The sequence below is a fragment of the Nelumbo lutea genome, chromosome 1 (genome assembly GCF_056320005.1).
Source record: "Nelumbo lutea isolate HS-2025 chromosome 1, American lotus-T2T, whole genome shotgun sequence".
NCBI lineage: Eukaryota > Viridiplantae > Streptophyta > Magnoliopsida > Proteales > Nelumbonaceae > Nelumbo > Nelumbo lutea.
Genome location: NC_142684.1, coordinates 146,060,484 through 146,348,841, shown reverse-complemented (window position 1 = coordinate 146,348,841; position 288,358 = coordinate 146,060,484). Strand labels below are relative to the sequence as shown.

Sequence of the window (288,358 nt, the reverse complement as noted above, 5' to 3'; positions counted from 1 at the left end):
GGAGATATTATTTCTCTGTATCAGGTATAATCATCTCCTACTCCTTTTGGTTCAAATCTAGTTCAGTTTATGGTTCAAGATTGATCATTGAAAATATGGTTTTCTAAATAGGGAATGCGATTCCTAGTTGAAGGAAAAGAAATTTTTGAAATTCGCCCCCTTATTCCGCAAGATATGGGCATCCATACGATGGATCTCTCATTCCTTTAGTGGTATCGGAGCCATGGTTCAAATCTTGAACCAATTTGTTTTAAATCTGAACCTGTGTAAATGGGCAGAAGGCGTTCTACCCAATTTGCGCAGATATGGTTTTTGGGAAATTTGTTCCCAAAATTAACGGGCGAATAATCTAAAATTAATTTTATATAAATATGATTATTATTTAGAACTGTTCTTCATGATTTTATTGATTTATGGGCTGTTCGTACAAGAGGAGATCGAAATCTTGATTTGCGCAGGGAACCTGCGATTTTGCAGTTTTTGGATTATTTTGTTACATTTGATCTGTAAAATAATTTATTTTATTTTATTTTTAGACTGAATGTATATGTATTCGATCTGATGTAGTCATTAATAGAAATAGGATTTCTATTTATTTTTTATTTTTGGATCGAAGATGGCGGCGCAGAAAAGGAGTTTTCATAGATGGGAGAACTACAATCTGCGATTTGCCGTTTATGAAACTGCAAACTGTGATCTAACCTTTGTTTTGTAGGATGGATTGTGCGAACAGCCCTGATTAACTGATTCTTGATTTTCATTTATCAGTATTTAATTTCAGATTATTTTCTTGAATTAAAGATTTAATTCAAGATCAAACCCTAGATCCATTCGAACCAAGATTGGTTCAAACTGTTTTGACCAAATCTAGGGTTTAATAAAGGTTGAAAGTCAGCCCTAATTTTCCCACTAATGGGCCTGAGGATTGATATTTAATTAAATGGTTAATTCGGCCTAACCTGTAAAGGCCCAATTTTAAATAGTTAAAACTACTAAAAGCCCACTTAACACATAAAGCTATATGGGCTGAACCATTCGGCCCATATACCTAGATAATATTAATGGCTAATATTATGGATTTAAAATGGGCTTCAAATGACCCTTATAGATGATTAATTGATTGGATCAATTTTTCCCTGCATGAGATGTATGGATGTGCGATGTGCTATGTACATGGGCCACTTGGCCCAATGCTCAATCGACAGTGGCTCTTGTGCACATCATGGCTGAATGCACATCATTTCCATGGTGTCCCTTTTGGTCATTGGATGACCTCCCTCAGAGGTGGGCTCTACAACTCATCAAGAGGTTATGTGCAAAACCCTAGCCGATTTAGGCCCACCGAAATCAGGCTTTATGAAAGTCAGTGGGATCCACTTTGGTTTGAGCTAAAATTAGAACTAGGGCGTAATTAACTATTCTCTCCAGCTAATATGAGTGCATGTGATAGGGAGATTCATATGATAAACTCTCTAAAGGCCTTCCATCATTAGCATGAGGATGGGTCATTCAGTAATGAGGAAACACACCAAAAAATGGGCTATCCATTTGCTGTTGGGGTTGTCTAAGTGTTTCATAAGATGATAGGGGCGTCATAGACCGATGTGGGAGGGGCTTCACCAGAAAATGGGAACTCTCTCATGGTACCTTGGCGTTCACGAATATGATGGGTAAGCACTCATTGGACAGAAAGGTTTACCTGAAAACGGCTCTGAACCTTGTCTGACAGAGGCCAAAGGGAAAACTCATATGATGAGTGGATATGATCATTCACAGAAAGGTGGTGTGGTATGCAGCTGAAACAGTTGGATCCATGCACTCTATGTGATTTCCCACATTTCCAGAGACAACCCGTAGTCTCCGTCACTGAGAAAGGAGGGAAATCTTAGAGATGAATAAATGAAAATGGAACATAGATTAAAATCCATATCTATGAAATAAACATGAATCAAATATGGTTGTGGACTGATGTTTGCTCTTTTATTAGAAAATGACAAACAAATCATTTGCAAAATTACTTGATGACAACAAGTTGAAGAGCCCAAACTATGCCGACTGGTACAAGAACCTTATGCTGGTCCTAGCTTTTGAAAAGCTAGACAAAGTGGCAAAGAATCCTGCCCCGGAGCGTTTGGGAGATTGGGCTTCTGAGGCCCGAAGGAGAGACTATCAGGAATGGGAGGAGAAAAACTCCCTTGCCCTGTGTTACATCATCGCCTCATTGGTCAACTCAATACAGAGGTAGTTTGATCAGATCGAGCTTGCCAAGGACATATTGGAAAGTCTCAAGACGATGTATGAAGAGTAGAATCGTTCTACTCAACAAAAGGTCTTGAAACAGTTCATTACCGCATAAATGACCAAGGGCCAACAAGTTCACGACCATTGTCTTCCGATGATGGGATATATCAATGAACTGGAGGCTCTTGGATCCAGGTTGGACCTTGCGACTCAGATAGATGCTATCCTTAATTATTTGCCTCCTTCCTTTAATCCGTTCATCATGAACTATAACATGAACTAGCTGAATGTCAGTTTGCAAGAGCTCAACAATATGTTGCAAAGAACTAAAGAACAGATTAGAAAGGATGAGCCTGTAGCTATGCTTGTTGAAGTTAGCAAGACAGGCAAGAGAAAGAGGAAGGCAAAGAAGCCTTAGAAGAAAGTCACTAAGGGCAAGAAGCAGAAGAAAGACAAAGCATCAGATGCCTATCACTTTTGCAAGAAGACCGGTCATTGGAAAAGGAACCGTCCTGCCTACCTGGAATCCAAGAAAGGTAATTTCGAAACTTGTTTTATAGAAACCAATTTATTGGTACTTCTGCATCCTGGTGTAGTGACTCCGGGGTTTCAACTCATGCATGTAACTCACTGTAGGGGTTCAAGGTAAGCAGAAGGCTGAGTGAAGGAGAAGTCACACTCTACTTGGGGACTACTGCAACTGTTGCAGCCACGGCCATAGGAACCGTGGAGTTACTTTTTGGAGAAGGAACTATTATACTAAGAGATTGCCTTTATGTACAAAATTTAAGGAGAAATTTGATTTCTGTCTCAAAGCTATGTGCATATGGTTATTCTGTCTTCTTTAGTAATATGATTATTATTAAAAGAAATAACAGATTCATTGCATACGGGGAACTGGAGAACGATCTCTATGATCTACATCATTCTCTAAAAGCTAACCAAAACTACGTTGTCTGAAATCTCCAAGAAGAGAGCCCGTGATACAGTTAATCCCACTTGTCCGTGGCATTACCGACTTGGCCACATCGGTGTTGACCGAATCACAAGGTTGGTAAAGGATGGTCCTTTGGATTTTCTAACTATAGAAGATCTTCCCACCTGTGAGTCTTGCTTACAAGGCAAGATGATGAAATGGCCATTTAAGGGTAAGTTTGAAAGATGTACAGGCACACTTGACCTAATACATACTGATGTATGTGGTCCCCTAAGTGTTAGGACACGGAATCAACACGTGTATTTCATCACCTTCACAGATGTTTTTTAACGATATGGTTACGTGTACCTGATGAGACACAAGTCTGAATCCTTTGAAAAGTTCAAAGAGTTTAGACAAGAGGTCAAGAAACAGTTAGGGAGAGAAGTTAAAGCCCTTCGATCAGATCGAGGTGGTGAATATCTCTTTGACGAATTCAGGGACTATTTAAAAGAAAATGGGATAGTATCACAATTAGCTCCTCCTGCTACATCACAACTTAACGGTGTTTCAAAGAGGAGGAATATGACCTTATTGGATATGGTTTGGTCGCTTCTCATACACACAAAGTAACCCACATTCATTTGGGGTTACACATTAGAGACTGCGATTTACTTGTTGAATCGGGTTCCAACCAAATTGGTTTCGAATACTCCATATGAACTTTGGACCGGAAAGAAACCAAGTGTTAGACAATTGAAGATTTGGGATTGTTCAACACACGTTAAAAGAACGAGTGCAGACAAGTTGGAATCCAAGACCAGCCGTTGCCTATTTGTAGGCTACCCAAAAGGCTTTGTATGTTACCTATTCTATGACCCAAGTGAGCAGAAAGTGTTCTGCAGCTGAAATGCGCAATTCTTGGAAACCGATTACATCCTGGACACCCATCGTCAGGAAGTTGTTCTTGATGACGAGATCTCAGGAGCAGTGGGAGATGTCCCACAAGTTCCAGGTAGTGACCAACCTAGAAGATCCACTCGGGTATCCAGGCCACCAGTCCATTATGGTTATGACCAGGATAGTTATCTGGTGGAAACCTTGACTAGTGAGGAGGATCCCGTGACTTATGCAGAAGCTATGTTGGACATGAATTCCCAGAAGTGGGTGGAGGCCATAAGAGCAAAGATGGACTCAATGGAGACCAATGGAGTCTGGACTCTGGTATATCCGCCCTCCGGGGTAAAAGCAATCGGTTGCAAATGGATTTACAAGAGGAAGAAGGGCCCCGATGGTAGGGTTGAGACCTTCAAAGCTCGTCTGATGGCGAAAAGGTACACTCAGAAAGAGGGCATCGATTATGAGGAAACTTTTTTGCCTGTGGCCATGCTTAAATCCATTAGGATCTTGTTAGCTGTAGCAGCATACCGTGATTATGAGATTTGGCAGATGGATGTCAAAATTGCATTCCTGAATGGAGATCTTACTAAAGATATCTATATGCAGCGGCCACAAGGCTTCATTGCTGTAGGTCGAGAAAACATGGTATGTAAATTTAATAGATCCATTTATGAACTTAAGCAAGCTTCTAGAAGTTGGAACATCCATTTTGACTCTACTGTCAAATTGTTTGACTTTGAGCAGAATCCGGATGAACCCTATGTCTACAGGAAGTACAGTGGAGATAAGTTTACCTTCTTGGTTTTGTATGTAGATGGCATTCTACTCATTGGCAATGATGTAGGAATGTTAACTACGGTGAAAGTATGGATTTCGCAGCAATTCTCCATGGAAGATCTTGGAGAAGCCTCCTATATACTGGGTTTTCGACTCTATAGAGATAGATCGAAGCGGATAATATGATTATCCCAATTTGTTTATATTGACAAAATAGTCAAAAGATATAGCATGGAAAATTACAAGAAAGGAAATGTTCTTTTCAGGCACGGAGTCACTCTCTCCAAGAAGGTGTCTCCCAAGATTTCTGAGGAGATTGATGGCATGAAAGACATTCCCTATGCCTCTGTTGTAGGGAGCATCATGTATGCCATGCTGTGCACTTGTCTTGACATTGCTCAAGCAGTGAGTGTAGTAAACTAATTTCAAGCCAACCCAGGGCAAGAGCATTGGACTGCTGTGAAAGACATACTTAAGTACCTTTGAAGAACCAAAGAGTTTTGTCTATTATTCGACGGTAGCTCACTACAGAACCAAGGGTATACAGACGCCGATTTCTAGTCGGATCCAGATGATAGAAAGTCCACATCTGGATATATTTTCATGATAGGATCGTGTGTTGTTTCCTGAATGTTAGAAAATAGGGGTCCTAAGTAGATAAATTAATAGTCCCCAACCCAAGCCAACCACATTGCCGTAAGTGAGGCTGCCTTGTGAATGAAGGTGTTCATTCCTGAATTTGGAATTCAGCACATCACTCGTTCCACTGCTGTATGACAACACTGGACCTACGGGAGGATGATGTTAAGAGGTAGCATCAGCGGAGAATGTGGTAGACCCATTGACTAAGCCACAAACACAAAAAGTGTTTATGAAACACATGGAAGGTCTAGGACTCCGGCTTGTACCTGATTGGACTTAAGTGCAAGTGGGAGCTGTTAGACAATTTTGTATGCCCATAGCTTCAATCAGAATGATGTATTTTATGAGTTTATTGTAAATGAATAAAAGTGCATATTTGATTCATGTTCCCTTGGTATGTTTCTGTGTGATACCCTTAAACTGGACACTTAATGAGACTCGTGTTAGTTTAGAATGTTCACAGCCAGTGGGTCGGTTTGGGGAGACCTATCCTAATAAGGCTGACACTGTGGTGCCACTAAGTCGGTTGGGGTGGCCTGTCTCAGCTGCCAGGGTGTGACCCTAGGCACATATAGTGTAGGATTAATTGAATCTTTGAACTGGACCAGATTTCCAGTATTGCCCTAGACCTTGGAGATTGATGGGCAAAACTGGAAAGTTACACCCGACCCCTAGACTCGATTATGATACTCCACTAAGTGTCGGATTGGGCTGTCTTTGATGTATCAATTAGTGAGATCCTTAGCGGGGGTCAAAACTTGGGTATATTGGGACAGTCTGAGAATTCATCTGAGTGGATGATCATAGTGATAGGATCAGCCCCTTTGTCGGACAAAGGTAATGATCGGGGATGCACTCTCATTGATGGAAACCATGACTACTGGTAGCCGATTTCAATCGTTGAGATTTTTTTTGCAAAATATATTTTATATGAGATATAAAAGTATATATATTATGGTTTCTAAAAGATTTGCAAAAAGGTTTTAATTCCCGGGATCCATATGAGCAGAGAGTGCAACATTGTTCCTTGCAGCCGAGGGAGAGGTCCTCTTTTGTCAGGCAGTGTATGATCATTATGGGCTGAGAGGTTATGTGTAAGACCATTGAGGATAATACCTGATGGGCTAATCTTGCATCTGCCCACAGTCCCTGGGTTTACAAGGTGGCTTGGCCCAGGGACCACTTAGGGTAAGTGTTGGACCCATAGAGCCCATTTGATGGGTTTCAAGGAGTGCACTGTCCATAACAGTGTATTCGGCCAGGCCTTGTAACAAAGGCTGGGCCGAACCCATGTGGCTGATGTGTAGATCAATGCTTGGGTCCCACGCCATACAAGGAAGCCCAATTGGGCAGCAATTAGGAAGGTTAAGTGAGCACATAAGCTTAATGGGCCTAAAGCCCATTTCGAATTGGGCTATTTAATTAGTTAATAATGGGGTGAATTCTGAGATGGATTAGCAGATAGGATAGGGTTTTGACCCTATCCACTAAAAGAGTCTAGATCTGAATGTGATTCAGATTTAGAAACCTCTTAATGGGATTAGGAGAAAGCTAATCCAATCTGCAATTAAGATAAGGGTTTATTTTTATCACTTAAGGAGAGGGCTGATCCAAATATGATTTGGATAAGCAGCTCCTAATTGGATTAGGAGCTAATCTTTGAGGTTTACAAAAGAAAGAGGGGGCGGCAGCCTTTAGAAGACACACAATCAGATCCTCTTCAGTGTTGAAATCATAGAAGGAAGCTGTGCTCATGTGCCATCCTACTTATTCTAGCGAAGGACAGAGTTCTTGGAGTAGAACATTGCTGATTCTGCTCCATCCTACACTGCGCCATTTTTAGTGGGAGCAGTTTTTGGATCCTCCTTGGGCGTAGACACCTCCATTGGTAGATATTATTTTCTCTGTATCAGGTATAATCCTCTGCTACTCCTTTTGGTTCAGATCTGGTTCAGTTTATGGTTCAAGATTGATCATTAAAAATATGATTTTCTAAATAGGGAATGCGATTCCCAGTTGAAGGGAGAGAAAAATTTTTGAAATTCGCCCCCTTGATCTCTCATCCCTTCAATTTTTAGTGGTGGTTGGTTTTAGGATTATTTTAAGCGTGACCTTCCACCTTGGGATATGTGTTTGTGGTATCCATATCAGGTATACATCTCCCTCTTTGGTTGGTTCAAATCTAGTTTGGTTTAGTGCAAGACCGATCTTGAAAAATGCAGTTTTTCAAAACATAGGGAAATTGATTCCCGAAAGGATTAGGAGTTTCCTTTGTAATTTTGCCCAGCCATGTAGCATAGTTTGACCATCCATATGATGGATCCTAACCTTTTTTCTTCAAAATGCACTTACCTGGGTAAGTGTTTCTTAGGAAAGACTTAACCAGTTAAGTGTATTTACCCATGCTCTTTTATTTCCCATGTAAATAAGGCAATGATCATCTTAGCGATAAAAATTCAATTGAACACCCTATGTTTACTAATACCTACCCTATATAGTTTATTAGTTTGTGTGTTTCCCAAGAAAGACACCCTATGTTTACTAATACATACCCTCTATTTGACCAAAATAATTAAAAGAATAGAGTGGAAATATTGATTTGAAAAATAAAAAATAGACAAATAGACAAATAATAGAAAATAATAAGTTAAATTGGAAAATAAATGAATATGGTATAAAATAAAAATAAAAGTAAGTAGACATTAAACATATTGTCTTCCTTTATTACTGCCTATTTAATTTTAATTTTAATTTCTGTTACTATTTTTTTCTGAAATATAATATTGTGGGGGAAGGATTTATTTCTAAAATGGTTATACGAGAATGAGACCTTTTATGGGTATTTTTCAAATAACAAAACTTTTCTAAAGGATATGCAAATGGTCCCTAACGCGCGGTACGTTAGATAAAATGCTTGCAAAGTGGAGTGGGTGTTTTGGTAATATTGAAGCTATAAGGTAGCCAAAAGCCATGCTAGGTCTTAATATTTAGACAAAAGGGGAAATCTCTTAATCTATCCCTAAGTTCTAGGAGGTCAGGCCAAATCACCCTCCATCAATTGTCACCCACTCCTCGAGCTAAGGGTTCTACCTTAGCGTGAGGAGTTCATGGAGTGTGAGGGGTGGATTTGACCCGAAATTCAAACTAGATTGACTAATCGCATTAAATACACACAGATGTCAAGCCATTTCTGGACTTTCCAAATGTTAGACAGTTTTGTATGCCCTTAGCTACAGTCTGATTTGATGTACTTTTGATATTTAGTGTAAATAAATAAAGTGTATGCTTGATTCATGTTGTTTGGTATAATTTTGTGTAAGACCCTAAAACTGGACACTTATAGAGAGTCGTGTTAGTTTTAAATGTTCACAGCCATTGGATAAGTCTGGGGAGATTTATCCCGCCAAGGCTGATACTGGTGTGCCACCAAGTGTTGGGATGGCCTATCTCGGCCACCAGGGTAAGACCCAAGGCACATGCAATATGGGATTATTTGAATCCTTGAACCGGATGAGATTTCCAGTATTTCCCTGGACCTTGGAGACAGATGGGCAAAATTGGAAAGTTACACTTGACCCCTAGACTCGATTATGACACTTCACTAGGTGTCGGATCGGGCTGTCTTTGATATGCCAATCGGTAAGATCCTTAACGGGGGTCAAAACTTGGGCATGTTGGGGCAGTCTGAGAATTCATCTGAGTGGGTGATCATAGTGATAGGATCAGCCCCTTTGTCGGACAAAGGTAATGATCGGGAATGCACTCTCTCTGATGGAAACCAAACTGTCGGTAGTTGATTTCAATCGTTGGAATTTTGTTTTGCAAAATTTATATATGATATATATATATATATATATATATATATATATTATATATATATATATATGTACGGTTTCAAAGTGTTTGCAAATGGTTTTAATTCTCGGGATCCATGTGAATGGAGAGTGTAGCACTGTTCCTTGTAGCTGAGGGAGAGGTCCTCTCTTGTCGGGCAGTGCTTGATCATTAAGGGCTGAGAGGTTAAGTGTAAGACCATTTAGGATAGTACTTGATGGGCTAATCTTGCACCTGCCCACAGTCCCTGGGTTTTTATAAGATGGCTTGGTCCAGGGACCACTTAATGTAAGTGTTGGGCCCATAGGGTCCATGTGATGGGCTCAGGGGTTCACTGAGTTTTTTAGTGAATTCGGATGGGCTTTGTAATAAAGGCTGGGCCGAACCCATGTGGCTGGTGTGTAGATCAATGCTTGGGTTCCACGCCATACAAAGAAGCCCAACTGGGCAGCATATTGGAAACTAGTTAAGCACTGAACACTTAATGGGCTAAAAGCCCATTTCGAGCTGGGCTGATATGATCACCCATCTATGGGGCGGATCTGAGATTAATGTTAGCAAAAGGATTGGGCCTTTAACCTTATCCACTCCGGGAGACCAAATTCAAGTCCGATTTGAATATGGTAAACTCATGATAAGATTAGGAGTAAGCTAACTTTTCTGTAGATAGGATTAAGAACATCCCCTATCCAAATATTGATTTGGATTGGGATAACTCCTAATTAGGAGGTTTCTTAATCAAGAAGAAAAAGAGGAGAAACCCTAAGAGAAAGACATCAGATTTTGAACCAAGGGTTCGAGCAAGACAACATCCTACTAATTGAGATTTGATCTCATTTACACTATAGAGAGAAGAGAAGCAGTTCAGCCATCTTCGTCCCAGGAGTTCTTCTCCAGTTGCCGCCATTCCTTCTTGCAAGATTTGATCTTTGCAGAAAAAAGAAATCAAGAAGTCGATTCTTGACATCAGTCTTGCAGAAAAGACTGTAAAAGATTTGGTGCTCAAAGTTTCCAAAGGGTTCTTGAGAAGGATCCAGTGTGTAGGACACACTCTATTGGTTCCGTTCCACCTACAGCTGTGTCATCTTCAGCAGGAATGGATCTTGGTGTCCTCTTTGGGCATGAACACCAACTTTGGGAGATACTGCTTGTTTGGATTAGGTATAATCCTCCCTTTTCCTTTTTTGTTTAGATCTGGTTCGATTATGGTTCAAGTAGGATACTTGAATATTGTATTCTAAATTTAGGGAATACGATTCCCAGTTGGAAGAAGGTAGGAAAATTTTTGAAATTCTCCCACCCATTCCACAACCTTTATGGCGTCCATTAGATGGATCCTACCATTCTTTCACCAAATGCCAAAAAGCGCACCAAAACGACTCTTAGTTTCGGAAGACGTGCAGCTGGCATTACCTTAATCATGGAAGACATGCAACCAGTCATACTTCAGTTTCAAAAGACGTGCAGTTAGTTTGATTACGAACCATTGGATTTGCCTTAATCAGAGCCATCGGTTTGTGGGTGCAGTGGCTATAAATAGGAGGGCCCCAGGCCTCATTTATTTTACGCTAACTTGCCTTGCTTTCGGATTTGAGGTCGTGCCTTTACCCAGTTGCTTGAGCTCTTCTCCTGTTCACACCGCCCTTCCTGTTCAGCTTTTTCCTGCTGAGTCCTCTTGCTTTGTCAGCAATGTCTGGGTACCAATACAATATCTTTCCCCGAGGAGGTAACCAAGATGATGCCCCATCGAGCTCAGGGGGAGCATGGGGGCAGGCTCCAGAGGCCTCTGGTGAAATGGCTTCCACTTCCCGGGGTAGGGAGCCGAACACCTTTGGTCCTTCCTCCATGTCAATGAAGAGACTCAGGACCTTGGTTCTTCAATTTGACCTTCCCAGAAATCTCATCTACAGTCTCCCATTCGACGACTATCCTTGGGAACACGGTCATGGTGAAATCGTGATCTTCCAGGAACAGCTCATTGATGGCCTTCGTTTTTCTCTGCATCCTTTAATAGTGGAGGTTTTAAACCATTTTAATGTTACTATAGACCAACTTCACCCCAACTCGAACCGGAATGTAGTTGGGACAATTTCTTTGTTTTATGAGTATTTTCTTCCTCTTGACCTTGACATCTCCTCCTCTATTCTTTTCATCAAGAATTCCTCCCCCCGGAGTGCCTCTAGAAAGGCATTCTTATTACTTTTCTCCCCGTCCTGGCTCCAAGCTCCTTCATGAGCTGCCGAATAGGATCTCGACTTGGAAGCAGATTATTTTGTAGTTCGCAACCCGAAGGGTGGCCCTTCCCAACCCACTGGAGGGCTGCCATCCAGGATTCGGGTGTTGAATTGGATCCAAAAGTTTGGGCGACTGCAGTCCTGGGCAGCGATTGGCTTCCATTGCTCGGACTATTTGGCTGAGGACAAGCTCACGCAGGCCAGCCTGAGCCCTGGTAGGTCACCTTCTATCGAGCAATTAGAAGCGTAGGGCCAAGAGGTCGCACCCTGATCGAGCGTCCACTTTTGTGGTGACGAGTTTGAGGCTCCTGTGGATCCAGCCTTTGTTTCGCCACCGCCAGAGGTTCCGCCGGTTCCGTTTAAGGGAGTAGCCACGGAAGGTGGCACACAAGAAGGGGAGGTCCCTCTCCAAGGGCAATACCCTCCATCTGTGCAGTCCCGCCCCATCGCCTTCCCGCGGTTCCCTACTGAGGGGAAGGAGGAAAGCATCACCGACTTCATCGTGGCCTCGCGAAGGAGCCAACAGGCGGTCTCCCACGAGGAGGTCACTAACTGGGGAGGGATGGACCCTAGGCAGCTCGCCAGGTTGGCCTCAGCTCACTACATGGTGGTAAGTGGTTGCTTTTTTCCTTCCCTTCCCTTCTTCTTCTTTTTTTTTTGACCTCGGCCTTTTGTTGTCAGGTGAACTCTGCCATCCACGTCATGGCTCTCCAGACTAATATTCACTCCAAGGATGCCCTCACTCAGAGGTCGAACGTGCAGAAGCTCTGGGGTGAGCTCGACCAGGCCTGAGGTGAAATCCTCTAGGCTCGGAAGGGGAGCGAGGCTCAGGAGCTGATTGTCCGGGACCAGGAAGCACAAATCGCCTGGTTGTGTGAGGAGAGTGCTTGCTACCGGGAGGAGTCATCGAGGGTGATAGCGAAGAGGGAGCTCCTTCGCCAGTAGGTCCAGAATTTGGAGTCCACACTCCAGGATCGGACTTGGAACTTTGACGCCATGGTGGAGGCAGAGCGAGCTAAGGTGGTGTGGGACTTCAAAGATTCCCAGGAGTACCACTACCTCCATGTGGAGTATGACCGACCCACTGGCTGTGAATATTCTACACTAACACGAGTCTCATTAAGTGTCCAGTTTAAGGGTATTACACAGAAATATACCAAGGGAACATGAATCAAATATGCACTTTTATTCATTTACAATAAACTCATAAAGTACATCAATTTTGATTGAAGCTAAGGGCATACAAAACTGTCTAACAGCTCCCACTTGCACTTAGGTCCGATCAGGTACTAGCCGGAGTCCCATGATTTCCACGTGTTTCTCAAACACTTTCTGTGATAGTGGCTTTGTCCATGGGTCTGCTACATTTTCCGCTGACGCTACCTTCTGAATCAGGATGTCCCCTCTACCAACAATCTCCCGCAGTACGTGGTACTTCCTCTCGATGTGCTTCGACTTCGAGTGGGCTCGTGGCTCCTTAGCCTGAGAAATGGCTCCATTGTTGTCACACAACAATGGGATGGGTGATGTGTCAGATGAAACTACTCCCAACTCATGAATGAACTTCTTCATCCATACGGCTTCTTTGGCAGCCTCACTTGCGGCAATGTACTCGGCCTCGGTCGTGGAGTCTACAGTGGATCCTTGTTTGCTGCTTTTCCAGCAAACAACACACGATCTTATCATGAAAACATATCCAGATGTAGACTTTCTATCATTTGGGTCTGATTGGAAATCGACATCCGTATACCCTTGGATCTGTAGTGAGCTACCGTCGAATACTAGACAAAACTCTTTTGTCCTTCGAAGGTATTTAAGTATGTTTTTCACAGCAGTCCAATGCTCCTGCCCTGGGTTGGCCTGAAATTTGCTTACTACACTCACTGCCTGAGCTATGTCAGGACGAGTGCACAGCATGGCATACATGATACTCCCCACGGCAGAGGCATAGGGAACGTCTTTCATGCCATCAATCTCCTCAGAAGTTTTGGGAGACATCTTCTTGGTGAGAGTGGCTCCGTGCCTGAAAACAACATTTCCTTTCTTGGAGTTTTCCATGCTGTATCTCTTGACTATTTTGTCAATATAAGCAGATTGGGATAATCCTATTATCCGCTTCGATCTATCTCTATAGAGTCGAAGACCCAGTATATAGGAGGCTTCTCCAAGATCTTTCATGGAGAATTGCTGTGATAACCATACTTTCACCGTAGTTAACATACCTATTTCATTCTCAATGAGTAGAATGTCATCTACATACAGAACCAAGAAGGTAACCTTATCTCCACTGTACTTCCTGTAGACATAGGGTTCATCCGGATTCTGCTCGAAGTCAAACGATTTGACAGCAGAGTCAAAACGAATGTTCCAACTTGTAGAAGTTTGCTTATGTCCATAAATGGATCTATTAAGTTTACATACCATGTTTTCCTGACCTGCAGCAATGAAGACTTGCGGTTGCTGCATATAGATATCTTCAGAAAGATCTCCATTTAGGAATGCAATTTTGACATCCATTTGCCAAATCTCATAATCATGGTATGCTGCTACAGCTAACAAGATCGTAATGGATTTAAGCATGGCCACAGGCGAAAAGGTTTCTTCATAATCTATGCCCTCTTTCTGAGTGTACCCTTTCTCCACCAGACGAGCCTTGAAGGTCTCAACCTTACCATCGGGGCCCTTCTTCCTCTTGTAAATCCATTTGCAACCGATTGCTTTTACCCCGGAGGGCGGATCTACTAGAGTCCAGACTCCATTGGTCTCCATTGAGTCCATCTCTGCTCTCATGGCCTCCACCCAGTTCTGGGAATCTATGTCCAACATAGCTTCCGTGTAAATCACGGGATCCTCCTCACTAGTCAATGTTTCCACCAAGTAATTATCCTGGTCATAACCATAACGGACTGGTGGCCTAGATACCCGAGTGGATCTTCTAGGTTGGTCACTACTTGGAACTTGTGGGACATCTCCCACTGCTCCTGAGCTCTCCTCATCAAGAACAACTTCTTGACGATGGGTGTCCAGGATATAGTCAGTTTCCAAGAATTGTGCATTACGACTGCAGAACACTTTCTACTCACTTGGGTCATAGAATAGGTAACCTATAGAGCCTTTTGGGTAGCCTACAAATAGGCAACGACTGATCTTAGATTCCAACTTGTCTGCACTCGTTCTTTTAACGTGTGCTGGACAACCCCAAATTTTCAAGTGTCTGACACTTGGTTTCTTTCCGGTCCAAAGTTCATATGGAGTATTCGGAACCGATTTGGTTGGAACCCGATTCAGCACATAAATCGCATTCTCTAATGTGTAACCCCAAAAGGATGTGGGTAACTCTGAGTGTATGAGAAGCGACAGGACCATATCCAATAAGGTCCTATTCCTCCTCTCTGAAACACCGTTAAGTTGTGGTGTAGCAGGATGAGCTAATTGTGATACTATCCCATTGTCCTTTAAGTAGTCCTTGAATTCATCAGAGAGATACTCGCCACCTCGATCTGATCGAAGGGCCTTAATTTCTCTCCCTAACTGTTTCTCGACCTCTTGTCTGAACTCTTTGAACCTTTCAAAGGATTCAGACTTGTGTCTCATTTGGTACACGTAACCGTATCGTGAAAAGTCATCTGTGAAGGTGATGAAATACACGTGTTGATTTCGTGTCCTAACACTCAGGGGACCACATACATCAATATGTATTAGGTCAAGTGTGCTCGTACATCTTTCAGGCTTACCGTTAAATGGCCGTTTTGTCATCTTGCCTTGTAGGCAATGCTCACAAGTGGGATGATCTTCTACAGTTAGAAAATCGAAAGGACCGTCCTTTACCAACCTTGTGATTCGGTCAACACCGATGTGGCCAAGTCGATAATGCCACAGACACGTGGGATTAACTGTATCACGAGCTCTCTTCTTAGGGATTTCAGCCGACGTAGTTTTGGTTATGTTAGTTTTTAGAGAAGGATGTAGAACATAGAGATCGTTCTCCACTTCCCCGTATGCGATGAATCTGTTGTTTCTTTTAATAGTAATCGTATTACTAAAGAAGACAGAATAACCATCTGCACAGTTTTGAGACAAAAATCAAATTTCTCCTTAAAATTTGCACATAAAGACAGTCTTTCAGTACAAAAGTTCCTTCTCTAAAAATTAATTCCATGGTTCCTATGGCCGCAGCTGCAACAGTTGCATTAGTCCCCAAGAAGAGTGTGACTTCTCCTTCACTCAGCCTTCTACTTACCTTGAACCCCTGCAGTGAGTTACAAGCATGAGTTGAAGCCCCGGAGTCAATACACCAAGATGCAGAAGCTACCAACAAATTGGTTTCTATAACACAAGTTTCGAAGTTACCTTTCTTGGATTCCAGGTAGGCAGGACAGTTCCTTTTCCAGTGGCCAGTCTTCTTGCAGAAGTGACAGGCATCCGATGCTTTGTCTTTCTTCTGCTTCTTGCTCTTAGCGGCTTTCTTCTGAGGCTTCTTTCCCTTCCTCTTTCTCTTGCCTGTCTTACTAGCTTCAACAAAAATGGCTACAGACTCACCCTTTCTAATCAGTTCTTCAGCTCTTTGCAAAATATTGCTGAGCTCTTGTAAGCTGACATTTAGCTTGTTCATGTTATAGTTCATGATGAACGGATTAAAGGAAGGAGGCAAAGAGTTAAGGATAGCATCTATCTGGGTTGCAAGGTCCAGCCCGGATCTAAGAGCCTCCAGTTCGTTGATGTATCCCATCATCCGAAGACAATGGTCATGAACTTGTTGACCCTTGGACATTTGTGCGGTCATGAACTGTTTCAAGACCTTTTGTCGAGTAGAATGATTATGCTCTTCATACATTGTCCTGAGACTATCCAATATGCCTTTGGCAAGTTCGATCTGATCGAACTGCCTCTGTATCGGGTTGTCTAAGGAGGCAATGATGTAACACCGGGCAAGGGAGTTTTTCTCCTCCCATTCTTGATAGTCTCTCCTTCGGGCCTCAGAAGCCCTATCACCCGGACGCTCTGGGGCAGGATTCTTTGCCACTTTGTCCAGCTTTTCAGAAGCTAGGACCTGCATAAGGTTCCTGTACCAGTCAGCATAGTTTGGGCCCTTCAACTTGTTGTCATCAAGCAGTTTTGCAAAAGATCCGTTTGCCATTTTCTGATAAAAGGGCAAACATTCGTCCACAACCTAATTTGATTCACGTTCATTTCATAGATATGGATTTTAATCTACGATCGATTTCCATTTATTCATCTCTAGAAATGTGGGAAATCACATAGGGTGCATGGAGCCAACTGTTTCAGCTGCATAACCCCACCACCTTTCTATGAAGGATCACATCCACTCATCATATGAGTTTTTCCTTTGGCCTCTGTTAGACAAGGTTCAGAGCCGTTTCAGGTAAACCTTTCTGTCCAGTGAGGGATTACCCATCATATTCGTGAACGCCAAGATACCGTGAGAGAGTTCCCATTTTCTGGTGAAGCCCCTCCCACATCGGTCTATGACGCCCCTATCATCTTATGAAACACTTAGACAAGCCCAACAGCAAATGGATAGCCCATTTTCTGGTGCGTTCCTCATTACTGAAGGACCCATCCTCATGCTAATGATGGAAGGCCTTTAGAGAGTTCATCATATGAATCTCCATATCACATGCACTCATATTAGCTGGAGGGAACAAAATTACGCCCTAGTTTGATTTAGGTCAAACCAAAGTGGCTCCCACTGACTTTCATAAAGCCAGATTTCGGTGGGCCTTGAATCGGCTAGGGTTCTGCACGTAACCTCTTGATGAGGTGTGGGGCCCACCATTGAGGGAAGTCATCCAATGACCAAAAGGGATGCCATGGCAATGATGTGCATTCAGCCATGGTGTGCGCAAGAGTCACTGTCGAATGAGCATGGGCCAAGTACTTATGGCCCATGTACGCAGCACATCACACATCCATACATCACATGCAGGGATAAATTGATCCAATCAATTAATTATCTGTAAGGCCCGTTGGAAGCCCGTTAAAATTCCATAATATTAACCATTAATATTATCTAGGTATATGGGCTGAATTAGGGTTACCCAGTTCGGCCTATATAGCTTTATTCTTTAAAATGGGCTTTTGCAGTTTTAACTATTTAAAATTGGGCCTTTACAGGCTGGGCCGAATTAACCATTTAATTAAATATCAATCCTTAGGCCCATTAGTGGGAAATTAGGGCTGACATTCAGCCTTGATTAAACCCTAGAATTAGTCCAAACAGTTTTGAACCAATCTTGGTTCGAATGGGTCTAGTGTTTGATTTTTAATTAAATCCTTAATTCAAGAAAATAATCTGAAATTAAATACTGATAAAAGGAAAAATAAGAATCAGTCAAACAGGGCTGTTCGCACAATCCTTCCTGCAAAACAGAGGTTAGATCATAGAATGCAGTTTTACAAACTGCAAATCGCAGATAGCATTTCTCTCATCTGTGAAATCTCCTTCTCTGAGAAATCTCCTTTTCTGCGCCGCCAACTTCGATCCAAAATAAAAATAAATAGAAATCCTATTTCTATTAATAATTACATCAGATCGAATACCTATACATTGAGTCTAGAAAATAAAAAAAATATTTACAGACCCAAAATAAATCAAGAACTGCAAAATCGCAGGTTCCCTGCGCAAACCAAGAATTCGATATCCTCTTGTACGAACAACCCATAAATCAAGAAAATTATAAAGAACAATTCTAAATAATAATCAGATTTATTTAAAATTAATTTCAGATTATTTGCCCATTTGTTTTGGGAACAAATTTCCCAAAAACCAATTTTGCACAAATTGGGTAGAACGCCTTCTCCCTAATTGCGCAGGTTCAGATCTGAAACAGAATGGTTCAAGACTTGAACCTGTGCTCTGATACCACTGAAAGGGATGAGAGATCCATCACATGGATGCCCAAAGATTGCGGAATAAGCGGCGAATTTCAAAAATATTTCTCTCCCTTCAACTGGGAATCACATTCCCTATTTAGAAAATCATATTTTCAAGGATAAATCTTGAACCTTAAACTGAACCAGATCTGAACCAAAAGAAATGGGAGAGAATAATACCTGATACGGAGAAGTAATATCTCCCAACGAAGGTGTTCACACCCAAGGAAGGATCCAAAGACTGCTCCCATTGAAGATGGCGCAGTGCAGGATGGAGCAGAATCAACAGTGTTCTTCCCTAAGAACTCAATCCTTCGCAAGAAACAGTAGAATGGAACGTGAGCACAACTTCCTTTTCAATCCTTTCTCAAAGAACTGATGTCAAGATCCAATCTTGACTTTTCCCACAGCTGGAGATCGAACTGGCAAACAGGGCGACAAGAGCAGGGAGGTGGCAAGAGAGTATTCACAGGCTGCAGAATTCTCTCTCCTTGATTTCAGCATTAAAGAGGATCTGATGTGTTTCTTGTTGGTCTCTCTCAAGGCTGCCGCCCCCTCCTTCTTTTTGTTAACTTAAAAGATCAGCTCCTAATCCCATTAGGAGGTGTTTATCCAAATCATATTTGGATCAGCCTTCTCTTCTAGTGATAAGGATAAACCCTTATCTTATCTGCAGATTAGATTAGCTTTATCCTAATCCCATTAGGAGGTTTCTTGATCTGAATCACATTCAGATCTGGACTCTCTGAGTGGATAGGATTAAGACCCTATCCTATCTATTAATCCATCTCAGAATTCGCCCCTTTAATTAACTAAATAAATAGCCTAGTTCGAAATGGGCTTTAGGCCCATTAAGCTTATGTGCTCACTCAACCTTCCTAACTGCTGCCCAGTTGGGCTTCCTTGTATGGTGTGGGACCCAAGCATTGATCTACACATCAGCCACATGGGTTCGGCCCAGCCTTTGTTACAAGGCCTGGTCGAATACACTGTTAAAGACAGTGCACCCCCTGAAACTCATCAAATGGGCTCTATGGGCCCAACACTTACCCTAAGTGGTCCCTGGGCCAAGCCACCTTGTAACACCCAAGGACTGTGGGCAGATGCAAGATTAGCCCATCAGGCATTATCCTCAATGGTCTTACACTTAACCTCTCAACCCTTAATGATCATACATTGCCTTACAAGAGAGGACCTCTCCCTCGGCTGCAAGGAACAGTGTTGCACTCTCCACTTATATGGATCCCGGGAATTAAAACCTTTTTGCAAACATTTTAGAAACCATAATATATATACTTTTATATCTCATATAAAATATACTTTGCAAAACAAATCTCAACGGTTGAAATCGGCTGCCGGCAGTCTTGGTTTCCAACAGTGAGAGCGCATCCCCGATCATTACCTTTGTACGACAAAGGGGCTGATCCTGTCACTATGATCACCCACTCAGATGAATTCTCGGATTGTCCCTACATACCCAGGTTTTGACCCCCGCTAAGGATCTCACTGATTGGTACATCAAAGACAGACCGATCCGACACCTAGTGTAGTATCATAATCGAGTCTAGGGGTCGGGTGTAACTTTCTAGTTTTGCCCATCAATCTCCAAGGTCCAGGGCAGTACTGGATATCTGGTCCAGTTCAAAGATTCAATTAATCCCACACTGTATGTGCCTGGGGTCTCACCCCGGTAGCTGAGACAAGCCACCTAAACCGACTTGATGGCACTACAGTGTCAGCCTTGTCAGGATAGGTCTCCCCAGACCGGCTCACTGGCTATGAACTTTCTAAACTAACATGAGTTTCAATAAGTGTCCAGTTTAAGGGTATTACACAGAAACATACGAAGGGAACATGAATCAAATATGCATTTTTATTCATTTACAATAAACTCATAAAGTACATCAATTTTGATTGAAGCTAAGGGCATACAAAACTGTCTAACATTCTGAAGTGGTTGTTCCCGGGTGTCTGAACCCGGTTTTAAATATTTCTTCTTTGATGAACTCTCTCGGGCTGTTGGGCCCGATTTTTTCTTTGCTTTTGATGAACTTCTATCGGGCTGTTAGGCCCAGTTTTTTGTTTGTTTTTGTTTATAAGATCTAGTAATGAGATGTTTTTTTTTTTCTTCTACTAAGTGTTGTGTGCTGTTTACTTTCTGCCAAAGCAACTTTATCACTCGAGCTATTAGAGCTGCATACCCGAAGTGAGGTATTTCGATAAATGTTACCCCAAACTATTTCCGGCACTCGGGGTGAGTTTATGGTATACCACAAGGTGGTTATCATAGCAAGCATATGCCCAACCTGTATGCACCTGGGTTAAGTTGACATAGATTGTCCCTTATCAGGATTAACTTGTATACTGAAGTGAGCTATGCATCATAGGATTGACACCCAAGCTGCCTATGCCTTCGGTATTAATACTTAGCCTATACCAATGAATTGGTTATGTCTTATACGGTGCCGAGGTCTTCGTTAGCTCGGCGTTTTAGCCCATAGGCTGGGGGAGTGACTTATAGTCCACTCTTAGAGTTCATCCATGCCATAGAGGCAACTGGGTCTTCTGGTGCCGAGGTTTTCATTAGATTGGCATTTTGGCCCTTAGGCTTTGGGGGGCGATTACGGTCTGGTCCCTTCTGGAGTTCACCCATGCCATGGAGGTGACTGAATCTTATTGTACCGAGGTCTTCGTTAGCTCGGCATTTTGGCCCTTAGGCTCTGGGAGTGGCTCGTGGTCTACTGAGTAATTTATAGGTAATATTGCCTTAAGTTGACAATATTCCATGCTTGAGGTACTTGTTTCCCTTCTAGTGTTTTGAGCTTGTATGTTCCTTCCCCGAGCACCCTCTTTACTCGGTAGGGTCCTTCCCAATTTGGCCCGAGCTTTACCAACACCGATTGGCTAAGTTGGTGATCATGGTTGGTTCACGAGCTTCGTATTCACCTGTGACTTGATTGACCAAGAGTTGGGAATCACTGCAGATGACTATATGCTTGGCTTTCACTTCCTTGGCTAGAGCCAGCCCGGCTATTAACGCCTCATACTTTACTTCATTGTTGGATGCTGCAAACTCGAAGCGTAGTGCATACTCCAGTTTTGTGCCACTTGGCCATGGAGAACGATTCCGGCTCCGCTGCCATGCTGGTTTGACGAGCCATCTATGTGAAGGATCCAAGGCTCCTCATCTCAGTTCGCGCTCGACCTAACTAGGAGAGATGCTGCACTAGTTGCTACTTCACGGTGCTCGAGCTCAACCGGCCTAGGAACTTTGGGCTCGCCCGAGCTGGGGGCCTCGTGCTCGACCAGCCTGAGGACTTCAGAGCTGAAAGTGCATTCCACGATGAAGTCTACTAAGGCTTGGGCCTTGATAGCAGTTCATAACTTGAATTGGAGGTTGTACTCGCTTAGCTCAATGACCCACTTCGTTAGTCTACAAGAGACCTCAAGCTTGAATAGAACTTGCCTCGGAGGTTTGTTGGTAAAAGCGATGACAGTGTGATCTTGGAACTATGGACAAAGCTTCCGGGCCGCAATAACTAGTGCATAGGCCAACTTTTCTATCTCTGGATATCTTGTCTCTGCTCCTTGCAATACTTTACTAACATAGTAGATAGGTTGTTCGACCCGATCTACCTCTTTTATCAATACCGAGCTGACCACCTCGTCACTTTCCGAGAGGTACATCTCTAAAATGTCATCCTCCTCGGGCCAAGTTAAGACTAGTATACTAGCGAGGTACCTTTTGAGCTCATCGAAGGCGAGCTGGCACTCTTCGGTCGTTCAAAACCTTTGCTTTTAATTGCCTTGAATAAAGGCAGGCGGTCTGCCGACTTGGACATGAAGCAGTCATAGCAGCTATTTGGTCATTCAGCCTCTAAACCTCCTTTAGTTTTCAGGGTGGTCTCATGTTTAGGATGGCCTTAATTTTATTTGAGTTGGCCTCAATGCCATGTCGATTAACGATGTACCCTAGGAATTTACCCGAGGTGACACAGAAGACACACTTTTGGGTTCAATTTCATGTTAAATTTACACAGAATTTCAAAAATTGAATGCAAGTCTTGTATTAAATCATTCGAAAATTGGGTTTTGACGACCATGTCGTCTACATAACATTCTACTTTTCTGCCAATCAATGGCTCAAACAATTTATTTACAAGTCTCTGAAAGGTTGCCCCAACATATTTTAATCCAAAGGGCATGACCTTGTAACAGTACAGGCCGAGCTCGGTTATGAAGGTGGTCTTTTCTTCGTCAGTTGGGTCCATCCTGATATGGTTGTAGCCCGAATAGGCATCTAGGAAACTCAGCAACCCATTCCCTGAGGTCGCGTCCACCAGACGGTCGATCCTAGGGAGTGGGAAGCAGTCCTTTGGGCAAGCTTGGTTCAGGTCAGTATAATCGATGCACATGTGCCATTTATCATTATCCTTCTTTACCAGAATGGGGTTGGCCACCTAGCTTGGGTAATGGACTTCTCTTATAAAGTCGGCTGTGAGGAGATTCCCAACCTCCTCGTCGACTTCCCTTCATCTCTCTAGGGCTAAGTTGTGTTTCTTCAGTCTAACGGGCCTAACTACGGGATTAGTATTAAGTTTGTGAGTTATAAGGCTAAGGTTTATGCCGAGCATCTCTGCCGTGGACCTTGCAAAAACATCTAAATTTTCAAGTAAGAAGTTTACTGAGTTGAAGTTTCCGAGCTGGGTCCTCTGTCGATGCCAGGATGGAGACAATCTCTTCAGTGGGTGCAGCTCGCTCTTGGCAATGCTTCGTAGGTCACTCCAGCTCGACGTCGTTGGCCACCTTGGCTTTCCCTTTGAGGGCGGCAGCGTAGCATTTGCGAGACTCAAGCTGGTCACCTCGCGCTATCCCAATTCCGAAGTTTGTGGGGAACTTCATTGCCAAATAGTAAGTGGAGACCACAACACGTAGGGCATGAGTGATCGGCCGTCCTACTATGGCATTGTACGGGGAGGGGGTTGTGACCACTAAGAAGTCGTGGTTGAGCCTCACTATGCTAGGCTAGGTGCCGACTTCCACAGGTACTGTAGTCCTACCCAGGGGTCTGACTTCCTCTCTGTTGAAGCCTACCAGGGGAATATTTGCGAGCTTTAGGTCGCTCTCTTGGAGCTGGAGTTTGTCAATTGCTACTTTAAAAAGGATATCTGCCGAGCTGCCAGAGTCGACGAGGACACGCCTGACTTCAAAGTCATTACTCTTTACCTTTATAATGAGCGCATCATCATGGGGGTAATGGACCCTGTGCGAATCGTCCTCTGTGAAGAAGATCGGGTCTTCCATCCTTGGCCGCTTCGGGGGATTCTGCTATTCACTGGTGGCCTCGCGAGCTGATGTCCAAACTATAGCTGAGGTACAGCCCGTAACGACCGAACCTCCGACAATCATGTGGATAGTCCCCCGAACTGGTATCTCTTCAGGGGGCTGCCTCTGTGGTTGTTCTGCCTGCCTGCTGGATTCAGGAGCATCTCTACTTTGCTCCCCCTACCAACCTGATTTATTATTATTATAACCGTGGTCTTTATGGAAATTATAATACAAATTCTTATTTCTTACACTAGGATTTGACTTCAGCCGAGGTGGCCACTTCACATACGGGGCATCCTTGATCGCCATAAGGATCTCGACTGCTTCGCTTTCAAAGGGGTGTAGTCCATTCTTTCGGCTGGCGGAGGTCGGAAAGGCTGACTCAACCTTGCCCCCCGAGTTGGGTCTTTCTTCTTCTTACTATCCCCTTCAATCAAGGACTCGCCTTCCCTTTTTCTTTTCTCAGGCGCACTTACGTTTTTCTGATTGATCTCCTCCTCCGTCCCTATAAACTGATCCGTGAGCTTGAGGAACTCGGTCACAATTTTGAGCTGATTAACAACCATGTGCCACTTGAATTCTTTGTGGTAATGCCTCGCTTGGCTGTGGTGAGCCAAACTTCGTGGTCCAAGTCGGGTATTTGTAAACAAGTGTCATTGAACCACTTGATATAGCTTCAAATGGACTCCCCTTCCTTTTGGACTATGCCAAGGAGGCTCTCCCGAGTTCTCGAGCACTTCTTACTGGTGACAAAATGAGAAGTGAAGATTTGCACAAACTACGCCCAACTTTTTATTGATCTAGGCGCAAGATTCTGGTACCATGTGTGTGCCACTCCTTTGAAGGTGGGGGAGAAAGCCACGCACATGCAGGATTCACTGGCCCTTGCCAGGTGCATCTAGGACTGGAAGGCATCAACATGGTCATTCGGATCAAAGGATCCGTCATACTTATCTAGGAGAGGAAGCTTGAAGTCCTTTGGCATAGGAACAACAAGAAGTTCTGGAGACAGGGGTGAGAGAACTGAAAGGAGAGGAGTAGCTTACCTCCTCCTTACCCTTGAGCTCGGGCAGGTTGCGAGTGGTAGTTCGACGAGCTTGTCGGCACCTTCGCTACTGCTTCGCCAACTCGGTGCTGGTGCTGCTTGCTTCAATATTACTGAGCTCAATGGGCTCAGACTGCTGATGATAGCTGTGAATTGAAGGGCCTTGCCTGTAATCTACTAATAGGACCTCAAACTGGTTTTCGGTGAGCGGGAGCTCAAATTGAGAGTAATGAGCCAATGTGGGCCTGGCCGGCTAGGAGGCCCCCAACCTACCTGCAGGCTATGAGGCAGGGGTGATTGGTCTCTCCTTCCTGTCGTGGGACGAGGCTTGACTCTTGGAAGGATTCTGGGTTTGAGAGGCCTCTCCCTGGTGAGGATGTTTGCTCCGACGGGAGGGCTTGGCTTGCTTTGTGGCCGGATGCTGAGGGGGAAGCGACTGTTGGGCCTGAGGTAGTGAAGGGAACTACTGTTGATATTGGTACTGAGAAACTTGATGCAACACTTGCTGCTGATAGTGTTGAAACTGCTGGAACTGTTGCATTTGAGCTTGCATAGCTCGCATAAACTGCACCAGGTCTTCAAACTAGTTTTGGTTGACCATTGGGGGAGCAACAGAAGGTTCAGTGAAGGTTGTTGCAATCGTGGAAGGGAGTGGAGCATTCACTAGTGCCACTATCTGAGGTACATTCAGGTTGGGAACTTCATCCACAGAGAGGGGGACGGTGAACTGTCAAATGCAAACAATGGGGAGCTGAAGTCGCTCCCCAGAAGCGTTCTGGTCGGCACCTCATCATTGCTAGAGGAAGCCATGAATGCTGAGTTCTTCGAGAAAGTTGTAGAGATTAGAGGAAGGCCTTTTGAAGCGTTCCCACAATCGGTACTTGAGAAGAGGAAGGTGAAGGATTCCCGAGGAGCTCACCCGGTGGGGCAGTCCAATGCTTAAGTTAGAACTCTGAGAGAGCTGTAAGAAATGCAAAGAGAGCTAAGAGTGCAGATAGCGCTAGATCAGTTCAATTACCCTCGCCCCTTGGAAACCGAGGCATTTAAATACAGATGTTCTTGTCAAATCGGGCGTAACCGCCATTGGCCCTCTGTACTACACAGGTAACCGCTGCAGAGTACTGCCCAATCAGATGAGAGACACGACCCGAAAAGGACAGACACGCCACCACCTGTCGAGAGATGTGGGTGCATTCCGCTGGGCTAGCAGGGACTGCACTGTCAGTCGGGGGACGTGGTGCAGTCTAACGGGTATGGTCTTGTTAGATAAGAAGCTTCTTGAAAATGCCGCATCGCTCAATAGCGAGCTGTCTTGTAGTGAGCTATCCCATAGCGAGCTGCTTTGTAGCGAGCTCCTGGAGGTATCCCAAGGTGATTCTGCCTAAGGTTTCCTTTGAGGCAGTCCCCTTGCCTAAGTATTGGAGTGAGCTAATCGTTCAAGCTCGCGAGTTGGGATAAACTTAGCTTGGAGTGTTCCCTTTCAGCATACTGGGGTCTTTGAGCTCACACTATAGCAAGCTCGTTCCGTGGCGAGCTGTAATATAGCGAGCTGACCTGCGAGGACTTTAACGAGCTCGTTACTCAGTTGTAGCCATAAGGTCACGCTGACTTGTTACTTATGCTGAGTCACGCCCACGTGTCGCCTTTTTATGAAGTCAGGCCAAATCACCCTCCATCAGATTCCATTAAACACAATTCCTTTTTTTGAAAAGTTGAATAGAATTTACATCCTTCCAACAGAATTCCTTCTCCATTCTCCCCTGTTTTTGATATTAAAAATAATTAATAAAAATATTTAACCATTTTAAGGAGAAAACAGGAGAAGAGGTTAACAAATTCCGGATTACAAAGCACTCCTTCCATCTTCCACCTTCGCCTCCTTTGCCCGTTGCCACCCAAAAGACAAAAAGGTTCTCTTAGGATTCACGGAATCCATTTACATCCATTCAATGGGATCCCAACACCGGTTGCTGTGACTGGGCCTTTGTCAGGGACCTCCAGTACCATGGCGTCATTCACCATAGCTTTCGCTCCTCCGACGTGGAGAGTATTTGTTGCAACTGCGACGAAGAGATCCGGGGGAAGCGGAGAGGAGAAAGGGCTTCTAGATTGGATCCTTGGTGGAGGGGATATGTCGCAATTCCACACAAGAAGTCTGGTGGGTTTGGAGGAAAAAGAAGGGGAGAAAGAGAAAAGGGGTGGAAGGTGGAGGGTAAAATTGAGTTAAAAAAAGATCCCGTGCAAATGAGTTTTGATAGAATATTAATGGACCTTAAGGTAAGGGTAAAATTAGCCAATTGTCAAAACATTAGGGGTAGCGTTAAGTCAATATTCAAATAGTAAGGGGCATTTAATCAATTGGCTAAACCAGGTAGTTTAAGAAATTTACACATAATATAATGACCATTTTAGCCATAAAAATTCTACAATCAAAATCAGCATTTTTGTCCTATCAAAATATCGACAACTTTCTCCTAGATGGAAAATTAATTTATCCACCAAGAGATGAATAACTTTCCTTGATTCCTACATAAATCTGAAAAAAGAAATGGATTTCTTGGTCACCAACTTTCCCCCTCTCAAAAGTTGTCCATACATATTGATGAAAAGATTGAAATGTTGAATTTAATAGCCCATTTATAATATTGAGATTTTATTGCTTTAAATTTAATAGCCCATTTATCAAATTTCTCTGATTGGGTGACTTTGAGCAGCTTTGACCATCTCAAAAGCGCCCTAAGAACCCAGACAGCTCTAACGGTGATAACCTGGACCATAATGGTGGAAAATTCCAAGTCTCCCAGAAAATGGAGAATTCCAAACTAAAGACAAACTCATCCATCACGTATGTTTATAGCTCCGTCCCTCTCAAAGGCTCTTGGGATTGCTCTAAAGCTGTAATCTGTTCTCATTACCTAAATCAATTTGGTTCAATTGAACTCAAGCATATATATATTTTTTTCTCAATATACAAGTTTTCATGTTTATTTCAAATTTCATTAAGCCCAAGACAATTCCAGTCTTCAAGCGAATTTCATTATATAAATAGCCGTTGGCTGAATACGAAGGTAAACCTTTTTATTTGTAGATTGATTAACCTAAGGCTAGTCCAGCCTTATTTGCATAAGAAGCACAACTTGAGCCATCAGTGTTAGACGAGATTTCACCATGAGTTATTTGCCTATCGAGCTCCGAACATGCTTCAGAGTCGTTCTGCAAGAAAAGAACAATGGAAATTAACATTGTACGTTAATTGAGTAATTAAAAATAATGAAGACATGGATTTGGCTCGAGTATGATTTATGAGGTAACAAATTGGTTCAAATCGGTCCTAAAAGAACCCTGAAAAAGTGGTATAGAGAATTAAACCAAACCTAAAAGTATTGTTATAAAAGGCTGAGGTGCACAGATTTTGTCTCAAGGTTTAAACTTTTTTTTTTTTTTTTTTATGTGAAAGAAAATGTGCTACACAAGATGGGTTGTGAGTGAGCCAATCTGCTGTCTGGTTTGCCTCTCTAAACACATGCCTATATCGTACACCTCTCTCCAGCCGCTCCTTCATCTTCAAGCAACCAAAGATGATGTTCCTAAGATTCCACGGGGAGAAACCTGCCCTTTTAAACAATCAATCACAATCTTCGAGTCCCCCTCAAATATAATTGGACGGTCATTAAAGTTGAGGGCCAAATTGTGAGCTTCCCATGCAGCCCAAGCCCCAGCCGCATTAATGAAAGTAGTGCCAAGAGTTGAGCATTTGACCAAGATCCTCCCCAAATGGTCCCTAACATTAATGAAAGTAGTGCCAAGAGTTGAGCATTTGACCAAGATCCTCCTCAAATGGTCCCTAACAATTGCCGCAACGGAACAAAATCTATCCCTCAATCGAGAGGCATCAAAATTGATCTTAATTTCACCATACTTGGGGGGGGGGGGATCCACGCAATAAGATTACATTTTTTTTCCTTTCAATGGTGGGACCTGTCTTATCAATAAGTTCTTGATATTCTGAGAACACCCTACGGCTTAAACTTCACAACTTTGATGTGAGGTTTAAGCCTTTGTCAGAATGAGGCATAAGCCTCAAGATATGAAGCGTAGCTTGAGGCGTAAAAAGGCATAAGCCTCAAGTATCAATGATTACTTAGTGATTTAATGCATAAAAGTATATTTTTATAATTTAAAACATATAGAATTAACAATTATATGTCAAATAAAGAAAGTAAAAAAGAAAAACCGAAAAGACAAATCAAATTCTATTTGTTTTTCTTATAGTTTTAAGAGAGTTCAATGCAAAAAAGGACTAATTAAGTTTTTAGTTTCATTTGGACAAATCAAATGAGATTTTTGTTATTATTCTAAATGTAACGTCCCAACTCCCATGTTTGTTATTTTTCTCATTTCTTCTATCAATGGTAATGTGGCTGAATTGCAAGAGAGAAGTCCTCAAAAGTGTTTAGATTAAGTCAGCGATGAGCTTTGAGAATTGGAAAGCTTGAGAGCTAGAGAGCTATTAGTGCAGAATCGTGCGTACCTTTTCTGAGGAAGGGGATACCTTTATATAGGCTAACTGTTGTGAGCTCTATGAAGCGCATTCAAGATTTCTTGCCTGTCTAACTCAACGATGGTTTCATGCTCGTAGTTGGACTCCACGTAGGTGGGAAGTGCTTATTTGGTCATGCCCGAAGCGGGCGGGGCAGAAACTAGCTCCGCTGACATGTCATCTTGATCCTGGAAAGGTTGGAAGCGACAGCTCGCTCGAGGAAGAGGTTACTCATTGCGTTACCTAGACCGGTAGCCAAATGTTTACTAGGTCGATGGAGTCAAGTCGCCTCCTACTATGCCGACCTAATGTTGGCCAACCTATTCTTAGTCCATCCTATTGAGGTAGGGCCGAGTATCGACCAGGTTGGTGGAGGTAGGTTGCCTCATACGCTGACTTGCCACTGGCCGATCCATCTATAGTCTGACCTGCTGAGGTGGGACTAAGGAGTCCATGATGGATGCGAGGTTTTTGTCATATTCCTGAAGCCAACTTACGTGGAGTTGAGTTGTTGTTTGACAGTTTTGTGGAGCCACATGTAGTAATGTCACTTGAGTGCCAAACCACCCTTCATCAATTGCCTCCCCACTCTCGAGTCAATGTTGGTTTAGTGAAGTTAGTAGATTGTTGTCAATCCCTAGCACGGGGTGACTCGTCCGATTAGTTCTTAGTTCGCTCAATCTATTTTCCTAACTCGGCCTAAGGGGGGACTAGTGTGCATGGAAAGTTCAAATTTTAAATCGAGCACACAAATTTTGAAAATCATATTCGCCTGTGAACTATTGGTGGGTTGTGATCCTTTCTTCCATTGATTTTCCTCACCCATGGATATAAATAGGGCATCCCCAGGAGGGATCCCATTTGTATTGTTTTGAGTTTCCTTGTAGAAGAGTGAGGTGAGAGATGGGACACAGGACTAGTTGAGAGGTTGCTGGTGTCTCCAAAAGCGTGTTGTTAACCACTTCGGAACACCAGTTTTAATATTTATAATTTTTTTCGATTCTCAAAACAACTGTGAAACATAGTTAGTGGTGAGAAAGGGGTCATGTCCACATGGAAGCGAGGGAAAAATCACAACATGCTTTAATCTGGACAAAATAACACGATGGGAAGTTGTAGAAACACAAAACTTTCATTAATTAATCTGGAACCCATTAAAATAAGATTCTAGCAATGCTGAAAGTGAAAAGTGCAAAATAATAAATAAACAAATAAATAAAAGAAACTAAATGAAAAGTCTGTAACTCGGTCAAAGGTAGTAGTCTTCAGATCTCTCCTTTGACCCTCGAACTCCTCGAGCTAGGCCTTTCGTCTTACCTGGCCGAATCCTAGATTTGCAGAAAAGAAAACAAAAATTAAACTAGATAAAAGTAAATTGCAGAAAGGAAAATTAAGAATTGGAAATTAAAGAACGGAATTTAAATCTAAAACTAAAGTAAACTGGTTGGGATCCAAATCCAGAGGTGGTAGTAGTGGCTAGGCGAATTGCATGCAGGAACCCATCCTCTTGCCTGGGCGTTCTCCTCTTCCTCTACCCTTGAATTTCTCAAGATCAGTTTTCCATCTTACTTGGGGGCTGAGCCCAACCTTTCTCAGGGCCCCTTGGGTCATTTTCATAGAGAAGGGTGGATAAAACTGGGATTAGAGAGAAAGAGGGGGGCGACATCTGGGTTTTAGCAAAAATATGGGTACCCTAGGTTTTAGAATGAAGGGTTAGGATGGTTCTAAGGTGATCCTATGGCTGAGAAGAGATGGAGAGGGCGCTCAATATTATGTAGGGCTAAGATTTGGGGTGCCCAGAATTGGATGGTTGAGATTTAGGTGCCTAGGGTTGAAAGGTGGAGATTAAAAGGAGTGGGTGGTGCCCTAGAGTGGATGGCTGAGATAGAGAATGGAATAGAGGGCTGAGATCTAGTGGCTAAAGGCAGAATGGTGAGGATTAGAAGTTAGGTGGCATCCTAGGGTTTGAATGGTGGAGATTAGAAGGGATCAAAGGTGAGGATTTAGCAGTTAGGGGCGGCTAGGGTTTGTTAGAGATGAAAAGAATGAGTGGAGAGGCGCCCTAGCATTTGCTAGGGAGAGGGGATTATGCTAATATAGTAGGAGGGGCGCCATTCTGGGTTTAGCAAATAGGAGGCACCCTCCTGTGCTTAATTGATCACAAAAACACCCATTCTCTCTGTTGGACTTCACACCAACTTCCCAAAAACTGCATTTCAGCTTTGAAACTTTCCCAGTTTTCCCCAAGACTTGCACAGAGACCCTCTGAGGTCACAATATTGAATCTAACTGGGAAAAAGGGGACAATTTTACTATTCTAAGGCCTAAAATACCCATGAAATGATGCCCTTAAGGCATTAAACTACAAAGTTATTAGTCACTGCCAGTTCATCAATCTTAATTCAGTTAGGTGAAGTCAGTGGTTCTTTCTCTGAAACACTGGTGATTCTTTCTCCCTCCTCTTCATTCATGTCTTTAAGTGAGTCTGAAGGGATATCTTCCTACTTTGCTCAGGCCAAGGAAGGGACTTCAGTATGAGAGCAATGAGGTTCCAATACAGGGACCTCGATTTCTCAGCAAGAGCTGTAATTGAGCTCCCATTTTGGTACCACCGAGCTAAGTGGGGAAGAATTTGTTAGTGTGGTGTCTTCTTTCCATATTCCAAATGACTACAACTATGTTCCACTTGGCTCGGACCAACTTCCATGGAGCCATATTCGGACCAAGGTATGTGTCTTCAAGGGGGCATTGATCGTTGGCCTCCGATTTCCTTTGCACCCTTTCATTGTTGAGGTGCTCTCTCATTATGGCATCTCTTTGGGACAACTCTACCCGAACTCCATTCGGACCATTTTGGGGATAATCTCTCTTAGTTGCCACTTTGATTTCCCTTTGGACATGGACATCTTCTCAGGGTTGTGTCATATAAAAAGGGTTCCTAATGAGCCCTATTGTTTTCACTTGAGTTCAACAATGAGTTGTGTCTCGAGGTCCAGCACCTCATACGTTGGAGGTTAATGATATATTAGTTGATGGATGGCTCATCAGCTGAGGCTGAGGTGAGGCTTGTCATGTGTATGCCTAAGGTGGTTGACCTTGAGGGGGGCAGCAAACCTATGTTTGTAAACCCGCTCAGGTCTTCATAGGTCCAACAACCTCATCACCCTAGGTCGCCCCAGTTGAGTGTGTCGCTAGCACCTCTCACTCTAAAGCACCTCGATTCATCCCCAACATTAACGTCTTGATCAGTGATTGACTAACCAATCATTTGGTCACTGTATGGGTAGGGAGGGGGATCCTCCTTCCTAAGGACCTCCAATACTATAGTGGGTTCGATCCCGTCGACTAATGATCCTCATTTCTATTGTTCATTCTTATTTTCTTTTGAGTCTTACTACTATTATTGTTTTTTTTACAAGTGAACTCAAAGGGCTAGGTCTTGTTGGATCAGGTTGTCGTGCCAAAGCATGAGAGACAGGAGATGTAGGTGAATATAGAGGCACTGTAGGCCCAACTAGAGGGAGCTCACCTAAGCATCGAAGTGGCTCACCGTAGCGCGGAAGAGGACCATAAGTGCTTTTGTGACCTTATTGCTGGCATGCAGTGCAAGATGGATGAGGGCAAAGAGGCCATCACCACCCTGACTGATGAGGTGCAAACTTGGGAGCATCAGTTGGAAGAGTGGTGAACCAAGTATACTGAAGACATCCGTTGTAATGAGGTCACAACGGTAGAGCGGTTCCGCTTGTCATCGAAGTTTGAGCAGGAGAATTTCAACTTTGGCACCCTAATTAGTTAGATTGGTACCTGATGATCTGGCTATGCAGGTTGACGAAGAGCTTCTAACTTCGGAGGAGGAGGCTGATGAGAACGGTGATTAGGCAAAAGACAAGGAAACAGAAGAGGTCAATGACGGTTAGGAGGGCGATGAGGAAGAGTACCTGTTGGGGGATCCTTATTCATGTCTTTTAGAAGTCTTTAGGCTTTGAGCCTACACACTCTGAATACATCTTTTCTTTCTTTACCTTCTCTTCTCTTCTCTTCTCTCTTCTTTTTTTTTTCGAGTAGTGATGTACTCTTTCCTTTTTTGTATTAATGAAATCAACCTTTTACATATTCTATGTTATCCTTTGCATCATTTATTTCCCATTTTACGAAATAGGTTAAGTATAAAACATAGGTCAAGCTATCGAGCAACATAATTTTTTGGCTTAGTTGAAACGCTGTTGAGCTATAAAATTCTTCAGCTAAGTCAAAACGCTGCTGAGTTGTCGACAAATTCCTAGGTCAGCCTAGAGAGCCTTAGAGCTACTTCCCCTCATTCATTCATTTAGCCGAAGTGCCTACAACATAAATCAACTTGACTAGGTTGCCATAGAGAATGGTCTAGACTTTTGTACCAGGTTGTCCTAGAATAATTTCTCTCGAACATAGCTCAAAACTCCAAACTCCTCATAAATAATACCTCTTTAAGTTGTTGGCGTTCCACGCATGGGGTACCTGCCTCCCTTCTAGGGTTTTGAGCTCATACATTCTTTCGCCCATCACCCTTAAGACTCTATAGGGGCCTTCCTTGTTCAAACCCAACTTTCTTGTATCGGTCTCAGGTACCATAACTTTTCTGAGTACTAGGTCGCCAACTCAATATTGGTATTTCTTAACTCAGGCATTATAGTATTGAGCTACTCACTGCTGGTACGTCACAGTCCAGATGTAGGCCAAGTGCCAAACTTCTTCCACTAAATCGATGTTAGTTTGTTGCTCATCATTGTTAACTTCTTCGTCATATGCCTCAGACCACAGGGTTAGCACTTTGATCTTGGTTGGGATGGCAACCTCCGCCTCCTACGTCAAGTTGAAGGGAGTCTCATCAGTCGGCAATTTAATGGTAGTTTAGTAGGTCAAAAGAACAACGGGAAGCTCGTTCACCCACAAACCCTCAGGTCAGGAGAGACGAGCTTTTAGTTCGCCAAAGATTGCCATGTTTGTCACTTCGGCTTGACCATTCGCTTAGGGGTGGGCCACCGAGGTGAAGTTCTTCTGGATTCCCATCTCGGCACACCGATTCTAGAACTTGATGTTTTTGAACTACTTCCCGTTGTCTGATATCAACACGTTGGGGAGTTCAAATTTACAGATGATGTTCCACTAGAAAAAGTTCTACATGTTCTGAGCTGTGATTGATACCAGCGTCTCGGGTTCCACACACTTCGTAAAGTAGTCAACCGTGACCACCTAGAACCTCCTCTGCTTGATTGCAAGTGGGAAGGAACTGAGGATATCTATCCCCCACTTTGCGAAAGGCCACGGGCTGGTAAGGTACCTTAGGTCGGTGATGGGCTGGTGCGATATATTAGCATGTCGCTGATATTTGTTACACTTTCGAACTAACTCCACTGTGTCCTTCATTGTGGGCTAATATTAGCCTTGTCGTAGGGTTTATTGGGCCAATTCCCTTCCCCCCAAATGTCCTCTGCATAGACATTCATGGATCTCATGTAACACTTGACTTGCTTCTATTGGATGCAATTAACGTAGGTAAGGGAGTGTGAAGGACCTGAACTATAGCTGCTCGCTAATGATAACAAAATAAGTTGACTATTGTTCTGCCCTCCGAGTTGTGTTGTGTTTTGTTGGTAGGGTCCTTTGGCGTAAATAGTCAATGAGTGGGTCTGTCTAGCTCGGTTCCGTGGCCAAGACAGGAGCGACCTCTTCTGCTACCCTTTCTATGCTAGGTTGTGGTAGGTCTTCTATGTAGATTGTCCTCTTCATAATGTCTGTCGCACTAACCTACTTTCAGAGTGCATTGGTCTTGGTGTTTTCTAAACCTTGGAACCTGCTAGATGTACCAAGAGTAGAAGTTGGGTAGGAGCTCTATAACCTTGGCCAGAAAGGCCAACATGGTGGGCTATCGGGCATCATGTTGCCCATTCGATTGGTTCACCACTAGTTGTGACTTGATGCATACAACCAGATGCTTCACATCAACCTCCTTTGCCAATGATAGCCTGGTTATCAGTGCCTCGTACCCAACTTCATTGTTCGTAAAGGATGTCCAACCCCACCTATGTGCTGATTGGAAGAGTTGTCCACATGGAGGATCCAAGGCTCCTTAGTTACAAATACTATTTTTTTCTTGTTTGGTCGGATCCATTTGTATTTGGTTGTAGCTGGAGTAAGCATCCATGAAGCTCAATAGCTCGAACCTCAGTCGCATTTTCCAAGTGATTTATTATAGGGAGTGGGAAGATGTCCTTTGGGCAAGCTTTGTTGAGGTTGGTGTAGTCGGCTCACATGTGCCACTTGCCATTGGCGTTTTAACGAGTACTAGGCTTGCAATCCAGCTCGGGTATTGGACCTCTCTAACGAAGTATGTTGCGAGGAGCTTCCCTACCTCTTCGTATACTATCCTCCATCGCTCCTGAGTGAGGGACCTTTTCCTCTACTGGACTAGTTTGACCAAAGGCTCAACATTCAACCTATGAGTTATGAAAAAGGGGTCTATGTTGGTCAATTTTGTTGTCGACCAAGAGGAAACATCTAAACTTACCAATTCAGATCGCAGTGGCCCCTTTAGGTGGGCTACAATCTGCATCATTTTCGTGGGGTCGTATCTGAGACTAGAATCAAGACAGTATCTTCCATGGGGTGAGTTCCATCCTTTCCATTCTTCAGGGACAATTTCAAGTCGATGTTAGTAGTTTTCTTGCCTTTCGCTTTCAACATTGCCACGTACCACTTGTGAGACTCCAGCTGGTCACTTCGCATCACTCCAACTCCTTAATCTGTCAAAAATTTCATTGACAAATGGTAGGTCAACACCACTGCTTTGAGTGCACGTAGGATCGGTCGGCCCAACATGGCATTGTAAGGTGAGGGGGTGGTGATCAATAAGAACCTTAATTCGGCCTAGAGGCCACACTTCCTCTCCGTTGAAGGAAACCAAGGGGACGTCGACCGAGAGCAGGTCCTTCTTTTCCAGCTTCTTCCACTTGAACGCTTTAAGGAAGATGATGTTTGTCGAGTTTTTGGAGTCCACCAGAATCTGCTTTAGCTCAAAATCATTTATCACATTTGACCACGACGGTGTCATCATGCGGATACCGGATCCCATGAATGTCATCCTTGGTGAAGTAGATTACTTCCTCCACACGAAGGTGCTTTAGCGGGTTCTCGTCCTCATGCTTGAACTCCTGAACTAAGTTCTTCCTGATTAACGTGCTTCAGCCTGCTATAATGGACCTGCCCATGATCATGGTTATGCCACGGATGGGCCGCTCTGCTTGTGGTGGTTCTCGTGGATGCTAGTCCCTACTTGAGTGTGGCACTTCTCTTGGCTGGTTGGTATATTTGCTTCGGTCTTCCTGCTTGATGAATTTCTTGAAGTAACCCCAATGGATCAGCTCCTCAATCTCGTCCTTAATGTTACAATAGTTCTCTATATCGTGGCCAATGTCCCAGTGGAAGTGGCAATACTTGTTTGGGTTCTTGTTGGCAGGATCGCCTCTCATCTAAGGTGGCCATCTAATGTACCTAGTTGTCTTGATCTACATAAGGATTTCCCCTCTCTTCGTGTTCAAAGCGGTGTAGTTTCGACTTTGAATGGGAGGGGTGTGAGAGCGCTAGCTTCTTTGGAATGGGGACCTGCTTCTTTTGCGAGGCAACCTACTTCGTTGGATGTATGGGGACCTGTTGTGCCTCGATGGCTTGCTTTTCTTCCTCTGTTTGCTGTTCCTTGGCTTGTCCTCTGATCTTTTCTGCTTTCCACTTAGCTCCAACTGAGACTCAAGTGCTTCTTCGGCCCTCATGAACTTGGCGGCTTAGTTGAGGAACTCCTCCATAGAGGCTGGAGGATTCAACTCAACCTCTCAAAGCAAGTTAGGGTGTCAGATGTTGTTAACTGCCATAGTTAGTTGGATGACTGGATAGAGGTTCAGAATTTGTACCTGCTCTAGGTTGAACCGCTTGACGTAATCCTAGAGCTTCTCATCGGGTTGTTGGACCACGTTCAGGAAGCAGGTCGCTGACTTCGGACATTGCTTGCTCGTCCGAAGTTGGTGGTGAAGAGATTGGCGAATTAGCTTCAACTCTTAATTGAGCCCGCGACTAATCCCGAGTATTACATCCGGTCTGTGCCCCAAAAGGTGGTCAGAAAGGCCATGCAAAGGCTCGCGTTATTGGCCCCGTGTAGCTATATCAAGGCTTGGAAACTGTCGAGGTGGTCAACCAGATCGGTTATTCCATTGTAGGACTCTAGGCTGGGGGCCTTGAAATCCTTAGGCAATGGGGTTGCAAGGATCTCAATAGCCAGTGGTGAAGTGCGGGTCACTAGTTCTATTGATGATGTGGCGATCTGGCTCGCCTTCACCTTTTCTTCTTCCTTCATTGCCTCCTCATTCCCATTCAGGGCAAGGCGGCTCCTTCCTTCATTGCGGTGTGCACGTCTGTGACACCTTCTCCCAAACCCCTTAGTGGAGCTGGTGGCCTCACATGTCACAGTTCGAGTTGATTCCATGGCAGGAACCTGGCTCTGATCATCATAACGGCGAGGTAGGTCCGGTACCTAGTTTTGGTCATCGGGCTGCTGATTTTGGTTCACGTTTTGCTCAACAGCCTGATGTTGTTGGTGTTGTTGTATCTTGGCCATTGCTACAAAACGACCCTCCCATGTTCTCATTTTCTTGTCTATCCCGCGGATGAATTACACTAGCTTGTGAAATTGGGGGCCTTCAATCCAAGCAGAAACCACGGAGGGCTCAACCACTGGAAGAGACACACTCACTGTGGGAAGAGTGAGGCTGGGATTCTAAGCGATGGGGACGCCTAGTAGGGTTAGGGGCATAGTGAATTGCTTGATAGTGACAAAGGAGACCTCACTGTGCATGACGGGCTGGTCCTACACTCTTGTGATTGCTTTATCAACACATACATTGTTGTTGGCATTATTGACAAGGTTGTTGCTTGCAGATGCCACTATGTTGAAATCTTAGTAAGTAGGCTTTGTGTAACATGTTCCCACAAATGGCACCAATCGATGTTACGTGATCTGACACTCCTTGCTGGTGGACAGTTCGGACGTTAGACTAAGTAGGTCGTGTGGCTGAAGTACAAGATAGAAGTGATCAGAGTGTCTAGGTTGCTTTACCCAGGTTGGGCACTCTGATGCTTAATTTAGCAATGAGCTATGAGAATTGGAAAGCTTGAGAGCAAGAGAGCTATTAGTGTTTAATCTCGTGTACCTTTTCTAAGGAAGGGAAGTGCTTATCCGGTTGTGCCCAAAGTGGGCAAGGCAGGAATTAGCTCTGTCGACGTGGCGTTGTGATCTCAAGAAGGCCGAAAGTGGCAACTCACTTGAGAAGGTCGCTCATTGCGTCACCTAGGACGCTGGCCAAATCTTTATTAGGACGGTGAAGGTAGGTCACCTCATACACTGACCTACCATTGGTCGATCTATTTGCAGTTTGACCTGCCGAGGTGGGGCCGAGGAGTCCATGATGGATGCGAGGTGTTTGTCATATTCCTGAAACCTACATACATGGAGTTGAGTTATCGTCTGATAGTTTTGTGGAGCCACGTGTCATAATGTCACTTGAGGGCCAAATCACCCCTCATTAGTGATGATGATGATGATGATGATGATCATCATCATAATAATAATAATAATAATAATAATAATAATAATAATAATAATAATAATATATTTTATGTGTAAAATAATACATATATAACATTTTATATTATATGTCGTATAATATATGAATATATATGGGCCTCGACCAGGCCTGAGCACAAAACTTTTGCCTAAGCCTAGAATTTCAGGACTGAGCCAGGTTGAAAATGAGATGGTATCATAGTTATTTGATCCTTAGGCTTTGTTTGGTTGCAATGCAAATGCAAATATGTAGAGTACACAAATGCACTCTTTCCGGTTCATGAATGCAATCTGGGTTCACCGATTTAGGCTCTTGTTTGTTGCAATTGATGCAAATACATATACAAATTTGTTGGTGTTTGGTAGAAAGCAGTGTGAGCAAATGAATAGGTAGGAACCTTGACTGTACCTACAAATAATCACCCAAATCACTGAAACCCCAAATATATGAAAGAGGTTTAGACAGGAACCATCCAAATGGAAAATAGATCTACATCCTACACAAGAAAAACACCCTTCATCTAGATCTCAAATACATGAATGATTGCAGATGGTTTGGGAAGACATCGGATGCCTGAGTTCTAGATGTATGGAAGTAGAATCTAGGAGTAGTGAATGGTTCATCTGTAGAAGATGGATTGTGCCTCTACCGGAGAGCATAGTGAAACAGACGAGAGATCTGCAAAAGCAAAAGAGTATCACCACATCAGATGAGTAGAGGAGATCTACAAAAGCAAACGATTTGAAAGAATCGATTGTCAGTCATGGATGGCAATGACCACGCAGTGGTCGGAGATGAAGACAATGAATAAGCCTGCTTACTTCGGCACAAAGTTGTTAGAGAATTCATTTTTGTTTTGTGAATTGACGCATTTGTGTATGGCAAAGAAACACCCATAAATCTGAACCGAGGTACATAAATGCCCCGGTTTAGTGTTTGTATTGCAAACAAACAAAGCCTTGGGAAGATTGCAAATACAAATATATAATAAATGTAAATACGATGTTCAAAAATACAAAGGTTTATCCAATTGTACTCTTCTAAATGGAGCCTTAAGCCCTTAATTACTTGGATGAAGACATTGAGATCCTGAATATGGAAGGTCCCAAACAAAAGACCATGAAGAACAACCTCACGTTCTAAAGAAAGTTTCCAGGTCAGTTTGCTGTGCAAATTTGATCTATTATGTTATCCTCTTCCACTTGGGGATGAAAAGAAAACTTTAGTATGTTTTGGAAGAGATCAAAACAAAAATCAACTAATGAATGTATTACTTCCTATTGGACGAAGATAAGGTTCCTGAGAGTCCTAGGAGATCCCGGATCTGTATTCTGTATATTTTGTTAGACAGTTTTGTATGCCCTTAGCTTCAATCAAAATTGATGTACTTTCTGTTTAATACCCTTAAACTGGACACCTATTAAGACTCGTGTTAGTTTAGAATGTTCACAGACAGTGGGTCGGTCTGGGAAGACCTATCCTGACAAGGCTGACACTGTGGTGCCACCAAGTCGGTTGGGGTGGCTTGTCTCAGCTACCGGGGAGAGACCCTAGGCACATACAGTATGGGATTAATTGAATCTTTGAACTGGACCAGATTTCCAGTATTGCCCTGAACCATGGAGATTGATGGGCAAAACTGGAAAGTTACACCCGACCCCTATACTCGATTATGATACTGCAATAGGTGTCGGATCAGGCACTCTTTGATGTACCAATTAGTGAGATCCTTAGCGGGGGTCAAAAGCTGGGTATGTTGGGACAATCCGAGAATTCATCTGAGTGGGTGATCATAGTGACAGGATCAGCCCCTTTGTCGGACAAAGGTAATGATTGGGGATGCACTCTAACTGTTGGAAACCAAGACTGCCGGCAACCGATTTCAACCGTTGAGATTTATTTTGCAAAGTATATTTTATATGAGATATAAAAATATATATATTATGGTTTCTAAAATGTTTGCAAAAAGGTTTTAATTCCCGGAATCCATATAAGTGGAGAGTGCAACACTGTTCCTTGCAGCTGAGGGAGAGGTCCTCTCTTGTCGGGCAGTGTATGATCATTAAGGGCTGAGAGGTTAAGTGTAAGACCATTAAGGATAATACTTGATGGGCTAATCTTGCATCTGCCCACAGTCCCTGGGTGTTACAAGGTGGCTTGGCCCAGGAACCACTTAGGGTAAGTGTTGGTCCCATAGAGCCCATTTGATGGGTTTCAGGGGGTGCACTGTCTTTAATAGTGTATTCGACCAGGCCTTGTAACAAAGGCTGGGCCGAACCCATGTGGCTGATGTGTAGATCAATGCTTGGGTCCCACGCCATACAAGAAAGCCCAACTGGGCAGCAGTTAGGAAGGTTAAGTGAGCACATAAGCTTAATGGGCCTAAAGCCCATTTCGAACTGGGCTATTTATTTAGTTAATTAAAGGGGTGAATTCTGAGATGGATTAGCAGATAGGATAGGGTCTTAATCCTATCCACTCAGAGAGTCCAGATCTGAATGTGATTCAGATATAGAAACCTCCTAATGGGATTAGGAGAAAGCTAATCTAATCTGCAGATAAGATAAGGGTTTATCCTTATCATTAGAAGAGAAGGCTGATCCAAATATGATTTGGATAAGCAGCTCCTAATGGGATTAGGAGCTGATCTTTTAAGTTAATAAAAAGAAGGAGGGGGCGACAGCCTTTAGGAGATATACATAAAATCCTTTTTAGTGCTGAAAATCAAGAAGAGAGAATTTTGCACCCTGCGGATACTCTCTTGCCGCCTCCCTGTTCTTGCCGCCCTGTTTGCCAGTTCGATCTCCAGTTGTGGGAGAAGTCAAGATTGGATCTTGACATCAGTTCTTTGAGAAAGGATTGAAAGGAAGCTGTGCTCACGTACCATTCTACTGATTCTTGTGAAGGATAGAGTTCTTGGGGAAGAACACTGCTGATTCTGCTCCATCCTGCACTGTGCCATCTTCAGTGGGAGCAGTCTTTGGATCCTTCCTTGGGCATGAACACCTTCGTTGGGAGATATTATTTCTCCGTATCAGGTATAATTCTCTCCTATTCCTTTTGGTTCAGATCTGGTTCAGTTTAAGGTTCAGGAATGATCATTGAAAATATGATTTTCTAAATAGGGAATGTGATTCCCAGTTGAAGGGAGAGAAATTTTTGAAATTTGCCTCTTATTCCGTAATCTTTGGCGTCCACGGGATGGATCTCTCATCCCTTCAGTGGTATCAGAGCCATGGTTCAAATCTTGAACCATTTTGTTTCAGATCTGAACCTGCGCAATTAGGGAGAAGACGTTCTACCCAATTTGCGTAGATATGGTTTTTTTTTTTTTTGGGAAATTTGTTCCCAAAACAGATGGACAAATAATTTGAAATTAATTTTAAATAAATCTGATTATTATTTAGAATTGTTCTTTATAATTTTCTTGATTTATGGGTTGTTCGTACAAGAGGAGATCGAATTCTTGGTTTGCACAGGGAACCTGCGATTTTGCAGTTCTTGAATTATTTGGGTCTGTAAATAATTTTTTTTTTTATTTTCTAGACTCAACGTATAGGTATTCGATCTGATGTAATTATTAATAGAAATAGGATTTCTATTTATTTTATTTGGATCGAAGATGGTGGCGCAGAAAATAGATTTCATAGAGAAGGAGATTTCACAGATGAGAGAAATGCTATCTGTGATTTGCAGTTTGTGAAACTGCATTCTGTGATCTAGCCTCTGTTTTGCAGGAAGGATTGTGCGAACAGACCTGATTGACTGATTCTTGTTTTTCCTTTTATCAGTATTTAATTTTAGATTATTTTTTGAATTAAGGATTTAATTAAAAATCAAACCCTAGACGCATTCGAACCGAGATTGGTTCAAACTGTTTGGATCAATTCTAGGGTTTAATCAAGGCTGAAAGTCAGCCCTAATTTCCCTCTAATGGGCATAAGGATTGATATTTAATTAAATGGTTAATTCAGCCCAGCCTGTAAAGGCCCAGTTTTAAATAGTTAAAACTGCAAAAGCCCATTTTAAAGGATAAAGCTATATGGGCCGAACTGGGTAACCCTAATTCAGCCCATATACCTAGATAATATTAATGGTTAATATTATGGAATTTTAACGGGCTTCCAACGGGCCTTACAGATAATTAATTGATTGGATCAATTTATCCCTACATGTGATGTATGGATGTGTGATGTGCTGCGTACATGGGCCATAAGTACTTGGCCCATGCTCATTCGATAGTGGCTCTTGTGCACACCATGGCTGAATGCACATCATTGCCATGGTGTCCCTTTTGATCATTGGATGACTTCCCTCAGTGGTGGGCCCCACACCTCATCAAGAGGTTATGTGCGGAACCCTAGCTGATTCAAGGCCCACCGAAATCTGGCTTTATGAAAGTCAGTGGGAGCCACTTTGGTTTGACCTAAATCAAACTAGGACGTAATTTTGTTCCCTCCAGCTAATATGAGTGCATGTGATAGGGAGATTCATATGATGAACTCTCTAAAAGCCTTCCATCATTAGCATGAGGATGGGTCCTTCAGTAATGAGGAAACGCACCAGAAAATGGGTTATCCATTTGCTGTTGGGTTTGTCTAAGTGTTTCATAAGATGATAGGGGTGTCATAGACCGATGTGGGAGCGGCTTCACCAAAAAATGGGAACTCTCTCACGGTATCTTGGCGTTCATGAATATGATGGGTAAGCACTCACTGGACAGAAAGGTTTACCTGAAAATGGCTCTGAACCTTGTCTGACAGAGGCCAAAGGGAAAACTCATATGATGAGTGGATATGATCCTTCACAGAAAGGTGGTGGGGTTATGCAGCTGAAACAGTTGGCTCCATGCACCCTATGTGATTTTCCACATTTCCAGAGACAACCCGTAGTCTCCGTCACTGAGAAAGGAGGAAAATCTCAGAGACGAATAAATGGAAATGGATCGTAGATTAAAATCCATATCTATGAAATGAACATGAATCAAATTAGGTTGTGGACTGATGTTTGCTCTTTTATCAGAAAATGGCAAACGGATCTTTTGCAAAACTGCTTGATGACAACAAGTTGAAGGGCCCAAACTATGCTGACTGGTATAGGAACCTTATGCTGGTCCTAGCTTCTGAAAAGCTGGACAAAGTGGCAAAAAATCCTGCCCCGGAGCGTCCGGGTGATAGGGCTTCTAAGGCCCGAAGGAGAGACTATCAAGAATGGGAGGAGAAAAACTCCCTTGCCCGGTGTTACATCATTGCCTCCTTGGACAACCCGATACAGAGGCAGTTGGATCAGATTGAACTTGCCAAAGACATATTGGACAGTCTTAGGACAATGTATGAAGAGCAGAATCGTTTACTCGACAAAAGGTCTTGAAACAGTTCATGACCGCACAAATGTCCAAGGGTCAACAAGTTCACGACCATTGTCTTCGGATGATGGGATACATCAACGAACTGGAGGCTCTTGGATCTGGGCTGGACCTTGCAACCCAGATAGATGCTATCCTTAACTCTTTGCCTCCTTCCTTTAATCTGTTCATCATGAACTATAACATGAACAAGCTGAATGTCAATTTACAAGAGCTTAGCAATATGTTGCAAAGAGCTGAAGAACTGATTAGAAAGGATGAGCCTGTAGCCATGTTTGTTGAAGCTGGCAAGACAGGCAAGAGAAAGAGGAAGGCAAAGAAGCCTAAGAAGAAAGCCACTAAGAGCAAGAAGTAGAAGAAAGACAAAGCATCGGATGCCTATCACTTCTACAAGAAGACCGGGCACTGGAAAAGGAACTGTCCTGCCTACCTGGAATCCAAGAAAGGTAACTTCGAAACTTGTGTTATAGAAACCAATTTGTTGGTAGCTCACTGCAGGGGTTCAACTCATGCTTGTAACTCACTGTAGGGGTTCAAGGTAAGCAGAAGGCTGAGTGAAGGAGAAGTCACACTCTACTTGGGGACTACTGCAACTGTTGCAGCCGTGGCCATAGGAACCGTGGAGTTAATTTTTAGAGAAGGAAAAATTGTACTGAAAGACTGTCTTTATGTGCAAAATTTAAGGAGAAATTTGATTTCTGTCTGAAAACTGTGTGCAGATGGTTATTCTGTCTTCTTTAGTAATACGATTACTATTAAAAGAAACAACAGATTCGTCGCATACGGGGAACTAGAGAACGGTCTCTATGTTCTACATCCATCTCTAGAAACTTACATAACCGAAACTACGTTGGCTGAAATCCCCAAGAAGAGAGCCCGTGATACAGTTAATCCCATGTGTCTGTGGAATTATCGACTTGGCCACATCGGTGTTAACTGAATCACAAGGTTGGTAAAGGATGGTCCTTTCGATTTTCTAACTGTAGAAGATCTTCCCACTTGTGAGCCTTGCTTACAAGGCAAGATGACGAAACGGCTATTTAACGGTAAGCCTGAAAGATGTACAAGCACACTTGACCTAATACATACTGATGTATGTGGTCCCCTGAGTGTTAGGACACGAAATCAACACGTGTATTTCATCACCCTCACAGATGATTTTTCACGATACGGTTACGTGTACCTAATGAGACACAAGTCTGAATCCTTTGAAAAGTTCAAAGAGTTTAGACAAGAGGTCGAGAAACAGTTAGGGAGAGAATTTAAGGCCCTTCGATCAGATCGAGGTGGCGAGTATCTCTCTGACGAATTCAGGGACTACTTAAAGGACAATGGGATAGTATCACAATTAGCTCCTCCTGCTACGCCACAACTTAACGGTGTTTCAGAGAGGAGGAATATGACCTTATTGGATATGGTCCGGTCACTTCTCATACACTCAGAGTTACCCACATCCTTTTGGGGCTACGCATTAGAGACTGCGATCTACGTGCTGAATCGGGTTCCAACCAAATCGGTTCCGAATACTCCATATGAACTTTGGACCGGAAAGAAACCAAGTGTCAGACACTTGAAGATTTGGAGTTGTCCAGCACACGTTAAAAAAACGAGTGCAGACAAGTTGGAATCCAAGACCAGCTGTTGCCTATTTGTAGGCTACCCAAAAGCCTCTCTAGGTTACTTATTCTATGACCCAAGTGAGCAGAAAGTGTTCTGCAGTCGTAATGCGCAATTCTTTGAAACCAACTATATCCTGGACACCCATCGTCAGGAAGTTGTTCTTGATGAGGAGAGCTCAGGAGCAGTGAGAGATGTCCCACAAGTTCCAGGAAGTGATCAACCTAGAAGATCCACTTGGGTATCCAGGCCACCAGTCCGTTATGGTTATGACCATGATAGTTACCTGGTGGAAACCTTGACTAGTGAGGAGGATCCTGTGATTTACACGGAAGCTATATTGGACATAGATTCCCAGAAGTTGGTGGAGGCCATGAGAGCAGAGATGGACTCAATGGAGACAAATGGAGTTTGGACTCTAGTAGATCCGCCCTCCGGGGTAAAAGCAATCGGTTGCAAATGGATTTACAAGAGGAAGAAGGGCCCCGATGGTAAGGTTGAGACCTTCAAGGGTCGTTTGGTGGCGAAAGGGTACACTCAGAAAGAGGGCATCGATTATGAGGAAACCTTTTCGCCTGGGGCCATGCTTAAATCCATTAGGATCCTGTTAGCTGTAGCAGCAAACCATGATTATGAGATTTGGCAAATGGATGTCAAAACTGCATTCCTGAATGGAGATCTTACTAAAGATATCTATATGCAGCAGCCGCAAGGCTTCATTGCTGCAGGTCAGGAAAACATGGTATGTAAACTTAATAGATCCATTTATGGACTTAAGCAAGTTTCTAGAAGTTGGAACATCCATTTTGACTCTGCCGTGAAATCGTTTGACTTCGAGCAGAATCTGGATGAACCCTGTGTCTACAGGAAGTATAGTGGAGATAAGGTTACCTTCTTGGTTCTATATGTAGATGACATTCTACTCATTGGGAATGATGTAGGTATGTTAACTATGGTGAAAGTATGGCTATCACAGCAATTCTCCATGAAAGATCTTGGAGAAGCCTTCTATATACTGGGTCTTCGACTCTATAGAGATAGATCAAAGCGGATAATAGGATTATCCCAATCTGCCTACATTGACAAAATAGTCAAAAGATACAACATAGAAAACTCCAAGAAAGGAAATGTTCCTTTCAGGCACGGAGTCACTCTCTCCAAGATGTCTCCCAAGACTTCTGAGGAGATTGATGGCATGAAAGACGTTCCCTATGCCTCTACCGTAGGGAGCATCATGTATGCCATGCTATGCACTCGTCCTGACATAACTTAGGTAGTGCGTGTAGTAAGCAGATTTCAGACCAACCCAGGGCTGGAGCATTGGACTGCTGTGAAAAACATACTTAAGTACATTCGAAGGACAAAAGAGTTTTGTCTAGTATTCGACGGTAGCTCACTACAGATCCAAGGGTATACAGATGCCGATTTCCAGTCAGACCCAGATGATAGAAAGTCTACTTCTGGATATGTTTTCACGATAGGATCGTGTGCTGTTTGCTGGAAAAGTAGCAAACAGGGGTCCACTACAGACTCCACGACTGAGGCCGAGTACATTGCCGCAAGTGAGGTTGCCAAAGAAGTCGTGTGGATGAAGAAGTTCATTCATGAGTTGGGAGTAGTTCCGTCTGACACATCACCCATCCCATTGTTGTGTGACAACAATGGAGCCATTGCTTAGGCTAAGGAGCCACGAGCCCACTCGAAATCGAAGCACATCGAGAGGAAGTACCACGTACTGCGGGAGATTGTTGGTAGAGGGGACGTCCTGATTCAGAAGGTAGCTTCAGCGGAAAATGTAGCAGACCCATTGACAAAGCCACTATCACAGAAAGTGTTTGAGAAACACGTGGAAAGCATGGGACTCCGGCTAGTACCTGATTGGACCTAAGTGCAAGTGGGAGCTGTTAGACAGTTTTGTATGCCCTTAGCTTCAATCAAAATTGATGTACTTTATGAGTTTATTGTAAATGAATAAAAGTGCATATTTGATTCATGTTCCCTTGGTATGTTTCTGTGTAATACCCTTAAACTGGACACTTATTGAGACTCGTGTTAGTTAAGAAGGGAGACCTATCCTGACAAGGCTGACACTGTGGTGCCACCAAGTCGATTGGGGTGGCTTGTCTCAGCTACCGGGGTGAGACCCTAGGTACATACAGTGTGGGATTAATTGAATCTTTGAACTGGACCAGATTTCTAGTATTGCCCTGGACCTTGGAGATTGATGGGCAAAACTGGAAAGTTACACCCGACCCCTAGACTCGATTATGATACTGCACTAGGTGTCTGATCGGGCTGTCTTTGATGTACCAATCAGTGAGATCCTTAGCGGGGTTCAAAACCTGGGTATGTTGTGACAATACGAGAATTCATCTGAGTGGGTGATCATAGTGACAGGATCAGCCCCTTTGTCGGACAAAGGTAATGATCGGGGATGCACTCTCACTGTTGGAAACCAAGACTGCCGGCAGCCGATTTCAACCGTTGAGATTTGTTTTGCAAAGTATATTTTATATGAGATATAAAAGTTCATATATTATGGTTTCTAAAATATTTGCAAAAAGGTTTTAATTCCCGGGATCCATATAAGTAGAGAGTGCAACTCTGTTCCTTGCAGCCGAGGGAGAGGTCCTCTCTTGTTGGGTAGTGTATGATCATTAAGGGCTGAAAGGTTAAGTGTAAGACCATTGAGGATAATACCTGATGGGCTAATCTTGCATCTGCCCACAGTCCTTGGGTGTTACAAGGTGGCTTGGCCCAGGGACCACTTAGGGTAAGTGTTGGACCCATAGAGCCCATTCAATGGGTTTCAGGGGGTGCACTGTCTTTAACAGTGTATTCGACCAGGCCTTGTAACAAAGGCTGGGCCAAACCCATGTGGCTGATGTGTAGATCAATGCTTGGGTCCCACGCCATACAAGGAAGCCCAACTGGGCAGCAGTTAGGAAGGTTAAGTGAGCACATAAGCTTAATGGGCCTAAAGCCTATTTCGAACTGGGCTATTTATTTAGTTGATTAAAAGGGGCGAATTTTGAGATGGATTAGCAGATAGGATAGGGTCTTAATCCTATCCACTCATAGAGTCTAGATCTGAATGTGATTCAGATCTAGAAACCTCCTAATGGGATTAGGAGAAAGCTAATCTAATCTGCAGATAAGATAAGGGTTTATCCTTATCATTAGAAGAGAAGGCCGATCCAAATATGATTTGGATAAGCTGCTCCTAATGATTTTAGAAGCTGATCTTTTATATTAACAAAAGAAGGAGTGGGCAGCAGCTTTCAGGAAAACAAATAAGATCCTCTTTAGTGCTGAAAGCAAGAAGAGAGAATTCTGCACCCTGTTAATACTCTCTTGCTGCCCCCTTGTTCTTGTCACCCTGTTTGCCAGTTCGATCTCCAGTTGTGGGAGAAGTCAAGATTGGATCTTGACATCAGTTTTTTGAGAAAGGATTGAAAGGAAGCTGTGCTCACGTACCATTCTACTGATTCTTGCGAAGGGCAGAGTTCTTGGGGAAGAACACTGCTGATTCTGCTTCATCCTGCACTGCGCCATCTTCAGTGGGAGCAGTCTTTGGATCCTTCCTTGGGCGTGAACACCTTCGTTGGGAGATATTATTTCTCCGTATCAGGTATAATTCTCTCCTATTCCTTTTGGTTCAGATCTGGTTTAGTTTAAGGTTCAGGAATGATCTTTGAAAATATGATTTTCTAAATAGGGAATGTGATTCCCAGTTGAAGGGAGAGAAAAATTTTTGAAATTCGCCCCTTATTCCACAATCTTTCGGCATCCATGGGATGGATCTCTCATCCCTTCAAATGGAACCAGCGGCGGTACTGTTCATCATTTCTGACCTCGCGACACCAGAACAACAATGAAATCCGGCTCAATTGTCATTAGATCTTCAGCGATTCCTCCCAAAGATCAAAATCAAGAGTTATCCAAATGGAGTTAATCTCTTCTCAACTCTGAAAGCTAAAAGTGGTCTGGAACTTCTGCTGCCCACTGAATCTAAATCCTAACCAAAGGAGATAACTGCCACCTGCCGGTGAATGGTTACAACTGAAGAACAAATGGCAATCCCCTCATCTATGTCTTCTCTAAAAGAAATATTGACCCGCCGTCCAGTGGCAGCGACTATCCAGCTCACTGTTCCAGCTGGTGTAGCCCAACCAGCACCTCCTGTTGGCCCAGCTTGAAAACTGGGCGGCGGTTATTTTTGGAATCCACTACTTATCATCTTTATTGCGTTCGTTGGATGAACAGATACAACCGTAGCAGACGTCATTAGAAGTCTTGCTCAGCCGACGAATCTATGTAGCACCTCCCAGTCTAACAGATTTGATTCGCAGAGATAGCAACAACACCAACACCTTGATCATAATCTCTTGAGTTACAGTGGGTATTGTTGATCGGTCACCATGGCAGCCAACAATGACAGGAACGGTGAGAGCTCGACAAAGAATTGCTTCCAGCGGGCGTGGACTAGGACGAGGAAAAGGGGGTGGACCCTCTAGCGGAAATGGACGAGGTACGAAAAATGCTCATGTTGCTCAGTCATCAGTGGGGCGTGAGGTGGCTGCTAATGCAACTGTGACAGGCGGAGACCAGACCGGACTGAGCAGGCTTAATGACGAGCAATGTCAGACTCTTGTAAGCATGCTTAATGTTTACAAAATTGGGACTAATGAAAAACGCTCGGGGAAGAATTACTCCACTGATGAACATACAATTTATCTTTATTTTATGAGGTTTTTGCATGAAATTTTATGCTGGTTTAATTAGATTTTGCCCTATTTTAGCTTGATTGCAAGAAAGATTTCAGGGGGAGCCAAATCAACAAAAAGAAGGCAAAAGCAAGAAAAGAAAGCCCAAAATTTATCAAGTTCAGCCCGGCCCAGCCATGAGAGCAAGGGAGTTTCATTCGGCCCAAGTAGTGCAAGCTAACTCTTTGAAAAACCCAAGGGAAGAAGCCTAGCAAAAAGGAAATTTCGGCCCAGCCCATTTTTAGCCCAAATAACAGCCTAGAGTGTAGCCCACATGAGCTCAAAAGCAAGCTAAGTTGTAGCCCAAATAGCAACCCAAAGGGAGCTAGGGGCGGCAACTCCTAGAAGTTTCTTGAAGAGAAGGAGGGAGCACTCTAGAAGGTTCATGAGGGGTTTAATACACCCAATTCTAGAGACTTCAAGAAGGGGCAAGAGCCCCCTTGAAAAACTATATAAGGAGGCCTCTAGGAGGGGGGAGAGGTGTTCAATTGCTTGAGAGGAAGGCTCTCCCACTCTTAGAGGTTCGGCCACCTTGAGAGAAGAGAAGAGAAGAAGGCTAGGCACAAGGAAGAAGAAGAAGAAGGGCTGAAGGAAGTTCAAGACAAGCAAGATAGAAGAAGAAGGTGAGTTCGAATTGAGGGTTCGTGATTCAAAGATCTTTTGTAATAAATCATTTGTAGTTTCATTCTCTTTTGATTTGAATTCAGTTTCTTTGTTATATTTTCTTTATTCTTTCTCCTTGTTTCCATTCTTCCTTGATGTATTTCAGCTTGTAAAATTTCAGTTCAGCAATCTAATTCTTTTTGATTCATTCAAATGGTCATGAATTGTACTTGAAGTTTCTTGAATAAGGGTGTTATTGTAGAGTAATTCGGCCAACTAACCTTCAAAACTCAGATATGAATTCTCAGATCTGAGATTGCAAGATCTGAATTGCTTGAAAGAGAATTCAGATCTGCAATTTTCAGATTTGCCGAATTAATCTACAGCTTGGAATTCCTAGAGTGCTTGAGAGAGACTCTAGGAATTCAGATCTACTATTCAAGAACTGAATTGAGTGCAAGGTTAGAGATAAATTGCATAATTCAGTTGGTGATCAATTCAGATTTGAATTGATGCCTTAGAAGTGTTTGAAGAAATGCATGCATGGGGATTAGATTCTTGCTAGAGATAGAAGAACCGTCACTCATGCATAGGATGAACATGCGCTTGAGAGAGGCTGTTCATGACCTTGGGGTTTCACCAAACCAAGGCTCAATCATGATTTATTCGACTGATCCAATTTGATAGATTGCTGAATTCTGAGATTGACATTTACTGCTTACTCTTCTAACCTGATTTGAAGGCAATTGGGCCAATGATTTAGATAGATTTTAATTTAGGATTTTTTAGCTTTCATTAAAGTTTTGATTTATTTGTTGATCAGATAAGAAGTGCTCAATTTAGTATTGGTAATTGTTTCCTAAATCCTCATGGGAACGATACTTCACTCACTACTTTATTACTTGAACGGCTAGTGCACTTGCTAGTGTCACAATGAGCCACACATCATCCACTGAATGGATTATTGACTCTGGGGCGTCACATCACATGATAGGGAATTTAAATGTGCTTGTCGACACCTATGATGTTGCACCTTGTCCTGTTAGGTTACCCAATGGTGTGCATACCGAGGCCGTGAAAGAAGGCACTGTTGAACTTGGAAATAATTTTAAATTGTTGCACGTATTATATGTCCCAAAACTCAATTGTAATTTATTGTGAGTAGGTTGGTTACTTCGTGACACAGATTGTATTGTGACGTTTACTAATAGGTTGTGTGTGATACATGACCTCATTTCAAGGACTCTGATTGGTGCAGGTGAACAGCTTGATGGGGTCTATGTCTTCAAGGGTGTGGCACTGGTTCGTGCTTACAAGACAGAAGAAATTGGATCATGCAATTTGTGGCATCAGAGATTGGAACACCCTTCTTATCAAATGGTTAGTTTGCTTCTTAATATCAGTAATAGTAAGAACAAAACCTGTGATGTTTGTTTGAAGGCAAAGCAAACCAAAGATGTTTTTATTCAATGCGGCAATAAAGTGACTGATTGTTTTGCATTGATACATTGTGCCTTATGGGGTGCTTATAGAGTACCTACATCTTGTGGTGTTGTATATTTTTTGAAAATTGTTGATGATTATTCTCGAGCGGTTTGGATTTATTTGCTGGCTAAAAAAAGTGAAGTTGGTCGAACACTCAAAAATTTTTGTGCAATGATTGAACAACAATTTAATAAGAAGGTTAAGGTGGTGAGAAGTGATAATGGAACAGAGTTTAAATCCTTGAAATCATATTTTGATGAGGAAGGAATTTTATTTGAAACTTCCCGTGTTGGAACACCACAACAAAATGGTCGTGTGGAGAGAAAGCATTGTCATATTTTGAATGTGGCCAGAGCACTTTGGTTTCAAGCACATCTTCCAATCAATTTCTGGGGTGAGTGTGTTTTGACCGCATGGTACTTGATTAACCAGACACCTTCGACCATTCTTGGTGGTAAAACACCTTACGAGATGCTATTTGGACAAAGTTTTTCTTATAAACATCTCAGAGTTTTTGGTTGCTTGTGTTTTTCTTATACTCGGTACCGTGACAAATTTTCCCCTAGGAGTAGGAAATGTGTCTTTGTTGGGTACCCTTTTGGGAAAAAAGGATGGAAAATATACGATCTTGAGTCTGGTGATTACTTCGTCTCATGAGACATGGTGTTTAGTGAGACCGAGTTTCCCTTTGCCACTCCGGAACATCAACCCTTAGTAACCAGTCCTCCCGTAGCCAAAGAAAATGTTGGGTTGCCTTGGGCCACTCCTCCTGACTTGGTATTTGATGGAGGAAGATTTGGCCCAACCTCTTGGCCACCCAACACGTTGAAGCAACTGAGGGTGACCTGGCAGGAGCGATAGCTCGGCACAGCCGTGCTCAAGGCGCGAGCTCCGAGAAGAGGAGCCCCGAGCTCCCCCAAGAGGAACCCTTGACCCAGGCTCCTCAAAAGGAGCCCAAACTCTCCCTTTGACCCCGAGTCTTGCGAGGAGCGCAAAGGGCAACAACCCGAACTGACCCACCCCAGGGCAGTTCGGGCCACACTTCTATCCGAACTCAAGACCACCTCGCACACCACTCCAGTACTTCGTCTCCAGGCCGCCGAACTAAACAACCGTATCTGACACCAAAGGAGTCCGTATCCTGAGGTGGCGCACCTGACTGACTTAGGATCTGATGTTTGACAGCCGCACTTCAACGGCCACCTGCCACTACCATTTCCAGTTATAGAGACAGCTCCGACAAAGAGAGCAGCGGCGGTTGTCTGCCCTAGTAGAGGTGATGACACTTGAGCTGGCAGAATTGCAGAGGTAATGATATCTGACCTGGCAGGAGCTTGGGAGTGAGTGCGTGAAGTGGCTATAAAAGTTCCTCTTCCCCCCAAGAATGGAGGTACGTGATAACTTTGCACCATCTGGTTTTTTATCTTGCCTTTGAATTAATACTAACTTGAGCTTCGGAGCACTCTCACCGGGTTCCTCCCTGGAGACTACTCGCTTTCTTCCCCATTTTAGGCACCTTTTGCTCCAGTCAAAGGTGAGATTGTTGACAGTTAGGGCCAACCAGATTGCGCTCCATCAATTGGCGTCGTCTGTGGGAAACGCTTCTAAAAGGCTCCCTCTAAAACTTTCATAGCACCTTTTTTACAAGAAACCCTAACACCCATGGCTTCTTCCAGCAATGCTAGATGAAGCACGAAGATGAATGCCACTGGGGAACAACTCCAAGCCCCCATGGTGTGCATCGGACAGTTCACCATCCCCCTTCTGGTGGATGGGATCCCTAGCCTGAATGCGCCATGAACAGTGGCGCCCGTGAATCTTCCCGCCATGAACATCCCCCTTCCTCCCTCTACTGGAACCACCTTTGTAGAACCAACCATTGTTCTCCCAGCAACTAGCCAGAACCTGTTTGATGACCTGGTGCATGGCATGCGGGCCATCCAAGCCCAAATGCAGTAGCTTCAACAACATCAAATCTACCAACAGCAAATGCTGCACCATGTATCCCAATACCACTACCAGTAGCTGTTCCCCCAACTGCCTCAAAGTCAGTTCCCACCTCGGCACCCCGCCGTTAGGCGAGCCAAGCCCTCCCCTCAAGGCGGGCACCCCCACCAGGAGGCTTCCCAAGCTCGGGCCTCCCAGGCTCAGAGCCCCTCTAGAAGCCAGGCTTCATCCCCCGACAGGAGAGAGAGAGAGCAGCTGCCCCTGCTTGCCCTGCGCCGATAGACCGGGAACTCGATCCATCAAGTCATCATCACCTTGACGCTCTCAGGACGGGCCCCTGCACACGAAAACCAGTTCAGCGCCTTAGATGTAGACTACCTCCAGCAGTCAAGGCCCATCGATCTCAGGAACACCGAGGCAAGCAGTGCCAACGCCGGGCCTTCCAAGCAGCATAGGCGTCGTCGGCAAAGCCGCCAAACCGCAATCTGCGTCCTGCCATAGCCCCGAGGTGAAGAAGCAAGCTCGGACGAGGTAAATGCTACCCCTATCCTCTTAGTCCCTTCCCCCTGTCATCAGAACTCCTTGCAGTTCCTATGCCCAGAGACTTCAAACTCCCTCCACTCGACAAGAATGATGGGTCCTTTAACCCCAACGACCATGGCGATGCCTTCCAGTCCCAGATGCACCTGGCTAGGGCCAGCGAGTCCTGTATGTGCGTAGCCTTCACTACCACTTTCAGTGGAGTGGCTCGCACCTGGTACAAGAACCTGACCCCCGGGTCAATAAGGAGCTAGGCCCAGTTCGTGCAGTTCTTCACCGTGCACTTCATCACCGGCAAGCGGTGCCCCCGAACCGAGGAGAGCCTCCTCGGCATGGTCCAGAAGGAAAGGAGCCCATCCACAGCTACATCAAGCAGTTTAACGATGCATGCCTACAGATCCCACGCCTGGACCCCGTAGTTCAGCTCGCGGTGGCCAAGATGGGGGTGACACATAAGGAGTTCAAGTGGCACATAGTGGCCAACCAGCCCGCAACCATTGCTGAGTTCCTTAAGCTCGCGGACAAGTTCATGTGAACGGAGGAGGAGATCAACCAAAGGGCTAGGGGTGGGTTTGAAAAAAGGAAGAGAGAAGAACTCCCCAATCAAGGAGACAGTCGGAAGGATCCAACTCGGGTGCCAAAACCAAGCTAGCCGTTCCGAGCTCCCAAGGCAGTCGACAGACTACACGCCCTTGAACACGAAGTGGGCTGAGATCTTGATGACGATCATAGATGCCCCGTACATAAAGTGGCCACCTCACCTTAAAGGGAACCCAAACAAGAGCAACAAAAACTTGTGCTGCAGTTTCCATAGGGACCACAGTCATAGTACCGAACATTGTAATATTCTCCGCGACGAGATAGAGGGACTCATCCATCGCAGGTACTTAAGAAATTTTGTACAACATAATAATAATAATAGTAATAATAAGACAGGTCGACAAGGGGAGCATGGTATGGATGCTCCCGAGTCGACGTTTGACCAGCTGTAGTTGTGGAGAAGCGAGTTGAAGCCCGCAAACACTCCTCTGGTGGGTTTCAGGGGAGAGGAAGTCAGGCCCCTCGAAAAAATAATAGTACCTATGGAAGTCGGCACATGGGCCTATGCAGTCAGACTCAACCACGATTTCCTAGTGGTCGTGACCCCCTCCCCATACAATGCCATAATAGGGTGGCCAATCACTCATGTCCTACGGGCAGTGGTCTCCACCTACTACTTTGCAATGAAGTTTCCTATAGACTTCGGTGTGGGAGTAGCGCGGGGCGACCAGCTTGAGTCCCGCAAGTGCTATGTTGTCACTCTGAAGGGAAAAACCAAGGTAGCCAACGACCTCGAACTAGAGCGGCCTACGGAGCAAGGCGAAGAACGAGTTGCACCCACAGAAGAAACAATCACGATCCCAACTTCAGCTCTGGACCCAGCTCGAATGCTATAGATCGGTGCTTCCGTCCAGGTACCTCTACGATCTGAACTGGTAAGTTTCTTAGTTATAAATTTAGATATTTTTGCATGGTCCGCGGCTGATATGCCCGATATTGACCCCAGCCTTATAACTCACAAACTTAATACTGACCCTGTAGTCAGACTCGTTAGACAGAAGAAATGAAACTTAGCCCCAAAAAACTGGAGGGTGGTTGATGAGGAGGTCGAGAAGCTCCTCGCAGCAGACTTCGTAAGGGAAGTTCATTACCCGAGCTGGGTAGCCAACCCAGTTCTAGTAAAAAAGACAACCGGCAAGTGGCGCATGTGCGTCGACTACATCGACCTGAACTGATCTTGCTCGAAAGATTACTTCCCCCTCACCGGGATTGACCGCCTAGTGGACACGACCTCGGGACATGAGTTGCTAAGCTTCTTGGATACCTACTCGGGCTACAACCAAATCAAGATGGACCCGTCCGACGAGGAAAAAACCACCTTCATAACCGAGTTCGGCCTATACTACTACAAGGTCATGTTCAGATTGAAAAATGTTGGGGCGACCTTCCAAAGACTCGTGAATAAGCTATTTCAGCCCTTAATTGGCACGAAGATAGAATGTTATGTAGATGACATGGTCGTCAAGGCACAGTTTTCGCATGAATTAATACAAGACTTGCACTCTGTCTTCCAAATTCTGCGTCAATTTAGCATGAAACTAAACCCAAGCAAGTGTGTCTTCGATGTCACCTCGGGTAAGTTCCTAGGGTACATTGTCAACCGGCGCGGTATTGACGCCAACCCGAACATGATAAAGGCCATCCTAGATATAAGACCACCCCGAAAGGTAAAAGAGGTTCAGAGGCTAAATGGCCGCATAGCCGCCCTAAGTCGCTTTATGTCCAAGTCGGCAGATCGGTGCCTGCCTTTCTTTAAAGCAATTAAAGGAAAAGGGTTCGAATGGACCCGAGACTGCCAGCTCACGTTCGACGAGCTAAAGAATTACCTCGTTAGTGTGTCGATCTTAACCAGGCTTGAGGAGGGTGATGTCTTAGAACTGTACCTCTCGACAAGTGACGAGGTGGTCAGTTCGGTACTAATAAAAGAAGTAGATCGGGTCCAACAACCCATCTATTATGTTAGTAAAATTTTGTAGGGAGTAGAGACGAGATACCCACAGATAGAAAAGTTGGCATACGCACTGATAATTACAGCTTGGAAACTCCAACCATATTTCCAGGCTGACACTGTCATCGTCTTGACTGACAAACCTCTAAGGCAAGTCTTACTCAAGCCCGAGGTTTCCGGTCGGCTAACGAAGTGGGTCATCGAGCTCAGTGAGTATGACCTCCAGTATAAGCCACGAACTGCTATTAAGGCCCAAGCCTTAGCAAATTTCATTGCCGAGTGCACGTTCAGCCTGAAGTCCCTAGGCCGGTTGAGCCCGAGATCCCAAGTTTGGGTGAGCCCGGAGCTCCCCGGCCAAACGCGAACTAGGATGTGGATCCCTGGATCCTTCACGTAGATGGCTCCTCGAAGCAACAGAGTGGTATCTCTCCGACAATGGCAAGCAGTTCGAGGACATCAAATTTCAGGAATGGTGCCAAGATATGGGGATTCAGCAGAACTTTACATCGGTCGCGCACCCACAGGCAAACGATCAAACAAAAGTTATGAACAAAACTATCCTCCATGAGCTGAAAGTGCGACTAGACCGAGCTAAAGGGTTGTGGGCGGATGAGCTACCAAGTGTTCTATGGGCTCACCGAACTACGAAAAAAACCACCACGGGAGAGACCTCCTTTAACCTCACCTACGACATTGAAGCGGTAATCTTGGCGGAGATCAAAGTACTTACACTACTAATAGAAGCATACGATGATCAGACGAACAGAGACGAGCTACGTACCAACCTCAATCTACTCAACGAGGTAAGAGACCTCGCGTACATCCGGACCGCAGCCTACGAGCAAAGAGTAGCTCGGTACTACAATACCAGAGTAAAAAAGTGGAACTTCCGCGTCGATGACCTGGTTCTCCGTAAGATCATGGCACCCAAGCCCGGCGTGGGCAAACTTGGACCGAATTGGGGAGGGCCCTACCGAGTAAAGAGATTGCTCAGGGGAGCATACGAGCTCAAAAAATTAGAGGGCAAACAAGTACCCCAAGCATGGAACGTCGTTAACTTAAGGCGATACTACCTATAAATCACCAAGCGAAGTGGACTAGGAGTCGCTACCAGAGCCTAAGGGCTAGAATGCCGAGCTAACAGAGACCTTGGCACCATAAGACTTCATCACCTCTTCGGCATGGGCACGCAAAGGCAAAATGCTAACACAAAGCCTAAGTGCTAACAGCGAGCTGATATGGACCTCGACACCTCATCATCAGAGGCATATAGCCAGTTCGGAAAAAAGAGGTTGATAGAACAACACTTAACCAAAAGGAGGACATTTCATTACAGCATACTCTGTTTACATTCCAAAAAAAAAAAAAACATTCCAACAGTCTGACAATCTCGGCCTTCACCCTCAGAAGGCACTTCAATGATACCCAAGGGTCCTGCCTCATCCCCAGAATCTGTTTCACCATTAGCCGCGTTGGCCATCTCCTAAGTAATGCACGAGGTGGTTATGGCATTGATGTCGAGCTTGGGGTATGTGTTCCTGATCATCCACCGGCACAGTTTAAAACCCCTTTTGTACAAGCCCACCATCAGGTCGTCAAAGTGCGGTGAGGGGATATAGTCTTCAATGGCCTTCTTCTTGGCATCCTCGATGCCCTGAGAAAAGATCTCTGTCCTCTCCCTAATATCCTCCTTAAGGTATTCGACCTGATGTTGCAAGTCCAGCCTCATGTCCGCCATGTGCTTCACCACCACTCCCATGGCCTCGGTGTCTCTCTGAGACCTCGTCAGCCTAGCCTGTGTAGCACGAGAAGCCGCTTCAGCAATGTGGGAAGCCTCTTCAGCAGTTCGTGCCCACCTCGAGCTCCTTTTCGCTTGGGCCGCTAAGGCATGAATTGAGGAGTTCACCTACCAAAAGGAAAAAATAACGAGATTGTTAAAAGAGCAATAGCGAGAAAGGTAATGACAAGGAGCCCGACAAGAACTCGCTGACTTACCACCATGGCATAAGAGGCAACACGCCCGGCTACGTGGTTCAAAGGAAGCTCGATGCACGCCGCGACCTCCTCACGGTAAATGTTCTCCCTACTTGTTTGAAGAGCGTGGTTTGGCCACAGCACACTCCTGAACTCGCCTTGGTCTCCCGAACCTGAAGGCCCAGCCCGGGTATAAGCAGCCTCAGCGTAAGGGCCCCCTGTCGCTTCTTGTATTGGAGGGGCTATCTCAGTCTCCCTAGGTGGATCCATTAGCGGAGAGCTCGGTACCTCGCACTCCGCATCTTGAGGCAGTTCGGCACAAGTCTGTTTGGCAACTCGCTTCCTCCTCTTCATGGCATGAAATAGGTTCCCATCGTGGGTATTTTTTGCGTCCATCACACCTGCAAAAAGAGCTCGACATCAGAAAGACGAAAGAGTGGAAAGCAAAACAAAGGCAAGCCTCTGAGCAAGGAACCTGCCCGAACTCAAGCCAGCCTGGATGAGCTTGGCCTCCGTCAGATAATGGTGGCATTTTAGCCCAAGCCGGGCCCAGTCCCGGAGGCCCTTCACCATCTCCCTATCTAGCGTAACACCGGGGTCAGGGGCAACCAACCCCCACCCGGTTTGGAATAGCCACCCCATTGCACTTCGTACCCCAAAGTAGTCTCATTTCCACGCCGGGACCTTGTTGGGAAGATCGTGTAAAAGCTTGAACCCCGGACAAGGAGACAGGTAGTATGCCCGCCTACGCCCAGGAAGGGGACCCGCTTGCTTCTTAAGCATGAGAATGGAAGAGAAGATCTCCAGGTCTAAAAGCAGAATGTGTTCGCAAAAGAGGGAGATAGTCCCAACCAAATTGTGGATAGAATTCAGGTGGAGCTGACCAATGGTGACGCTGAAGTGGTTCGTAACCTCGACGATGGAAGGGTGGAAAGGTAGGCATAGCCCGGCAACGAGCTGCTCCCGAAATATCACGATCTCGTCAGGACCGTGTTCCCAAGGGAAGTCGCTCGAGGGTATAAAGTAAGTATACTCCCCAGGCAGGTTGAACTGGGTGATAAGGGAGTAAAGCCCCTTAGGCGTCATGGTTGAGGGATCAAACTTGTCTAACGTCCGACCTCGACGGGAGGAGGATGCCAAACTACCCGAGGCGACTTGGCCTACGGGTTCGAACTCTTCCTCGAGCTCTACCTTGGGCTCACTAAGGCTGATGGGGGATGCAGCTCGATTCGTGGAACCTGCATCTGACCCCCTCGAGAAGCTATCTGAGCTGTCCGAGCTAGACATAGGGAGGAAAGGAAGACCAGGAAGAAAGTACTAACTCACCCGGAAAAAGCTAACGAACTACGGAAGGTTGACGTGAGCTCAAGAAGCGAACGCAGGAGAATGGCAATAGAAAGCGATGGGGGTCCCCCACTATGTATTCCCACAGGGACCAAAAATCAACGGCTCTGATCGAGGCAAATCCAATGGTCCATGATCAAGCTGACCGCACGCCTCCTAAGACCAAGACGTGACTGGCCGCACGTCTTTGGAAACTGAAGCAACACTGGCGCACGTCTCCCAACATTGAAGGCAGCAGTGGAACATTTTTCAAATGTGAAATAATGCCCATCGTCACATCTCCCAACATTTAAAGACAGATTGGCACATTTTCCAAATTTTTGGTGCTCAAGGAATCCAGAAATCTCCTGACGTATGCACACTTCGCGCCATCAGTCAACCGGTTTGAAGTACGGGTCAAATCCACTCGTCACCTCGCGAACTCCCCATGCCAGGGCAAGACCCTTAGCGCGAGGAGTGGGGGGCAATTGATGGAGGAAGATTTGGCCTGACCTCTTGGCCACCCAACACGTGGAAGCAACCGAGGGTGACCTGGCAGGAGCGACAGCTTGGCATGGCAGTGCTCAAGGCGCGAGTTCCGAGAAGAGGAGCCCCGAGCTCCCCCAAGAGGAACCCGTGACCCAAGCTCCCCAAAAGGATCCCGAACTCTTCCTTTGACCCCGAGCCTTGCGAGGAGCGCAAAGGGCAACAACCCGAACTGATCCACCCCAGGGCAGTTTGGGCCACACTTCTATTCGAACTCAAGACTTCACCTCACACACCACTCCAGCACTTCGTCTCCAGGCTGCCAAACTGAACAACCATACCTGACACCAAAGGAGTTCGTATCCTGAGGTGGCGCACCTGACTGACTTAGGATCTGACGCTTGACAGTCGCACTTCAACGGCCACCTGCCACCACCATCTCCAATTACAGAGACGGCTCCGACAAAGAGAGCAGCAGCGGCTGTCTGCCCCAGCAGAGGTGATGACACCCGAGCTGGCAGAAGTGCAGAGGTAACTATGCCCGACCTGATAGGAGCTTGGGAGTGAGTGCGCGAAGTGGTTATAAAAGGCCCTCTTCCCCCAAGAATGAAGGTACGTGATAACTTTGCGTCATTTGGTTTTTTATCTTGCCTTTGAGAAAATACTAACTTGAGCTTCGGAGCACTCTCACCGGGTTCCTCCACAGAGACTACTCGCTTTTTTCCCTGTTTCAGGAACCTTTTGCTCCAGTTAGAGGCAAGATCGTTGACAGCTAGGACCGACCAGATTGCACTCCATCAGTATCTGAGTCACCTCATATAGAAGTCAGGGGGAGCGACACGATTGATGAAGAAGGACATTAGAACACGGGTAATGATGAGGAGGCAGGTCCTCTTGATGAGACAAGGAGCCATACAAATTGCAGAAATAATGAAACTTCCAGTTGCTCTTCAGCCCACCATGGAGTTATTAGGCCACGAGCATCGAGAAAAGAGGCCCCCCAGCTATTTACAGGACTTTGTCACATACTCTGCTCGTCGTTTAGGACCCTTCTCTATTTCTCCCGCATCATCTCAGTCCTCAGGTACTCCTTATCCCATAACTCATTATGTGGCGTATGATAATTTTTCTGTGATACACACACATTTCTTGGCAGCTGTTACCGCAGACCGAGAACCTACTCGTTTCTCTAAGGCAATGACTGATGCTCGGTGAAGTGCGCCAAGAGATACAAGATTTGGAAGACAATGGGACATGGACCTTGGAAGACCTCCCACCTGAAAAAAAGGCAATCGGGTGTAAATGGGTCTACAAAATCAAGTACAAATCTAATGGATCCATTGAAAGATTTAAAGCATGGTTGGTAGTTCTAGGCAACACTCAATTTGAAGGTCTTGATTACAATGAGATCTTTGCCCCTGTGGCTAAAATGGTCATAGTTCGAACCTTCTTAGCAGTTGCTACTACCCAACATTGGGAATTACATCAGATGGATGTCCACAATTCTTTTCTGCACGGTGATCTCCATGAGGAGGTCTATATGAAACCTCATCCAGGTATTTCGGCCTCCGGGACTAGAAAGGTATGCAAACTCCAGAAATCTTTGTATGGTCTGCGGCAAGCCCCCCGGAACTAGTTCTCTAAGTTAGGTGCTGCCTTGAAAACTTTTGGGTTTGAACAGTCCTATTCCGATTATTCCTTATTTACATATTGCAAGAATGGGCTTGTCTTGCACATCTTGGTTATATTGATGACTTAATCGTTGGTGGGAATAACCCTGAGTTCATACATAGATTTAAATGGTATATGAACTTGTGCTTTCATATGAAGAACTTGGGTGTTCTTAAATATTTTTTGGTCATCAAAGTGACTCGCGGATCATCGGGGATATTTCTTTGCCAAAGAAAATATGCACTTGATATTATTATAGAAACTGGCTTATTGGGGTCCAAACCTGCTCCCTTTCCTATTACTCAGAATCATAAACTTGCCCTTGCTAACAAAGCACTCCTGTATAACCCTGAACACTATCGACGTCTTGTGGGTTGTTTGATTTATTTAACCATTACACGATCAGAGCTCAGTTATTGCATCCATGTCCTGGCTCAATGTATGTAGTGCCCTCGTGTTGATCATTGGGTTACGACATTACATGTGGTTCGTTATCTGAAAGGACGTCCTAGTCAAGAAATATTTTTGCGCTCTGATAGTGATCTGCAATTATATGCCTATTGTGATTCGACTAGGCAAGTTGTCCTCCAACTCGTCGCTCTCTTATTGGGTACTTTTCATGTTATGACATTCCCCCATCTCCTGGAAGACTAAGAAACAACATACTGTCTCCCGGTGCCGAGGCTGAATACTGGTCAATGGCTACTACCAGCTGTGAGTTGAAGTGGCTGAAAGATCTGGTGTCGTCTTTGGGTATATCTCATCCTCAACCTATATGCTTGTTTTGTGACAATCAAGATGCTTTGCACATTGTTGCGAACCTAGTCTTCCATGAGTGAACCAAACATATTGAGGTTGATTGTTATTTCATTCGCAATGAGCTCCAAGCCGACACCATTGCGCCTTCCTATGTACGTATCGGTGAACTAGTTGCCGACATTTTCTCAAAGGCTCTCGGATAAAAACAATTTGATTTTTTCCTTCCCAAGCTGGGCATTCGCAATTCTCATGCACCACCTTGAGGGGGAGTATTGGACGAAGATAAGGTTTGCGAGAGTCCTAGGAGATCTCGGATCTATATTTTGTATATTTCATGTACAGTTAGGATTTAGAAGTTTAGAAGTTTTGTTTTTCTTTTTGGATTAGGAAGTCTTTTGGTTTTTATAAAGTTTTGGGGAGCAAGAACTCCATCGAATTTGTATATATTTATCATAAGATCATAATGGAAGGGGACGACCTTTGGCTTCTGAAATTCTTCATGGTATCAAAGCGTGCGTTACTATTCACTATGCTATCGACGGTTATCGCTACTAATCACTTTTGGGCAAGATGGTTCTCGTCGTCATCAGGATTTCTTGATCTCAGATTCCTATTCTGGCTACAGTAGAATATTTCTTCACAGAACTTACAAAGTTCTTGATGGAGCTCATCATTGAAGATTGTTGTGTTTACAGAGTTTCTTGATGGTGGCGGAATTTGACGTTCCTCTGTTTCTTTAAGGACTGCAGCTCATCCCCTTCCTTCGAACCCAACCCAGAAGACTAGCAGCGGTACTGTTCTCATCCTCTTCTCTCCCTATTCAAACGGAACCAATGACGGTACTGTTCATCTTCTCTGACCTCGCGACACCAGAACAGCGGCGAAATCCGTTTGATTTGTCATTAGATCTTTAGCGATTCCTCACCATCTTCTACAACCATCGGCCGAACTTTCTCCTTTGCCAATTAATCTACGACGGAAATCTATTGCTCTCTAGTCAACCAGGTTGGGGTTTCTCGACTTTGATTCGAAACTGCATCCAGCCCAAAGCTCAAAAGCAAGAGTTATCCAAATGGAGTTAATCTCTTCTCAACTCTAAAAGCTAGCAGTGGACTGGAACTTCTGCTGCCTGCGGAATCTAAATCCTAACCAAAGGAGATAACTGCCACCTGCCAGTGATTGGTTACAACCGAAGAACAAATGGCAATCCCCTCATCTATGTCTTCTCTAAAAGAAATATTGACCCGCCGTCCAGTGGCAGCGACTATCCGGCTCATTGTTCCAGATGGTGCAGCCCGACCAGCACCTCCTGTTGGCCTAGCTTGAAAACTAGGTGGTGGCTGTTTTCGGAATCCACTGCTTATCATCTTTATTGTGTTTGCTAGACGAATAGATACAACCGTAGCAGACATCATTAGAAGTCTTGCTCAGCCGAGGAATCTCTATTGCACCTCCCAGTCTAACAGATTTGATGCGCAGAGATAGCAGCAGTACCAACACCTTTATCACAATCTCTTAAGTCATAGTGGGTATTGCTGATCAGTCACCATGGCTGCCAACAACGATAGGAACAGTGAGAGCTCAACAAAGAATTGCTTCCAAATAATTGGATATCCTGAATGGTGGGGAGACAGACCCCGCAGTACATTGACCGGGTGTGGAGCAGGACGAGGAAAAGGGGGTGGACCCTTTGGCGGACATGCCCGTGGTACAGAAAAAGCTCATGCTGCTCAATCATCAGCGGGGCGTGAGGTGGCTGCTAATGCAGCTGTGACAGACGGAGACCAGACCGGATTGAGCGGGCTTAATGATGAGCAATGGCAGACTCTTGTAAGCATGCTTAATGTTTACAAAACCGGGGCATCACATCACATGACAGGGTATTTAAATGTGCTCGTCGATACCTATGATGTTGCACCTTGTCCTGTTAGGTTACCCAATGGTGCACACACCGAGGCCGTGAAAGAAGGCATTATTGAACTTGAAAATAATTTTAAATTGTTGCATGTATTATATGTCCCAAAACTCAATTGTAATTTATTGTGAGTTGGTTGGTTACTTCGTGACACAAATTGTATTATGACGTTTACTAATAAGTTGTATGTGATACAGGACCGCATCTCGAGGACTCTGATTGGTGCGGGTTAACCGCTTGATGGGGTCTATGTCTTCAAGGGTGTGGCACTGGTTCGTGCTTACAAGACAGATGGAATTGGATCATGCATTTTGTGGCATTAAAGATTGGGACACCCTTCTTATCAAACGGTTAGTTTGCTTTTTAATATCAGTAATAGTAAGAACAAAACCTGTGATGTTTGTTTGAAGGCAAAGCAAACCAGAGATGTTTTTATTCAAAGCGGCAATAAAGTGGTTGATTGTTTTGCATCGATTCATTGTGCCTTATGGTGCTTACAGAGTATTTGCATCTTGTGGTGTTGTATATTTTTTTATAATTGTTGATGATTATTCTCGAGCTGTTTGGATTTATTTGTTGGTTGAAAAAAGTGAAGCTGGTTGAAAACTCCAAAATTTTTGTGCAATGATTGAACGACAATTTAATGAGAAGGTTAAGGTGGTGAGAAGTGATAATGGAACAGAGTTTAAATCCTTGAAATCATATTTTGACGAGCAAGGAATTTTATTTGAAACTTCCTGTGTTGGAACACATTTTGAATGTGGCTAGAGCACTCCGGTTTCATGCACAGTTTCTAATCAATTTCTGGGGTGAGTGTGTTTTGACCGAAGGGTACTTGATTAGCCAGACACCTTTGACCCTTCTTGGTGGTAAAACACCTTACGAGATGCTATTTGGACAAAGTTCTTCTGATAAACATCTCAGAGTTTTTGGTTGCTTGTGTTTTTCGCATACTCGGGATCGTGACAAATTTACCGCTAGGAGTAGGAAATGTGTCTTTGTTGGGTACCCTTTTGGGAAAAAGGGATGGAAATTATACAATCTTGAGTCTGGTGATTACTTCGTCTCATGAGACATAGTGTTTAGTGAGACCGAGTTTCCCTTTGTCACTCTAGAACATCAACCCTCAGTAACCAGTCCTCCTATAGCCAAAGAAAATGTTGGGTTGCCTTGGGCCACTCCTCCTGACATGGTATCTGAGTCACCTCATATAGAATTCAGGGGGAGCGACACGATCGATGAAAGACATCAAAAAACGGGTTATGATGAGGAGGCAGGTCCTCTTGATGAGATAAGGAGCCATACAAATTGCAGAAATAATGAAACTCTAGCTACTCCTCAACCCACCACGGAGTTATTAGGCCACGAACATCGAGAAAAGGGGCCTCCCTGCTACTTATAGGACTTTGTCACACATCAGTGGCGCGAGGCTATGCGCCAAGAGATACAGGCTTTGGAAGACAATGGGACATGGACCTTGGAAGACCTCCCACCTGGAAAAAAGGCAATCGGGTGTAAATGGGTCTACAAAATCAAGTACAACTCTGATGGATCCATTGAAAGATTTAAAGCACGGTTGGTAGTCCTTGGCAACACTCAAGTTGAAGGTCTTGATTACAATGAGAACTTTGCCCTTGTGGCTAAAATGGTCACAGTTCGAACCTTCTTAGCAGTTGCTACTGCCCAACACTGGGAATTGCATCAAATGGATGTCCACAATGCTTTTTTGCACGGTGATCTCCATGAGGAGGTCTATATGAAACATCCTCTTGGTTTTTTGGCCTCCGGGACTAGAAAGGTATGCAAACTCCAGAAATCTTTGTGTGGTCTGCGGCAAGCCCCCCGGAACTGGTTCTCTAAGTTAGGTGCTGCCTTGAAAACTTTTGGGTTTGAACAGTCCTATTCCGGTTATTCCTTATTTACATATTGCAAGAATGGGCTTGTCTTGCATGTCTTGGTTATATTGATGACTTAATCGTTGGTGGGAATAACCCTGAGTTCATACACAGATTTAAACGGTATATGAACTGGTGCTTTCACATGAAGAACTTGGGTGTTCTAAAATATTTTTTGGGCATCAAAGTGACTCGCGGATCATCGGGGATATTTCTTTGCCAAAGAAAATATGCACTTGATATTATTATAGAAACTGGCTTATTGGGGTCCAAACCTGCTCCCTTTCCTATTACTCAGAATCATAAACTTGCCCTTGCTGACGGAGCACTCCTGTATGACCCTGAACGATATCGACATCTTGTGGGTCATTTGATTTATTTAACCATTACATGGCCGGAACTCAGTTATTGCATCTATGTCTTGGCTCAATTTATGCAGTGTCCTCGTGTTGATCATTGGGATGCGACATTACATGTGGTTCGTTATTTGAAAGGATGTCCTGGTCAAGGAATATTTTTGCGCTCTGATAGTGATATGCAATTATATGTCTATTGTGATTCCGACTGGGCGAATTGTCCTCTTACTCATCTCTCTCTTACTGGGTACTTTGTCATGTTATGACATTCCCCCATCTCCTGTAAGACTAAGAAACAACATACTGTCTCCTAGTCCTCTGTTGAGGCTGAATACCAGTCAATGGCTACTGCTAGTTGTGAGCTGAAGTGGCTGAAAGGTCTGTTGTCGTCTTTGGGTATATCTCATCCTCGACCTATACGCTTGTTTTGTGACAATCAAGCTTCTCTGCACATTGCTGCGAACTCTGTCTTCCATGAGCGAAGCAAACATATTGTGGTTGATTGTCATTTCATTCGCAATGTGCTCCTAGCCGGCACCATTGCGCCTTCCTATGTACGTACCAGCGAACAAGTTGCTGACATTTTCACAAAGGCTCTCGGACAAAAACAATTTGATTTTTTCCTTCGGAAGCTGGGCATTCGCAATCCTCATGTACCACCTTGAGGGGGAGTATTGGACGAAGATATGGTTCGCGAGTCTTAGGAGATCCCGGATGTATATTCTGTATATTTCCTATACAGTTTGGATTTAGAAGTTTAGAAATTTTGTTTTTAGAAAGTTTTGGGGAGCAAGAACTTCATGAATTTGTATATATATCATAAGATCACAATGGAAGGGAACGACCTTTGACTTCCGAAATTCTTCACTTCCACACTATTTTGATGTTGCACCCATCATCGAGGAACGTTTTGATTTCGTCGTTATTAGAAGGTTGAAATGAGAACAATATGTTAGGTGTACTTTTGAAATAAAAATTCCGATACTAGTTCTCATATCACGTCACTCATTTTAAGAGGCCATGTGACCATTCCAAACGAAAATACAAACAAGGTTAATCAAGTAAAGTGGTTGAAAATTATAAGGGACATTTTAATAATACACAAATTACAAGGAATGTCTAGCAAACCACACATAATAATAACAATAATAACAATAATAATAATAATAATAATAATAATAACTGGTAAAAGGCTTAAACATATACTGAGCTTATAGAGTTTGGATGGACTCCCTACAGGGCTCACCTTACAGTACATCCTCTCTGTGCAACGGGAACATCTTGCTATGACAAGTTCGGAAGATGATCCCAATGCATAGAGGGGATGTGTTGTGGGTTGCTAGTGGGGTGCATCTCTGGGGAGACCCTCTGAATTCAATGGACTTAAATATATTTTGCGACTCTTTTATCTTTATTTTCTTTCAAATTTTCAAAAAAAAAAACAACAAATAGGAGTTAAATTCATGTTTATCAACCTCCATTCTTTATCAATTCCTCAAGCTCTTCAAATTTAGGTTCCTCCAAAATATATTTATTCCATATTCTCTTCTCCAACGAAGCATTTCTTCCCACATTTATATATCGTTTTCTCAATGTTAGACTCCCTTTCTTTCAAGAATCTCAACAAAGTATGATAATCATCATGCCTAGGTGGCAACAAGTTCTTGGATAGGAGTTTTTGACACAATTCATGGACTACGAGTTTACTCTTTTGCATCCGGATATCCTATTGAAACAGAAGAAATCATGTAACCAAATTTCCTTTTTCCTCGTTCTTTTAAGAGAATGGGTGAAGAAGCATTTATGGCTTTCTTCTTGGAGTTCTCCACAAAGCATCTTGGGCAGGGATAATGGGAGAAGGAGATAAAATCCCTTCTCTCCATGCCGAGTAGATGACCAAAGCTCTCTTATCTTTAAAAGGACATAAAGGACAAAATAATAGGATTTTAAATAATTTATTTAAATGAGTTCACATGTGATGGGAGGGTATGTTTAAGTCCAATGGCATTAGCTCACAAGGTATGCATACTTCAGTCTAATTGAAAAACTCAGGGTGTCTTTTAGCCTAAGAATCATAATCCTGGCCCTGAGTTTCTGAAATCATTATGTTAATCTCAAACCTAAACATGGCTTTGTTCATCAAGGGAAGCATGTTTCATGCATTTGTCCAATGGCACATGTATCGCAACTAATCAATCATTCTATGATTCTTCTATCTTGCCATAAGAGACCAGTGAGAGCAGCGCGCGCAACATGGTCCTGGCAACCCACTTGCTCACATTCACAGGTACACTTTTTCTTCATTATGACAAAAATTTTATTGTATCTTCCTATATTAAAGGGACAATTTAATGGCGCTGTGATACTACACTCTGAAACTTGAACAAGATACTATCATAGTTCTAGTACTATACATATATATATATATATATATATACAACAGCTGTTCTTCGAAGATGGTGGATCGTCACATCACTGTCAGCCAAGACAAAAGACTTGAATTACAGTACCATGTCATCAGCTTCTTCATTTACAGTTATCTTGTATATCGGCCATCAGACCAAAGTGAAGTATTAATAATGGTCGCAGTTTCTTTGCTGTCTTTTTCCTTACTGTTGAGATGAGCACCTTATAGTTAAGACTTTTAGTTTCAGATCAGTCGGACAAACTGGAAAAATATTTGGCAATGGAATCCATCCAACTGAGGAATCAGTGGGCCGGAACAACAAACCAAACTGAACTGTGTCGTTACATTGTTATCTTGGGACGACAAGAGAATTCGACGTTTTGAGTTTCATTCCAAAGTCATGTGTAATTAATGAGAACTATATTAAGTAAGACAGAAACCAATGTCTGTTAGTGGTGTAAATCCTACCACCAACAATTCAAAACCACACTCAGACAGGGGAAGAAGACAAAAGAAACAAAGGATAAAAGAGGACACAGATGAATTAAGTAACAGATCAGATTCAAAACCTTAACTCTACAATAGAAGATGAAACTATATTTATATATCCCCGTATATCGTCAATCGATCCTTGTATCTCCTTGCCGTTTGAAGAAGTCAATACCCGAACCATTTCCCTTGCGAGGTGGTTGGTGGTGTATCTCCTTGCCGTTTGGCGAAGTCAATAACGCCACCACGGGTCAGGTAAGGTTCGCTCTTGACTCCAACCCGTCACCCAAAATACATTCCCCCTCCCCCTTTTTCCTTCTGTTTTGTTCTTCCTTCTTTAATTTCTCTGCAACAACATACATAAACATGGAAAAATGAAAATGACTTAGCAGACATATTCACACAATTTAATTGATAGTAAAAATGCATTTAATGCATTAATAGAAAATATTCTCACTGCTTGCTTTTTTTGGTAAATCTGTTATGTGTTAAAAGTATGAGACCGGAAGAGATTTGACCAATAAAAAAATCCCCCCCCCCTTTTTTTAATGTATACCACTTATAAATTATCACTTGTATGATACCAGTTAATTATTTATAAGTTTTTCCTATATCATTTACTTGAACACTATAAATAAACTAAACTATAAACTAGAAATGATACTAAAAATATTTGCGATTTTTAATAAATGAACAAAAAATGACATTGTTATTGTATTTCATGAATAGTATGGATTGAAAATTACTAGTATGAAACTTGAACCTACGACAATTTGATAAAAACACAACATTCATCCAACTTTATTGATAGTCACAATATAATTTAATATATATATATGTATGAGCATTTTCTACTTGAATCAAATAAAATCAGATTATATTGGATTGGATAGGGCTGGATCCGTATTTCATTCAATTATGTATAAGTGAGAGTAAATTTAAATCACCCAAATGAGGTCTAAGTCAAATTCAAATTTGGACAATTCGATACCATTTGTAGCTATTTGGGTCATGGTTGAGATGGCTCTGGGCATCACATGACCACCCAGTCATCGCGGCCACGTCGGTGTCGCTCTAACATCTCCGCAGTTTACACCGACTCCGTGGTCACGACCGCATTGTTCTATTGTAGTGATCCCCACCTTATCCTCCCAGCCACGTTGATTCCATGTAATGTGGATAAGCATGACCAAGAACAGGAGTGGATGGGGACAACTCCGCTAGGGATTAGGGCTCATACCGAAGACCTTGGTGGTTAACCTCAATCTAGAAACCCCAGAAGCCTAATCCGATCAGGACACTGACTTTCGGCTATAAAAAGGTATCTCCCGCTCAAGATAAAGGATTCCAACTTCTAGCACCCATACTATTCGGCCCAACCGCCTACTATATTCCACTGACTTGAGTGTCGGAATGCCTACCCAGGAATAACTCCTCGAACCTCTAACATCTTTCTTGATTACAGATCTTGGAGCGTGGTTTCATCCTTCCACCTTGGCTCCGCTTATTGGCAAAGATTATCTGACTATGACCTCGATTCTTACACCACCTCGAATCGAACAACATAACAGCCTAATGGGCATTCACACATTTGTGTTTTCAAGGGTTCCCCTTGCTTCCAATTAAACACATATCTATCTCTTTAATTTTTCAAATAAAGGAAGTATTTTGAAAAACAAGACAAAAAAAATAAAGGCTCGATTATGATTATTAGGGAAAGATATGATACCGGAAAACTTATATCCAATTAACAGGTATCATAAAAATGGTAACCATGCAATTAATGAGGAGGTATATATTCATCAAAATTCACCATGGGGAGGGAGGGTTTGAGTGATCAAAGCTCTTACCATACCTTATCGGCATCTTGGATTTACCCTCAAATATTAATTACAATTCCAAATTGATTTGAAGCTGATATAAATTGGACGGATATAATAACTTCTGATTTGAACCGAATCAAATTTAGATATACCTATATCTGATTTGATCCAGTTGGTTTGCAGCCCTAACTCCCATGTCCCATAAAGGCTGAAAAGCCCTCAAGTCTTAGCAATAAGAATATCAAATAGAGGAGTTAAAAAAGCATTAATTAATGAAGAGAGTAAAAAAAAAGTAGAGGGACAAAATTAATGAATATCAAATAGAGCTGTATGACACTCACCCGTGGCCTCTGTTTTTTGGATTCATGTACTTTCACATGAAACCGCAGCCTTGATTCTTTCAACAGTGCAAGCAATGAGGCTGTTGACAGTAGCCACAGATCCGAGAGAAAGTTTTGCGGTAGGAACTGAATCGACCAATATCTGAAATGCAACAGTCAGTAGAGATCCACAATTTACTCCACTCTGAACTGGTGCCCCATCAGGTAATATAGCAAACCCCGAGGGCAGGAGGGCAACATAGTCTGGGTCTCCGCCATTGAGAACCACATTCATTGCGACAACATCCACAGGAGCATAAATTACCAAGGAGCCTGTTGAGTCGGTGCAACTCTCTTGTAATATCAGCATGTTGCTCTGGCTTGAATTTGCACTCTACAATGATAGTTCAATTCATTGTGATCATCAGTTTGATGTTTGAGATTGATCATATATAGATGCATGATATACAGGCCGACAATATAAAAACACCCATCTCTGCAACTGTGTGACTTACATTAACTCGCAGTAGGGAGACACAGTTGCCTGGATCACGGCCATTAGCAATGTGTGCCATTTCTTGAACAACACCGCCATTTGAAAGGATATCCCACTGTAATTGCATGATATGATAGCCATTACAAATTAAAAAAGTTTAGAGATAAGATTCTACCCTTCAACTTAATAGGAACATTTTGATTAGGGTGATGGAAAGGAGAGAAGCAATTGTTATAACTTGAATACGAGGATTACATTACATGCCTAATTTAATTAGTATGACTATTATTCCTATGAATCTAATGAAAGATGATTAAGCCTCTGTTTTTTAATTTATTCTTCATGATTTTCTTCGTTAACATGGATTCTAGCATTATAATTAACCACTAAAAAGAAAAAAGAAGAAATTTCAAATCTAATTTATTTGTGTCTGATGATGATAAAAGTGTAAGAGGATATATGATTCCAAATATTAATATATATATATAGGTACCTCACTCCGGGAGTTCTCATCGCGTAGGAAGTCAAAAACTTTCTTTGGTGGGACTGGTAGCCAGAAGGAAGTGGCAGCACTTAGCACAATACCAGGAGGTCTGCCTGGATCGTCGATGCTCTTTCTAGTCATGACTCTTACATCGTCGGCACCACTTCCGGATAATGTAGTCCATGTGTGAGCGGTAGAAGCACTCACACCAGCACAGAAGCTTACTACCATCCTCTCAGCCAGCTTTAACATGCTCTTTCTCCCATCTGGACTTGTTATGACTGTGCATAGTAGTGCCAAGTTCAATACATGTATAGTGAGGATTTCTCAGAAATGAATATGGTTGGTTAATTACGGAAGAGAGAATGAATATACAGTCGTTATTCTCTTAATTTTCATATAATTAATTTGAGCGGATACAGTATTATTAATATTACCACCAATATCTCCAGCAGGTATGTTACTAGCCATTACACTTGCAAGGCGTTCGCACTGTCGATCCAAGGTGGCGACCCAACGCTTCGCACCAAATGCAAGACAACAGCTAACGAGCCCTCTGTATATGCTATGAACAGCTCTATCATCCACCTCTACATGTTCCACCCATGTTACCTTTCGAATATACAACCACCAAATTAACTAGTTATTATAGCTACAAGAGAGAGAGAGAGAGAGAGAGAGAGAGAGATTGCGATGTTAATTAAATGGAAATTAATTTAACTCTCGTTTGTGAATATTTATTTGCTCACTTTCGAGTATCCATTTGGCGTCTCTTGGATTAAGCAGCCTGACGGTCTTCTTCGACATCTCAACACAGGACCAGGGCGTAAATGATCCAACGAAACATCAACCACCGCCCATGTCCCTTCGGCATGCTGTTTACAATACCTGACGAAGTAACTCTCTCGAGTTGGCACCAGTGGTGAAGGGACTTGGAATTCTGCTGTCATCTGCGAAATCGTTAAAAAGTTCTAGTTAATACGTTTCATTTCACCAGCATGAAATCAGAAACCTCTCCTCATGAGTAGTTGAAAGAAAACGAGATCAAGAGCACTGTATAAGTTAACTACCACTTGCAAGGCTCCATTGTAGTTTCCTGCAACTCCAGTTGATAGGACTTCTAGCGTCATGGCTCTTGAAACGATGCTAGAGAAGACACTCGACCACTGATTCTGATAGCCAAAAGGGAAAATTAACTTGGGTTCTCGGGATATTCAGTTCTGTAAACATATAAAGGTATGACCTTGTCTACTCTTTTCGGTGAAAGAAAATGCACGTACCACATCCATAAGGATTTCAACAAGGTTAATATGGTTCATGATAACAACAGCAGTTTCTCGGGAAGCTTCAGTATTGAACGCCGCAGGTTTTGGCCCAATTCCCCTAGGAAATACCCGGATGTATTCATCCTCGGATAGAATCTCGGTTGCATTGTCGAGGGAAGGCACCCACAATGGTTCGCCTAGTTGAGCCATCCGGATGAGCTCTTCCATTGCTGCAACAGCAAGCTCGATAATCATTGGCTTATCAGCCTCGCTAGGCCCGGAGACTGACCTAAGGAGATCGCCAGCTGCCCCGTACATTTCCCCTCCACCTCCAATACCGAGGCCGGGCTGAGCCTCAAAATTCCCAACACCCAAGTCAAGGGAACGAGGAGGAATGGAAGGAGACATAAGAGGGTAAGAGACCAAAGGTTTGCCTACATACTTTGCAGCAATTCCCGATATCCTATCGATCTGTAAACCAAAGAGAAAAGTTGATAACTTATTAGTTCAGTGTGACAACTTCCCAGCCCAGCTTCTTATAATAAAGCAGCAAACAGGTAAGCTCGATCCATCGCTGGTACCTCCTCTCTTAGCCGAGCATTTTCGAGCCTCAACTGATGCTCGTCAAATGACATCTCGCCGATGGCAGTGGGACCTCCACAGTTAGGGCATGATGCATTACTGAGGGCTTCTTTGTACCTTAAGTTCTCTGTCCGTAGTTTCTCGTTATCGGCTCTCAGCTGTGCGTTCTCTTGGCGCTCATGCTGGGTCTGTACGAGGAGAGAGATTGGTAGCAGAAAGTGATCAGAAAACTGAATCTAAGCAGTATTAACAAAATCATGCCAATCTTCAATTCCCACAAATATAGTTAGTCTAGGTATAGTAAACGTGAGAACAAGAAGGCAGAAAAGGCCATAGTATAGAAAATGCAGATACTATTTTTATATAGAAAACTTAGACGGAGCCTGTAATGTAGTCCATGCAAAATGAAGGGTTTTACCTTCATTTGGGTGCGCTTGTTTTGGAACCAAAATTTGACTTGTAAAGGCTCTAATCCTAATTCACGGCTAAGCTCCTTCCTTTGTTTGTCATCCGGATGAGGGCACTCCTTGAAGAAACTGATAAGAGCAGGGAAAAAGGCTTAGAGATCGAAAACCTAAATGACATTTTTCTTTTTCTTTTCCTTTTTCTTTAGAGATTTTCAAGAGCTTACGCTTCCATTTCCTGGATTTGGTGCTGAGTGTGGCGATGATAACGCTTCTTTCTGGGGCGCTGGTTGGGATCTTGATCATCACCGGAGGCACCTTCAATGTTTTCGCTGCCGGATTTGCTCTCGAACTCATCATCTCTTATCTTAGCCATCTCGCTTTCAGGGGTGTTCTGAGACATCTCGAGCTGGTGTTGCTGTCCATCCAACATGTTTGGCTGTAACATATCTCCAGATCCTTAAGATTCCGAAGCTATTTTTCTTTCAAACTATTGAAGTGAAGCAAGCTAACCACTCAACAGTCAAAAGAAAGAAGCCGATGTTTTAAATGATTTAAAAAATAATTTTTGAGAAAATATTAGGATAAATGAAAAAAAAAAAAAAAAGAAGAAAAACTCATTTTGTAGTAGAAAGTATAATTGTAGTAGCAAAACTTTGTAGCACAAAAGATCTATCGATCTCTCTCCCCCATCTCAAGGAAAACTCATGTTGAGATGCATGAAGATGGAATCTGCAGACAAAATTTATAGGGCAAAACTCTCACACTCTCTCCCCCTCTGAAAAAGAAGACCTTACGCGTTTCTCGGAAATCGAGAACGATTTGGATTGAAACCAGTTAACACCTTTGTTGTTTACCGTCATACTAATAAGTCTATTAACAATGTTTAAGCAGTAGAAGAAAAACAAGAAGAAATATATACAAAGGAGAAGAAAAAGAAGAAGAAATATATACAAAGGAGAAGAAAAAGGAACTAAAGAAGTCAGAAGACGAAATAAGCTCAGCAGTCGCTAAATCAATCTAACAGCCCATGAAAATGAAAAAAAGGAAAAAAAGAAAAGAAAATGAAAACAGAAAGAGGGAAGAGACCAACGAAGCCTAATAAACACAGGTAAAAATGGAAAGAAGGCAAGAATTTAAGGGTGAGATAGAAAGAGGAGATAGAGCTGACCTGACCGAGCGTAAGACCCGAAGATGACCCAAAGCCAGTGATTTTTCCATTCCTTCCCATCATCGGCGGTACATGTCCTGGTGGAATCATGATTCCGGCAGGCATACTTCACCCCCAAGAAAAACCCTTCGATATGGAACCCCCCCCCCCGCTCTACAACAATAACAACAATTCACAGTCTCACACACTTTCCATGTTCATCTCCGACACCCTTATCTATCTTTCACACTTAATCTCCTTCACTTCTCTAACTCCCCGTTTGGTGTCTTATACAGATTTTGTGAGGTAGTGTTTTTGTGATTCATTGCTGTAGTCTGAGCAGGCTAATCAGATCATTACAGATACTAAACGTGCAGAAATGGCTACGGTTTTGGTTTTCAGAAAAAAGGGTTGCTCCAGCCTATCTGTGATTACGTGCCAAATGACAAGAAGAGAAAAAACAGTGAGAAGTCGGTTTTACGAAACATGGACCTTGAGAATCAATATTACCAGACTATAAAACAAAACAAAAAGAAGATCTCGGAGTAACCGACTTCACTCTTTCTCCATCTCGTTCGATGATCTGCGAAGAGAGGGGACAAATGTAATAAAACGGAATAAAAAATAACTGAGAAATGAAATCAAAAGTCATATTGACGCATACAGAAGGATAATGGTGAATTAAAGAAATAAAAAACACTCCTCCGAACAACTGCTAAAAGTGGAGCAATTTTCCCTGGATTATACTTACTCGTGAAGGGATCTTCGACTGAACAAAATAACCCTTTTGAAGCTCTTACTCAGCTCATATGATATGTGGATTAGATCTGTTTAACAGACTGTTGGATAGCCGGAAAACCACTATTTGGGTATCGGCGAGTGGTTTTCAGGATGTTTTTGACTGAGACTTGAGGCATAAAGGACGGAGAGAAAGGAGATGAGAAAGAGAAAGTGATTTGGGGAGGGAAGAGAAGGAGAAAGGGGAACAGATGGAGATGTGGCAGTGAGGAGTAATTGCAGAGAGTATTGAGAGGGTGCAATAGCATTTATGGAGGAAGAGGTGTAATTGCGAGAGAGAGAGAGAGAGAGCATCTGATAAATATTTTTCTAGGGGCATGGTAAAACAAATGACGGCTACCAAACACCATTGTTTTCGACCAGTCTTCACTGCTTCAAATTTTAATCTTTATAATTATTCTCTTTCATCTTTTTAAGCTCTGAGCTTTTTGAACCTCTCACAGTTTTATATTTACTTCAGTGATCTCCATTTTTTTATGGGGGAAATTGAGATCATATAGCTATTGAAAGAACAAATACAAAGAGATAAGAAGATAAAACATACTATTTAATTTCTTTACAACATGGAAAAATATAATTTTTTATGCATAATATGATACCAAGCATCATTGATGATTTTTGTTGCATAATTATTTATTTTATTTATTTATTTGCATATTCTAGTCTCTAATTCTAGTTATGAATTTGTTTTGGATAATTGAAAGTTTTGCATGGTAAAACAAGGTTCATGTAACCAACCCTATATAGTTGGAACAAGGAGTAGAGATGGTGATGACAACGATGAAAAGCACATAATAATTATTAATCAAAATGCAATAAACTTGTTTTTTTAAAATGGGTGGTTACATGTATGATGATTATCAGTTGACTCAAAAACGTATGATAATGTTGTCCACATGAATAATCACCATTACCTGTATGATTATTATTTAGTTTATTAGTTAACCTGTGGAAAAAAAATGTATGATCTGCCTGTTGAGTTATTGCCTAAATTTAACAAAACAATCATCAGTTAACATGAAGAAGGAAGAAATTTATTTACCTTAATATAATTTAATTGATTGGCTCATTTGATTAGCTTTTAATTTACCATAATACTACTGAACAAGTAATGAAAATGTGTACTATGATTGCTAATTAATTAATCCATTAAAAGAATAAACTTAATCCAATTTATCTAGCATGCATGATCTAGTTATTTGGTTATTGTCTAGAGATAACAAAATTATACAAATCTCCATGTTAGACATGATGATACAGATAAGAAAATACACTCCGCATTTAATGTGGATTTTGGAAGGAAAAAAGGACTTACTATTAATAAGTCTTAAATCTTAATTAGGGAACTTGATGAATGAAAAAGCAAAATCCCAATTTAAGAACTTATCAGGAAAGCAGAATAACCCACACCACATATTAGCATTGTGACAGTGTGTATGTGTTAGAGAGAGAGAGAACTATGTGATTGCCTAGTATTATTAGGGTTAGAAATTTTGTTAATTTCCTGGGCGTACTAGGGTTTGTAATCTTGTATGAGTATGTACTTTGTATAAGAGAGAAGGATTTGCTTAGATAGTTGTTAGTTGTTACAGCTCACAATAGTTAATTAGAGGAATGGGACTGTTGAGATTCCTATTGAGTATGTATGGAGCCCAACCACGCATTCCCATCCTTTACTACTGCGATCTCTCATTAAATGAGTCTGAGCCACGCAGCGCTGCATGGAGAGGGCCATTTACTACGTTCATGCCTCGCTCGCACGACGCACGCCCCTCTGAAAGAGCTATTTTTATTCCCTTTTTAACTCTTTTTGTCTTGATTTCCGCGACGAAATCGGCCGTTACGCCCAAGTCAAACGCCCTCGTATCGCCCGATACTCTGTCCAAACGCAACCCCCTTTTTCGGAGTTTCTCCGGCCGTCCCGTCCCGTCCCGTGGCCTCCGCTCGGCGGTATTGGTGGGTCCCATGACGACACCCCATCCCAATTCTTTAGACGTTGAAAATCACGTGATTATCCCATTCTTGCGTTGCTCGGCTAGTCAAATGGTCTTTCTAGTTCTAGCTAGTAAGGCCATTTTCGTCATTTTATTTTTTTTTTAAACGGTGACCTGGGTCTTCCAGTTCGAAATACTTGTTATCAATTTATGTATAAAAAAAATACCACTACTTTCTATTTCAAGAAAAAGTAATGAGAGGTAAGAATAAAAGAAATAAAAATACATAGAAATGGATCGATTGGTGGCCCATCATTCCCACCGGGGCCTATGAGCCCATCCATCATATCTAATTGGGTAAATGTAAACGCAAATGTTGCCCAGTAACTAAAATCAAGTGAGAGCCCGTCAGTAACAGTAGCCACATCCACATGTAGTGTTTTTGTGGATGTGAAGCAAAACTGCCCTTCCTGCTTCTACATTCTTTGTATAGTGAAAATTGAAGACTATGGTGGACCCACCTACCATTAATTAGTTGGAAAGGCCTAAACCAACCAAATTGAAATTCTAAATTTCTAATAGTGAAATCTGATGGATCACCGATTTGCACATCTAACGACCGATAAGATCTCCCAAACCAATTCATCAACAAGAATAACCGAATAAAACAAAATGAAAACCACCATAATAATGAGGGTGACGTGTTTATTAGTCGGTAATCGGTAGTCAACTGAACGAGCCTCTTCCTAATTCTCACAACGACCTCAAATACATATCCCACCGTGAATTAGGAATATTTTTCATAAATAATAATATATAAGTATAAGAAATGTTTCTAATGCATTGTGAAATGTGCCTGTAAGATCGGTGTGAAGTGCTGTGTGTTCAGCAAATTTTGTCTTTTTTATCTTTAACAAAAAGAAAAACAGAAAAAAACAATCTTGATAAGTGATAACCCCTCTTGCCTGCTTACGTGGCAATGTATGCAATATTATTTTTAGGCACGTCATCATCTCCAAAAGGGCCACCTATTTGAAGCAACACTTCTCTAGAGAAAATCTCTCTCTCTTATAGGAATTCATCGGGTAGGGTACCTGTATTGGACCACAGCCCTAGTTGAAGCAATAAGTTTCGGATTACTCACTTGAATTTTTGGGCCGATATGTTTGGGCAAATGCTGTTCACTGGCTCATATCTAAAAAGAAATAAAAGGTGATGTAGCAATTAACTCCTACAATATATCTCTATGCTAGTTCGGCCTCTTGGGATAATAGGAAAGATATGATATCCGAAAATTTTGTGACAATTAACTGGTACCGTGTTAATCAATCAGGTGATATTTATTCAAATTCACAGCTGGGCTTTGATTGGTCAATGCTCTTTCTGTTATTATGTCTTTCTTGCATCATAAATTTTCCCAACATAATAAGAGCAGTTCAGATTTATTTCTACTGATTTAGATATTTTACCCACTGGACACTACAGCCACTCACAATAAATATTTTCAATACTTGTATATTGTCATTCACATGGAGATATTAGCAATGGACAGCTGTGATGTCTTGTGGATGGGAGATCTGGACTGTATTCCTACATGCGATCCAAATTTCTGATCCTTGACCAAGTGCCAAATACCATTTTAACTTATTCACCATTATTCTTTGGTAAAAAAAGAAACTGGCTGTCCACAAGAGTAAGATACACGGGGTCAACCTTTTGCCATGTGGCAAATTTTATCAGTCATTTTTACTGCTATTTAGTTAACTTGGAAATGTAATCAGAGCGCGCACTTCAAATTAAGGGCAACTACACGTGACTAATCCAGAGGTTCCCCTTTGAGGCGGACAGTTCATATACATTTGCCATATCAGCATCCAAACATGCACAATTCAATCTTCAAATAAAATCCCTGCACTGATAATTAATTAGTGCCCGTTTGGGAGGGCTTCGTAAAGCTGTGATAACGTGTTAGATGAAAAATCTGGAAAGCCAAAACTAGGGTTTATATGAGCTGAGAAATCAAATTTCTGCGAACCTACTTTTAAATTTCATGAGAGCAGCTCAGTCAACTCAACTCAACACTGAAACCCTCCCAAATGGGTCAGGACTTTCACACAGCGGCTTCTGACTTTGCAAGGTCGGCTTCACACAGAAAACATAGAAGCTATGTTTACTGAAAGCCTACATACCCTTTCATTTGAACTGAGAAATCAACTTTATGATAAAGCTAATTTTAGCAATTTCTTCAAAGCGAATTGAAGCTATCGCAAATGGGATTTAAAGATAAAATAATGGCTTCAAAGTAAGAGTAGTGTTTTTAAACCATGTTGATCCGAGGCCAAGAAATTGATACGAGGTCGGTTTTTAAAACATTAAGACAACATCACTATCTCTCTTACAAATAAAAGATAACAGTGATTGATACGAGGCCAAGATGAACGAATAGAAAAGGGAATAATTTCTCTTGATGATACAATTCAATAGGCTACGGCTCTATATTTATAGTAGAGCTAAATATAATTAGGATACAATAGGGAGACAAGGTCGGTGACCTAAAGAGAATACAAGAAGGAAAGAAAAAGAGATAAAAAACTAAGATATGTATAACCAATTATCTCCTAGAAGTAACGAGATATAGGATACGCTAACATCCCCCCTCAAACTCAAGATGGTAATGTATCAGTCATCTGGAGTTTGCCAACGAGAGCACGAAAGCGAAGAGGAGAATGAGCTTTGGTAAATATATCTGTAGACTGATCCTGAGAAGGGATAGGAATAAGGCGAACAGTATCCTCGAGCACATGATGACGAATAAAGTGACAATCAGTCTCAATATGCTTAGTGTGCTCATGAAATACATCGTTGTGGGCAATCTGTATGGCGCTACGATTGTCACAGTGAAGAGGGGTTGCAGATGAATGAGTAATTCCCATGTCATTGAGTAATCAACATAACCATAACAGCTCGGAGGTAGTGTCGGCAAGAGCTTGATATTCAGCTTTAGTACTAGAATGAGAGACAACTATTTGCTTCTTACTATGCCAAGAGATAAGAGAATCTCCAAGAAAGAAGCAATAACCAGTAGTAGAGTGTTTATCAGTAGGATCACCGGCCCAATCAGCATCAAAATATGCGATCAAATGAAGAGAGGAAGAACTAGAGTAGCGAAGTCCATGAAACAAAGTGCCCTTGACATAGCAGATGATCCGAAGTACAGTAGCATAATGAGTAGTGCGAGGGGCAAACATGAACTGACTCACAATATGGACAGCATACGCAATGTTAGGACGAGTAACAGTAAGATATACAAGACTACCAACGAGTTGCCGATATAAGGTGCAGTCACTAAGAGGAGTACCATCAGTGACTGAAAAATGGACATTAGGCTCAATCGGTGTGTTAACAGTCTTAGTATCAGTGAGTCCTGCACGAGAAACAAGATCAGTGGGATACTTGGCCTGAGATAGATAATATCCCAATTGGTCGGAGGAGACCTCAATGCCTAAAAAATAATTGAGTCGACCAAGATCTTTCATGTCAAACTGTTTGCTAAGAAAAGTTTTGAGAGCAGAAATGCCTTGCAAATCATTGCCAGTAATGATCATGTCATCCACATAAAGGAGGAAAAGTACACAACCCTGAGAGGTCTTTCGGATGAACAAGGCATGACCGTAAGTGCTAGATTGAAAACCAATCTAACAAACAATAGAGCTCAATTTGGAGAACCATGCTCGAGGTGCCTGCTTAAGTCCATATAAATCCTTACGGAGACGACAAACCTGATTAGGGAGATGATCATAACCAGGAGGGGGCTGCATATAAATCTCTTCAAAAAGTTCACCATTGAGAAAAGCATTATTAACATCCATCTGAAATAACTGCCAGTGCTTAGCTGCAGCAATCGCAATAAGACTGCGAACAGAGGTGAGACGGGCTACGGGGGCAAAAGTCTCATCATAATCAATGCCATACTCCTGTGTGAACCCTTTACCTACCAATCTAGCTTTATACCTTTCAACCGAACCATCTGCCCGAGTCTTGATTTTGTAGACCCATTTGCAACCAATCACGGATTTATCTGGAGGCCGATCAACTAAGTCCCAAGTATGAGTGCTTGTAAGAGCTTAAATTTCTTCTGCCATTACTTTCTGCCATAGAGGGTCAGTACTGGCCTCGCGATAGGTGCAAGGCTCGTATAAAGAGACAATGGTAGAATAACAATGAAAATCACAAAGAAGAACAGAAGGTTTAGTAACCCTACTAGAGCGACAGAATGAAGCATCAGAATGAGCAGGGTCTAATTCATCAGGAGGAATCAAGGGCTCAGAAGATGGTAGAGATGGAGGATCCATAGCCAAGGTAGATGCATCAAAAGAGGTTGCAGGTTGTGCAGTACTGTTAAATCTATCAGATGAAGAAGTAGTCGGACCTGTAGGTAAATCATCAAGAAAAAGCGAGATGGTAGGATCAGAAAAAAAATGTGAAGATGTCGTGGTAACTCGAAATGGGGAGAGACTGGAGAACATTTTGTGTTCCCAAAAGGTAACATGACGAGATATGCAAAGTCGTTGGGAAAGAGGATCCCAACACCGATATCCTTTATGTTCAATTCCTTACCCGAGAAAACTACATAGACGTGCTTTTGGTTCCAATTTAGTATGTTCATGAGGTTGTAATAGAACAAAACAAACACAACCAAATACACAAAGAGACTGGTAATCAGGGCAATGGCCATACAATCGTTCATAAGGAGAAATGTTACCAAGAACAGGAGAAGGAATGCGATTGATGGTATAAACAACAGTGAGGGTTGCTTCCCCGCAAAAACGTTCAGGACAGGAGGAAGATATTAAAAGAGCTCAAACAATATAAAGAATATGCCTATGTTTTCGTTCTGCACACCCATTTTGTTGAGAGGTACCGGGACAAGATCTATGAATGATAGTTCCATTTTGTGAAAGAAATTTGGTAAGGATAGAATCTCTATATTCCATGGCATTATCAGTGCGAAAAGTTTTGATGATAGAGGAAAACTGAGTTTTAATCATGGTGGAAAATTGAATATAGATTGTAGGTAATTCATATTTATTATGCATGAAATAAATCCATGTATATCGAGAGAAATCATCAATGAATATCACAAAATAACGCGAACCACCCATGGTATTATGAGGCGAAGGGCCCCAAATATCAGAATGAATGAGATCAAAGCATGATGTTTTGAAAGAGGACATGAAATACAATCAAAGTGTGTTGTTTTAACAGGACCCAAACATCAATTAGAAATTAAGGATCATAATCTAGAGATAGAAATGTAACCAAGGCGAGAATGCCAGACAGTAGAGGTGACAACAGCAGCAAGAGATGGTAATTGAAGAGATGATAGCTCAAACAGTCTCCCAACCTTACGGTCTGTCCCAATGATCTTCCCTGTCCGTGGATCCTGCACAGTACAACCATGACTTGAGAAATGTATTTCAAAACCAATTTCACATAATTGTTCAACAGATATAAGATTTAGAGATAATTGAGGTACCAAAAAGGTGTTAGGAAGTGATAAATGAGATGTTGAAACAGTGCCTATACTTTTGATAGTTAAAGTGGAACTATCGGCAGTATGAACAATTGGTGCAATAGAAAGATGTGACTTAGAAGTAAATAGTGGTGAATTTGATGTCGTATGATTGCAGCAGGCAGAGTCAAAATATCATGATGAGGTAGTACCTAGAGTGACAGATAATGCTGAATTAGAAGGCATACCAGAATCAGGTTGGAGTTGGTGAAGAAGAGCTTGGAGTTCTCTAAGGGAAAATTTTGGAGAGATGTAATCAGAAGAATTTTCTGTGGCAGCAGCTGCAGTAGAACTAGAAGCCTAAGAACCCATGGATGAGGACTTTTGCCCAGATGCCTTTTTGGCTTGCAAGTGGCGGCACTCTGAAATAGTATGACCAGTCTTCTTGCAATAATTGCAGAAGGTCTGTTTTGAAGGTTTAGTTGAAGAAGTAGCAGACGTACTCGAAGTAGCAAGAACAGCATTAGTAGATAATAAGGATCGCTCATCTCGAAGCATTTTTAAATGAGTTTCTTCAGAAAGCAAATCTTTGATCACAACTTCAAGAGAAGGCAATGAGCTACAATGAGGTAGAGTACCACTAATAGGTTCATACTCATCCCTGAGAGTCATCAGAAGATGCCAAACACATTGGCGATCGCGAAGCTTGGAGTAAGCAGTAGCTGCAGAAGTACTATCCCATTCAGGATCACACTATGCTAACTGATCCCAAAGAACTTGTAATTCAGAGACATAACTGTGGATGGTCTGTTCAGGTTGCTGCTTCATACGGTGAAGATGCCTATAGAGCTGAAATCGATGCACATCATCAGAAATAGAATAACGGGCTTGTAAGAAATCTCATACCTCTTTAGGAGAGTCATATCTGCGAAATTCCAACTTGATGCTTGCAATACAAGTATTGCGAAACCAAGTTAATATTTGATAATTTTCCCGTCCCATTTTTCTATTAGTTCAACAAATTTATCTTCTGTTTCATCAACAATTTTAGTAGGTTTGGGAATCTCACCAGTCACATATCACCATAGAAGTCGTCCCTTAAGAAAACTGCACATCTTTTGGGACCATAAATCAAATTTTGAGCCACCGAAGGTAACAATGATGGGATGAGAGGTATGTTGAGCTACTTCAGATAAATCCATGCGGAGAAATATTGAACTTTGCAGCAACACGAACTAGGGAAAAGAAACTTAATACTGGCTTTGGAAAGCAGGTATTGAACTCAAGAGACCCGTGTGTTTTACGGTTTCCAAATCGCTATTGAGAACATCTACTCTAAGATGTACAGCTTCTTAGTTGGAATCATATATCAAGGATTCGGCCGAGTGGGCCCTTCAATGGATCGACGGATTGGAATCATATGCGGAGCGCCTGATTGCGTTTGCCTGCACCGTGGGGACGACAGCTTCTGTGTGATATTCTGGTTGAAGAAGCGTGGCCTGATGCCGGGCTTTTCTCAAACAAGTTGATCTCGAGAGTAGCTACACTGTAATTTCACGTGTATGCTCTACGGGTCTAAGATCTTCATATCCTCAAAAGAAGCACGATCCAAAGAAGAATGCAACAAGGGAAACATTCGCAAGATCGCTCATACACAGCAGATACAGAGGGTTTACTCAACAGAACGCATCCATCACAACCCTCCAACCAGCAGGATAGAAGCAAGCAATCCGAACAATGCAGTGAGAAAAGATGCATCCATCAACACCACAAACCACGGAAAACACAGACATCTAAAAGACGAACAAAGGTTTTGAGAGGAACGAGCACACGAAAGAAATGCAGAACCGCCATTAAACCTCACCATCTCTACTAATTCCAACAATCACAGAAGAAACCCAGATTTCTCAAGACCACAAACCACGGAAAACGAAGCGTGTTAAGGAGCAGGAATAGACAAAACCCAGAGAGAGAGCTCTGATATTTACTAGGAGGTCCTCAAGGCCGCCGGGGAGAAATTTACCCAGGAAATTGCTACTTGTTTAATTGTATCCTCCGACACTTCTCGCCTTGACGGTTGTAAATCTCTCAGGTATGACCGTCGATGGAATGGGAAGAAGACGCACAGGAGCCTTTCCCCGCTGGCTACTGCCGCTACATTTTTTAGCAGTCAGAGAAGGGCTTATTCACCTGGCTCTGATACCATGATACGAGGCCAAGATGAACAAATAGAGAAGGGAATAATTTCTCTTAATGATACAATTCAATAGGCTACGACTCTATTTATAGTAGAGCTAAATATAATTGGGATACAATAGGGAGACAAGGTCGGTGACCTAAAGAGAATACAAGAAAAAAAAGAAAAAGAGATAAAAAGCTAAGATATGTACAACCAATTATCTCCTAGAAATAACGAGATATAGGATAAGCTAACAGTGATAATAAAATCTTAATAGTGCGAAGCAAGTTAAATTATCGCAAAACGACCTGATTAAGACTATTCTACTTCCAGCTCCTGTTTTATTCATACAACTATAAGCTAATCATATAATTCGTCGCATTAAAGAGTGTGGCTTTGTGGCTACACATTTCAAGGGTTTTCAACTTCTGACCAATGTTTAATGTATGTGGGATACTTGAGACATGTAATAAACATGCAAAGTTAATTTATACTTTTATTCTGAAAATAGCTTCTCAAAACATGGACCACGGCCAGGTCATCTGCCAAACCTGTAAAGGGGGAATTAATATTGAGTTATTGACCCAACTGGTTTAATTAATTCTAGTTAGTTTCGGAGATTAATTAAGTATGGTCCGGCTGGTTTAATTAGCTCTAGTCAGTTTTGGAGATGTAGCATGGTCCAGCACTCCATCTGGTTTAATTGGGTATTTGATGTAACGGGAAGCTATGGACGAAAAAGCATTAACATGTAGGGGTTTCGTTAGCCTCATGTGTAGATGTTGTAATTTGTAATTATGATTGATTCTTCTGATGATCTTTTAATTTCGGTGGAGTTTTTGACATTAAATGCTGGTTGTTATTTGTTAATATTTTCAAAATCTCTATTTTTAGGTCCCAACACGTTCGAGACAATTTTGGATTGGTGGAAGCTATGCACCAAAGACAGTCATTGGAATCAAATTAAATTACTGCTACTATGACAATATGAGTGGAAAGGTGCAAAAAAACTTTTGAAGGAAAAGCCGACTCTGTTAATCTTTTTTTTTTTTTTTAAGATAAAGTAAATTAAATTAAAAAGCAACAAAGTATACAAGAAGAATAGAAAAACGAGAAAAAAAGGCAACATCTCCATGAATTACAAGGCTCATTTAGGAAGGAGTACAAATACAAATATAAAATATATAGATTGCAAAACCTTGTATTTTATATTATTTTATATGTGTTTGCATTTCTATTCCTTCCAAAATCCAAACTAAGCACAAGTCACTAAGCAACAATGCAAAAACTCGCAAAGCCTAAGCGGTTCCCCTACAGCACCTTCGTCATCCCAAAATAGCTTAATAGACTCATCTCAAAGGATGTCGACTCTAATTAGACCTATTCATGGGTCGGGTAGTTCGACGGGCCAGCCCAGCCTAGCCTGACCCCCAGACGGGCTGGCATACAAATATTAGCCTGCGGGCTTGACCTCGGGCCTAAAAGGTCGAGACTGACTGTTTTATGGGCCGGGCTCGGGATTTGCCACAAAATCCCGACCCGAGTGCAGCCCGGCCCGGCCCAGCCAAGTGTAACATATTCTAAACCCTAGCCAATAACCCTTTCTTATTCCCTCTCTTCAGTCTTCATCTTCTATCTTCTCTCCTTACTCTCACTCTCAAGAACCGGTACAAACCCAAACAGGCAGTCACCGTTCTCAATCTCAGAAGCGACACGTGAGCTCAAGCACTGACAATCTCAAGCACCAATCGTCTCTCTCCAGCGGTGAGTCTTCTCTCTCTCTCTCTCTCTCTCTCACCACGTATCCTCTCTCTCTCATCTCTCTCGCAGTTCTCATTCTTAGTTTCACACTCATTGTCGCATATTCTAACTTTCTCAGGAACGAGTGAACTCAAAGCACTGGCGAACTGAAGCACCAGCGCCAGCCACGCCACCAATGAACCCAGTCACCCCTCTCTCTGGCGGTGAGTTCAATATTTCTCAATTTTGTACAAATCATGCATTTTGTAGTTTGTAATCTGTATAAATCATGCATTTCTCAACTTTGTTAGCTCGAGTACATAAGTTTTGGGCTTATCACTTATGAGTGAAATCACAACTGCATTGAAGTCAAACCCATTTGCTATATGTTGAAGACTTGAAGTAAGAATAGAGTTAGAGAATTTTTTAGAACAAAAGTTGTGGGAATTGGGCTTTGGGCAGAGGCCTGAGCTTTGGGCTTTCTATGAGGGTCGGGCTCAGGCCCAACTCGTAGGCCCGTTAATCGGGATCGGGCTTGAAAAAATCCTATTAATGAAAAGCAAAAGCCCGGCCCGGCCCATGAACAGGTCTAACCCTAACTAGAGGTTGGAATGCTACATCTAGTGACTTGCCAAACCCCTACCTCTACCTCTCCTTCCTCTTCCCCTAGAACTGCGTAATCCCCCGGAAGGTAGATAAGCAACTACCAAATCGTAGGAATCAGCCAGCAGTTTGAACTTCTTGCTCCCAATAGGAAAGATTGTTGGCTCATAGGAGTAGCCCAACCAAGAGCTCTCTAAATCAGAATCTACTATCAAGTCAATGCCTTGATTACCCCATGCAGGGTGGACCTTCACCCCATTAGAAAGCTTAGAGAAAAGCCAACCCCGAACTTGAGGGTCCTACTCAACCAAGTAAGACACCTCGAGTAGCTTCCCCAAAAAAATCATTTTATCCACTTGATCATAGCAACCTCCCCGCACTTGCAGATTGGGAGGAGTCTCACACAACCGATTAACTGGGGAGGGTGGCTCAACTTGGGCCAAACAATCTATCGGGCCTGATAGCTTCTCGGTAAACTTTCTTCCCCCACAGACAGGCATATTTATGATTGATTCCAAACACTGCCAAATAGTCCTTAAAGGGACTAAGCCTTAGGAGCTTCCAACAAGCAAGCACAAGCTTCAACTCGCACTGTGGCATCACCAAACCAAGCTTGTTAATCATGTAATCTCTCAAACTATTTCTTAGATTCATAATCTTAACAAGTTGGCGTACCTTCCTCACTTCAAAGATAATCACAGCTGTCAGGATTCCTCTTCAAATTAGTCCTAAACCTATTATTCAAAAAAGAGTGAGATGGGGTGAAATGCCCCCCCCCCCCCACCAATTATTTTGTTAAATTGAACATAGATGGTGCAAAAAGGAGAAATCCAGGCTGACTGGTGGTGCCATCATTAGAGATTTTGATGGCCTTTTCCTAGCTATCTTGTCTAATTTTTATGAAATGAAAACATCTCTAGAAGTTGAGTTTTCTTGCCCTCCATGATGGTATCCGTTAGCCCCTTAGGTGTCTAGCCAAGACTGTGTAGGCACATGATGCTGACAAGTTTTCCGCTATGGCCGTGGATAAGTAGGCATCAGGTGATGGTGGATTGATGCTAAGACTAATGCACAGGCGGCTTGGCTTTATGCCCAACATGAAGGACTCAAGCATGTTGTAGTGCACATTGTGCACGGCATGCAGGTGGATAGGCATGTTGCGCCACACATTAGTCGTGAGCATGCAAGCGGATAGACGTGGCACTAACTTGATGTTGATGAGTGCACCATAGACATGAACTTATGCTTTAGGTGTGGCATATGTGTGGGTGAAGTACTGATGATGGGAAATTGCATTGATAGTATGATTTTTCTACCACCCCGATGTTTCCTTCTTAAAGATTGCTAAAAGATTAATGTACTCTTTAGGAGGGGTTTGTGGACTCTCTCATGAGTAGCACCAATGATAGGCTAGGTGGGGTGAGTAGTGGTGATGATGTGGGTGTGCAGGCGGCCAAGGCATTGGATGCACGCACCTAAGTGATGAAACAGACTCGAATTCTTACACAGTTGAGCGAGCATGCATGCAAATAGGCTTGGCCAAGGACATTAGCGAGCGAGAAACAAATGCACCTTTGGTATGGCTGCGGGCAAGCTGAGAGTTAGATGAGTATGTGGCAGGCTGTGAGCTATCAAGACATGAATCGGGTAGTTGTAGGTTGTTGTTGTTTGAATAGAGGCATTGAGAGGCTATGGACCGTTGGCTGAGGGGTTGCTATGGAGCGTAATGCATGTTGACTCGGAGATAGGCTAAGTGGCCATCTTGAATGACTATTTATTATGCACTGCTTTGGCCTTAGGTTCAAGCCAGATGATTTTTTGGGGATTTGTTGTATTGTTGCTTTGTATAGGCCCATTGATGAGCATTTGTTTAGGTGTCGTATGAGGCGCCTCATTAGTGTATGTTTGGCCTATTTATAAGACCCAGTCAGGATGTTAGGGGCACCCTTGGGCATTAGCACTTCTCCTAATTGTGTAGTAATAAAGTATTGGGGTGGCAACCCTTTGATAACCTCTTGTGTGCATTGTGTTCTCTTGTATTCATTCTCTACTACTTAGCTAACTAAGGCAAGCACTTGGTGCCACACGAGGCCTTAATAGAAGGAAAAAATACCTCTATGACATTTGGTGTTAGAGCTTGGTTTCGGCTTTACTTTCACCAATGGCAGAGAATGTTGGGAAAGATTGGTTAGAGATTCTAAAGGGTTGTGTGCCTCGGTTGGAAAACATGGTGGTGAACATGGTGGCGAACATGGTCTCTAAAGAGGACCATGAGGTGGTGACGGGTCAATTGTAGTCCATGGATGATATGTACGACTGTACGAGACGCTAATAAACCAAGTGGAAGATATGACAGAAGAATTGGTCCTTCGCCAACTAGTGCATCTTACCACCTCACCTTTAGAGAACACCACTAAGGTATGGGTTCTTGATCCAAAACCCTTCAATGGTGCAAGAAATGCTAAAGACCTTGAGAATTTCCTCCCGAACATGGAGCAATACTTTAAGTTTGCTTGTGTCACCAATTCATCCCTGACAATGTCTCTTGGAAGGCTATAGATTTGCTTAGGAAATTGAAACACTCTGCCAGCCTAGCACTATGAGAGATTACGTGAAACAGTTCTCCTCACTACTTTTGGATATCAAGTGGATGTCTGAGGAGGACAAATTATTTAATTTCATGTCAATATTGCAATCATGGGCTCAGCCTAAGCTACAGAGACGACTGTGAAGGATTTTTCATTAGTCATATTTGATGCTAGAGAGCTAGTTGATTACAAGCTCTACAAGAGGGGGTTGCTTTATGTGTGGAGGACTACATCTTGTCAAGAGTTACCCCAAGAAGGAGAAAGTGAGTGTGTTGGTTGTAAAGGCTGATAGCAGTTCAGACACTATACTTTTTAACCGACTGAACCACTTGCAACTGGTAGTTGTAATTCAATAGGACATACCAATGCACAATGGATTACTATATGTAAGTGCTTATGTGAACGGTCACCCTATATTGGCTATGGTGGACATAGGGGTGGCCCATAATTTCATTGTTGAAACTCATGTGGGTAAATTGGGACTGACTTTGGTGAGGAATGTTAGTCATATTAAGGATTTGAAATCAGAGGTCATGCCTATCATGGACACGACCGTGAATGTGGACTTACAAATTAGACCCTAGAGGAGTAAGTATTGCTTCTTGGCAGTGCCTTTGGATGACTTTGATATTATTCTTGGAAATGACTTCTTGATGCCATATATGGGTGGGCTATTGATTGATGATGAGACTCAACCCCGTTTTGTTGCTTGTACTATGCTTAAGGTTAGCATAGGCAAAAGAAGAGGCCTGGAATTTATATCTTCCATGCACGTAAATGATGAGTTGCAAAAGGTAAAGGAAACTTACCTGGCAGCCCTGGTGCAAGTAAAATTGGATGTGACTATGGAGATTCATGACTCGGTAGCCAAGTTGCTGAAAGAATTTGTTGATGTGATGCCAACAAAACTTTCGAATGAACTGCCACCTCGATGGAAGATTGACCATGCTATCGATTTGTTGCTAGGACTGAAGCCCCTTGTTCATGCTCCATACCATGTGGGCCCTTTAGAGTTAGAGGAACTTCAGGAGCAATTGGATGAGTTGTTGACAATCGGCTACATCCATCCCTCCCAAGCCCCTTATGGTGCACTAGTGGTCTTCCATAAGAAGAATGATGAGTCAATGAGTATGTGCATGGACTACCACGTGCTAAACAATGTTACTATGAAGAACAAGTATCATGTTCAGTTGGTGCAAGGACTCTTTGACCGGCTAAGCCAAGTTATCTACTTCACCAAACTTGACATACGTCCTAGGTATTGGTAGATTTGCATCATGGCAGGAGACAAGTCAAAAACAACTACGGTCACCTACTATAGGTCATATGAGTTCCTTGTAATGTCATTTGGGCTTACTAATGTCCCAGATACTTTTTGTAACTTAATGAATGATGTGTTTTGGTGATGTATCTTGTTGACATTGTTAGGTATAGCCCGACTCTAGAGGACCATTTAGTCCATCTGAGGAAGGTGTTAAGTAAATTGAGGGATCACCAATAGTGTAAAAATGAAAAAATGTGAGTTTGCTCGGAAGGAAGTTATGTTCCTCGGGCATTGAGTTAATAAGGGTCAAGTGCACAAGGATGAGCACAAAATACAGGCCATTGTGAAATGGCTAGGCCCTACTAAGATGACTAAGTTGTGGTCCTTTCTAGAACCTGCCAAATATTACCAAAGGCTGCGTTTAGAAGCAGTGTAATTACTAAATCAGTGTAATATTACACTCCAATCCAACTTTACAACTGTTTGGATGGAATTTAAAACACCAACGAAGATCGGTGTAAAACGTCCCTTTTGAAAGACTTTTACATCAATAATAGATGTGGAAAATAGACTCAAAAAATTGAAGTAAAATATATTCATTTCTCCATCGAAGTAAAAGTATTCCCGCTTGTAACATCTCTCTCTTCTCCACCTTCTTCTTGATCCGTCTCAACCCCGTGGTGGTATCTCTTCGTTGGTGCTACTTCTTCTCTGTCCGGCCATCCGAAGCCATATCTATAAGGTGCTAGTCAAATGAAATAATGCTCACATACTAATGGGCTCAAGGTTCTATAGAAAGGCTTCAGTTCAAGAGGAGATTTGGAAGCCTTTTTAGAAGAGGGAACAAGGTCATCTTCAAGTTCTTTTGTAGATTTTGAGTTGGGTGGCATTCCTCAAGCACTCAAAGACTACTAGATTATGATTGGGGGTTTTGGTTTTGGGTTATTTTTAGGGAGATCTTATAAACCTTTTTTTTCAACTCTGCTACGAGAAAGCAAGCCGACCAAAATACATAAAAAATAAAAAAAAAAGACGATTAGATATAGAAATCAAAATGTTGTTGAGCAGCGACACCGACAAAGGTGGTCGATATTTGTCTTGTGCATTGACAGCGGTGATCAAATTCATGGTTCGATCAGCGTTTGGGTTGGGTGCTATTGTGCGAAATCGCCATAAACAAGCTGTTAGAACCTCAAATGTGGAGTTGGCGTTAATGAGATGTAGTGGTAGTGCTTGCGTAGGACTGATATTTCTCTTGGGCTGAAAAGGAATGATCGTCAAACCATTTCTTCATTGTCAAATAGAAGGGAGATGAACACCTAGCTTGCATCATTTCCTTCCATATACCCAAAATGCTAGCACGACACTCCCGGTAGAACACGAACAAATAGTGGTTCCCTTTATCACAGAGGTTGCACAGACAGGGCCGTTGAATCTCGTGCCATCTCACCAACAGCTTTCAAGCTTTGTACTAAGTGGTTTGTGAAAAGAGGGATGGAGATTTACATCGATGGGTATCCTCCAAACATGAGCAAAAGAGCAATGTTAATTTTAAATCGATTGTCCAAACGCATATGAGTGTAAATGGGTGTAAAATCCGGTTTTCTTTTTACACTAACAGACCTGACCATTCTTAAACTTTATTGGTGTAGTTTTGTATTTACACCTCAAGCAAACACAACTAAAAGTTCATTAAAGGTTACTCAAAGAAAGTAGTCATGCTCATGGATTTTCTCAAAAAGAATAAGCCACGACATTGGTATATAGAATGCGAACATGCCTTTGATCGAATAGAGGAGGCAATCACATTAGAACCTATTTTGAAGTTACCAGATTTCACTATAGCTTTTGAGGTACATACCGATGCATTTGACCAAGCTATTGGTGGTGTTTTAGTGTAAGAAAGACACCCTATGGATTATGAGAGTAGGAACTTGAATACGACAAAACAAAAGTATTCAGCCCATAAGAAAGAGATGACTATGATCATCCTTTGCTTACATGTATGGAGAGACATTTTTAATTAGGGACTAAGTTTGTGGTTCAAACAGATAATGTGGTAGTGACATATTTTACTACATAGAAGAAGCTTAACCCAAAGCAAGCTCGGTGGCAAGAATTCCTAGTTGAGTTTGATGTGACCTTTGAACATAAGACAGGGCAGCACAATCAAGTCATAGATGACCTTTGCAAGAAGATTGTAGGTGAGATAGTAGTGGCAACCAGTGTAGTGGAGACTAATTTCTATCACACAAAAGTTGTTGCAGTAGGTCCAAGAAGGTAGAGTGCAAAGATTCCAAGTGGAAAATGGAATATTGTATGCTAAAGGAGGCCTTGTATATGTACCAAGTACTGGTGGGTTGTGGCATGAGTTAATGAAAGAAACTCATGACACTCTGTGGGTTGGACATCCAGGTTAGGAAAGAATGTTTGCCTTGTTGACCAAGTTCTATTATTGGTTGAAGATAGAGGCAGACATGGAACTATATGTGAAGACTTGCTTGTTATGTCAACAAGATAAGATGGAGAGAAAGAATACTCCAAGCCTACTGGAGCCATTATCCACCCCTGACCGACCCTAGAAAAGTTTGTCTATGGATTTCATCACAAGCTTTCCTAGAATCTAGGGCTTTTCATCAGTGATGATGGTGGTAGACCACCTTTCTAAATATGCCACGTCAGCTTTTCTTTAGACATGTGAAATATTGAGGAGTGCCTAAAAGCATAGTTAATGATCGAGATGCTCAATTTACTAGGCAGTTCTAGACAACACTATTCAAATTGCTGGGATCTGAACTAAAGTTCTCTATAAGCAATCATTCGTAAACAGATGGTCAGAATAAATGGGTGAATGTCTTGCTGGAGCAGTATCTATGCCATTTTGTGACAGCCAATCAAGGGAATTAGGTGAACTTGTTGAACCTAGCACAACTTTGCATCAACTTGTAGAAGAGTTCATTTACAGGTATGAGTCCTTTTGAGTTGGCTACAAGCTATTAGCCCTAAACCCCTCATGTGGTGGTGAAGCAACACTCTAAGGGGAGGTGTATTGCAAACCATCAATTTGCTAGGAACAAACAAGAGTTGTTGGACAAGGCCAAAGATAGTTTGGCAAAAGCGGTGAAATGGATAAAGAAGGGGTGGACCACTTTTCTAAATATGCCACATTCATTCCAGCTCCACATTCCTTCACAACAAACACGATGACTTAGCTTTTCTTTAGACACTGTGAAACATTGGGGAGTGCCTAAAGACATAGCTAGTGATAGGGATGCTTAATTCACTGGGCAGTTTTAGACAACACTATTCAGATTGCTAGGATATGAACTAGAGTTCTCCACAAGCAATCATTCGCAAACATATGGTTAGACTAAATGGGTGAATGCATTGCTAGAGGAGTATTTATGCCATTTTGTAACAACCAATCAAGGGAATTGGGTGGACTTGTTGGACCCAACGCAACTTTGCTTCAACTTGCAACAGAATTCATCTACAAGTATGAATCCTTTTGAGTTGGCTACAGGACATTTGCCCCGAACCCCTCATGAAGTGGCAAAGCTACACGCTAAGGGGAAGTGTCTTGCAACCCATCAGTTTTCTAGGAACAAACAAGAGTTGCTAGACGAGGCCAGAGATAGTTTGGCAGAAGCAGTGAAATAGATAAAGAAGTGGGTGGAGCAGGATAGGTGGCCTATGGAATTCCAAGCTGGGGACCGAGTCTTTCTAAAGTTGACACCCTAGATATGGAAGAAGATTAGTAGCAAGATAGTACATAGAGACCTTGATACCTAGGTATGATGGACCATTTGAGGTTATCAAGCGTGTAGGTGTGGTGGCTTATAGCCTGAAGCTTCCAGATAGGCTAAAGATCCACCCCACATTCCATATTAGTCTCTTAAAGAAGTTCTACCATAACTTGCTGGATCAGTCAAGGAAGGCACAAAGAGGGGCTCCCTGGTGATCAAGAAGCAGTTCAAAAATGAAGTGGAAAAGATACTTGACCACAAAACTCTTGGGCATAGCAAGAACCAGAGGACACAATACTTAGTTAAGTGGAATGGACTTCTAGTGGAGTGGCTACCTGGTAGGGGTGGATTCGAGACAAGCTAAGCCGAATACTTAGCTATTTGAGCTCAAATCACTGAAATAGTCTTAGGCTCGAGCTCGATTCGAGCTAGAGACTAGAGCCCGAGCTCGACTCGGTTCAAAGCTTGCAAGTTTGAGCTCGACTACAAGCCAAGTTTTTTTCTAAAAAATAAAAATTATACATATAATAATATATTTTTATTTTATATACAAAAAAATAAGAATTATAAATATTATTTACTATTATAAATAAAAGATATAAATATTATTATATATAATAAAAATTATTTATTTTATATATATTTATATATTTATATGTATATGTATATGTATATGTATGTATGTATGTATATAATAAAAAATTATTTATTTATTATACTAGGCTCGCAAGCTTCATGAGTCAAGCTTCACTGAGCTCGAGCTCAGCTCGAAGCTTGGTTTAAATTGAGCCAATCCGAACTCGAATAGCTCGTGAGAAGCTCGAGCCAATCAATTACAACGAGGATGCCGAGTTCATTTGGTTGGGGTGATTTGTCAGTCCCTTAAGCGTCTAGCCAAGATTGTGTAGGCGCATGACATTGACAAATTTGACGCTAAGGCCATGGACAAGTAGGCACTAGGCGATGGTGGACTAATGTTGAGATTAATGCACAGATGGTCGGGCTTTACACCCTTCACGAAGGACTCAGGTGTACTGTATAAAGCACAGATTGGTCGCAGCCATGCATGCTGACAGGCGTGTCGGGGTATACATTGGTCACAGGCACATAGGTGGACAGGCGTGACACTAACTTGATGCTAATGAGCATGTCGAAGGTAGGGACTTATGCCTTAGGCTTGGCCTATGTGCGGATGATGGGCGATGACATCGATAGTATGATTTTTCAGCCCCCTTGATGTTTCCTTCTACAAGGTTCCCAAAAGTTTAACGTACTCTTTAGGGGTGGTATGGACTCTCCTATGGGTAGCACTAGCGGCAAGCTGGGTGGGTTAGTAGCAACGGTGGTGTGGGTGTCCGAGCGACCAAGGCATTGGACGCACACACCTAAGTGACGAAGTGGACTCGGATGCTTACACAGTCGGACGAGTGCGCATGTGGATAGGCCACAGGCATTCGTTCAAGGGCATTGGCGAGTAGGAGCTGGACACGCCTTCGGTATGGTCGCAGGCAAGTTGAGAGTGAGACAAGTAAGCGGTCTAGCCATGGGCATCTGGGACAAGCAGACATCACACATGCGGGCTATCGGAACACGAACTGAGCAGCTGCTGTTAGTTGTTGTCCAGATAGAGGCATTGAGCAGTTATGGACGATTGGATGAGGTGTTGCTACGGAGTGCAACACATGGTAGGTCGAAGACAGGCTAGGCGGTCAACCTAGACAACTTCATGGCATGCACAGCTCTGGTCTTTGGTTCAGGCCAGATGGCTTTTGGGGATTTGTTGTATTGTTGTATTGTATGAGCCCATTGGTGGGCATTTGTATAGGTGTCCTACGAGGCACCTCGACGATGCATTTTGGCCTATTTATAGGGCCTGTCCTGGATGTTGGGGGCATCCTTGGGCATGAGCATTTCCCATAATTATGCAGTAATAATGTATTAGAGCGGCAACCCTTTGATAACTCTTGTGTGCATTATGTTCATTTGTATTCATTCTTTGTTATGTGGCTGACCAAAGCAGGCACTTGATGCCACACGAGGGCTTAACAAAAGAAAAAAAAACCTGTGACGATATCTACCTTTGCATTCAATTTGCTTTCACAAGCATCATTATAGAAAGTGATAGTTGAATTTTAGTGGCTAGATGTTCAATTATATTCCTTGACCTATTCTTTATATTTTTATAAAAATTAAAAATCTTTGAACATTAATTTTTCTCAATCCTTTTGAGAAGCTAACATGCCCGCCGGTGATGCTTTCGCTAACATTGGGACCTAAGGTGGCTCCATGATCATCTAGAACAATATATAGTTATAAGCTAAGAGTTATTGTCAACCATCCTGTGCATAGGTTCAGGAAGAGTCTTGTAATATTTGAGTTTGGGGCCAGGCAGGCTATATCCTCCCCTGTTTTTTCTTCATTTTCATAATAGCTAATAATATTTCAAGAGACAAACTCTCCATTTGGAGTAAAGTTTGGGATTAAAAAATAAAATATCTTTATAATGGTGTATTTGTAGGCAAAGTTTAATTTTGTCGAAATAATAAAATTATTAAAAATAGGACTTCTAATCTAACTCAAACTTTAATAAAATAAGATTTTCTAATCAAATTGAGATTCAAAAACAAGATAAAATGAGAAAGATATCAAATTTATAATAAAAGCAAAATCTTAAAAAAAATTGTTGGGAGGCCAAAACAACAACGGAATTTGGGCATAGAAAATATAAATGGACTCAAAAGATTATTTAATAATGCACAGTGCTCATCAAGACAATCATTTTGACATATTATATGTCAAAAGTGAATGCTCAAATCAAAAGTTATAGCCATTGATGTTTCAACGCTTATTTTGGCCTCCTTTTTTTGTGATCTTATTTCTCCAAAAACCTCTCATCAACTTGTTATATGCTAATATTGATCTGACTACATTAAGGCGTTCACCTTGCTTACCTGGGCTGAGTGGAGTGAATTAGATAAATCCAATTAGGATTGTAAATCGGACCGGGTTAGGTCAGGTTGGGGCTAACCCTAGCCCAACTTTACATTCTAAACCCCCAACCTTAACCCTAACCCAACCCTAACCCTAACCCTAACTAAATTTCCTCAACCCTAATCCAATCCAACCCAACCTGAAGTTGACTTCGTGTTGGGCCCAACCCAACCTTCTCCCCGTCCCTTAAAATCTCATAGAACTTCTTAACTCAACTTTCACTATATATATTAATCCTATGTTTTATTAGCATTTGTTTGTTAATGTTTTTATTGGTTCTTCAAGTACAAAATTCAAAAAAAAAAGTGTTTGAAATGACTATATTTTATTATGAGTTATGACTTATAGTAGACATTTTATGGGAAGCAAGCTATGGGTGGCAAACAACAAAAAGAAGAAAAAGAATAAAATATTCAAAAAGCATAAAATATGTTGTTAAGGTTTTAGTCTTTCCAATTAGGATTGAGTGAAGTGATTATCTTAAAAAAGATAAATATATGATGTTATTAGTATGTAGTGGAGGCTATACAACTATCGTGCATCTAAACAAAGCAATGCATGATATATCATACATAATAGAGTCGGGTTCGAGTTGGATCAGATTGCCCACGGGGTCAACCATAGCCCAACCCAAAATAAAGTCAGGTTCATAAATTTCAACCCTAACCCTAACCTGAGTATCAACCTGACCTATCCCAATCCAACTTTTTCGGGTTGGATTTGGGCCAACCCAGCCCAAATTGCAGCCGTAGATCCAATACATACCCATTTAACTCTCAAGGTTAATCAAATTGAGTTTGATGCTCGTCTTCTTGTTATGCACTTTGGCCGCTTACAACAACTATAGGCACTATATATTCTTTTTACTGTGTGAAGTAGAATGTTTCTTTTCTAAATAGAAAAGGTGAAATATATAATTAGAATTAAAAACTGTTTTTTTTTTAATTAGTAAATGTGCAGATGGAGAACAAGTCAAACCAAAGTCTTATATATCACAAGGGAAGGGCAATGTGTCAGGCACTTTTGTCGGACCACCTCTTGATTTTTAAATCTAAATCTTAAAACCTAAATCCAAATCCTAAACATTAAATCTAGCTAAAACCTTAAAATATACTTTAAACCCCAATTCTCTAAACCTTAATCCTATACCCTAAAATTTAAATTCTAAACCCTTAAAGTTAAAATGCTAAAGTTAGTATGTAAGATGGCTTCAGTGAAACGTCTATGAACCAGGTATTTGGGGGAAACACCAAAACAAACGTGATGCATAAAATTATGTATTTTTATCCTTTTTAATGATCACTTTGATTGGAGCAAAGCTAAGGATGCATTCGGCATTCCTTAATTTAAGTACTTATCTCTTTTTTTTTTTTTAATTAAAATGGCTAACTTGCACTTGGTTAAAAATACGATAAATACCATCCAAAATGACATTTATTTTCACTATGTTATATCATAAAATAAAAACGATTTTCTCTCCGAACTTATTATTTTTTATTTGGAATTGGCGTTTTGTGACCGTGAGCAGTAATCACTAGTCAAAATAGGACTGAAATAATGGTCTGACTTAAACCAACCAATACTCAATTTGATTGGGGCTAGAAGGGAATTTTGAGAGTCTTATACAATAAAAATCTGCTATTAATAGAGATGATTTGGGTGACCAAACACAGATGTGTTCTCAAAGGATCATGCCATTCAATATCGAACTGTTCTTCAACTGGTTTGAACCACTAGAGAGAGGAGATCAATTTCTTGGCCGTAAAATATCACAACTGTTCTTGTACTTGTGAAGACCTTTCTATCAAGTAAATTTTCAAACCTTTCTTGTTGTTTTGGATCAATTTGATCTAATTCAAATCCCCAAAATCAATCTTAAGGAGAAGAGCAAGTTTTCTCCCATATGATTTTGCTATTCTCCTATTTTGATCTATTTGATTCTTGGGTTCATGAACCTTAGTTTTGGAAAATTTTTTGTCAGCAATTTCACCCCATGTGAATGTTATCGCTTTCATTTTGTACTATTAAAATTAATAGATATAAATTTAATTATTAGAATCGGTAAGAAACAAAAATACCTCAAATAAAAGATAAAACAAGATTAAACACATTAAATATATGAATTAATTAATGGAGAGAATTGAATGAAGTGGAAAATAATCGTTTAAATTACATTTTTATGCTCATAATTAAAGAATATCGTATTCAAAAGTAGGGGTGTTTAATCAATAAAAAGTCTAGAAAGCCCATTCATTTAATTTACCTTAAATAGATTATTTAATAAGAGATCATGAGTGTTCATATCTTAATTAAATATAAGACTCAATTAGAGCAAAGGTAATGAACTTAAAAGTAATAATTCAAATTCAAAGATAGAGGTATTTTAGTTAAGAAAAATTTTAGAATTCAGGTCTCATTCCCAATTTAAATAATAGTATAGATATGGATAAAACTTACAAATTGCCGTTTCTAATATGGTTTTGGGACTTTGGACCCTTCTATGTTCTTTTGGGCTTAATCCAATTAGAAAGCCTAAATAGTTCCCCTAAAAATTAAAACTTAAAAACTTGTATTTACTATTTTATTATAAAATAAAGTGTTCATTATATATTTATAATTTTACGTATTCCATTTAGATATATTATATAATATATATATATATATATATATATATATATATATATATATATATATATATATATATATATATATATTTTGGTTTACGGTTTACAGCTTGGTTCAGTTTATAAAATTCAATAAACCAAACCTAAACTGTAAATCATAATTTAGAAAATTATCAAGCCAAACCAAACCGTTTATGAGTATAAACCAAACAAAACTACAAACTTGGTTTGGTTCGACTCAATTTTGTGATTTGAACCATATAATGAACACCCCTAGCTAGTAAAATAACATATTTGAATTGAAGTGATATAAAAAATAATAATTGATTTTAAAGTACCAAATTATTAATACACAAAAACAACTCAACAACGATAATAATGACTAAATTCAATACGAATTTATAATCCAACTTTAGCGTTATAACCATTATTTGAACACTAATCAATCAAAGCTACTAAGCTAGAAAGTGAACATAACGAAAATGACTCAGCAGTACCACTTAACAATTGAGCATGAAAAAATAACACAAATGGAAAATGTAAGTTCAAATATCTTCAATCATTCTCTAATTTAAATTGCTCTTCATTACCAAAAATAAATAAATAAATTAGCTCATCTTCTTATTTTCTTGTTTGATCTATGAATTTAATAGTTGTGTACCTTCCATTCGAAAGCATTCCTTATAGACTGGCCCAAAACAACCATGTCAAAACAGAAATAGTAGTCGTCCCAAAGTTGTTTAAAAGTGAAGAGTTGAACCACTATCTCAGTTGCAAGTTATAGGGTTGTATAATCACCTTTCTCTTCATATAAACTGCTAAACACCCAAAACAAATTAGCAAAAAAAGAAGCATAAAAGAGAAGCCAAAATAGAGTGCAAGTTAAATCAATTTAAAATCTTAGACAAAATTAAAGAAAAAATAGTAAACTAACTACTTTGTTGAGTGAACTCTTATTTTGGATTCAAAATTGATTGTGTCCAAAGAAAATGAAATGATATTCAAATGCTATAACATACTACACCTTATTTGGGTTCAAATTTGGAGGATTTTTATAAATATGATCACATTTTTATTAAAAATGGGGAGATACATCCATTCAGCTTATCAATTAAGTTTATCCTTGAAGGAGAAATTTTGAACTTATCATGATGATTTGATTCCATTTAATATCATGAAAACAATCTAGATTAATGTGAGTGTTGTTCAGCCCAAGGTTTTTAAAATCGATTCGAACAATGAATCGGCTAGGGGTCTGATTCCTGGGTCGAACAGTCTGACCGTTCGAATCGAATGGACGACCTGTTCTGACAAAAAATAAATAAAAAAAACTAATAACCAGCCAAAACCATTGCATAGTTCGACCACCTAGGTCAGCGGTTTACTGACCAACTCAACGGTTTTGGGGAAAATAACGGTTCTAAGGTAAAACGGAACCGATCACCTAACCGGTTCCCAGTTTTCCAGTCCAACCATCTGGTCCAGTCCTTTCTAGTTTTGAAAACCATGGTTCAGCCATATTAATATTTGATAAAAATTTAACCAACATCATGACTACCTTAATAGGGTAACCATTACGTGGAGAATTTGAAAACCATGGTTCATCTTTTTAGGGGACTTGTCTCTTTTGTATATAAGGGTAAAATAAAAACTTATGGATTCGTTAGAGTGGCTGTCAATCCATTCAAAATTGTATTATTAATAAGGGTAGATTTGTAAATAAAAATCAGGATGTTCTATCAAGAGAATTGATCATTTTCTTATTTTAAAATTTTTATTTTTAAATAATAGGGAATATATTCATTTTACTGTTTTCGTATTATTAATAAGGGTAAATTTAAAAATAAAAATCAGAGTATTCAACGAAGAGCATTTATGATTCTCATTTTTAATAATGAGAGATAATGAGATGAGATGAAATGAAATGATAATGAGGTGATAATAATTTTATATTATTAATAGGGATAAATTTAGAAATAAAAATCAGGTGTTCAACGAAGAGCCATTGATCATTCTAATTTTTAATAATGGGTTATTATTATTAATAGAAATCCACTGGAAGTCGAAGCTAAAGTCAGTAATAAATAATCTCGTTTCCAGTCAATAAATGAAAGATTTGTTCTGTATTTACATGGGTTGGCATTTGGCAAATTGGCAATTACTATCTTAGTTGCACCAGACAAATAGGAAAAGACAATCGAAAATCGGAATTGTTGGCTAAAGTGGCTGCAGCAGATTGAATCATCGACGTCATAATTGATTCACACACGTCTGAAACTCTACACCGTCGCTCCCACATAACGTTGGCACTTCTCCGACGTTAGATTAGAATCTGCATAACCCTGAGCAATCCGCTGGTTAAAACTAAAAGAGACCTCTTTTTTTTTTTTTTTTTTTTTTTAATTCTTATGCATGGATGGTCATTAAGATATATGAGACACCAGATTTGCTTATGGCCACGAATATCCTTTTCATTGGGAGATAAGGGCATTTATAACTTCTTGAAAAGCTCTATCTAGATATTTAAACATTAATATATATATATATATATGCGTTGAATTTAATTTCTCTATATATGACGTGAGACCTCATTGAATTCTTGTTATAATTGCTTTTTCTCGTTTTTTTTATGATGGTTGGAAGTATCTCTTTTTGAGAGTAAGAATTCTTTTCTTCCCAGCCAAGAGAAAAAGACAATTTATTGTGACTGGTTTTTATGAACAAAGGTCTGGTAGCTAGTATGCATATTTTTCACTCCTTCCATTCAGCAAGTTGGATTCAAATGTGTGCCATTAACACAACATCATCCTTGTCTTGCAACTGCTCACAATTTTCTTTAATTATTCTTATTCCCTTTTGTTTATTCCTATTGCTATTGCGAAGCAAGAAAGGTGTTTTGAATTTATTAGTTTCTATCATGAAATCTTGAATCCTGTGATATTGGTTAACAAACTATAAAACATAAATGGAGGTTTTGAGGGCGACCCACTAACACAATACATTGAATGTTTGACCCCTGTAGTTTTCTTTTTTCTTTTTTTAGATTTTTGACCAGCAAGAACCCTGTAGACTTTAGGCATGACCCATTGAAGAATGGAATGAATTCTCATTTATAGGGTTAAAAAGTTAAAATGTCAGAGATAGACAGTTCTGACGGGCCTAGCTAGGCCACTCCAACAAGTATTGTAGCCCAAAACCCGGGATATTGTCTATAAAATTACAACTGTTTATACTAAATTTGCCATCTACTATTTATTATATTATGAGGTTGCCTCCAATTGTAGATGAAGAGCAAACAACGGGTCCCAGTCCCACATTAAATAGTGCCATGTCATTTGCCACGTGGAAAAAGAGAAAGAAGTCGATGTTAGAACTGATAGCTTGGAAGTTGGAACTGCAATAGGTTGTCTTTCCCGAGGAACGGAGGAGGAAAGAGTAGAAGAGTCATTGTACGGTTGTCATTCAATGGGTCAGCCATTATCTCTTCTGTTTTGTATTTGTGTTTGCCTTGGAGAAGAGGGAAAAACGTCAGCCATTGACCCATAACACGTCAAAGACTCAAAGTCACATATTTGTCCATTCATGGATTTCGAGACCAAGTCGGTCCAGCGGTGGCATTTATTAAGTTTTTCTCTTCCCTTCCTCCATTATTCCTCTGCCCGCTTTTCTTCTCGAAAACAATCAATTCAACGAAAAAGAAGAATCGATTTTCTTTTTCTATCCCGAAAAATAAAATAAAATCTTTTAAGTTTCTTAAACTATCCTTATAATCTAGTTAATTGACCTCTTAACTAGCTCTATCATTAACGTTACCATTTGTTAATAGTCTATCAAAACTTATACACACGTGACACTCGTGACATATAAGTATTTTAAAATTCAATTTCATCCTTCGTCCCTCTCCTTTTCCCTATTTTTTGTTCATGTCTTCTTCCTTTCAACGGCGGTAAGCCGAAGATGTTTTGTACCTCTCTCCTTTGTAAGAAGTTGAAAAGGCGAACTCCATACATTCCATAAAGAGGTGTTATCTCCTCTCCCAAATCAGTTGTATTGAAACCGGTACCCACAGTGGTGTTATCTCTGCCCAAGAACAGCAATCGGGTTGTCGGAAATTGTGAATTAGAATTAAAATTGGGAGTATTCATCTGACCCTGTGAACTCAACTTGTTGAACCCATTCAAAACACCTGCTCCCCTGTTCATCAGAACAGAGGAACTTGACATCTTCGCCTCTCATCCGTGTTTAACCTTGACCCCGTTGCAAGTACAACCGTTCTTGCCACCCAAATCGTGCTTGTCATCGCTTCTTAACATTGTACAACCCCTTTGATAGTGGGTTCGACTTGGGTTGCAACCTCTAAGGTACGTCTTTGTGGATGAAAGGCTCTAAATAGGAGTCATCATCGCCAGGCTAGGATTTGCGAAATTTAAAGAGTGGGGTTCGAATAAACAGTTTCACAACTCCATGGCTCAGATTTGCCAATTTTCATCACTTTCGAGCAAAGGGGTAGTCAAATATCACTTCCATCTTTCTACCTCTCAACACGTCCTTGAATCTTGAAATCGTCGTAAGTTTTTAACCATTCTATTGAGATGCGTCTGAAGACATTGTTTAGACATTATTTTTCCCCACTCAATTCCATTGAGTTTAATGTTGGGTTACAAGCAAATCCATTCCCAGGATACAACAAAGTTTTTGGCGAAAATTTGCAACTAACAAAATTGAATAGTCTCCGAATAAACCTTCTATGAGACAATAACATATTAGACTAAGAGAGACAAAAGTGATTTTCGAAACTTATGTGTGAAATTGCTTGATTCACACTCTTTAAATAATTTTTGAAGAATCATGGAGTAGATGAAGGTACTTGTTCAAAAAAGATTATTAAAAGGTAGCTAACAGTTAACTGTTAACTTTAAACAGTGCCTAGTTAGTACTTAGTAGTGAGTACCTAATTTAGTTTATACTTTCTAATTACTTGTAATTTCTACTTTCTAGTCTTCTCTTTAGGAATGCCGTTAATGGCAAGCATTGTAAGACAAAGAATTCCATTAATACCATTAATAGCTTCTTTCATTTCTTTGGAAGGTTTAAAGAAAGGATCTTGTTCTCTATAGTCCTTTACACCAAATAGTTAATTACAAGTATGTCTCTTTTTTACTTATATTAGAAGACTTCTTAAAAATTCCAAATTTCAGTCTTCTTTTTTTAATACAATTTGACTTTCTCTTTTTTCGGTAACTTCTAACTTGATCCACTCTTACTCCCTTATCCCCTCAACTCAAGCATTGAAACTAACTCAAACCGACTCAAATCGACTAAGTCGGTTTTGCCTAACACAAGGTTGGTATTTGCTTCATTTTCAGGCAACCTGACTAGGTTGGGTCAGTTGGAAAAATAACAGTAAACCGACCCAACCCGACCCGTGAACAATCCTACTTGCACCAAAATTCAAAACGCACATTTAAAGCACCTTCTTGCGCCACACACGCACACACACATTGCGCAATAATGAGCCTCCATACTCTCTTCTTTATATCTAAAAAGTGTAAATAAGCTCCTATTTAAAAAGACAAAACAAGATTTATAATTTTTCAGGTGTACTTTTCATGTAATTGATCAATCAAACCCATTAGATTTAATCTCTAATGAAATTAAAATCTAATACATTCAATTTCGTATCAGTCTTATCATGCATTTGATTTCTATCATCTCATGCATCTCCTAGATTACTGAATCTGCCTGTCGTCCCATCAGCATCCTCTCCAATATGTTCTTGGCATGGATGGTTGATATTGCACACAACTCTAGGTCCTTCATCATCTTCTACGTTGCATTCATACTCTCCACACAAGTTGTGATGACGATGGCGGGGAAGTGAAAGATGAGGAGAGAGAGAAGGAGAAAGATAATGGGAAAGAGAGAACCGCCGACCTCTAAAGGAGCTCCGATCAAACCATCGCTGCTATCTCGAATCAATTTCCGGCTGGGCTGACTTTCTCATTTGCTCACTCTCTCACCTTCTCCCCCCTCTCTCTCTCTATGTGGAACGGGAAACTCCCTCTTTCTCTTCTTGCCGCAGAAGGTCAGTTATCGGCGAAATAAGAGCCCCAAACCACCTCATAACTTAGCCGAAGGGAGAAGAAGAAAGTCATGGTGGACTCAGAAAACTTGCTTCTAGAAACAGCAAGAAGAACCCCGCTGGACTAGGGAGGAATAGACACTCGCATCCTCCGCTCGTTGTTTTTTTCTAATGTACGCCAAAGGCATATTCTACTCTTCCTAAGCTCTAACCATTTCCTCCTATGGCAGCTTGTAAATCATATAGTGGAAAGCTTCGATTCTAATAGAACCTTGCTCTATGTCCTGTGGCATAGCTTTGATTACCCAACCGACATGCTCCTGCTTGGGATAAAGCTGGGTTTCGACTCTAACACCGATCATAACTTGTCTTTGGACACTTTCTCTCGGGATGGGCATCCCACTATCAAAAAAGTAATTTTAACTTTTTGTGCGTAAATTTGTTTTAAGGGTAATACACTGTTAATATTTAACAACAATGGTAATTTTGATAAACAGTAGCGATAGTGTTAGATAATAGTCAAACAGTAAGGATATACTAAGTTAATTAGCTAAGCCATGAAAGTAATTAAGAAATTTACTTAAATCTTTTTTGTTTCTATCTAATTTTGTTGCAAGTTGTAGTATTTATAGCGTCAAAAAAAGAATTATGCAATTGAACCAAAAGCTAAGTATGAAAAAAGTATAAATGCAAATATATACAATGCAACTACATATAAAATAATATAAAATATAAGGTTTTACACTCTACATATTGAATTTGTACTCCTTCCAAACTAAGCTTTTGGATTTGTGGAGGCCGGTATGTTTGAATTTGGCTTCAATCCATGCAAGACCCTTTCAAACACCCTTTATGGCGTTGCAGATAGGTACAGAGATAATCCCAATGTAAGGTTGCAAAGGCTGATCGAGTTGTCCTTGCACTGGCTGAAGCCGATCTGGGTATGTTTAGACTTTAGACTGTATGAGGGAGAACTGGAGAAGGATAGATGAGTTTCCCTGTTTAGCCCAATTCAATATACTTTTGCGCTCCAATTATGTAATTTTAGTCAGCAGCCCACTTCCTCGTACCTCTTTATGCATAGACATTATTTTTTGGCAGAAATACCATACATATACAGTTTAAATTTTTATTTTTTTAATGAAATCACCTTTTTGTTTTAAATTAAATAGCAAATTTTCATTGAATAATACTAAGACCATAACTAAATTGCCAACATTAAGAACAGACAATCGAAAAATCAAGCAAGAACAATATTGGACTAAGCAATAAGAATAAATAATAGAACATAAAACAAAAATCGTTTATGTCAAAACAATAAAACCCGACTAAAGACAACAAAACAAATAATTTAAGCACTGAAGGCCCATTCGTTTTTTGGATTTTGAAAAGAGAAAAAGTTGGTCAATGGGATTTTAGTTTCCATTGACCAAAATACTCGTATTTTTTTTTTCATATTCATGCAAGGTTCATGGAAAATTTATTTTCCCTAGGTATTGCTTGCAGTGCCCATTTCTCAGGTGGATAAATAATTCTCCCACCGAAAAGTTTATTACACTTGTATAAGATAAAATTGTCTCTTTTAATAATTATTATTTTTATAATAATTAATAATAATCATTTTTATGACTAAAATGATCATTTTCTTATTTACCTAGGAAATAAAAGAACATCAATAATTTATTAGTACATTTTTTCTTTCTTTTTTAGATAAAAATTAGCATAATTGGATAACGCTCAGCCTGTTGACTTGTGCTTTATTTAATAAACTTGGATTTGAATTTAGTTGAATTCTTATACATTTTCCAATACTGGGACAATAAACAGGCAGCCATCATTATGAAGAAGAAAAACACAAACTGCGATAATTTGTTAGTGGTATATAGATAATGAAGGTAGGGTTTCCACCTAACAAAAAATCGTCCCAACACCTTCCAACACGATGTATCCGCACCGCACATCTTATGTAATGCAATGGTAGGTCCCGTCGTTATAAAAACCATCAGAAATCTGTATAGGAAAAGCTCATCGGTCATGGGTCTAATCCAAATCTGGTAACATATGTTTATTGAAGAAAAAGGCCCAAGTATCATGTCTGGCCCAATTTGAGAGCCAGGACGACTGGGCCGGCCCATCATATTGCTCCCTTAATTTTAGTAGGCGGACATTTCGTGAATTATGGCAGTCAGAAGATAGCGTGTGCTGTTTCGTTCGTAGGCCCAAGTATCATGTCTGGAGTCTGGACTGGACTCAGGAGTCCGGACTCTGTATGGGATAGCGTGTGCTGTTTCGTTCGTCTGCCAAGCGCCAAAACTTGTTTCTCTCTATTATATCAGAATTATGGCAGTCAGAAGATTACTTTCCCATCGTAAGGAGAATGTATGTTCCTCCCGTAAATTGCTTCCTTATTTTCTTCTCTTTTACTTTTTCGTTTACATATTTCACTGCTCCCATTTGTTTCGCTCGCTTAGACTCTTTCACTTTCGTGCCACCACCTGTTTGATGAATTGCTTAAATAAGCTCTCGTTTAGATATTTTTCATTAAATTTAGTTAGACATATTATACATGGACACCCGTATTGTACCTGTTTCATCATCCTGAGTTCACATCGATTTCTCATGTTTCGAGCAAATTGTTTTCAAACACAAAGCAAACACGAACGAAGGGGAAAGTCAATTTGCCTGTCTTTACTGCAACGATCGGGAGTGTTTGGTTTCTTAAGAGCCTTCAATTGTATTTTTTCTACCCCTTTCATGTTTATAGTTTATTTGGTTACTTCTGCTTTCTATCAATTTTCTCTTTTAGTATTTTTGTAACCATGCTCTTTCTGTATACCTAATTTACTTCACTAACTTTGAAGTGATAAATTGCATCATGTTGCTGCCATTCTTTTAGACCTCTACGAAGGAGCATATAGGATTGCGTATACGCATGTAAATAATCAAATTGAAAGCATGGAAATCAAAGAGTTGAAACGCATGATTGGAATCTAGTTTGTTTCTGATATGCTGGACTATGTAACCTGGTAACTGGCTCCAATAGACTATACTCTGGTCCTAGGATAAGTATAAAAAGGAGAAGGGATAGAACCCACAAACTTTAAGGTTGAAATGGATTAATGGAGTAACCAATTAAGTGTCTGGTTACACATTGAAGTCTGTTCAATGGGTTAACTGTGTTGGACCCACCTGTTTCGGTAACTTGTTCGACATCCCATCTTGGTTACCAGGTAATTTCTAAGATCTGAATATATTTGTATTTGAAACAACTTTGGCAAGTCAATACACCCCTAGTTGTAGATGCATGTTTGTGGGCTGTTGTGGATCAAATGAGTTTGTTTCACCGTTGTACTGGATTATATGCTTTATGGATTTCCCCCTTTTAATGCCTCATCCAAAAGGGCAAAATTCGTTCCTTATTTTACTCAAATTTGGAAGTAGCATATAAATGTTTCTTTACAAGGATTCAGTATTTGATAAAGTCCATGGTAAATACCTGAGAGTAATCTGTTCAGTCTGATAAACAACTGTGACACGTCTTTCCTTCAATGATCAAATATAACAGTAACTCCCAAGTTTGTATCAGCTGGGTTGGATAGAGTTGATTTTGAAACTTCTATATCCTATCACAAGCTGCCCACTTGGAGAATTAGACTATTAAATGAGTCCAAAGAGCACTTAGAATGGGCTGCTTTGGCCACCTGTCACCATTAATGTGCACTCTCAGTTGTCACTATACCATGTTTCTGGCATTGGGTTTCACCAGTCCTAACTTGTAGATCAGCTAGTCCATTAAGTCCTGGAATCCATGCTTGCAAGTGATTATGGTTGTCTATTATACTACATTTATTTGTATCCATCATTGAAAGTTGAAACCTGAGAAGGATAAGATGCAAATTCAGATTTATGCAAAAATACCTTAGAAACAATAGTTTCAAAATAAGTAGGACTGAAATAGATTATATCAAGTGAAATTTAATAATGCTAGGAGTGGAAATCACAATGTGCCAACCAGCCGGTTGGTAAGGTGTCCTGCTGCTCATAGCATAGACTTGGGATTGAATCCCGCCTGCACGGCTGCACCTAGGTTTGGGGTTATGGGTTGGGGGATGGGCTACCCCCTGTTGTGTAGCCCTTCAAAAGAAATAAAAAAAAAAATGCTAGGAGTGGAATCAGGGTACACTTAGTACTGAAAACCAAGAGATATCTCAATGTGATCTGTTCCATTACATTGGTTCAAGAGTCTATAGCAAGGGAGAGACTGAGGAAGATGTCACCCATAAATTAAAGAAGGATGGGAAAACTTTAGGGGGTGCATGTGGAGTCTTATACGATGGGATAAAAGGAAGATTTTATAAAACAATTATTAGGCTCACACTGTTGTTTGGAGATGAGTGTTAGGCAGCTAAGAAGCAACATGTCTAAAATATTAATGTGGAAGATATGCAAATGTTGAGATGGATGATTGGGGAAACTAGAAAAGATATAATCATAAATGAACCTGTTTGAAGGAATGTAGCAGTAGCTCCAATAATTGATGAAATAAGGGCAAGAAGACTAAGTTTGGTCACATGTAGAGAAGACCATATACAGCACCAGTAAGAAGTGATCTGTTACAAGAGCTAGGTGCAAACCAAATGGAAATGAGTTGAATTGGTCAGAAATGATTTAAGAGCCCATAATTTAACAATGTATATGGCACTGAATAAAATGGAATGGCGGAACATGATTCATATAGCCGGCTCCATATAGTTGGGACAAAGCTTAGATGATGATGATGAAATTTCTTTTAAAGTTGAAAACGAGCTCTAGAAGTAAGGCCTAATAAAATGGTTAAAGTCATCTTGTTATGCTGATTCTTGGTATATCTAATGTGGTGGTGTCAATCTTCGAAGCATGGGTGGTAAATTATGGGGAACCAGATCTACAAGCCTTGTATCCCTAAGCCCAAGACGCTCCCATACATGAATCAGGTTTTTAATTTCCCGTTTCTTCATTTTAAAATGGTTCTGTTCTGCTCACTTATTTATTTACTTTTATATAAAATTTTGTGGGTCAACATTCATAGCTTTCTGTAAATTGTTAGGGATGTATCAGTCATTCTCATAACATCTAAATGGAAACAAGCTTGACTAGCATGATGTAATGGTTGCCTTAATAACTTGGGATTTCTGTCTTTTTAGTTTATGGTGACCCTTTTTTGGCCAAACTGTTGGGGTATTTTTAATAGGGAATTAAATGTAAGGGGAGGGGGCAGGCACCAGTCTTACTAGGGGAATGCTTGGCATTATATGTCCATATTAATTAACTCTTTCTTTAATACTTATAAAAGTCATGTCAAAGAAAAAAATAATGTATGATTGACTTAATACATGCAGAATAGATAGAATAGTGAAAGCAACTGAGAAGCAGCTTTAAATGCCCAAAAGCAGAATATAGAAACAGCTTTGGATGAGATGTAAGCTTGATTCTGCCAATGATGCTGTTTTTCCATGTGGTTATGCTTTTCTTTGAAGGTACCCTGATGCAACAGTACTGGTAATAGCAGTAGCATAGTCGCTTCAACTGTATTTTGATTAGGATCTATGAAGAACATAGCATTTAATTACTCCAAATGTGCACTGAAATTTTCATATATGTCATATAATACATCTGGAAACTATTTTCAATCTCTCCTTTTTCCTAATTTCCATTTTCTCCCTCAAGGATAAAGCTAGTTTGATTTGAAATTTTAACCGGTGAAAGATGAAAAGAACTTTTTAGTTATTATGATTTTAGATATATTCCACACTATGCTTAGAAATCATACAAATTGAGTTATTATTAGTTCTGAGGGTTAATCTGATGAAAGGACAACTTGTCATATAGGTTTACCTGTAGGTCCATCTGGTTGTGTTTCATATTTCGGTCTAATTTATTGTTCTTTTGGTTTGAAGATGCATAACTTTGGCAACCTCAGAGAAGATGAGGTCACATCTGCTGTTATTGCTGCTTGTTCAGCAGGCATGTTAAGCATGTTAGCATGGTATTTGATTGGAGAACACTCACAGGAATTGGAAACAGATGGTGAATCTATGTTGGTGGATGAAGGTATTGACATTGATGACATAGAAGAGGGGATAGAAGCATCATCTGAACAAACTAGAGTACAATCAAATTCTTTATCACACCCTAAAGAACCTATAAACAAGTTTCATGCCCCCAACATAATTTCAACAATGAATACTCTAGCTGCAAACCTTGGTAGAATAGCTGAAGCATTGGACCGAAGCAACAAAGCTATGAGCATTGACTATTTGTATGAGGAGGTAACGAAAATACAGGATTTTGATGAGGACTTTGTTATTGAAGCTTTAGAGTATTTGGCTTCTGATGACAAGAAGGGCAGGACATTCTTAACTCTTGATGAAAAGCGACGGAAGAACTGGCTGTTGAGGAATTTACGTGGTCGACGTGGTTAAAATACTTTATTTGGCTTCAGTTTTGCATTATTTGTTTCATTCTCTCGTTTTGGTGGCTTCTGAAACCATCCTTGGCGTTAATGACATGAATCTTATTTTATTCTTCCAATGCAACAAGTACGTACTTCATACTTCACTTTTTATTTTAATACATAAAATGTTCTAGAGAAAAAAATGCTCCTTCTTCAATCCACATTATTGTGAACCTTTTTTTCTTGTTTATCAATCATTCAACCTGCACTAAAGTGTTCTTTCTCATCCGGCTGATCTCTAATCACTTTTATTAATTGCTTGACCAAGTGAACTGTGAACATTTTACACAAATACTAAGCTCCTTTTATCTCCTAAACTAAAAGAAGCTATTACCTGCTGCTGGTCTTGGCTACCCGGGTTTTTGTTAGGGGATGGACTGGAGCATAGTTGTCAAGGCGACACCTAGGCGACAAGGCGCCCTTGGAGTCTCGCCTCGCCTAATTGCCAAGCAGTTTTCTATAGTGTATTATAACAAACTTTTGTATTCTTGATTTTTTGAGGTTATAATTATAAAATAGACATTTTTAAACTAAAATATTCGTTTTGTTTGTTTATATACTAATTTCTTTTTGTTATTTTCTTATTTGTTAGGGTTTAATCAACACAAACATTGCTAAATACTGTATTGAACCATCAAAGACTTCAAAACCTGAACCAATAAGTAAGAAAGAACATAAAATGTTGTCCAATCAACACATTTTCTTCTTCTTCTTCTTTTTCTTCTTCTTCTTCCACCTTTACTTTTCTTCTTTTCCTATAGCAGAAATAGGGGTTCAGCCCCCACATTTTTCGAATTTTCTTTTATTTCTTCTTTTTCTTCTCATGAATATGTTGGAATATGTCGACTTTCTATACTTTAACATGAAGTTTATACTTTTCTAATGAAAATTATGGATATTTATTAAGGAGATATGATTATGGAACCTAGGGAACTACCCTAGGATACATGCTTTTACTTGAAAAAAAAAATCCATCGCCTAGGCGCCCGCCTATGCGACTAGGCGACTAGGCGACTAGGCGCCTCTCTATCGTCTAGCCTCACCTTGGTGCCTTGAAAACTATGGACTGGAGACAGGCCTAACCTCCGACATTTTTATCTCAATCCTAAATCTTTTGATGAATTAATTTTCTGGCAAACATGGCAGCTAGGGATGGCCACGAGCCGAGCTAGTCACAAGCTACTCGAGCTTGGCTCGGTTTCAACCGAGGTTCGAGTTGAGATCGAGCCCAATTTACAAGTTCGCTTAATAAACGAGTCGAGCTCGAATATATATATATATATATATATATATATATATATATATAAATATTGTATAATTTTTTATTTTTATAAACATTTTTTCTCAAATCGAGTTCGAGCCTTGTACTACCTAGATGAGCCAAGCTTGAGCCTCATACTATTCGGCTCGGCTCGGCTCAAATCCACCCCTAATGGCAGCTATCCACTGGGCCCTTCGGACCTGCCTAGTGCCTTGCTGCATAGGAAATCAACAAGGTTGAATTATTTTTGACCATCTGGTTTCTAGATTGTTTTAGGGTTGTATGATAAAGCTATCCAGCCACAATCATCTAATTTGATCAGATTGACTTTTGGCCGGGAGTATCTCCTAATTAGCCCTTTATCTGGACACATGGCAGCGAAATAAAGGCACTCAATATATCTTACCAAAACCGCTTCCTCTGGACCATTGTCTAGAAAAATACACTTTGGTCTATGCTTGTTAAAGCTAAGAGGCGGGTTTTCCGAAAGCAAAAACCACGCGAGCATTCTGAGATCACGGCATCCAGTCGCGCATTAGGAATATCTCCTGTACTTGTATGTTAAATTCATGGGGAGATGTTGCCAATGTGTGGCTGGGTGCTGTGCTCTCAGAGTATTTGCATGATTTTTTGGCTTTCTGGAGATCCGGTCTCTGTAAAGCACCGGCTGATGGCCTTGTCTATTTGGTGGGGAATTACAAACACCCTACCGTTGGAAGCGTCGTCCCTACAAGCGTAGATCATCATAACATGTTACTCTTATCAACTGGTTGGGATTTCATGTTAGTTTACTTGTCAAAGCACCATCAACAAAGCCCATATAAAAAGCACCCTTAGATACGTGAAACAATAGATGAAAGTTGAGTAGAGTAGACTTCTAATTCGCTCTGTATTCTCTTGTCTTTTTCTTTTCTTTCCCTGTTTTGCATGATTTTATATGTAGAAGTGAGAATAAGGATTTTCTTTGTAAAGGCTTGGCTCTTGATAGAGCAGAATGGCGGGACAGGATCTGTGTATAATTGGGGTTAAGTAGAATGAGGATCCTATTTATATGTGGTCTCTTTAAGATGAATTCCACTTCAACTAGTAGATGTCATGTTTCTCCCCTCAAGGTTCTAGCACCATAGCCGTAACTCCCCAACCTTTGGTGGCCATTCCCTAGTCTCTGTTGGAACAAGCCAGTGACTGTACCAAAACCCTAGTTATTGTTAGAATTTGCTGCTACTGTAAATATCTCTGGATGGCCAATATATCCCCTACCAAAGAGAAGCATCATCATCATCATCTAATCCTTGTGACAACTATATGGGGTCCGCCACATGAATCCTGTTTTGCCATTCTGCTCCGTTCAGTGCCTCCAAAAAGAATGCATGAATTGGAATATTCCAGCTAGAGGCACCAACCAGGCTTGTCACAAATGCTCGTGATCATGCATAGGGACTCTTGGACAGACTTGGTGTCAAATGTGGTCCTAAATACCAATTGAGTAGAGTAATATTCGGGCTAATTTCCATGCATAAATATGGTGTCACACCATGTAATGTGACCATGGACATGAATGAATCCGCACAAGGCCATGCAAGCCACATCTTTCAACAGAGATAGGGGACCATTGTACCCCAGCGACAGCAATGCTATGTCACTGTTTCTCGCTTCAATTGATATCAACAGTAACACATCCAGACCCAGCTCAAGCCGACAATGCACACATATTAATCATACATACATACATATGTTCTTTTACATGAATTAATGTTCACTGTACTAATTATGTCTGCATCTGGCTTCTATCTAATAATACACTGGCCAGTTACCAGAGGGAGATCGAGAGGGTGTAGGCCTGCAGCATCACAGACTTTCTTTTCATGACAGATTTCTGTTTGCATTCATAATTTGCATTTCGAGTATGTACAAAATATATAGAATCTATATGTGCCAAGAAGACAATCAACAGTCCCTGCTATGTTTATAAGCATTTATCCTTGGATTCCAGAAGACGATGGCTGAAGGATCCATCGGCCATGGCCCTAAGTTGATCTCTTTCCGGTGTCATAGGGCTTTTCCATAATTAAATGAGGGTATTGAAATTGAAGGGGATTGTATATTTTGGGTTGAACCTTGGAAGAGAGGGAATGAGACATAGGGGCCTAAGTTGAAAGTTAAGTTGTTAGGATACAACAAGGAAATGATATGGTTCAGGTCGTGAGAGACATCGAGGGACATAAGTCATCGCAAATTGTCCTTTCCAATGGACTCGTTGAATGGAGACAAGAGGCGGAAATTGGGTGCTTAAGCCATGCATATGCCTTAAAACTGGCATATCTGAACTGAAAGGTCCTTGTTAAGTCTGGCTGTTGTAAGAGGCAATATTTTGGCACCCGCCTAGATGGCTATGATTCATCACAATGAAAGTGGTAACAAATCAGGTGGTATTTATCAAATTTCACTTGGGGGGTTCTATTTTTCGATTTTGCATTATTTTCATTTTGTTTCTATAAAACAAGATTTTCATTCACCTTCTGGCGGGTTTAAAAAAAACAAGATTTTTATCATGGTTGAAAGTATCGATACGAGCGTTAATACACATGTTCCCTTTGTAAATAATTGACACCTGAAACCTTGTCTCAGGGATAATGGAATCAAAATTCACATGCTCGATATGTGAAAAATCAATATCGTGCAATGAGCATATTGATAGTTTAAAGGGAGAATGACGGTTCAGCCCAGAGTCAGAATTTTTAAGCCCAAAGTACAATTGAGATAAAGTGATGGTTTTAACATTTTAAATGTTAATAGCTTTTTAGTAGAATTCAGAAATCTACATTGAGCCTATCCGTATCTTTTCCCGTAATTCACATATATGGAGGAGGATATATGCTGTGAAGATCGAGAGGGACTGGACATTTATGAATGTGAAACATAGCACCGATAAATGTTAAGAAAACAAAGGGTGAAACGGCAACCTTAGTGTGCACTGTGCAGCTAGCCTGCCTCCTAATGCCTAATAGTTGGTCGAAGAATGTGCGACGCTGAACCTATGCTAGCTGAACTGGCAAAACTACTAATTGAAGAATGTGCTTTTCTTTCATGTGGGATTTAAGGACCAGTGTGAGGCATCATATAAAAAGGGCATGTTCCCTTAAGAACCAACGGATCTTGTCAGAATTCACCCCTGCCCTTAAGAGCCACCTTCCAGTTTTGGATTTGGGTTGGGTCGGGGTTGATAGGGGTGTCAATTGGACTGGATTGAGTTCAACCCGATCCAGTCTAATGTGAATCCATTTCAAATGAATAAGGTTTAATCTAATCCAATGAATATTTTGGAAGGATCCAATTTAATGTCTGAACTGTCTAATCTGTTCGAATTTATTTTAATTTAGTTAATTCTAATCCAAAACTGGTCTATTGACACCTATGTTCTTATCTTTTTATCAATGGATCAGATATTGGATAAGTCCAATCCAATCCAATATAAAATCATTATGAATGAACCTGGTCCAGTCCAATCCAATAAATGCTTTGAATCATGAAGTCTGATTTTGGTTTGGACAGGGTCCAATCCAAAGCATATTTATCGTTGTTATGGGTCACAACCCATCCTAACCCTCACCCACCTTATCCACCCATATTGACTCACTTACCCAAAATAAATGTTTTTTTACACTTTCCTCTAATTGCAAGTAAATACAAGTCAAAGTATAATATTAATTCAACGAAGAATGAAATTAACTCACAAATTCTAAACATAGTAAATTTATACATAGATCATACCAAAATACATATATCACAAACTACGGTATACTTGGGATATTAATGATTCTAAACTATAATGGTTAACAACGGTATTGCTTAGCAGCCTGGATCCTGGGTCAGTTGGTTCAACAAGTCCGTCCATTCCATAGTCATATTATCAGTGGCTAGCATTTATTTTTGTAAGCAAGAACTTCATTAAAGAAAAGACAAAAAAACAAACAACCAGAGACAACCAAACACTAATGGACTCCCTAAAGACGTCAGTGACCCCCCAGAAGGAAAAAAAAAAAGACAAAAACTCCCCCTCTTGTCCCACAGACCTCTCTGGGCAACACTATGCACTACAGAGTTTCCATCACGAATAACAAAATAGAACTTAACAGACAATCTAGACGACAGTTCAACAGTGTCGTTTGCCAAAAACACTGTATCGGCAGCTCTCAACGGGTTCTTCCTCGGCATACGGCTTGAATTAGATACAAACAATCAGACTCGAAAACCACCTTGGACCATTTCAACTTTGATAGCTATCAGCAAGCTTTCTTTTAGAGCCAACGCTTCTGCCTGCACTAGACTAGAGACACAGCACTACTTGGACCAAAGAGAACAGCAACAGAGTTTCCTTCATGATTTCTATCAACAATACAATAGCTAGCAACTCTTATGTTCAAAAAGCCTGCACCAACATTTGTTTTGATCCAACTTACCTCCGGTGGCAACCAAACACCCCCACTATGGGAGACACGATCATCAGTAGCTAGCAGAACGACGGAAAAAAGTGCTGGATGGCGTGTTTTAAGAGAGAAATTCAGAAGCTTAATTTTATTTCATCTACTCAAACCCATGCCGTCCATATTATTATTAAAGTTTTTAAGGGTTCTTTTGGTTTGTAGTTGGAATCGGAATGGATTCAGAACCAAAATCGTTTAGAATGAGAATTGGAATGGGAATTAGAATCAACTGGGATGGGATTTCATTCTCAAGGAAAGAAATGACTATTCCCTCAAATGATCCATTTGAGGGAATAGGAAAGCAGATTCTGACTCCACTCAATTAAACAGTTGGAATCAAAATGGTCCATTTCAATTCCGATTTTAGACCTCTATTCTTATAAATCAAACGGGCCCTAAGTCTCCGGGTGACATGGCTCTTTCATCCACCTGCATCCACCTGGAAAAGGAGTGGAGGCTAGTTTTTCTATTCATTGTCACTTGTCAAGATGCGAAAGTGGGCCTCAGAGGAATAATGGAGGGAAAAAACTATGGCTACAAAGGGGTAGCAAGGGAAGCTCCCTAGATGCCCTAACTTGTTTATGCCACAATGAGGACCGATGAGAACCATCCATTGGATATTTACGGGACTTCTATATCAACTATGAATGCATTCCTACATCTCATATTAGTCCTTTATCCCCTCTTGTGTTTAAGTTATTCCCCAATTATATTAAACTAGTGGAGGGGGCCCTGCGTTGCAGGGGCTCGTTCATAAATTATTAGGTTCGAGCTCAGCTACCTTTGATTACAGGTCTCTCAAGCAGCTAAGGTGTCAAGCCAAAGTCTCTCTCAATTACTGAGGTGCCAATCCGAAGTCTCCCTCAGCTACTAAAGTGTCGAGTTGAGGTTTTCCTAGCAGGCGATATGTCGAGCTAAGGTCTCCCTCAGTTGACAAGGTGCCAAGCTAAGGTCTCCCTTAGATGTCGAGGTACTGAGCCGAGATCTCAATAAGTGACCGAGGTACCGAGCTAAGGTCTCCCTCAGTGGTCAAGGTGTCGTCTAGCTCAAGCTCGATTTGAATTAGAGACTTGAGCTTGAGCTTAGAAGTTTGAGCTTGGCTCGGCTCGAACTCGACTACCTTTGATTGCAGGTCCCCTAGTAGCCGAGATGCCAAGTTAAGGTCTCCCTCAGTTGGAGAGAGAGTGGCATTCTTGTAATTTGTAAGAAAGAGAGAGAGAGAGTTGGTAGGAGAGAGTGGCATTCTTGTAATTTGAAAGAAAAAAAACAAGAGAGAGAATTGGTAGGATAGAGTGATATTCTTGTAATTTGAAAGAAAAAAAAAAAGCAAAAGAGAGAGAGAATTGGTAGAGAGTGATATTCTTGTAATATCTATGAAAAAAAGGCAAAAAATACTGTTAGATTCCATTCCCCTCATCTGTTATGGACGCATTCCTCGAAAATACGTACCATCGCCGTCGACAGCAATAGGAACCTAACCCACCGCCAGATTAGATTAGATCATCTTGCTTGTTCATATCTTATTCTATTGCTCTTATCTTATTTTGTTAGTAATTTATCAGATTAGGATTAGTTTATCTTGTTATCATATTAGGATTAGTTTATCTTATTATCATATTAGGATTAGTTTATCTTATTATCAGATTAGGATTAGCTTATCTTATCCTTAGCAAGATAGAATTGGAAGTCCCCTATTCAGCAAGTAGACTCCCTAAGATTAGGACTCTTGTAATCTCCTATTTAAGGAGACACCATTATTGAATGAGGATATCGAATATTCAATCAAGAAAGAGCGTAAAGGAAAGTTGGGTGATCTCTTGAACAAATCACCATTAGGGCGCCTGGATAGGTTCCTCAAGAGCAGGGATGAACAAGGGAAAATAGGAGGTTTTTCCCATGGACCGACCCGTGACGAGATCCTATTCGCAGACCCATAACATTTTGGTATCAGAGCCAGTCGTCATGGGAGATCTACAGCAGCTATCATCCAGGGTCCACGAACTAGAGCATAGGCTCGTAGAAACCAGCAGGGAGGTTTGTGAGGTCAAAGACGATGTCCGGGAGTTGCAACACTTGCTGGAACCGTATTTCTCTAACCAGGAGAGGAATCTAGAAGGGGTTGTAACCACAAACAGCCTCTGACTAGACTTGACAGAGCCGTCCGGCAAACAACAGCAACAGCAGCAGACTCTTCTTGGTCCACAGCAGCCCCCTCGCCACAGCAGCCAGACAACCAACAACAGCAACAATTGCAGCAGCAGAAGCAACAACATGATCAACAATAGCAACAACAGCTTCTCGGAGCAGCTATTACTAGTCCTAGTATAGTTGCCCTGAAACTGGCCCCTAAGTCCTATGGGCCCTTCAAGGTTCTACGACAGATTGGCAGTGTGGCCTACCAGTTGGAACTGCCAGAGACCAGTCAGATTCATGATGTCTTCCACATCGCCTTGCTGAAACCATTTAAGGGTGTTCCTCTGGACCAAGTCCCCTCCCTGCCACTCCTACAAGGTGGCAAACTGATTCCCCAACCTAAAGTTGTCATCCGCTCTCGTTTCAATCAAGGAGTTCTTGAAGTCTTGGTAAAATGGTGTAGCTTACCATCGGCCAAAGTCACATGGATCCCATTGACAGAGTTTCGAGCCACATATCCGGAGTTCGAGCTTGAGGACAAGCTTGTAGTCCAAGAGGGGAGTAATGTTATGGACACATTTCTCGGAAAGACGTACCATCACCGCCGGCAGCAACAGGAACCTGACCCACCTCCAGATTAGATTAGATCATCTTGCTTGTTCTTATCTTATTCTATTGCTCTCATCTTATCTTGTTAGTAAGTTATCATATTAGGATTAGTTTATCTTATTATCAGATTATGATTAGTTTATATTGTTATCAAATTAGGATTAGTTTATCTTATTATCAAATTAGGATTAGCTTATCTTATTATCAAATTAGGATTAGCTTATCTTATCCTTAGCAAGATAGAATTGGAAGTCTCCCTATTCAGCAAGGAGACTCCCTAAGATTATGACTCTTGTAATCTCCTATTTAAGGAGACACCATTATTGAATGAAAATATCAAATATTCAGTCAAGAAAGAGAGTAAAGGAGAGTTGGGTGATCTCTTGAATAAATCACCATTAGAGGGAGGAACAAGAGAGTAAAGGAGAATTGGAAGCGCCTAGATAGGTTCCTCAAGAGCAGGGAGGAACAAGAGAAAACAGGAGGTTTTTCCCCGTGGACCGTCCCGTGACGAGATCCTATTCGCGGGTCCATAACATCATCCTCATGCCTTCTTACGTACACATTTTAGCTTAATGTATTTATATAGGTAGATATAGATATAGATGTCCACGTGGTAGTCAACTCGTTAGTGGAGAGGGGTATTAGTGGGGAGTTCAAATAAGCCCCCCACAACGTCCCACAATATATCCCCGCCGTGTATTAGAAACATCTCCCGATGATGACATCATCATTTCTGATATTATCATCGGAAGATGTTCTCAATACACAATGGAGGTGTGCTGTGAGACATTGTGAGGGGCTGATTTGATCTCATTAGTGGGGGCTCGTATTTGCTACGTATAAATTATTCCTACATCTCTACTCGTAAGACATTATAATCGTGCATTAGGAATATCTCCCTTTTCATTGAGAGATTTACTAATACAAGGCCATGATATTTCATGAATAAATATGTGAAAACATTTTGTGAATAGCAAATCAGGAGTGTTGTAGTGAGGTCCTTTTAATGATCGCAATCAAGTTTTAAGTGAAAGATTTCTGTTTCATCCTGTAAAGTTCAAAAGGCCCAATTCATATATACGTATATATAACACATAGCAGATTTTGCTAGTCTGAGTTGTTGGTGAAGTAAAAATGACCCAAGAAAGTACAATGAACGATTTGTTTTTGGTATTTTTCAAAATAAAAATGTACAAAGTTGGGGCAATCATTACTAAGACAGCTAAATTTCCATATAATGGGGGTATGGGATGATGTAGATCGACCAGGGAATGAACACATGGCTATTTCAGTGGGTCCTATCTTAACGATGTGACCAATCCATAAGGAACCCTTTAGTTGGCTACGTGGTAACCCCACTGTCCACATCACCATAGCCTGTTTTCATTCGGTATCTTTAGCTGTTCAAGGTTATAATATAATTTTTCAATTTTGAAAACTGTGTCCACATAAAACAATTTATTGTACATTATAGTTAGGAATTCTATGTGAAACTTAGAAGGTATGATAATCATCTCTCAAAGCTGGCAAGCTTATTCAGTAACAAAACAATTTCTTTTTAAGTTCAGCCACCTCAGCTGTTATCAAACAACCCTTAAACAACCTCGAATCCACCCCTACTTGTTGCAAAATGCATCTAAGGTGTTTGAACCAAACATTAATTGGGTAATGGCCTTTGATGTGGTTAATACTCTTGAATTGGAAAATTGGTTCAGTATATAATACTTGTGAACATTTTGGTTATGATTTTAGTGGTTGGTGCTAAGTAGGGGTGGATTCGAGTCAAGCCGAGTCAAATAATACGAGGTTTGAGCTCAACTCGTCAAGGTAGTACAAGGCTCGAGCTCAGTTCAAGATAGAACCTTGAGCTCGAGCTCGGGTCGAGTCAAAAACTCGCAAGCTCAAGTTCGATTTAAAAAAAAATGTTTTATAAAAATAAAAAATTATATATAAAAAATATTTTTTATATATAATTTAAAATTTTAAAAATTATAATATTTTTATTATATATATTATTTTCTATAAATATATATATATATATATATTGAACTCAGTTTACGAGCCTCACGAGCCAAGCACTATTAGGCTTGAGTTCAGCTCGTTTATTAATCGAGCCTATAAATTGGACTTGAAGCTAAGTTGAAACCGAGTCGAGCCAAACTTGAGTAGCTTATGAAGAACTCACCCCTAGCCATTACTTACCCAAGCTGTTTGAAATGTTTATACTTTGGCTTGGCTAGGTTGTCCCTAAAACCAACCCAACCTATAGGACTAGCGTCGGCGGCCCCAAAATGGTAGAAAAACTTTGTGAATGATCGATCATGTTTGTTCAAGCCTCATTCCACAAGACACACAGACATATGCTACATAGACATTAGACTCAGGGCCATACACGGACAGCAAGCTCAAGCTAAAGATAGAACAAAAACCACAACCCTGTCCGTGGAACGAAAACCACGGACAACAAGCTCAAGCTATATATATGTATATATATACGAAAGGGGTGGTCTCCCCTTTCCCCAAATGGCAGCAGTAATTTAATTATTACCAACCGCCCCATCAGTAATGTTATTATAAATAATTAATAATTACTATTATTATAAATATTGTTAATAAATAGATATTTACTTTAATTTTACTTTAAATTAAAATTACAAATACTTTTATTAATAAATTTAGTAATTATTGTTATATTAAAAATGTTATTAAAAGTATTGTTATTGATTATTTAATAAAATATTATAATTACTGATTATTATTGATAAGTACTGTTAATTTAATTTAATTTTGGTAATTATTAATTTAATGAATATTGTTAACAAATCCTATTCATAAATTTAATTGTTATTGCTATATTAAAAATAACTAAATAATATTATTAAAACTATCATTACTGGTTATTTAATAAAATATTATAATTACTTACGATTATTGATAAATGTTGTTAATAATTAAATGTGTAATAAATAATGTTAACAAAAATCAACAAAAATAATGTTTGTCTTTTTACTTATTGAATTTCTTTAGTTGAAATTTTTGGGCTTTGTGCTTTGAAGATTGTTACATAATGTTAGTTAAAAATGCTATTTGCATTTAGCTTAATGAATTGTTTCAAGGTTCTAAATATATTTAGTTCAATGAATTGTTTCAAGGTTCTAAATATCGACACAGGTCAATACGCCCTATGTCAGTGCTTTTTTTTATGTTTTACTTTTTTTTTGAAATCGGTTCAGAGGGGCCGGTTTAAGGCCTGTCTACCCTATGAGCCAGTGGCTGACCCAACACAACCCCTGTAGGGGCATATCGGGAAGCCACCGGCACAATACGTGTCGATACTTTGAACCTTGAATTGCTTTGGTTTACATTTATAGATTTTGTGCTTTGAAGACTGTTACATATTGTAAGTTAAAAATATTTCTATTTGATTTTTTTTTTTAAATTTGATAACTGTTATACCTAAAATTGTCAAATAATGTAACAATAACAATTGTCAAATGGTTATAAAAGTTATTAAATATAAATTAAAAGAAATTACCATTATTAGACATAAATTACCAATATTTATAAAAGTTACTAAAAATAAATCAAAAGAAATTATCACAAATTAGTAGACTTTAGGATGATAATTACTTGAAATTATCAAATAATATAATCCTAAATACATTAAAATAATTTCCCAAAAAATCATCATAAATTGGTAGAAATGTCCAAAAATAGCCACTAAATTCCATAAAATCGATAAATTACTATAATTTACCAATAAACTATCATATAATAAATATAATACATTAGTATATATTTAGCAAGAAATTAGAATATAATAGAAATTACTAGAAATTGGTTGAAATTATATAATAGAACTAATTTCCACTAATTGACCAATAAACTATCATATAATAAGTATGAAAAACAAGTATATATTAACCATGCAAGAATTCTCATAAATTAGTATACTAGAAATTACCAGAAATTAATAGAACTTAGCCAAAAATAACCACTAATTTCTATAAAATATTATATTTACCAAGAATTATCATAAATTATTATATAATAAAAATTACCAGAAATTAATAAAACTTAGAATGATAAATAGTTTAAATTATCAAATAATATGAACCTAAATAAATTATAATAATTTATCAAAAAAATTTCATTTTAGAAAGAGAGACGTGACGTCAAATATATATTGGAGACTTCCTTATCATGGACTTTTTCAGAATCCAGCTATATTGGGGTCTTGACAGCCTGCTCTATAATCTATATATCCACCAACAGAGTTCCTCGCTCTTATAGATTCTGCCCATTAAAAGTCAAAGGCAAGAGTTGGAGGAAATTAAATCAAAGTAATTGGGTTGTTATTCTAATTCTATAAATATCCTTATTCGCCCATTAAAGGGCAACATCTTGGCCTTGGTGCCAAGCCTAACTTCAGTTGTTGGGTCAAACTCGGATCTCTACCTTTATATACTCTTTCTAACACCTGGCATACATGCATGCATGAACTACAGTCTACAGAATGGCCATATTATTGATTGTTCATGCGCCTGTGCAACAGAACAGACAGAGAGAGCGAGAGAGATACCTCAGTGACTCTAATGCTATTCATTTTCTTTGTTTCAATGGAGATTGATTACCCTCAGGTCTGATCGGGCGATACGTACGTCTACAGAACTGTACTCCGTGCATGCATGACATTGTCCACCCGCTGTAGGAATCATGCACTAATATTCCTAATTAAGCTCCGTTTGGGAGGGCTACAGCGTTGATTAAACTGTTTCAATTATTAGCTTATTGAAAGTAGCTTCATTGAAAAGGAGAATATATATATAGGAAGCAGGAATTGAGTAGAATAGGAAATAAGCACCGAAAGATCATATGAGATGGGATGGGACCCCACAAAACAACATTGCAAAAAGGAAACCAGTGGCAAGATATAAATGCGCCATCATCCCCATAATGTCACTTTGTTTAAACTTTTCCATTAAAATAATAATGTTGAGATAGGTGAGTAGGTTTATCTAAGGCGGCCTGCAATTTAGTTTCTTCCATTTGATGATAGATGATAGATCGATCATGGTTAATAAAGTTTGGAGGGTTAAAAAATGTTTTAATTCTTTACTTCTTCTACATGTAATGTAAGCAGCAGATTCATTCCATCCAAAGATGCCAAGAGGGAAGCCCAAAGTCAATACATATAGATTAGCGAAAGGAGATGGGATGGTCAGACGGGATTTCATGTTTGAATAATTTGAGGGTGGGCCGTGGGCGGAATAAGGAAATGAGATTTGGTGATTAGAATTTATTTTTTATTTAAAAAAAAAAAACAGGAATAGGACATAGAAGACAAAGATGACAGTTAAGATGTTAGGATAGAACAAGGCAAGGGTCAGGTCAGGAGAGACATGGAGGGACATAATTCCATTACCAAATTGTCCTTTCTAGGGCCGGGACTCGTGCAATGGAGGTTGGAGAGGTATAAGCATATATGCATGTGCACTAGTGAAACCAGCATATCTGAAAATCCTTGCTAAGTTTGGCCATTCCATAAGAGGCAGTAGTTTGACAGTCCTTTCGTATATAATGGCTAGAGTTCCACAGATTAAAATTGGATAAGCGTTTGTTGCAACATTATTTTCCTTTTGTTTGTCCTCTCCATTTAGCTTGATTTGGCTTTGCACCTCACGTGGCCAAGGTTTTTTATTTGCTATATATGTGGATATATATTATGGATATATCAGTTGCTCATAAATTGGTATGTTTTACAGATTTAACTTTTTTGTTATAGGTGTAATGTGGGTTGTGCCGGGCCGGCATGACCCACTATTTTCGTGCCATCTGCACTGTAGAGGGTTGAACCGGCGCAGCATGGCCACTGTACCAGGCTGTTCTGGCATGGCATTATATTGAAGGGAGGGGGCCCTGCACAAGCCCAGCCCACAGCCCATGGGCCCATGCTACACTGGCCCTGCCCGTGGGCTGGTACCATTTTTCTTTTTTTTCTTTTTTTTTATTACTGTTATTATTTATGCAAAATATATACCTTTATATCATTACATGTCATTAATATTAACATTATATATTAATGTGGGCTGTGCTGGCCCATGGGTCTCAAATCACAAATTGATAGGCCTTAGGCCAGGTTATTGGTTTGGTATTCAGGGAATATGAGAATGAGTTAAACACGGCAATAATTTTCTTCATAGGGGATTAATGTAATATATCTTCCAAAAACCAGAATACCAGCCAAGAAGTTGAACTAGCCAGATGGCAAATTCCTGAGCCCTGGTCAGATGGTTCAACTAATATTTATCACCACCTCATCACTCTAGCGTTATGAAACTAAGTAGCATTCAGTTGGTTTGTAATATTTGTAATAGGATTGATTGAGGAGTCAATAAGCAAGAGCTAGCCAAACAAACAAATTTCAAAAACCCAGGAATGATGAACATATATCATTTCAAGGGAATCGTATTATCAACCCTTGGATGCGCAAAGCAAGAACTAGGAAATCGACCTGTATCAATTCAACCAAAACACCTTCCTTTGAGAGGCAGGCATCTCTAGCTGCCAGCCCTCCCATAGCCATAGCGAAGGTGACCTTCGTATGTTACATTATGTTATCAGTCTCCATCTTGATTTCTTCTTTTAGTGAGGCAAATTAAAAATCAATTTATTTAAGCAAATAGGGCGTAATTTGTCCTATTACAACATCACGCGGGATAGAAGCAAGTTCATCCTGAGGATGTGAAGAAAAATAAATAAATGAAAGATGCCACTGAGCAAAGCAGTCGACGTTGCTAGTCCCTTGGTACTTTGGTAGCAGACCGCGAGAGACAAAGTTAATACGATTGGGTCCATTCCTTGTAGGTGGTAGCTGTGGGCACTCTTTGTTCCAGACTTCAACTCTTGAAAGGTGTATCAACAGTGATGATCAGAATCGATCGAGATGTATAATTTTGTATCAAATTACGTCTCCTGGGCAATTAAGAAAAAACAATTCTCAAAGTTCTGACTTATAGAGTTCAAAAGCAAAAGTAACAATCTCAAATTCCCCATTAGAAAAGGTATACTTCTGTAGATATGTTTGCCTCTGGACTCTGGTTTAATTCAATCACTAATATGCCAAGCTGAATTAAGTAGAATTGTCATAACTTGTGATTATCAAGAGAACAAATTTGATGATGTTGTCAAAAGTAGGTTTCTTAATTCTTAATTAGACCGAACTCCTTTACAACTTTTCATAAGATATTTTACAAGTAAATATTAAGAAAAATAATGTGTGTATTTGATCGTAGGCCTAGTCAAATCCATCCAATGGTGGGCCCTGGCCTGGGAATTGTTTTCAACCCATGAACACTGAACAAGGAATATTGGCCACCATTCACGAGCCTTTCCATATATAATTTCCAATTCCATCAATCTTTCTCATCTTCTCCTGAGATATGACACACAAACAAACGCTAGCTAATACTAATCTCAATCCATTAATTAATAACTCTATTATATTTCTTGTTTGCTTTCACTTTTGAATTACCTTTTGGGCTTTTCTTGTGTAGTCGGATTTACAGTTTTACACTATATACCTCGATCGGCTGAAGCTAGCTACCAGCTGAAACATTTGTATCTTGTAATGAACCAACCAATAAAGTTAAATTTCTTTTATTTATTTATTTTATATATTCTTTTAGCATTGTTCAGCCCTATATGTACGTATTGCCACATGTCGCATCATAGTACACCTGGACCCACGTCAAATGGGTCTAACCTGAAAGATCTAATAATGTGTGTTCACTTATCCATTTAATTAATTAGCAGAAATATATGCAGAGCTAGCTCATTAATACACCACACTTTCTTTAATTATTCTATTTTCTCTACACTAAAATTCACACTTTGCTATTGGAGAAAATGTGTCTGGCACTTGGGTGGGTTCTATACTTCTATTAGCTCGATCCCTTCGTCCATGTGGAAGGAGGATCTGGCTAAACCTAACTAACCATATATCCATAGATAAGATATTATCTGCTCTCTACTTCATCGTGCATCACATAGCATTGGGCCTGTGCTCAAGTACTGCAAACCAATGAAGTGTCAATGTTCGAGTCCAAGAATGACCAAAGAAAAAGGATTTTGTTTGCCGTGTGGTAGGGGTTGTTGGATGGAAACTTGCAGGTTGAATGGAGGGCAGTGTGGGAACATGTGGAGCCCTTTCATTTAGCTGATATCTTAGCTGCGTAATAATATTTTTTACTTGTCTAATTGAAATAATCTCCTCCTTACTCTTAAGAGCCTCTAAATTAATATTTATATTCATCCATCAATGAGAAATGGATTTCTTAGGGACCATTCAGTAAACTTCTCAAAATGGTCATGGGAACAACCCACGTGGCAATTATGTGTATGGATGACGTGGACTTTGAGATAGAACACGTGGCTAATCCACTAAGTCTTCTATGAGATAGATAGATGATTTGTATCGGCCACGCAACATCCCTAGCTCCATGTGACAGAAATAGAAATAGGTGTGTTTATGTGGGGAAACCTTTTTCCACTTATGCTTAATGTTTATGCTAAATTTGGTTGGTATTAAGTTAACTCGCTGGCCAATTTACAGCGGAGTATTCAGGTTTTAAAACCCTACAGCAGCATCCTCTCTCTCTCTCTCTCTCTCGTTTGGTCTTCTGTTGCACATGCCGGTTTTAACTTCTCCAACTCCCTTTGACCCACATAAAGATTCTAAATTCATAGGTTTCATTTTCTTACCTTTTTCTCTTGTTCTTTATGCTCCTATCCTTTATATATACCCCTCCCTCCTCCTCCTCTCTAGACCTGGCAAAACTAATCAGTTTTCTTTTCCTCCCTTTCTTCTTCTGATGGAGAGTTCCTTGAATTCTTCTAAGAATAAAGCTATATCTTCCAAAGGAAAAACAAGGGTTGATAATTGTCCTGAGGAAAGTGGTTGGACTATATATTTTGAGGACTACTTGTCCAACAACCAGGAAACTACCTCTCGTTCTTCGGGTTTTGTTAGCTCTTCATTGGTTTCTGATGCCGCTTCTTGTGCTGCACGGAAAAAGTTTTCCGATCAAGATGGTGGTTCCGTTGGCTGTTATTCACTGGTGGGATCTCAGAAGTCCTGTAAGGAATTAAGTTTCAAGAAGAGGATGAGAACCAAGGGAGTTTGGGATGATGATGATTTAGAGGATACTGCTAGCTCTCCTGTTAATAGTCCCAAGGTCAGAACCCATTTTTCTTATTTTTCAATATTTTAATTTTGTATTTATTTTACTAGAAATCAAGATTTGACTTATCTTTTTATTTTGTAGGTTAGTAATCTCAAACAGTTGGATTTAAACCAAAGAAAGAAAGATGATCCTCTAGAAAGGTTTAAGGTGAACTTCAATTTCCTTCTTTTCCCTACATTTTCTACTTTCATCTTTACGTCTTTCTTGCTCCTGCTGGGTTTGGTGTTAAATGGTTATTTGTGGATTCTGATTTTGTAGTAGAAGGGAAGTTCTTCTGGTCAGTACTCTTCAGAAATGCAGGCAAACGAGGGAAGTGAATCGATCGAGTTTTATTGGGGGAGAAAATGATTGTACAGCACTGAAGAAAAGAGGGCTACTTTTGGTTCCTTCACCCACGTTATTCAACAATCTTGGATAAATCCTTGTTATCATCTTTCCTTCTCTGGTCATAGGCACATGACACGAAAGAAATTGAATTGATTTTATTGTTTGATAAAATGACTCTACAGAATTGCAGGAGAGGATTTTGCTGGGTCTCTTTATCCATGTTATTGGACGATCTTGGATAACTTCACGTCGTCAACTCTCTCTCTCTCTCTCTCTCTCTCTCTCTCTCTCTCTCTCTCTCTCTCTCTCTCTCTCTCTCTCTCTCTCTTCTCTATTTAAAGAAATGAAGTCCTATTAAAATGCTTCCTAATAAGATTTATTTATTTTCATTATCTCAGTTAGAAATGATGATCAGAAAATAATCTAAGGCTCAGTCGACCCAAGTGGTGGATTAACCGATCGAAGAGGGGCAGTCAAAAGTGGTTCCAGTTCCAACTTCCACTCTTGATAAACAAATATGGGTGCTCAAAATTTTGTTCCATCTAACCTGTGAACAGGGAATTTGATGTAGAGAAGTTCACAGAATATTCTATTTCATTTTCTTGCAGAGGGTATTGCCTAAAAAGAAAAATACTTGATTAGGAGGGAAAAGTATACTATTTTGAACAAACGATGCGACGCAGAATTCAATTAAAGCAAATCAAGTCTCAGTGGGTCGTGCAATTACTGTCATTGGATTGCAATTTAATTAATAATTGGCCATATATTTGGTAATTCTGTTAGAAATTTATGAATAAATGCATTCCAAAAAAAAGAAAACTGAGGTGATGCATCTACTAGCACATATGGAATAGGCATGATTGCATTTCGAATACAAATTAATTGAATTAAAGAGAGTTAATCAATTATCTGAATTTCCTGAGCCACGAATTTAGCAGTCCTCAATCTGAACAACTTACCAGAGAGTATAAAGTTCTATAAATGGCTTTACAGTGTAATAATATTAGGACTGAGCTATATATACTGGGAGCCAACTCAACTGAGCAACAGCAAAAAAAAAAAAAAAAAACAGTGTTTTCTAAGAGAGTAAATGAATCGAGAGTTTTCAATTTATTTCTATTCATTTTCTCCAAGCACATGAATATTCAGAAACTATTAACTTCTCTTCTTGGAATTATTAAATGGATATGCTAATTATATATTTTTGTGCAAGTGGGTGTGAGCAGAATCACTTCCAAAGAATAGAAATTCCTTCCATCTCCATAACTGATGATCAAAAAAATGGAAAAAGTTATGTAGTAGCAATAAAAAATTGAGGAATATTAGATTTAGAAATAAATAAACAAAGAGCTTCATCTACTGCTTGGAAGCAGACCTTTGATTTAAATAATCAGAACCGGCAGGAATAGAAGACCCCTCCATGTGCAGATACATTAAGGCAGGTGAGTACACAAAAGGCCGTGGCTAGTTTTTGTTTGTTCTAATCTTTAAGCTTTTAGAAAGAGTACTAGAAACATTCGGTAGGAATCCACCATCAATACCCCAAGCTGACGCCTCTCTTCGTAGATTTATGTATCTTTTCTTCAGTGTTATTATATTTGTTTAGTTGTTTTTCTTTCTTCTTTCTTAGAAGGAACAAATCCATCAATCAATATTCATTCATGTTCAGTACCACATTTCCCATTTTGTCATCTCAGTGATTTGACTAGAACACCAGCGACCAGCCATGAGAGACAAATGTCTATACAATGAACATACTACGTTGGCAATGGCCTACACTCTACAGGAGCGCATATGCTTCCTGTCCTTTGTTGTCACTTCTCCCTCAAATTTTGTTTTTTCTTCATTCTCTCTATGATAAAACGAGCAAGGAAACGTGTGTTGCTCGTTAGATGGCTTTTAATTACTCACTGAGTCACTGAAAGCAGGAGTTTGTAATTGATTTCTCAGGAAAAACATCCAAATGCCAAATAACTCTTGTGACTCGGCCGTGTCAGCATCCTATCTTAATTGACCAAGGAACGAATTTCCAGAGTTTAATTTATATAAGCCCACTCAGAACTCGGTGATTTCTTGGGGTTAGGTTAGAAAATGAATCACCAATAGCTTCAAAGCAGTTAGACACATTGTCTATCAACATTGTTTCTGGTCAATGTTTCACAACCTGAACCTAGAAAGGAGATTGATTAGTTACCAAGAGAAAATTAATAAGGAGATTGGGTCAAATGGAGCAGATCGATTCGAATTGGTTGAACTGGGTCGTGACCTGGGTGATCCCATTGAAACCAACTTGAACTGCAAGTTGCAAAGAAAAAACTCGGTGCAACTTTTTTTACTTTGTGGAATTGTGATTAATTTTTCAATTAATTTAGTAATCAAAGGTACATTTGAAACCTAAAAAAAAGCCTCAAGCCCAACAGTTAGGCCCACATCAGTGTCTAGGAAGGCGGGATTCTACTGAACTGACCAGACTTTGATGGTGGTTATAAATTTCAAGATTCATGTACCCATCTACTTCGACAATATTTTTTTTTTTAATTGGGACAGAATTGGACCGAATTCCTAATTGCTGAACCTATATACTTTGACATTTCATTTCATGTCTCCGGGGCCGGGCATGTTAGGAATCAGGGAAATCGGGTACCCATTGATGGATGTTGAACCAAAAGGGCCTGGATCCTGATTTCATGTCTCCAGACGGGGCCACGTTCCATACACAAATTTTTGGGTGCTAAATTGGTTCATGTTTCATCTACATCACAAAAAAAAAAAGTCGGCAAAAAGGCTTGGGCTTCGGGGCTTATTCGGACATGAAAAGATAAAGGGGTTTTCCTTCCACGAACGATTTTTAAGGGCACATGGGTTGCCAGCCACTAAACACAGAGAAGGCCGTTGGCGCTATCGATGACGATTTGCCTCCAATTTTGTCAGTATCAATCTCTCGTGGAAAAAAATTGACACGTGGCAACTCTCGGTCTTGCGACATTATCTTATTAGGGTAAGTAGAGAAACATACCTATAGAAATTGCATAGCCCCAATTGTCTCTCTACCATTAGATTGTTAGACTTTGGTAAATGATTAAAGAGAATGGTTGATGGGGAATGTTTGTATTCACAAGAATCTTTTGACTTGACGTTGCAGTTGACTTTTATACTGTGGACTCGTTGAAATTTGACCACATTGATTGGAATCCGATCATTTGATCAAGCAGACAAACTAGCTAGATGGGCAAGAGGCATGTGCAGTCTATTGAACCCTATAATGGTTAATGGTATTTTTGTAGACACAATTCTATCAATTAGTATTAACAAAATACAACTACCCACTCTTATTCTGCTCTTCACATATAATTCAATAAAACTATGATGGTAATCAGTATCCATCAAAATACAATCTATTCTGTTGTCTTTATGTATATAGATAAAGGGAAAACTATCAGAATATATCTTTCTCTCTCTCAATGAGAAATCAAAATTTTGATCTTATGCAGAATTTTAATCCACTCAAAATTCAGCATTAATTCACAGTAGGTTATAAAGTCGCTATCAGCAAAACCCCTCCCACTGATTCGTCGAAACCAGTTGCTGCTACTTTCAAAGCTATCAGCTTCAACATGAACAACTACAGAACATGAGGTTCAAAAGACAGGTTCTTACCTGAAAATTAATATATTAGGAGTTAACTACAAAGGGGAAGTCTGCGTGGTTAAAGAATTGTGACACCCCAAAACCTAAACAAGAAAGGAAATCACCTAAATATCGCAATCTTTGTGTGATCACATTCGCTATATAAGACTCTAGGGATCGTGTGGATCGTTCAAACAAAAGAACATTAATTTTGTTGTAGCTTAATTATTTCAAATAGTTTGACTCTTGGCAGAATCAGTAGAAGGGAACTTTAAAAAAAAAAATGAAACTCTTACGTGTATTGTGTCATTTCAAAGCTTGTGTCAATGAGATAATGCTGTGTTTGCCATCAGCGTTGGATAGATGTTTGAACTACATGTGGAATTGGGCCTTACGCACATATATTTAGGGGATAACCATTTTGATTATTGGCAAAACAGCGTTAGATTGGTTTACAATATTTGCTTACAGTGGATCCTAGCTCGTGTAAGAAAACTATTGGTCCAGGGAAATGAATTATAAACAATTATTCTTTTGTTGGCAAGTGGACTGTGGTCAGTTGTTAGTGTTAAGACTGAAGATGGGACTAGGACTGGACCCCAAATTTAGACTAGACTAGGGATTCTCTCAGAATTCAAAGGCCATCTACGAAGCTCCTTCCATCTTATCATGGATGAAAATAATAAAGCCAATGGAAAGAAGAACAAAACAGACAAGAATAAAATCACTAACAAGTAGTAACAACTATAAGTGGTGAATGCATGGTGATAAAAGCCAAACTATTAAAGAAAAATAGTTTGGATAAGTCAGCTGATTCCCTATTAATGGATGATATATAATATAGTTATAATATATATATATATATGTATATATAATAAATAAATCAAACTGGTCCTCCTTTTTGAAAGTTAGGTAGTTTATCATTGCCATGGTCATTAAAAATTACAGGGTCATGGTGTCCGTTTTTATATTCTGATTTGTGACCTTCTGATTGTTGTTGAAGTAGAGTTGTTGGCTAGTTGTTGAATTAGAGTGGTTGGGATGTCATGTTGGGCTTTTTTTTTAATGGCTACTACTCAAAACCTTTTTCTAGCTATCAAATATCATCATATCCAGTTTTTTCTTTTAATAATCTCCTAACAATATAAGCCGTCTGCTAATCAATGCAAACACGATATTAAGGGGGTACTAGCCAATGTGACTGGTTTTGTTTTTTTTGTTTTTTTTTTTTTTTTTTGACAAAAACAATTGCCACATCACCAAAAGTGTATTGTTTTTTATGACGTGACAAACGCTTTTTGTTTTAGAATGGATAACGGCCCTTAAGATATAACCAGTATAACATATATAATACATGGGGGTCTATTACTTCTTTGTGGAAACAAATATATATATCCACATTGGCCTGTATTTACAAGGTTCAAAATTTTGTTACATATCAACCCGTATCGGCCGATACGTATTATATCTTTGAGGTTCCAACATGGGAAATGGTACCAAATTCTTAGTACTGTTCCTTTTCGTTGTGCCGGAAGCGTACCATGCCCGAATGGGTAATGTTTCAGTGAGTATCAGTCTGTAGCGTATTGGCCGCTACAATGCAATTTTACTGTTGCGGGAAAAGAAAAAAAACTTCATTCGAATAGGACTTCTAAACCCATTTCAGAAGCCCACTTTTTCCCCAAACCCTCTAGAAACCTTCATAGCATTCTTAGAAATTGAATCTAGCCAAAATCCACCAAAAACATTCACAAATTTGCAAGATTCAACAAGTTTTTCAAGATTCTTAAAAAATGAGCGAAAATATGTATTTTTTCAATTTTTTTACAATTTCATCCAATGTTTGTGGTTTTTTTTTTTTATAGTTTGGATGCTTAGAAACATCTTTGTGTATGTTGATGTGCAAAAATTCCCACTTATTTTGCTCCTATATGTAGATCTTTGTGAAAATTGACTATGTTGTAGATTTGTGGATGATCTACCATGTCCATAGATCGACTGAAACTTCTTGTAAATAATTGATTTCTTTTTGGAATAATATATAATATACAGATAACTTCTTCAATTTTATGTGGTCTAACCCTATAGGTTGAGAATGTTTTAGAGCTAAGACTGACAACAATATATTGAAATATGGTGTGAAAATTTTAATTTGTTTTTTTATTTTTTTAGATTATAAATATTTATTTATTTCTATAATTTTTTGCTATGATTTAAACCCTAATAATAAATATTTACATGTTTTTCTGTTACATATTTACTTTTTAACTCTTAATTTAATTTTTAGAATAAAACATGCAAAATAATTATTTGAATAAAAATAAATAAGTATTTAGTTTTATGAATGAAACATGCAAAATAAATATTTCATTTATTATGTCCATAAATCCATTCAATTTTTCTACTATATATTTACTTTTTTGAATTTTAATTTAATCTTTAGAATAAAACATGCAAAATAATTATTTGAGTAAAAACAAATAATTATTTAATTTTTATAATGAAACATGCAAAATAATTATTAATTTTAGAATAAAAATAATAGATATCCATGAAGCCATTCATAAAAATATTTGTTTAATTTTTAAAATAAAACATGGAAAATAATTATTTGAATAAAAATAAATAATTATTTAAAAAATACAAAAAAATGGTTGATTCAATAATTACAAATTTTACATAATTATTTGATTCTATGATTTTTAATTGTTTAATTGGATTAGATAAAACTTAGCAAAATGTTTAAAACAATTAAAAAGAATTTTTAGTAATATTTAAAATTATTTTTAAAAAAATACAGAATAAAAGGCATTGATATATTTCACATGATAATCTATAATTTGAATGTGAATACAATTGTGGCCTCAAAAATATGAAAACAATTATTATTTGTTTAATTGGATACTTATATTAGACAATGATTAAAAAAATTAAAAAAAAATCATAATAACAATTGAAAATTAGTTTACTAACATATTAACACTTAAAATTGGATAATTTATACAATACTTGAATTTTTATGTGATTTATGTATAGTTGTAAAAATCATATTGGGATTCAAATGTTGAATTTGTAAATGATAATAAATTTAAAATTTGAAGTCGAAACTGAATTAAATACCTTATTAGATAGTATGCTTCTATTCCCGTTTGTTGATTATAATATGTTTTTTCATAAAACCCATCAAAACATGTGGTTTTTATGTATACATAGCTCTAAGTCTTATATTTAATGGTATTGATGTTTATTTGTGATTTGTTAGAGTATTTACAGCATTTATATGTGTTTTCATGTGTATCTTAATTTTTCGTCCATATCTATATATGTCCAAAGCATATTTTGATACACCTCTTAAATTTGCCTTTTTGATACACATAACATTTATGATACTTTGAACCTTTAAGATGACTATCTAATCCTCTGGTTTTTTATTTCCATTATATTTCACTCCTTTAACAGGTCTACTGTTTCACGCAATATAAAGATCATTAACCCATGCAGCCACACTACTTTTCTTGTTATGGTAGTGTAGAACGATCGGTTGTTAATGTAGAGAAAACTTTAGCAGATTGAATTAATCGACTTTGTGTTAAAAAAGCTTTCAATGTGAACACAGCCAACCCTAGAAAAAGATTTCAAATTTGTTAATATACTTAATTACTTCATTTAGCCAATTACTATAAATAGAATTTTCAATGAAATTTATAAGATTTGCTAGCTAGGCTTATGGTGTACAGCTGCAGGATATTTGAGGTTATAAAGATGAGAATTTTTCCATGTAAATTTTCACATAATATAAATATCTCCTTGCGTGCTGACCTATGAGACTATAGCTTGGAGCGGTGGAAAAGGAGCAAGAAAACCAAACAAATTCTATGCAAGGTTCCAAAAGTTTGGACCACCTACCGAGAATCTATACCTGTCTTGACGATTCCACCTTTATTTGCAAGCATATCCCTAACGCTTGAATATATAAAGAAAAATTCAAACTTTTTAATTATTTTAAGAGTTCAGATATAAATATTTGAATATTAGTTTATTTGTAATTCAAAACCATTTAATTTAGAGAAAATTACAGATAGATACCTTGTATTTGGGGGAGATGATATTTAAAGGATCTCGACTTTCAAATGCAACCATTAAGTACTCTAAACTTTTAAAAAATCAAATTAAGTCCATCATTATTAACTGATGTTGCATTGAATAGTAAAACTATCAAACCGCCTATTTTAAATTCATTGTATACAGTAATGATAATGAGTTTATTGAACTGGTTTAAGAGAATGATCAGATTCTGATACAAAGTCAGTTTAGTAAAGGCTCTCATATTTAAAATATGTAAACGATAATTTTGAAATTTTGAAATATTTTAAGAGGTTCATGACATAATTGACATAGATAAACGGGTAAACTTAAGTTGAAGGCCATGTGTTACTACTTACTACCCCAAATTACAGGGTATTTATATATAATTTTTTCTTTAATCTAAATTAATTAGCTTTTAGCATTGCTTTTACACATGTCAAATTTCATCTTCATTCACGTGGGCCTCGACTCTTTTCTCTCTTATTTTCTACCAAACCAAATACAGCCTTCTTCATCTAATTAGAAAGCCGGCCATTTGCTTTGTGAGAAGTCATTACAAAGGCGTTTCTGCTTTGAAAAGTACTTTTTCACCACATTAATCGCAATTCTGATGCCCCAAAGTCCCAAACCATCGCAGTAACACTTTAATTTATTCCTTAGTTAAAACCTTAGCCGAATAATGGATCTTGTACCCGACCTGAACTTCAAGCCCCACCTCCAACTAGCATGGTTTCTGCTCTCCTGACTCCTGAGTGTGGTCTGTGGTGGCACTGGCAAAATGGGTATCCTCCTATTACCCGAAATCCCAACGCATCTGCCTCTGCCGTCCGGGCCCACCAACTAATTTATACCTAACTATGATTGGGTTCAATTGGAATCCATGAGAAACCGACTTTATTAGTAGTTAGTAGTACCGACAGTGACAAACATTTAAATAGATGAATCTCCAAGTTTATAAGAGAGAAGAAGGTAATTAAATTCGGTATATATAGACATGGACCTGGGCCCAACAGGATCCATCGACACTCCTACTCCTTATTGACTTCGTCCATTTAGCCAGCTCAGCCTGGCCCATGTATACCTATGTGTAGTGTAATTCTTTTCTTTTCTGCTTTCTGTTTTCTGTTTTAAGCCAATAGTAGTGTAATAATACCTTAATCAAAACTTTGAATGGATTGATTTCTTATATCGGCAAAATATGAAACGTGTTATCCACGAGAAGAGAACTGAAAAGAAGAAATCACACAATAAAATAATTATTTTATTTCTTTATTTACATTACTTCGTATACAACCATAAAACTGAATCTTATTTTCCAACTGAAATATATGAAGAAAACCTCAAAAACCAAGCCAACCTTGAAGATCCAGTTGAATTCACCGGTGCAAGTGTGTATAAAAAAATCAATAAATGGTATTGGAAAAGGGGAGAAAGAAAAAGCAAAACAAAGCACAGATTTCCCAAATGACTCAAACGAGTTCACATGACTAAAAGAAGAGATGAACCGAGAAATGCTCCAATTGAACTGACGACGAAACTCACGAACATCGAAGAGGCTCCACTTGGAGGGGAAGGCGACTCCTCACCAACTGGAGCTGGAGTCTCAACGGGAGATTGGGATGGACCGGTCTCCGTAGATGGCGGAGGAGAAGGCGGAGCCAACCGGCCGCTTCTGTCAGCCAGGACTACCACCACCATCTTCTCGTTTTTGAGACAGCTCTCTACGATCCCACTTATGAAATAGTGCGGGCCGGATTGGTTGAACTTGAAGGAAGTGTGGCCATCATTGAACAAAGCAATGGGTTGTCCTGTGTTGCAGTTGGTGTAATCGTCTTTGTTCACTTGAAGCACTGAGTCTTTTTCCGGCGTGTACACGAACACTGCAATAATATTTAACAGCAGGGTAAAAAAAATGCTGTAATTGGAATTGGATTATATATCAAACACAGAGGTGTAACAAATAAGCATCAACATACTCTTTATTATTAATTGCCAGTTAAATAGGGTTTGCAGACATGTTTGTCACCGACAGACCTTTGATATTGATGAGCAAATTGATCTCATTTATATAGAAAAAAATGTATTTGTTATTTTGGGTAATTAATTAAAGCATGCATCAACGTAACTTACATAAAGAGTCTCCGATTTGAAACCGGTTCTTCTCTGCCCATTGGTTGTAGCTGGGTGCATTGGCATCAGTGGGCACAGCCCACCCGCTTGAGCCTCCAACCTTGAACTCCGTTGCAGAAACTCTTTGAATCAACAGAGAAAGGCTAAAGAGACTCAAAGCATGAAATAGTTTAATGTGGCGACTTGATCTTAGAATGCTGTTGGCCATGGATAAAGGCAAAGAAACAAGACTGAGGTTGAAGGTTTGATAGGACTGTGATCATAGTTTCGGTTTTTGTAGGCCTCTGAGCAACCTTTACAAGCTGTTGCAGTGAAGCTTTTGCTTCTTTTTGTTATTCTCTCTTTGAATATCTTGGCTACTTGTCAAAGCATATGGAGACTTTATTGATGAGTTGGGCTGTTCTTATTAGTTTTCTTATAAGGTTATGCCTTGCTTGACCATATTAAGAATATTCATGCCTTGTGCCTTAGGTAAGAATTTTTGTTTCAAGTAGCGCGACAGAATGAGGGTAGCCCTCTATCCATACGAGTGCGATCGTCTCTCCTCCCAAGTCCCAACCTGTGTAACCTATAACTAAGGGTGATCAGTTCCAGCTCGACCCAGTCTGTCTCCGAAATTTTGGGCCTAGGCTTAGGTTTTGTGTAAACCCGGCAAACAAAACATATTTAATTTTATACCAATAAGAAAGATTATTACTTCCTCCTCTCTTAATTGATGGACAAGAATTTGATTTGTTTAAATAGGGACGCAAAATCCATAATCGAACTCCTCTCTTCAGATTATTATTGAGTGCAGGAACCGACCGTAAGGTTCCAGTCCATTCTTCAAGGCTTCTATGTATACAGGTTAAATGTGGGCCGGGCCGGGCTAGGCCAGCATGGCCCACATTTCATGACACCCTCACTGTAGTGGCCCGTGCCGGCACAGCCCTTGCAGCGGCCTAGCCCATTTTCACCTCTACGGCTTACCACATACATCTAGTGCTTGTAATAGGCTGGTTCACTACACTTTTAGGAAATAGGAAAAACTAATTAACTACTTTTATGACCTACTCTATTAGACTATTACTCCAGTTTTTATCAGATCTTTGGTACTTAAAAAAGAGATGTAATTTTTATTACGGTAAATTCCAAATTATTATCCTGAATTTTGGAGATAGTGGCAACCACCCCCCCCCCCCTCCCCAACTTTCATTTGCAGCAAAGAACCCCCTTAAACTTTCAGATTCTAACAAAGACCCCCTCTGTTAACATCAGCTAACTTTGAAGAAAAAGATTTTCATGTTAATGTTCAAAATTTTCTAAATCCCCAAATACCCTTTTTTTTCAACATTTTTTTTCAATTTTCAACAATGGCAAAAATAGTACTTTCAGATGACAGGATGAAATGCCGGTAGCTTCCCAGCCAGAGTTGCAAGGTTAAACCATTGAGAGAGAGGGTTGTGTGAAAGCTATTGGCCCACTAATAAAAGAATAACAAAATTTGGGCACAAGAAAGATGCTGGATGGGACTCACATTTCAATGGAAATTAATATGGAAATAAGGTTTAGATGGCAAATATATGTGATGGCTATTGGCTTAACAGGCCACACAAGATTTCTTTGTATGTGGATTTAATCCCTTGGTGCTTAGCTTTTAAGCATGTCAGCCCCATATGGTAAGGCTACACATTGTGCACAATCACCCAATAACCATTCCAAACCCCAACCTTTAGGTGGTAAAAAAATGGCAAATCAACCAGAAGTCTTCTCAAACTAATGTGGTGGGTTTGGATTAAATTGTAATTGACATTTAAAGGTTCTTAAGTGACAAAATAAAAGGGGAAATGACAATTGGCTAATTGATATGATATGAAGAATCGCTAACTGGCTGAATGATATTTCCTTTTACATGGGCCCTCCACCCCATCATAAATATTGATCCTATGGCATAATTCGTGGGGACCAATTAGATCTTAGTAAGATGTCCCCATTAATAGACATGTCGATGACTGATTAGGGATGATAAAAGAGAATCATGTTAATAGATGGAGGATCTAGTGGGACCCATTTAATGGAGATTAATGTGCAATAATGCCTAATTGACGATTGGATAAGAGAAAATTAAGGTTGGTCAACAAATCTATTGAAGATCACAAATGGCATTCCCTTTTATAACATGGATTTCAAAATGGAAATGGGGTGGGCTTTTCAAACCTAGCCATCCACTATAAAATGAAGAGGAGAGCAAGGAGACTCTCTCTTTGAGAGGTGACCGGGGGAGAGGCATGCTCAACTGAAATCATTTTCTCCTCTTCGGCTCCCTCCAGCAGCTCCCAACTCTTGTGTCAACTTCTCTTGTTGCAGGAAGGCAAAACTAGAAATTCAGTTTTTCAACCATTGAAGCTTCAAAACTACTGTAGTCCTGTGTCACGCGAATCAAAGAATTTGGTCCTTTGAGTTATTATAATCAATGAAAGCTCCCATCAAATTACTACAAACAATAAATCTTCTATCAAATTGTTGTAATCAAGAAAATCTCCATTGAATCATTACAAGGGACCTCCTACAATTAAAGTCATCAAGATTTACGGGTTGTGTCCATGACAAGCTACAAATGCAAGTTCAATCATGTTTGTGAAATGATAATCAAAGGGTATTCTTCAAAAAAAAAATAAAGAGTCTGTATCCCACTTACATTTCTATGAAAAAAAGTTAATTAAGTTTCTTTGAATTTGTCTTCATTCTTTTTGTGCTCCAAATTTAGCATGAAATTTGTGTCAACAAATTTCTGGCACGCTTGGTGGGACATCTCTTTTCTCTTATCTCTCAAGTCAGTGCATCAAGTTTGTTTTTGCAAATAGTTTGGACACATGGCTCCAAAGAAAACCGTTTCAAGTGTTGTTAGGAACAAGAAAAATGCCACATATAGCTTAAGCTCATCCAGATCAAATGCATTTTTAGCCTTCGACTACGAGAGGCCAACCACCCGCCTTATGATAAGGTTCGGGGATTCACAATTAGTTGCCCCTTTCACCTTCTATGAAACTCAAGGGGTCCCTTCAAAAGTCTAAAATGCCAAAAAGGGACCTTCAAGGTTGCTAACAGTAAAGGATGCTAATACAAAAGGGGTAGACCTGAAGAAAGAGTTCATCACAACAAATCCACTTGGCCATCCAAGTGGAGGAATGCCCATGTCGAATATGGAACCAAGTACATGCTCTCATCCCAACTCTCCTAAAATTGAAGGGTTTAATTACATGCAGACTCACTCGGTAGCACCCGTTATGATGGTAGGAGCTACTACAGTGGAAACAACTTGTTGGGGTGGTTGCAGCCATCGCTAAGTTAACAAAGACGATGGAAGAGAGGACCTTCAAATTACTTCTCTCATGAACCGAATGGAACAAATGCAAACAACAGCATCTAGCCAAGGGCCTTCACACCCACCAGGGTTCACCTCGCAAGTTGACCCTCCCTGAGAGTTGCCAAAACATACTAGCATACGGGATGCCCAACATGCTTCGATTTCCTCCCTCGTAGTACAATAACTCCAAAACATGATAACTGTCATAATACATGCTCAGTATAGGGGTGTCCCACAATCAACCTCGGTGTATACTAAGCCATACACTAAGTGCACTGATCATATGCCTATGTCGTTAGGATACCAACCCCCGAAGTTTCAACCATTAAATAGAAACTGTAACCCCATGCAACATATTGCACACTTCATGGAAACGTGAAACAATGTCAGGACCTATGGTAATTTGATAGTAAAGCAATTTGTACGATGTCTATGAGGAAATGTTTTCAATTGGTACATTGACATCCCTTCTAGATCAATCAATACTTGGAATCAATTAGAAAGAGATTTCTTGAATCACTTCTACAATACTCAACATACTGTAAGCATGTACAAACTCACTACCACAAAATAGAGAAAAGATGAACTAATCGTTGACTATATTGACATGTGAATAAATCTCTACCACAAGTTCTTAGAAGCTTCAAGTATTGATACTTGTATTTAAGGCATGCGTTAGGGTTTGCATTACATCCTTAAGGGAATAAAACCTCAAACATTTGAGGAATTGGCCACCTGCACCCATGACATGTAACTTAGCTTGGCACCTTTGGAGAACATCACCTAGATGATTTTCAAAGGGGAAAGGAAAAGAAAAATAGTGAAAATGAGACAAAATTATCTAGGCCAATGAAAGTTCTAGCAACCTCAATAGCCCCTCTAAAGGTTATTGGGAAGAGAAAAAGCAAGAAAGAAATAAAATAAAATACTCAACAAGAGAAAGAAATACAAAGCTCATTATTAAGGAATTAGATGCAAAAGTGTATCCATTTCTTGACTCAGATGTCCCAGAAATGTTGGATGCCCTTCTAACTGAAAAACTTATAAAGCTTCCTAATAGTAAATGCCCAAAAGAAAAAGGAAAGTTGATCATTCAAAGTATTGTCGTTACTATCAGGTAATTAGCCACCCAGTTGAAAAATGTTTTGTTCTCAAAGATAAGCTAATGCAATTGGCTGAGTCAATAGTGGTCGAACTAGGTCCAAGTGATGACATAGTGGCCACCAACATGACGACTATTACATTTGGATCTCTTGAATCTAAAGCTCTTCAATACCCTTACCATCCTATCATCTATAAACTTACACCTAGGGCATCACTAGATCAAACACAAATCCACAGTGGCCTTTCTACTTGTCGCCATACATTGTGGGCAGTACTAAATCAAGCACAACCACATGCCTTAAGTCCCAAAGAAATTACTTCACCCTAGTCCACCATATCACTCTCAAAAGATGACTGGACCATCATTACACGACAGAAACATCATGTGACACACCATTCTCCTCTTCCTTGTGAACAATTAAAGAAGAATAAAATGAAGGCTCGGTCATAGGAGCTTCCTGAAAGCAAGAAGAGACAAGGCAAGAATACTTCTACCTAACCACCATGAGTGATAACTAATGAAGTTTTGAAACGAATCCCTCGACTTTCAATTACTCTACAAGAGTATATACAAAAGGAATTCTTTTCTAGAGGATGTATAGTTGTGCATACAGTCACATGTTACGCGAAAAGTAAATGAGTCAAATTTATGCTCCTAGACATAAGCTTAAACTATCTAATAGAAAAAAAAAAAAAAAAAAGAAACTCACAAAACCCGCTCTTGGATATGAGCCTAAACTATCTATGCTCTTAGATATGAAGTTAAACTATCTAATAGAAAAAAAGAAACTCACAAAATTCGCTCCTGGATATGAGCCTAAACTATCCATGCTCCCAAATACGAGCTTAAACTATCTATTAGAAAAAAAACACTCAATCTGCACCTAGGTATAAGCCTAAACTATCTATACTCCTAAATATGAGCTTAAACTATTTAATAGAAAAAAAAAACTCACAAAATTTGCTCCTGGATATGAACCTAAACTATCTATGCTCTCAAATATGAGTTTAAACTATCTATTAAAAAAAATTCACTCAATTCGCTCTTGGATATGAGCATAAACTATCTATACTCCTAGATATGAGTTTAAACTATCAAATAGAAAAAAAAAAATTAAAACTCACAAAATGCACTCTTGGATATGAGCCTAAACTATCTATGCTTCTAGGTATGAGCTTAAACTATGTATTAAAAAAAAAAAAACTCATTCAATTCGCTTTGGATATGAGCTTAAACTATCTAATTAGAAAAAAATAATAAAAAAAAAAACAAAAAACTCATTCAAAATGTGCTCCTATATATAAATATAAACTATTTAGGAGACTCTCGAGTATGAGTATAAACTACTCAACTTTCTAAACAACTCAAAGTTTGCTCCCAAATACGAGCTTAAACTATCTATAAGACTCTAAGGCATGAGTATAAACTGCTTTACACCCTATGAGACTAAATTATTTGTGCTTCCAAATACGAGTATAAACTGTTTATGAGACTCCCAAGTATGAGTATAAACTACTCGACTTCCTAAACAATTCAAAGTTTGATCCCATATATGAGCTTAAACTGTCTTTAAGACTTTAGGGCATGAGTATAAGCTGCCTTACACCCTATGAACCTAAATTATCTATGCTCTCGGATACAAGCAGAAACTGTTTGTAAGACTCCTAAGTATGGGTATAAACTATTCAACTTCCATTCTTCCAAAGTAACTCAAATGTGCTCCCGGATATGAGCATAAACTATCTACAAGACACCTGAATATGAGTATAAACTATTCAACTTCTAAAGTAACTCAAATGTGCTCCCGAATATGAGCATAAACTATCTACAAGAGTATGAGTATAAACTATCCGATCCAAGAGTATGAGTATAAATTATCCGTTATTTTAAAATAACTCAAAATTTGCTGCAAAACTCCCGAGTATGAGTATAAATTGTTTAACCTAATAAACATCTCAAAATCCACTCCCGGGCATGAGCCTAAACTACCCACTAAGCGCTCCTGGATAAGAGACTAAACTATCTACAAAGCCCCAAATTGTAGGTACAAATCACTTCATGAACCACATCATGACTTTATCTTTCTAAGGGTACGTAGGCAACCTGAAAGGTGTAGTCACAAAATAAATTATTTGTACCACTCCTAGCCCATATGAGTATAAGTTGTGAATAACCAAATCAAATAAAATAACATTTATGTATTACTCTTGGCCAGCATGAGTATAAACTGTGAACGGCCAAAACCAAAAAGAAAGATCATACTCGTGAACTAGAAGAGTATGAACTACTGATGGCGCAAAAAAAAGAAGAGAAAATTCTCTACTCCTAGCCCACAAGAGTGTAAACTTTGCAAGTCGGTGGTTACATTGCCAATTACAATAACAACCACCAACTTTGGGGGCATTTGTTCATATGTTAATTTTTGGCCTAAGAAGTAAAGTAAAATAGGGTCCAATATGAGATTGAATGAAAAGGAGCTATTGGCCCACTAAGAAAAGAATAAAAAAATTTAGGCCCAAGAAAGATGTTGGTTGGGACCAATATTTCAATGGTAATTAAAATGGAAAGAAGGTTTAGATGGCAAATATATGTGATGGCTATTGGCTTAACAGGCCACACAAGATTTCTTTGTATGTGGATTTAATCCCTTGGCGCTTAACTTTTAAGCATGTCAGCCCCATATAGTAAGGCTACACATTGTGCGTAATCACCCAATAACCATTCCAAACCCCGATCTTTAGGTGGTAAAAAAATGGCAAATCAACCAGAAGTCTTTTCAAACTAATGTGGTGGGTTTGGATTAAATTGTAATTGACATTTAAAGGTTCTTAAGTGTCAAAATAAAAGGGAAAATGGCAATTGGCTAATTAATATGATATGAAGAATAGCTAACTGGATGAATGGTATTTCCTTTTATGTGGGCCCTCCACCCCATCATAAATATTGATCCTATGGCCTAATTAGTGGGGACCAATTAGATCTTAGTATGATGTCCCAATTAATAGACATGTCGATGACCAATTAGAGGTGATAAAAGAGAATCACGTTAATAGATGGAGGATCTAGTGGGACCCATTTAATGGAGATTAATGTGCAACAATGCCTAATTGACGATCAGGTAAAAGAATATTAAGGTTGGCCAGCAAATCTATTGAAGATCATTAATGGCATTCCCTTTTATAACATGGATTTCAAAATTGAAACGAGGCAGGCTTTTCAAACCTAGCCATCCACTATAAAATGCAGAGGAGAGCAAGGAGACTCCATCTCTAAGAGGTGAGATGAGAATAAAATTTATCATATTTTTATCCCTTAATATTCAGTATTTTACACTTAATTGATACCTAATTGAACTCATTACTCTTGTATTTCAATTCAGGGCAAGCAAGAAGGCAATTGGAAGAAAACAAGGCTAATCGGATGATTTTGCATAGTTTCGGCACCGATCAGTGATCTGGGCATAACTCTCAATTCCAGACTCTGATTTAGACAATTCAAGAAGCACTGAAAAGATAAGAAAAATGCCCACAACTTTTATGTTTTGGGAATCGGTTCAAATCAAAGATGAATTCGGGCCCAAAATCGGAGCAATTTCATAGTAAGGCCCATTTCACAAGCTGAAGCCCATTTCACAGAAGAGTCTTGAAGCAAGCCTGAATTGTTAAAGAAGCCCAATTCGAATTCAAAATCCAAGAGTCCCATTAGAATAGAAGTTGAATGTAATCTCAATAAAAGAGTTTTATCATATTTAAATTCTCAAATTGTAATCCTAAAAAGATAAGAGATAAGAGTTAGGTAAGATAAGTTCAAATTAGACTAGGACTTTCCAGTTTGAGGATAATCTCTTTAAGGGAGTTGGAGACCACCCCTCTCCCCAAATCTATATAAAGGGGGGTGGACCAGCACCCAAGGCATCATTCCTCCAAGAGAGCTTCGGTCTTCAGAGAGAGAAATCAGCAACCAAGGAGGAAGAAGCAAGAGTTCGCCCCTCTTTCTCATCTGGAAGCTGCGATTTCATCATGAAGTGTCTGTAAGTTTTTATTTCTGGTTGAAAGGTTAGGGAAGCCTTGATTCTGTAACATTGTGAGATCTAATTGATTTTTATTTCAGTTCATTGTTTATGGGTATTCATATGTTTTCTGCTAATTAACTGTGAGGATTATTTTTGTTGATTAAGCAAGAAGGGCCCCTTGTTCATTCAATGAAAATAATCTATGGCCAATTGAACATCCAGTTTCGTATATGATTGGTAGGTTCATTCATGGTGGCAACTAACCTAAATTGATTGTAAAAAAAATTTCGATCTATGTTAGGAAAATGTATGATTTGGTTTAAACGGTCCAAGCTTGTGAGATCGTTGTCCAGAATTGGGTTTCTCCCCTCTTAATTCTATTAATAGGTTAAATCCTAAGAGCTTGTTTAGGACTGCCTATTAATAAGGGAAGCAATCAAAGAGCTTGTTTTGGTTGTCAAATAATAAGAGTAGAGGCTGACTGTTAGAGCTTGTTAATAGCTATAACCAATTTATTCATAAACATATGAATCTATCTTTGCATCAAGGATCAATGCTGCGAATCAAAGTTGAACTTGTCCCTTCAATCGGAGGTTTTCTCCCATTGATATTTTGTTTTCTGTTATTTTCTACTATTTTCTTATTTTCCTTAGCTTTACAACCCTCTTTTAATCCATCTACTTGGAAATAAATCCACCCAATCCCTGTGGAGAACAATCATGCTCATCACTATCTGCAAATTATTAACCCAGAGCAAGACTATTTATCTTTCGTTAGGTTCGGCACCCACCAGTGAATGGGGGGAAAAAGGAGAGGAGGAGCTTTTAATAATATCATTGCATTTTTTTTTTAAATTAGATTAAATTTTTTAAGTTTAAATCTCTTAAATTGATTGACCAAACCAAAAACTGATCCAAATCGATACTAGTGTTTTTAACCCGTTATTGACTCGACTGGTTGAACCATTCGAACTATCAGTCGTCCTTGATTCCAAGTCTGATTTCTATTGAAACCTGCCATTCAGTCAAAAACCGCTTGACCTAGATGGTTTAACTGTTGATCCGTTCGACCTAGTCACTGAGTTGAGGGTTGTACATTTAATGTATGTGCAAATTTCAAAAGCCATAACTTTGCACTCCAATGTCCCAAGGTGTTGTTGATCCCTTGCCATGCTATATTCGCAAATAAACACATGTTTCACATCAAATCACAATTTTTTATATTTTATAAATAAAAAATAAAAAATTGAATTAAAAACATTAATAAAAATATAAAAATAATACACATATTATATGTAAAATATAATTGTACACGATTTATTGATAAAATATGCATTTGCACACACACACACACACATATATACATATATACACATTATATATGCATATAAATATATTTATTTAATTATATAGAGTGCTGACATGTAACAATCTATCTCGTTCAACCTGAATAGTTACACTAGTGACTCGTGACCTGGATGCATAAGTGGGTTGGTCTTTAGGCCAATTTTTAAAATATTGAGTGAAACAACTTGAATTGGCTAGTTTTCACTAATGGTCGGTTAGTTTCGAGTTATAAACTCCTTAACCCGACCAGACCAGTAAACAATATGTGATCAAACCAAACTGGACCTACTAGTGTATACTCCTAATTTTAGCTAAATTAATAGATTAATCTCTAACAAATAACAATTGTTTAATATCTAATAATTATTGAAAATATAATGAAAATACACAATTATTGAAAATAATTTTATAACAAAAATACAATAAATAACTAATAAAAAACTTCAATACCTCTAAGTTATTTAATCTATTATTTAATATTTCAATAATATTTATTTTTTTAAATTATTTATATTTTATATTCTTATTATCGAATATTATTAAATCTATTATAATTAAATTTGTGTTTTTGATAAAATTTTTAAAGTTATTACATAATTTTGTTATTTAATCTATTTTTATTTTTTTAAATAATGTTGAAAATATGATTTAGTTTTTATTTTTTATATTTAAAAATGGTTATTCACAGTATTATTTATATATTTTTTAAATTATTTATATTTTACATTCTTTTTATCAAATATTATTAAATCTATTATAATTATTTTTTGTGTTTTCTGAATTTTTCTAAAGTTATTACATAATTTTGTTATTTAATACATTTTTTTTTGTTTTTCAAATAATATTTAAAATATGATTTAGCTTTTCAATCTTTTGTTATTTAAAATATTTAAAAAATATTTTTCAAAATATTATTTAGTTATTTAAATAATCCATAAAATTATATTATTATCTATTTAATTTTTAAAATATTATTTAGTTATTAAATTGAATAATTTGTAAAGTTATAATTTATATTGTTATTACATATTTTCATTATGAATTTAAAAAAAAAAAGATTATTAATAATATGAATATTATGAAATCTATTGTAATTTGGTCTTTACTAAAAAATATATACTCACTATAACTATATGTGTTTTATTAGTTTCTTAATAGAAAAGAGAGAAAAAAGGGAAATAAAGCACGCTAAATGGTAACTTGATGAGCTTTTAAAGAGAATCTTACACCCCCTCTAGAATTGTTAGGTTATGATAATGGACTAAAAAGAGACCACCTTATTTTAATATTTAGTAAAATAATAATAAAGGGAATTAAATGAGAAGAAATATAGTAATTTAAATTACATACCAAATTAAATATAAGAATTAATATGAAAGATTATAATGAGATGGTAGTTACTCAAATTAAAATGAGAGACCAAATTTAAAATTTAGTCAAAGAAAATTCATCGCTCTCATCCACACTTTTCATCAAAATGGGAGCGATAGCGCAAGAGACATCCAAGACACCATAAAATTTGGCGGGTTTAACTACCCATTGCCTCGTTGACGTTGGGAAGTCTTCTTCTGTCCTCGCCAGTCGCCATCCAATTAAAATAGAAAAAGCGATGATCGGAGCTCGGAGGAAGGAAGGAGGAGCGTTAAACCAAACGCATTTAACGGCCATTTCGTTCTTTCTGGAGGATGATGATGGGGTGGAAGCACTTCAGTCGACGCACACGAAGAAACCCATTTTCAGCTTTTTTGACGTAGAAGACCATGATCAATTCCACGCAACAAATACGCGAAAAATATTACAACCAAAATAGACAGAGAGAATCCTTGTTATTCTTCTTTATTTTCTTATTCTCTGTGAACTGGCCTTACTCTAACCAGAACCCGATCTGGGTCCCCTGTAAATGTTAAACATTCTCTTTCATCGTTCTATCTGTTAAGGGGGTCCAGCTCGCGTGTGCTGGTAGATAATTTTGCCTAAAGACTTGAGTCTGGTCTGTTTTTGAAGATACGTTTCGGTGATACTCGCGCCGGTTAGGGTTCATTTTTTTTTTTTGATTTCATTGAATAAGTTTTCGATTCGTTATGTGGAGCGTCGGAACTCCTACTGACTCCTTTTATGAAGTTCGGGCTGAATGCACCGATGATGTTCCAAAGACTCGGTTCAAGATAAAGGTTCAATTTTTTCTTTTCTTTTCTTTTGCATTTCTGTAATTTTATATCCTTTTGAATGTTGAAGCACGCATGTTGATTTTGATTGCTTCGGACGTTTCTTTACTGGTATTGATCAGTGCATATTTGAGTTATTATTTAGATTTTAATTTTCTTCAGAAAACTTGTGCATTTCGGATGTATTTTTGTCTCTCGTTGTTGCTGACGAAAGATATTGGTTCACTTATGATGTTTGTTACTTTTTCCTGGTTGCCTTGATGCAAATTTGTTCAATTGTTTTAAGTTGATTTCGAAGTTATTCTTTTGGGCAAAGGGGAATTTATGAAAATCTAATGTAATTTACAGATTGAAAGCGGGTTCTGTTTGGCAGTTAACGATTACATTCCACAGCCACCTATTCAGATTCTGAGCTGATCGTGGATTCTCCCTGTTAAAGTTTGTTTGTAATGGAATTTAGACCTTTGACATGGAACCTGACATCGCAAATTAAAATACATTAAATGCGGTGGAATTTGCGTATGTAGAGAACTTGGGGTGTGAGTTATAGAATGAGGATTGCTTTAGGTTTGGCATCTCCATATATTGCTAAACAGACTCCATAGCTAAGAAACAAAAGTGAATGAAAAGAAAGAAACTGGATGCATCCACATCCCTGAGCTTAGCTGTGATAGTGTAACTGTAAGTTATGAAAGAGAGATTACCTTATCCCATCCATACCTATAGGTTCTAATTAGGAACTAACTCTGACAATTTGACCTAGTGCTCAATCTAGAAGTGCAAAGAGACATTTACATCTCAAAACAATCACGATTCTGTTTTTACTAATGATCCAGGAACAGCTTTGAGCTTGGATATGTTCTCTAAATGCTTGCTGGATCTTCCATTTCCTTGCACTTTAAAAGCATCTTCTACCTTTTTAAAGCCCAAAAAGCATTCAAATCAATTAAAGGTTCATTTTTGACACGATGAGGTACTTTCAGTACTAGTTTATAAGGAACGTCAATCATACACATAGGTGCTTTCAGTACTAGTTTACAAATTACAAGGAACTTGAAGCACACACATAGGTACTTTCAGTACTAGATGGCAACATAGTTCAGTTAATAATTTAGAAAGCTTGCCATGTAGAAGTCAGTTTGAACTGTAGTCATATAAGCTTTGAAAAAACAACATGCTGCTAATGTGAAGATAGTTTTTTCTCCTTTATCTAGCAGTAAATTTGCTAATAAATCATTGTTTAAGTGGACTACAACTATAGGACAATTGGGTTTAATTGCTTCTTGTTTAATCTACTAGGATACGATTATATGCATATATAAAATACTACTTTTAGCATTAAAATTTTTTAGAATTGCATTGGATTTGGGATGAGGTGAACCTATTTTTCATATTTATGGCGTATATTTTTGTTTTACATTTAATTTTATAAGTTTAAGCTAATTTTATATAAAATTTATTGATGTTTTGATCAAATCAGATTTCCAGATATATAAATGAACTAAGTTTGAAGTTATATTTACATATCCATAGGATGTTAGATTGAATTTGAAACTCTCAAATTCTTTTAAGTTTTAGATTTTAATATACCCGTTTGAATTTGGCCTGGAGTTTTTTTTTTTCATTAACTAATTTTGGTCCAGATTGTCTACTCTGTTTGTGGCTCTGTAAATACAAATGTGTAGTTATGAAAATTAATTAGGAAAAAATGATGTGATATTTTGAATTTTCACATAAGGTCAGCATATCCATGTTTAATTAGGGGAGGGGGCACAAGGAAGTGTATGAGGAAAGATGTGCCAATGGTCCAGCTTTTTATTGTATTGAATGATAGAATAGAAAATTTTGTAGAAAAATCAATTATATTAAAGCATTGATACTTATTTTACATGGTTTTATTTTAAAATTTGAGATTAAGAATTTAATTGGCAAGGAAATGCAGTGATAATTTATATTCCACAAAAAGATAAAAGAATTAGACAAAACTTATTCAACCTAAAAGTATATTGTAATATTAATACAATTAAGTTTGGAATAAAAAAATTGGTCTCTTAATTGGTGGCTTCATATTTGATGTACAGATACAAGGAAGTCTAATTTGAAACAGCCTCTCTGTATGTACATAGTTAAGGCTTCATACATCTATCCCTCCCCAGACCCTGCATTGGCAGGAGCCTTGTGCACTGGGCTGCACTATACAAGGCAAACTAAGAAACAGACATGTTAGCTGGTGAAAAAGTAGGACCCATAAGGGGGGGGGGATATCCAGGTACCACTCCTGTGTTTTGGCTTAATAAAAAAGCATTCACTGGCAGAGGTAGGAAAAGAACAAATAAACAAGGATATTATTGGAACTTGAAAGTTTGAGCATGGATGAAAATAGGGGGAGTGAAACTGCCTCTTTTATTATAGGTTATAGAAATTATCTTAAGCTGCATTTAGTGTAACCACAGAATGCATGCATAAAAAAGTTTGAAAATTTTCACTTCATGGAAGAAGTGGGATCTCATAATAAGGTTTCAAATTCAATTAATAGAAAGTAGGTTCTGGTAATAATGTAATACTCAATTTAGATGGTGTGGCATGATGGTTGAAGTTACTTACCAACTTCTTCTGGGAAAAGTTTCTCTTCCACTTCCCTAACTGGCATCTAAAAGGTAACTTATTACTGACTGGTGCCTACTCCCCCGTACCAACTCCCCCCTCCTCAACAAAAAAGAAGAAGATGCATCCTACACATACCAACATGTAATGCTTATTTTTCCTTTCTTATATTATCCAAAAAATGAAGATGCATGGGTTAACAATTCATATACATACCATTTAGTATCATGGGGATCTATTTATGTATCAAAAGGCCATTACCTAATTTTGGCCTCAGCCATCTGGAGTTTTGGGAGGGCTGGACTGGATATGGACCTAACCTTTGGCCATTTTATCACAAAGAGGTTGCTCTCAGAATCAAACCCACACTTGTCAGCCCAAGATTTTTCCATTACACAAAACAATGGCCTGGGGGTTATTGATGTATGTGCAGATTTTGGTGGGAGGCTCTCTCTCCCCTTCTAATGAATGTATTTTACCATTTATCAAAAATATGGGTCCGTTGGTTCGTAGTTGGAATCGGAATCAAAATGGTCTATTCCCATAGTCTGTTTGGTTCAGACAGGAATCAGAGTTGGAATTGAAATAAGCTGGAATGGGATTTCATTCCCAAGGGAGGGGAAGGGAATGGCCATTCCAGCAGGAACGGAAATAGGATTCCAATTCTGCCCAACCAAACAGTTGGAATCGGAATGGTCCATTCTGATTCCAGACCCCTATTCCTGCAATCCAAACGGGCCCCAAGTTATTTTGATCTGTATACTCTACTGTGGTTTTGTGCTTGTACATAAATTCCTCCAACATCTAAACTTTCCTGTTTTGTTCTGTTTGTTTAGGGTGGGAAAACTCTAAGTGAGAGGAGATGGCATGCTGCATTTTCTCCAGAAGGTCATCTGGATATTTCAAAGACACTTAGCAGAATATATCGTGGGGTATATCAAATCTGCTCTTTAAGCTCTCAAGAAAATCTGAGCTGTTTAGTAATACACAACACTATAAGAAAACCGACATGCTTCATAGCATAATTTTCTACATGCGTATCTAACTATTTATGACATTTTGACAGTCTTTCTTTCAAGTAGTTGTTTGTTCTCTATGAGTTATTCAAATAGGTCACTTTGACAAACCAAGTTTTTAAGAAGAAGCTGCAAATTTTAATGAATCATCTAAGTTTCTTATACTGTAATTGCCTAAGAAGAAATTTCCCTTTTGATTTGAAAAGGGCATTGACAGAGGCCATAAATTGGGCTGAACAAATTTATTTCCCTGAGATGGTTCCCATGAAGGATCATGAAAATATCATTGTTATATTGCAGAATTTTTTATTGGAGACTTTGATTTTTCTTCTTCTTCATCTTTTTCTTTTTTCATTTTATATATTTATGTTATCATATCCTCCGAGTTATTTCACACCTTCCTCCTACTTTATGGATATTCAACCTCGTCGCTATTGTTTATTTCTTTCAAAATTGGTAAACTATTCTCCTGTTTCTTTTCCCCCTTTCTGTAGAGAAAGGGATAAGAAGATTATGCAGGCATGGAAACAAGGGAAAGTCCAGAAACCAAGATTCTTCATATTCTTGAACCAGTGGAATTTCACAATTTCAGGGTAATTTGGATTTTATTATTGTTAATATTTTTCAAATTTATTTTCTAGTTTGTTGGTGTCTTAGGAATTGAGTATTTGAGTTCAAAGGGTCATTGGAGAGTATTTAGAATTTTGAAGGATTGAAGATGAAATCACATCATTTGTTTTAGCCTATTTTTCAGGGGTCAAAACTAGTCCATTTTGCATGATTTAGTGTTATTAAATAGGTAATTGAGTTATTTGTCCAATGAGACCAAGGTCTCGTAAATGAGTTATGGCCATTTTACTGATGGGATTTGAGTCTTTCTATTTTTTTGGGTCTCTCTTGGGAGTTGTTTTTGGTCAGTATAACAGCTTTTATGAGAATAACAACAAGTTGATCATTTGTATTCTCAAATGGTATATAGACCTCTTCCAAGCAACTTTTCTCTAATAAAATATGTGTTCACATCTATATGTTTTGTTTGTCATGTTATACCAGGTTGTGATCTCAGTCTTGTTATCATATATAAGTTTATAGGTTCTTCTACAGAATTTCCCAGCTCATGCAATATATTCCTTATTTAGAGAAGTTCACAAGCTCCCTGCACCATAGCTCTATATTCAGCATATGCATTCGAATGAGCTACTATTAGCTGTCTTTTATTTCTCCAGGTAACCAAGTTATTCTTAACAAACACACAATATCAAGAAATCAGTATATTTTTAGTGGCTAGATCAGCCTAATAAGCATCCGTATAACCTCCACCTTCATATGCTCATTTCTTTTAAACATTCCCTTATTAGGTGTGCCTTTAAGACAACAAACTAATTTGTATGTCCTATTTTTAGTGTAATTTAATAAACTAATATTATATTAATTTGGTAATAAGTTAATAAATTAATAAACTAATTTGTATTTCTTGAATAGTAAATTAATAGTTGATAATAATTTAATAAATAAATATGTATTATATATAGCTAATGTATATTTTTATTATATGTAATAGTATTGGGTCGGGCTTATTTGAGAAAGCCTGATCCTGTGGGCCTGAAATTTTGTCCAAGACTGAAAATAATGGGCCGGGTTGGGCTACCCGACCCATGAGAGATTATAGTATGAGAGCTTATTATAGTAACAATTGGAAAAATAAGATTTAACAATTATGAGAGATTATAGTATTGTTGCATGGAAACGCCACCTTTGGAGGGGATTTGTGAGCCAATGTGTTGTTAGAGTCAAGTCGAGAGTTCAGAAAGATAGATGCTGAGCCCGAGTCATTGCTTTAGTCAACAGGTCTGCTAGTTGGAGCTCGAAGGAGACATGAGGAAGAGATATGGTACCCTCAAGAAGGAGATCGTGGATGAATCAATCAACTTCTATGTGTTTGGTGCGCTCATGGAAGACAGGGTTGGAAGCAATTTATTTGCATAGAGAGGAACAAATGGTAATGGCTCATTAAGTATTTCAAATAGAAGAGCCCGAAGCCATATGATCTCACTACACATGAAAGACATAGCCATGTATTTAGCTTCAGTGGAAGACTTGGACATAGTAGATTGTTTCTTGCACTTCCAGGAGATAAGAGAGTTGCCTAAGAATAGACACCAGCCAGTAGTGGACCGTCGGGTGCGAGGGCATCCAGCCTAATCAGCATCCGCATAAGCCATAAGATTAATAGGGGATGAGGAAGAGAAGAATATCATGTTGAAAGGGTGCTTCGCTCATATCTAATGATCCGATGAACTATAGATAAATGTGGTTGTCTTGGGGAAGACACAAACATGCTTACTATCTGAACTACATAAGATATATCCTGGTCGAGTCATGGTGAGATAGATTAAACTGCCCACTAGTTGATGATAAAGGGTAGGATCTTCAAGAAGAGAACCATCATCTTTGCTGAGTTTCAAATTCAGTTCTAGTGGGGTGTCCACAATCTTAGAGTCATTAAGATTTGCTAGTTTAACAAGATCAGCCGCATACTTTTGTTGGTTAACAAAGTAGCCCCGAGAGTTTCTGCTCACTTCAAGTCCCAAGAAATATGTCAAAGGCCCCAAGTCCTTCATCTTAAAAGACTCACTGAGTAACTGTTGTAGCCTAGCAATTCTTTCTATATCATCCACTGTAATGAGTATATCATCAACATAGAGGAGTAATACCGTTACTCCTTGGTTTCGCCTTAAGACGAATAAAGAATAATTGGAAGAACTCTGGATAAAGCCAGCACCAGTGATGACGGAGCTAAACTTCTCAAGCCAGCCCTCAGGAGCTTGCTTCAGGCCATAAAGTGACTTCTTCAGACGACAAACAAGTTGCGGGTCTATACAATATCCTGGCGGGGGTTTCATATAGATTGTCTCTTTCAACTCCCCATGGAGAAAAGCATTCTTGATGCCCATCTGATGGATTGCCCACTATTTGGCTGCAGATACATCCATTAGAAGTCGTACAATGGTCATTTTAGCTACAGGAGTAAAGGTCTCCTCATAGTCTATCCCATATTCCTATTTATAGCCTTGTGCAACCAACCTAGCTTTGTATCTATCTAGGCTTCCATCAGATTTTAGATTCACATATTAGACCCATCGACTTCCTATGAGAGATGTCTTAGGTGGAGCTTTGACTAGGTCTCGGGTGTCATTCTCAAGAAGGGCTCAAATCTTAGAATCCATGGCATCTTTCCAATGTGGTTCTACTACAGCCTATTGGTAAGATCTGGCAATGTCTGTGGTAGATAAAACAACGGAAAAGGAGCTATGGTCTGGTGAACTTAATAGGAAGACTGAGGGTAATAATAAAAGGAAAAAGGAAAAGAGATCAGAAGTGGAGAGATTGATTTCAGATATTGAGGGTGACATTGAATTTAGTGGGAGAGGGGAAAGAAGAAAGACTCTGCTGTAAGGTGGAGTCTTTTGGGAAGGGTTTTTTGAAAGAAGTGTTCAATGAAAATCATCAACTGGAATGTGAGAGGACTGGGAAGTGAAAGAAAGAGAAGGGCAATTAAAGACTTACTAAGAAAAGAGAAACCGGACATAGTGTTGATACAGGAAACCAAGTTGGCAAAATTGGATAAAAGGTGGGTTAGAAGTGTATGGAGATCAAGAGGAGTTTGCTGGACCTCGACCCTTTCTTGGGGAGCCTCTGGAGGTCTAGTAACATTATGGAGGGAGGATGCTATAGAATCAGTGGAGGAGCTAATTGGGAGATACTCTATGTTGTTAAAGATCAGGAATGTGGGGGATGGATTTACCTGGGTTCTAACCAATGTATATGGGCCAAACACTTATAGAGAGAGGAATGAGATGTGGGAAGAATTGTATGGGATACCAGGCCTATGGGAGGGTCCTTGGTGTCTTGGGGGGATTTCAATGTAATTAGGTTTTGTAATGAATTTAACAACCCCCAAAGAACAATTACAACCAACATGAGAAAGTTTAATGAATTCCTTAGTAATTGTGGTCTAAAGGATTTACCTTTCTTACAAGCCAATTTTACTTGGTCTAATTTCCAAGAAAACCCCATTTGTTCGAAATTAGATAGGTTCCTATTTAATGAAGAGTGGGAGAATAATTGGAGGAACTTGATGGCTAGAGCCTTACCTAGAGTCACTTCTGATCACTGCCCTATCTAGTTAAGTCCTAAAACAATAGCCTCTGGTCCACAACCATTTAAATTTGAGAATATGTGGTTAACTCACCCGGATTTTGTGCACCTGATTGGGGAGTGGTGGAGAGAAGATTTAAGAGGGGTGAAGTGGAAGGGAGTGAGATTCCACAAAAAGCTGAAAATGTTGAGATCCAAAATCAAGGAGTGAAATAGGGAATACTTTGGAAGGATAGAGGAGCAAAAAATTAACTTGGTGTCTAAGATTGAGGAATTAGATTCCAAAGAAGCCCAAAGGATGATGAGTGAGCAAGAAAGGATTTTGAGAAGAAACTTAAAGAAGGATTTGGAAGAGGTTTTTTTGAGAGAGGAAATCTCTTGAACGCAAAAGTCAAGACACAAATGGATTAAGGAAGGGGATGGGAATACAAAATTTTTCCATGGGTTGGCTAATGGGAGAAGGAAAAATTTCGTGGCTAAGTTAGAGGTGAATGGGGAGGAAGTAACAAATCAAGAAGGTTGTTTGTGGATCATTTCAAGTCAATCTAAGGAAACTGGTGAACAATAGGCCAACATTGGAAGATTTGGATTGGATTAGGATATCTAAAGAACAAGTAAACTGGCTAGAAAGGGGTTTTAGTGAAGAAGAGATTAGACAAGTGGTATTTTCAATGTATAGATCCAAAGCACCTGGTCCAGATGGCTTCACAATGGCTTTTTATTAGGACTGTTGGGATGTTATTAAAGAAGACCTTGTTGGGGTGTTTTAGGAATTCGCAGATAAAAAAAAGGTATGTCCTAGAATTAATGCTACCTTCTTAGCTCTAAACGATAAATGACCTAAGCGGTTGTGCCAAAGCATAATCTTACTACAAGACTGAGAAACAAACAATTTCCCTGCTTCACTCTGCTCCCCCTGTAAATGTTCCAGCAGGTAGATTCCATTCATCTCACGACCAATTCCAATCACTTTCTTTGTTTCTAGATCTTGAAAAATACATCGATCAGGGAAAAAAGTTACCGAACAGTTTTGATTTTTAGTAATACTACTAATTGAAAGTAAGTTAGCACTAAGCTTGGGAACATGCAAAGCTAAGGATGGTATCTGATAATCTGATGTCTCTTTTGCTAGAAATTGATACAAGAGAGCCATCAACAATAAAAACTGTCTCTTCCAGAGGATAAACAATAGGTGCTAAATGGAGTAGATATGCTGGTCATATGATCTGAAGCACTTGAATCTATTACCCAGGAAGGTCTAGTATTACCTGGGATAGAATTATGATGAGCAATAGCTCTTGTACCTGTATGAGCAAGGGCTAAAGTAGGCTGAGCTGAATTACTATATTCATTTTCTAGTTGAGTCAGAGCAGCTCGGACTGCAGCTAGGGTATCTAGAGGAGTGCCTCTTGTGCCTGATGAAGTTGTACTATCAGTGTTGACAGCCATATTAACATTCCCTTTCTTATTTCTGAGCTTTGTTGGAACTAGATGAGGGTACAACTTCCAACAGGTGTCTTGTAGTGTTCACATACTAAGTCCTTCTTAGCTTCCTTCTTCTCCTTATCCCCCCCAGATTTAGGTCTAACTACTAACAAGGTTGATTCAGAGGGCTGTTGCTGCAACATAGCCTTTCTCCTAGTTTCTTCACTATGCACTAGGGAATAGGCTTGCGATAAAGTCACACTATCTCTTGTCAACAACTGTTGTCTCACAATGTCATATTCAGACTTAAGACCAGCTAGGAACTCAAAAACTCTGTTAGTTTCAACCTGCTTTCTATATGTTTATGCATCTTTCTGAGTCTCCCACTCAATTGTTTCAAGATGGTCAATTTCATGCCACAGGGATTTTAAGGTTGAAAAGTAAACAGAGACCTGCTTCTCTCCTTGCCTCAGATTTTTAACCTCACATTTTAGCTCATAAGCCCTAGCAACATTAAGAGGCTGAGAGTAGGTTTTCTTCATAGCATCCCATATTTCCTTCGCTGTTTTGGTCCACAAGTAGTTTTGGCTGATGTGTGGCTGCATAGAGTTGCACAACCATGTCATCACCAAAAAATTCTCTTGGACCCACCTAGCATAAGTAGGGTCCTCCTTGGAGGGTTCCTTCACATCCCCTAGCAAGAAGTTCAGTTTTCCTCTACCTCCAATAGCCATCATGGTTGATTGGGCCCATTCCAAGTAGTTTGATCCATAAAACTTAACAATTGTAATCTGAAAGGTGTTTTCAGTCATGTTACCTGAACCACCAGTCCCAAAAGCACCTTCCCCTTGGTTCTTGTACTTCATTCTAAGTTAAGAAGAGGCTTTAAACTTCTGTGGCGAGAAAAAACTGTATTTCAAAGCTGAAAACAACCGACCTAGGACAATGATTTTGTAGTTAGATAACAATCAACTATTGTCTTGGGATTGATATCAGTCCTGGACTGATTGATATCAATCTTGAGATTTTCTATCTGTACCTCTCTGAATGAATAACAAAGTCCTTTTGAGTATCAATCTCAAGAAAAGATACTGACTTTATGAAGGAAACTGATTGCTACCTCAGTCTTCAAACTTGATCAATCGATTACTATTAGCACCTTGAATCTTGATCAAAGAACCAAGAAAAAAAATGATCGGCACCTCCAATCTTGATCAAGAATTGATCTTGATCACTCAATTCCTGCCTGATTCTTCCTGATTACAAGAAGCTCTCTCCAATCTTAGGACAGCTGCTAAAGCCTTCTTGCAACCTCCAAGAATAAGCCGAAATAAGGATCTTTCTGAACTTTCAGCCCTAAACAATTCTCATGTGGTCGGCTGAATTAAATCCACATGAGAAACCCTAGATCTAAGGCTCTGATACCAACTTGAAAGAAGAAGAAGAACTGTTTACCGTATTACAGGTTTGGAGAGAGAGAGAGAGAGAGAGAGAGAGAGAGAGAGAGAGAGAGAGAGAGAAGGGGTTTGGTGGTGAATAATTTGCCGCCCCATACACTCCTTTATTTATAGCTTTTAGGATCCTTACAAGAATAGGAAATAAACAAAAATTATAAACAATAAGGCCAGTTGGCCCAACTTAACAGAAATTAGAATCTTCTAATAACAGAAATTAGAAACTACTAAAAAGAAATTAGAAACTACTAATAAAAGAAATTAGAAACAACTAGGTGTGGGTATGAAACCTCACACACTAGAGCCTGAGTGTGGGTATGGAACCCCACTCATGGCTAACTAACCAACTATTTCTTCAGTTTGCTTGCAGAAGAAAAGGCCTTTCATGTGTTTGTCCCCTAACTGGTGTGTACTTTGCAGGGCTAGTGGTGAGGATTGCTCCCACTTACTTGTATATTGTTCCTTTTCTAGTGCTATTTGGGGTTGGATTTTTTCTTTGTTTGGGTGCAGGTGGAATCTGTCCCCAGACTTAAGTCAGCTGTTCGATCCTTCCTTTTTTGTGTGGCCTACAAAAAAAGGAAAAATGATGTGGAGATGCATTAGAGCAGCTACCTTATGGACAATATGGGAAGAAAGGAATGCAAGGGTGTTCATGGAAAAGGAAAGAAGCATTCAGGCTGTTGAGGATTGTATCTTGACTAAGGCCATTCACTGGTTGAGAACAGTGGACTTCTTTCATACTTTTTCCTTTGATGATATTTGGAGAAATTGGATAGAGATGGCTAACAACCATACAAGGAAGGACAGGGAATCTGTAGTGTGGATCCCTCTGCCTGAAGGATGGGTAAAGCTGAACTTTGATGGCAGCAGACAAGGAAACCCAGGCCCATCGGGGATAGGAGGGGTTCTGAGAGATACAGAGAGCAACATCTTAGCTTTGTTTTCAGGCCCCGTGGGAATAGGAGACTCTAATAGAGCTGAGATTTTAGCGGCGGTACAAGGTATTCAGATTGCAGAACAACTAGGAGTTCAGCGATTGGTAGTTGAAGGAGACTCTAAGAATGTTGTGGGATGGTTGACAGACCCAGCTTCAGCTATGTGGCGACACAGAGATTTATTGAGGAAAGTCAACTGGCTCACAAGAAACATGACTGTTACCCCTCTTTGGGTGGGAAGATCAGAAAATACCTTAGCGGATGGGTTAGCTAAGCAAGGGGCTTCAAGGGAACATTTATTTTGGGCTGCTCTGTAATTTTACTTCGGGCTATTTCTGTTTTAATTTGATGTAATACTTTATTAGAAGAGGTAACAGCTTGTGCTTCTTTTTGGGTTTCCTGTATTGCCTTATTACTTCTCGATTAAAAAATTATTTTCATTCATCAAAAAAAAAAAAAACAGTCCGAGAAAAAGATTTGTAAAGTTCAGGTCTGTAGCCGATCTAGGAAGAAGATTAAAGGACACTCAAGAACTATACTGTTAGAGAGTTCTTGAACCAGTAGTAACCGAGATGTTCAACGAGATGTTATGTGTAGATCAGGTCGTGACCTGCTCTAATACCATGTTAGAGTCAAGTCGAGAGTTCAGAAAGAGAGAAAGAAAGAGACAACAGATTTGGTGGGTGTGACACAATGTGTCAGTTGACACCCTAAAAGATATTTTTATAATAAAAAGGTAAAAGGACAAGTCTACCCTTAGTGTACAAAAGAAAGAGTGTACAATGAATAGTTATACAACAAAGAAGAGTAAAAGTCCAAAAATAGCCGTGGCTAGATCTCACAGTCTCTACACGTGTGTTCATGAGTCAACTTGTGTTCAGCTCTCCCAATTATGTATTGGACTTGGTTAAAGTTAGGGATGAGCATAATTCGGTTAAAACCGAATAACCAAACCAAAAGTTTCAGTTTCATTTTTTTTCGGGTTTTGGTTAATTTGGTTATTGAATAATTTGGTTTTTGGTTTCTGTTTTTAGAATTGAAATTCGGTTAACCGAATTAACCGAACTTTGATATATAATATGTAATATATAATATGTAACATATAATGTATAATATAGTATATTATTTGTGTATGAATATATAATATATTGAAATTTTCTTTCATAATGTATATTATAATATATAGTATATATTATATGTTATAATATATATAATATGGTATATACATTATTAAAATTCAGTTTTAACCGAAATAACCAAAAATCGAACTGAAAATTTCGGTTTCGGTTATTTTGGTTTTTCTATAATTTGGTTTCGGTTTTATTTTTTTAGTTTGGTTTTAAAAATTGCGGTTTATTTGGTTTAGTTTTTAACCGAATAAACCGAATGCTCACCCCTAGTTACAGTGTGAATCATGTAGATTTACTAAAATATCTGCCATGTTAACTCTACAAAATTGCAAATCCTCACTTTAAGTATCTCCATGTAACAGTAGTCCAAGGACTTTGGCAAGGTGACCTCCTTTCTGATTTTATGCTTACCTTTATTGCAAATGTATTTGGTAAATTAATCATAAAGGCAGATTGATTACAACTGATCAAAGGGTGGAGAGTAGGAAGAAATAGAGTGGTGGTAACCCATTTGCAGTTTGTAGATGACATTATTTTGTTTTGTGAAGGAGAGAGACCGGTGGATTAGGAATTTGAGGCTCATTGTGCAACTTTTTGAATTTTGAAGGTTAATTTTGGGAAAAGTTGCATGGTAGGAATCAACTTGGAGACTGAGTTATCTGCCTTTGCACAGATTGTAGGATGTTCTACCTCTTCTTTGTCAATGAAATACTTAAGTATTCCTATTTTCCTATTGGGGCCAACCCAAAGGACCATAGTTTTTGCTAACTAGTGAAGTTGGGTGCTTGGAAAAGAGGGTACATATCTTTAGGGGGTAGAATCACTTAATTAAATCTGCCTTGGCTTATTTACTAGTGTACATGTTTGGGTTTTGGTAGTGAGTCTTGTTTGTTCTGTGAAAATTGGGAAAGAAAAAGTTTGTATTAAAAGGGGTGGGAGGGTCTTGGTGATGTGGGCCTTGGATTTTGAAAATTTGTGGGTAATTTCTTGTCACCGTATTGTACTTATCTTCTTTTTCTTTGTTTTTTTTTTTAATTACCAAAAAACATTGTGAAGACAATCAAAGATTATTTATGGGAGCCAGGGGAAGACAGAAAGGATCATCTAATAAATTGGCAAGTAGTTTCTAGAATAGAAAATAGGGAGGGCTGGTATTGGGAAACCTAGAGCTGAGAAACCAAGCCTTATTAGGGAAGTGGTTATGGAGATTACTTTTAGATGGGGAGAAGTTGTGGAAAAAGGTACTGCTGTAGTGGTAAGCATTTATGTGCAAGAGGACAATGAATGGGATGCTGGACTATTTGCAGGGGCAATCCTAGGCTTCACCTTAGAAAGCTATTCAGTCCATTCTACCTCTCTTGCTTCCTTGTATCAGGTATGATGTGTCTTTGGGTAATAAAATTAAATTTTGGGAGCACATCTCGGTGGGGTAGTCTCCCTTATAATACCTTTACCCCAATCTTTATGCTTTGTTTTCCTTTAATGGTGAACTTGTCTGAAAATTTCTTCTTCCATCTACCTCTGGTGGTGGGTTTGGTTGGAGCTTAGGTTTCAGGATGGTGTTAGGGACTCTAAAACTTCCTTATGTCCTTAATCTTCTTCAGGTCCTTGAAGGTGTATTCCTTGGTCCCCTTAAGTCTAATAGTTGGATTTTTCCTCCCTCTTAGGTTATTTTTCATGTGCCTCTTTCTTTGAGATAATATCCTGTCCCACATGGATGACTCTTTCCAATGAAACAGGTTTGGTTTAGACCTATCCCACCCAAAATTGAAACTTTCTGATTAGGAGGTATTTTATGAGAAAATTAACACTTAGATACTTTCCGTGGATTCTGTGCAGGTCACAAAATTTAAATCCAACCATATATCATATATGGTTAATACTTACTTGCACATGTGCATACCATGTGCTCTTACACTAACGATTCAAAAAAGGAGATCTGTGGTATGCTTATCCCTCTTTTAGTGTGTCCTTTGAAGCAGTCAGAAGTTTTGGGTCAAATTTTCATTCTAAATTGGTGTTTGTAAAGGACCCTAACCTTTCTGTTTAGTCCATAAGTAGAATTGAAATTTTAGCATTAAGTAGAATGAAAAGTTTGTCTGAAGTTTCCTACAGATAAGAATGTTTTCTTCTCACTCTTTTCTTCTAAAGGTTTATTCTTTTCTTTCTCTTTCTCATCCCTGTTCAGATCTAAATCTTTTTCTCTCATAATTCATATCCCTAATTCCCCTTCTTTACCCACCTTTTTCGTCCTACATCAGGAAAGGTTACTTCATTTCTGCATATAATCTATCTGCTTCTCAATTCCAATGTGTTTTCTGTCAAAGCTCTTAACTTTCCAGTCAAATATAAGGTCTCTCTTTATCTGGCACTGATGCTAACGAATGCTTTGAGGGTTAAATAGTTACTTTGGTTGTGACTGATCAGAAATTTCATGTAAACAAGCCAAATGGTTCAAAACCTACATGTCAGAATTTTGGTTCGTTCAACAAGAAATTTCAGAATTTTATATTTATCTATTAGTTTCATATTCAACTTTTTTATCCATTTCTATGGTCATTCATATGGGAAAGTCCAGTTAATATGATCATCTTTATTCTTTGCAAAATTGTCTGTGACTTAAACTTCTTGTTCTCATGGATTCCATAGGAAGGGGTTTTAAGAGAATTTGTTTACTAACTGAGAGGTTCTTTGTATCTTTGTCTTTGTTGTTCTCTCATTGCCTCTTGGAGTAAAGGATTCCTTGCACTTTCTCTTTTTTTCCTTAATGTGATTGCTTTTTCTAATTATCAAAATATCGAATGCTGCATGGGTTTGGAATGGGTGTGAGATGTGGGTACATGTCCAAGAGTTTGATCTGCCTGACACTAGTATTTTTACCACTAAAATGATGTGTCTGGAATCCATATCCTTGTCCAAATGTCCAAGTTCTGCAATTGGTACCTTGGGGTAGATTGCAATCAGTATTATCATTTGTCGAAGGATTACGAACAAGATCTTCTTGAATTGTTAGTTAATAAACATGCTTTCACTGATGTTAGGTAATACACTGATCTTCTATTTATTTTATTGGAATATTTAGATACAATAATAAGCATTTAGTGATGAATTTCTAACTACAGCTTTTTTGTTTCTACCAGTGTTTATAGAAACAAACTTAAAAAAAAAAAGTCTGATTATTGTCTTTGTCTTTTGGACAAACTTAGGGTATTCATCCCTCAATAAGAGGAGAAGTTTGGGAATTCCTACTTGGATGTTATGACCCTGAAAGCACCTTTGAAGAACGAGAGGAGATACGCCAACGTCGAAGGTAATTCATTTTAAAGCTAAATGCTGCATGTTATCTGCATCGGTTGATAAACCAAAAGGAGAGACGAAGATAATATGGGCTAGGGTCATAAATGTTAAGTCTACAATCATTTTCAAGACAAAGTTTGTATTGTAGAAAGGAAGGCTCAGGCTTGGACCTATTTAAAGGTACCTCAAAACGTAAACCTAGGCTTAGGTTATCCATAGCCTCTAATTTGGAGCAAAAAAGAGAGAGCAGGGTAGGTAGGGAGATCCCTATCTTATTTAGATGCTTAATTTTGGTTTGAAACCATGCTTTTTGATGCACATGTTAGGGGATTGAGACTTACTTTTTTATATGATTGTATTCTTGTATTTGCAACTTCAGGGTGAAATATGCTATGTGGAAAGAAGAATGCAGGCAGATGGATCCTGTTGTTGGTAGTGGAAGAATTATCACAGCACCCTTAATCACTGAAGATGGTGAACCTATTCAAGATCCTTTAGTACTTTTAGAAGCAAATCCAGATAAAGTGTCTGCTTCAACCACAGAAGAAAATTGTGATGGTTCAGTTAGCAATGAATCACATGATACTACATTAGATAGTGCAAGTTCAAATGCATCGGAAAGTGTAAACAAGCCAAAAGGTGAAGTTATTCGGGACAAGAAAATAATTCAATGGAAGCTCACTCTACATCAAATAGGTAGACCATTTTTTTCTCTACTAAACTATTACCAGCAAGTACCTGTTAACTTCAGCTCAGACACTATTAGTTTCACATTTATTGAAAACTAATATGTGGTTCTTTATTTAGCCTTCATAAACTGAGAACTGAAACTATGCAACCTAATTCATCTTATAAACTTATGATGCTCTTTGGCTGTTATGGTCACAATTTGAATTCGAATTTTCAATTTAATGGGGAAATGCATATCAGCATACAGTTTATTCATACAAGTCCCTAGATTTTTATGTTATCACCAAGTTTTGTTATTATTGATCTTACCATCTTCTGCAACTATTGCAGTAACACAGAAACTACATGTATGCTACATTCCATGTTTTTCCATGAGTAGTCTTCAAAGCAAGATGTTAAGATGCAACTTTTTTCCATGTTTTGCCATTTTTTGTGACTTTATAATTGACTTGATTTATGCCAGGTCTTGATGTAGTTCGAACTGACAGGACATTAGTTTTTTATGAGAAACAAGAAAATTTATCAAAACTTTGGGATATTCTGGCAGTTTATGCCTGGTTAGATAAAGATGTTGGATACTGTCAAGGTGAGTAGTCAAACATTGGAGCTTCATTAATTCTACTTAGTAATGATTGACTGGATTTGAATAATAAGTTGCTTATTTGTGAGGTTGGTTATTGAATGCAATCAACCCTGCAAGATCACTTGCCCTTTTTGGGTTTGCCAGTGGGTTTGTAACTCAGCCAACAAGGGACAATACTAGATGCCCCATCTAGCATTTGGTTAATGGAACCAAACAACAAGCTGTGGACACCTGCCAAGCCTTGAGTGCCGGCCTAACTCAATCTCCTTTGCACTTAGCTGCGAATCTCTCTAGTTGGCTAGGGTTTTGGGCAAGATAAAAGACAGCAACTTCTTGGCATTCTAATCACTAGATTCTGGATCTCCAAACCCTTCTCCAACTAGGTAACAACCAACTAAGAATAATCAGCAACCTAACTTTCCATTCACTCTTCCAATCGAAGGGTGTATGGGAATGAAGAAGAAGAAGAAAATAGAAAGGGTTGCTCTGATACCAAGATGTGAATCAACCCAAAAAGAAAAAAAAAAGAATATTTTAATCTGAAAGTAGAAGAAAAGAGAGAAGATAGCAGGAAAGAAGAGGAAGAAGATGGGAGAAGAGGAGGGGAGAAGGAGAAAAGAGTTCGATCAGTCCTCTCTCCTTTCTCCTAATCGCTTTTATTAATCTTCACTTAATGATTATAATTACAAAGATGCCCTTAATGGGGCAGCCAGCTCATAACATAACATAAGAAAAGACTAAAAAGGTTAAGAGTCCCATATGGATAAGGCCCATTAACATAGACACAACAAAAACAATAAAAAGATAAGAACTAAAAAGGCACTAGGGTCCATTCGGTCCAGTCTCTCTACATTTTCTTTTGTAATTTCTGAGCTATGCTAGACAAATACTTAAAATGAGTGCAGCACTTGTGTGGAATAGTTCAATATCAACACCACATGTTACATCTACATTGTAGGTGTGTCGTACCCTTGTTGTATCTAGGAAATGTAATTGCTCATTAAGTGACAGAATTGGGTGATTTATGAGACTAGAATGAACCATATAATGACTGTAACAAAGATATCTTTGTTTTTCTAACAAATTTCAGAGTCCAGTTCTGTAATTGCTTCCCTGTTTACTGTTCAAAACACAATAGTGAAACATATGAATTTTTTAAAATTGCTGACCAGGAATGAGTGATCTTTGCTCTCCAATGATAATTCTCCTCGAAAATGAAGCAGATGCATTTTGGTGCTTTGAGCGCTTGATGCGTAAATTGGTATGTATTTTTGTATTCACAGCCTTCACCATTTCATTCACAAAGACACTACTAAGAATTTTAGGCATCCATTAGAGTCATTTCTACTTTTGAACATTCAATATACCTTAACTCAAATCATCCTTAATCCCGACTATTTTGTGTCAACTACACAAATCTGCCCCGCCATTGTGCTCTGTCTACCAAAAATCATGTTGATTTCCCCTTCCTGAGTTCTCACAGAACCTCTTCTTACCCAAAACCTATCAGATGACATGTTTAGGGGCATTTTAATATCCCTAACATGTCATTCAATATGCCTCTACTAATTTTCTATTTCAGTAATTAGATCTGGATGAGTGCCTACAGTATGAAATGCTTTTCCACCAAACTAACATTCTTAACAAAAGTTATGGACCTATTATAGTAATATGTTTATGTTGACATAACATATTTTCGTGCTTAGGAATTTTCATTCTTCTTGTCATTCATTAGTGGCTAAATTTATTGACTTCAACAAATAAAATTATCTAATTTTCTCACTATTTCCATGGAAGGTTGCTAATAAAACACATAATCCTGGATCTAAACAGGGTTTATTGTGGATTTTGTCCTGGATTATTCCTTTTGTTTTACTGTAGTAAAAGATTATTACATAAATTTTGGGTTCCTTGCCTTCACCAAAAATGTCTTGAAAATTTTCATCTCTTTCTTCACCATGAGAATTTCTCATGTCTTTGAGCTAGAAGATAAATTGTATTTCACTTTTCAAGCTTACAGTTTCTTAACAATTAATTTATACATATATTACTGAAATGAAGGTATACTAGCATCCCAAGATTTTAATTTATGAAAACAGTAGTATTTTTAAACAATTCCTTAATCATTGATGCTGTAGTTTACATTTTTTTTTTTCGTTCTCCCCTTGTTTTATATAAACCCTGTTAGATGCACTGCAGTGCAGTGCAGTATATTGACTTGAATTTTTAATTGTTTGTTAAAACACAAGTATCGACATTATAAGTCCTGATATTTGAAACTCAAATATTTTGTTTTAATTTATCTCTTCATCTCAAATAGTTCTACTTAAGTTATGCAAAATGCTTGTGCACTGGTGCAAATTCATGGGAGTGTAAATTTAGTTCAGTTTTACAGTACAACCCTATTTGCACTTGTCATATTTCTTTGGAGAGGGTACAAATGGGAGTACAGTTCTACAGTTGTTTCTGAAGTGTTAAAAACAAGTGAAAACAATTTGCGATGTAGTGTACCATGTATGGGGGGGGTCATAAGCATTAAATTGTGGAGATCATTATCACATTTCACTGGTATGCCCAACTTGTTTAAACCTTGGCACTAACCATTTAATTGCTACAGGAAAATTGGCATTCAAGAAATTACCAAAATCACTTCCCCATTCATTACATCTATTAACCTGAAAAATAATAGTAGAAAGCAACAAGAAAAGAGAAGAGAAGAAAGAGTGGAGAACAGTTTGTCCACTAAAAGTGAACCAATGACAGTTTTTTTAACATTCCCCCTCAAGTTTGGACATAGATGTCAATCATGCCCAACTTATCACATAAATCATTATGCCGCAAGTGATGTAGGCCCTTTGTGAAGATACTAGAAGTTCAGGACTGTTATCAATCTTGAACCCTAATGAATCTCAGGATCGAAGATAAGAAGAAAGAAAGAGGGAGGAGAAGCAATAGAACACAAGGGTTGAAAGGAGGAGTAGAAGCTTAATGTTTTGCCGCCGCCACTTTAATTAATATTTATAGGTTATGCTCATTACATGGAAAGGACAGATCTGCCCTTAGTCTTTACATAACAAATAGAGTAAAACAAAGACTGAAATAAATAACAACTGAAACAACTAAATGACCAATAGCTAACCCTAGGCAGACTAGAACGTCTTCTACCCTACGAACACAGTGGGACCGTAGCTGTGGGACCCACATCAGTGTTCTCTACACTCCCCCTCAAGTTGGGAATAAATGTTTATCATTCCCAACTTGGATAGATCTGCCTCTAGCTTCTTTCGTGATACAACTTTAGTGAGGATATCTGCCAGTTGCATATTGGAGGTGATGTATGGGAGACATACTTCTTGTGATGAGACCCTCTCTCGTACAAAGTGTCGATCAACTTCAATATGTTCAGTCCTGTCATGCTGCACTGGGTTGTGTGCTATATTAATAGCCGCTTGATTATCACAATACAACATCAGGGGCTTCTCATACTCAACACCCAACTCCTCAAGTAGTGATCTCAGCCAAAGACTTTCAGCCACTCCATTAGCCATTGACCTGTACTCAGCTTCAGCACTGGATCGAGAGACAACACTTTGTTTCTTACTCCGCCAAGAAACCAGGTTACATCCCACAAGAGCACAATATCCAGAGGTAGACCTTCTGTCATCAACACTCCCAGCCCAATCGACATCCGTATAGACTTCCACCTTCATGTGGTCATTGTTCTTGAACAGTATACCTCTACCAGGGCATCTCTTCAAGTATGCTAGTATTCTTTCTGCTGCTAGAAGGTGCGTGGTTCTAGGAGAATGCATGTACTGACTGATAACACTAACGGCATAACTGATGTCTGGTCGGGTAAGGCATAGATATAGGAGCTTTCCCACTAACCGCTGGAACATAACTTTGTCCTCAAGCAGCTCCCCACTCTCTGCATTAATCCTGTGGTTCTGTTCAATGGGTGTATCTGCAGGTTTGACACCTAGCTTTCCAGTTTCAACCAAGAGATCTAACACATATTTCCTCTGAGAGACAAAGATCCCCTGCTTAGATCTAGCAACCTCAATACCCAAAAAATACCGTAGTGTACCCAGATCTTTCACCTCAAACTCTTGATGAAGGAGTTGTTTGAGGGACTCAATCTCATGGTTGTCGTTTCCTGTGACCACAATATCATCAACATAAACTGCAAGTAGTGTCAGTGACGACTCCACCCTCTTGATGAACAGTGTATGATCTGACTGGGCCTGTACATAACCGAACTTCCCAAGGGCTAGTCTGGATCTGTCGAACCAAGCTCTAGGTGACTGCTTCAAACCATACAATGCCTTATTGAGCCGGCAGACCTTCTTACCTGCCTCTGTATCATAGAACCTAGGAGGCAACTGCATGTAAACCTGTTCCTGCAAGTCCCCATTCAGGAAGGCATTCTTAACATCCATTTGGTACAAAGGCCAAGTGTAGCTTGCTGCAAGAGATAATAGAACCCGAATGGTGGTCATCTTGGCTACCGGGGCAAATGTCTCCAAGTAATCTATACCATAAGTCTGAGTGAACTCTTTTGCAACTAGCCGAGCTTTGTACCTCTCAATGGAACCATCCGCATTGTGCTTCACAGTAAATACCCACCTGCATCCAGTTGGTTTCTTTCCTTTGGGCAAGTCAACTAGCTCCTAGGTCTTATTTTTCAACAGGGCATCCATTTCAACTTGCATTGCACCTCTCCACTCCGGGACTGATAGGGCTTTTTGCACTATTCTCGGAATAGGGACATCAGCAACAGAGGTGAGATAGGACCTGTAGGAGGGAGATAGGCGATCATAGGACAAAAACTGGGAGATGCAGTGGGCTGTAGATGTGGTGCAATGCCGTTTTCCTTTACGGAGGGCAATGGGAAGGTCAAGGTCATCTGCAGAGGGTGAGGTAGCAACATTGGAAGGAGTCTCTGTGGGCCCTGGGACTGTAATATCTGGACTTGGAGCCGCAGAAAAGATTGTAGTTGGTTGGGACTGCTGATGACCAGGATCAATCTACCTGCATCGCCTGTGATAGACTCTCAACTCCCGATCCCTTTGACCACCCTCACTACTACAACCCTCATCACTACAGCCCTCATCATCAACTGGAATAGGTAAAGGAACAGCCCCAAAGGTATTAACCCTGTCCTCACTGCACTCCTCCTCCCCCTGAAGAAAAAGACCCAAATCTCCACGCTCACTACACTCCCCCTAAGGAGAGACCCGAGAATAGTAGGGTGTCTCCTCAAAGAAAGTGAAATCCATGGATTCAAACTTCTTCCCTGAGACAGGATCATAACAAAAATGACCCTTTTGAGTTTGTGTATAACCAAGAAAGATGCATTTGGAGGCCTTGGGTTAAAACTTGGAGTGATTTGGACCAAGAAGCTGAACAAAACAGGTACAACCAAATGTCTTGAGGGGAATGGTGAACAACTCCTCATTGGGGTATAGAAGGGAAAAAGGAGGTTTCATATCAAGAACTCGAGAAGGAATCCGATTAATAAGATATACCGCCGTAAGGATAGCATCACCCCAGAAGCGAATAGGGACGTTGGAGGTAAACATAATACTTCTAGCCACCTCCAAGATGTGCCTATTCTTCCTCTCTGCAACCCCATTCTGCTGAGGTGTATGAGGACACGTGCTCTGGTGGATAACCCCATGATTAAGGAGGTACGATGCCAATGGCTTAGCAAAGTATTCCTTTGCATTATCAGATCTAAGCACTTTTATCCTGGCATCAAATTGTGTTAGGATCATTTGGTGGAAGTTTTGGGTCAGGACGGGCACCTCATCTCGTGATCGCATAAGATAAACTCATGAAAACCGGGTGTGGTCATCAACAAATAGCAAAAAATACCTGTACCCCCCCATAGAAGGAATGTGATATGGCCCCCAAACATCAGTATGCACAATATCAAAAGAACTATTACTCATTTTATTACTCACTGAATAAGAGTTTCTACAATGTTTAGCCAACTCACAACTTTCACACTTCAACTGAGATGACTCAACAGACTCAAACAAAGTAGGAAACAGACTCTTCAAGGACCGAAAAGATAAATGACCCAATCGGTTATGCCACAACATAACCGGACTCACAACTTGAGAAACAAGTAACTTCTTATCCATTGACTCTTCCCGACGAGAACTCTCCCCGAGCAGATAGATCCCATTCGTCTCACAGCCAGTCCCAATCACCTTCTTCATCTCCATGTCCTGAAAAACACATCGGTCAGGAAAGAAAGTTACTGAGCAGTTCAAATGTTTGGTAATGCTACTGACGGAAAGGAGGTTAGTATCCGGTTTAGGAACATGCAAGACAGAGGACAAGGATATAGTATCTAACAGTTTGATGTCACCCTTGCCAGAAATAGGGACAAGAGAACCATCAGCTATAGATACTTTATCTCTACCAGAAGATAAGTGATAAGTAGTAAACAAAGAGGGCAAGCTGGTCATATGGTCAGATGCACTTGAATCTATTACCCAACACGGTTCAGTAGTACCTGGAGCGGAGGCATGGTAGGCTGAGGCTCGAGTACCTGAGTGTGCAAAGGCTGATGTAGCCGGAGCTGATGATGACTGCGGTAACTGGGCTGAACTGCCAACTTCCTTCTCCAATTGTATTAGAACTGCCCGAACTGCAGCTAAGGTCTCTAATGGTGTGCCTCTCGTGCCAGATGAGGATGCTGAATCAGTAGTCGTAGCCACATGAGCATTACTCCTTTTATTTCTCAACTTTGCCGGGACCAAATGTGGATGTAGCTTCCAACATGTTTCTTTTGTGTGTTTAGGTTTTTTGCAATGCTCACACACCACATCCCTTTTATCTTCCTTTTTTCCATCCCTCTCTGAATCACCCTCTGTTTTGGGTTTGACAGCTACCAAGGCAGGTGTAAGCGGCTGAGGTTGCATCATGACTTTCCTCCTGGTCTCTTCACTGTGCACTAAGGAGTATGCCTGAGAGAGGGTCACACTATCTTTGGTCAAGATCTGCTGCCTCACAATATCATATTCTGAATTCAGTCCTGCCAGAAACTCAAACACTCTGTTTGTCTCAATGTGCTTTCTATGTATCTGAGCATCTTTCGGACTTTCCCACTCAAGAGTCTCTAAGTGATCAATCTCATGCCATAGGGACTGCAAGTTAGAGAAATAGACCAACACCGGTTTCTCTCCTTGTTTAAGGGCATTCACCTCACATTTCAACTCATATGCTCTGGCAACATTAAGGGGTTGGGAGTAAGTCTCTTTCATCACATTCCATATCTCCTTGGCTGTCTTTGCCCATAAGTAATTTTGGCTGATATGGGGCTGCATTGAATTACAGAGCCATGTCATAACCAAGTAGTTTTCTTGGGCCCACTTGGTATACATAGGGTCTCCCTTGGAAGGTTCTGCTACATCTCCCAAGAGATACCCTACTTTGCCCCTTCCCCCAATAGCCATCATGGCTGATTGGGCACATTCCAAGTAGTTTGATCCATCAAACTTTACGGTTGTAATCTGAAAACCTGTCTCAAAACCACCACCATAACTGCTGTTCCCAAAACTGCCTTCTGCCTGATTCTTAAACTCCATTTCAGTCAAGAACCAGAAATATCAAAGATTATGGTTACTACAGTCAAAACCAGCACTAGAACTCCCAACAACAGTCACAAAATCAGTAGAGAACCAATCTGTACTCACGATAGATGTGCATGAAATATATATACGACTGATCTGAAATCAATAACCACACACAACAGCAACAGTCCGAACTGTTTTCACCCCTTCAAAAGTGTTCGAAACCCCAAAAGAAGACTGAAACACAGTTTGAAGAGCAATCTGATATGCTGAAGCTCATTCGAGGTTTTAATCAGTCCTAAGAGCCGTACGGATAAGGTTTGTATTAGGGTTAATATGAAACCCTAAAACTGATCAGTGTTGAGGAGAATTCTAGGGTTTGCCGCAGGAATAAGATCACAAGTTTCGGCCTAATACTAGGGTTTGCCGTAGGGATAAGACAAAACCCTAGAGAAACCCTAGAGAATAGAGAGATAAAACCCTAGAGTAGTTCGGCCACCCTTACTGGATAGGTCCAACCTATCTTTTCTGATGTTACTTCTCTCAGAAAGTAAAAACTTACAGTAGAATGCAGTTCGCTGCCTACCAAGGTTACCTGAACCCTAGCCTTCTTTGATTCTTCCTGATCACCAACTTGCTACAACTGTGACACTTCTTCAAACAACTGCTAATCCTCTGGAGATCTCCAAGAACCAGTCAACGAACTCTGCTTTCTCAGCTTCCCGCCTTAGATGGTTCTCATGTGGTCGGCTGGACTAGACTCACATGAGAGAACTTGGCTCTGATACCAACTAGAAGTTCAGGACTGTTATCAGTCTTGAACCCTAATGAATCTCAGGATCGAAGATAAGAAGAAAGAAAGAGGAGAGAAGAGAAAGAGGGAGGAGAAGCAGTAGAACACAAGGGTTGAAAGGAGGAGCAGAAGCTTAATGTTCTGCCGCCGCCACTTTAATTAATATTTATAGGTTATGCTCATTACATGGAAATGATAGATCTGCCCTTAGTCTTTACATAACAAATAGAGTAAAACAAAGACTGAAATAAATAACAACTGAAACAACTAAATGACCAATAGCTAACCCTAGGCAGACTAGAACGTCTTCTACCCTACGAACATAGTGGGACCGTAGCTGTGGGGCCCACATCAGTGTTCTCTACAAAGATGTTTGCAAGCTGCTCTTCAGAACTGACATAGGGAGTACACACTGCTCCACTAACAAGTTTCTCCCTATTAAAGTGCTTGTCCACCTCAATATGCTTGGTTCTTGTAGAGAGACTGGGCTGAATGGGTCCTAATATCTGTTTTCATGTTTAAGTAATATGTTATTTGTTTTGTATGTTAATGGACCTGTCTTTATGGGCCTGTTGATCTCTTTTATAAGTTCTTGGTTATCTGGCCACCCACTTAAGGGCAGATTTGTAATTAACCTAGTTAATGGAGATTAATAAAAGAATTAGTGAGGGGTGAGAGGAGATTATTGAACTTCTCCTTATTTCTCCCTTATTCTCCATCTTTTTCTTCTTCTTCTTCTTCTTCTTCTTCTTCTTCTTCTTTTCTCCTATAATCTGAAATATTTTACCATTCTTTTATTGGAATGAATCACATCTGTTCTATCATGGAGAAGAGGGTTGGCTACAGTGTTGATAGTAGTCTTATTATCACAATATAAGGACATGGGATTATCAACTGTAAATCCTAGCTCACTCAACAAATTTTTTATCGACATAATCTCAACCACTCCATGAGACAATTGCCCAGTACTCAGCTTCAGCAATAGACCTAGCCACAACATTTCTTTCTTGCTTCTCCATCTAACTAGGTTCCTAAAGGTACAATAACCATTGGTGGATTTTCTGTCATCAATAGATCTAGCCGAATCAACATTTGTATACACTTCTACCTTTAAATGCCCATGCTTTTGGAACAATAAACCAGCCCCTAGCAACTTGTTGAGATATCTAAGGATTCTCTTGGCTGCTTCTAAGTGAGTGGTGTTAGGGGAATGCATGAATTGACTAAGATCTAGCCTAAGTAGCAAATCTAGCCTAGTAAGTGGTGGATTTTCTATCATCAACAAGTCTAGCCCAATCAGCATTTGTATACACTTTAACCTTCAAATGCCCATACTTGTTGAGGTATTTGAGGATTCTCTTGGTTGCTTCTTAGTGAGCAGTCTTAGGGCGTGCATGAATTGACTAAGAACACCCACAACATAAGGAATGTCTGGCTGGGCCATGGACAAATATAGAAACCTTCCCACCAGTCTCTGAAATTGCTTCACATATTTGATAGTCTTACCATGATAGTCACCCAATTTGTAATTTGGATCAATGTGGGAGTCAATTGGCTTCACCCGTATCTTTTCTAAATCTTGTAACAGATCTAGGATGTATTTCCTTTGCGAAATGAAGATCCTTTTGTGAACAGGCAACTTCAATTCCAAGAAATTACCGTAAGGGACCTAGATGTTTCACCTCAAACTAAGTAGCAAGGAACTTCTTCAGCTTTTGAATTTTAGCTTTCCAATTACTAGTGTTTATTATGCCATCAACATATATCATGATGCAATTTTACCTTCCCCTCTTTCCACAAATAATGTATGACTAGACTAACATTGGTTGTAGCCTATCTGCTACATGGCTAAATGAAACTTTCTGAACCAAGCCCTTTAGTAATTGTTTTAGGCCATATAGGGACTTTTTTAGCCTACACACTTTTCCTCATTGCCTTGAGCATGGAAACTAGGGGGTTGCACCATGTACACTTCTTTTTCAAGGTCATTGTTGAGAAAGACATTTTTGATATCCAACTGATAAACGTGTCCCAATCAAGGTTAGTTGCTAGACAAAAAAGGACTTTGATAGAGTTTATCTTAGCTATTAGAGAAAAAATCTCTACATAATCTACTCTATACACCTGAGTAAACCCTTTTGCTACTAATCGGGCTTTATATCTTTCCATTATGCCATCTCCCCTGTGTTTCACTATAACATCCACTGGTTCCTTTCCTTTATGAAGATCTACCAATTCCCATGTGCCATTTTTATGTAAAGCATTGAATTGTTCTTTCATTGCATTTGTCCATTTAGGCACTAAGAGAGCTTCTGCCACATTTTTAGGAATAGAGACATTGTCAATGGAAGAGAAGAAGGCACAAAAAGAATGTGAGATGTTCTCCAAGAAACAAAATGGGAAATGGGATGCATGGTAGTGCAAGACCTAACTCCCTTTGAGCAATAGGAAGGTCTAGGTCATCAACAGTAGAAGTATCAATGGCAATAGGATCAAACACATCAATGGGAATAAGAATACTTAGTTGGGTAGGATCTGCCCCTAAGGAATCTAATGATGTTGGTGATAGTATGATACAACTTTCAGATGCTCCATGTCTCTTGAACTCAACTGGCCCTTGTGACGACAAAATAAGACACAAAACGAATGAGGATTAGGAAGAGGAGGAAGCTCAACCTGAATATATTTCTCCTCAACCCTACTCTCCCTTGAGGAGAAATAGAGAAAAAAAGGTCACTCTTAAAGGACACATCCACAGAAACATAGTACTTTCAGGAGACAGGATCAAAACACCGGTAACTTTTTTGAGAAGGACACCCTAGAAAGACGCAAGGAATAATACGAGGGTCAAGTTTACCATACCATGAGTGGGGACAGGTCTTGCATGAAACAACGACAACCAAACACACGCATAGGAATAGGAAATAAGAGAGCTTTGGGAAACATGAGTTGATGTGGGGCCTTGTACTCCAACTAACAAGATGGCATACAATTGATGAGATATGCAACACATAAAACAATATCTAGCCAAAAACGTTTTGGAACATTCATATGTATTTGTAATCCATGGGAAACTTTAAGAAGATGTCAATTTTTTCTTCCAACAACACCATTTTGTTGAGGTGTTTGAGCACATGAGATGCGGTGAAGGGATCCACACATGGCAAAAAACTCTATGAGGTCATTGTGGAAATACTCTTTGGCATTGTCCAACTGGAAGATTTGGATTTCAGCCTACAACTGGGTAAAAATCATGTGTAGGAAGTCTTTTACAATTTTTGGCATTTCATCTCTGGGTCGCATGGGATACACCCATTTATATCTGGAGTAGTCATCAACAAGTGTAGTAAAATACTTATAGTCAGTCTCAAAAGGCAAAGTAACAAGGCCCCAAAAATTAGAATAAACAATATGGATAGGAAATTCATATTTATTATTTGTTGAAGAAAAATGAACTCTACAATGTTTGTTTAGCTGACAAATTTGACATGTAAATTCAAACACTAACACTAACACTAACATAAACAACTCTAGAAATAAAGTTTTCAATGATTCAAATGATAAATGACCAAGACAACTATGCCATAAATAGGCCCAACTCTTACTAAATTGACTCTTAGATTCTGTGACTACAAGACTAGCCTTATTCCCTAGCATGTAGAGCCTGTCCACCATACTACCTCTATCAATTGTCTTCCTCAAGGCCAAACCCTGTATTACACAAGAAGAGGGAAAGAAGGTTGCTGAACAATTTAACAAATTAGTAATACTACTAATAGCAAACAAGTTAATGAATAACTTTGGAACATGCAGAACATTACAAAGAGTAAGACCAAAGGGAAGGGAGATGGTTCCTTAACCAGTTATGGTGGAAAACAAACCATCAGCTAGTCTCATCTTGTCCCTGCCAAAAAGAAGATTATAGGACCAAAAACAATTTGACTTATCAGTCATATGGTTTTAAGCCCCAAAATCAAATTTCCAATGAAAGTCAGAGGAATGAGAAAAAACATGGAAAGCTGCAGTAGAGCTACCTGATGTAGATGTAAAGGAAGTTGAGGGAGGATCTATGCTTGATGTAGACACAAAGGAGTCGATGTAGACTCACAGTAGTAGTAGCTAACTGAGTCTCCTGAGAAGCCATATTTGCTGCATTGAACTTCCTTGGACCCTATTGTCCTGGTTTCTTACTCTGATCGGAACCTGATTTCTTACTCAACTCTTGAGCCCACTTTGGCTTCCCATGAAGGTCCCAACAAGTATCATGAGTATGCCTGGACCTCTAGCAATAGAGGTTGAAAACCTCTATGTGGTTGTTTAACCCTGAAGGAGATGGTTGAAAACAAACATAAAATCATTCTACGTGGAAACTCAAATGAGTAAAAAAGAAAAATAACTATGACAACATAGAACAGAATAGATGGCCTTTTGCAAAACAGAAGTTCAATTTTGAATAGATACAAAATAAAGGTCCAAAAATATGTGCAGAGTACAAGCTCATTTTTATAGGTAATGCTACTGGTATTATAAATATAAAATAGCACAAACAGAAAGGTCCATCCCTGCAAATAGTAAAAAATTTTAGTGCCTAGTCAAAAGTTTATTTACAACAAACATCCCTGCAAATATTGTAAATACTCTTGAACAAGCATCAATGTTTCAAGAAGCATATTTCAAAAACTGAAGCAGTTCTCAGTTGAAAAGCCAAAATCATTCAAAACTGACAAGTCTGCCATAGAACCAATAGATAAGAGGAAAAATCTGAGTAGTTAGCCAGCCCATGTAGAGTTTGAATAGGCAAGTGATTGCAGGTCCATCTTTATAACCCATTTCTTCATCCAATACGTCCACTTTTGCAATTACATCTTTCATACCAATCAAACTAAAATCTTTTATATGTTCTAAGATTAAAAGAATCCATGATTCCCATACATTGAATAATAAGTCGTATGTAATCCCTAACTTTGTTTTCTAATAAGAAAACATCTAAATAGCCTAAATGTCTCTAAAACCAATAAATATATGGCAGTAACTTCACTGTTAAAAGATTCTCATTGACATGCTTATCTACAATTCATAAATGAGTTAACCTATTATTTAATTCCTTACAATATAATTCACACTGTTGAGTACTTCCACACATATCTAATAAGCTACCACATCAACAAGTAAAGCAATAAAGATATATGGACTTCATGCTTGGAAAAACTAGGTTCCTTCTCCATATTCTGTGTAATACTGGAGGCAAACCTCTGCAACAGTCAAATCTTTGGAGGTAACAGAATATACACATAGGCTAATAGAGCACCTAGCTACCTTGGATTCTGACAATCATGGGATGAAGGCATATGAAGAACTAGTGAGCACAGTAGAATGAGTCACCCAATGGTGGGTGCAAAGTCTCAGCTCTTCTCATGAAATTTGCAGAATGACAGCCAACAGAATCATCCTTCAATGATCAACCAGTCAATCACCATATCAGAATCCCCTTAGAAGTAGGACAAGGTAATGGATGGACCAAGGTAGAATCGGCAGAAAACTGTCAGGACAGGGGTTAAAATAGGGAGGTTCCAGTTCTAGATGGCAATGAGTATGAACTTATGAAGTAAAAAGATGTTGGACAAGCATTGGCTATCCGATCTGCTGCTTCCCCACCGTACTTTTCTTTGTCAACCACTCATCTAAGCTGATGAGTACCTATATAAGAAGAGTGATCTTTATCCTTTGATGGCTTTTGATGACCAAACCCCATAGAAGAACCCATAGAAACATAAAGAACTACACAAAGGAAATCAATTAGTCAGTATACCTTCTAGAACCTGTTAGATTGATGTTTGACCCACTTCATCGGCAATGCCATTGTTGATTTAAAGATGTCTTCTAACATATCAATGACCTGAACTGGCTTCATTGGTGGAAGTCATTAAATTAGAAAAAAATATGCACAAAGCCTGTTAGATCTCATTATTCAATTCTCATCCAGGGTTTTGAAAGTGCCAAGGTTCAAGCAAAGGGGTGTTCCTTTTCAAATCAAGGAGAAAATTTTTGAAATTATCAAAAAAATAAAGAAACTGTAATACCAAAGTGCTTCAAGCATTCAACAATTCAAGCATGTGAAACTTTCAAGTTCCTTTTTCTTCTGATCAGAAACAATGGAAATTTGATTAATCAGTAAATTTTAGACTATATAAGATTGGAGAGATGATCAGCCTCAGATAATCATCCTTGTAATATTTAGTATCAAGTAGAAGTCTCCCCTTGTTGTACTATTCCCAATACATAGACAAATTTGTCTATTTTTCTCCTAAGTGCATTACTTCAAATGGATAATGTGATTTCGAACATCTTGCATTTCTACCTCTATAAAGGCCCCTGAAGAAGTGATTTGTTGCAAATTGAAGGGGCTAGAAGGGTTAGGAGCAAACCAAAAAGGACATGGTTTTAAGTGGTAAGAAATGATTTAAGTTATCATAATTTAACAATGAGTAGAAAAGTGTAGATCTGTTTTGATATAAAATCTGTGTAGGAAAGAGAAAAAGAAAGAGAAAGAGAAGGTTTATGTAGAGAAGAAAAGAGGAGAGAAATTGAAGAGAATGGGGAAAGCCAAAATTTGGTTTGGCTGCCCCTTTCATTAGCTTATATACTTACAAATAAAAATTGAATACAAAGACAAGTATGCCCTTAGTAAGTTGGCTACTTGTAAAGTCTAAATAAACACTCTTAAACACAAACTAAAGTGCCTTGGGCCCAATAATTCCCTAACTATGCTATTTAAATAAAAAACAAGTGATATCAGCCCAAAACTCAACGCTCCCCCTCAAATTGGGAGTGGATGCCACACATTCCCAACTCGTGTAGATCATGCTCCAGTTTTTTTATTGCAACACCTTTTGTAAGAACATTAGCAAGTTGCAAGTCAAATGCAACATATGGTAAGTAGTCGTGCGGCATGCATGTATTGACTCACCACACTTCCAACATCCTTTACTAGTTCACCTTCTGAAGCATTTATCCTATGGTTTTGATCAATAGGTGCATCAGTTGTCTTTGCCTTAAGTTTCCTTGTATCTTGTAGTAAGTCCAAAACATACTTCCTTTATGAGATGAAGATCTCATGCTTGGACTTTGCCACCTCAATGCCTAGAAAGTACTTTAGCTCCCCAAGATCTTAATCTCAAACTCTTTGTGTAGGATCTTCTTCAAAGTATCAATTCCACTCAGATCATTTCCTGTGGCTCCAATGTCATCCACATACACTATCAAAACTGACACTAATGACCCCTCCTTTTCACAAAAAGAGAATGGTCAGATTGAGTTTGAATATAGCCCAATACAACCAATGCACTTCTAAACCTGTCAAACCAAGCTTTGAGTAATTGCTTCAAACCATATAGATTCTTCAATCTACATACCTTTCCTTTATCCACATCATCGTAAAAACCAGCTAGAAGACACCTTTTCTTGCAAGTCCCCATTAAGAAAAGCATTCCATGTCAAGTTGGAAGAGTGGGCAAGTGTATGTAGCTGCTAGTGATAGAAGAATACAGACTGAACTCATCTTTGCCACTAGTGCAAAAATCTTCAAGTAATCTATGCCATAAGTCTGAGTGTACCCTTTTGCAACCAGCCTTGCCTTGTACCTTTTTATACTTCCATCAGCCTTGTACTTCACTGTATAAATCCATCTACATCCAACTACCTCCTTGCTATCAGGTAAATCCAAAATCTCCCATGTTTGACTTTTAATCAATATTTTCATTTCCTCTTATATAGTTGTTTTCCACTCAGGTTTGGAGAGAGCCTCACCAACACTCCTGAGTATAGACACAGAGTTGAAAGAGGAAAGGAAGGCCCGGTATGAAGGAGATAATCCATTGTAGGAAAGATAGTGTGAGATGCAATGAGCAGTACACTTCCTTTTCCCTTTCTGGAATGCAATGGGGAGATCTAGGTCATCTTCAATGGTGTTAGGAGTAGGGGTAGTAGTACCAATAGAAACTAAACCATTAGAGGAAACAAGAGGCATACTTGGGTTTGTGGCAAAGTAGGTGGGTTAGACACTAGAGTGGACAAAGGAGCTAGAACAGGAAGTGGTATATATTGCTCACTTCTTTCCCTAGACACTCCCCCTTGAGAAAAAGATGTGGACTCAAAAAGGGCGACATCCATATTAACATACCGACTCTTGGAGACTGGAAAATAACAACAATACCCCTTTTGATTTCTTGCATACCCAAGGAAGATACACTTCTTTGCCTTAGAGTCCAGCTTTATGTGGTGAGGACCAAGAATATGGACAAAGCATACACATCCAAAAACCCTTAGATGAATATGGAACATCTCCTTAGGAAAAAGAAGTCTGGATGGAGTGCTATATTGAAGAACATGAGAAGGCACCAGATTAATAAAAAAAAACTGCTGTAAGAACTGCATCACCCCAAAAACGAACTGTAGAGCTCAACATCATGCGTTTTGCTACTTCCACAATATGTTTGTTCTTCTGCTACACCATTCTATTGTGGAGTGTATGTACAATTGCTCTGATGGGCTACTCTATGCTCTAATAGGTATGATGCCAAGTTTTTTTCAAAGTATTCCTTGGTATTATCTAATCTAAACACTTCACTCTTATCCCAAACTGCGTCAGCACCATCTGATAGAATTGTTGAACCAAAGACAATACCTCATCATGGGATCTCATCAAATATATCAAAGAGTATCGAGAATAATCATTCACAAATAGAAGAAAATTCTGATAGCCACCCATAGAGGAAATATGTATGGCCCCTACACATCAATATGAACAATATAAAAAACAGAAGAACATCTTTATTGCTTGCTTTAAATGAATGTCTACAATGCTTTCCTAGTTGGTAACCCTCACACTCCAAGATGGACAAACTAACAGATTCAAACAATTTTGGAAACAAAATAGGCAAACAAGCAAAAGACAAATGCCCTAACTAATTATGCCAAAGCATAATTTGACCCACTGACTTTGACTCAATGTTCTCACTGACATGATGACTCTAATGACTGGGAAGCGCATCAATAAGTTAGATTCCATTCACCTCATGACCACTCCCAATCGTCCTCTTTGATTCTAGATCCTGCAAAACATAATAACCACTAGAAAAAATCACTGAACAGTTCAAATTCTTTGTCAAGCTACTAACAGATAAAAGATTAGTGCTCAGTCTAGGAACATGAAGGACGAAAGGTAGGGTAATGGTATCGGTTATCTTGACAGACCCTTTCCCAACAATGGGAACATGTGATCCATTGGTTGTGGAAACTCTATCTTTTCCAGAGTAGAGGTGGTATGAGGAGAAGATGGTGGAAATATTGGTCATATGTTCTAAGGCTCCTGACTCTATAATCCAGGGAGGTCCCCCCCTTATTTGTAGTGGATACATAATTTGTAGTGGCATGTGAACTACTTGTGCAAACGAAGTGGAATGACTACCTCCTGATCTACCCGCACCTTGATGTTAGTAGAAGATCAAGACTGTAATCAGTCTTGAATCCTAAAAGGTTTTAGGTTTGTAAGACAGAAAAGAAGATGAGAGAAAAGGGAGAGAATAGAAGAGAAGCAAGAGAACACAAGTTGGTGAAAAGAGGGACAGATTCTGATAGACTGCCGCCGTCACTCTCTTAATATTTATAGGTTTATGTTTAGTACATGATGAAAGGACACATCTGCCCTTGGTACTTACATAATAAAGAAAGTAAATAAAACTGAAATAAATAACAGCTGAATTAGCAAACTGACTCAAACTGACACTACTATAACTGAAACAAATACTGCTGTCCTACGAACACAGTGGGGACCACTGTAGTGGGGCCCACATCAGTGTTCTCTACACTCCCCCCCAAGTTGGGAGTAGATATCTATCATGCCCAACTTGGACAGGTTTGTCTCTAACTTCTTCCTTGGTACAACCTTGGTGAGGATATCCGCGAGCTGCATATTGGATGTGATGTAACTCTTTCTCGCACAAAATGTCGATCAACTTCGATATGTTTAGTTCTGTCATGCTGCACTGGGTTGTGGGCTATATTAATAGCTGCCTGATTATCCCAATACAACATTAAGGGCTTTTCATAGTCAATACCCAACTCTTCAAGTAGTGACCTCAGCCATAAGATTTCAGCCACTCCATTAGCCATTGACCTGTATTCCGCTTCAGCACTGGAGCGGGAAACAACACTCTGCTTCTTACTCCTCCAAGAGACAAGGTTACCTCCCACAAGGGCACAATATCCAGAGGTAGACCTTCTGTCATCAATACTTCCAGCCCAATCGGCATCTGTATAGATTTCCACCCTCATGTGATTATTGTTCTTGAGTAATATACCTCTACCCGGGCATCTCTTCAAGTATGCTAATATTCGTTCTGCCGCAAGAAGATGAGAAGTTCTAGGGGAGTGCATGTACTGGCTGACAACACTAACTGCATAGCTGATATCCGGCCAAGTGAGACAGAGATATAGAAGCTTTCCAACCAACCGTTGGAACATAACTTTGGCCTCAAGAGGGTCCCCACCCTCTGCACTAATCTTGTGATTTTGTTCGATGGGTGTATTGGCCGACTTAACACCCAGCTTTCCAGTTTCCGCCAACAGATCTAGAACATATTTTCTCTGAGAGATAAAAATCCCCTGCTTGGATCTAGCAACCTCAATACCCAAAAAATACCGTAGTGCACCAAGATCTTTTACCTCAAACTCTTGATGAAGGAGCTGCTTGAGAGACTCAATCTCATGACTATCAATTCCTGTCACCACAATATCATCTACATATACTGTTAGCAGTGTTAGAGAGGACTCCATCCTTTTGATGAATAGTGTATGATCTGACTGGGCCTGTACATAACCAAACCTTCCAAGGGCTAATCTGAACCTATCAAACCAGGCTCTAGGTGACTGCTTCAAACCATACAATGCCTTGTTCAGTCGGCAAACCTTTTTACCTGTCTCTGTATCATAGAATCCAGGAGGCAACTGCATGTAAACCTCTTATTGTAAGTCTCCATTCAGAAAGGCATTTATAACATCCATCTGAAATAGGGGCCAAGAATGATTTGCTGCAAGGGATAACAAAATTCGAATGGTGGTCATCTTGGCTACTGGGGCAAAGGTCTCCAAGTAGTCTATACCATAAGTCTGAGTGAATCCCTTTGCAACCAGCCGGGCTTTGTACCTTTCAATAGAGCCATCAACATTATGTTTCACAGTGAATACCCATCTGCATCCCACCGGTTTCTTTCCTTTTGGTGGGTCAACCAGTGTTCAGGTATTATTCTTCAACAGGGCATCCATTTCGACTTGCATTGCATCTTTCCATTCTGGAACCGATAAGGCTTCTTGCACTGTTCTTGGAATAGGGACATCGGCAATGGAAGTGAGATAGGACCGGTAAGATGGTGATAGACGATCATAGGATAGGAACTGTGAGATGCTGTGAGCTGTAGAAGTGGTGCAATGTCGTTTCCCTTTGCGAATGGCAATAGGGAGATCAAGGTCATCCACAGGAGGGGAAGTGGCAACAGCGAGAGGTATCTCAGTAGGCTCTGGATCTGGAGCCGCAGAAGGAACTGGATCTAGCCGGGACTGCCGAAGACTATGATCAACCTGCCTGCATCGCCTGTGATAGACTCTCAACTCCAGCTCCCTCTGACCACCCTCACCACTACAACCTTCATTACCCAGTGGAATAGGTAAAGGAACAGCCTCACTTCCACTCTCACTGCTCAAAACAGCCCCACTTCCACTCTCACTGCTCTCCCCCTGAGGAAAGAAACTCAAAACAGCCCCACTTCCACTCTCACTACTCTCCCCCTGAGGAAAGAAACTCAAAACAGCCCCAACAGCTCCACTTTTACTGCTCTCCCCCTGAGGAGAAACCCTAGGATAATAGGGTGTCTCCTCAAAGAAGGTGACATCCATAGAGACAAACCGTTTCCCTGAAACCGGATCATAGCAGCAATAACCCTTTTGAGTTTGTGCATAACCAAGGAAAATGCATTTGGAGGCCTTAGGGTCAAACTTGGAATGATGAGGCCCGAGAAGCTGGACGAAACAGGTACAACCAAAGGTTTTAAGGGGAACAATGAACAACTCCTTGTCTGGGTAAAGAAGGGAAAAGGTGGTTCTCATATCAAGGACCCGGGAAGGAACTCGATTAATGAGATAAATTGCCGTGAGGATAGCATCACCCCAAAAGCAAATAGGTACATTGGAGGTAAACATAATGCTTCTAGCCACCTCCAAGATATGCCTATTCTTCCTTTCGGCAATGCCGTTCTGCTATGGTGTATAAGGGCAAGTGCTCTGGTGAATAACTCCATGGCTATGAAGGTAGGAGGTCAATGGTTGAGCAAAGTATTCCTTTGCATTATCAGATCTGAGGACTTTGATTTTAGTTCCAAGCTGAGTGAGAATCATCTGATGGAAGTTTTGGGTTAGAGCAGGAACCTCATCCCGAGAACGCATAAGATATACCCAAGAAAACCGGGTATGGTCATCAACAAACAGTAGAAAATATCTGTACCCACCCATAGAAGAGATATGATATGGCCCCCAAACATCAGTATGCACAATATCAAAAGGGAAATTACTTCTTTTATTACTTAAAGAATAAGAGGTTCTACAATGTTTGGCAAGCTCACAACTCTCACACCTCAACTCTGATAGCTCAACAGACTCAAATAAAGCAGGAAACTGACTCTTCAAAGACTAAAAGACAAATGACCTATCGAACTCACAAACTGGGAAACAAAAGACTTCTTATCCACTGACTCTTCCCGTTGGGTACTCTCTCCAAGCAGATAGATCCCGTTCGTCTCACGGTCAGTTCCAATCACCTTCCTCGTCTGCAAATCCTGAAAAACACATCGGTCAGGGAAAAAGGTTGCTGAACAGTTCATGTGTTTGGTAATACTACTAATTGAAAGGAGGTTGGTATCAAGCTTAGGAACATGCAAAACAAAAGATAAAGAGATAGTGTCCGATAACTTGATGTCCCCCTTGCCTGAAATGGGAACAAGAGAGCCATCAGCAATGGATACTCTATCTCGGCCAGAGGACAAGTGATAAGAAGTAAACAAAGATGGCAAGCTAGTCATATGGTCAGATGCACCTGAATCTATTACCCAGCAGTGATCAGTATTACCTGGAGCTGAAGCATGGTAAGCTGAGGCTCGAGTACCTGAATGTGCAAATGCAGATGTAGTAGGAGCTGATGGGGATTGGGATGGCTGAGCTGAACTTCCAACTTCCTTTTCCAACTGTATGAGGGCAGCCCGAACAATAGCTAAAGTCTCCAGGGATGTACCTGATGAGGATGTTGAATCAGTGTTCACTGCCATATGAGCATTACCCTTCTTATTTCTCAGTTTTGCTGGGACCAAGTGAGGATGTAGCTTCCAACAAGTATCTTTTGTGTGCTTGGGTTTCTTGCAATGTTCACATACCAGATCCCGTTTATCTTCCTTCTTCCGGTCCCTTTCTGAGTCACCCCCTGGCTTGGGTTTAATAGCTGTCAAGGCTGGGAAAGAAGGCTGAGGCTGCATCATAACTTTCCTCCTGGTCTCTTTACTATGCACCAAGGAGTATGCTTGAGAAAGGGTCACACTATCTCTTGTCAATATCTGTTGTCGCACAATGTCATATTCTGAATTCAAACCAGCCAGAAACTCAAATACCCTATTCGTCTCAACTTGTTTTCTGTGAGTTTGTGCATCTTTGGGACTCTCCCACTCAAGGGTCTCCAGATGGTCAATCTCATGCCACAAGGATTTCAAGGTAGAGAAGTAGGCAGAAACTAGCTTCTCTCCTTGTTTAAGGCTGTTCACCTCACACTTCAGTTCATAGGCTCTGGCAACATTAAGGGGTTGGCAATAGGTTTCTTTCACAACATCCCATATTTCTTTGGCTGTCTTTGCCCACAAGTAATTTCGGCTGATATGTGGCTGCATGGAATTACACAGCCATGCCATAACTAAATAGTTCTCTTGAACCCACTAGGTGTATATTGGGTCCTCCTTGGAAGGTTCTTTCACATCTCCCAAGAGGTAACCCAGTTTTCCCCTTCCTCCAATAGCCATCATGGCTGATTGTGCCCACTCCAAATAATTTGACCCATCAAATCTCGTAGTTGTAATCTGAAACCCGGTTTCAGATACATTACCATAACTGTGGTTTCCAAAACTACTATCTCCCTGACCCTTGAACTCCATCTTTGATCAAGATTCAGTGGCTACAAATTGTTAGAGCAATTATACCAGAAAACAGAGTCAAGGAAGTAAGTCTGAAAGCTGATCCGAAACTGATCTGATCTGAAACTGATCTGATTCGATCAGAAATACCAACACAAAACCGATGTGATCTGAAACAGGTCTGATCCGATCAGGAATACCAACACAAAACTGATCTGAAATCAATCGCCTATCAATCTGAGATGCTGTTCTCTGAAACCACTACTGTGGGGCCCACTACTGTGAGAGCAAAAATAGGGTTTCAACTGTAGGTTTGAAGAAAATTAGTGATCTGAAATCACTAAAGTGCTCAGCTGCACTCTCCAAGCAGTCCGCACCAGTGGGACTTGTCATAGGGCACTGTGAAACCCTAAAAACTAATCCCCTTTGAAGAGGAGGGTTCGGCCCAACAATCAAACCCTAGACACAAACTTAATCACAGTTTGGCAAGCCAAACCTTAGACCAAACTTGAACACAGTTCGACCCCTCTTTCTAGATAGGTCCAACCTATCTCGGCTGATTGCAATCTCTAAAAATCAGTAAAGAAACAAACTTACTTACTGATTACCTGCCTTCGGTGTACTGTCTTCTAGGGTTACCTGAACCCTAACCTTCGCTGCCTCTTCCTGATTACCAACTCTCTGCAGGCTGCGGCAAGTCTTCAACTGCTGCGAACCTCTCCTGGTAATCTCCAAGATTCAGCCGCCGAAAAACTTCTTCAAGGCTTCCAGCCCTAGCTTGTTCTCATGTGATCGGCTGGACTAGATACACATGAGAAGCCCTAGATAGGCTCTGATACCAAGTAGAAGATCAAGATTGTAATCAGTCTTGAATCCTAAAAGGTTTTAGGTTTGTAAGACAGAAAAGAAGATGAGAGAAAAGGGAGAGAATAGAAGAGAAGCAAGAGAACACAAGTTGGTGAAAAGTGGGGCAGATTCTGACAGACTGCCGCCGCCACTCTCTTAATATTTATAGGTTTATGTTTAGTACATGATGAAAGGACACATCTGCCCTTGGTACTTACATAATAAAGAAAGTAAATAAAACTGAAATAAATAACAGCTGAATTAGCAAACTGACTCAAACTGACACTACTATAACTGAAACAAATACTGCTGTCCTACGAACACAGTGGGGACCACTGTAGTGGGGCCCACATCAGTGTTCTCTACAATGTCTACTTGATAATGATTTGGAACTGACCGTATCCCTTTGATTTAGAAATTGCACATATCTCTCTAATTCGGCCCCCACTGTAGCTGCTGCAACAGACTCTAGAGAAGATGTAGTAGGTGGTCCTGATAAATCACTAGTCACTGCCATATTGACATTTCCCTTCTTGTTCCTGAGCTAGCTTGGTATAAGGTGTGGGTAAAGCTTCCAATAGGTATCACTAGTATGTTTAGGTTTCTTGTAGTAGTCACAAACAGATCCTTCTTGTCCTCCTTCCTCGGTTCATTTCCACCCTTATCCCCACTCAGCTTAGGCTTAATTGTGCTAACCATAGTTAATTTCTCATGGCCTAGGTTCCTCATCATCAAATTCCTCATACTCTCCTCTCCAAACACAAAGGCATATGCTTGAGAGAGAGTTACACTATATCGTGAAAGAATATGCTGTCGTGCAATGTCACATTTAGGGTTAAGTCTTGCTAGAAACTCAAAAACCCTATTCTTCTCTACCATCTGTTAAGTTGTTGCATATTTTCTACTTTCCCAAACCGTAATCTCCAAATGATCTATCTCCTACCATAAGATTTTGATGGCTGAAAAATAAATGGCAATAGACTTATTTCCCTATCTAGTAGCAATCACCTGGTTTCTCAACTGGTAGGCTCTAGCAACATTCTCATTTTGTGAATAAATTTCTACTACTTCATCCCAAATCTCCTTAGCTATGTTAGCCAATAAAAAGTTCTTATATGGGGTAACATGGAATTGTACAGCCAAGTCATCACCATGTAGTTCTATACCCACCAAGAGTAGTTATTCTCATATTTCTTTTCTTCACCGGTGACATACCCCGATTTCCTATGAGCTCCAATGGCCATCTTTGCAGATTGTGACCATTTTAAGTAGTTTGTACCATCCAACTTGACTGTAGTGATGGTCCTAGCCCCGAAGAGATTACTAGCACCTCCTCCACTTGGTCTCATTTCGCCTGCAAATTTGTTTTCAACTCCATAACCCTCCATAACTCCCAGAACAGATTAGGGAATCAATTTGAGATGAAAAGAAAGATATTTATCTCCATTAGAAACCTCAAAGACCTTCTTGGTACCCTAGAAGCCCTGCCTTCAAAAGATTCCCTTCTCCATGGGAATGAGAGAAGAAAGAGAAGAGGCTTCTGTTCCCTCTAGAGGCCTCCAAAAAGTCTAGGACTTGAACCACCCTCTTTAGAAAATCTCAAGAAACCCTAAAAAATAAGATCACCACTTCCTTGGTCAAAATTGAAGAGTCCTACTAAATCAAGACTCTTCCCCTTTCTCTAGTTCTTCCTGATTTTGGTGCTAAACCCTTGACCAGCTACAAGTGATTGCAAATCCACCAAAAAAATAAAAAAATTGGGCTTACTTGAAGTCCTCGACCATCTCTTTACCTCATCATGCAGTTGACTGATCTAGGGCTGCATGATGGAATAGCTCAAACAATCTCTAAACTTGCTCTGGTACCAAGTAGAAAAGTGTAGAAGTTCTGTTTTGATATAAAATCTATGTTGGAAAGAGAAGAGAAGGTTTGTGCAGAGAAGAAAAGAGGAGAGAAATTGGAGAGAATGGGAGAAGCCAAAATTAAGTTTGGCTGCCACTTCCATTAGCTTATATATTCACAAATAAAAACTGAATACAAAGACTAGTATTCCCTTAGTAAGTTAGCTACTTGTAAAGTCTAAATAAACACTCTTAACTTATATACAAACTAATGGGCCTTGGGCCCAATAACTCTCTAACTGTGCTATGGAAATAAAAAACAAGTGATATCAGCCCAAAACTCAATACAATGGATATGGCACTAAATAGAATGGAATGGTGAAACAGATTTCATGTAACTGACCCCATATAGTTGACATGAGGTTTAGCATGATGATGATGATGGTCTCTATATATATGTAAGGGTTGATTTGATGATTTTAGTTGCAACTCATTCTATTTTATGATTGAGGATCAAACATTAGTTTCATTTTTGTTGCTTCCTTAGTGGAAATCTTTCTATTTGAAATCCTCATTTGTGTCTATTCCAAAAGTTTATATGGCATTACTTGTGTACAAAAGTAAAAGGCAATTGGAAATCGATAAACCGTTGCAAACTTGTACACTCATAAGAATTTACAAAAATATAACAAAATAAGGCATATCTAAAAAAAGTTTATCAAAAAAAAAAAGAAAGCATATTTAAAAAAGGCATCTGCTTGTGCTAAGTCACAAGATGCATACCTATTTGCTCAAGGTGCACACCTTTTGAAAGGGGCTTCGCCTGGGTTCAGGTGAGGCACATGAAGGGAAGGGAGATCCATCATATGGATGACCGAACCATGCAGGGTGACTGGGTGAAATTTCAAAAATTTCTTCTCCCTTCCGGGAATTGTATTCCCTAATTTCGAAAAACTGCATTTTTCAATGTTCGTTCTTGAAACAAACCGGACCAGATTTGTAACCAAAAAGGAGGGAGGGATATATCTGATACAAAATTTACAAACGTAGCTCCCAACGTAGGTGTTCACGCCCAAAGAGGTCATCAAATCCTGTCTCCACTAAAGATGACAAATCTTAGGATGAAGCAGGATTAACAAAGCAGTTCTTTAGCAAGAACTGCAATCCTTTAGCAAGGATCACGCAAGGGAGTGTGAGCACAACTTCTGATATGATTTTTGTAGCAAAAATCATAATCAAGATTGAATCTTGATCAGTCCAAGACTATGGAGATCGAATAGGGAAGGGCGGCAAGAACAGAGGAAAGAACTGGATTCTACAAAAGTGTTTAACAGAAGGAATTCACTCTCTATTTATAATCTTTCTAGATTAGCTTCCTAATCCTATTGGGAAAGGGTTCTTTGATCCAAATCTTTATTTGGATTTGAACTTTTAAGTGGATAAGACTTATCTTATCCTCTTGTTGATCCATATCCAGATCTAAGCCGAAATTTACTCATATTTAATTAATCAAATTAAACCAGTTCGAAATGGGCTTTAGGCACATCAAGCTATCAGGCACACTTCCCTTTTAATTTGCTGGCTAGCTTGGCTCTCTTTGTATGGCGTGGAACCCTAACATTGATCTCCACAAAAGCCATATGGGTTCGGCCTAACCTCTGTTACAAGGCTTGGCCAAATTCATTGCTGAACATAGTGAACCCCTGAGCCCATCAATATGGGCTCTTAGCAGGTCCAACATTTACACTAAATGGTCTTTGGGTCCAGCCACCTTATGAAGGCCCAAGGACTATGGACTTAAGTGAGATTAGCCCATCAGGTATATAAACCCTAAATGGTCTTACACTTAACCTCTCAGCCTATAATGATCAAACACTGCTCGACAAGAGAGGACCTCTCCCTCGGCTGTAAGGTGTAGTGTTGCACTCTCTGCTCACATGGATCCTGAGAATTAGAACCTTTTGCAAACATTTTGTGAAACCATAATATATATGTATATCTTTATATAAATATATTTTGCAAAAACAAATCTCAACAAGTTTGAAATCAACTGCCGACGGTTTAGGTTTCCATCAGAGAGAGTGCATTCCCCTATCATTCACTTAGGTGAATTCTCAGACTGCCCCAACATACCTAGGTTTTGACCTCCGCTAAGGATCTCATTGATTGGCATATCAAAGACAACCCAATCCAACACCTAGTGCAACACCATAATCGAGTCTAGGGGTTAGGTGTAACTTTCCAGTTTTGCCCATCTGTCTCCAAGGTCCAGGGCATGACTGGAAAATGGTCTGGTTCAGAGTTTCAAGCAAACCCACACTACATGTGCTTCAGGTCTCACCCTGGCAACTAAGACAAGCCACCCCAACCGACTTGACAGCACATTAGTGTCAGCCTTGGCAGGATAAACCTCCCCAGGTCTATCCAACGACTGTGAATATTCTAAACTAACACGAGTCTCATAAGTGTCTAGTTTAAGGGTATTACATAGAAACACACTAGATATAACATGAATCAATTATGTACTTTTAATCATTTACCATAAATGTCAAAATGTACATCAATCTGATTGGAGCTAAGGGCATACACTGTCTATCAACACATCCCTCAAAATGCACCTTACTTATGCTCCTAGGCGCACCTTTTAAAACACTGTTGTCACCTTAACTGATCTCCTTGCTGGTCATTGATGTGGACACGTATTGGGAGCAGCAGCAGCAATGATCTGGTGTTCTCATCCTATCCAATTCGGCAGCAACAGTCTTATCCATTCGGCAGATTAGATTAGACTATCTTGTTATTCTTATCTTATTTTATTAAGTTAGTAGATTAGATTATCTTATCTTATTAGGTTGCCTTATCTTATCAGATTAGGATTAAGAGAGACTTATCTTATTAGATTAGGATTAAGAGAGACTTATCTTATCTTATCAAGATAAAGCTGGAGGTCTCCCTATTCAGCAAGGAGTCTCCCTAAGAACATGACTCTTGTAATCTCCTATTTAAGGAGCCACTATTAGTGAATAAAGGCATCGAATATTCAGTCAAGAAGAGAGTAAGGAGAGTTGGTGATCTCTTGGACAAATCACCATTAGGGCGGCCAAGATAGGTTCATCAAGAGCAGGGAGGAACAAGGGAAAACAAGAGGTTTTCCCCGTGGACCGACCCGTGACGAGATCCTATTCGCGGGCCCATAACAGTCATCAACTTCTATTGCAGTAGACCATTGTGCTCCGCAACTATAAGAATGCACAATGGTTAGCAAGATGATGAATATGTAAGATTGGGAAGGTGGGTGCAAATCAATGACCTATTTTCACTCCTCACACAGATGCAAATTTTGCATGGGTATAATGTGTACAAAATTTGCACTACAGGGAGGAGCAAAAGGGTCCCAATGAGTGTGAAACTCTGTTGCAAATTAGTTTTAGAAATAAACATGTGCAAACTCAGACCAGGTTTAAGTTTTGCACCAAATCAAACTTTGCACCACAAACAGATGCAGATGAAGAGGACCTACTTTTTCAAATTATCACCTTATCAGTTTCTCAAGATTTGCCTAGACTTTCATGGTATCACATCTTGTTTTTGTAGTAAGAAGTAAGAACTGTTAGCACCACAATACCACTTAAGACAAATTAATCAACTAACAGTTGTACTATTCAAGTTTTCAAGATACTTTTTTATAAACTACTATGGAAAGTAAGGAACCAGAATAATTGTGAGAATAGCAGATATGATGGAGAAGATGTACACTAAAATTTTTATCATGATCATAGTTTTCAAGGCGCCAAGGCGAGGCTAGGCAATAGGGGGGCACCTAGTTGCCTAGGCAGGCACCTAGGTGATGGATTTTTTTTTAAGTAAAAACATGTATCCTAGGGTAGTTCCCTAGGTTCCATAATCATATTTCCTTAATAAATATCCATAATTTTCATAAGAAAAGTATAAACTCCATGTTAAAGTATAGAAAATCAACATATTCCAACATATTCATGAGAAGAAAAAGAAGAAAGAAAAGAAAATTCGAAAAATATAGGGGCTGAACCCCTATTTCTGTTATAGGAAAAGAAGAAAAGAAAAGGTGGAAGAAGAAGAATAAGAAGAAAAAATTAGTATATAAAAACACAAAATTAGTAAAGAAAAAGAAGAAAATGTGTTGATTGAACAACATTTTATCTTTTTTCTTATTTATTGGTTTAGGTTTTGAAGTATTTGAGTGTTCAATGCAGCATTTAGCAATGTTTTTGTTGATTAAACCATAACAAATAAGAAAATAACAAAAAAAAATTAGTATATAGACACACAAAATGAATATTTTAGTTTAAAAATGTCTATTTTATAATTATAACCTCACAAAATTAAGAATATAAAAGTTTGTTATAACATGCTATAGAAAACTGCATGGCAATTAGGCGAGGCGAGACTCCAATGGTGCCTTGTCGCCTAGGTGCCCGCCTAGGCATCGCCTTGACAACTATGATCATGATATGACTTTTGATGTACAGATGACTCTCAGCTTTGAAGAATTACTACATCTTATTTGCAACATTGCCTTCCACAACGTTAGTGTGTATATATTTTACATGTAAAAATTGTTATCAACTAATTCTTCTTTTCCTTTCAAATACTTCTTCTATGAGCTTGTTGGAAATGGAACCATGAACCTGGTTTCTCATGTGGCTCATTGAAGGGCCAACCAAAGCCTAGGAGCTTAAGCTATTCTTGAAGAACTTGAATTTCTATTAAGATCTAACCTACATTATTAAATGCATAGAAGTTCTATTCCCATTATTTCAAAAGTGTCCTGGCATAGGGGCTTTGGACTTCTGGAATCATATTTTATCTGCATTAAGAAATTCATGTCATGCAGGAGATACAATTGAAATGAGCTCCTAGTTCTGGTTTCTTCCAATTTAATTTAGAAAATAGAAATACAAGTTTAAAGCATCTAAATTGGACTTAATAGGAGATAATTCCTTAAATCTAATTTTTAAATATTTAATTCAAGAATTCACAACTGTTGTCTTAGAAACTAATTAGTTAAGGCCTTGCTGATTATGGTTGTCATTTTCCAGTATGCTCATATGGATATTAGTGAGCCATATCTATTCATCTGGTCCCATATATTTTGTTTTGTATAACACAACAAATCCTGAGAAGTTTCTTTCTCTATTTATTAAAAAACTTCGTGTATTCCATGTTCAGTTCAACATTTCAGTTGTTCTAGTGCTTATAATTCTTTTATATGAGCAAACAATTATTGTTATGGAACTTTTGCAGATTTCTCTCTTATTATTATTATTTTCTTCATCCATTTAGTTTGAGTTGCTTATAGTATGCATTGCCATTTGATTTTTAAAGAGAGGAAACTTCAGATGCACAGACAGTTCTGTTGGAGTGGAAACACAACTTAGTAGTCTAGCATCAATTACTCAAGTTCTTGATCCAAAGCTTCATCAACATTTAGGTACTACATTGGTTAAAAACTTCTGATTATTTTGAAATTTAATTCATCTGTTTTTTGTTTCCGTTTTATTTTATGGATTTTCATATTGCTAATAATTTTCAATCCCAAAGTTCAACTTATCTATTTTGACCACAATATGTATCTCATTCTGTTTAACCAATAATAGAAGAAACTTGTTGAAAACTTGGTACATGAAGTAGAAGTTCAGGACTGTTATCAGTCTTGAACCCTAATGGATTTCAGGATCGAAGATAAGAAGAAAGGTAAGAGGAAAGAAGAGGAAGAGGGAGGAGAAGCAGTAGAACACGGGTTGAAAGGAGGAGCAAAAGCTTAATGTTCTGCCGCCGCCATTTTAATTAATGTTTATAGGTTATGCTCATTACATGGAAAGGACAGATCTGCCCTTAGTCTTTACATAACAAATAGAGTAAAACAAAGACTGAAATAAATAACAACTGAAACAACTAAATGACCAATAGCTAACCCTAGGCAGACTAGAACGTCTTCTACCCTACAAACACAGTGGGACCGTAGCTGTGGGACCCACATCAGTGTTCTCTACACTCCCCCTCAAGTTGGGAATAAATGTTTATCATTCCCAACTTGGATAGATCTGCCTCTAGCTTCTTTCGTGATACAACTTTAGTGAGGATATCTGCCAGTTGCATATTGGAGGTGATGTATGGGAGACATACTTCTTGTGATGAGACCCTCTCTCGTACAAAGTGTCGATCAACTTCAATATGTTCAGTCCTGTCATGCTGCACTGGGTTGTGTGCTATATTAATAGCCGCTTGATTATCACAATACAACATCAGGGGCTTCTCATACTCAACACCCAACTCCTCAAGTAGTGATCTCAGCCAAAGACTTTCAGCCACTCCATTAGCCATTGACCTGTACTCAGCTTCAGCACTGGATCGAGAGACAACACTTTGTTTCTTACTCCGCCAAGAAACCAGGTTACCTCCCACAAGAGCACAATATCCAGAGGTAGACCTTCTGTCATCAACACTCCCAGCCCAATCGACATCCGTATAGACTTCCACCTTCATGTGGTCATTGTTCTTGAACAGTATACCTCTACCAGGGCATCTCTTCAAGTATGCTAGTATTCTTTCTGCTGCTAGAAGGTGCGTGGTTCTAGGAGAATGCATGTACTGACTGATAACACTAACGGCATAACTGATGTCTGGTCGGGTAAGGCATAGATATAGGAGCTTTCCCACTAACCGCTGGAACATAACTTTGTCCTCAAGCAGCTCCCCACTCTCTGCATTAATCCTGTGGTTCTGTTCAATGGGTGTATCTGCAGGTTTGACACCTAGCTTTCCAGTTTCAACCAAGAGATCTAACACATATTTCCTCTGAGAGACAAAGATCCCCTGCTTAGATCTAGCAACCTCAATACCCAAAAAATACCGTAGTGTACCCAGATCTTTCACCTCAAACTCTTGATGAAGGAGCTGTTTGAGGGACTCAATCTCATGGTTGTCGTTTCCTGTGACCACAATATCATCAACATAAACTGCAAGTAGTATCAGTGACGACTCCACCCTCTTGATGAACAGTGTATGATCTGACTGGGCCTGTACATAACCGAACTTCCCAAGGGCTAGTCTGGATCTGTCGAACCAAGCTCTAGGTGACTGCTTCAAACCATACAATGCCTTATTGAGCCGGCATACCTTCTTACCTGCCTCTGTATCATAGAACCTAGGAGGCAACTGCATGTAAACCTGTTCCTGCAAGTCCCCATTCAGGAAGGCATTCTTAACATCCATTTGGTACAAAGGCCAAGTGTAGCTTGCTGCAAGAGATAATAGAACCCGAATGGTGGTCATCTTGGCTACCGGGGCAAATGTCTCCAAGTAATCTATACCATAAGTCTGAGTGAACTCTTTTGCAACTAGCCGAGCTTTGTACCTCTCAATGGAACCATCCGCATTGTGCTTCACAGTAAATACCCACCTGCATCCAGCTGTTTTCTTTCCTTTGGGCAAGTCAACTAGCTCCCGGGTATTATTTTTCAACAGGGCATCCGTTTCAACTTGCATTGCATCTCTCCACTCCGGGACTGATAGGGCTTCTTGCACTGTTCTTGGAATAGGGACATCAGCAACAGAGGTGAGATAGGACCTGTAGGAGGGAGATAGGCGATCATAGGACAAAAACTGGGAGATGCAGTGGGCTGTAGATGTGGTGCAATGCCGTTTTCCTTTACGGAGGGGCAATGGGAAGGTCAAGGTCATCTGCAGAGGGTGAGGTAGCAACAATGGAAGGAGTCTCTGTGGGCCCTAGGACTGTAATATCTGGACTTGGAGCCGCAGAAGAGATTGGAGCTGGCTGGGACTGTTGATGACCGGGATCAACCTGCCTGCATCGCCTGTGATAGACTCCCAACTCTCGATCCCTCTGACCACCCTCGCTACTACAACCCTCATCACCAACTGGAATAGGTAAGGGAACAACCCCAAAGCTATTAACCCTGTCCTCACTGCACTCCCTCTGAAGAAAAAGACCCAAATCTCCACGCTCACTACTCTCCCCCTAGGAGAGACCCGAGAATAGTAGGGTGTCTCCTCAAAGAAAGTGACATTCATGGATACAAACTTCTTCCCTGAGATAGGATCATAACAACAATAACCCTTTTGAGTTTGTGCATAACCAAGAAAGATGCATTTGGTGGCCTTGGGTTCAAACTTGGAGTGATGGGGACCGAGAAGCTAAACAAAACAGGTATAACCAAATGTCTTGGGAAATGTTTGCTCAGTGGCTTCAGCAGTTCGAACCAGAGGAAGAAGAAGAAGAAGAAGAAGAAGAAGAAGAAAAGGAACAGTCAAATCTGATTGCTAAACCCTGCCAGTCGACCATAATATGAATTAGCCTCTAATTAGTTGTACAAATACTAAACTGCCCCCACTTAAGTATGGGACAGGAAGTCTCTATTAAAACTGCCACATAAGCACATAACTTAACAGAAATAAAATGACTAATCTGCCCTTATTCGGCTAGTTCTAACACTACCCCTCAAGCTGGAGAATATTTGTCATATAATCCCAGCTTGTTACATATATAGTTCACTCTCCCTAAGCTTAAGCCTTTTGTAAACAAATCTACCCATTGATCAATGAGCCCACATGTTTTGTGCTTATCTCTCCAGTAAGGACCTTCTCCTTCACAAAGTGGCAATCAATCTCTATGTGCTTTGTTCTCTCATGAAAAGTAGGGTTGGATGAGATGTGGAGTGCAGCTTAATTGTCACAATACAATTTCATAGGTCTATCCATGGAGAACCCGATTTCTTGTAGGAGATTCCTCAACCATACTAATTCACATGTAGTGTGTGCTATGGCTCTGTATTCGGCTTCAGCACTGCTCCTTGCCACAACCGTCTGCTTCTTACTCTTCCATGTCACAAGATTTCCTCCAAGAAATGTGTAGTAACCTGTAGTAGATCTTCTATCAGACATAGAGCCTGCCCAATCTGCATCTGTATACCCAATTACTTCAAGTTTTCCTCCTGGTTTATACAATAACCCACGGCCTGGAGCTCCCTTCAGGTACCTTACAATTCTAAAAACTGCATTCCAGTGAGGTATCCGAGGGTTCTGCATAAATTGGCTCACCACACTGATTGCAAAGGAGATGTCTGGTCTCGTGATAGTCAAATAGTTCAGCTTCCCCACTAGCCGTCTATACCTTCCAGGATCATCGAATATTTCCCCTGTATCACTACTCAACTTAGCATTTGGCTCCATGGGAGTTTCAACCGGCTTTGCACCTAATAGTCTTGTTTCATCCAGCAGATCAAGAACATATTTTCTTTGGCACAGGTTTACACCTTGTCTTGATCTAGCAACTTCTATACCCAAGAAATACTTCAATGTCCCAAGGTCTTTTGTTTGAAAATGATTTTGCAGAAAGACCTTTAGTTTATTGATCCCCAATTTGTCATTACTAGTTATGACAATATCATCCACATAGACCACTAATAAAATCTTTCCGGCTTCTGAATCATAGCTGAACACCGAGTGGTCAACTTGGCATTGTTTCATTCCAAAATTCTTCACCACTTCACTAAACTTCCCAAACTAAGCACGAGGTGATTGTTTCAACCCATAAATTGCCTTTTTCAGTCTGCACACCTTACCATCCTCCCCCTGAGCAACAAACCTAGGTGGTTGCTCCATATATACCTCCTCCATAAGGTTACCATGAAGGAAGGCATTTTTAATGTCAAGTTGAAACAAGGGCCAATCATTACATAATTGCCAGGGAAATTAAGACACGGATAGAGCCAATCTTAGCCACTGGAGAGGTCTCCATATAGTCCACCCCATGCAACTATGAATAACCTTTAGCAACAAGTCCGGCCTTCAGACGCTCCACACTTCCATCTGGCAAGTATTTAACAGTATATACCCATTTACAACCCACAACATGCTTACCGGGTGGAAGAGTAGTGAGATCCCACGTGTGAGTATGTTGAAGGGCAGAGAGTTCCTCCTCCATTGCCTGCCGCCTCCCAGGTGAGCTAAGAGCCTCTCGGACATTCTTAGGTATAGAAATAGATGACAATAGTGAAACAAATTGGCGATGTGAAGCAGAAAGGCGAGAGACAAACAAAATTGGAAATGGGATGGAGGGTTCAACTACATTTACCTTTTCGTAAAGCAATGGGAAGATCAAGTCCTGAAGGTTCAGGGATAGGAGTAACAACAGGATCCGCAGACAAGGTAGAAGCTGGAGGAGGAGCCGGTGTTTGTCGATGAGTATACACGTGCCAGATCGGTGGTCGTTCAGTAGGGATCTGCACTGGAGGAGGTGAAGGGTTAACCCCAACTGGAACACCCGGAACGGGATCACTGATTGGAAGAGGAAGAGGAAGCAAAGGTGGAGACACAGATACTTCAGGTCCCGAGAAGAAGGGGACAAACTAAAAAAAGGTGACATCAGGACAAACATAGCACTTCCGAGTAATGGGATTGTAACACTTGTACCCTTTTTGAGTCCGAGAGTAGCCAAGAAAGACACTTAATAGAGCGTCCATCCAGTTTGTCTATTCCAGGACTCAGATTGTGAACAAAGCACACACAGCCAAAGATACGAGGTGTTAATGGAAAGAGAGACAAGGTGGGGAACAAAATAGAGAAGGGAGACCGACCACGAAGAATGAAGGAGGGCATCCGATTAATAAGGAAACACGCAGTAAGTACAATATCACTCCAAAATCGTTTAGGAACACTCATATGATGAAGAATAGACCGAGCGGTTTCAAGGAGATGACGGTTCTTTCGTTCAGCCACCCCATTTTGTTGAGGAGTGGATGCACATTAAGTTTGATGAATGATGCCATGCTATTCTAAATACTGTTGAAAGGAAGTAAGAAAGTATTCACGACTGTTATCTGAACGAAGAACTTTGATTGGAACACCAAATTGTGTACGTATTTCAGCATGGAATTTTTGAAAAATGGAAAATAATTCACTCATTTCTTTCATTAAATAAATCCATGTCATCATTGAACAATCATCAATAAAAATGACAATACTTGTAACCATTATAAGACTATTTTAATCGGGCCCCAAACATCTGAATGAACCAAAGCAAAAGGACTCAACATACGACTTTCAACTCTAGGACTGAAGGGAACACGACGATGTTTCCCATACTGACACGATTCACACTGTAAAGACAACAAATGACTCAAAGACGGAACCAGTATCTTGAGTGCCTTGAGAGATGGATGTCCTAGTTGACAATGCCACTGTAGAGGAGTGAGTGAAGTCTGAAGTGCAACTGACGATCCACCATCGTCAAGGTAATACAATCCACTAGCCTCATGCCCTCCACCAATCTTCTTCCCCGCCTTGAGATCCTGAAAAATGTAATATAGCAATTAAGAGTCTTGGTTAATTTAGTAACAGACATAAGATTGAATGGAAACTTAGGGACATATAGAACAGATGATAAAGAAAGAGAAGTCATGTCAACATTACCAACACCACAAATGGGAGAAGAAGAATTGTTGGCAAGGGTAACAGTTTGAGATGTGGAAGTTTTAGAGAGGGAAGAGAACACACCTGGAGTCTCGATCATGTGATCAGAGGCTCCAGCGTCAATAATCTAGGGAGAGGGTTTGGATGCCAGGCAAACTATACCTTGTTAGAGTGTTAGAATGATGTCTCTTTGTATGAGTGTTCGACTGATAAGAGTTCTTATTAGCCCATACTTAAGTTTAAGTTATCCTGTAACTGGGCCTGTGTTAATGGGCCTAAGCCTGTTTAATGTTTTTAGTTAACTAGGTGTCCCATCACAAATCAGGGGCATTCCAATAATTTCTTGTATCTTGTACTTCTCTTTTCTGCTACTTCGACTACAGTAGTTCAGTTTTCATGGTATCAGATCATTGAGCACCTTCTTGGTTATAGCCGACGCCATCTCCTCTTTCTTGTTGTCTTTCTTTTTTTTTTTTATCTGGGTTTCTGCTGTGAAGCCCTAGGGTTGCAGGAGAACAACACAAGGTTCGACCTAGGGTTTCCCTTGGTTGTAGGGCGCAAGGGAGGTAAGACCCTGAAGCTGATGTCCTACTAGTTTCTAGTAGTTAGCAGCTATTCGGCTGCTAAGAGAGGTCTGTATAGGACAAACCTAGTTGAGGACTGATTTCAGCAGTCCTAGTGTTGGACGTAAGGAGGGGAACTCCCTTTACAGTTGCAGTACTCGAAGTTCAAGTGGAGTCTGCATAGCACAGGTCGGTTACCAGCCCAGAACACCTCATTTGCTGCTGTAACTGAACTGCTTCAGAACTATGACAGCCTCAGCAAGTCTGAAACTGTGTTGCGAGCTGTCAGGGCCTGCTGAGGTTACTTCGGCTAATCAGAACTTGCTTCAGGACTGCTTCAACTAGTCTTAAATTAGTGCTATCCACACAGAGGCTGCAGTCAAGATGTCTTCAATATCCGGAGATGTTTCTTCTAGGGATAACAGACCTGCGGCAAGGTCTTCAAATCTGGAAAACCCTAATCTGCACAGCTTGCAGATTACAAGTGTGCTACTGGATGAATACAACATCAGGGAGTGGTCCGTTTTTGCAATGCTGTTTATTACTTGCCGTGACCTCACCGGCTACCTAGATGGGAGCAAGAAGGAACCTGATGTTGGCAGTGCAGATTATGCTGTGTGGCACAAGGAGAATGCCATAGTTATGTCTTGGTTGCTTGCCTTTATGACTCCTTGGGTTGTCAGGACTGCTCATCACTTTCCTACAGCAGCCAAGATTTGGGAAAAGGTGTCTAAGACCTATGGACAGAAGAAAAACAATGCTAGAATCTACAGATTGAATCAAAACAGTTGAAAAACAACCCACTTGATGTATAGAACTGTTTGAGATTAGATGCAAACCAGAAAATGAACAAACAAGAGAGGAAGAGAAGAGAGAGCTGGCGGCAATGAGTGTTAGAGAGTAAGAGGTTCGAACATTACTCCTCTCTAACACTCTAAACATCTTATTAATAAGTTAATCTTTGACAAATTACAGAGAGTCCCTTGAGTGAGCAGGAAAATACAAAAAACAGAATATTACAGAGTATGGGCCCAGAATAAGGCCCAGGCCCACAATAGAGAGAGAAACATAACATAACATGAAATGACAGTCTATGGGCCATTCGGCCCATCTTCTCTACACTTCCCCTCAAGCTGAGCATAGATGTTAATCATGCCCAGCTTGCCAGTGTCATGTTGAAGCCTTGCCTTGGAAATGCCCTTGGTGAGAAAATCTGCCAATTGTCCTTCAGAAGTAATGAATGGAAGACACACTTCACCGGAGGAGACTCTTTCACGAATAAAGTGTCTATCAACCTCAATATGTTTGGTTCTATCATGTTGTACCGGGTTGTGAGCAATGTTGATGGCAGCCTGATTATCACAGTACAACATCATGGGTTTGTCATGATCTACCCCAAGTTCTTCCATTAAGGACCTTAGCCACAACAATTCCGAGACTCCATGTGCCATGGCTCTATATTCTGCTTCTGCGGAGGATCGAGCCACAACTGTTTGTTTCTTACTCCTCCAAGAGACAACATTACCAGCCACCAGACTGCAATACCCTGAAGTAGATCTTCTATCATCAATATTTCCAGCCCAATCAGCATCAGTATAGGCTTCAAGTTTCAGATGACCATGTTTGGCAAATAGAATTCCTTTTCCTGGAGAGCCTTTCAGATAGCACAAAATCCGTTCTGCTGCTGCCATATGGGTATCTCTAGGAGCATGCATGAACTGGCTAATGCAACTGACAGCATACACAATATCTGGCCTAGTCATGCACAGGTACAAAAGCTTCCCAAGAAGTCTCTGAAAGACCCCTTTGTCTTCCAACAAAGTTCCATCCGAAGTTGAAAGTTTGTGACTCATATCAATAGGAGTTGCAGCTGGTCTTGCACCCAATTTTCCAGTTTCAGACAACAAATCAAGGACATATTTCCTCTAGGAAATAAGAATCCCATCCCTAGATCTGGCAACTTCTATGCCAAGGAAATATCTCAACTCCCCCAGATCCTTAATCTCAAATTATGTATGGAGGAAAGACTTAAGGCCCAGAATGCCTGAGGCATCATCACCAGTCACTATAATGTCATCAACATACACAATGAGATACACTGCTAGAGACCCACTTTTCTTCACAAAAAGAGTATGATCTGACTGTGTCTGAACATAGCCGAATTTAACAAGTGCAGCTCTAAATCTCTCAAACCAGGCTCTAGGAGATTGTTTGAGGCCATAAAGAGATTTCTTCAGTTTACATACCTTTCCTTGCATATCTTTCCCATACATTCCTGGAGGAAGACACATGTAGACCTCCTCATGTAAGTCACCATTCAGAAATGCATTCTTTACATCTAACTGATAGAGAGGCCAATCAAAGTGAGCTGCCAGAGATAAAAGAACTCTCACAGATGTCATCTTAGCAACAGGGGCAAAAGTCTCCAGATAGTCAATCTCATATGTCTGTGTGTAGCCCTTTGCAACAAGTCTGGCCTTGTACCTCTCAATAGTCCCATCTGCCCTGTATTTAATGGTAAAAACCCACTTGCATCCAACTGGATTCTTCCCTTCAAGCAAATCCACCACCTCCGAAGTACCATTTTCATGTAGAGCATCCATTTCAGCCTGCATGGCATCTCTCCATTCTGGAATCCCAAGAGCTTCTGATACAGACCTAGGAATGGGGTTAGAAGCAACTGAAGAGAGGTAGGCACAATATGAAGGGGAAAGTAGGTCATAAGAAAGGTGTTTGGAAATGCAGTGTGCAGTGCACTTCCGCTTTCCTTTCCTAACTACAATGGGGACATCAAGATCTGGGAAGGGGGATTCCAAGGGAGCTGAAGCAGTACCTGTTATCTCATCTGTGATTGGGAGGGTATGAGCCTCATCTGTTGTAAGGGAAACCACTTGCTCATTCCTGGATCTCTGCCTTTGATACACTTTGGGATTATGGGTAGGACGAGGAGGTAAAGAAATAGGAGCACTAGGACAAAAGGAATGAAGTGGCTGATCCTCCTTTGATTCATTTTGTGAGGATACAGATTTGTCAAGAGACTGAACTGGGACAGGAAGGGGAAGAGCACAAACTTGTGACAGACTCTCCCCCTGTTGACAATGTCCTCCCTGAGAGGAACCATAAAAAGGGGAAAGTTCATCAAAGGTAACATCCATAGAGACATGTCTGGTGCCAGCCTTTGGATCAAAACAACAATAACCCTTTTGTGTGGGGGAGTAACCAAGGAAGATGCATTTGTGGGCTTTTGGTTCAAACTTGTGTCTCTGCACACTTGGAATGTGAACATAACAGGTACAACCAAACACACGAAGAGGAATTGGGAAGAGATCCTTATCTGGATGAAGAATACTGAAGGGGGATTTAAACCCTAAAACCCTGGATGGCATACGGTTTATGAGATAGGTAGCAGTAAGTACAGCATCACCCCAAAATCTTGTGGGAACATGTGAGGCAAATAAAAGGCTCCTTGCAACTTCAACAATATGTCTATTTTTCCTCTCAGCAACTCCATTTTGTTCAGGGGTTCTAACACAGGAGCTTTGGTGAATAACCCCCATGTCAGTGAGATACAAGGATAAGCTCTTCTCAAAATACTCTTTTGCATTGTCAGATCTGAAAACCTTAATTCTGGTACCAAATTGAGTTAAAACAAGCTCATGAAATTGCCTCACAAGTCTCGGGACTTCGTCTCGGGATTTCATTAAGTATATCCAAGTGAATCTATAAAAGTCATCAATAAACAGGATAAAGTATTTGTAGCCCCCCATAGAGGATAAGTGGTAAGGCCCCCACACATCAGAGTGTACAATATGAAAAAGAAAAGAGGATCTTTTATTGCTCACAGGGTAATTTTTTCTACAATGCTTTGACAACTGACATGACTCACAATTGAGACTGGACACACCGACTCCCTTAAACAGTTTGGGAAGCAAATGACTTAAAGCAGAAAAAGGTAAATGACCCAACCGACAATGACTCAACATAATTTGACTGACAGACTCTGAAGAAGTAGAACCAAAAGCAACATTCTTGGGATGATCAAAGCATTGGCCAGGGGTGTCGAGTCTGTAGGCTTAACAGTTCCCTTGCCAGAAATAGGGGCAAGAGAACCATCAGCTAAGGTGATTTTGTCACGACCAGGAAGCAAATCATATGACACAAACAAAGTGGAAAGGTTGGTCATGTGATCAGAAGCACCTGAGTCAATGATCCAAGGGGTCTTGGGATTACCTGAGGTAGATGCATGGTTAGCAGAAGCCCTTATACCTGAGTGAGCAAATGCAGTGGTGGCTGGACTTCCAGAAGGGTTGGATGATGAAGTTACACCTTCAAGCTGGTTGATCATCCTTCCAAACTTCTCATATTCAGCTTTCATGGCTGCCAATTGTGCACTTGCAGACTCAAACTCTGTATCTGTACTTGTGGCTGTATGTGCACTTCCTGTCTTTCTACTGTCATTCTTCTTCTGGAATCGGATAGGGACAAGACTGGGATGCAGTTTCCAGCACTTGTCCTTAGTGTGTTTCGGCTTCTTGCAATATTCACACACCACCTCCTTCTTTCCTGTGCCACTGGGAGCTCCTGTAACCCCTTTGGGTTTGATTCCCATGTTTGCAAAATGATCATTGATACTGACCCCTTGAACCTGCACTTGCCTCCTACTTTCTTCACTGCTGACCAAAGTATATGCTTGAGACAATGAAACATCTTCCTTGGACAAGATGTTTTGCTTTGTAATGTCATATTCAGAATTCAGCCCTGTCAAGAACATAAAGACCCTATTCCTTTCCACCAATTTCTTATATGTTTCAGCATCCTTAGGAGTATCCCATGTCACGGCCTCTATCAAATCAATCTCTTGCCATATAGATTTTAGGGTTGAGAAGTATGCTGCAAGTGACTTCTCCCCCTGTCTTAGATTCTTCACATTACTTCTCAGTTTGTAAGCTCTGGCAACATTCAACTTCTGGGAGTAAGTTTCTGCAACACTATCCCAGATTTCTTTAGCCGAGTTCATCCACAGATAATGCTGACTAATCTGTGGCTGCATTGAGTTCACAAGCCACCCAATCACTGTGTAGTTTTCTTGTACCCAGCTCTCATAAGATGGATCATCCTCTGGAGGAGCTTTCTTGCTCCCAGAAATAAAACCCCATTTTCCTTTGCTACAAATGTGGATTTTCACTGATTGTGACCAAGCCAAGTAGTTGGTTCCATCAAGCTTAACTGTAGTTACAGCCAGCATAGAATCAGTTGGGGTTCCCAAAATCTGTCCATATTCAGCAGCATTCTTGTTTTCAAGGCTTGGGAAATCCATCATGTAAAGGCTCCAATTAGGATTTTAATAGGTTTCTCAAGGTACTGGGGTCTTGATGAGTTTAGTTTGAGCTAAATAGGCAACAACAACTAGCTCACAGAATCAATTCAGACTTGATAACTGTGACAGTCCAGTTCGGTGGTAGTTTTTTCTTTACTGTTTCACCCTTTAAAGGACACCCAACAAACCTCCAATCACAAGGTATTTCAGGTTCTCAACAGCCATTGTCCCAAAGAGAAGAAAACAGGGCCACAGTCCTTAAGAGACCTTTTGTCGAACACTCAGTGTGCAGTAGTTAACAGCCTACTGTTAACTAGAAGAAATCACTTCAAGGTGTTTAGTATAGGTCCAAGAAGAGGCTGGGATGAAGATGAGACTAGTGCCACTTAGTTTTAGATCAATTTCAGCAGCTCGGCAGTCCAATAATCAGCCGAATAGCACTTCCAAAAACAACCCAGAAAAACAGTCCAGCAACAGTGGGCCGAATGTATGTGGGCTTTGAATGCTTTAATAGTCCTCCCAAACAACAAAAATAACTCAGCAAAGGACTGAGAAAAGACTTACAGCAAGAGAGTCTCTGGTTTGAACTATAAACCAGGCCGAACACTTGTTCTCTGAGATAACTTCGAAAGTCCTTTTCTTTGATTTCAAATCAGGCCAAACAACTTGCTCTCTGATTCTTCCTGGTCACCGAACCCTTCTCTAAGTGTATAGAAACTTGGGCACTCTCCAATGACCTCCAAGAACCAGGCGGATGACTGTAAACTTTCAGCCCTAGAACCTCCTCATGTAGTTGGCTGAACTAGAACCACATGAGGGACACGCCAAGCAATGGCCCGCTCTGATACCAAGTTGAAAAACAGCCCACTTGATGTATGGAACTGTTTGAGATTAGATGCAAACCAGAAAATGAACAAACAAGAGAGGAAGAGAAGAGAGAGCTGGCGGCAATGAATGTTAGAGAGTAAGAGGTTCGAACATTACTCCTCTCTAACACTCTAAACATCTTATTAATAAGTTAATCTTTGACAAATTACAGAGGCCCTTGAGTGAGCAGGAAAATACAAAAAAACAGAATATTACAGAGTATGGGCCCAGAATAAGGCCCAGGCCCACAACAGAGAGAGAAACATAACATAACATGAAATGACAGTCTATGGGCCATTCGGCCCATCTTCTCTACAAAAACATTGTTGCCTTAAGGCAAGGTGATATGACAGTTGCAACATACTTTGCAACTCTGGAAGGTCTTTGGGAAGAACTTGGCCATCACTTGATATTAGATTGGGAAAATGCCAGGGACAAGGAGAGACATGATAAGAAAATTGAAGAGAGCAGAGCCTTCAAGTTTCTGGCTGGCCTAGACCCAGTATATAAGGGTATAAGGTCACAAATTCTAGGGAGAGGTGAATTATCGGAGCTTCGCCATGTCTATTACCTGGTGAGGAATGAAGAAGTCAGGAGAAGGGAGATGCATGTTGACTCCCAGACACAATCAATTGGACTATCTGGAGAACATTCAGCCCTGGTCTCCACTAAGGGAAATAGATATCCAGACAAGAAGTCCCTCAAGTGTACCCATTGTGGTGGTGAGAAACATACAAAGGAGAAATGTTGGATCTTGTATCCTCATCTGAAGCCAACTGCTTTGAGAAAGGACAAAAGGCAACATAAAGGTCACACAACAAGTGGGAATCTTGCCACCAACAACAGTAGTGACAACTCACAGAGTACTCCGACAATGTCCTCCTCCACAGGGCAGGTTGCCGACTCCTCTGGACCAAGTACTTTGGGCTTCACAGCTAGTGAGGTAGAGGTTCTCAGCTGGGCATTAGCCCGTCTGAAGAACAATCCTTTAGCTTCCACTTCTCTTGCCAAATCAGGTACAGCCTCTGCATTTAGTGCAACTAGTTCCATTAATTCTACCTCTTGGGTGATTGATTCTGGAGCCACTAACCATATGACACATATGTCCTTATTCTCTTCATATCATTTGTTGTCTGGCCAGGATAAGATGAGAGTGGCTGATGGGTCTCTCTCCACCATCTCTGGAAAGGGGGTGGCTGACCTAAGCAAGGATCTCTCTCTTAAATCAGTCCTACATGTTCCTAGTCTTACCTCAAATTTGTTGTCTGTTTCAAAGCTCACAAAAAATTTTAACTGCAGTATAACTTTTTTTCCCTCTCATTGTGTTTTCCAGGACAGATTGACGAGGAGAACGATTGAGAGTGGTCATGAGTATGGGGGCCTCTACTATTTTGATGCAGACATCAGCTCAGCCCTACAAGCTTCTGCTACTACTAGTCCGGAAAGTGTGGAGTCAATAGATAGGTTGCACCTGTGGCATGCTAGGCTAGGTCATCTGTCTTTCTCTTCTTTAGCAATGTTGTTTCCTGAATTATGTAAGGGAATTTCAAGTCAAAGTTTAATTTTTGATGTGTGTCAAATGTCAAAACAATGTAGAACAATGTATCCAATTTCTAGTAATGAAATTCGAGCTCCTTTTGATTTGATTCATTCTGATGTTTGGGGACCTTCACCCATTGTTTCCATTGATGGCTTCCGTTACTTTATCAGTTTTGTTGACCATTATTCTCGGTGCACTTGGATTTATCTGTTAAAAGGACGTGATGAAGTTCCACGGATAACCATGATTTTTTACAAGATGATTGAAACACAATTTGTGAAGAAGATTAAGCAATTCCGGTCGGACAATGCAGCTGAATACTTTGAAAGATCCCTGAACTCATTCATGGAAGATGCAGGCATGTTACACCAATCATCATGTGCTTACACCCCTCAGCAAAATGGGGTTGCTGAGCGCAAGAACAGGCACCTATTGGAGATAGCTCGAGCCCTACTTTTCCAGCACAAAGTGCCCAAGCAATATTGGTCTCAAGCTATACTCACTGCATCATACTTGATAAATTGGATGCCATCTAAGGTATTGGGTATGAAGACTCCTTTCCCTGTTTTGTGTCCCACTCTTCCAGAATTTCCTCTTCCTCCATGGATTTTTGGCTGTACATGCTTCATACATGTGAAGGATCCAAAGAAAACCAAGCTGGATGCCAAGGCTACAAAGGGAATATTTTTGGGGTACTCTCCTACACAAAAGGGGTATAAGTGTTATGATCCTATCTCCAAGAAAAAATATGTCACCAGAGATGTTGTCTTTTTTGAGTCTCAACCCTATTTCCAATCTTCTCAGAATCCTCTTAAGGGGGATACTAGTGGGTTGGAAGAGGATTCTCATTCTCCCTTCTTTTTTGTTCCCCTTTCATCACCTTCCACTACTCCTAGCTATGACATTCCGGGTCAACCTAGTGAGGCTCCCACTGTGCCGGTTACTTCTCCTGATACAACAGATGCTCCTAAAGGTTCTAGTAGGCAAGAGAAAAAGATACTTACATATAACAGAAGGAAGAAGGGCCCTCAATTTCATGATTGCAACCAGTTGAACTCAGATCAATCTGTCTCTGCAATCCAAGGTAATTCTGACTCACTCACTTCGGATTTGGATCTTCCTATTGCTCTCTGTAAGCCTGTTCGTTCTTGTACCACTCGGCATCCCATAGCTGATTATATTTCTTACTCACACATATCTCCTGCCTATCACTCTTTTGTGTCTGCTCTTTCCTCTGTATGTGTCCCTTCCAGGTACTCAAAGGCGGCATCTGATCCAAGGTGGAAAGAAGCCATGATTGAAGAGATGAAAGCCCTAATGAAAGCAAGAACATGGGAATTGGTGGACCTGTCAGAGGGGAAAGGCACTGTTGGGTGCAAGTGGGTATTCACAGTAAAGCACAGGGAAGATGGGTCAATCGAGAGGCACAAGGCCAGACTTGTGGCAAAGGGATTTACACAAAAGGAAGGGAATTGACTACAAGGAAACCTTTGCTCCAGTAGCAAAGCTCAACACAATCAGGGTTCTACTGTCACTAGCAGCAAATTTCTCTTGGGAACTCCATCAGCTGGATGTGAAGAATGCTTTCCTAAATGGTGATCTTCATGAAGATGTATTCATGGAACCTCCTCCTGGCTATGATGTTGGAAAGGTGTGTAAACTAAGGAAAGCATTATATGGTTTGAAGCAGTCTCCCCGGGCATGGTTTGAGAGACTTTGTATGGCCATGAAAAAAGTGGGGTACACTTAGAGCAGTGCAGATCATACATTGTTTACAAGGAGACAGGATGACAAACTTACGACTCTCATTGTTTATGTGGATGATATGGTGATTACTGAAATGACGTGGAAGAGATGAAGAGCCTGAAGGAGTTCTTAGCTTCAGAATTTGAGATCAAAGACCTAGGAAATTTGAGATATTTTCTTGGGATTGAAGTTGCTAGATCAAGAGAAGGAATCTACATATGTCAACGAAAATATGTGCTAGATCTCCTAGAGGAAACAGGCATGATGGGGTGCAGGCTAGCAGATACTTCAATAAAACCAAACCATAGACTACAAGAATCAATGGGTGAGGAATACTGTGATAAAGAGAGGTACCAAAAATTGGTAGGAAAACTGATATACTTATCCCTTACTCGGCCAGACATTGCCTATGTAGTGCATGTTGTCAGTCAGTTCATGCACTCATATGAGAGCAGTGGAAAGAATTCTCAGATACTTGAAGACTTGCCCAGGGAAAGGAATTCTATTAAGGAAACAACAGATTTGAAATTGAAGCCTACACTGATGCTGATTGGGCTGGGTCTATTGGAGACAGAAAATCAACCTCAGGTTACTGTACATTCTTGGGAGGAAACCTGGTCACATGGCGCAGTAAGAAGCAAAATGTTGTGGCTAGATCAAGTGCAGAAGCAGAATACCGAGCTATGGCACACGGGGTTGCTGAACTCTTATGGCTCAGAACTCTTCTTAATGAGCTTGGTATTAAGGCTGAGAGTCCTCTCAGGCTGTATTGTGATAATAAAGCTGCTATCAACATTGCCAACAACCCCGTGCAGCATGACAGGACAAAACATATTGAAATTGATCGACACTTTGTCAGAGAGAGAATTGTTTCAGGAGAATTCTATGTGCCTTATACTCCATCAGAGATGCAAATTGCAAATGTATTGACTAAAGGACTAGCAACAACAAAGTTTAGGGACATACTTGGCAAGCTAAACATGATTGATATCCATGCTTAGCTTGAGGGGGAGTGTTAGAATATTAGAATGATGTCTCTTTGTATGAGTGTTCGGCTGATAAGAGTTCTTATTAGCCTATACTTAAGTTTAAGTTATCCTGTAACTGGGCCTGTGTTAATGGGCCTAAGCCTGTTTAATGTTTTAAGTTAACCGGGTGTCCCATCACTAATCAGGGGCATTCCAGTAATTTCTTGTATCTTGTACTACATTCAAATATAAATAATAGCATGGTCGACTGGCTAGTACAGTTTGACATTCTAGCATTTATTCTTCTTCTCCTCTTATTTGCTACTTCGACTACAGTAGTTCAGCTTTCATACCTGAGTGGGCAAGGGTGGCTGTAGTATGCTGTGAAGTAACCTGGAGGAACCTCTCATACTCATCACGCGGTACACTCACCATTTCCATCCCAGAAACAGATGTAGATGTGGAAGGTGTTAGATCTACCTGTTGGTTATCATTGACATCAACCCCACCAGCTGCTGCATGATTGGCCCATGTAGAAGGAGGGCCATGGAGATCATAACAGAAATTCACCGAATGTCTGTCCCTGCCACAATGGGTACACTTCCTTGTAAAGTTACTTTTTCCTTTACCACAGCCTCCCCCTGAGTCACGACCACCACCATGGCCAAATACGGAACCACCACGACGTCCTCGGGAGGCATATCCTCCCCCTCTAGTACCACGTCCACCTGCTCTAGCTATCACAAATGCTGATCTGTCAGACAGTGTGGGATTCTTTGTAGGTCCCAAAGAAATCCTACGAATCCGTGCAAACACTTCCTCAAGTGTAGGAAGAGTAGAGCCCCCTAATATTTGGGCCCTAACGGGTTCATATTCTGATTTCAACCCCACTAAGAACCTAGTGACATCTAGTTGTTCCCTCTGTTGTTGCTGAACCTTAGCATCTGGTGTGGGGATGATAGACATTGAATTCATTTTTGAGGTTCTTCATACTGGCATGGTACTCTTCTAGGGTTTTATTCCCTTGTTGCAGATAGAAATACTCCTGATAGAGCTGATATACCCTTGTAGCATTATCCTGTCCAGAATAAAGCTTCTTGGCATGTTCCCATATGTCCTTAGCTGTATCTAAGAACATAAAGTTGGCATTTATTTTGGGTTCCATACTATTCCATAACCATGTCATGATTTGGGCATCTTCTTATTCCCAGTCATCAAACCCTGAAGAGTCAGCAGGTGGTTTATCTTCCTTCACATGCTTCACTTTCCTCTTTTCCTTGAGAAAAACTTCCACTGACTTGGCCCATGGTACATAGTTCTCACCATTAAGTTTAATTAAAGTCATCTGCACACCCAGATAGTCAAAGGGAATTACCACACTAGGTTTCTGATCACTACGACCATCTCCAGTTGCTGCCATGATGCTCTTCCAATGCTACTTCTAATCTGAATTCCCGGTCGCCAACTAAGTACTGCTGTCAGGAGTTTGATGTTACAGACACTACAGCAGTCTCCAAACACAGTTGATAGGTACACAAATTTTTGTTCTTGTTCACACTACTACTGATTTCACAAAATCATGAATCACTCTGACATTAATTCAGCAACTTACTGACCGCATACAAGCCCTCTTGAAGCTGCTTAATAGAAATTGAGCATCACAAGCACCACTACACAACCATAGATGTCACACGTGGTACAGATCTGTCTGACCTTTTCAGAGGGCACTACAAGTCCAAAGAAAACATCAACTACTGCCACTGCAGTAACCTGTCATTCAATTCAGGTCACTTGTGACCAACAAAGGCTTCAAAACAACTACAGACCAACATAAAAGGGTCAAACATACCCTTACACCATTCGGCTATTGTAAACATAGCCTGTTCTTGGACCTTTTTCCAAGAACCAAGGCTACAAACAACCTAGTTCTCTAGGTTCTGATCAGTCCCTGCAGATTTTGAAGGCTTTCAACCCAAAAATACCAACAGCACACAAAAAAAAGAGGTAACCAACCTTCGATGGAGAGCTTTAGTCGACCATCCACTTCTGAAGTTTTTTTTCCTTGAAAAATAGTCAAGTTCTGTGCAGAGGAAGAATGACTGAGGTGTTCTTAGACCTAGGAAGAATCTGTGTTCTCCATTTTTTTCAGCCCAGAAAGAAGAAAAAAAATGAGGTCACGAACAGAAAGGAGCAGGTCACGAATCTGTGAGGAGATTTAGAGAGCAACGCGCTGCTCTGATACCATGTTCGTTTTGTAGCTATAGTAGTTCGAACCAGAAGAAGAAGAAGAAGAAGAAGAAGAAGAAGAAGAAGAAGATGAAGAGAACAGTCGAACTTGATAGACTAAACCCTATCATTCGACCCTTAATATGGATTAGCCTCTAATTAGTAGTACAAAGACTAAACTGTCCCCACTTAAGTATGAGACAGGAAGTCTCTATTAAAACTGCCACATAAGCACATAACTTAACAGAAATAAAATAACTAATCTACCCTTATTCGGCTAGCTCTAACAACATCAAATAGAAAATTACATCAGTTTTCATCACCCCCAGTCCAATTCTAAAACTGACCAAAAACCCGAACCAAAATAGTCTTTTCAATCATCTGCAAATTCTGGAAGAATCAAAACCCAATCCAAAATTCTTTTCCCAATGATTTACACAAGACAGTAGTGACACTTGTGTTGGCCTTCAAAAATTCTTCTATTTCTCTCCCTTCCATAACTCCTAACATATTGCAAATGGCACACAACTCCAAGATATATTCACCTTCCTGCTTCCATTTAGTGCTGGCCTAAGTGCAAAAATCTCTTTCAGTGACCTTGGAATCTTCATTTCATTTTGAACAGACAGAAGAATTAACCTCAAATGGTCTTCGCATAACAACAACCAAAGCATGCATGATGAACATTTTTCATCATCCACTAGGCAAAGATAACATCTTGCCAATTGCACACCCCCGATTTTGATGCAACCTTAGGTAAGTATGCTGTTTCAAGATACTAACCATGCAAAAGCTTCAACCCTAGGAGGAGTAGGATTGCCCCAAACACCTTTGATGTCTTCCCTTTCAACTTGGTTCCTTGCTAATGCTTTGTAGAATGACTTTACAGAAAACACCCCCTTGTTGCTCTGCTTCAACCACCTCATATCAGCCCTCCTTAAGTGCAACTCCACTACCTGCAACTAAGCTAGCAAGTTAACACATTCCTCCACTGCCCAATTAAGAAGTATTCTTCTAAATTTTGTACACCATGCAACAGAACCCTGAACAACTTCATATCCTTGTGAAATTGGAATGCTTTCCAGCTTAACCTATACAATCTTGGACATAATTCACACAATTTTCCAATCCCCAACCAGTCATCCTCTCAAAACTTAACACTTACCCATTTACAACATTAAAGGAAATATAGCTTGAAAAAGCTGAGCGGAAACTCATAATTCCATTCCACATGCCTGAGGTTAAGCAGATCTTAATTCTTAACTCAAAGATGAAAACATATTTGTTAAGTAGATCTTATTGGGTATCAGAACATGAGCATCTATGCTCTTTGATCCTTCAGCAAAGTCCTTGAACATTTTACAGGATGAGGTTAAGCAGAATGACACATTCTGATGTGGCTAATTGCATAATTTGACATTTTCTCACTAATTCCTGAAAAATTAGTTCTGCCTAAGGGTAGTGTTAAAACTGTTAAAATTCTGGAGTTTAGTGCCACAAGGGTATATTTGTAATTTTTCTCTTATTTTTTATTATTTCTGGTTGCCCTAATATAGGTAACAAAAGCTGGTGCTGCCAGCTAAGGTTTTTGACTCCAAAATTTCTCTCTTCTCTCTTCTCTCTTCTCTCTGTTCTTACTTTCTACTGATTTTTACCAAAAATACATGGTATCAGAGCGGCAGATTTGGGATTAGAAGCAGTACAACCAAGTTTTTTCTCAGTTTTTTCTGTTTTCTCTGTTTCTTGTGGATCGAACCTAAGGAAGAGTACATCAGGTTGACCTGAAAGGATCTCCTGCGCAATTCTTCCCTTTCCCTCTTGGTGTGGGCCTAAAAAACACCTAGGGAAGGGAGAGTAAATGCTGTAAGGGTGTTTTTCTCTGTTTTCTTTCAATTTCTGTGGATTGAATGATCCTTTTGTACCCAGGTAAGTGGGTTATGTAGGTCTAATGACCTGTGGCTGTTGTGAAAGTGTGGTTTCTCAGCTTGTATGGATCGAGTGGTCCTGTTTTGTGCCCAGAAAGGTGGGCTGTTCAGGTCTGAATGATCTGTAACTGCTGTGACAGCACTTTTTACTTAAAGTGTTACTCGTAGGGATTGTTCAGACCTGGAATTGATCTGTTTTGTCTCTGGAACTGGTTCAGTAGGGTGGTAGTGTGAGAACAAGCACTGAATTGTAACTGAACTGTGGCTGAACTGAGAACAAGAACCTTGACTGAACTGTGACTTAACTGAGAACAAGTACCTTGACTGAACTGTGACTTGACTGAGAACAAGTACTATGTCTTCTGAGGATTTTGGTATGTCTAGTGTGTCCTCCAGTCAAGGTGGAGTGAATGGAGTATTTGACATGAGTTTGCCCATTGCTGTGATTCCTTTTGATGGTCTCAATTACCTAGAATGGTCAAGGGGAATCAAGCTTTACATAACTGCAAGGGGGAAAGTGTGTTATATTAATGGTAAAGTTAAAGAACCAAAGTCTAGGGGTGTAGAACATGATAGGTGGGACCAGGAAAACAACATGGTGATGTCATGGCTGTTATTGTCTATGCTGCTACAAGTAAGGAAGACCTTTATGTGGGTAGAAACAGTTCATGAGATTTGGGAGCAGGTTAAATCTACTTATTCAGAACAACGACATTATGCCGAAATCTATCAGTTACAAGCTGCATTCTCAACTTGTAAGTAGGGGGAGAGGAGTCTCTCTGTCTACTATTCAGACTTAACATCAATTTGGAAAGAACTAGACCATTATCAGAACATAGATTGGAAATGTGATGCAACGGGTTTTTGCCTTCCGCTTAGGGCTGAACCCTACATATGAGTCTATTAGAGTTTAGATATTGGGAAGTAAAGATCTCCCATCAGTGCAAGAAGTGTATGTCCTAATATAGTCAGAAGAGAGCAGACAAAATGTGATGAATAATTTTGAGGGGGAGCAGATTGCCTTAGCAGTTAAAGGGAGTGTAGTTATAGGAGGTGGTAATTCCTTTAAGAAGAGTGACTTCCAGAAGAAAGTTGATGACAAGGATAAGTTATGGTGCACTCATTGTCAGAAGTCTAGACATGCTCAAGATACATGTTGGGAACTTAATGGGAAGCCAAAGTGGGGCCTAGGAGCTAAGAAAAAAAAATCAAATCAGAATAAGAAACCAGGACAGCAAGGTCAGAAGAAGTTTAATGCAGCAAACTTGGCCTCTCAGGAGTCTCAACCATCTATTACTACCTTGAGCTAGGACCGCCCCTTTGTGACTGATCCTAGGGAAGATATCACTAATTCTTTTTGTGACCATTTGGAGATGTATGGTAGGACAATCTGGCAGTTAGAATTTGCTCCACCTCATCGACTTCCTCTGCATCTACATTAGGTAATGGTAATTCTGCCACCGCTTTCCATGTGTCTTCTCAACCTTCAAACTCCCCTTGGATAATAGATTATGGAGCCTCGAACCATAGACTGGTAAGTCAAATTGCTTTAATCCTATCAATTATTATCTAGTAGGGACAAGGTGAGACTAGCTAATGGCTCCTTTTCTACCACAGCTGGTTAAAGAACCATCTCCCTTCCTTTTGGACTTACCCTTCCTAATGTGTTACATGTTTCAAAAATGCCTATAAACTTCTTTTTTGTTAGTAGTGTTGCGAATTTGTTAAACTGTTTAGTAACCTTAGTCTTGTTTGATATAGGACTTGGCCTCGGGGAAGATGATTGGTAGAGGTTGTATCCTGAATGGTCTCTACATGCTGGTGAACAAAGCTAGCCTTGTGGTTGTTGAATCTATGAGTTAGTCTAGTAAAAGTTGGTCGAATAAAAGTCAAATTTATTTATGGCATAGTAGGTTGGGTCATTTATCTTTTGAGTCACTAAAGTTTTTGTTTCCAGAGTTATTTAAGTCAGTGTTAGTGTCAGTGTCTAGGTTCACATGTCAAACTTGTTAGTTGAGCAAACATTGTAGAAATCATTTTGCTTAAATAAATAATAGATTTGATTTTCCTTTCCATATTGTTTACTATGATGTTTGGGGCCATGTTACTTTACCATCTAAGACCGGCCATCATTACTTTATTACACTTTTTAATGATTACACCAAATATACATAGGTGTATTTCATGCGGTCTAGAGATGAGGTGCCAAAAATTGTTCAAGATTTCCAATGCATGATACTCACCCAATTTCAGATAGAAATCCAAATTTTTTCAATCCAACAATGCTAAAGAGTGCTTTCATCATGATCTCACGGAGTTTTTTTTTTGCTTCATGTGGGTCCATTCATCGCAGTTCTTGTGCTAGGACACCACAATAGAATGGTGTTGCAAAAAGAAAGAACTATCGTCTCTTGGAAGTTGCGTGTGGACTACTCATACACATGAATGTTCTGAAACGCTTCTGGTTGGATGCTATGTTATGTGCTGCCTACATTATCAATCGTATGCCATCTCGCTTGTTGGGGTACAAGGCCCCTCATTAGCTTCTGTTCCCCAAAGCTCCATTTTTTCTATCCCTATCCGTGTGTTTGGTTGTCGTTGTTTTGTTCAAGACTTATGTCCTACTTGTTGTAAGTTTGATCCTTGTACTATTCCTTGTGTGTTCTTGGGCTACCCTTTTTCTCAAAACGGTTACCGGTGTTTTGATCCCATTTCCAAAAAATACTATGTTTCTATGGATGTGTCTTTTTTTGAGAGTGATCATTTCTTTCCTGTTTCTCCTCAGGGGGAGAGTAGGGTGGAGGAGAAATAGGGGTGGAGAAACAAGTCTAGGTTCTTCCTCCTCTACCGAACCCTCCTCCATTCTATTTTTTTCTCCATCGTCGCAAGAACCGGCCGAGTTCAAGAGCTATTGAGCAACTTGAAGCTATACTACCAACATCATCAGATTCACCAGGGACAAGTCCTATTCCAGCCAGGTAACCTTATTCCTATTGATGTTCCCAACCCTATTGCTATTGATACTTCGACTGCTAATGACCTAGACATTCCTATTGCACAAAGGAAATGAGTTAGGTCTTGTACCACTTAGCATCCCATCTCCCACTTTTTTTTTCTGATGAGAACATCTCACCCTCCTTTTCTGCTTTTCTTTCTTCCATTGACAATGTCCCTATCCCTAAAAATGTGGTAGAGGCTCTCTCAATACATAAATGGACAGATGCAATGAAGGAAAAAACAACACATTACATAAAAATGGTACATGGGATTTTGTGGATCTTCTTGAGGGTAAGTAACTAGTAGGGTGTAAATGGGTGTTCACCGTGAAGCACAAGGTTGATGGCATAGTGGAAAGGTACAAGGTCAGGTTGGTAGCAATAGGGTTTACTCAGGTGTATGAAGTAGATTATGCAGCGACATTTGCTCCAATGGCAAAGATGAATTCTATCAGAATCATTTTCTCTCTTGCTACTAATCTTGATTGGGATCTTCATCAGTTAGATATAAAAAATGCCTTCCTGAATGGTGATCTTGAAGAAGAGGTGTACATGGTACAATTGCCTAGTTTTTGTGCCCAAGGCAAAGAATAGAAAGTGTGCAGGCTAAAGAAATCCTTGTATGGATTAAAACAATCGCCAAGAGCTTGGTTCAGCAAGTTTCATTTAGCAATGCAGCAGGTTGGCTATAAATAGTGTCAGACTAATCATACATTATTTGTGAAAAAAAGGTGAAGGAAAGATTGCAGCCTTGATAGTGTATGTTAATGACATAGTAATCACAGGTGATTGGAAGGTTGAAATACAAAAGCTAAAGGAGTTTCTAGACACTCAATTTGAGGTGAAGGATCTAGGTCCCTTGCAGTCTTTCCTTGGAATTGAAGTTGCTTGCTCACAAAAGGGGATCTTCATTTCTCAAAGGAAATACATCCTAGATCTGTTAGAGGATTTAGGAAAATTAGGGGTCAAACCAGCCGATTTCCCCATTGATCCAAACCATAAATTGGGTGATTGTTGTGGGGAGACTATCAAGGATATAAAACAATTCCAGAGACTTGTGGGAAGGCTCTTGTACTTGTCCATGACCCGACTAGACATTGCTTATGTCATGGGTGTTCTTAGTCAGTTTATGCATGCCCCTAAGACCACACACTTAAAGACAACCGAGAGAATCCTTAGGTACTTGAAGAAGTTTCTGAGAACTGGTTTACTATTCCAAAAGAATGACCATTTGAAGGTTGAAGTGTATACAGATGCAGACTGGGCCAGATCAGTTGATGACAGAAAGTCCACAAGTGGGTATTGTACCTTTGTGGAAGGAAACTTAGTCACATGGAGAAGTAAGAAACAAACTGTCGTGGCTAGGTCTAGTGCTGAAGCTGAATATAGAGCTATGTCCTATGGAGTAGCTGAGGTTATGTGGATAAAGAACTTGTTGATTGAACTAGGCTTTCCAATTGATAAGCTCATGTCCTTCTATTGTGACAACAAGGCTGCAATCAACATTGCAGCCAACCCTGTTCTTCATGGTAGAACTAAACACATTGAGGTGGACAAACACTTTATCCATGAGAAGCTTGTTAATGGGGAAGTGTGCACTCCATATGTTAGTTCCAAGGAGCAACTTGTAGACATTTTCACAAAAGGCCTACATCACTCGTGGCACAATGACTTATGTGACAAGTTGGGCATGATTGATATCTATGTCCCAACTTGAGGGGGAGTGTTAAAACTGTTAAAATTCTGGAGTTTAGTGCCGTAGGGGCACCTTTATAATTTTCCTCTTATTTTTTGTTATTTCTGGTCACCCTTATATAAATAACAGAAGCTGGTGCCACCAGCCAAGGTTTTTTTACTCCAAAATTTCTTTCTCTTTTCTTCTCTCTTCTCTGTTTCTTACTCTCTACTAATTTTTACCAAGAAAACAGGTAGTATGCAGGATGTCTTCTGTTTTCATGATTTATGAATATTTTTTACCATATTATGCCAGCTTTCTTACTCCATGGCTACACCTGCTATTCTGAACTTATGTTACCAAATACAGCAAGGGTACAACTCGATAAAGTGTAGGATACAATATTTACACTAAAAATTGAAGTATCCAACATGATAGGTCACCCTTGTACAGGTATCCGGGCATCATAGGTCTGAACTCCTTTTGTTAAGGGACACTTTTTTAAATCATATCTATTCTCAAGTTGATTTATAATAAATGAATTGGGATCTGCTCCTCGCAGCATATCTCACTGTGTATTGGGAACATCTCCCCATGAATAACAACACACAAGTACAGGAGATGTTCCCGATCTGTGGATGGGATGTGTTGTGAGGAGCAGATCCACACTCATAATAAATAGCAAGTAATTTATTAAAGGGAAAATTCCCGATTAGTACCCTGTACTTTGGGCCTAGTGCCACATTGGTCCACAAACTTTAAAACATGACAATTCAGTACCTGAACTTTCAAAACGTGCCAAACCCTGTACCTGCTGTTAACAAATCCGTTTTTTTGATAAATAAATTGATTTATTAATGTTTTAAGTAGAATGCTGATACAAGTTTTTCTTGGAGAGGTGCGAGCTGTGTACTCTCCTTAGCAAGAACAAAAACAAACTACAGTTGTGCCCAGTATAAATGATCCCTTGTTGCCCCTCTCTTGGCTAAATAATCTGCCATAGCATTAGCTGTTCTCCTGACCCATTGTATTCTTAGAGCCAAGTTCCTTGTTAGCCATTCAAACCTCCTAATTTCGTATTTATAACACCACACTACAGATTCTGGATTCTGTAGCCAGCCCATTACCACCTTGGAGTCACCCTTGATTAACAATTCTGCCACTCCTAGCTGATTTGCAAACTGTACACCTTGAATTGCAGCCAACAGCTCCACCATAGTGGAGTCGCCATATCCTAAAGGACCTGAGTAGAGCAGCACCACATTTCCAGTCTCATTCCTGAAAACCCCTCCCAACTCAGAAGGACCTGGATTACCTTGACTACTACCATCAAAATTCTGCTTCAGCACACTTGTAGGAGGAGGTACCCAGCTCATGCTTACTCTAGGCTTTGGAGAGTTACTACTTTCCACTACAGCCCAATTCCTCCATAAATCACTAAAGGAGAAAAGGTGGAAAAGCTCCGCAGGTTTTAACCACTGAACCGCCCTATTCAAAATGCACTCCTTCAGCTCTTGTAGGTTTCTCTCCTTCTTTTGAAACACTCTGGCATTCCTTTCTTCCCAAACAGCCCAGATCAGTGTTGCTCTTGTACATCTCCACATTAACCTCCCTCTTCTTGGCTGCCACGGAAAGGTAGAAGGATCGAAGAGCAAGCTTACTTCTGCTGGCATGTTCTACCTGCACCAAACAACAAGAAGAGTCAATCCCATAACTTTGCAGTAAAAGAACAATAAATTAGTAAGTGGTAATAGTCTTCACCATGGGATCTGCAAAGAATACACCAGTTGAGTGAGATGCAAAGTAAAGGTCTTCTCTTTTGTAGATTAACCAAAGTGTTTATTTTTCCATGATACACCTCCCAGCAAAAATCCATTACATTAGGGGGAATGGATCTGCACCAAACTTCCTTCACCCGGGAAGACTGATGAAATGGGGGCTGACAAAGGGACCTATAAAAAAAGCGCAAGAGAAAGACCCTTTGGGCTATGGGGACCAAATTCGTTTATCTGGTTGATAAGAGTCCAAACAGACTTTATTAAGAAGACTCAATAAGCTGGTGAAACTCTCAACTTCCCCATCCCTCAAGCCTCTATGAAGGCCAAAATCCCATTTTGGTGCCAATGGATTTTCAAGAGGGGAGAAAAAAAAGGAAACAAACTCATTTTTGTACAAAGAGACATTGAACAAGGAAGGAAAAAGGTTCTTCAGGGGTAGATTACTAATCCGTTAACCGGCCATTAAGTGGCATTTGAAAAGACAAATGCCCTTCGAGTGTCATCTAATTTTCTTTATCAACCATCCAAACATTGATAAAAAATGAACAGTCCCAAATCCTTGTCTCTTCTATTCAAGAAAGTTGGGGTTACGTCTCAGTGGGCATTCTGGTGACCCAACTTTCTTGAATAGAAGAGGCAAGGATTTGGAACTGTTCATTTTTTGTCATTGTTTGGATGGTTGATAAAGAGAATTAGATGACACTCGAAGGGCATTTGTACCTTTTTAAATGCCACTTAATGGCTGGTTAACGACAGGTACTGGACTGGCACATTTTGAAAGTTCGGGTACTGAATTGTCATGTTTTAAAGTTTGGGGACCAAAGTGGCATTAGGCCCAAAGTACAGGGTACTAATGGGAATTTTTCCCTTTATTAAATGAAAAGTAAAGTTTCATATACAAAAAGTAGCTAAAGAATTTTTCAAGGACAAGGAACTGGCCAACAAACAACTTAGAAGGGTATCCCAAGTCAATGGGATGTTTAGACTGAGAGAAATAGGGGTGTATCTTCCATATACTGTACAGCCTCTAGGTAACCATGAAGATTATTTCCTATTAGAGCTAGCCGAATAAGGGTAGATTAGTCATTTTATTTCTGTTAAGTTATGTTTTTATGTGGCAGTTTTAATAGAGATTTCTTGTCCCATATTTAAGTGGGGGCAGTTTAGTCTTTGTACAACTAATTAGAGGCTAATTCATATTATGGTTGACTGATAGGGTTTAGCAATCAGATTCGACTACTCCCTTTCTTCTTCTTCTTCTTCTTCCTCTGGTTCGAACTGCTGAAGCCACTGAGCAAACATGGTATCAGAGCAGGACATTGCTCTTTAAATCTCTGCTCGTGACTGCTGCTCCTCTCTGTTCGTGACTTCCTTTTTCCTCTTTCTGGACTGCAAATGGAGAACACAGACTTGACCTAGGTCTGAGAACACTTTGGCCTGTCTTTCTCTGCTCAGTACTTGATTGCCTTTCAAAGAGAATAACTCCAGAAATAAGTTGATGGTCGACTGAAGCTCTCCATCAAGGTTGATTATCCTTTTTTTTGTGCTGTTGGTGTTTCTGGGTTGGAAACCCTCAAAAATCTGCTCGGACTGATCAGCACCTAAAGAACTAGGTTCTTTGTAGCCTTGGTTCTTGGCAAAAGGTCCAAGAACAGGCTGTGTTTACAGTGACCGAATGGTGTAAGGGTTACTTCAATGGTAGTAGTTGATGTCTTTGGACTGGTAGTGACCTTTGAAAAAAAAAAGGTCAGATAGACCTGTACCATGTGGGACAGATATGGTTGTGTGGTGATGCTTGTGATGCTCTCCCTTTATTGAGCAGCCTCAAGAGGGCTTGTATGTGGTTAGTGAATTGCTGAATTACTGTAGTGGTGATTTATGGCTCTGTGTAATCAGTAGTGGTGTGAACAAGAACAAAAGTTGTGTTTTCTTTATTTTTTTTGGGGGGGGGGGGCTGGAAGGAATGGCTGAATTGCTTACATCAATTTTCGGCCTTGTTGGTGCTGTCTGAATTGTTCTTAATTTGAATGCCAGCTTGTGCATAGTGGTGATTGATTGTGACATGTTGTGAACCTGTCATCTGAGTTTAGAGACTGCCGTAGTGTTGCCTTGGCTGTTGTAGTATTTAGTTGGTGACTGAGAGTTCAGTATTAGAGATAGCAGTGGGGGGACATAATGGCAGCAATGGGAGATGGTTCTAGTGATCAAAAAGCAAGTGATGATCCCCTCCGACTATTTGGGTGTGTAGATGACTTACATTAAACTTAATGGTGAGAATTATGTGCCATGGGCCAAGCCAGTGGAAATTTTCCTCAAGACAAAGAGGAAGGTGAAACACATAAAGGAAGATAAACCATCAACTGACTCTCCAGAGCTTGATGATTGGGAACAAGAAGATGCCCAAATCATGACATGGTTATGGAATAGTATGGAACCCAAAATAAGTGCCAACTTTATGTTCTTAGATACAGCTAAGGACATATGGGAACATGCCAAGAAGCTTTATTCTGGGCAGGATAATACTACAAGGGTATATTAGCTCTATTAAGTGCCAACTTTATGTTCTTAGATACAGCTAAGGACATATGGGAACATGCCAAGAAGCTTTATTCTGGGCAGGATAATACTACAAGGGTATATTAGCTCTATCAAGAGTATTTCAATCTACAATAAGGGAATAAAACCCTAGAAGAGTACTATGCTAGTATGAAGAACCTCAGAAATGAACTCAATGTCTATCATCCCCACTCTAGATGCTAAGGTTCAGCAACAACAGAGGGAACAACTAGATGTCACTAGGTTCTTAGTGGGGTTGAAATCAGAATATGAACCAGTTAGGGCCCAAATATTAGGGGGCTCTACTCTTCCTACACTTGAGGAAGTGTTTACACGGATTCGTAGGATTTCTTTGGGACCTACAGAGAATCCCACACAGTTTGACAGATCAGCATTTGTGATAGCCAGAGGAGGTGGATGTGGTACTAAAGGGGGAGGACATGCCTCCCGAGGAGGTCGTGGTGGTTCCGTATTTGGCCATGGTGGTGGTCGTGACTCAGGGGGAGGCCATGGTAAAGGAAGAAGTAACTCTACAAGGAAGTGTACCCATTGTGGCAGGGACGGACATTCGGTGAATTTCTGTTATAATCTCCATGGCCCTCCTACATGGGCCAATCATGCAGTAGCTGGTGGGGTTGATGTCAGTAATAACCAATAGGCAGATCTAACTCCTTCCACATTTACATTTGTTTATGGGAAGGAGATGGTGAGTGTACTGTGTGATGAGTATGAGAGGTTCCTCCAGACTACTTCACAACATACTATTGCCACCCTTGCCCACTCAGGTATAGCTTGTCTGCCATCCAAACCCTCCCCCTGGATTATTGACTCTAGAGCCTCTGATCACATGACCAGGACTCCAGGTGTGTTCTCTTCCCTCTCTGAAACTTCCACATCTCAAACTATTACCCTTGCCAACGGTTCCTCTTCTCCCATCTGTGGTGTTGGTAATGTTGACACGGCTTCTCTTTCTTTATCATTTGTTCTATATGTCCCTAAGTTTCCATTCAATCTTATGTTTGTTAGTAAATTAACCAAGACTCTTAATTGCTCTATTACATTTTTCCCTTCCTTTTGTGTTTTTCAGGATCTCAAGACGGGAAAGAAGATTGGTGGGGGGCATGAGGCTGTTGGATTCTATTACTTTGACGGTGGTGGATTGTCAATTGCACTTCAAACTTCACTCACTCCTCTACAGTGGCATTGTCGACAAGGACATCCATCTCTCAAGGCACTCAAGATACCGGTTCCGTCTTTGAGTCATTTGTTGTCTTTATAGTGTGAGTCATGTCAGTATGGGAAACATCGTCGTGTTCCCTTCAGTCCTAGAGTTGAAAGTCGTATGTTGAGTCCTTTTGCTTTGGTTCATTCAGATGTTTGGGGCCCGATTAAAATAGTCTTATAATGGTTATAAGTATTTTGTCACTTTTATTGATGATTGTTCAAGGATGACATGGATTTATTTAATGAAAGAAAGGAGTGAATTATTTTCCATTTTTCAAAAATCCCATGCTGAAATATGTACACAATTTGGTGTTCCAATCGAAGTTCGTCGTTTAGATAACGGTCGTGAATATTTTCTTACTTCCTTTCAATAGTATTTAGAGCAGCATGAAATCATTCATCAAACTTCATGTGCATCCACTCCTCAGCAAAATGGGGTGGCCAAATGAAAGAACCATCATCTCCTTGAAACTGCTCAGTCTATTCTTCATCATATGAGTGTTCCTAAACGATTTTGGAGTGATGCTGTACTTACTACTTGTTTCCTTATTAATTGGATGCCCTCCTTCGTTCTTCATGGTTGGTCTCCCTTTCCTATTTTGTTCCCCACCTTCCCTCCCTTTCCATTAACACCCCGCGTCTTTGGCTGTGTGTGCTTTGTTCACCATTTGAGTCATGGGATAGACAAGCTGGATGCATGCTCTATTAAGTGTGTCTTTCTTGGCTACTCTCGGATCCAGAAGGAGTATAAGTGTTACAATCCCATTACTCAGAAATGTTATATCTATCATGATGTCACCTTTTTTGAGTTTGTCCCCTTCTCGTGACCTGAAGTATCGATATCTCCACCTTTGCTTCCTCTTCCTCTTCTAGTCCGTGATCCCGTTCCGATTGTTCCAGTTGGGGCTAACCCTTCACCTCCTCTAGTTCAAATCCCTACTGAATGACCATCAATCCGGCACGTGTATACTCATCGACAAACATCGGCTCCTCCAACTTCTACCTCGTTTGTGGATCCCGTTGTTGCTCCTGTCCCAAAACCTTCAGGACTTGATCTTCCCATTGCTTTACAGAAAGGTAAATGTAGTTGTACCCTCCATTCCATTTCCAATTTTGTTTTAGTCTCTCGCCTTTCCGCTTCACATCACTAGTTTGTTTCACTGTTGTCATCTATTTCTATACCTAAGAATGTCCAGGAGGCTCTTACCTCACCTAGGTGGCGACAGGCAATGGAGGAGGAACTCTCGGCCCTTCAGCATACTCAAACGTGGGAGCTCACTACTCTTACTCTTAGTAAGCATGTTGTGGGTTGTAAATGGGTGTATACTATTAAATACTTGCCGGATGGTAGTATGGAGAGTCTGAAGGCCAAACATGTTACTACAGGTTATTCATAGTTGTATGGGGTAGACTATATGGGGACCTTCTCTCCAGTGGCTAAGACTGGCTCTGTCCGTGTCTTAATTTCCCTGGCAGTTATGTAATGATTGGCCCTTGTTTTAACTTGACATTAAAAATGCATTCCTTCATGGTGACCTTATGGAGGAGGTATATATGGAGCAACCACCTGGGTTTGTTGCTCAGGGGGAGGATGGTAAGGTATGCAGATTGAGAAAGGCAATTTATGGATTGAAACAATTGCCTCATGCTTGGTTTGGGAAGTTTAGTGAAGTGGTGAAGAATTTTGGAATGAAACAATGTCAGGTTGACCACTCAGTGTTCAGCTATGATTCAGAAGCCGGAAAGATTTTATTAGTGGTCTATGTGGATGATATTGTCATAAATGACTGTGACAAATTGGGGATTGATAAACTAAAGGTCTTTCTACAAAACCATTTTCAAACAAAAGACCTTGGGACTTTGAAGTATTTCTTGGGTATAGAAGTTGCTAGATCAGAACAAGGTGTAAACTTGTGCCAAAGAAAATATGTTCTTGATCTGCCGGATGAAACAGGACTGTTAGGTGCAAAACTGGCTGAAACTCCCATGGAGCCAAATGCTAAGTTGAGTAGTGATACAGGGGAAATATTTGATGATCCTGGAAGATACAGATTGTTAGTGGGGAAGCTGAACTATTTGACTATCACGAGACCAGACATCTCCTTTGCAATCAATGTGGTGAGCCAATTTATGCAGAACCCTCGGATACCTCACTGGGATGCAGTTCTTAGAATTGTAAGGTACCTGAAGGGAGCTCCAGGTCGTGGGTTATTGTACAAACCAGGAGGAGGACTTGAGGTAATTGGGTATACAGATGCAGATTGGGTAGGCTCTGTGTCTGATAGAAGATCCACTACTGGTTACTACACATTTCTTGGAGGAAATCTCGTGACATGGAAAAGTAAGAAGCAGACGGTTGTGGCAAGGAGTAGTGCTGAAGCCAAATATAGAGCCATGGCACACACTACATGTGAATTAGTATGGTTGAGGAATCTCCTACAAGAAATTGGGTTCTCCATGGATAGACCTATGAAATTGTACTGTGACAATCAAGCTGCACTCCACATCTCATCTAACCCTGTTTTTCATGAGAGAACAAAGCACATCGAGATTGATTGCCACTTTGTGAGGGAGAAGGTCCTTACTAGAGAGATAAGCACAGAACATGTGGACTCAGGTGGTCAATGGGCAGATTTGTTTATAGAAGGCATAAGCTCAGGGAGAGTGAACTATATATGTAACAAGCTAGGATTATATGACATATATTCTCCAGCTTGAGGGGGAGTGTTAGAGCTAGCCGAATAAGGGTAGATTAGTCATTTTATTTCCATTAAGTTATGTGCTTATGTGGCAGTTTTAATAGAGACTTCCTGTCCCATACTTAAGTGGGGGCAGTTTAGTATTTGTACAACTAATTAGAGGCTAATTCATATTATGGTCGACTGGCAGGGTTTAGCAATCAGATTCGAATGTTCCTCTTCTTCTTCTTCTTCTTCTTCTTCTTCTTCTTCCTCTGGTTCGAACTGCTGAAGCCACTGAGCAAACATTTCCCAATCTAATTATACCACTTTCCTATTCAAACCCCACTTCATCCTAACTGAAGGTTCCTGGATTCCCTAGAGAGCAGCCTTCAAAATTCAATTTCTAACAATAACTATCAAAATTGGCTTGATCAGCACCTTAGAAGGGTGGTTATTCATAGGCTATTCTGTTTGACTGTTGGTTATCCTCAGTCAACTTGGGTCCACCTATTAGCGTATATTTAATCTCCATTTGACCTATTACTGTGCATTCCAATATGTGCTAATTTTCCCCACTTCTATGATTTACCAAATATGAGGATATTTTTTTGGTAATAAATAAAAAAGAAAATTTATTAATAAAGGAGAGAAGTACAACTGATAGTGATGATATGCTCCCTAACATGAGGGTATAGCACTCTTTTCAATTTTATTTCATTAGGGTTCTAGAGTTCTCTTCCATCTCAAACTAATCTCTCTCATTTATCCACCAAGAAATACTCTTCTCCCTAGTCGCATCTTTTTTTTCCAATAATACTTATAAATTTGATCAATGTTGAACAAGTAGTCAAGTCATTCCCACTTATGTTTTCTATATATATTCTGATTATAATCAGGGTTATGCCTTAATTGATTTGTCATTTCTTTTAGTTCTTTTTAAGATGAGGCACAGTGGATTGTATCTGATTTGCAGATCCTTTTATGATTCTTTACTTAAAATTAAAAGTAACAAGAAAAATTGTGTTATGACCTTGGAGTACAGAGACACTGGGCGGAGGTGACTATTTATTTGCATTCCGTATGCTTATGGTCTTGTTCCGTCGTGAATTCTCATTTGGTGATTCATTGTACCTTTGGGAGGTATTTCTCCACCCTCCAGCACCAACACCCTTCCCCATCAACATTGTCAATGTACATATAAATCTCAATCTGCATGTGTATGTGCATTTTTTCCCTTTTTTTTTCTTATCTCCCTTATACTGGTATAAAACTTGGACCAGACCAGATGCTCAGACCATTCAAACCAGAAACTAGCACCCAACGTGGTTTTTGGTTTGCTCAGTTCTTAGAAATGGTGACTTGATCAAACTTAAATACATGTGATAATAGGTGTTAAGCCTCTAATATTTATTGTTTTGAGCTTATTTTGATGTAAAATGGCTTTGACAGATAACCAGCCAATAAATAGATTTAAAAGATCAATTGGAAACAATCTCTATTTTTTCATTCTTTTTTGCACTTTTTTTTTATTTGAGCGAGTTGAATTGTCAAACTCGACAGTTGAACTGTTCAACCTGTGACCCAGTGACCAAAACAATTTTACATCTGGTCTGAGTCAGACAACATTGGTTTATAACCAAATGTGGTCACATTTGTTCTGTGGTTTCTAGAGTTTGTATACTTCATTTCAGGTAGCCATGAACCTGATATTTAAACCTCAAGTAGGTGAAATGGACCCTGGATGGATATAAATGCATTTCTGTATCTTTCTTTACTTTTATGTGCTTGCTATTAGGACACATTCTGGTTCAATCCTTGGATTTTGATAGTTTTCTTTCCAGTAAAGCCTTGACATATGGTATTAAAACCTTGTATAGATGATGTGGGCCCTGGAGTATGATCCTGATCTATTCACAATGTATGAAGAGCCTCTAGATTCAGCAAGTGAAAAAGGTGAGGAATCTAAAGGAAAAGTGAAGCCAATTAACCAATTTGGGAAGTTTGAGAGGGATAATATGAAATGTGGAGGAAAGAATGCGGAAGCTCCTCCTATTTCAGTTTTTCTTGTTGCTAGCGTCTTGAAAGACAAGAGTTCAAAGCTACTAGCAGAAGCACGGGGTCTTGATGACGTTGTAAAGGTAAGGATCATGATATAATAAAGTGCAATGCTTCAGATACTTCTCTTTTACCGTTCATGAGGCAAAAGCTTGCATTTCTGAGTTGTGTTTTGCAATTGAGGGTGATGCATCTTTGCTACTGTAAAATGGTCTGAGAGTTCTCATGCCATTATCTTTGATTTAAAAAAAGGAATTAAGAGGACTGCTTTGCCTGAAAGATGATATGAAAGTTCCAGTCATGTCTTGCTGGCTCTTGAAGTTCTGGAATTTTGAAAACTGTAAAAATTAAAAATAGTAGATTGCTTTATCTGCACCATTTCTATCATTTCACACGTTGGCCTTTTTCCTCTCAGATATTGAATGACATAAGTGGAAACTTGGATGCCAGAAAAGCATGCAATGGAGCAATAAAACTTCACAAAAAGTATCTTAAAAAGGTAACAACTCATGTTGTATTGTTGTAGAATTAGTGGAGTTACTTTTCTAGATATTGTGGAGTGTTAAGGTGTTATCTAACATCCCATACTAAGTATTCACCAACGTAGTGCTCTGTGATTATTTAATTTCTAGAAAAATTTCTCCATACTTATCATTGTTCATTTCTTATGTTCTTGTAGGCAAATAAGACGTAACCTTGAGGTAAAGCAAACTTCAGGAGATGCTAAAATTCATCTTTTCAGCCTACTCCATGGAATGGTAGAAGTTTTTATGCTCAACATCCTGAGTTGGCAGATGAATAATTAATAACATCAAGATAAATCTTGGCTTAAAGTAGACTCACAATTAATTTCCCCAACCAACAGAATCCAAGAGATGTAATTTTTCCATTCATTGATTTGTATATCCAGAACTTTTTGTCTTATGTTGTATTATTATCTTATGAGAAGTTTGTTTGTTTGTTTGTTTGTTTGTTTTTTTTACGCCTATAAGGCAAGGACCAAAGTATGTGCAGAGTACAATCATTTTGATAACAAGATGAAAGAAAATCAGGTACCCAGACCAAGTGAATGTTGAAGGGATAAGAAGAGCGCCTCTTTAGGGATTTTCACATATAAATAAAATTCTTTTCATGTTTAGTGCAAGGATCAAAAAGTCGCAACGTATTGGGGCATATCGGCTAACACACATCGTATTGGGGGCTTCCCAATATGCCCCTACAGGGGGAGTTTCTGGTCAGATCCTGGTTTATGGGGTAGAGGGGCCTTAAACCGACTCCTCTGAACCAGATTGGAAAAAAAAAAAGGAGAATGACAGTTCAGCCCAGCGTTGGAATTCATAGGTCTAAAGTACAGTTAGAGTAGGTGCCAGCTTGGAATTGATGCCAATCCACGGGTGGGCATTGGTGCATAGGGTGGGGGTAATTGACCTTTCCAAATGTTATAGATCTGCAGTGGAAATCAGAATTCTGCAATAGACCTGTCCATACTTCTCAAAAAAAAAAAAAAAGGGGAAGTGAGTCACCATACAGGCTGATATTTTGAACCTTGGTTTAGTGGGCATTTGATTTTGATCCTTAAGGTTAGGGATGGCAATTTTCCCCCATCCTAGCTGGTGCTTGGCCTCCTTGACCCCATCAGGTCGGGGATGGGGATTAATAGGGATCCTCGTTTGGGGGTGGGAGCAGTGATGGTGAGTGAAGTCAAGTCCCCACCTTGGCCTGGCCTCGATTATATATATTAAACATTATTTACATTAAATATATATTGTATATTAAATATGCATAATATTATTTAATAATATTATTGTTGTATTTGTGCCTTGAATTCTTTATTGTAACCCATTTCATGACTCATTCCGAATCAAGTTGACAAAAATCTGAAGGCAAGTTTTCATAGTGGTTTGTGGTGAAAATCTAATTCATATTCAGATTTTGGATCCAATTTGAATATGATATGTTATGTTGTTTGGGTTTTGAGGAGAAGTGGAGTGAGAGAGATTTGGTGTATTGGGATTAAGGGTTTTTGTGAGAGAGGTTTTGCACAACTATGTAATCTCCATTGTTGTTCTCTAGTGGATTTCTACTCCTTTGCCTGTGGATGTAGGTTATAAACCGAACCATATAAATTTGTGTGTATTCGGTTTCTTCTTTGTCTTTATTTTACCTTATTTTTGTCTCATTTGAATATGTGTTTTCTTGGTTTTGCATAATAATTATTTATATTTTAACATTTTCTTTTATTTGAAGTAAATTTATTTTCTAAAAAATTTTAATTAAAATATTTCAAGGATTTGAACCCCCAAACGGTCTTTGTTAACTCCCTACCAAAGTAAATCTATTTGGTCGAATTCGGATCACCCCTGTTCAGATCTTTAGATTGGATAATATGATCTAATTAGAAACTGGACCAAATTTGGATCACCTCTTATCCGATTCGAGAAGATTCAATCCGATGTATATTATATATTTATAAATATATATATATATATATAATACATATATATGTTATTTATTTATTTGTAAATATATTTTTTATATTATATTTTTATAAATTTGTTATATTATTTATTCTTTTTATAAAAAAACATGCATATATATGATGGTGATAATTAAAAAATACTTGTATTTTTGTTTTTACTTTATTTAAATTAGTATATTTATTTTCCTTTTAATAATTTATTAATTTTTAAAGAAAACCAGTCAGATCGGATAAGGTCCAAAGATCTGACTTATCAATAGGATTTGAATTGAAATTGAGTCTTATCAGATCCGTTCGAATCTTTAGATCAGATCGGATCCGACATGAACAATGTTGGATCATATTCAAATGTACCCTGATTCAAATCCAATCCAATCCGTTTGCATCCCTAGCTCAAATTGCCAAAAGACATATTGAGCTTTTGGGAATTGTCTTTAAAGATAGACCGTTTGGTAAGAGGCTTAGTTTATGGGTCTTTTAAAAATACATTTAGAGGCCATCTATCATGTAAAAAGACCAAAAAACTTCATTTGAAGCTTTCCAAAATTTGGTGTTTTTAGTCTTTTTGGGTCTTTCTGCGCACACATCTTCTCATCTTTCCAGTAATTGATTAGCAAATGGAAAAGACCGATTTTCAGTATTTTAAACTTGCCAAAGCCCAAAAGACTTGCCAAAACACCATCCAAATTATCAAAAGAATCTTCATCACTCGTTGAGTGTGAAATGCAAAACTAAAAGGACTTGACAACTCCTTCACCATCATTTAAGTATTGCTGACATAAAGTAACTAATGAACTAAACTATATATCAATATGACTCAATTTTAGCATTTTTATCACCAAGTAACCTTGATCATGAATTCTACACATTTATTTTTCCATTAGTCCCTAGAAGCCCTTGGGGTTGGGGGCCTAGAAGTACTCATTGAATTGTATAAGTTACCTTGATCAACGGTTTCTACTCTTATCTATTGAGGGACTACTCAGGAAACTAATGATAAAGGATCACAAAAGCTGAAACTAATGATAAAGGATAACAAAAGCTGTGTAGCGTTTTCAGGGAAGAGGCATGTGGAAGATGCTGTGGGAAGCCTGAGGTTTAGCATTTCCAAAGCAGTTTTCACTCTTCTCTGTTACAGTTCTGCTTCTTAGCCTGCAAATTCAGAAAGACCTATCGAAAGTTGCTGATTGCGTTGGTCGAACTAAAAGAAAGACATGGGAATTACCACTTTTCTAAAAGAAAGTAGATGTTGTATAAACCAATAACCACCCACTACCGATACTCCCCAACCCAAACGGGCCCCATTTCTACTTGACACATGACAGTTTCAGGTAGATTAAGGTGGTGTTCGGAACAGTGCTCAACCACGATATATTCCATTTTGAAACACGCCACGCCTCTTTTCAGCGTTTGGTTGCACCGTGGTGTGGACTGAACCACACTATATCGTGGAACGGTCCACACCATATCTTAAAATCTTGTGGACCTTTTCATGCCACGGTTGCCAATTCCAAAATTGATGATTTCTTACTTCGCAGCTACATTTTATCCAAACTTAATGTTCCCAAAATCATGGACTTTTCCTTTTAATAATTTCTATAATTTGTTTATAATCATCAACTGGTTATAAAATTATTTGATTTTATAAAAAATATTACTCTTTGTTGAGAATGGTCAGACAGGGTGTTTGTGGTCATTTTCTCCTTTCTTGTATTCTCTTTGTATTTGGGCATCCAGATAGGGGCCTTCTTATAATTATTAAATTTCATTTATAAAGTGAACTTTTGAGCGTGTGAACAGTGAACATCACACACCTCTTGACACTTCCCTTTCTTCTTTCTCCTCTTCTTCTTTTTTTCTCTCATTTCTTTCGCTCTCTTGAAACCCTAATTTCTGTAGCTCTCTTGACAATTTACTAATTTTAATATATTTTTGAAATTTTTATTAATTTTATGATATATTATTGCTTTTTTAATAAATGCTTTTCACTAATTATCTTAATTGTTCATATTATATATTAATGCCTTAAATTGTATTTTTATGGTTAAATTATATTGTTTTATTATAATGTATATTACTTAAAAGATAGAATATTATTTATTTTTTATTAACAACATGGATCATCTCACACGTTGTAGGTGGGATGCATGGAATCAAAACATAGAGTATGGACTAAATTTCACCACACCTTGCAAAACACATATGAGGGTAGGGGTGAGCATGGGTTAGTTTAGTTCAGTTCAGTTCCATGGCAGAACCTATCCTGTGAAGTTCGATTCTAGCCTTGGTGGTTATAGGGTCTACTTGTGGAACCTGTTCTTTCTTTACTCTCCACCTTCAAGAAAAAAAAATGAAACATGTCCTTCAAAAATTTAATTTCCAACAATGATAGTACATAGTTTAAAACTTATGTTATACATATTTATTGATTAAATTGATTAATTTAATATGTATAGTAGATTATCATAATATATTAATATATGGTTGAAAAATTTTCATTATAATTTAAAATTTGTAAATATTACCTTTTACATTGTTTATTATAACATACAAATATTAAAATAAAAATAATGATCAAATCACTTAAGTAATTCATTGGTTTAAGTGGGACCATGGCTTTTGTAACCATGAGTGTTTAGGCTCAAATCTTCAAATCCTTAAAAATATTTTGGGGTTTGTTTAAAGGCTACTTTGGTTCCAAGGCCGATTCATTGGTTCTATTCAGGTAAGGTAAACCCCTAGACCCTGGAACCGACTAGGTGGGGGTCGTTTCAAGAATTTGGAACCAGACCCTACCCTGTAACAGATTGGAAAGGCTGATTCGATGTTGGTTCCATTCAATTCTAGGTAGAACTTACCCATTTGCTCACCCTTATATGAGAGTGTGGTGTGGTTCAGACCACCCATTTTTCTCCACAATGCAGAACGATAATCCTGCTATGGTGTGGTGTGGTGTGAACATTATCCATGCCACAGGTGTGGTGTGGATGAGAACACACCACCCATCTTCTCATCTACTACATAACACCCCCGTAAAAGGATGAAATTTGATGAGTGAGTCAATGCCTAAAGTTCCTTCTATTCCAGTTACACTTCATATTCTGTTGCCATCAAGTGTATAAACCACGTTAGTGTAATTATTTATTTATCTATTAATTACCAAATTGTATAACAGATTTATGAAAGTAGAAGGTAAACTGCTTGGTATACTCTTAGTAAGTGCATGAAGAAACTTATATGTGTCTTGTATTTTTTAAGGATTTATTCGTTTTCAGCAAGTAATTCACCTAAGTAAATGTACTTATTGAGGCAAGTGTTTTATGGTAAATACTTACCTGGATAAGTGCATTTACTAGTATTCTTTTATTTCTCATGTGAAGCTATATAATGATCATTTTATCCATAAAGGGGTCATTATTGAAGGAACAATGTTGTCTCATCATGCTTAAGTAATTTTCCATTCCAACAAAAAATTATTTACCCAAGTTTCATGAGGGTATTGCTTACCCAGGTCAATGTGCCATTTAGAAATACGAACATGAATTTCTTTTTTATTTCATGGGACTCACCAATTTATTTGTCCCCATTTACTAGAAAATGAATGCCCTTGAAGTGCTAAAAGCACATGTTCGTTCATCTCCATGAACACACATAAAGAATCTTATATAAAAATAGGTATTTATGTTGTTGTGTCAATATAAGAATCAATGAGAGAGTAGAAATTGGATAAGAGTCATGATTAAGATTTCTCAATCCATCTATATATACACTAAAGTAGAAACATGTCACATCATGGCCTGAGCTTTCTCCCTTACCCGGCCCAACCCAGAACTCTAAGACCATCTTCATTTTAGCCTTTCTTGCTCCCTCATGAAGCCACCTCTTCACTCCCTTCTCCTCTATCATAATGACAACTCATCATGCTTGGCCCTTGGATATCTCTTCCTAAAACTAATCCTAAAATTTCTCTCTACCAAAATATAATCTATTCTAGCCAAGTGGAACCACTATCCCCCACTTTCTCCTAAATTATCTCTAATTTAGTAAAGACTTTCTCTCCTAAATTATCTCTAATTTTTATTTATTATTTCCCACACTTTTCCTGTACATACACCAAAAGAAAAAGTTAGAATTAAAAAAATTATGAATTATTTAAATATTATAATAAAATTATGTAATAACTTTAAAATATTTATTAAAAACACAAAAATATCATAGATTTAATAATATTCATATTATTGATAATTTTATACTTTTATAAATTCATAATGAAATTGTGTAGTAACAATATAAATTATAATGTTACGAATTATTCAATTTAAATATTATTTAAAATTTTCAATAACTAAATATTATAAAAATAACAAAATAGTAAAAATATTATATAACAGAATATTTAATATTATGTAATAACTTTAAAATAAATAAAATTTAAATAATGAAAATTTTTAAATACTTTACACTTTATTTAAATATTTAAATAACTAAATATTTTAAATAACAAAATTATGTAATAAATTTTAAATAGTTAAAATTACTAAATTATGTAACTAAATTTTAAATATTTAAAATGAGAAAATTATGTAATAAAATTAAAAAATTTATTAAAAGTAAAAAATAATTATAATAGATTTCATAATATTTGAATTAATAATAATTTTAAATACTACAAAATTAATAACAAAATTATGTAATGATAGTATAACTTATAATTTTATGGATTATGAAATTCAATAAATAACTAAATAGTGATAGTATTTAAATAGATGAATAATATTGTAATAAATTGATTTTAAATAATTTAGATATTAAAATATTAATAACTAAGTCATATTTTAAATATTACATAAAAATAAATAAAATAGATTAAATAAAGAAAATAGGTAATAACATTAAATATTTTATCAAAAACACAAAAATAATTATAAAAGATTTAATAATATTTGATAGTAAGAATATAAAATATAAATAATTTAAATTTTTTAAATATTATTGAAATAGTGAAAATAGATTAAATAATTTAGAGGTATTGAAGCTTTCAAATAACAAAAATAGGTAATAACTTTCAAAAAAAGTGTTTAATAGATATTAAAAAAATAGAATAATAATTGCAATTATTAATGTACTAATAATAAAAACATTATTTAACTTATATCAATTAATAATTCTAGAAATTAACTTTCAAAAAATTGATATTTATTAATAATAATTTTAAAATGGTAGTCTATATTTGTTATATATTTATATACTAAAATTTATATTTATTGTATTTTTAGTAATTATTTATTATATTTTTGTGATAAGTATATTGTCAATATTTATGTATAAATCTGTTTTTGTTATGTTATTTTAAACAAACCCCAAAATATTATATATATATATATATATATATAAAAAGTAGAAACATGCCACATCATGGCCTCATCTTTCTCCCTTACCCCAACCGAAAACTCTCAAACAATTCATCACTCCCTTCTCCCTCTCTCATAATGAACTTTTTAATTTATTTAATGAATTATCAGTATTAATTAACATTATTTTACAATAATTTTTAATTAATTAATAGTATTAACAATACATTATTTAACAATATTTATTAATTATGGTGTTTATTTAATTAAATTTCTTAATTAATAAAAAATACTATTACAAAAAATAGATTTAATATTGTTAAATAATTAAATAAATACCTTAATTAACAAATATTGTTAATTAATAAATTACTGATTAATTATATTAAAATACCATTAATTAAATATTATTAATTAATTAACAATATTTTCATAAATACTATTTATTAATTAAATAAATTAAATAATTAAATAAATATCACAGTTAATAATAAAATATCATTAAAAAATACCATAATTAATTATGGTATTTATTTAATTATTTAATTTAAGTATTTAGGTAATTTTGGTAAGCTTAGGGGGTATTTTAGTTAATTCGGGTCTAAGGAGGCTAAAACAAAATTCTAATATAATGGTGAGTATTTTGGGTGAAAAAAAATAAGGGGTGGAGATGGATTTGACTATATACAGTGGTTTTGTGTGTACGAGTAAATGAAATTGGCCAAAATGGAATCTTTTATATAGAGGGAAAACAAGGTAGTTTTGGCTAAAATTTTATAGGATTGGATCTTTAAGCATTTTGAATTGATTGGTGGGGTTAGATTGGTCTAAATAGGCTCAGATTAGGCAAATCTAGAGGGGTAGTGATTCGATTAATTTATTAACTTTGAAACAGAATCTTGGTGTGATGGAGGGGGAAATAAAGGAATTTTTTTTTTTGTTGAAATTTGGCAAGGTGGTGTTTTTGAGCATTATGGGTTGATTGGTAGGGTCAGATTAACCCAATTGTGTCGAGACTAGGTAGATTTGGAAATGACTTGATTCAATCAATGCGAAGCTTTGAAATAGAATCTTGGTGTAATTGAGAGACAAAAAAAAGGGTATTTTGGGCTGAATTTTTGTGGGTAGGGTTTTTAGGGTGTCTAGGATCTGATGGAAACATCTAATTGGTTTTGGAGGGCCAAAATCACAGAAATTTGGGTCAAAGAGAGCATACAAAATGGAATATTTGTTCGATGATGGGGCAAATGGGGGAATTGTAGGTTAAAAATTTATAGGTAGATGTTTTTGGTGTGCCTAGGGTTGAATTGTATAGTCTAATTGATTCAGAAGTGTTAGAATCAAGGAGATTTGGGTTGTGGGTGCTTCACGCTAATGGGAGGGCTCTGAATAGTTTGATAAAAGAATAAACGAAGAGGAATCTTGGGTTGAAATTTCAGGGGTAGATATTTTAGGAGGTCCTAGGTCTGATGATGGTGTTTGGGGGGGGGGGGGGTTAGATACTTCGGAAGGATCAGAATGGTCTGATCCGGTGTTCGGGGTAAATGGAGGTTTTGACAATAAATTAAGCAAAAATCAAGTGCTGGCGATGAGGTTTCTAGAGGTATTGGTCTCTTGGATCATTTGGTGGGGTTTGATTGGTCCATAAATGGTATGATCAAGGGCATTTAAGAAATGAATATCTTGACTAATGAGATAGTGCAAATTAAAATCTTTACGTAATGAAGGGTTAAATGAGGGATATCTTTGATGAAATTTTGTGGTAAGGTGTTTATAAGTAGGTCTTTAAAAGCCCCTTAGCTCTAATTTACAATTTGGTTAAAAATCTATAAGTATTAATGTATTCCTGATATTGAATTAATGCAACTTATCCATCTACACTGATTCTTTAAATGTCAAGCCGACATTGACCCGTTCCTAACTCCTAAGCAATGTTAATCGCTTCACCACCAAAGTCATCGTTCGGTAACATCCTCGCTGCTAGTGTCGTCTCCTTTTTGCTACCGCTGGATCAAGTTTCGTAAGCATCGTCCTTTCTTCTCTTCGTATGAAACTTGTCAAGCAGGCTGCAATGAACTAGTTGCTCTACTCATCTCTCATCAAGGGAATCAAATAATAGTGCTTCATCTCTCTGATTTCCAATTCTGAAATCACCCATCAATTAAGTAAACGCTATATCTCTGTAACACAAGGTACTTGGCCCACTCAAATTATATTATGTCCATCTTATGTCTTCCATGGTGAGTCACTCCTTGGTTGTTTCTTATTCGGGTCCTCCAATCTCGCGCATGTCTCAGCGCTCTCTGCTATGAATTGCTGTTTGAATCCTCTCCTTTAAATGTGCTTCCCATGTTCAGAAGAAAATGTAGAGGTTTCTCAAAAGATTAAGCCATTGAGGCCACTACATCGAGTTCATGTTGGATTATACATTTTATTCTCTTAGCCAAGAATTAAAGTACAGACATCATGTGAGACAAGTTGGGTATGGTTAAGGATATGGACAGTTTTAAAAACATATGGATATAGACGAAAGATATGAAAACACTTAAATACATTAAGAATATATATACAAATTCTATAAATACATTAATAGCACTAAATTTAATATCAAAATAGCCACAAATAAGGTATAAATACATAGTAAATGAATATTTTAATAGTAAATATAAAAAAAATATATTATAATTAATATAATGGGATGTATAAATATCATGTAATTTTGTTGATAATCCATTTTCAGGTCAGTTTTTAAAACCTTGGGACGGTCTATTCAAATCAATTGACTTAATCACCCACCAAAAAAATGCCCATTCAGGCCCACTTTTGCTTCAGCCCATTAAGGCATTTTATTGACCTATTACAATTTTATTGGTCATTGTTGGTCCATCGTCAACTTGGCCTGTTTTTAGTATGACTCGAAAAGGCAGCCCATAAACGTGCTTTCATTGACCTATCATGGTCTCTCATTAGTTGTATTGGCTCACTTTTGTAACAGCGTATCGTGGCTCTCTTTTTGAAGCAACAGCAAATCTACTAAATCTTCATGCCATCATTGGTTTGCAACATCATCGTCACACCAGGCTTGGAGATTTGGATACATCATCATCCTCACATTGCAACAGGTTTTTATCAAACACATGAAGATCTTTAAACCCCATGAATTTTAGAGCGCGTGTTAGGGAACTTAGATAAAAATTAAGTTGTTTTGTTAAGATGAATATCAATGAGAGAGTAGATATAGGATAAGTCTCATTGAGTTAAGATTTCTCAATTCATTGAGTTTATAAATATTGATGTATTTTTCATATTGAATCAATGTAATTTATGGATCTACTCTGATATTTTTGCATAGTCTGTGTCATGGTTGTGCCTTGAAGTCTTTGTTGCGATCTGCTTCATGAATCCACTTCGAATTAAGTTGAGAAAAAATCAAAGGGAAAAAAATTCATAGTGGTTAGTGGTGGGCTACGGGGTTGGGCACATTCAACTTATGGGTCTGAACCAAATACAAAGAATTATGTATTTTGGGATTTTTCTCTCTTGTATACTTGTCTTTGTCTTGCAAGAGAAGTCCAGAGACTTTGGGTGTACTTGAGGTTTAGGTTCTGTAAGTGAGGTTGTGAGTGCACAGATTTGTATTCTTCTCCATTGCTAATTTCATAGTTGATTTCTGCTCTTCATTCGCCCATGGACATGGGCTATAAACCGAACCACATAAATCTGTGTGTCCTCTTTGTTTACTTTATCTTTATCTCTGTTTTTCTTTTGTTTTTGGGTGCCATTCGAATTTGCTTTTCTAGATTTTGCGCAACAGTCTGCAATTACAAAGCTAAAAAGAAAATCAGGACAATTAGACCATGTCTACGGTTTAAAACAATCAAGTGCAAAAATAGAAATGAAGTGGGCAGCCATGCATGCTCCTACAGTCAGCAATAACAGCGTTAATGGTCCATGGTGGTTCAACAGAGTCTGCCAACTGCAGCTCCGCGATTTGTTCCGCACCGCCTTCCTTAACAAGAGAGTGAATCAATAAATCCATGCCCAATTTGATACCATGAAAGAATGCCAAAGCCTGGGCTTATAAAGAACACATTGGTAAAGGAATAGCTCTCGAACAGATATGGTGGCCATTATGATTACCAAGGATGATTCCCACTCCAGCTGATCTATCACCATGAGCACTGTTAAAGTAGTTCCTCTTTCAATAATCATTATACTTTTGGTTTATATCTGCATGATATCTTGGGAAAATGGTTCCTGCATCACTATAAATATCTAGTGAAGTAAATATTGTAGTGGGAATGGTCTTGAAGTTTTAGGCAGTATTCCATGATAATCTTACTTACTGTTTAATGTTATTACTTTCTGAAATCAATCAAGTAACTAGCAACTGTAACCATTGACTGCTCAAGGGAAACAGTGGAGTATTCTAACAAGAAGCCAGAGCCTTTTGATCTTGATAGATAGAATTCCTTTTTTACAGAAGTGGTTCACCAAATTGACTCCTCACTATCACTAAGACTGTGTTTGATTTGATAGAAAAATAAGAGAGAAATAGAAAGTTGGGAGCTCGAGTGAGAAGACAACCCTTGCCATATGTCTATCATAGTTAAGATCCATTACATTAGCCAAAACGATGGAAGAAAGTGGTGATGCTGAGTTCCATTAATTATATAAATGTAATGGCTTGAAATCTTTCTTAATGTTCAGAATTAACATTGGATACAACCTTCTATACTAGGAGAAAAAAAAAAAAAAAACGCTACTTTCTCTACGTAATACAAGTGCCATGAACTTCTCAGGTAGTACACAGAGTAACTGAAAGATGAACTAGTCCTACAAAGGGTAAATTTCTAGAAAAAAATCCCTTCACTTCTGAATCAGAAACAAACCCATTTTCATTTGTATATATAACTCTTAATTTGGTACATACAAACTACCATATTTCCTAGATCCTATTCTGCGTGCATCAGGCAATCAACTTATCGTAGAAACCAGTTTTGGTATCCAACGTTTGTCATGGTTGCATGGTTGTTTTTCTTTTGTTCAGAGCTCACCTTTCCAATATTTAGAGACGGAAGGTCCTCCACTTGATAAAAAGAAAGTTGCTGCTTCTTTGTGGAAGGAGATTCTGTAACTAAACTCTGAACATTGAAATTCTGACTAAAAGCTAATTCCTTACAAAGTAAGGACTCTAATTTTTCATGTTGGGTTGAGTTATCACCGCAGGAACAAAACTAAATAATTAAGAGCAGAAGCAATAACAGAAGCCTGGATGATGATAATCAGTGGAGGGGACCCGTCATCAGCACATATGCCATCAAGGTAAGGAAAGTTACAGGTGGAAGGTTGGCATGAGAATGATGTCCTTCTCCCTTAATAGGGAATACGGTAGGAAGTGAACATTCCTCCCCATTGAAAACCACCTTTTTAGGAAACCCATCTCCATTGGCTATGTTTATTCCAGGCGTCTCTTTCTTTGTAAATGAAATTACAGATTGTTGTTTACCGGGTACCCGTGGACTGTACTCATGTGTTCCATTTTTCTCTGCAATCAGATAATTCAATCCTGGTAACCCTTGAAAGAAGATAGTGTTGTTGAGTACTGGAAGCTTGGTTCCATTGAATGAGTACACATTTTCGTAACCACGATAAGCTTTGCCAAATTGAATTGCTGTAAACCAATTTTCAAAGTCGAAATCTTCCCAATTGAAGAGAGTGATCCTAGCAGTCCATCCACCCCTGTAGTCAGAGTTGATGTGCCAGTTGATGCTAACCCCACAATTGTCGGGACATGGTAATAGCTTGGGGATGTGAAACTGTTTAATAGAAGCCCAAGCTCTGGCTTTTGCTGTTCTATTGACAAAAGGAACAAGTACAGCCTCTGGCGGGAGAAGCAATGGTGGTGCGTCTGGATTGCAAGTGTCTGTGTCATCACAGCCACATGCACAAGTGTTGCAAGGGATGACAGAATCATTGTAGAAAGCTGAGAATGAAACACAGCAGTGGGAGATCTTGTTCTTTGGCTGGGTGATGTTGCAGACTACTTGCCAGCTTGCAATAGCTGAACTTGTTTGCTGAAGCCCGCTTGGGTCTGGAAATTCTGTAGGGTCTACTCTAATCGGAGGGCCACATTTGTAATCTGGATTGAGAACTCCATTAATTTTCCATTTTTGGGGAGGACTAATAGCAGTACGGTTAATATCAGGAGGAATCTTAAAGACTTGCAATTGGAAAATGGCCCTAGATTTGGTCTCATCCATGGTGGTTGGTAAGAGGGAGCCATTTCTACAGCAGTATGGGATATTTCCAATTTTCTCATCCTTTTCTCTATCTGGAGGGAGGTCTGTTATGATTGGTTTCTTTTCACAGTTCATCACAGGGCTGAAGTCAAAGTCCTGGTAATAGTTTCCAGAAGGACCATAAAGGCATGATGCACTATCTTTTCTATGAGTATATGCTCCTTTCATTGAGTATATGAACTCCCCCCTCGTCCACTCCCAAGTCAGGTTCCAGTGATCAAGACGTCCAAGAGGGTTGTTATTATCAATAGTTACCTGAGCAAAGTAGTTTGCTGGATAGGCTTGGAGAACATCATACATAAGAGACAGATCACCATTCTGGCGAGGCAAGAACTTGGTTATCTTTTTGGGTTTTTTTGCCTTGAATTTTGGGTTCCTGACACAACATGCATGCATTAAGCTCCCTGCAGAAACAATAGCAAAAAATAAGTTAAGATGCCTTGAATCTCTGCTGTAAGCAGGTAATACAATGTTAAACACAGGCCAGCTAGAAAGCCCATCCGGTTACCTTGGAGAAATAACCCAAGCTGCTCAGTACCTCTTCATCATCCATATTGCAGACATTAACCCAAGAAAAGATAATATCATCTATAAAGCATAATTTTTAGACACGACAGGGGTGATACACATTTGAACACTCTCTGCATTAATGGCTTTGTTTACAACCTGTATGGCTTCTGCAACTAGTTCATATAGGAGCAGTAATGACTTGGATTAGAAAATACCCAAACCAAAGCTGACTTCTGAAGCCAGGCTGAGACAGTAACGTGGTTCTCTGCAGTAGGAAACCATGTTAGGTTTGGTCGAATTTAGTTTAGTGAGACATCTCAACCCAAGCACAACTGGATATATAAAATGAGTGGGCATTTGGATGGTTTTGAGGATTTCCACTCTACGTAGTAGAACAGGGATTCTCTCTCTAACCAGGGAATTGTTGAAGTTCGTTCTTGCATATACCAACTTCATGACAATCCCTACTGTTGTGCAAAAATACAATCTTAGGATTGACGGTACTACAAGAAAGTAAAAAAAAAAAACAATTAAAAGATAATTAAGCACAAAAAACACAATGATTTTATATAGTTCAGACTTCAGACTTCAGTGTGATGCCCTAGGTCCACAGGAAAAGGCCAACAAAATAGTTCCTAGCTCTACTAAATAAAGCAAATTACAATATAATGAGCCCAAAATAGAACAAGAATGTTAATGAACAATTCCCTTCCCAAAATAAAGTTTCCTTCCTAGAGCCACAGCTATTCCTAAGAGAAATTAACGCTCTTCTAGTAAAACCCGGTAGAGAACCCAAACTGTTTTACATTCCTGAAGGTCTCTCATGGAGGGCCAAAGTCATTCAATGAAATACCCCGAAGCACATGTTTATAGATATACAAGGAGGAAGGATCACTTTCCTTGTATAATACGAAACCCTGAATGGCCAAATACAGAAACGTCATATTCCTGGTAGATATCATTATCATATAGTAATGCCAGTTTTTCAAAATTCGAATCTCCTTAGGATCATTTTGGAAGGATTACAAATATGTAGAGTGCAAAACCTTGTATTCTGTATGTATTTCTACTGTATATATTTGCATTTGTATTCCTTCCAAACTGACCCTTATTATAGTTAATCTCTCTTAATACAGGTCGAATAGTTTGATCCAACCAAAAAAAAAAAAGAAAAAGAAAAAGATTGAATGACTATGGAGGGAGAAAGAACAAAAAAGAAGGAAAAGGTGATGTTACTTATGTATGTGAATTACCATTGCAGCAATACCAGCTAACTGAGAAATTAATACTTACCATGTCGAGTCGGTGCTGGACATTTGTATCCATCGTTGGCAAGTTGTATAGTCTTGGGCATTGGAATCCCAGGTGGCTTCACCCCAAACTGCGTTCCAGTCATCTCAATCTCCGCTTGAATTTGTCTTATATCCCCAGCTGTATCGATCGATGTCTTCAAATCCACCTGCGGATTGCCTGATAGATACGTTCCGTTACCAACTGCAGCAGGGAAATCATCACCATCCACTATAATGGCACCACTAACTGAAACTAAGATCTCATCATGTTGAAACCCAATAAATATTTTCCATGCTTTGAGCTCTTCGGTTCCGGCGTTCAACACCGTCGCAATGGACTTAAAAGCCCAGGCTTGTGCTGTTACGTTCTTTACACGAGGGTACTCTTTCTCTCGGGATATGAACACATATGATAGGAAGATCCCGTTGCACTTTTCTTGTTCAGGTGGAGGGGCCGCTGGTTTTTCTTCGTCGTCATAATCCTGTGCTCCGCCTAAATAAACTATGTAAGGGATGAAGAAAAAGACGAAGAAGAGAGCTTTCCACGCCATTTTCATGTCTTACTTTAAATTATATATATTGTTAGGATTCATGGTGCATTGGAATCTAAGACATTCTCTGGTTTTTCTGGGTAGAAAAGAATCTTATCGGGTAGGTCTTGGAGCTTTAATTGAGGAGCCTGCAAAGACTGGGAATGCGCGGGGGTAAGTCTGGCGATTGCCTGTCCGTGTCGGACCACCCGGGCCCGCGTAAGGTTACACAGCAGACACAGAGAGAGAGAGAGAGAGAGAGAGAGCGGAAGAATGGGGTTACGGGAACACTCAAAGTCAGATTACCCAAACCCACGCCCACCAAGTTGTTAATATTAGAGAAGACTAAGTCAGCCGAAACCTCCTCCTCTGAGTAAGCGTCGGAATTGGAGGAGAGACGGTCGGTGGTCTGAGATCTTTTTGTAATTCCGGTACAACTTTTTTCAGGACCATAATACCCTCATCGGACGTTTTATTAGTTGTTAGTTTGTTACTTGTTACCAGAGGTCAGAGTAAGCATATCCCTCTATTTTTCCACGTGGCACATTCTTTGGTGGCAGTGGTAGGTCAGTTTTACTAGTAGGGTCAGATCATGGATACGTTGGATGCCAGCAAGTTACTTATTACTTGTCTACCTCATCCACGTGTAGTAGGGGCGTTCAAAGAAAACCAAATTGAACCAAACTGAATGGTTATTTGGTTCTCGGTTCGTTTCGTTTCCATTTCGCCAAAAATTTCAATGGAACTTAACTGAAAACCGAATTCCAGTACTCGGGATATGTTATTCATGAATTGTTCCCACATCCTTCGTCACAGTACACCATGACCGTGTGTTGGAAAGAAAGATATTCTCAATACCCAGCGGCAATGTATCATGGGGTAGAGATGTGGAAAAAGCTCGTGAAAAGCCCGGCAATGTATCATGGGTAAAAATGTTCTCACGCATATTCGAGCCCATATTCCCGATGTACGGCTGTAAGAAGTATGAGGAACAATTTTGTGAGAAGGAAATTCCAACACGTATAACTCGGTCATTGTCAGAAGACAGACGGTTTTGAAATTAGCGAGGTAAAATTCCAAACCATGGCAAAAATAGGAAGAAGATGAAGGCTGACGTGTATTTAGGAGAAGGCTAAAGGCAACCTCCTAAAAAAAATGTACAAGATTATTAATTTAAAACCATTCATATCCATTTCAACATCCTTGCCTTCATTATCCCAAATATTTTATTGACATTTCTCATATTGTTGCATTTGTTTTAATTTGAGTACAAAGTAGGTAGGGTAGGTGTAAATTTTGCACGGCATCATATCCATCTCCATAAGGGTGTGAAACTTCATCTATCTTAAAAAAGTAACTTTAAATAATTTTACTGCCCATGCATGCATCCGTTCATTTTTGTTGTCTGTCTTCCATAGAGTGGGGACTAGCTACTAAGCTATACCTCATTTTACTTTCCCTACCAAACAAAGCAAAAGTAAAGTTGATCTGAACGGAAGTAAACCAAAATTTCAATCACCTTCATATTTTACCTCCAAGATATCGGTTACCTTCATTTTACCCCCTGTATATTTTACATAGTCCAAATGAATTTTGCACTTGAAACAAATGTGGTCCAGAGATGTTTTTAGACATTGCAGCTTTGACCACCGGCAACCAACGCAAAATACATGCACATTTTCCCATACAATCACGTGTCGGTATAAGTAAAATTTGCAGCCATACTCGACCCTAGAGATTTGATTTGACCCATTATAAGTCAAATTGAGTTCAACTAGGGGTATATCTGGATGCAATGCAATAAGAGTCTTGGGAGGTCCAAATTCAATTTGATAAAATTTGTTTATATTTTTCAATATCTGAATCGAAACTCAGCAAACCAAATTACATAAATCTATATTTTATAATGCTTATTTGGGTCAGGACCACACTAATATATGTTTATTTAGGTTCCAAATAAAGTGAGAATGAGAATGTAAATGTGTAGGGTGTAAAATGGTTCATATAAATTTTAAAGTTGGGTTAATTTTTCATTAACAGATTTATCTTCTTACCAAATAGACTTTTGGTTGTAATGGATGCAAATATAAATTCCAATAAAGTATATCTCTTTTTTTTTATCAAAAGCCCATTTTAATGCAAATTTACTTATTTTTAATTGATGTATTTTTACATCTCATTATCGATGTAAATATGCATTAGAAAATGTGTTTTCTGCTATTTGTCAAAGTATAAATATAATGTTGTCAAACATAAGCAAAAATGAACCGGAGTGCAAATTTACCTTGAACCGGGATTTACACTCCATTTGCATCGTTTCCAAATGCAGCCTTAGGGAAATAAGTCCCAATATGTACTTATTCTTAAGAATAAGCGCTTTAAGAAGCTAAGTTTTGTGCCTATTATTTTTTTGGCCTGTTTTTCAAAATACCTATACTACCCACTGTTTGAAATAATTGCTGTCACCAAATTCTCATAAGTCTATCATTTATTTTTCAAATAATCACTCCAAAATTCAGCCAAAGTATAAATGAGAGTGTGGAACTTTGGTTTGACTAAAGTACCTCAATTTTTGTTTTGGTTACTCCATAATTATGAGGACAAAAACATAATTTGAACAATCACTTTTTTCTTCATTCAAATTCCTCTCATTAAGTCTTATATTTAAGGTATTAATTCTCATTAAAATTCATTGAATCCTATTCTTGAAAAAAATATCCCTATTTTTTAATTTGGCCCCTAAGGGCACAAAATGTAATTTCAATTACTACACTTCTCCTCGTTTAATTCCTTCTCATTAAGTCTTATATTTAGAGTATTAACACTCATTCTTTTATTAAATCCTGTATTAATTAACCATATTAAAGAAAAATAAGTATGACAAAGAACATTTATTTTTATTAATGATAGAAATACAATGCAAATTTAAAACCAACACAAAAAATGGAGTTATTTTCTTATGGGAAAATTCCCGATAGGCACCTTGTACTTTAGGCCGAGTGCCAATTTAGTATCCGAACTTTAAAACGCGATAATCTAGTGCCCAGACTTTCATTTTGCAATAATCTAGTAGCCAACGTTAACTAGTCGTTAAGTGGAATGCAAAAATACAAAAATGCCCTTCGATCTACCATCTCCCCCACCTTCAGCTATAGAGGCTTGTTCTCTCCAGTAACAAATTCTCTGGAGAGATTCCCGACGGAATTTGGCCTAATCTCGACAACTTGGTTCAACTCGATTTGTCATCAAATGAATTCAACAGATCGACCCTAGCTGATCTCAGCAATTTGAAATCACTTTCTAGGACTCAAAACCTCTCCTTCAATCATTTCTCTAGCGAGATCCCAAGATCACTTGGCAGACTGCCGGTGACAGTGAGCTTCGATATTAGGCATAACAACCTCAGCGGACAAATCCCTCAAACCGACAGTAAGATCACTTGGCAGACTGCTGGTGACGGTATTTGATACCAATTCAAAGAAAGGGGTAAAACCAAGTTTGATAATATTAATTGCCGTTGCAGGCACCGTCGAAGTCGCGGTCAATGGTTTACTCATCGTCTATATAACGAAATTGATTCTGCAAATGCTTCATTACTAGTCCTACCGGCCACCCATGGCTACTATTCCACTGGGATTTAGATCCGGGATACAACCAGCAACTATGGTGAGAGACTACCTGGTGACGGTGATCTGGAGCTAAATCAAAGATGACGACTCGATGGTCAAACTTTCGCTCCAACTTGGTGACGATGATCAGACTATAACCAGGGGACAGGTTGTGGCATAGAGAAAGAAAGAGAAAACAATGAAAATGAATGAGAATGTGGGAGAGAAAGAAGGAGGTAGAAGAAACGAAATCCACCGTGGGTTCAGATCTGCCACCGGAAGTTGTAGTAGTGAATAGAAGTTGAGGAATGCAGAACGGTTTCAAATGTGCTGCCGCTTTGCTTCTCTATGAAGAAGATGAATAGTGTTTGAAAATGAATTCAATGATTTGATGGTGGAAGAAGAAGAAGAGAGAGGAGAGAAGGAGAAGAGATCGGACTGAGATGGATGCCGTCACCGCTGCAACTCTGTTTGAATGAAAGGGAAGAGGAATACTGGAAGAAAAAGATTCCGACAGTTGTAGTTGCATGTTCTGGTGGTGGTGAGGAGATTGGGTGAAGGTGGAGGACAAAGTTATAAAGAATTTGCAGCGGTGGTACAGGCAATCGGACGTGTTAAGCACCCCAATATTGTAAGGTTAAGGGCTTATTACTGGGCTACTGATGAAAAGCTTCTTTGGTGGCGATGTTGGGGTGGAACGAGGCATGGCCGGAGCCATTGCTGCAAGCATTCTTCGGTGCAGAGAAAAACGTCTGGCTGGTGGTGGATGGAGGCTTTACCTCCAAGAGATTTGGGTTCCTAGAACCTGATCTTCATTTTCTTGAGAAAGAAAATGATGAACAATTAGACCTGTTCATGGGCCAGGTGGCTCGATTGGCCGGCCCGGGCCCTAGACAGGCTTGAATAGGTATATAGGCCCGCGGGCTTAACCTCGGGCCAAAAAGCCCGGCTTACAATAAATTCGAGCCAGGCTCGGGATTTGCCAAAATAGCCCGGCCTGAGTCCGGTCTGGCCCGACCTACAACTAAACCTAAAAACCCTAGTTGAATACCCCTTTTTTTTTCACCTCTTTCCCTTCTTTTTCCAACCGAATTCTTATTCTCCACATCCTCTTTCCCTTTTTTATATTCTTTTTTTAATATAAATAAATTTTGAATTTATACTTTTTTTAATGTAAATAAATTCTGATTTATATTGATTATTGAATAGGGAAAATTTCTAATTTTTTTATTTGGTCGGGCTTCGGGCTCGGGCTTCAGGCTTTTTATTAGGGCCGAGCTCGGGCCCAAGTTGTAGGCCTGTTAGTCGGGCCGGGCTCAGGCTCGAGCCTAATATATTTCTGTTAATGAAGAGTAAAAGCCCGGCCTGGCCCAGCCCATGAACAGGTCTATGAACAATGTGTTTGGGCTCTGTTTCATTTTCTCGAGAAAGAAGATGAACAGTGTCCAAGGGTAATTTTGACATTTTTAAAAGTCTTAAATCACACATGAGGTCACGTGATATACATAATTGACGTCTATTAATGGTAGGAATTAGATTGTTGCAAAATGAAAGTTTGGGTATTAGATTGCACGTTTTAAAGTTCGGGTACTAAATTGGCACTTGGCCTAAAGTACAAGGTGCCTATCGGGAATTTTCCCTTTTCTTATTTGGTGGTGAGCCAACAACGCAAGCTTTTTTGGGTCAAGTGTGTAAACCCTTGATGTCATAATCAAATAATAATAAATAATAATAAATAAAAAAAAGATGAAAATACACATAAATATCAAAACTACAAAAAAATTGTAGAAAACATCTGGGAACCTCTCTCATATCATATATTTATCATATTAAATATGAATAATTGTTAAAAATAAGAATAATTTTTATAAACATGCATAGAAATATAAAAAAAAGTGTAGAAGATTTTGAAAACATATTATTTACTATCATCATCATAAAAAAATTACTACAAGCAAAGCACATATGTACTTATTAGTTAGTATATGTAAATAAACAAAAATACATTTATCTAAATCCCAAACAAATCAAATTTTCAAATCAAATCATAACCTAACCATGGTTAAATAAGGCCATGTTTGGTTCAGGGGCTCATTCTTTTAATTCTTACTCATTTTGGGCAAGAATGAGCAAGAATGAATAACACTACAATGTTTGGTTACAAAATTCTTGCCATGGGCCATATTCTTTTTAGAATGAAAAATCAGCCCATAGTACAAAAGTTGAGGTAGCTTACAACATGAAAAATAATCATGCCCCATCTTCGTCATTTTCATTCTTTGAGGAAACTTTGTTTGCAAAACTGTTGCGATAGATGTTTACTAGCGAACTACTATGGAAGTAATTTTATGAAAGCATTTTTATAAAAGTACTTTTACACACTTTTATGAAAGCACTTTAATAAAAACACTTTTATGGAGTATTTTTATAAAAGTACTTTTATGGAAGAACTTTTACAAAAGTACTTTTATGAAAGCATTTTTTGTAAAAGCACTTGTACTTAAGTACTTCTATAAAAGCACGTTTACTGAAGTACTTTTATAAAAGCACTTTTACGGAAGTACTTTTATAAAAGAACTTTTACAAAAGTATTTTTTATGAAAGCACTTTTATGAAAGTACTTTTGTTAAAGTATTTTTATGAAAACACTTCTCCAAAAGTATTTTTACATAGGACACTTGTAAGATTTTTTTTTTGAAAAATAGATTTTGGGGCAGGGACGGGTTTTGGGAATTTACAACCCGTATAGGTATGGGTAAGATACAATATTAGGCTAAATCTGATTTTCCCTAACCCGCATATTGTTGAAAGACATGAAATTATGTATTAGTTGTTGAATTAATAATATTTTGAATTTTATGTGAAGGATGATTGATAGTTTATATGTTTTCTACATATTTTAATCAAATAATTGAATTTTTTGATGTTTGTTCATGTTATTTTTTTATTGCTTATGTATATATATATAAATATATATAGGAAATAATAAGAAATTATATGTAGGTTCTAGACTCGCCTCCAACCCAACTTGCCACATTTTGCATTTTTATCTACAAGGAGGGTTTGGATTATAAAAGTCTAACATGCTCCGGGTTTTGAGGAGGGTACAGGTTGGGGGGTCTAGAGAGGTGGATAGGGTCTAAAATTTACAAAACCCTCCCCAAATCTGCCCTACTGCCATCCCTAATATTAATACAACAATATATGGCTCTAGAATTTTGCACACACAAGCTACCAACTAAAATTGCACCCAAATCATTGCAAACTCCATAGTCTCAATAAGCAACATTTATTGCTTGCCCTTTGACAAAACTAGCTAGTGTTGCAACATGTTTGTACGATAATTGTCTGGTTATTTCCCACTATATTAACTCTTCTCTTACATCTATGGGACCATAAACCCTATATTTACTTATACTTAGACCTGTTCATGGGTCAGGCTCATCAGGCTTAGGTTTTGTCAAAATTTGAATGGGCCTGACGCAAAACCCAAGCCCAAATCCTGGCCATGAACATATCTAACTTATCCTCCATGACAATTAAGCAACAGTTAAGTAACTTCCAAAAAGCCTAGCTTAGTCTCCTCGTCCATTTGGTAAGTTTATCAGATTGTGGTATGAAATCCCAAAAAAGCACAGATTTGAATAACACACGAAGAATTAAAAAGAGACAGAGAAACAAGAAACAAGGCACACACAAATTTATGTGGTTCGTCTTATTGCCTATATCCATGGGCAAAAGGAGAGCTGAAATCTACTATAGAAAACAGAAATGAATATTACAAAGTTGTATAAGCCCTCTCCCGTAGAAACCCTAAACCTCAATACACCCAAACTCTTTGAACTCTGCTTCTTTTACAAGCCAAAAGATAAATAAAAAGAAAAAGGAAAAATCTTTGGTATGAGAAAGATATGATATGAAAAGAGTTTTGACCAATCAAAATCCACCCATGAATATTGATAAGTAACACCCGCTATCACATTTATAATTACAGTTTATAGGTCAATTGTTTTTTAATATCATATATTTTCCATACCATAGTGGAACCCAAAAGAAAAACCTCGAAACAAGTATTCACGTCAAACCCATAAGCTAAAAATGGATGGGCCCATACACTTTTATTACATACAAGTATAAACCATTATGAAATTTTGCTTTTGGAGTTTTTTTTTCAACTTATTCGGAGCAGGTTAAGAAATAAATTACAATAAAAAGTGAAAGACACAAACACAACAAATTGTATAATGCATTCACGCATTGTTCCATTTTCCTGCAAAAGAAGTCTAGAAACAATTAAACACTTCACCAAAGCGAACAAAATTTTCAGAACAAATTGAAATTTCAGGAGTACAGGGTATTCAATGTATAGCTTTAGGGCTAAGAGTCTTATTGATCTATAATATGCAAGGGGTGTAGGTCATTATCAATCACGACCATCCAATTAAATGGATCACACAAATGGTGACTCTTACAAGTCACAACAGAATTTCTATAATTTTGACCATAGGATTTAAAAGATCAAGATGAGAAAATATCCATCTTTCTTCCTACTTTGACTCTATCCATGTTTCTCTGTTCAGACATAACCCTCTCGTTTAATTAAGCTACGTTGGTTCAAACATAACCCTCTTCATCTCTTTACCATACCAAATTCTTATTTTCATTGTTTTAGCTATATATTAAATCTAAACTAAGTACAAGTGAAGCAAAAAGAAAACAACTTTTTTGCTTTACACGGGAATGAAAAACTATCATCCAACCACTCAACCTTCTTCTTTCTGCCCTTGAGAGTGAACATCCCAAGCACAAATGGGGGAATTCATCACCCCCTTCTTTCTACATTCCAATGTTTTGTCTTTTCTAAAAGCTTTTGTATTGCCCCAACTTCATGTTACACGGCCAGAATATTAATCCTTGATGATTAGGTGCAGTCTCCACTTAGGTTAGCCGTTAGCGTGCCAGCAAATGAAGAGGATTTTATTTTCTTGACGACCTTGAGGATGATGAGGACGTCGACTTGGTCTTCTTCCGGTGTTTCTTGTCGTTGGTCATTTGAGAAGCCTGTTGAGGTCCCATAGATCGCTCGAAATCTGTCGATGAACAAATCAGCAAACTAGTTTAATTAGTAATTTTGTTTATCAAGGCCCAAATCTATTATCATCAATCAGTCATTTGAAAGACTGTCCACTTCAACATCTTTGAATAGTTTATTTGGAGAACCAGTTTAGTTGAATTTTCAGTTCAACCCTCCCCAACAGCCCCAAATGAAGTTAAATCCTCTGAAACGAGTGTGATACAAAAGCTAGACGTCAACCCATGCTTGTTCTAGTTGATGAAACATAGACTCACATACGGGTTGATGCTTCATCATTTTTGATATTATCATTGAGAGATATTTTTAATACACGACAAAAATATACTGTATAACATTATGAGAAACTATTTTGTGGAGGGCTGATTTGAATTCTTCACATACAAACCAAATTGGGGTATTAGAAATATTTAATATTATTATTAATTATCATCATTATCATTATCCTAAGCCTTATCCCAACCATATGGGATCGACTACATACATCCTATTATTCCATTTCATTCTTTTTTTTTTTTTTCCATGTTTGATAGACTTTACTATTCCATTCTGTTCAATGCAATATCATCATTAAATTATAAGGGCTCAAATCATTTTTAACTACTTGCACCCAAAACCCTCCCCGTCTCCAACTTGTAATACTTCACTTACTAATTATCATTATTAGTCCGACCACTAATAATAAACCTTAAATCTTCTGACTGAGTGCCCAATGTCAAACAAAAACAAGGGTCTATAAGAGATTAAGAGCAAGTTGAGAAATTAAAAAAAAAAAAATCTTAATATATATTCTCTGATAAACGAAGTAGAATACCCCACAGCCATAGCCCATAGGAGTTAGTGAATATAGCAGTAGCACCCACAACGCGGAGCAGCTCAGAACCGAGTGACCAATTGTACTGTAGGGTCATCGGCCTGGGCTTCAGGTTGAATAATGGATTCAGCGCTCATTAGTCATCCTATGATTGTGAAGTGACGGTGATCAGAGAGCTACACTAGAAACCAGGGCCCATCCTCTCATGAGCCGAGTGTGGGCTCCACCGCACCCGACAAAAGAATATCGTCCGGGAGACCGTGACCGAACAGAATCATTCCTTTAGATAAATAGTAATTATAAATTGTAGTATATGATAATTCCAAAATACTTAATGTAACAGCGAATCAATCCTGACCGTTTTCTTTGTCAAGGGGGGGATAGGCTGTCAATTTGCCCAGCCAAGATTCCCTCTGTTCTTGTAGCTCCTCCCTCTTCTTATTATTATTGGATTGTAGGAAAGCGTGTCCCGTGGGGTAACAGGGTCCCTACCTCACTGTAGAAGCAAAGCATCTTCCACCTTTCTCTCTCTCTCTCTCACATTCACAAAACTAACCCTAAAGACTGAGGAGTCTATGTTTTGGGTTTCATGGAAAATAGAAAGGTGGGGAAAAGTTAGTATGGAATTTCACAAACATTGTTAACAATTTTCCCTTAGCTCCCTGTTTCTCACTTATTTTCTATCAAACCAAACCCAATTACCACTATATTACCATAAGAAATTGGACTTCTGTTTCATTTACGAGAAAGATTGAAAGAGAGGGTATCAAACGTACCTTGAGAAGACCAAGTTGAAACAGCACTGAGATTGGGATCCCTTGGGTCACTAATTTTGCTTAGAGACGTAGCTGAGAAATCTGATGAAGTCTTGAATTTGTTCATCTAGGTAGCAGATAGAAGAACAAGGAACTCTCTCAGAATTGAAAGAGAAAAAGAGACTGAACAGATCAATCCATACGTGTAAAATGAGAAACAGAGCAAATGTTACGTACCCAGCTGGGTGCATTGTTAGAATGGCTATCCCACCCAATGTGTGCAACATGTTTAACATCTGTTGGGTACCCAATCTCCATATCACGGTCCTTGCCGACTGAAAAGCAAACCCATTTCTCGTCTTCAGCCTAGAGAGCATAAAACCCATGAAAGGAGATAATAAATGGCTAAAAGATTTAAATAAGGAGGAGGCAGTACCAAAGATTTGGGAGAGGTACTTGAACCCCTTATAGATCCCCTTCATCTTTGTCATGGTAGATTATCCAGAACAGGTCCAAGTCCAACAGCTCCTTTAAGATACCAAACACGAAAGAAATGAAAAAAGGAGAAAAAAAAAAACAGACAAACAGACAAAAGAAGAGATGGGTCTGGTTGGATGAATTTGGATTTTCTGAAAATTTCCCATGAAGAAAACTAAATGCTTCGAGCATTAACAGTAGTGCAGCAGGAGACCCAAAGGCGATTCATATGTATTAAATCCATGATCTTGTTAGTAGATACAGATATGGCAGAGAATAGGGCGATTTGGGATCTCTGCTTTATTTAATGCGAAGCAAAAGAAGAAACAACATAAATATTACCTTATAATGAACGGGCGTTAATGTCTTGAGATCGCAAAGTTTGAGATTCAGAAGAAAAGCCTCTCCTCCTCCTCTCATCAAGCTTCATCGTCATTCATCTTTGGTAATTAGTTGTTGGAGACACTATGTAAAACACTTGTCCTGCAGTTTAAAAGAAGAAAAGGGACGGAGTGATGCAAAAAGAAGAAAAGGGAACAAAAAGAAGTTTGGTCCTGCAGAAGATGGGTTGCAGATTACAAAAGCTAAACTTGATTGACTAATGATATGTGGAGGAGAAATGGAGAAGTAGAGAAGAAGAGAAAGAAAAAGGTGGAGTGGGAAGAAACAAGGTGGATGGAACTTCCCAAATCGAGAGTGAGAGAAGGTTTTAACTTTTCTTAAGGAGAATGCATAGACGACAAGAAAGGTGGATCAATTAAATGTAATTCAGCTTCAGCCAGTGAATTGTAAATTGTAGCCTCTCTCTCTCTCGTGAGACAGAAGATCTAGAATTATTGAGGGATATTTTGCGATTAATAAATGTGAGTTTTACTGCAAAATGACAAATCTATCCTTCTATACTTTTAGTGTTTAAAACGTATCCTTCTTGGAATATCCAAAAAGCTTACCATGTTAACTTGTTTTTAGAGATGAAACATATATGAGCCCCAATGAAATTTCCCAGGGGCGTAGGAATAATAGGAAACTAGGAATCATGCTCTTGCCTGTATGATCCTAACAGTGCAATTGGGATCTTCTTGACAACTGGTGGATCCAGAAGGTGGATCATGATCTCTTGAATCGGTTACCCCGCTTGGATTGTGTTTCATAAAAGTATATTTATTTCAATTGTTTGATCATTTGTTTTTAGTACAAATTTTATTTGCATTTGTGTAAATGCACAGAGTGCGAAATTCTGATTTACTTTTGCTTTATATTTTGACTTGCCTTTTTTGTTTTTGTTTCAGACAAGTAAACCTTATTTAAAAGAGGATAGAGGTAGGAGGAAGGTTATTGATTTGATATTGAGGTAAAAAGCATTTATTTCAAGGGAATTAGTGTAAGAGGAAGTTGGTGCAAATTTTGCATCAATTTATGAATACAAAATTTACTCTGCCGAAGATTGCAAATGAAACAAAAAGTATAAATTTTGTATCAGGCACACTTTACAAATGATTGTTACAAACAATCAAATGCAAATTTTGTATTCACTGTTTGACCTGGGAACCGGACCCTTGATCGATTTGTTCTCCGAGTCGGTTTTAAAATCCTTGATTAGTTGAATAGGATGCACTGCAGTGCAAATTCATTTAGTCTTAATTTGGGGGGAGTACAAATATAAATATCTATATTGCAAAAACTTATATTTTGTATTATTTTGTATGTATTTGTTCTGTACATATTTGTATTTGTACCCTTTCCAAATTGGGCATTAGGCTTAGTTTGGAAAGAATACAAATACAAATATGTATAGTACAAATAAATACAAAAGAATACAAAATACAAGGTTTTGTACTCTACATATTTGTATTTATACTCCTTCCAAACTAGCCTTAGTCTCAATTTGGGGGAGTACAAATGTAAATATTTATGGCTGTGTTTGGTTATAATGCAAAAAAAATTGCAGTGCAAATGATTTGAATGTAAATTGTGATTTGTTTTTGTTTTAATTTTTAGCTTATTTTGTTTGGTTGCAATACAAATGAAGTAAATTAAGACATGAAGCAGAATAAAATAAAATCCAAAACAAAATTAAACAAGAATTTGCATTTTTTTATATTTGCACTCTTATGCATTGTACTAGTGCAAATAAATGTGTACTGCAACCAAATACAGCCAGTGCAAACCCTTGTATACTGTATTTGCACTCTAACCAAACTAAGCCTTAGCATTAGACTATTAGTACAAATCTATGGGACTGCAAATTGTAGTTTATTTTTACTTTAGATTTTATTGTATTTTGTTTCAGACTCTACTTCATTCGCAATGCAAACAAATTAAACAACAAACTAAAAGCTGAAACAAATATAAACAATAATTAGCTCTCAATTCTTTTGCACCCCCATACTTTTGTATCAGGGCAAAATGAAATTGCATTGGAAAAATATAGAAAAAAGCCATAATTTCAGAAGTTTGTTTTTTTTAATTACGAAAATACCAATCACAGGTAAGTTCTGTCTATTTGTGACATTGTTTAAATGACCGAAAAATCCATCACATTTTTAGTCCATTTACACCTTAACCAAAGCAAAAGAGTGGTCCAATACCGAAGATGTTGTTAGGTAAGAAAACAAATTGATTTTTTTTTTATGAAACAACTGAGTATATTTTAATCCATCTAAGTATACATGATTTGATTGAAGGGTAAATTCGGGTTTTATCGATTTATAATATTCTGAAATCAATGGGTTCACTAAGAACAAACATTTAACCAACACTGACAAAAAGGAAGCAACAGCTAATATCGGAATTTCTGGTAAATTATTAGGCAATTATTAAATAATATCAAATGCTCAAAACAGTTAAAAGGAAAGTAAGTTTCAGAATCCGATATTTATATATTTAGCACGAAAAAATCCGATAATTAGACCCAGTCCAGGTCGAGTTCAGACATGCCAAAGCAGTTGCAACCCAGCTATCGGACGATTTCGATTTCCGACCGGACCCTGGGTGTGGTGTGCATGCATACAGCATATACGGAGAAGATACAGGAGATGGGCAGAGTCGCCAGAGCTCAGAGCCCAGAGCCCAGAGTCGAGACAGACTCGCGGAGCGGAAGCGAGCAATTCCAAAGACTCGAAAGACGAGGAACATAGCGCAAGCCCAGGGATCAGATACTCATAAACTTTTTCAAATTGCAATGGATTGGATGGATTTAGCATAAACACGGTAATTAACCTCAAATGCACAGACACTTGTTGATTGGTTTCTACGTTAATAAGTTATTAGGGTTTTGTCTTAATAAGGTTGCCAATGCCAGCAGATCAAACAAAAAATGACTCTATCTGATGCTCTTCATGTTCACTTCGTACTATTATACTAAACACTTAACGCTGGGTCTTTGTGGGCCCTTCATCTACCATTCAAAACAGTTAGATTGGTGGACCCTCCTCACCATCTCTCTCACGGATCGGGATTAGTCTCGGTTATTTCTAAAACTGTTTAAACCCGAACCAACTGTCCATATCATCTGTCTATGCCCTTGGTCTAATATTTGTCTTTTTTTTTCACATGGTACGCTATGGTTATATTATTATCATATTATCACGTACAAATATGGTATGCTATGGTTGTAATATTATCACGTACAAACATGCCAATTCAGCAAATTAACCTAATAGCTCGGTTATAGGGTTTGGTTTGGGACTGATTTGATTGGTTCTATATATTTATTTTAAGGATTTATAGACTGCACTCCACCTCATAATTCAGCTTTTAACTACAAACCTACAATAATTTAAATTAATGAATACTTCTACTTATAACTCTCATACCTGTCTGTAAATTGGCATTAATTCCAAGCTGGCACCTATTCCCAACTGTACGGTAGAGTTAGGATTTCAGAAGTGGATTGAACGGTAAAAACCCTTTTATTTTATTTGGGTCATTTACTAAAACTTACCCCATATTTTGTAGACAATTACTAGTATGTATTTGGTATAGCTTCCGTTTTATTAAATAAATGTTTATATTTGAATTATTTTCAAACCCAAGAAAATTATTTGATAAACCGTGTATAGATAAATAGATGTTACATCAACGGAATAGTGAATAAATGCTCAATTGTTGGGGGAAGCATTAAAATTAAGTTCGCCCAACGGTTGGTGCGTACATAAATCAAAACCCACTCTTTTGAATATCAATGCATACATATGAATATGATGGAAAAAATGCTGATTTGGCGATGACATGGTGGCGTTTTGATAAACACCTATCATAAAATGCCCGCGCAGAACAAAACACACGCTTAATCGACCTTTCAAGAAATTCACATTTTTTACCTTAACATCCCTTCAAACAAATTTAATATACAGAAAAGAAAAACTAAAATGTCATTTTTGTCCCTAATAAAATACGGACAACTCTATTTGGTAAAATTTGTTATCTGAAGGAAGATATGTTATTGATGTCGAAAAAAAAACTCAAGATGTCATTAATAATTATCTCTTCTTCATTCTATTGAAGCCAAATATTGTTTGATAGATCTAAAAATCAAATCTTGTTTCTTTCTACAAGTTGTATATGAAGTTTCAGGGGTATTTTGGAATAATAAGCATGAATTCATGCCCTTAAACATTTTCCACTCTGTTTTATGGTCATTTTACCATTTTTAGACAGAAATACAAAGGATTCTTAAATAAAATAATTGCAATTTATATGAGGTATTTTAATAAAATGTAAACTTAGGGTAAATTTTAATAAATCTATGAAACTACAAAGGTATTTTAATAAATGATTAAGGCTGCATTTGACATTCACTTATTTCCTTATTGCTGTTAAAATGCCTCTATGAATACTAAGTTCTTAATTAAAAAAATAAAAAATAAAAAAGAGATAAACCCCTTAAAATAAGGAATGCCAAATGCAGCCTAATTATTCATCGGTCGGAGATTGTGTCTACTGGAATTCAGACCTGACCCAACTCATTGAGAGTTGGCACATGGCAACGGTTGGAGATTGTGTCTACTAGACTAGGCATGAATACAACGCAGATCATTGTCCTGCTTTACTGGCACTGTGGCACATTTCCACCAATAATACTCTCGTACAGTTGGCGCATGGCAGTCCCTTCACTCAATTAAATCCTCACTGGTTTAACTTGTTATTGACTTAATCTCAACAAACATACTAAGGTATGGATCGATGCTATAGGAATTTCAAAGATCAAAATCACAGAATTAATTAAGTTAATCAATCAAATGGAATGAAGTCATCAAGCACCATTGCTTCAACAAATAAGAAAGTCAGAGTTATGTCTTTTAAGTCACCAAAAAATTATATATAATGCTTTATCTCCGGCCCTAGGAAGTTTTTCTACTAAGCTTTGAATTGAATTGTACTTGTATATATTGTTAATTAAAACTAGGAAACACTCTCTATGGTTTTGCACAGTAGATAGAAGTAAAATAAAAAATGGCTTCTGCTTATCCGCTTAGATGGCTAAAAATTATCTTTGAGGAGAAGTTAGACCCAACATGTCAAACAGTTTCAACCTAGCTAACTTTTAGCTTCTTAAACCTAAAAAGCCCAAAAGACCCAATCAAAAAGCCCTGCCAAACACAAGCTTAAGCTAAGCTTTCCACTTCAGCAGCCATGCAATCCAAACACAGCTACAGCTTTACATGATAGTTTTGTATGTTTTCCACGTATACTTTTATTAAGGAGAAAGTAATCAAAGTACAGGACTGCTGAAAAGGCTTAATACGTACCATATACGTCCGCCTTGTCCCTCAAAAATCATTAGATTGTGTGGAGCCCTTTGTTGATGGATTGGAGACACGTGTGCCTGACACTCTGGCAGATGATGAGTGAGATGTGCTTAGTTGGCAGATAAGTGTTTGTTGTTTGCTTGACATGGAATGCAATCTTTAGTGTCACTACTTTTTGATCGGGAAAATGTTGTAGGCGTTTGGCACCGAGTGTTTCACAAGCGTTCCGTATGCCCGTCATATGTTCAGCATTCAGCAATTAAATGGAATTGGCAAAAAAAATGGCATTACATCTTTAGTGTCACACAGTTATCATTATAAATAATTATAATATTAAGCAAAATCACTTTAATTAAATGCCCAATCAGCTTGCACCCCTTTATTTGTATTTCTCAATAAAACAGGTTAAGAAAATCATTTGTGAATTGGAGCCCACTTGTGAAATGGAACACTTGTAAAATGCTCCGGTGCCAAACATCACCATTATTGGTAAAGGGGGTTTACTATTTAAGTCCTGTTCATTTTTCAAGAACCTATTTTCCCAAGTAAGTGTACTTATCATGTTCTTTTTTGTTTAATTTACCTGAGTAAATGTATCTTGTGGAGGCATTTTTTAACATTTTAATTTTTTCATTTACCCGCTTGGGAAATTCAAATGACCCAAATATGAAAAAATCAATTTATATGCAGGTTTCATACGTTTCTTAAATAAGAACATGGGTAAGTTAATCAATAGGAACCACAATTCCATTGACCAATTTTTCCCCCTTAAAAATCCCAAAAACGAACTGGACCTTAATGTATAGAAACAAGGTTTAAAATTTTGATACAATATGCCCAATACAGGCATATTGTATCGTGTCTTTGAAAAAAAGATACGAGATACGCATGGAAATCAGGTGTTTCAATTTTTTTCATGTGTATCAGACCCATATCAGGGGTGCATCAGGGGCGTATCAGGGGCGTATCGATAACGTATGGATGAAAAAGATATGACCAAAAGCTAAAAAATAAAATAAAGGGGGGAAGGAAGTTTCTTTTCCCTGAAATAATGCTTCTTTCACCCCCCAAATGACTCTAAAATTCCAAACATCATTCCTAAAATGCTAGATTTGCAAAAAATGCAAGAAACAAGTGTAAATCGTTAATTTTTTTAGATTTTTCAAAATTTGAAAAAATATGTAAAAATAGGTAAAGTTTTTTATAATATATTGTGATTTCTTTTTTTTCTTGAATGTTTAAAATTATGTTAATCTACATTTCTTACATTTAAAATAACAATTTTTTTGTGTTATCAGTAGATTTATGGAAATTTCATTAAGATATTTGTGAAAAATATAAATTAACAAAAAATTTGAAAATGCAATTTTTTTCTCTACCTATAAAGACTAAATATATTTTAGATCTATGGATTTAACTATCATATCCATAAAGCAATTGAAATTTCTTCTTTAATTTTTTTTTTTGATTTTTTATATTTTTAAAATTAAAAAATATTTAATAATTAATTATATTTTATCATTTTGTCACAACAATTGAATATATTATAATTCTATGGATGATCTATCATATCCACAGACCAATTGAAATTTCTTGTTTAATAATTATTTTTTTATTTTTATATTTTTAGAATTAAAAAAAAAGTTATTTAATTATATTTTATCATTTGATCACAATGATTGAATATATTATAATTCTATATATATATATCCACAAAGCAATTGGAATTTATTCTTTAATAACCATTTTTTGAATATATTATATAATGTTTATTTATTTGTTATAATTTTTGGAAATAAATAATAAATAATTATTAATTATATTTTCACTTAGAATTTGTGCCAATGCATGTTTTATGGTTGGGTAGAAAAGTTGGGTTTTTTTCACCCCATAAAACATTAAAACTTAAGAATTATAATTTATAAATTATAATTAAGCATTGGATTTTTAATGAAATTATAATTAACTATAATATATTTCTTCATAAAACCATTAAAATATATTAATTTAATGTATATACACCTCATTGAGGTCTTACATGTAGTGTTATTGATGTATTTTTATGATTTATTATAGTATTTATAGTGTTTTCAATCATATCTATGCATATCTTAAATACCCATGTGTATCCAAAGCGTATCTCGATACGTTTCTTAAAATTGCCTTTCCGGTACACTTAGCATTTCTGATGCTTTAAACCTTATATAGAAAGGCCTAAAGATTTGTGTTGTTTGTTGCATAATTGGAAAACAGATTTGAATTATGCAAACTATTTGATTAAGCTTGGAGGTTGTGGAAAATATCAAAATTAATGAGAAAGAGAGAGCGAGAGAGCAAGAGAGAGAGAGAGAGAGAGAGAGTGACTGAAATTAAGTAGAAGTGGATTATATCAAGGAAGGCCCTACATATGTTAATCACAGAAGCTAGTGGATCACAGAAGTCAGTGGATCACAAAAGCTAGTTTCAGATATCATAAGTATGACAATTTGGTCTTTTTACAATCAATGTGTGCATGCTACAACCATAGCTAATATATATTAAAAAAAGGTCTTCAAGCTACAGCCCCCCACCATTTAGACATGTGGCCTTTTCATTTTTTTGAAAAACTAGACACATGGCATTTTCTGAGAAGTTGTTGTTAAAGCCCACAACCCACTACCACCACCATTCACGTGGCATCCTATTAATTCAATAAATATGATTCAAAAAGTGGGTAGTTTTACTCCTAAACATTCTCAAATAGATAGTTATTTATTAGCTTAACACATGTTTATCCATAGTCTATTAAATATAAATGGTGGGACCCATTAAAAGATTACCATAAACCCATGTTTGTTTTTAAATGATTTTTTTTTCAAAATGAAAATACTTTATTAATTACAAACTTGATTTAACTTTTAGGAAGCAATCTGATTTAACTTTTAAAAATAAATAACTCAAAATAGATTTATTAGATAAATAGTAAATACCAAATAAAGTGGATTATTGTTTACCAAAAAGATCTCATTTAATATCTTAAATCAAATTAAAAAAACATAAATTAATAGTCGGTTTCAAATAAAATAGGTCAGAATAGATTGTCAATTACAAAGAAGTAAGACCCATATAAGTTTTTCTTTTCAATTTAATTTTTGATAACTAAATAGTAAACTTCAAACTAAATTTTGCACACATTTAGTTACCCCATATTTAGTACGGGGTCATTCTCTAGTTTATAATTAAGAATAAGGATTTACTTAGGAGGGGTTCGGCTTTGATTGAATTGTTTTCACTTTATTGCTTTGAAGAAGTTATAAAAACCAGTTTCACTTGAAAGTCAATGTCTTGGCTGAATAGAAAAGCATATTTGGGCTTTCTAAGTTTATTAACATAGTTTCTAGGTTTTCCATATGAGAGCCACCTTTGCTCAATTTGGAAGGAATGCAAATGCAAATATGTACACTACAAATACATATAAAATAATACAAAATATAAGATTCTACATATTTGTATTTGTACTCCTTCCAATTGAGCCTTAAGTCAATGCCTTGGCTGCATAAAAGCCTCCCAAATGGGTACTAATTAAATAGCCTTTTTTTAACTAGAATCAATAAGGCTTTTCAAAACTCAGTCTCTTGGCTTGTGTTAGGGACGGTTTAAACAAGAGTTCACTTCACTTTTGTTAGTTAGGAAGGCTGTGACCCACAGTTTCAGCCATGGACTAAAACGACGTCATAGCAAAAGTAGATTGTGTTTAAACAATAACACCCCGCATCAGTCATAAGTACTGTTATGCCCTACAGCCATTCTAATCTCTCACTTTGCATGTATAACTGATATGAGACAGTACTATTGATTAAACAGCCCCAGAATAGCTTAGCCATCAAGTGCAGCTAATTCAGACTTTAAAACTAATACCCATGGATGACGACCCTTTTCTTCCTAAGTAATTGATTCACCTTTTTCAACTGTCTGGATTGAATAGGTCAGGTTATGCCAATTTTGTAAATAAATCAAATTTGATATGAAACATGATAACATTTTACAATATTAGGGATCTCTCTGTATAGGAACAATTTATCCCCATATTCGATCTGTTGTTGAGTCTTGAGGATGGTGTGTTCATGACAGCATCATCATCTGGTCATGTCATGAAGGCAATAAAAACCTCTCATCCGAGCTACCCAACATATATAGATCCTTTTATAACCTTATTCTCCAATAAAAGACCTTGTTGTTATTCGACATGGGAACTGTGACAGCAACCCCCTGGTTCAGCTCTCGTGTAGTGAAACCATCATACCCCTTGAAAAATCAAGCAGATGAAAAAAAAAAAAAAAAACAAGAACATGAATTTTGAGAAGAACACACGCATCACTTGCGAAGGAAAGGGCACAATATTGCGAAGGAAAGCACACACGCATCACATGAATTTTATTTAGCTTTTTTAAGAAATAAAAGTTTTGCTTGCAGGGGATAAATTTTCCTCAGGCAAAACCTATAATGTATGAATCGCACTGTGAAGCAAAATACTTGAATCAGTGATAAAAGAGACACAAGGACATATCATAATTGAATCTTGGACGTTGTTAAAGTCTTTAATCATATATATATATATATATAATATTTTTAAATTGAAATTTTGAATTAACTTGTAACAAATATTTGAAATGTCATTGTCAACACAAATTAAAAAAAAAATGAAGATAAGTTCAAAGAAATTTAATTTTTATTTTATTTGTAAAATGTAAATTGGGATACGAATTTTCTTTCTTTTTTTTTTCTTCTTTTTGTAAAGAAAATTCTCTGATTCTTTTGTCTTGGACAAAATCCGAAACCACAACTATAACTTGCAATTACGAGAAGCAAGCAACAATCAGCCTTGTGTAAACAAAATTTTCCTCACGATCAATCGATGATTAGAACATGAACGGTTGAAAGAAATATCCTCACTTGTAGAAGATTTCTTTTTGGATGTGGCAACTTGGTGGAAGCTTCCTTGGATATAAGGATTTGACAAACGATTTTTCTTTTATTGCAATAAATTGACAGAACAATGGGAAATTAAAGATCAAAATCCCCATAGTTGATGTGGTACAAAGTTGTAGCAATTTGAGTGCTTTGGCGGTTGAATAGCTGGAGTCCTTGTTCTTTCTTCCTTGATTTTGGTGTACCCGTCCCTTCTTCTATTTATTTTTATTTTTAAAAGAAACAAGACTAAGGGAAGGATTGAGTGGCAGAAGGCAAAAGAATTAAGGATCCAAAGAGTGAGAATGGTGGGAGCTTGCTCTTCTTTCCCCATCTATTTATAAGGGTATAAACAGATTGAATTCGAATCAGATAAGGCAATATCCAAATTCGAATCCGATTAAATATTCAAATATTCGATTCAATTTGAATTTGACTAATTAATTATTTTAGGTAATTAATAAATATAAAAATAAATAGTTTAGTTACATAAAGTATATAAATATATAAATTATTTATATAATTTAATTATTATATATAAATTATAAAACATCTAAAAAATTTATATATTATATATAAGAATTAAATAATGGGTCAAATTTGAATATTTATCAAATCGAATTAGGTCATATCCGAATTCAAATCCAATTAACTATTTGGTATGAATAGGATATCTGTATTCAACTGATTAGATATTTGAATTATCCGAGTTTGATTTAATTATATCAAATCTCGATTTCAAAATCGAATTTTCAAATACCGTTGACACCCCTATCTATTTATAATATATAGTTTTTGATACATTCGGCCAAGATTTAAATTCAACTAGCTGGTATAATTGATACTGGCCCACTAGGATTGATAGTTCGGTGATCAGTTTGTGATCCCAATGAACATTTAAATGCAAATTAGGAGAATGAATTGAATTTTCCTTCCAATTATTTAGAGCCAAGTGGCAAAGGAAGTGGGCTCATGAAGCTTTTAATTCATTTGACCAACAGTGATTTCCAAATTTAATTGATCAATCAGGCTTTCTTCATATGCTCATTTCCTTTTAAATGTGATTCTCAGTAATCCCAATCTAAGATTTGGCCAATCTGTCTATCGAATGAGTTATAAATTTAGTATTTTCCTTTTTTTTTCTTGACATCATGCACCGAATGTTTGAAACGTAAGCCCATGACCCATTGAATGTTTTGATGATACATATATATCATAAATTTCAAAGGATGGTAGCTGGGGTCCACCATTTTCTCTATTTGGTAGCTGCTTCCTTAATTATGATCTCCATTAATATACTTTCAGGTTGGTATTTTTGAGATCATTTTTGTCAATGAAATCGGTACATTTTCATGAGTGGCTTGATATCATCATTTCTTATTATATCAACATCGCGTGTAGCGGTGGATTGTGATTGGATTTGGGTGAGATCATTATTTGAAGGTACACTTGAACGGGGCTTTCATGTTGTTCAACCTGAACGGCTGAACCCCATATAATAATAAATGTTTAAGATAAATATTTATACCTCCTCTCTTATTTTTAATAGGAATTAAATTTCCTTTATTATAATAAGATAATCTTATTGATGGAGGATGATTTGACTTGACCTTCTAACTATGTGATATGTGGATATGACTAAGCGTAAGTGATAATTTAGCATGACAGGTTGGTCAAAACTCGACGAATTAAGGTCGCTGAAACACCAACAGAATAACTCTATAAAACAGCTCGCTACAACTCAAGGCAGTTCACTATTGGAGCTTGCTATAAAGGAGTTCGCTTCAAGGGAGCTTACTACAAAGGAGCTCGCTATTGAATAACTTGGAGCTTTCGGGAAACTTCCTACCCGACAAGACCGCGCTTGCCAGACTACTCCCACGTCTCTTGTCTGATGGCGCAACACCTGCCAGTCCAGAGGACTGCACCCATGCCTCACGTCAGGCGGTGTGGTACACGTCGACTTCACATAACATCTCTCAACCAACAGGACCGTACATTGCGATGGATACCTGCCCCAATTGAATCAGCCTAGCGAATAACGGTTGTAGAAAAGGATCAAAGGTGGTTACACCCGATTTGACAGAACATCACTATATAAAGGTCCCGATCCCCAAGGGACGAGGTAACTTGAACAAGGTGATTTCGTGCTATCTGCACTCTTAGCTCTCTGACTATTCTTTGTAGTTCTCTCTCAGAGTTCTAAGTTAAGCATCGGAGTGTTCCCGTCGGGCGAACTCCCCGGGGATCCTTCACTGTCTTCTCAATCTCAGGTGCTGTCCATTGCCAGCTAGGAGCCAAGCCATCGCCAAGTAGGAGTGACCAGATTGCGCTACATCATTTGGTGTCATTTGTGGAAACGCTTCGAAAAGCCTTCCACCAAAACTTTGCAAACTTCATTTCTCATGGCTTCCTCCAGCAACACAGCACGCAGTGCAGAAATGAACACCGCCGGGGAGCAACTCCAGGTCCCAGCGGTGTGTATTGGACAGTTCACCACCCCCTCTCTGTGGATGGAGTTCCCATCCTGAATGTGCCTCAGACAATGGCGCCCGTGAACGCTCCACTCCCTTCCACGGTTAGAACGACCTTCGCCGAACCCTCTCTTGTTCCCCTCGTGACCTCTCAAAATCAGCTTGAAGACTGGGTGCAATGCATGCGAGCCATGCAAGATCATATGCAACAGGTCTAGCAGTTCCAACTATATCAGCAGCAAGTGTTGGACCAAGTATCTCAGCATCACTATCAGCAGCAGTTTCCTCTGTTGCTTCAGACCCAGCAGTCACTTCCTCCTCGACATCCTCTCAAGAGTCAAGTCTCATCCCACGGGAGGAAGGAGAGACCAGTTACCCCCGCCTCGCCATGCATAGTCAGGTTGGGAGGGTCCCAGCCTACCACGCATGCATCACCGCAGCTTTTTGAGTTTGTGGCCCTACTTCTGGAGAACCGGCTCGAGGTCTTGACTGCAGACTCCAAGCAAGATCCCTCTATCCGCAACCATCACCAGTAGTCCGTCCCCCTCCTTGCAAAGACTGTGCTCGACAATACCGAGGCCAGCAGCACTAATGCGGAGCCCGTAAAAAAGCAGCGGAGACGTCGCCAAGCTCACTGAACTACAACACACGACTTGCTTGAGCTCAAGGCTAAGGAAGAGGTAAGCTCGGGTGAAATAAAAGCCACTTTGCTCCTCTCTGTACCATCCCCTCTGTCTCTAGAACTCTTGGTCATCCCAATGCCCAAGGACTTCAAACTACCTCCCTTGGACAAATATGATGGGTCGTTCGACCCGAATGACCATGTTGACGCCTTCCAATCACAGATGCACTTGGCTAGGGCCAATGAGTCTTGCATGTGCATGGCTTTCTCCACCACTTTCAAAGGAGTGGCCCGTACATGGTACTAGAACCTCGGCCCGGGTCAATAAGAAGTTGGGCGCAGTTCGTGTAAGTCTTCACTTTTCACTTTGTCACCAGCAAGCAGTGCCCGAGGACCTAGGAGAGCCTCCTTGGCATAGTCCAGAGGGAAGGAGAATCTATCTGAAGTTACACCAAGCGGTTCAACGACGCTTGTTTATAGATACCCGACCTGAACCCCGCAGTTCGGCTTACCGCAGCCAAGAGAGGCATCACGCACAAAGACTTCAAATGGCACGTGATTGTTAATCACCCAAGATGGTAACCGAGTTCCTCAAGCTCGCGGACTAGTTTATAGGGACAGAGGAGGAAATCAACCAGTTATAGGGTGATAGATCCATGAAAAAAGAAAAAGAGAAGTCGAACTCTCGACCTAGGGGGACAACAAGAAGAAGAAAGACCTAGCTCGGGGGCAAGGCCAGGTCAGCCTTTTTAAGCTCCACCAGCAAAGAGAACAGACTACACACCCTTGAATGCGAAGCGGGCCGAGATTCTTATGGCGATCAAGGACGCCCTGTACGTGAAGTGGCCACCCCGACTGAAAGGGGACCCTAATGTAAGGAATAAAAATTTGTATTGTAGCTTCCATAAAGATCACGGTCATAGTACCGAGAGTTGTAAAAACCTCCACGACGAGATAGAGGAGCTCATCCATTACGGATACTTAAGAAACTTTGTAAAGAATAATAATAATAAAGTAGGTCGGCAGGGGGAGCAAATCAGAGACGCTCCCGAATCCAGTAGGCGAGCAGAGCAGCCACAAAGGCCGCCCCCGGAAGAAAAACTATTTCGGGGGACTATCCATGTGACCGTCGGAGGATCAATTGTTGCGGGCTGCACCTCGGCTGCACCTTGGACATCAGTTTGCAAGGTCGAAAGGGAAGACCAGAACCCCCCGAAGTGGCCAAGGACAGAAGACCCGGTCTTCTTCACGGAGGATGACGCGTGTGGGGTCCACTAACCCCACGATGATGCGCTCGTCGTGAAGATAAGGATCAACGACTTCAAAGTTAAGCATGTCCTCGTCGATTCCGGTAGTTTGGTGGACATTCTCTTCAAGGCAGCGTTCAACAAGCTTCAGCTTCAAGAAGACGATCTCAAGCCCGCAAATACTCCCTTGGTTGGCTTCAGTGGAGAGGAAGTCAGGCCCCTGGGGAGAATCACTATACCTGTGGAGGTCGGCACCTGGCCTAGCATAGTGAGGCTCAACCATGACTTCTTGGTGGTCGTGACTCCCTCCCCGTACAACGCCATAATAGGTCAGCCCATCACCATTGACCCATCACCATTGCCCTACGTGCGGTGGTCTCCACCTATTATCTGGCGATGAAGTTCCCTATGAACTTCAGAGTTGGGGTGACGCGAGGCGATCAACTTGAGTCTCGCAAGTGCTACGTTCTCGCCCTCAAAGGGAAAGCCAAGGTGGCAAATGACCTCGAGCTAGAGCGACCTGCAGAGCAGTGTGAGGAGCGAGCTGCACCCATAGAAGAGACTGCCTCCGTCCCAACTTCAACAGAGGATCCAGCTCGGACACTCCAGATCGGCGCTTCAATCGAGGAGCCTTTGCGATTCCAACTAGTAAGTTTTTTACTTGAAAATTTAGATGTTTTTGCATGGTCCACGGCAGAGATGTCCGGCATAGACCCTAGCATCAATACTCACAAGCTGAATATTGATCCTGTAGTTAGGCCCGTTAGACAAAAGAAATGCAACTTAGCCCAGAGTGCTGGCGAGCAGTTGACGAGGAGGTCGAGAAGCTCCTCACAACCGACTTTATCAGGGAGTCCATTACTCGAGCTGGGTGGCCAACCCTGTTTTGGTAAGAAAGGCTAACGGTAAATGGCGCATGTGCGTCGATTATACCGAACTGAACCAAGCTTGCCCAAAGGACTACTTCCCACTCCCCAAGATCGACCGTCTAGTGGATTACGACCTCAGGGCATGAGTTGCTGAGTTTCTTAGACACCTATTCGGGCTACAACCAGATCGGGATGGACCTTGCTGATGAAGAAAAGACGGCCTTCATAACTGAGCTCGGCCTATACTACTACAAGGTCATGCCCTTCGGACTGAAAAATGTCGGGGCAACATTCCAGAGACTTGTGAATAAATTGTTTGAGCTGTTGATCAGCAAGAAAATAGAATGCTATGTAGACGACATGGTCGTCAAAACTCAGTTTTCAAATGACTTAATAAAAGACTTGCATTCTGTCTTTGAAATTTTGCATAAATTTAATATGGAGTTAAACCCAAACAAGTGTGTTTTCGGTGTCACCTCGGGTAAATTCCTAGGGTACATCATTAACCGGCGCGGCATTGAGGCCAACCCAGATAAAATTAAGGCCATCCTAGATATGAGACCACCTCGGAAATTGAAGGAGGTTCAGAGGTTGAATGGGCGCATAGCCGCTCTGAGCCACTTCATGTCCAAATCGGTAGATTGTTGCCTGCCTTTCTTTAAGGTGATTAAAAGCAAAGGCTTTGAATGGACCAAAGAATGCTAGCTCGCGTTCAACGAGCTCAAAAAGTACCTTGCTAGTATCCCGGTCTTAACCCAACCCGAGGAGGGTGATGTTTTGGAGTTGTACCTCTCTTCAAGTGACGAGGTCGTCAGCTCAGTACTAATAAGAGAGGTAGATAGAGTCCAACGATCTATCTACTATATTAGTAAAGTGTTGCAGGGAGCAGAGACGAGATATCCAAAGATTGAAAAGTTGGTGTATGCTCTAGTCATGGCAACTCGGAAGCTTCGCCCGTATTTTCAAGCTCATACTGTTGTCATCCTCACCAACAAACCTCTGAGGCAAGTCTTACTCAAGCCCGAGGTCTCTCGTAGGTTGACGAATTGGGCTATCGAACTCAGCCAGTACGACCTTCAGTACAAGTCGTGAACTGCTATTAAGGCCCAAGCCTTAGCCAACTTTATCGCAGAATGTACTTTCAGCACCGAAGTCCCTAGGCCGGTCGAGCCCGAGGTTCCCAGGCCAGTTGAGCTCGAGCACCGTGAAGTAGCAACCAGTGCGGCTTCTCTCCTAGTTAGATCGAACCCGAGCTGGGATGAGGAGCCCTGGATCCTTCACATAGATGGCTCGTCCAACCAACAAGGCAGCGGAACTGGAATCGTTCTGTATGGGCCAAGCGAGGTGAAACTGGAGTATGTGCTACACTTTAAGTTCACGACATCCAACAATGAAGCGGAATATGAGGTGTTACTAGCCGGGCTGGGTCTAGCACACGAAGTAAAAGACAAACACATCATCATCTGCAGTGATTCTCAGCTCATGGTCAACTAAGTTACAAGTGAATACGAGGCCCGCGAGCCAACTATGATCGCCTACTTAGCCAAAGTAAGAGAGGTTCTACTCGACTTCCAGTCACACTTCATCAAGCAAATCTTGAGATTAGAGAATGCTGAGGTCGACGCCCTGTCCCGGTTAGCCAGCACCAATGATAACACCATGAGAACCGTGTACATAGAGAACTTGCCTCGGCCTAGCATTCTTGGGGGGCCAAAGGAAGAGGTCGCTCCTATCATTCTTGCAGAGTCGAGCTGGATTGATCCACTCGCGAGCTTCCTACTAAACGGGACCCTCCATGTAGATCGCAATGCCGCCAGAAGGGTAGAGCGTCAGGCGACCAAATACGTCATGATAAACGAACGACTATACTGAAGATCTTACACACTCCTCTACCTGCGCTGCTTGTGACCTTTCGAAGCCGAGCTCGTGCTTTGCAACACTCATGAGGGCCTGTGCGGTAGACACTTGGGGCACAGGGCTCTCGCCCAAAAAACGCTATGACAGAGATACTACTGGCCAACGATGAAGACAGATGTGATCGAACTTGTCAGAAAGTGTGACAAGTAATAGAAGCACACCAACATCCACCATCAGCCTACCACCGACCTGAAGTATCTCACCAACTCGTGGCCTTTCGCATAGTGGGGGATCGATATACTCGGACCATTTCCACCAGCGACAGGGCAGAGGAGGTTCTTAGTGGTGGCGGTTGATTATTTCACTAAGTGGGTAGAAGCTTAACATCTCACAACGATCACAACCCGGAATGTGTAGAACTTCTTCTAGAAGAGTATAGTGTGTCATTTCGGACTACCCCAAGTACTGATCTCTAACAATGGTAAGCAGTTCGATGATATCAATTTCTAGAGCTGGTGTCAAGATATGGGAATTCAGCAAAATTTTACTTTGGTGGCACACCCTCAAGCAAATGGTCAAGCAGAGGTCACAAACAGAGCCATTCTCTACAGACTGAAGGCACGCATCGACCGAGCTAAGGGACTATGGGTAGACGAGCTACCTAGTGTACTTTGGGGTTATCGGACCACAATAAAGACCGCAACAGGCGAGACTCCCTTCAACCTTACTTATGGCATTGAAGCAGTCATCCCAACCGAGATCGAAGTCCCCACGCTACGTCTGGAAGTGTATGATGACAAGGAAAATGAAGATGAGCTACGCACCAACCTCGACCTACTTGATGAGGTATGGGACCTTGCATACATTAGGACCGTGACCTACCAGCAGAGAGTAGCTCGGTACTATAACACTAGGGTCAAGAAGTGGAACCTCCGCATCAGAGACTTGGTCCTTCGTAAAGTTATGGTGCCTGAGCCCGGTGTTGGTAAGATCGTGCCAAATTGGGAAGGACCCTACCGAGTAAAGTGAGTGCTCGGGGAAGGAACGTATGGGCTCGAAACCCGAGCTGAGTGGACTGTGGTCGCTCTCGGAGCCTAAGGGCCAAAACACAGAGCTAATAAGAGACCTCGGCACTATAAGACCCAGTCGCCTCTATGGCATGGGCGAACTCTAGGAGAGTGGACCATAAGTCACTCCCCCAGCCTAAGGGCTAAAATGGCGAGCTAACGAAGACCTCGGCATTGTATAAGGCCTAATCACTTCATCGGCATAGGCTAAGTGTTAATACCAAAGGAAACTCGGGTGTGAATTCAATGATGCATAGCCCGCCTCAATATACAAGTTGGAACCGCTAGATACAACCGGCTTTAACCTAAGTAACCCAAGAGCATATAGGTCGGACATATGCTCACTGTACTGATCACCTCGGTGTACATTATAAAGTCACCCCTACTAAGTACGAGGAGATAGCTCATAGTACAATAGTTGAGAAACCACACTTCGGGTAATTAGCTCTAGCAATTTGGGTGAAACAGTGACTTCGACAAAGGAGTAAATAGCATAACACTTAGCAGGGAAAAAAAGGAACATTTCATTACTAGTTCTAAAAGAAAAAGAAACCGGGCCTAATAGCTCGGGGGAGTACACCAGCAAAACAAAAAGAAAAGAAAGAGAACCGCGCTCAACCGCATGGGAGCAACCACTTCAAGAGAATCATTTTCAGAAGAAGAAAAAAAAAGAGAGCAACCAGCCTTAAGGCCCCACCTCCTCTACGTCCTTGTCACTCTCCTCTAGGGAGTCGGGCTCCTCCTCCTCCGCCGCGTCCATCGTCTCTAGTGCCAGGTCCCACATTGTTACGCCCTTGAGGTTAAGGCCGGAGAACTTCTTCCGGACCAGCCACCGACAAAGCTTGAACCCCGAGCGGTAGGACTTAGAGCCATATTCGACCTGGAGGTACTGCCCCTGGGGTGGGACCTCTTCTTCACCGCCTCCCACGGCTACCCCCTCAAAGAGCACAAGTGGGACCTCTGGTGGTGGAACAAAGGCTGGGTCAGCAGCCTTGAACTCAGTAGTCCCAGAGGTGGACGCTTGGTCCGGGCACGACCTCTTTGCCCTACGCTTCTGGTTGCTCGATAGCAGGTGACGTACATCTACACCAGACATGTTGGGTACAAGAATCACAAGGCATTAGTCCAGCTCAAAAAAAAAAAAAAGAGAAAAGAAAAGAAAAGAAAAGGTGACCTAAGGTTGACCTACCGGGGCTCAAACCATCCTGCACGAGCTTATCCTTAGCCAAGTAGTCTCAACAGAGGAAGCCTACCCCCGCCCAAGACTACAGCGTTTCCCAAACTTTTGGGTCCAGCTCAACGCCCCGGATCCTGAATGGCAGCCCTCCAATGGGTTGGAAAGGGCCACCCCTCGGGGTTGCGAACTACAAAGTAACCCCGCTTCCAAGCTGGGATCCTGTTTGGCAGATCGTGGAGGAGCTTGAAGCCAGGACGAGGGGAAAAGTAATACGAGCGTCTCTCTGGAGGGGCTCCAGGGGAGGCATTCTTAATTGAAAGGATAGTGGAAAAGATGTCAAGGGAAAGAGGAAGACAGTACTTGAAAAATAGAGAAATTGTCCCAACCACATTCGGGATTGAGTTCGGATGGAGTTGGTCTATGGTGACATTAAAATGGGTAAGAACCTCCACTATCAAAGGATGTAGAGGGAGTCGGAGACCAACCACGAGCTACTCCTCAAAGACCACAATCTCATCGTGGCCGTGCTCCTAGGGATAGTTACTGGATGGGAGGCTGTAGATGAGATCCTTGGGGAGGTTATAGTAAGAGACTAGGGCTTGAAGCCTCTCCTCTGACATGGAGGAAGGGCCGAAGCTATCAAGCTCCCGACCCCCGGAAGTGGAAGCTGAGTTACCGGAGGCCTCACGGACTTCCGGAGCATGCCCTTCCGAGAACCCCCAAGCTTCCCCCGAGCTCGAGGGGACCTCACCCTGATTGTCATCTCAGGAAAAACCACCGTAGTATGGATACCCAGACATTGTTTGGATAGAGTAGAGGACTCACCAAAAAAGTGGGTTGAGAAAGCGACGAAGAACTAGGAGAG

General features: G+C 39.5%; 7 protein-coding genes across 14 annotated transcripts; 3 read left to right on the top strand and 4 right to left on the bottom strand.

The window, feature by feature from the left end:
* Nucleotides 1-71,064: 71,064 nt before the first annotated feature.
* LOC148878186 (homeobox-leucine zipper protein HDG2-like) lies at nt 71,065-78,692 on the bottom strand. Of its 2 annotated transcripts, none has more exons than XR_016100902.1 (14): nt 78,426-78,692; nt 77,696-78,257; nt 76,752-76,963; nt 76,539-76,656; nt 76,120-76,308; nt 75,554-76,009; nt 75,344-75,445; nt 75,023-75,223; nt 74,711-74,885; nt 74,283-74,554; nt 73,809-73,904; nt 73,315-73,687; nt 73,126-73,198; nt 71,065-71,496 (listed from the first exon to the last, which is right to left on the bottom strand). XR_016100902.1 is itself a non-coding variant. In XM_088950499.1 (14 exons), exons 3-13 carry the CDS (start codon nt 77,798-77,800, stop codon nt 73,337-73,339), a joined length of 2,277 nt encoding a protein of 758 aa, XP_088806625.1. In that variant the 5' UTR covers nt 77,801-78,099; nt 78,229-78,257; nt 78,426-78,632; the 3' UTR covers nt 71,065-71,496; nt 73,315-73,336. The 2 variants fall into 2 exon arrangements, 1 of the variants encoding a protein (XP_088806625.1); XM_088950499.1 differs by lacking the exon at nt 73,126-73,198 and having other exon boundaries at nt 77,696-78,099; nt 78,229-78,257; nt 78,426-78,632.
* A 33,205-nt stretch (nt 78,693-111,897) lies between these two features.
* Nucleotides 111,898-116,764, top strand: LOC148878185 (uncharacterized). The gene is made up of 2 exons (XM_088950482.1): nt 111,898-112,114; nt 115,672-116,764. The coding sequence occupies exons 1-2, from the start codon at nt 112,076-112,078 to the stop codon at nt 116,194-116,196; spliced, it is 564 nt and encodes a 187-aa protein (XP_088806608.1). The 5' UTR covers nt 111,898-112,075; the 3' UTR covers nt 116,197-116,764.
* Nucleotides 116,765-133,533: 16,769 nt separating this feature from the next.
* Nucleotides 133,534-134,985, top strand: LOC148878184 (vascular-related unknown protein 4-like). Of its 2 annotated transcripts, none has more exons than XM_088965907.1 (3): nt 133,534-133,954; nt 134,045-134,110; nt 134,225-134,985. In XM_088965907.1, the coding sequence occupies exons 1-3, from the start codon at nt 133,592-133,594 to the stop codon at nt 134,309-134,311; spliced, it is 516 nt and encodes a 171-aa protein (XP_088822033.1). In that variant the 5' UTR covers nt 133,534-133,591; the 3' UTR covers nt 134,312-134,985. The 2 variants fall into 2 exon arrangements, with proteins under 2 accessions (XP_088822033.1, XP_088822034.1); XM_088965908.1 differs by having other exon boundaries at nt 133,536-133,954; nt 134,222-134,985.
* Nucleotides 134,986-143,243: 8,258 nt separating this feature from the next.
* On the bottom strand, nt 143,244-144,396 carry LOC148878183 (early nodulin-like protein 9). The gene is made up of 2 exons (XM_088964937.1): nt 144,134-144,396; nt 143,244-143,883 (listed from the first exon to the last, which is right to left on the bottom strand). Exons 1-2 carry the CDS (start codon nt 144,339-144,341, stop codon nt 143,483-143,485), a joined length of 609 nt encoding a protein of 202 aa, XP_088821063.1. The 5' UTR covers nt 144,342-144,396; the 3' UTR covers nt 143,244-143,482.
* Nucleotides 144,397-155,355: 10,959 nt separating this feature from the next.
* On the top strand, nt 155,356-241,357 carry LOC148878182 (rab GTPase-activating protein 22-like). 4 transcript variants are annotated; one of them, XM_088950452.1, is made up of 12 exons: nt 155,447-156,113; nt 159,548-159,643; nt 160,222-160,320; nt 172,036-172,139; nt 172,506-172,822; nt 173,280-173,402; nt 174,572-174,660; nt 204,049-204,154; nt 239,261-239,358; nt 240,096-240,356; nt 240,689-240,772; nt 240,953-241,357. In XM_088950452.1, exons 3-12 carry the CDS (start codon nt 160,249-160,251, stop codon nt 240,965-240,967), a joined length of 1,269 nt encoding a protein of 422 aa, XP_088806578.1. In that variant the 5' UTR covers nt 155,447-156,113; nt 159,548-159,643; nt 160,222-160,248; the 3' UTR covers nt 240,968-241,357. The 4 variants fall into 4 exon arrangements, with proteins under 4 accessions (XP_088806568.1, XP_088806588.1, XP_088806578.1 ...); XM_088950442.1 differs by lacking the exon at nt 160,222-160,320 and having other exon boundaries at nt 155,356-156,113; XM_088950470.1 differs by lacking the exon at nt 173,280-173,402 and having other exon boundaries at nt 155,498-156,113.
* Nucleotides 241,358-252,774: 11,417 nt separating this feature from the next.
* LOC148878181 (COBRA-like protein 10) lies at nt 252,775-257,046 on the bottom strand. The gene is made up of 2 exons (XM_088950272.1): nt 256,209-257,046; nt 252,775-254,809 (listed from the first exon to the last, which is right to left on the bottom strand). The coding sequence occupies exons 1-2, from the start codon at nt 256,762-256,764 to the stop codon at nt 253,389-253,391; spliced, it is 1,977 nt and encodes a 658-aa protein (XP_088806398.1). The 5' UTR covers nt 256,765-257,046; the 3' UTR covers nt 252,775-253,388.
* A 7,936-nt stretch (nt 257,047-264,982) lies between these two features.
* LOC148878180 (CRIB domain-containing protein RIC10-like) lies at nt 264,983-268,314 on the bottom strand. 3 transcript variants are annotated; one of them, XM_088950247.1, is made up of 5 exons: nt 267,826-268,314; nt 267,443-267,534; nt 267,244-267,341; nt 267,028-267,133; nt 264,983-265,435 (listed from the first exon to the last, which is right to left on the bottom strand). In XM_088950247.1, the coding sequence occupies exons 2-5, from the start codon at nt 267,495-267,497 to the stop codon at nt 265,323-265,325; spliced, it is 372 nt and encodes a 123-aa protein (XP_088806373.1). In that variant the 5' UTR covers nt 267,498-267,534; nt 267,826-268,314; the 3' UTR covers nt 264,983-265,322. The 3 variants fall into 3 exon arrangements, with proteins under 3 accessions (XP_088806373.1, XP_088806363.1, XP_088806382.1); XM_088950237.1 differs by having other exon boundaries at nt 267,244-267,365; nt 267,826-268,311; XM_088950256.1 differs by lacking the exon at nt 267,443-267,534 and having other exon boundaries at nt 267,244-267,372; nt 267,826-268,039.
* Between the last annotated feature and the right edge of the window lie 20,044 nt (nt 268,315-288,358).

Coding starts and splice junctions, on each gene's coding strand:
- LOC148878180 (XM_088950256.1), bottom strand. CDS start 267,903: ATGAGAGGAGGAGGAGAGGCTTTTCTTCTGAATCTCAAACTTTGCGAT. Junction 267,373..267,825: donor TAACGCCCGTTCATTATAAG/GTAATATTTATG, acceptor TATGCTCTCTAG/GCTGAAGACGAGAAATGGGT. Junction 267,134..267,243: donor CTAACAATGCACCCAGCTGG/GTACGTAACATT, acceptor TCTGCTACCTAG/ATGAACAAATTCAAGACTTC.
- LOC148878183 (XM_088964937.1), bottom strand. CDS start 144,341: ATGGCCAACAGCATTCTAAGATCAAGTCGCCACATTAAACTATTTCAT. Junction 143,884..144,133: donor TCAAATCGGAGACTCTTTAT/GTAAGTTACGTT, acceptor ATATTATTGCAG/TGTTCGTGTACACGCCGGAA.
- LOC148878186 (XM_088950499.1), bottom strand. CDS start 77,800: ATGCCTGCCGGAATCATGATTCCACCAGGACATGTACCGCCGATGATG. Junction 76,657..76,751: donor CAAATCCAGGAAATGGAAGC/GTAAGCTCTTGA, acceptor TGCTCTTATCAG/TTTCTTCAAGGAGTGCCCTC. Junction 74,886..75,022: donor CGCCAAATGGATACTCGAAA/GTGAGCAAATAA, acceptor TATATTCGAAAG/GTAACATGGGTGGAACATGT.
- LOC148878184 (XM_088965907.1), top strand. CDS start 133,592: ATGGAGAGTTCCTTGAATTCTTCTAAGAATAAAGCTATATCTTCCAAA. Junction 133,955..134,044: donor CTCCTGTTAATAGTCCCAAG/GTCAGAACCCAT, acceptor TTTATTTTGTAG/GTTAGTAATCTCAAACAGTT. Junction 134,111..134,224: donor ATCCTCTAGAAAGGTTTAAG/GTGAACTTCAAT, acceptor ATTTTGTAGTAG/AAGGGAAGTTCTTCTGGTCA.
- LOC148878185 (XM_088950482.1), top strand. CDS start 112,076: ATGGCAGTCAGAAGATTACTTTCCCATCGTAAGGAGAAT. Junction 112,115..115,671: donor TTTCCCATCGTAAGGAGAAT/GTATGTTCCTCC, acceptor TTTGGTTTGAAG/ATGCATAACTTTGGCAACCT.
- LOC148878181 (XM_088950272.1), bottom strand. CDS start 256,764: ATGAAAATGGCGTGGAAAGCTCTCTTCTTCGTCTTTTTCTTCATCCCT. Junction 254,810..256,208: donor TCCAGCACCGACTCGACATG/GTAAGTATTAAT, acceptor TTGTTTCTGCAG/GGAGCTTAATGCATGCATGT.
- LOC148878182 (XM_088950442.1), top strand. CDS start 156,024: ATGTGGAGCGTCGGAACTCCTACTGACTCCTTTTATGAAGTTCGGGCT. Junction 172,823..173,279: donor GCTCACTCTACATCAAATAG/GTAGACCATTTT, acceptor GATTTATGCCAG/GTCTTGATGTAGTTCGAACT. Junction 204,155..239,260: donor AAAGCTTCATCAACATTTAG/GTACTACATTGG, acceptor CTTGGAGTACAG/AGACACTGGGCGGAGGTGAC.